The 243793-nt window shown below is 36.9% G+C and overlaps 1 long non-coding RNA gene across 1 annotated transcript; it reads right to left on the bottom strand.

Moving 5' to 3' along the window:
• Positions 1-1212: 1212 nt before the first annotated feature.
• On the bottom strand, positions 1213-158361 carry LOC136152359 (uncharacterized). The gene is made up of 4 exons (XR_010660200.1): positions 158092-158361; positions 118069-118128; positions 29197-29393; positions 1213-1368 (listed from the first exon to the last, which is right to left on the bottom strand). It is a non-coding gene; the product is annotated as an uncharacterized lncRNA (long non-coding RNA).
• Between the last annotated feature and the right edge of the window lie 85432 nt (positions 158362-243793).

Here is a 243793-nt window from a genome sequence, read left to right as displayed (position 1 = left end):
ATGGCACATCCAGCCAATAGATTATTATTCAGTGCTAAAAAGAAATCGTAATCAAGTCATGAAAAAAATGGAAGAAACTTAGATGTATATTTGTACAATGTATATATATGAGGCCCATCTAAAAAGGCCACATACTGTATGACTCCAACTGCATATATGACATTCTGGAGAAGGCAAAACTATGCAGAAAGGAAAGAGATCAGTGATTGCCAGGAGTTAAGAGACAGGGAGGACTGAATATGTGGATTTTCAGAGGATTTTTAGAGCAGTGAAATGATTCTGCGTGATACCATAATGGTGGATTAATGTCATCATACGTTTGTCCAAACCCACAGAATACACAGCACCACCAGTAGACACTAATATAAAGTATGGGCTTTGTTTTTTTAATGATGTGACAACGTAGGCTTCACAACAAATGTACCACTCTGATAGGAGTACTGGAAACGGGGGAGGCTATACACACGTGAAGGCAGGAGGCATACGGGAAAATTCTATACCTTCCTCTCATTTTTCTGTGAATCTAAACTGGTCTAAAAATAAATGCATTACCTTTCATTCTAGACTTCATTTCAGGTACTATAAAGAGACCAAAGTAAATAATCCCAATGTTTCTTTATCTAGAGCAATTCTTTTTGTTTCCCATAACCAACGGGATTTTTTTTTCAGAATAATTCACAAATTTCATATTTATGTTATCCTTGGATGAAACCTAAAGGTGACATCTGTTACAGATATATATAAGGTTTCCTTTATAGAAGTCTCAAAATTCTCTTTTTCATTGTATGAAACTTTTTAAGGTGTGAATACAATCAAACGCCCATAAATATACTCTGCGATATGGTGACACTAACATTGATTGGCTACTAGGTGCTAGATACTATGTTACATAATTCACACATTTTGTTTTTTTGTGTTTCTTTAATTGAAGAATCCACCTGCAATGCAGGAAACCTGGGTTCGATCCCTGGGTTGGGAAGATCCCCTGGAGGAGGGCATGGCAGTCTACTCTTATCTGCTTTTTAATATGTTATCTAGGTTGGTCATAACTTTCCTTCCAAGGAGTAAGCATCTTTTAATTTTATGTCTGCAATAATTCCCCTTGCTATATAGTAAATCCTTGTTGCTAATCTTGCTATATACACAACAGACTCACAGACACAGAAAAGTAGTTTATTGAAAAGTAGTAGTTAAAGGATGGGAGGGGTAATATATGACTAACAGATACAAACTACTATACATAAAATAGATAAGCAACATTTATTTTTAACTATATAAAACTGAGGGGTCTTCCAGGTGGTTCAGTGGCAAAGAAACTGCCTGCCAACGCAGGAAATGCTGATTCGATCCCCAGGTCAGGAAAGTCACCTGGAGGAGGAAATATTCTTGCTTAGAAAATTCCATGAACAGAGGAGCCTGACAAGCTACAGTCCATGGGGTCGCAAAGAGTCTGACATGACTAAGCGCCTGAGAATGCACACATGCATGCATGCATAAAAAATTCTGGATTTTGTCTTTAATCTATAAAAAGGGCAATATCCTATAGCTCATGATGAGATTATTTTTAACTCATTTATTCCTTATGAGAAACATGGGATGCTAGTATGACTGCTTTTTATTTTACACATCCATTGAGTTGGTGATGCCATCCAATCATCTTATCCTCTGTCACCCCCTTCTCCTCCTGCCTTCAATCTTTCCCAGCATCAGGGTCTTTTCCAATGAGTTGATTCTTCGCATCGAGTGACCAAAGTACTGGAGCTTTAGCTTCAGCATTAATCCTTCCAACAAATATTTAGGGTTGATTTCCTTTAGGACTGACTGGTTTGATCTCCTTGCAGTCCGGGACTCTCAAAAGTCTACTCCAACACCACAGTTCAAACACATCAACTCTTCAGCTCTCAGCTTTCTTATTTGCCTTGAAGTGATGGGACTGGATGCCATGATCTTCATTTTGTGAATGTTTAGTTTTAAGCCAGCTTTTTCACTCTCTTTTTTCATTTTCATCAAGAGGCTCTTTAGCTCCTCTTTGCTTTCTGCCATAAGGGTGGTGTCATCTGCAAATATGAGGTTATTGATACTTCTCCCAGCAATCTTGATTCCAGTTTGTGCTTCATCCACCCCGGCATTTCAAATGATGTACTCTGCACATAAGTTAAATAACCAAGGTGACAGTATAAAGATTTGATGTACTCCTTTCCCAATTTGGAACCAGTTTGTTGTTCCAGGTCTGGTTCTCACTGTTGCTACTTGACCTGGAGTAAGCCTCTTCTAATTCCATGGCTGCAGTTAGCATCCACAGAGATTTTGGAGCCCAAGAAAATAAAATCTGTCACTGCTTCCAATTTTTACCCTTCTATTTGCCATGGAGTGATGGAACTAGATGTCATCCTCTTAGTTTTTTAATTTTTTATTTTTTTCCCTTTTTTTAAAAATGTCTGAGTCTGAATCTGCATTGTAACATTATAACAAGATTTCCAGATACTTTCTTGGTAACTGAAAGTTTGAGAAGAACAAATCTCTTTTCTTTTTCAATTTTTAAGACTTAATCAGCCTATGCAAAAAGAGAAAATAAGTGTACAAGTAATAAAGATCCCGAGGTTCAGATCATCTCACTGCATCCAATGAGATATAACATTTTATGTTTAAATGGCTCCAAAATGAATCTTACAGATATATGCATCCCTTCTCACCATTTTTTTTTTCTTTCCTTAAACCTCTAACTTATTCAGTTAATATGTGTCTATTATGTTGCAATATTCACAACTGTGTCTTCCAGTTTGCTGTTTTACTTCTTAGGATATATACAAATCCAAATGGTGCCTTTCCATTTCCCCCTAGAACTTTAGGATTTAACTAGTGACATAGTGACATGGATTATTTCTTTCCACTAGATGGCAGTAACGGCAATTTAATAATACAATTTTATGAAGCAACTGCCAGCTTGCTGCATGTACAGCATACAATGACTCTTTGTGTGAAGGTTTTGTGAATTGCTGGGCTTACTACAGGGAGCAATGACTTAGCGGCAAAACAGAGAATATTTTTCTCTATTGACGTCTATGCTGAAATTTCGTTATGCTTGCTTTTCAAGATTAAAAGCAGTCTTGTTTGCATATCGCTTATGCCTTGCTGTAATAAGCAGCTATTTTGAATGATTTCTACTGGTGTTTGAAAATAGACAAGTGGTTACTAAAACAGGGTACCTTGTTAGCATAGCTGTCAATAAATCATTTCATTCTTCTAGTTTTTAAGGAGAGTTTTCTCTTTTTTCTCTATCAAAGGCTATATGTGTGTATAATTTTTAAATACAGAAACTCAAGAGTTTCATGATAAATTACATATCGGGTTGATAGATTCATATTTATTGGGTTTTTTTTTTTACTAATAAATACTTGAAGAGCATCTTATGTAAATACCATACTATGAAGTTAAACAATGACAGTGAGAAGAAAATGGGTTTAAAGTGATAGGATTTTATAAATGCCGTTCTATTGACATTCTATTGAGTGTTTAAACATGACTGCTTGCATTCAGAATGTTTTCACATAAATATTAAACAATTATCCCAAAGAAAGAAAGAAGTTTATTAATCAAAAGATAAAGTCCTTTGGGGATAACATTATGCAGCCTCCTTTTAGCCCTGATATTTCAAAGGACTAGAATAGAATAGGCTTTACTATTGTTCAGACTTGTCCTATAATAAGGGTCTATGTTAAACTGAAAGTGCTTCACTAAGTAACTCTGTGAAAGCCAGAGGATTGATTTCCTCAAATAGTCTTGAAAAAATAAAAATGAATAACTAAAAAAATTAAATTATAAAACATTAAAACATGCATATGCTATTATTTGCAATGGACACAAAATCATTCTGTCAAGTTTTCACACAAGTTTCTAATGCTGACTGCTAACTATTTTATGTTTTCTGAATGGGATCAGACAGTTCTCAGAAGGGCCTGCCCAATGGAGCACTTGGCGTGGAATCTTGCTGTAGACTGGGCTTCCCAGGTGGCTTAGACAGTATAGAATCTTCCCACAATGAGGGAGAGGCAGGTTTGATCCCTGGGTCAGGAACATCCTCTGGAGAAGGGAATGGCTACCCACTCCATGGAATATTACTCAGCCGTTAAAAAGAATTCACTTGAATCAGTTCTAATGAGATGGATGAAACTGGAGCCCATTATACAGAGTGAAGTAAGCCAGAAAGATAAAGAACATTACAGCATACTAACACATATATATGGAATTTAGGAGTTAGACTTTAAACAACTAATTCTGCAGTCCATGTGGTCACAAAAAGTCGGACATGATTGAGTGACTGAGTTGAAAACATAGTGAAAAGACTAGATATACATATCCTTGAAAATTCCTGAGGAAGGGGCCAGTTTGAAGACCAAACTGGGGTGTCTAGAAGATTCTGACAAAGGCAAATATTTTTTAGTTTTCTTTCTTTCTTTCTTTCTTTCTTTATTTATTTTTTATTTTTTTATTTTTTATTTTACAGTGGGTTTTGTCATACATTGATATGAATCAGCCATAGAGTTACACAAATTCCCCATCCCGGTCTCCCATCCCACCTCCCTCTCCACCCGATTCCTCTGGATCTTCCCAGCCCAACAGGCCCGAGCACTTGACTCATGCCTCCCACCTGGGCTGGTGGTCTGTTTCACCACAGATAATATACATGCTGTTCTTTCGAAACATCCCACCCTCCCCTTCTCCCACAGAGTTCAAAAGTCTGTTCTGTACTTCTGCGTCTCTTCTCCTGCCCTGCATATAGGGCCATCGTTACCATCTTTCTAAATTCCGTATATATGTGTTAGTATACTGTAATGTTCTTTTATCTTTCTGGCTCACCTCACTCTGTATAATGGGCTCCAGTTTCATCCATCTCATTAGAACTGATTCAAATGAATTCTTTTTAACGGCTGAGTAATATTCCATGGTGTATATGTACCACAGCTTCCTTATCCATTCGTCTGCTGATGGGCATCTAGGTTGCTTCCATGTCCTGGCTATTATAAACAGTGCTGCGATGAACATTGAAGTTGGTTCCTATGGTTGTCCAGAATACTAGAGTCAGTTTGCATTTAGGTATTACACCGTGTGAAAAGCATCTTATGTTTAAACACTAGATATGCACACCTGGGCTTCCCAGGTGGGGCTTGTGGTAAAGAAGTCGCCTGTCAATGCAAGAGATACAAGAGACATGGGTTTGATCCTGGGTTCAGAAGATCCCCTGGAGGAGGGCACGGCAAGCCACTCCAGTATTCTTTCCTGCAAAATCCCATGGACAGGGTCACAAAGAGTCAGACAGGACCGAAGTGACTTAGAATGCATGCAGACACACAGCACAGGATGGGTATTGCTTCCTGGCCAAGAAGTTAGTTCTTTTCTCCCAGCTGGGGCTCACTTGAGCCTTTCCTTCTTTCTCTCAATCCCTTCCCCACTCCCTACGCTTCCCGTTTTCTCCCCAGATATAGCACTGATGACCAAGCTCCCTTCCAGGGCCAGATCTAGAGGTTAAACGATGGCAAACCATACTATTAGCAAGAAAAGCAAAAGCCTTGTCTCTGCCTGCACAGATGAACAGCTTCTAGACATCAGCTGAGCTATGTACACCAGCTTGGGAGCAGAATGAAAGGCTGTACAAACAGCTTTCTATGGTGACATCTTTCAGGAGGCACTTTGGTGCTGAGCCAAAGGCAAATAGACCGGAACTTATGTTTTAAGTCTGAGATCTCAATTCTGCTTGGATATTGTCATATTAACTTTCTGAAGACCAGTGATTTAATTTTAAGATCATTCCATAAAGATTTATGAAAGAATATTATGTAAATATTGATACATATATTTTGAAGGTGTTTGACATATGTCAATTTAACTTGTACAACATATGTTTTATATTTAAAATACAAAATGAGCTCAGTGTCAACTTTTATTAGTTAATCATATGTAAGTTAGCTGAGATCAGACTGAATTTCACTGTTAGAATATTTCAGATTTAGTCTTAGATGTGCAAATTTAAATATAATGAAACTGGAAATGCTTACTAAAAGACAAATACTCATGGAGTCATGTTCTATTCTGAGCATTGCTAATATCTTTTATGATGTTATTTGTCCCTTTTTTTTCCTTCTAGTTTAATGTACAAAATGTGGGCTATATTGAAGTTATACAGTTTATTTACACACCTCACGTGTTAAGTTGCTTCAGTCGTGTCTGACTTTGTGCGACCCTAAGGACTTCAGCCTGCCAGGCTCTTCTGTCCATGGGATTTTGCAGGCAAGAATACTGGAGTGGGTTGATGTACCCTCCTCCAGGGAATCTTCCCAACCCAGGGATCGAACCCGTATCTCTTACATCTAACCTGAGTTGACAGGCAGGTTCATTACCACTAGCACCACCTGGAAAGCCCTAGACAGGTAAATATACTTAAATTCCTAAAGTATGTAAACTGGGTTGCCAGACCTAGTTCAGAAAACTGCAACATTTTATCTGTATCAGCATTTGTCCATTTGGCTTAATGATCTGCTTTTGTTTGTTTGTTACAATATCAAAGGTGTATGTCTTAAAATATCAATCAGTATTTGAAACCCAAGTTACAATTAACACTATTCATCATTCTGCCAGGCTAAAAGAAACAAAAAATCCAAACAAAGCACAAAGAACAAAACAAACAAACAAAAATTACACACAAAAATTTTAAAACCACAAAAAACTGATCTGTGTACCTTTTGTTAAAAAAGTGGTCCTCAGGAAACTAAAGAATAAACCAAAGAAGAAAAAAATACTACTTTTCATAATATGCTTCTCTCCATATGCTGTCATAGATCCAGTACAGTTAATGTTATTCAAGTTGTGAACGTGTGTGTGTGTGTGTGTGTGTGTGTGTGTGTGTGAGATCTACATCAATCTAGGCTTAATAGTGGGAAAATATACAAATCATCAATACACTAAAAATAGTTGTATATAAGGATCAACGAGTGCTCAAAAAAGTCAACTTGGAATGGATATACATATTTAGGCTTTCAGACAAAATTTTCACATGAATGAGTAGGGATAAGTTTGATTGGGACTCAATTTTTAAAGTGTAAATAATGTAAGCAGGTTTGTCTTAGCTGTTATTTTTAAAAATTAGGCTTATTTATAATTTATGAGGTAAGTTCAGAAGAATAAAGTATTAGTTATTACACATATTACTCTTAAACAATTCTATATGGTATAGTACACTCCAAAATTCTTTACACTTGATTTTAGCAAGGAATCGAGGATCATACTTGTAAAACCATTTGAGGGGACTATGATTTTTCCTAAGGGCATCTATTATGCCTTTTGGTCATGCCAGTGATAATGATGACAAAGGGGATTAAGATAATAGGTTTAATATAGAACTCACTATATGCCAATATTGCTTTAAAAGATGTAAACATATTATTCTATTCTGTTATAAATATAAAAACATCATAGTATTCAAATCATTCTGTTTAAGATATCCCAGGAGATATAAGTTCGCTCTTTCAAAGTACTTAAAAGTGCTTAAATGACTTCCCACATTTCTCTCAGGCTATTCTTTACAGAACAAAGCACATTCTAAAAAATATAAATCTACTCACATTTCTGATCAGAATGGCTTCCCATGTGACATAGAAAAAAAAAAATCCAATATTCTTAACACGCCAATAGGAGCTTTCATGATTTGGCCCCACCACATTAGATGTGTTAGTTAGTTAGCTAGTTAAGTTGCTCAGTCGTGTCCAACACTTTGTGACCCCGTGGACTGTAGCCCACTGGGCTTCTCCGTCCATGGGATTCTCCAGGCAAGAACACTGGAGTGGGTTTGCATCCCTCAAATACGCGTACTCTCTTTGGAGAAAAGTGCTCTCCCAAAACAGTTTTCCCTCCTGGGGATCTTGATTTTGGCTCTTCCTTTGGCCTATGAGGTTCTTCCCAGATAGCTCATGGTGAGCATACTGCTTCACTTTTCCAAGTTTCTCTTCAGATGCTACCAGCACAAAAAAGCCTTCCCCGGCATAAAAGAGAAGATATTCTCCTTTTAACCTCCCACCCAATGTTATTTTTCTTCATGTTATTTGACACTATTAAAAACAGTATGGTTTTTTTTTTTTTTTTGCTTGTTGGTTTAATGCCTGCCTCCCTTCTGCCCCACCATTACCACTAGAATGTAAAAGTCATACTTGTTGGAACTTGTGTTCACTACTATACCTCTACCACTTAGAAGATTACCTAGTGCATAGCAAGTGCTCAGTGAACACTGATGGATCAAATTGCATCACGCATTAATTTTCTCTTCACACTTGGTTAGGATAAAACTGTCTGATCCACACTGTTAACTCCAAATCTAAGCTCAATGCGAAACACACATTCACACACACAACATACTCCTCCTACACAGAGACTTGTAAAAACTTAGCAAGAAACTTCTTAAAAGCACAATCTAGCTTTGGAATACTGTTCTGTTAATACTTAAATTTTGTAAAATAAAGTATCTTTTCTATACAAAATTTAAAGAGGCAAAAGTCAGATGTACTTAACAGTGTGTTGAATATAATATTGGTTTGGCCAAAAAGTTTCATTCACGTTTTCCATGAGCTGTTACAGAATAACCTGTATGAGTTTTATATGTAAAGTTATATTCATGTCAGTATAGTATGTGAAATATATAAATATCTAATAGATTTAACAGTAGTATAACATCAATATTATCAGCAGACATGTAATATATAAAAATGATAAATATGTAATTTATATGAGATATATATACATATATATATCTAGCTTTCCAGTGACCGGTGCCATTATAAACAAAATTTCTAATTATGTTTTGTACAAGTAAAGTTGTTTACTCTTAAATATGATTAGTATGCTTATTTTTTTTTGAAATACATTTATTGGTATAAGTCCATGGCTTAATTTAGGGTGCTTCCTTGGTGGTTTCAGTGGTAAAGAACCTCCTTGCCAGTGTAGGAGATTCAGGTTTGATCTCTGGTTGGGAGGATTCCCTGGAGTAGGAAATGGCAACCCACTCCAGTATTCTTGCCTCCACCGTCAGAGGAGTATGGCGGGCTACAATCCATGGGGTCACAAAAGTGTCGGACACGACTTAGCGACAAAACAGCAACAACAATGGCTTAATGCATTTCTGCTCTCCACATTATGCCTAATCTTGGTCTAAAGAGAATCCTGAAATATTTTAAACCATCAGTAGAAGATTAGAACAATTAGCAAACCCATCCCCTAAATGCATTCATTTAAACTGAATCACATTTTTATACTGTGATTTTTGTTTTCATCAGATGTTACGTCTGATGAATGCAACCGTTATACTGAAGCAAGGCAGCGTGAATCCTGTTGTGTGCATCGCATATGGTTGGCAATGGATACCACTAGATCGCACGGAGCGCAGTGCAAGAGCTCACTAATCCACATGTGATCTAGCGGGCTCCCAGGGTAAAGCGACCGCCTGCAATGCAGGAGCCCTGGGTTCAGTCTCTGGGTCGGGAAGATCCCCTGGAGAATGAAACAGCAACCCACTCCAGTACTCTTGCCTGGAGAATCCCATGGATGGAGGAGCCCCGTAGGCTACAGTCCACGGGGTCGCAAAGTGTCGGACACGACTGAGCAACTTCACTTTCTTTCTTAAATCTTGATATCCAGCTCTAATATAGGCCTCAAGTCATTTTGGATACTTATTTTGGAGTTAAAGGATCAGTGAGATTTGCCTTTCAAAGCACAATCTGTGCCTTCTAATCTAGGGCTGTGAAAGAGGGAGGACTCTAAACATCCAGATTTTTATTTTCTTTAATTAAAAGTCAGTGCTCCATAGTGTGGAATATTACCTATATTAACCTGAAGGGACAACCATGGGAAAAAAAAAAAAAAAAACCAACAAGCTAAAGAGCAATATTCTTGGTAGTTTGCTTATAAAAACAAACAAAAAAAAATCTTTTTGACAAAAAAGACAAAAATGTGCAACTGTGCTTTCTGAGCTTACAGAAGCTCACAAAAATGAGGTGGAGGAGCCCATGTCAGCTTTGGCATTGGCTGCCTCAGAAAGAGGAGGGGATTAAGAGAAGGAAAGGGTAAGTAGCTTTCTCTTACAAGAATCTGTTTTGAGTTTTAACATACTGCTTTTATAATTATATACTTACATAATTACATAGATTTAAATATATATACTTACATAATTTACATATATACTTATATAATTTATTTAAAGCAATGTTATATCATTTTATATTCATATAATACATACTTACATATCTGTAAAATATACAATGATATATAATTATATACATACAGATAATCTCTATGTGTGTGTATTTTTATGTGAATACCCATATACTTAAATTTGCCATCTGTTTTTAATTCAACATTACTTTTCTGTATTTTATTTCTAAGTCTATCCTAAGTATTTTTTTTGTATCAACTGTCTTTGGTTAAGAAATGTTATAAGCAAAAAAGTATATCTTAATGTCAGGAGAGGAAGAAAATCTGTTACATTAAAATTGTATTTCAAAAAAAAAATTGCACTTCATTAAAGTATTGGTTGACAATTTTGCCAGAGCAGACATTTTAAATTATTCTATTGAATCATGAGAAAAAGCCAAATAATTTCTTCAGTCCATTGCATATGGTGTATATCCATTTCATAAGAAAACATGGGTGATCAAAATAGTTTATTAAAAACATGAAGACTCATAGTTTGAAACAGTAACTGTAATATATAAATATTAGATGTAAATGTATAGCTAACCAGGGTCATATAACTCAATTAAAAAAAGAAAGGATTTTTAATCACACCTATTTTATTCAGTTTAGTAAGTAGGTTTTCTGGCTGACAAACGCTTAAGTCCAATCTAATCATTAACTATTTTCAGCACAGAAAAAAATAACAGAATATATTATTGTTACTATCAAAATACTGACTTCATAACTATTTGCACCAAAAGGAAAAATGGTTTCAGGATAAAAAGGATATTGAATTAGAAGGGAAATACTTTCATTGACTTTTCTCAAAAACAGGACAGCCCTGAAACTTGCCAAATCCAAAAATTATTGACTAGGATAGTTTAGTAAAAATATACTATGAGGTCTAGGAGTTCTGGTCACATTCTATGCCCTACACTAACATACAAAATTAGAAGGGAAAAAAAAATTACCACATATGGTATGACTTGTTATAGTACAATATTAAAATGACACTTCTTTCAAATAATTAAGACTTACTGTTAACTTCTGAGTCATCCCTTTACAATGCCATTTTAAATAACCTGAAAAGAAAATAAATATATCAAGATAGGACCTTCATTAAAAATTTCCGTGAACTATGCCGAGAGTACAATTTAAGTGTTCTCACCAAAAATAAATTAAATATGAGATACATAGGTGAGCTGACGGATGCGTTTATCTACTAGATGAGAGGAATCTTTTCACAATGTATACACATAGCTAATCAGCACCATGGTTATCTTAAGTATCTTACAATTTTATGTTAATTATAACTCAACAAAGCTGAAATTTAAAAAATTTCCATGAACTAACATACATTCAGAGGGATCAATTTACATTTATTAAAAAAAATCTTAAAACCAAAATGTCCTTTTTAAAATGGGAGTCTAAAAAATTTAAATATGGCAGTTTATATACTGTTAGTTGGAACCATGTTCCCTGTAGTAAAAATAGCCTTCCTCTTGGATTCCCTAAAAATTACTGCACAATAATGTTATCAACAAAGTATGCTGCTAGGAATAATCAATACAATTCATTGTAGGTCTGCCTTCTAAATTTGAAAGTATAAAACTTCCAAATGTCAAAATTCACAGGGATTAACATTAGTAAAAATACTAAACATATCCAGCCAAAGTTAAGTTTGCATAAATTGACTTCAAAGTCAAATTGTACTCTTGCTATTTTTACTGCTATCGTTGTTGCTAAAATACCACAAATATTTTAGAGACAAAAGACTGTCATATGGGTGAATCTATAAAACACCACCGTTAAGTTGTCTAATATTTTCAATTTCATATTAAAAAGTTTTTTGAATCACAGGGGTTATTAGTAGAATGCTAATTTTTAAATACAGCTTTATTTTTAAATCTTACTTTTAAAATAATCATAACTAAGTGTAATATCTAAAATTTCAATATTTAAAACTATTCTGTTTTTTAGAAATCTTTTAAAATGTCATTTTATATACTCTGTTTATAATTAACTTCTTTACAAATACTATTTGCTGTCATAGGTACCCAGAAATTGTTTATCCATAGCAGTAACTAAAATAATTTTAAATGAGGTGAAGATTTTGGAAAACACATGCTTACAGATGAGGTTTTACAGGCTATTTTTCAACTCTGTGAGAATCTACAATATTAACAACATGATTGATGGGCTAGTCCAGTTTTTCAAACAGCAGAATATTCATGTAGTCTGTAGAAAGAATGTTTTCCTCTTTTGACCCAGTTCATTCATAACTGGCAAAGTACTTGGAAACTAAAACATTAAGGAAGGCTAGTCTCCTTTCCAGACCATGAGTATGCAGAAAGAAGACAGCAGAATCAAAACTTATAACTGAATGCTTCAGGACTTTAAGTCAATGTAGACTGTTCTCTGTTTAAAAAAAAACAAAAACTGTACACAATATGTAAACAGTTTAAATATATATTTTTCACTTAAAAAACTACAAATAACTCCTTATGCATTTCGAACCAACATGAATAACAAAAATATTGACAGAGTCTAAAGTTTTAAATATCATGTACCACTAGATTAATATTACTTAAGTAAACTAGTGTAAGCTTCTGGTCAGTTTTGTTTTTTGTACTTCTAGTAGAACATAGAGAAAAAAAGCTAAAACCTATAATAAATTCTGTTAGTGCCTGTAATTTACCTTATTATTTTTTATTGATATATAATAGTACAATGATGTGTTAGTTTCTGCTGAACAATGAAGTGATAGTGTTCGTTGCTCAGCTGTGTCTGAGTCTCTGTGAACCCTTGGACTGTAGCCCGCCAGGCTCCTCTGTCCATGAAATTCTGCAGGCGAGAATACTGGAGTAAGTTACCATTCCCTTCTCTAGAGTATCTTCCTGATCCCAGGGATTGAACCCTCAGGTTCAATTTCCTGCATTGCAGGTGGATCCTAAGCCACCAGGGAAGCCCTGTCCAATGAGGAGCATCAGTTATACGTATACATAAATCTCCCCTCTCTGGGACCTACCTCCACCCCCACCCCACCCCACCCTTCTAGGTCATCTCAGAGCACTGAGCTGAGCTTCCTGTGCCATACACCAGGTTCCCACTAGTTACCAATTTTACACATGGGGTGTATATACAGGTCAGTCCTAATCTCCCAATTCACTCCGGCTTTCCCTTCCCCTGCTGTGTCTACAAGTCTCTTCTCTTCATCTGAGTCTCTATTCTTGCCCTAGAAACAGGTTGACCTGTACCGTTTTTCTAGATTCCACATACATGCATTAATACATGATTTATTTTTCTATTTCTGACTTACTTCACTCTTTATGATAGACTCTAGATCCATCCACATCTCTACAAATGAGCCAATTACACTCCTTTTTTATGGCTGAGTAATATTCCATTGTGTATATGAACCACATCTTCTTTATACAGTCATTTGTTTGCACTCCAAGGAATTTCCAAATATTGCTCTGTTAATTTTACGTGAGAGGTTGGTGATTTACAAAGAGCGGTGACAATTTTTCATTGGTGAGACAATGGTGATCAAAATGTGATCTGGCTAGAAATACTGGGTAAGCATCTCCCCATCGGGTTTCCCGGGTGCCTCAGGGGTAAAGAATCTGCCTGAGATGCAGAAGATGCAGGAGACCCCACAGGTTTGATCCCTGGGTTGGGCAGATCCTCTGCAATTGGAAAAGGCAACTCACTCCCATATTCTTGACTGAAGAATCCCATGGACAGAGGAACCTGGAGGGCTACAGTCCACAGGGTCACACAGAGCTGGACACAGCTGAAGTGACTGAGCACGCACACATCGCCCCATCGTACAAACAAAAGTCCCAGGATATAGGCAGAGTACATCATGAGAAATGCTGGACTGGATGAAGCACAAGCTGGAGTCAAGATTGCCGGGAGAAATATCAGTAACCTCAGATATGCAGATGACACCACCCTTATGGCAGAAAGTGAAGAAGATCTAAAGAGCCTCTTGATGAAAGTGAAAGAGGACAGTGAAAAAGTTGGCTTAAAACTCAACATTCAGAAAATTAAGACCATGGCATCCAGTCCCATCACTTAATGGCAAATAGATGGGGAAACAGTGGAAACAGTGTCAGACTTTATTTTGGGGGGCTCCGAAATCACTGCAGATGCTGACTGCAGCCATCAAATAAAAGGACGCTTACTCCTTGGAAGGAAAGTTATGACCAACCTAGACAGCATATTAAAAAGCTGAGACCATTTGTCCACAAAGGTCTGTCTAGTCAAGTCTATGGTTTTTCCTGTGGTCATATATGAATGTGAAAGTTGGACTATAAAGAAAGTTGAACACAGAAGAATTGATGCCTTTGAACTCTGGTGTTGGAGAAGACTATTGAGAGTAACTTGGACTGCAAGGAGATCCAAACAGTCCATCCTAAAGGAGATCAGTCCTGGGTGTTCATTGGAAGGACTGATGCTGAAGCTGAAGCTCCAATAATTTGGTCACCTGATGCGAAGAGCTGACTCATTGGAAAAGACCCTGATGCTGGGAAAGATCGAGGGCAGGAGGAGAAGGGGACGACAGATGATGACATGGTTGGATGGCATCACCAACTCAATGGACATGAGTTTGGGTGAACTCTGGGAGTTGGTGATGGACAGGGAAGCCTGGTGTGGGCTGCAGTTCATGGGGTCACAAAGAGGCGGACATGACTGAGAGATGAACTGAACTGAACTGAAGGCTAAGAGGCTAATATATTTGAAACTCTAGATCTAGAATTCTACTTAATTTATGACCCATCCCTTCACTCAGAAGGAAGCTCCTTCACCTGGTATTGCCACAAGGCTCATTCTCCTGACCACCAGTTCAGCAGTGAACCTTTCCTACTAAGTGCTGAATGACATGCTGTAAGGAGAAGAGGAAACCACCGCCAGATTATTGAAATGGGCTGTTTGACAGATTTTGTACCAGAAGGTTAATATAAATGCACCAGAAGTGTGCATTTTCAGAAGTTGGTGTGCAACTTATTTTGCTTTTTGTTTGTTTTTCAAACAAACTGTCTGGTTCAGTTCAGTTCAGTTGCTCAGTCGTGTCTGACTATCTGTGACCCCGTGGACTGAAAAACACCGAACTTCCCTGTCCATTACCAACTCCTGGAACTTACTCAAACTCATGTCCATCGCATCAGTGATGCCATCCAACCGTCTCATCCTCTGTCATCCCCTTCTCCTCCCATTTCAATATTTCCCAGCATCAGGGTCTTTCAAATGAGTCAGTTCATCACATCAATTGGCCAGAGTACTGGAGTATCAGCTTCAGCATCAGTCCTTCCAATGAATATTCTGGACTGATTTCCTTTAGGATGGACTGGCTGGATCTCCTTGCAATCCAAGGGACTCTCAAGAGTCTTATCCAATACCACCATTCACAAGCATCAATTCTCCAGTGCTCAGGTTTCTTTATAGTCCAACTCTCACATCCATACATGACTACTGGAAGATTGATAGCTTTGACTAGACAGACCTTTGTTGGTAAAGTAGTGTCTCTGCTTTTTAATATGCTGTCTAGTAGCAAGGTTATAAGAGAAGAGATGTATATTGACACAATCCCTGACATTTGTGACAACACTTTGGCCACCTGATGCAAAGAACTGGAAAAGACCCTGATGCAGGGAAAGCTTGAAGGCAGGAGGAGAAGGGGATGACAGAGGATGAGATGGTTAGATAGCTTCACCAACTCAATGGACATGAGTTTGAGCAAATTCTGGTAGCCGGTGATGGACAGGGAAGCCTGGTGTGCTGCAGTCTATGGGGTTGCAAAGAATGAGGCATGACTGAGCACCTGAACTGAACTGAACTGAACTGACATTTGTTGAAGAATAAGGTAACATAGGTTGATTCAGTCAATTCACAATATGAGCCTTTAGAAAGGGAGATAACTCAGGCCCAAGTAACTCGGTTCTGCTAGAGAAAGTAGATTGTGCTACAGTAATAGCCAGTCCCCATTCTAGTGGCTTAAAATTGCAAAGTTGCATTTCTGATTCGCACTGTTATTGCAGATGGGCAGAGGAGCTCTGCTCATCGCAGAAACTCAGCAAAGTAGGAGAATAGGGCAGCCTCCATCCCAAGTACAGGTAAAGATGCAAGATGAAGGAACACTGATGATTAAATGTTCTGGCCCCGGGAACAGTACTTACTGGCCTCGCCTCCTTTTCTGTGACCACTTAAATCACAAGGGGACTAGGAAATGCAACACAATTCTATTACATGCCCAGAGCAAGGGAGAATCAGAAATATTTAGCAAACATTTTAAATTACCACGGCAATTCAATATCTACCATCAAAACCAAGTTTTTCTATTGGAAGAGTATATCCTAAATCTGTGTCCCTGCATCTTCAGTCGCTCAGTCATGCCAACTCTCCATGACCCCATGCACTGTAGCCCACCAGGCTCCTCTGTTCATGGGATTCTCCAGACAAAAATACTGGAGTGGGTTGCCATTTCCTCCTCCAGGGGATCTTCCTGACCCTGGGATCAAACATGCTTCTCCTAAGTCACTTGCATTGACAGGTGGATTCTTTACCACTGTGCCTCCTGGAAAGTTCCCCGAAAGCTGCTGTATACCCTGAAACTATACTGTTTGAAAGAAAAAAAAAGGAATGATAAATTAGTTTCATCATTATGTTGATCAACTAATGATTTCATCTTTCTGATTAAAATCAATTCTAATCTAAGCAACTTGGTATATGAGTTGGCAGGTTTAACTATGTAAGCAATATAAACGATCATTAAAAACGTTTTAAAATGAAAAAGTCTAAAAAAGATTTTTAAAAAAGATAATATACTTTATATGCCATAGCACAAGTGGCTAAATGTTCATGTGCATGTTAATAATCATGTAGATTCCTGGGTCCCCAGACTAATATGATTCAGTATTTGAGTGCAGGATTCTATGTTTTAAAATACAGCCATTTAATTCTGATGCAGGCAGTTCTGAGTCCTAGATCCAGACTTTTGAGAAATGATGACTGGAGCTGATTGGTTCCAAGAAGCATAAGTATGAAATCGAATTGGGGAAACAACAAACAGGGCTTTAATCAATTCATGGCAAATTTTACTTAGTTACAGAAATTTTTTAAAAATGTAGCAAGAGGACAAAACTGACTCAGCAGTCTCAACAAGATGCAACAGCCATATAATAACATGGCTTCTCTACTCTGCATGAAAACCTTGAAAAACTAACATGCCAAGAGTCCCCATTTAAATTATGAAGAACAGGTGCTTAGTATTCTCTTCAGAAATGATACTCAAACTGATATCACTAATCCACACTTCTTCCCTGAGTGTCAGGCCCAAATATTCAAATGTCTACAAGATATCTCCATTTGGATAGGCCAAATAAACATCCCAGTCATTACATGTACGTAACCAAATTCTTGACACTCCCAAAACTGCTCTTGAAGTCACTGCCATTGACACTCTCAATAACTTAATTTAATAACCTAGAAATCACCCTTGGTGCATCATTTACTCAAGCATTTTCTCAATCATTGAGCAAAGCTGCTTGTCTCTGCTTCCTTTGAAGATCGCTTGCAGAACTTGACCACTTCCTATTTCCTCCTTCACTACCACTCTGGTCTAAGTCATCATCATCTATCACTTGGACTCCTGTAAAGAACTTCAAATGTCTCCTCAGAGACATTTGCTAAATGCTTATCTACAACTTTAATAAACAATAAATAGTTATAACTTTACAAAAGAAAGGAGAGAAACAAAGAAAATAATGAAGGAGGGAAGGACGTGTGGAGACAGGGAGGGTGGAAAGAAGGAAAGCAAGCAAGTAAGAAATGAAAGAGGAGGAAGAAGAAGAGAAAGAAGCCAGGCAGACAGGAAAGTAATCAAGGGAGCAATGAAGGAAAAGGAGGAGAAAAGGAAGAGGAAGAAAAGGGGAGAGAAAGAAGGAAGGAAAGAGGGAGGGAGAAAGAGAAAAAAGAGGGAAGGAGGGAGGAAATAAGGCAGGTAGGCAGGAAGGAAGATGGGAGGAAGGAAGACTGGGAGAAAGACAGACAGAATACTCTCAGTTCTCACTTTTCTCCTGCTTGGAACCCTTTTTGCCTACACGTGTTCTTATCTTGGTCCCTTACTTCTGTTCTTTGAATAAGCAGCCCCTGACAGGGACCTGCCCTGAGTGTCTAACACAGAACGGCCTAATGTTTCCCATGTAATTTTCAGCTTGCTCTCTTCTTTGTAGCACATTCTTCTTTTTAATCACCTGACGTTTACACATAGCTGTTGTTGCTTGATCACTAAGCCGTGTCCAACTCTTTTGTGAATCCAGGAACTGTGGCCCGTCAAGTTCCTCTGTCCGTCGGATTTCCCAGGCAAGAATACTGGAGTGGGCTGCCATTTATTGTTATCAATATTTATTACTGTTTGTCTCCTTAAGAACATACACACTGTACAGATTCTATGTTGCTATCATACTGTCACGTCACATAATGAACTAATAAAATTGTATTGACTTGAGACATACAGTATATAAGCAAATACAAGCAGAAAGTAAGTGAAGGTAATGAAAAGTGCCATAAAGCAAATAAAGGAGGATAGTGAATGATTTCATTGGTGGTGGTGGTGGGGGTGGTCCCATGGCTTGTCATTGGTGAATATTTTAAGAGGTGATATAGAAGCTAAAAGGTCAGATTGATGATGCAATTAGTACAGTCTGTATATGAAAAAAAATCATTACAGGATAAAAAAAAAAGAGAAGCTTTATGGATGATTTTCAGGTTTTGAAAAAGTATAGAGTGTGTGTGCTTGTTCAGTTGTGTCTGACTCTTTGTGATCCTGTGGACTATAGCCCACCAGGCTCCTCTCCATGGGATTTCCTAGGCAAGAATACTGGAATGGGTTATCATTTCCTTCTCTAGGGGATCTTCCCAACCCAAGGATTGAACTTGCAGTCTCCAGCCTCTCCTGCATTGGCAGGCGAATTCTTTACCCCTGCACCACCAGGGAAGCCAAAAAAGAACAGGTAAATCAAGTCAATTGTTAGACATATTCTCAAAAAGTGCAGAGTGAGTCCTAAAACAATGGAGAAAGAAAATGATATTTCATTTAATCAATGGAGAAAGAAAAGGAGGCAGTTAGGATCACTGTTTCCAACGTTCCACTCCAAAGAGGGATGGAGAGAAATAGAAAAAAAATTAAAGGGGGAATGCTTATATTTGTACAGATATTTATACTTTCAAAGTTTATGTTTTCACATTTATTTACCACATTTCTCTCTCATGATGACCTTGAAAATAGGCAGAGTTCATTATTCCAATCATTAACAGGGGCATTTTTTTGGGCCCCCAAATCACTGCAGGTAGTGACTGCAGCATTGAAATTAAAAGACACTTGCCCCTTGGAAGAAAAGTTATGACAAACCTAGACGGCATATTAAAAAAGCAGAGACACTACATTGCAGACAAACATCCATCTAGTCAAAGCTGGTTTTTTCCAGTAGTCATGTATGGATGTGAGAGTTGGACCATAAAGAAGGCTGAGCATCGAAGAATTGATGCTTTTGAGCTGTGGTGTTGGAGAAGACTTCTGAGAGTCCCTTGGACAGCCAGAGATCAAACCAGTCAATCCTAAAGAAAATCAGTCCTGGAATAATCATTGGAAGGGCTGAAGCTAAAATTCGAATACTTTGCTGACTAGATGTGAAAAATTGACATTTTGGAAAGGACCCTGATGCAGGGAAAGATTGAAGGTCGAAGGAGAAGGGGACGACAGAAGATGAAATGGTTGGATGGCACCATCGACTCGATGGACATGAGTTTGAGCAAGCTCTGGGAGTTGGTGATGGACAGGGAAGCCTAGCGTGCTGAGGTCTATGGGGTCATGAAGAGTCAGACATGACTGAGTGGCTGAACTGAACTGCAGAAAAACAGCCCAAGACTTACAGAAGTCTGTGCTTTCTTTAAGGTCAACAGACTAGCAAGTTAATGCACAGGGCTTACCTAGCAGCCAGGTGTCCCCACACAGTCCATTACATCATGTCTATGATGCCATGCCGATCTGATGGAAACTTGCAAAAGATTACCAGGAGGTAGTCAATCTGCTCGATATGAACTGAGTTCATGCAATTGATTTGTTTTTAAATTCTACAAGCTTGAATTAAAGGTTGACTTTGAAAAACACAGAAAAGCCAACCTTCAAAGATTCCTTAACGCTCTCCCAAAAAATTCAGATCTGGTAGCTGGCATTCAAGGTCATCACGGTGTGATTTCTATGAGAATTTCCAACTTTACCTCATACATACCATACCTAAAAAAATATTCTAAAATCTTTTTACCCATGCCAGATTATTTTAGTCATTCAACATGAACAAAAGCAAAGAGACGGAAGGTACGATTTCTTCCATCTTTAATATCTACCCTTTTCTTTCTCTTGTCTCTTTCTGTCATAATTATCCACCTTTAAGAAGACTTTGCAAATCCTCAAGTCAGCTGTGAATTTTATCCTTTCACATAACATTCTTCAAAGTCGGATGACACTAGTCATACCCTGCTTTGTACTATTACAGCTGTTTGAGGATTTGTTAAATATACCATTCCCTAAGTAGAATGTAAATGCTTTGGTAAAGGGCTGTGCTTTCTGTACCTTCTTTCATTTTCTATTCCTTTTGCAGAGAATCTACCATACAGTGGAGAATCAGAAAACATTTTTAAACTCGATAAAACTGGTTCAAAGAGAAAAAAAAAAATGTAACCTTCAGATAAATGCTCCCAACACTCTATCTAAGGAAGAAAGAAAAAATCATAGACTGAAATCAATAAATGAAATTATTTGAAAGAATGAACAATAGAAGTGGAAGAAGTTCATTGTATCTTTAGAAGCTGGCACAAGGTATGGTGCACAGCAGCTACTCAATCATTAGCTGTTGGATTAATACCTCAATAAATAAACAAAAAGTGAAGGATTTATGAGAATAAAGAACTATTAGAAAATAGTCATAAAACTAGGCCCATCATTTCAGGCCAAATGGGCGGAGATCAACAGAAATTAGGTCACTGGGTTAAAATATAATATTCAAAGGCTAAGAAGAAATATTCATATTACCTCCTCTGCTCTTTTGTTATAAAGCTTGCCTTGCTGTTGTTCAGTTGCTCAGCCATGTGTCTTTGTGACCCCATGGACTGCAGCATGTCAGACTTGCCTGTCCTTCACCATCACCCAGAGTTTGCTCAAACTCACATCCATTGAGTTGGTGACGCCATTCAACTATCTGATTTTCTGTCATGCACTTCTCCTCCTGCCCTCAATCTTTCCCAGCATCAGGGTCACTTTAAATTAATTTAATTTGATCCACAGAGCAATTCTGTAAAGAAGCAGTAGAAACAAGATTCCACCCATTTTATAAGTAAGGAAGAAATCAAAAGGATTAAGTCTCTAGGTTGAGATCAGAATCAGGGACAAAGGCAAAACTTGCAGTCTTTACCATGAAGTCTCTAACTCCTTGAGAGTCTGTTTTCCATAGTCCAGCAACACTGTCATCCCTGGGGTCTTATTAAAAATGCAAAAGCTCAGACTCCAACTCCAGACACCTGAATCAGAATCTGAATATTAACAATATTCCCTGGTGATTTGAAATAATCTTAAAGTGAACTGCTTACCTGATACAAAATGAATATAAATCTGTCTGCCTTCATAGATATAGACATAGGCAAATATCTAAAACAAAATTTAGGATATGCGTGTGTGCTAAGTCACTTCAGTTGCATCCAACTCTGTGCAACCCTATGGATTGTAGCCCTCCAGGCTCCTCTGACCATGGGATTCTCTAGGCAAGAATACTGGAGTGGGTAGCTACTTCCTTCTCCGGGGGATATTCCCGACCCAGGGATTGAACCTGTGTCTCTTACATCTCCTGCATTGGCAGGTGATTCCTTACCACTAGCGCCACCAGGGAAGCCCAATATGGGATTTATGTGTATGTATATTTATATATAGAAAGAGAGCCATAAAACCATGTTATAAAATATTACTCTTGGAGATAATGAAATAACTTATTAATTATTACAAATAATATTGATATCATAATACACATACATTAGAAAGGAACATAGTTTAGGTCTATGAATATGGTCCTTAAAGAAAAATATATTTTTATTTAAATGAAGTCTCTTTTTAATTAACACAAATCTGAGAAGTCTGTTGGGCATAGTAGAAATTCTAACATGTCTTTGAGAAAAAAGAATACCAAAGGGAGCACAAAGTAATAGAGAAGCACAATAGTTGGCAGTCATCTGTTAAAAAAAAGGTATTGAAATATGCCTACTTCAGCACATGTTAATATCTGGGGGTTAACACATACACACACATACAATAGCTAAGTAGGATGGGTATGATGCTCAATCAAAATATGAAGTCTGTGATGTGCTAATTAAGGGAAATTCCTTCTGGTGATATTATGTTAGTAATAACAAACACTACAAGGTAATAATGGAGCCTATGCATGGCTTATAATAAACACATATACCACTCATGCCTCAGATAAGAGAATGGAAAAAAGCAGGAAGTTTGTCCCTCCTTTCAGAAAGGTGAGAGGTTATTTTATTTTGTATTTTAAAAGGTAGGCAAATCATTTTTTAAAAAGTGAAATTTCAGAAATATTCAATTACTATAGCTTTAGAGTGTGATGATTTCCATATGTATTTTAAAATATTCCCATTGCCATCTACTTTTTTTCTGCTCAGCAAAAATTACAAACAATACTCAATATTATAATAAATATAAATTAGAAGGAAAGAGAATATGAGTGAATAAGAGGTAGGGAAAAGTAGAAAGTGAAGATGTTCCAGAAAGAAGGAAAACATTTTCAAAAGGGAGGAGAGTTGAGCTAGGTCCAGAAATGTAAATTAAATTCTCTAGATAGAATTTAAAAAAAAAAACACAACTTTTTTGTTATAAAAAGGCAAGATAGCTTCTTTAAAACATATGAAAGGGCAATTAATTTTTTTCCTTTAAAACTGAATACGTGTAACTCTATGGCTGATTCATGTCAATGTATGACAAAACCCACTGAAATGTTGTAAAGTGATTGGCCTCCAACTAATAAAATAATATTTAAAAAAAATAAAAATAAAAAAAAATAAAAAAAAAAAAAACTGAAAGATAACAGTCTTTTTAAATAGTGTTTATGAGTTATCTAACAAAAATCAAAACTATTTTTCATTAAAAACCTTATATTAAAGAAGTTACTTAATCTTCCATGCATAAATATTTTGCATTAATTTGTTTTCAAAATTGTGAAGAAGAGTTCCATATTATATGGCATAGGGGAGAAAATTATCCAATGCTAGAATTGTGTACTATGTCCAATATGGCTGATATAACAAAGTAAAGCTTTTTACAACTTCTCATTGGCTGTTGATTTCTCAGAAGCATGATATTAATATGTTTAAATGATTTTTCAACTACAAGTAATATCTTAATCAACGTGCATTCAACACATTTCTTTTCATACATACAAATACACATACACATACAATATCATCTAAGTTGGATGTCTGATATGATAATGATATTTATCTTATGATAATATTCATTCTTTGAGCATCTTGGCTATGTTTATTGCTTCTTCAATTTTATAAACATTATACAGTTAGTTTCTGTAATTTATCTGTTTCCACTTAGCCTTTACTTGAATATATATTAAGAATTACTTCTTCATCATCTTGACTGTAGCTTCCCAGGTGGTTCAATGGTAAAGAGTCCACTTGCCAATGTTGGAGACATAAGAGGCGTAGAGAAGATCCCCTGGAGGAGGGCATGGAAACCCACTCCAGTATTCTTGCCTGGAGAATCCCACGGAAAGAGGAGGCTGGTGGGCTGAAGTCCATGGGGTTGTAAAGAGTCAGACATGATTGAGAGACCGAACAAGTGTGCACACATCTTGACTGTGCAATTCATAACTGTATTTGTGAATATGAAACTCTCTGTGACATATATTATGTGATAAGAGTAGAATCCAGAAAGCATATGAGATTCTGGGATTAAATTCATAGAATTCTTGGCTTTCATGATATAGATGTATGTTAGATCTATAGTAGAGTTATATTCAGATGGTTTTCTCTCATGATATAAGCACATTTAAGCTGCTTTCTTTTCACATTTTACTGTGGACTACCAAAAGGCAGATACTCTGTATTAATCATGTTTAAATTCCCAATGAACAGCACAATACTTGGCCCAAAGATAGATACTCAAATTAATTACCTACTTTGGGAGCCATGTGAACTGAAATACAATGTTTTGGGTCCACGAGATTGGAAAGGTAAATTGTAAGTGTATATGTTAGTCGCTCAGTTATGTCTGACTCTTTGCAACACCATGGACTGTATAGCCCACCAGGGTAGGTTGCCATTCCCTTTTCCAGTCATATTAATCATCCTGCTTATTGCCACAAAATAGATCCCAGAGACCCTTCAAAGCATGTCATCATAGAACTCATTCTTCAGGCATCAAGACCAAAAAATAATTCATTTATGATTCTAAGTCATACACTACTTAGCCAAGTATCTATACTTATAATACACCCAATATTTAAAGATTTCAGCTATAACCTACCCATAGTGAGTGACCGAGTGAAAGTTCCTCAGTTGTGTTTGACTCTTGGCCTCCCCATGGACTATATGGGGAGGACTATATGGAGGATTCCTCCAGGCCAGAGTACTGGAGTGGGTAGCCTTTCACTTCTCCAGGGGATCTTCCCAACCCAGGGACTAAATCCAGGTCTCCCACATTGCAGGCAGATTCTTTACTACCTCAGCCACAAGGGAAGCCTACCCAAAATAATTTAACAGGTAAAAGATCAAATGGGAACTAAGTGGCTTGTCTGTTAAAAACGTGTATTTCAATTCCTCTACTCATAGATTTTCCATTTTTGTTTTCTCACCCAGGAGGACAAGTGGGTAAATACAATTGATAATATGCCCCAAATTAAATGATATGCAATACAAGAGTACAAATTACTTTATGATACTCCATCTCAGTTATGATAAGTAAGTTAAAGTTAGAGACACATTAATAAGCTGTCTGGTAGTTTTCAGAAATATGTTGTCAGGAACTCAGGAGTGATTAGACAGTTATATATCAGTGTACGCAAACATTTTGTTAGAAAAAAGTATAAAGAAATAAATATAGATGTTTATTCAGGTAAATTAGAGAAATCAGAAAGATAGACTATACTATTTCCTGATATAAAAGGTAAATCTTTAAAGAAAAACTGGAGTGTCTATTATTTTCCATGACTGACTTTCTCTTTATGTCTAGTCTTCATAATTGATTTAAACAGTTTTGTATTTTAGACAGGTTGATAAACAGAAAACTTCTTTTAGACAGGTTGACAAATAGAAAGCTTCTGAACCTGTTGACCTTTTAGTGGTCATAATTTACCTACAAAGAGGGAGTGAGAGGAAATTAAGATAATGGTGTGCTGGTAACTGTTTAACAACTGATTCTGATAAAAGGGGGGAAAAAAACCCCTCTGATTTGTAGAATTTGCTGATTTCTATGGTGCAAATACTTCTGCCACAGCTGACTTCAAACAAGAAAATGCTGTCTCTTAAAAACAGAGATTTGGGAGGAGTAGAGTAGTAGCTCATCCAAGCTAGTTTCGGCCAGCGTCAGCAAATCACTGAAACCAGGTCATATTAAGTATTTTATGAGCAAAGTTGATTAAATAAGTAACTTTGGAAAGTAGTGTCAAATATACGCCCCTGTTAGGGATACACCACATATTTAGCTTTTAAATGTCCTGGAAAGTATCTTATATGGGAAACCTATTTAAGCTTGTTTAATATAATATCCCTCTCAGAATTATTTGACTCCCTTTGGGATTTTTTTTGTTGTTGTTGTTCCAGAACTCCTTTCAGAAAAATAGTGTTTCATCAAATCCTATTGGGAAAGTGTGGCTCTGATTATGCACTTCAAGTCTTACTGCGTACATTATGGGCTTTCAGTAATCATAAATCGGTGACACTTATTTATATAGCAAGGTCTAAAGAAAAAGGTAAGAAAAGATACACAAGTATTGATACCTAAAGAAGATTCTGTCCTACGTTTCATGAGATTGAATTATATTTAGAAAATTGATTCTTTAGTGCAATTATAGGTTTATTTATTTAATAGAGATATTTTATTGAGCATCTACTATATGCAATGCACTATTAGACATCAAGGCATTGAAAATTTCAGTGCTTTTATCTCTTTTATATGACTGAGTCTTCATTGTGTGCACTTGTGTCCTCAGGGGCTCAATCGTGTTGGACTCTTTGGGACCTGATGAACTGCAGCCTGCAAGTTTCCTCTGTCCATGGGATTTTCCAGGCAAGAATACTGGAGTGGGTTGCCATATCTCCCTCTTCTAGGGGATCTTAAAACCCAGGAATCAAACCCCTTTTCTCCTGCATTGTCAGGAGGCCCATTGCTGCTAACTGTTAAGTCACTTCAGTCGTGTCCAACTGTGTGCGACCCCATCCCTGGGATTCTCCAGGCAAGAACACGGAGTGGGTTGCTATTTCCTTCTCCAATGCATAAAAGTGAAAAGTGAAAGTGAAGTCGCTCAGTCATGTCCAACTCTTCTCGACCCCATGGACTGCAGCCTACCAGGCTCCTCCGTCCATGGGATTTTCCAGGCAAGAGTACTGGAGTGGGGTGCCATTGCCTTCTCCGCAGGAAGCCCATTAGGCAAGGCTAATTTTAGTCCTTCTGTTTTTGATTTTATAGAGGGGAGGGAAAAATATACTAATCATTCTAATGTTTAATTCTAATACATCTTGTTACATGAGTGGAATTTTGTTGCAAAATACAAGTAGTTTGGACACATTACTCAGCTATTTAATACTTCAAATATAATCTTTCTTAAGGAAAGAGGCTGTTATTTTCCCCATAAGTACTCAGTATTAAATATCTGTCTGCATATTAATATGTTAAAGCAATAGCATTTTAATAACAATCCATCTGAGTCTATGAGAATGAATCTGAATGTTTAACCTATATCTACATTTGGCAAGTTAGTGTAATTTATGTATACACATAAATATTCATAAAATTCAGTATGTTTTGAAAAACAAAAGAGCAAGACTAATGGTTGAATGTTAACAGTAAAAAGAACCCCAAGAATTCAGCTATCTATTTTGCAACAGATTTCTTGCAATAGCCTCTCTTTCCTTGAACCACAACCCACAAATTATCATGCAATACATAAACCTTTGTGCATTTGCTTTTGTTTTGTTTTCCTTTAGAGAATTGAGAGGTAGATTTTCCAAAGAAGAAATAGCTGGCACTTGACCTTTGGCAGCAAGTATGACCTGCTGTTTCATCAAAGAAACTCTGATGTTGAATTACCTTAGCAGCACGTGAATTGTTTAAAGAAACTACAACATGACTGCTTTAAGATAATGTGTTCACTGCTTATAATAGTGTATGAAGTATTATATACCAAAAGAGTAACACTTCAGTAGTTCATTTTTTTTATCCTATACATTTCTCTTACCATGTAAGCATAGAAATAAATGTTTCTTATCACACTGAAAGAAAACAAACAAACAAACAAATGCATACCTTTAGCCATGAACCTAGCTCAAAACACACCATCACCATGAAGGAACACATCACAAAATAACCTTCTGATTTCTCAACTGAGAGCACAAAATTGTTGCTATCATGGTCAGCAACACTTAATTGCTTTTGTAATGCTACAAAGTAATTTTCCTTCAAAGTAGGTATTTTAAATAATTAGTTACCTACAACAAGCCATATGGTGCTCATTTATAGTAACAAACGTAACTTCTGAAAAATATATTCAATGAAAGTTGTTTTATACTTTGCCCTTTGGAACATTCTTTACTTTCTTTTTTCCTTAATTTCAACAAAACACTGAAAAACTGCTCCAAGTATAAACTGCGTGGAATATCTAGAGTTAATTGTCCATCATTGGAAGAAAGCCAAATATGAACTTTTCTAATCTTCAGGTATGGTACATTGTTATAGGAATGTTTTATCTATCTACATTATGGCTACATTTTTGTAACTTATAGCAGACTGATCCTTAATAATCCAGAATAAGCTGCATTTTATATTTGTCAACTTTTTATTCAAATAGCTTTAGTTGCTAATGCAGCATATCACAAAATTCAACTTTAACAACATTTCACAGAAAGGAAAAAAAAAAGCCTATATGTTCATTGATGTAACAAGCAATGAATAAAATATAAATACATGAATTAGAAACAGAACTACTGTCAGAGGCTTACAATTTTGGCACAGATCTGAATTCACTATAAGCATCTTTCAAAAGGCAGAGGAAACTCCACACTTTCTTAGCTTTCACTTCCACACCAAGCAAGTCTCTCACGAAATCTCCTACCTTTCCTCATGAGATCTAACCGTGGAAATGAACATAAACAGGGGAAGATTCAGGGCAGGAAATCAGAGAATCAGGACAGAGAGATTCACAAGAGCATATATTCTATCTTATAGTCCAGCAAAACATGGAAATATTTTTAAATGCTATCCATCATAAAGTTATATTAACAATAGGCTTCATGATCCTGCCATGGAATGGGAGGTATTATCTTGACCCTTGACCTCTGCTCACATAAAAGCCTGAGAAATGAAAATCATGTTTATCATGGCTCTTCATTTTATACAAATTTACTGTCCTTTCTTAAACTGGTTTAAGAAAAAAAAAATTCTATTCTGAAATAGCCCAAGTCTGGTTCTTAATAGTCATGTGACTTTTTTTTTTTTCCCCTGCCAGCCATGTGCTCCGTATCATTTTACTCTGAAATAACTATGCGGATTTCAGCTCAACCTGCCTTTGCTTATAATGCATGACATACCCCGTGAGGGAGCCTGAGAACAGGCTCCCTTGAAAAGCAAGGTTCTCATAGTTGGCCTGTAACCATGGAAGCAGATGCCGTTTTCTTCTTACCCCTGCTTACCTCTTTGCAGCCTCGAGCTGCTCCCTATTGTTAAAAGGGGTACGCCTTGATTTTTCTTCATCATGACCGAACTTGCCTCTTCTTCAAAGGGCATGAAGCTGCAGGTCATTGGTCTAGACTGTTTGCATGGTCCAGAGAACAGCCTTGATGTAACCCTTGCTCCGTCTGAGCCACACCACCAGCCGTGCATCTGTAGACTGTAGGGGGACATTGGAGATCTGTATTTGAAAAGAAGTCTGTCTGATTTTGCCATTGTGCCTTTCCACTCATCGATCGAATGAATATCGAACCTTCTGTCGTTGCATGTGTGAAATAGATAGCTTAGCAAGCACTTTTGTGCCCAACCTGTGCAGTGGGCCAAAAAAGGTTTTCCTTTTAGTCTCAAGAATTTTTTTCTTCAGACTATGAATTTCGTGTTAGCTTAAATTGTTTGTGTGTTTTTATCTCATCCAACTGTTAGGATGATTGAATTACTTCATCAGCAGTGACTTTCTTTTGTAATAGAAGGAACATTTTCTTTTTTGTCAACTACATTTTGGTTTTTGTTTTTTGTCTTTTGTAGCTTTTTATGATCTAGTTTAACTCATTTGTAACTAGAAGTGGTATAATTGTATCCTGTTAAGCCAGAAAGTTGAGGTATCTTTTTAAGAAGATGGTTAGATGATGTCTATTATTTAACAGATTTAATTTCAGAAAGGTGAACTTGAACTGCCTCAAGGTAATTTCAGTGATTTGTAAGAGTAAGTAAATTAAATAATCATATTGATTTTGAGTTAAACAAAATGTTTGATAAACTATGTGAAGGGAAAATTTTTTCTTTGTTTTTCCCCTTTTAAAAATTGTGAAAATGTCAGTCTGGAATATTGAAATATACTTAAAGGCACATAAATGTATTACTTTCATTTTCTATGTTAAATAATACCATATACTTATAATACATATCTTATGGCATGATTTAATTAGAAAGTATGCAATATGAAAATATGTTGTTGACATTTAATTTTTAATACTATTATAATTCATTGCTTTTCATCAATAACTGATGTTAACAATAACCGATGACCATAATCCCACCTGCTCATTCTAAAACATATTATTTTACTGATTCTTTTGTAAAAAATCAGAATCAAAATGCTTGATATAGTTTTTTTCAATATATTGCTTAGTAAGCATTGTCTATGTGTATCAGTTTTTGTTTCGTTTTGTTTTAAGAAACCACTATCCCATACTTCAAGGCATACCTATTTTCTCTAATTGCCACAGGCAAAGGGGAGGTCCATGACAGAATAAAGAAGGTTATTGTGACAGATGAAACATAATTCACAATGAATACTCTTTTCATCCAACCTTAAGTAGCAGAGGATTATTTCCAAGCTGAATTTGGTGGCAGAATGTATGAGCTGATTTTATTAACATATAAGGACAGGCTAAAGGCAGAAAACCTATTTCTCTTCAGCTGGATGGTGGTTATTTCATGTGTGTCCATTTAGGGGTCTTATTTTGTTCACCTCAAATAGAAGAAATGCTGGACAGAAGACAGTCTGAAGAATCGGAGGGAGTAGGTGGGGAGGGTAGGAAATAGGAAACTTAAAGTAATAAAAGTTGGAATTTTCTATGCCAGATAATGAAAAATGAGTTAAATATATTTCTACATTCTTTGGCATGCACATGAAATAGTCAAACGTGTTTTCAACAAACATATGAGCTGCAAAAGTAGGTAAATTTTATTTCATAAGCTTTAATTTCCTTAGATGATGATTTTTGTCTTTTTCATATTCTTAATTTCAAATGGTTTATTAGATTTCCAGATGCTGTCAGGCTTTAAATTAGGGCTTAACACTAAATATCAATTAAATAACTATGTGTTTGTTTGGATATTTTATTTGCTTTCAGTTATTTGTGTTGTTTTTAATGACAGGGTTTTATTTGATCTTTATAAAACTTTAGTATTCAAGTATAAATAATTACTTTCCTTTTTTTAACTAATGAGAAGAGGTCTTAAATTGACTAAAAGCTAAGCAAAAAAAAAAAAACCTGTACTTGATACAATATCTGTGAATCACAAGAAAATTCCAGACTACTAAATCCATTCCATCTTTTTTGTTTTAAACAGAATTTTATTTACAGCAACCATTTGAAATTACTTATTTTTGAATTTCTTTTTCTTTTGCTTTATTTTCAAATACTTTCTAGGAGTTGTAAAGTAGTTTTCCATATATAAAAGGAAAAGGAAGTGGTTGTTCTGTCTGCTAGCATATCTACTATTTTAGAACTTACAATAAAGTGCTATTTCTCTGCTATGTTCTTGCCAATCATAGTTTGTTGTTCTAAGAAAATGAAAAATCTAAAATCTAAATTGAGATCTTTTTCAATATAACAGATACATTCCATATTTCAAATATTTTAATGAATAATTCAAAAGCACTGAAATCATGTAGGTATTCACTAGAAGGCATAAAAACTATAATCTATAGCTACTGCTTTTATATTTTTTTCCTTAAAGTAATATAATATGATTCTTTATAATGTATCAAGTATACAACTTGAATTAACTAAAGCGACTTCAATTATTAAAGTTGACTTTGTAGTTAAAAATTTAAGAAAATATGCAATAAGATTCTTTCACTTTAAAATTTGTTAACATCATTACCAAATACTTATTGCAGTGTTAAATATTTGTTGCCATTAACTGGATTTTCATTTCTCCTAATGTTGTGATTGAATTGTTACTGTTAAAAATGCAGTAATTTAAAAATAAAAGAAAGTGACTACTGTATAATTTCAGAAGATATAAGAAATTATATAATCCTCATTGATCTGTTGATTAAAATTGAAATCTCATATATCCCCTATGAAAATAATACAGAAATGAATCACTTATCTAGGGAATATTTTCAGAATATTTTATATGCTTTTGTTAATACAAATAGAAGGTAATCTTTAAACAAAATAAGAATTCCAAAGAACAAGTATATGTATATATTTATTATTGCCAGATCGTCTACAGAGACTTCCTACTTGTAGTTTTCAAATCCTTCCTAATAACTACTCTGTAGAAACATGTGAAGGCATACACCTTTTGCGTTTGCTAAAATTTTCTTCTGCTGCTTTATTTCATAAATATGGCTTTACATAATTCATTTGAAATATCTGTGTAATTTATTAATTGAAAGTATGAAGGAAATGAATGGGAACTAAAGTGATATTTTTAATTAAACAGAAGGGAAAGAAGAACACTTTGAGAATGATGAAGTTGATTCAGGAATTATTGAAATGTTGTGTTTCATAGTATAATGTTTTTAAAGAAGTTTAATTTTATTTGTGATTGAACTTAAAATCAAATAGTAAGGTATGTTGAATGATCACATTTTAAAGTAAAATTCATTCACACTCATTGATTATTATAAAATAATATGAGAAAATAATTATATTCATTCGAGAATGAGATTTTTGTTATCACATGATAGTTCTTTTAAAAATGGCATTTGCAACCTGAAAGTGATATCATTAAATACATTTTTAATTAACCTGTATATTCAACAGAGTACTGCACAAAAATAATGAAAATAGTGGGAAGTGTATTTGATTTTCATGTACAATCTCTGCAGAGTCAACCTCTGTCTTACTCAAAATGTATTTCCTGTGTTTTAGGCCAGGACATTTTTCAAACTGCTTTCTTCTTCCTCCCCCTCCCTAAAACACATTTTGCTATAAACTTCTGAACCAATCACTAGGAAAGACACAAACAGCAGTAGCAGTTCGGGAAGCAGTCCTGTGAATGTTAAAAAAAAAAAAATCACAGACTTTGATTTTATAAGACAAGTTGGATAGGAGTCAAAACTGCCACACGCAGTGTGAAAAAATGCCACCCTGGTGTGAACAAAAGGTTTAAAATGGAGTCAAGAAGCATGCAAGCCCGATGTCTAAGCTTTTCCTGTGAATTGTCTGCCACAACCTGCAGGGTATCAAGTGGGCTAGGAAAAACAGAGAGAGCTCTTGGAAGCTACAACTGAGAAACATCGGCAGTCAAATGTGTTAGTTGTTTTTTTTTTTTTTAATTTTGTTTTGTTTTGTCTCATCTAAGCATCATTACACTAAACTGTTTTACCCAAAACATAAAACAAATCCAAAAAAAAGCCACATAATTTGTGAAGAAACTGTTGCTTAGAAATGAATTGTTACGTTTTTCTTCTTTTTTTTTTTCCACATTCCTTCATTTATAGCAAAGTGAAGTTCCTAACTGTACTTCGTATTTTCAATTCTATGTTTTGTGGGCCTGAGTTTTATTTATGGAGGGTGAATAGGGGAAAAGTCTTATAAAATCCTGACTACCAGAGTAAAAATTATAGCACACATGTTTGTTTATCCTCTAAATTATCAAGGAAAGAATGAGGGGAACAGACTAAGGGTTCACTATTGGAAACAAGCATTTCACATCTTAATAAATAATACAGTGATAATTCTGAATGAATATTCAGCAGGAATAGTCCTTCAGAAAGCATACTATTTTGATGGACTACTAAAATATACTAATATTGCACCTTACCTAATATATTAGAATATAAAAGTTTACTCCACAGCCAAAAATGTTTATTAAAAAAAATAATCAGTTAAATCTAAGGTTAAACTATTACCATACACTTAAATAACCAAAAGAAGTAATTCAATTTTAAGGACAATTAAAAAGTATACCACTATGTTATAACCCACACTTCAATAATCTTAGTATGCTTATAAAGGCAAATATGAATGCTAATTACACTATAAATTATGAATAGCATTTAAAGAAAGTAACATATCCTAGGCGATTGTGATATAATCAATACAACACATCTAAATGCAAAAAGAAACATCTTTGATGAGCACTGAAAAGATTCTAAAACTTTGAAGCCAGGTTTATTACATTTGCATCTTATCTCATTAAGGATTGGGTCCAAAGCCAGCAAATCCCATCGGTTATGAATGCAGGTCAAGACAGGAACATTTTTCTATTTACTCTTTGCAACACTGGATAGAAATCAATCTGTTACTTTCATTACAACCACACAATCAATTCCATTTAAAGTATAATACAACAGCCAAGTCCAAGGACAATATGGATCCTTGAAAAAAGCTCATACCATCTGCAGGCTGTATTTGATATAGCTCCTGGAGAATTGCTTTCTTTCTAATTAGTGTACATGGTCATTTAAAGCAAACATGCCTAAACTGATTTTGCAACATAAGATCCAAGAGAAATTAATAGTATAGTATTTGTCAAAGTTGCATTAAAATATCATTGTTTTTAAACAAGGAAAACCTTACAAGAGTGATTCTATCTCACTGACTCTAATATAAGCAAAAAATTATTATATAACCATTTTAATATTCCCCAAAAATTATGCACAGTAAAAATGCTACCTTGAAATTATTATATGAGGTCCTTATTACAAATGGTTCCTCTCATTTCTCAAAAAAGACTTAATTCTCATAAACTTTATCATATCCTCAAAATTATCAAAATATTTGCTTTTAGGAGTTCTCTTGCACAAAGCATAGCTCAGTAAACAAAAGAAATATGTCCATTGTGCAATCCATTTACATATAACATAACCATCATATCAATCATTTTTAAATATCAAAACTAAGATAATCTTTACTTTCATAAATTATTTGAAAGCACAAGATAAGCCCCTGTATAGCAACATTAATGGTAGTTGAATAAATTATCTTTCCTTTATTTTATAAATGAGGATAGTTTCCTTTTACACATCGATTTCAAGCACTGCAATTTACATATCTCCTGATTTCCTCATAGAATAAATGAAAACCTTCAAGAAAGGCACTATTTACAATTGTCTCAGATATAATTTTTAAAACATATTTGTTATTCAAATAGATTCTGTCTATTCCATATAAAAGGGATAACTCAAATTTAAATAAAATAATTTGTTTTTTTTAATCAAAACACTGTCATTTATGCAAATCACATGACCATGAAATTCTGGACTTTGGGAAAGCTTTCTCCACTTAAAAAAAAAACACAGCTCAAATTTTGTTTCAATAATTTTCTTTCCAAAAAATATTATGAGGACACGCTCCTCTGTCAGTAGTCAGTGATGATTTTACTGTCACTATGGTTAATAAAATTCCCTTTCTAATGATAGAAAGTAGTTCCTAGACCTGGGCTTTCATCAAACAGAGTCTGTAAATAAAATCTGAGATATGAAGATACTCTTGTATGTTTTAAGGGGTCCTACACATTTCTGTCCAAGGGGTCACAAAGAGTCACATATGACTGAGCAACTGAAGAGAAACAGCAACAACAATAAAATGTTTCTGACCAGGAAGGGGGTCTTTTGCGCTGTTATTTCTTTCATAAGCAAGCTTAGGCCAAGGAACCCGACGCTAAAGTCTCTAGGTAGACCGTCACTACCCGGGAGACATTCTCCTTCAGCAGAGAACTCCGTCTCTGCTCATCACAGTAGCCCTGAGTGGGGCACTGTTGACCTGTGCGCTCCTGTGCTCTGTGGTCTTCGCAACTGAAAGCATCTAATTCTATTCCTTCCTTATATGCCTGCTAGACCACCTTTTTCAAACTGAACAGGAACCACAGCCAAAGATGATTTGCGAAAATCATGCTCTGGGCCCACATGAACTTGGAGCAAATTCAAAACAAGAAGGGAAAAGTTAGGTAGGCTAAGTTTTTCTGATAGCAATTCAGAAGAAAGTCCTCAGAAGGGACTGGGCGCACAGACTCATTTAGAGTGAAGGTTAGCTTGAGCCATTCATAATACAACTTCTTAAAAACTAGAAAAGATGTTTCAAGTAAATGGGCTAAAACACAAAAAGAAGATAAGAATTACTTTATGTTTAAATGCAGCTAAGTCATATATGCACTACTGATGATGTGTATAAAATACATAACCGTGAGAACCTCCTGTAGAGCACAGACAACTCTAGTCGGTGCTCTGTGGTGTCTTAATGGGAAGGAAATTCAAAAAAGAGGGGATATATGTGTACATATAGCTGATTCCCAGGTGGTGCTAGTGGTAAAGAATCCACCTGCCAATCCAGGAGACACAAGGAACACGGGTTAGATCCCTGGGTAGAGAAGATTTCCTGGAGGAGGAAATGGCAACCCACTCCAGCATTCTTGTCTGGAAAATTCTATGGGCAGAGGAGTCTGGTGGTCTAAAGTCCATGGGGCCATGAATGAGCAACTGAACACATACACACACACACACACACACACACACACACACACACAGTCAATTCACCATGCTGTACGATAGAATATAACACAACATTGTAAAGCAACTATACTCCCATAATTTAAAAATAAATAAATGCACGCAAGCAAACTAAAAACACCTGTGGGTTGATCTGTATATGCTTATTAGCTTTGATTTTAACTTGCATGCTATTTTCAAATGTTCCCAAGAAATCGCACAGGGAGTTCCTAAAAACAATGGCTTTTAAACTCTCATCCCTAAAATAGTATTTAATATTTTAAGTTTCATATTCAATTCACAAATGGGCTCATCTTTCACTTTCTATTATTCAAGTTTGTCTGGAATGCAGGGTTTCCTAAAGGAAGATCACACTCACTAACTATATTTTCTTAGTTTCTTTATTTTTCTTCAACATTTGAAAAACAAATTGGGCTAAAATGTGTAATTAATTTTTCCTTTATACATTAAATTTTGTCCATGGAAGTTCAGCTTTTGTATGTCCAATATTTTCTTTATTGAAGAGATTTTAAAGAAATCTAAGTAATATAATTCACTGTTACTTTTCCACTGGCTGAATCACATCTTGAAAAAAAAATTATGAACTAAAACTGATAAATTTATCACATTATAGAAAAATATAATATTTCCTAAGTGGGCAGTGAAAACTTTATATGCTTTCATTGTTGATCTGGACTGTAGATGCAATGCAGTTTATTAGCTATATTGTTCTCTAATCAAAGAAAATATGTGTCATTCTGACTTTAGGAGAAAATGTCTCAGCCAATATGATTCCTCAGAGTAAAGTCTCAAGTTCTAATCTGTTTCTAGGTGCCCACTGCCCTGGCTCACACTTCTCAATTTCTACCTAATTTGAAAAATAAAATTGAGATATTTGGAGTATTATAGTCTTTGCTATCAAAAGCCACAATACCTCAATTCTATGTATTTGACTATGAATCACTGTTTTAAAAATGGGAAAAAAACTGACATTTCCACCTATATTTTACTTTTAAAAGTTGATAAAAAATTTTTAACATGACAGTATTTGTATAAAGTGTTATTTCTTCCATTCAGACTCAAAAAATGAAAATGAAATGTTAATCGCTCAGTCATGTCCTACTGTTTGTGATCCCATGGACTGGGGCTCACCAGGCTCCTCTGTCCATGGGATTTTCCAGGCAAGAATACTGGTGTGGGTTGCCATGCCCTCCTCCAGAGGATCTTCTCAACCCACGGATCAAACCTGGGTCCCCTGAATTGCAGGCAGATGCTTTACTGTCTGAGTACCAGGGAAGATCCTGACCAAAAAATGTTATATATAATTTAAAAGATTAATATGATAAGCCTTGAAAACTTGCAACAAACTGGCAACTGTTCTTTGGGGTTGTGGATCATTTAATACAGATCTGTTGTCAAAACAATCATTTCTGAGATAACTAATAAAGTGAAATAGATACTGACAATATTTTATATCAAGTCTTAAATCCACTCATTCAGCCGACTAACATGTTTTAATTGCCTTTGTGCTTTCCCAGGTTTTGAGGACAGTGTCCATTCAACAAATATTTGTTGCATATCTATTCAGCAATGTTCTGGATGCTAAACATGTAATTACAAATTTCTAAAAAGCGATTATGTGCTATGATGTAGAATAAGGAGACTGAAAAGGAGGAGTGAGTTCAGGATTTCCCAAACAAGCATACTGGAGTGGGTTCCACTTCCTACCCCAGGGACTCTTCCCAACCCAGGGGTCAAACCCACATCTCCTGTGTCTCCTGCATCGGCAGGCGGATTCCTCAGCACTGAGCCACGTAGGAAGCCCTTCTACATAGAGAAGGTAGTCAGCAAAGGCCAAGAGGAAAGGTCTCCAGAGGCAAAAGGTGAAATGAGATTTAGAAATTGAGAATGACTAAGCATTCGGTTGCGGAATGAATGCGGAATGAACCGCATTCGGTTTCTCCACTAGAATGTAAGGAACCCAAGGCAGGAAGACTCCCAGCATATCGGAAGCAATATATGGAGATCAGGGCTGCTAGAACCAGCCAGAGGCCAGAGGAGGACGGACTTGAGGCCAGCTGGGATGCAGGAGCAGGAACTCACCGCTCAAGGACTAATAGGCCTATGGGGAGGAGTTTGGATCTTATTCCCAGGGTAGCGGGAGCCTCCTGAGATAAAATCTCTCAGGAATGAGATGATAGATTCGAAAACTTTTTAACACCTGTAAATTCTGGGACCATCAAGTAAAAATTCTGGGACCATCAAGGATGACTTAATATATTAAGCAGTGGTTGTTAACAATATAAAAAAATAATCCTGTATCATCTGGGGTATAATTCAGGCTTCCTAAATCATCTTAACTGAAAAACTGCACACTTGGGATATTAGTTTATGGTTTTTGTTCCCTGGAGCTAATTAAACAAGTATCTGCCTAAAAGTAAATGCTAAGTGGATTGCTTTAGCTCTCAGGTGAGGTACTTGCTCCTAGAAGCCAAAATAGGTAACATTTTCTACCAAGAATGGCTGCATCCTATGCATCCTTTGACTAGTCACATGGTAAAATAATTTGCCAATGAGATTATTTTATATTTAACTGTATCAGCTATTTAAATATTCAGTTGAAAAGTTTAAGGGCATCACAACACATTAAAAAGACTGAATCAGGTATTTTAAGTTTATTAACAACTGATGAATTGAATAAATACATATTACTTTTGATGCTACAAATAAGTACGATACTATTTTCTACTGAACAATAACCAGGAATGTTGAATTAAAATATCATTTCAGTTTTAAGAATTTTTAACTGATTAGATCTATCAGATGAAGATAAAAATACATTCATTAAAACCAAAAGGAGCTCCAAAGATTAGATAAGCAGTTGGAATAAATATTAGTAATCTATGACCAAAATCACAACTTTGAAATTAATAAAACACTACTATTGAGCTAAATTACAAGGTGTTTCTGCCAACTGAGATACTTAATCACAAGTTTTATTATACTTTTTCAGCCCCTTAAAGACAAATGATTACAGGACTGTAAATTCTAGATATTAAAATACATGATTAATAGCAACATGCTTTAAAATTACCATGGAAGTGCTGTAGTTGACATTTTTAATTGGAGCTTCCCTTTAGTGAATTTCTCACCAAACAAATATCTTTCACCTCTTAAAAGAATAATAACTAGATTCACCCCTTCCTGGAGATTTATATTTAACCATGTAAAAGATGAAAATAAGGCCACAAGGAATGCTTAATACACTTATTTGTAGAATTTTTCACTTAATGTCAAGTGCAGTTTTATAAATGCAATCAATATTTTGGTTTCCATTAAAAACTTTTTTGATGAGTCATCTATGCTTCTTTACATACTAAAATGCCTTTTAAATAACCAATTTGACAAATTAAATAAAAAACCAGAGAGTTAAACTTGTCACTTTAAAGAAGCTCTTATCTATTTTATATAACTAATGGTGCACTACGTTAAAAGATTTTTACTGGGGTAACAACATATGAGACAGTAGATTCCAAAGCGAGTTGTGAGACAGACCTCCTTATAGAATATCAAAGCAGGTGACTCTGTATACACAGAAAAGGCTTGGAGTTGTGACAGGGTTTTCTGAAGATTTCTTTCAGGAGCATTGTGTCTACCCCTCCAATCAATTTTAGTGGTGGAGTTTCCGTAGGAACACTTGGAGAGTTGAAGCTGGGAGGCCGAGCTCAATTGTCTTTTACTCCTGCCTGGACAACATAAATGACACACGTGGATGAGCTAGTTGCTTTCGTGTCAGATTAAAGAAGAGCTTCCTATAATGTTGACATGTGCTTGACTTTCCAGAGTTCATTCTTGCGAAAAATGCATGAGAATGACCCATGGAACAATGAAGAACAGCTGCCTAGAGAAGCACCTGGAAGGATGTTGGAAGCCATGAGAGAGTTTGTGTGGAAAAGATCCCCCCAAAATGCAAGCTGATATTGGCACAGCTAAGAGAGAAAAATATATTAGTCCATGCACAGGAAGTGCAATTGAATGGCCATAGTGGGGACCTCTGATGTGCATCTAAAAGCACCGCAAGAGCTTAAGACAACTACCCACCTTAGAGAGTATGAAGTCACTTTAAGACAATAACAGTCAAATGAAAACTTTCTGATACTTGTTTTATTCCCTACTGCAACTTTGTTACTGTATTTTAGAAATTTCCCTTAGAAAGATGCTGAAGGAGCAATAGAAGCCTCAAGTGGGGAAGAAGAGAAGGTTCTCCCTTTTGCTTCCTGGGCCATGGACATCTTACCTACAGCAGATCTCTTCTGGGCAAAGGGAGAGATGAGTTTAGATGGATTAGGCAGCAGACAATTTATGCAATGCCTCTAGGACATTTGAAAAAAAAAATACTTAATCTACTAGAGCTGTTACAGATTCACAGCAAAATTGAGTGGCGGGTACAGAGATTTCTCAATATGTCTGCCCCTACATTCATACTTCCCTCATTATCAACCTCACTCACTAGAGTGGTACACTTTTTACAACTGATGGACCTACATTGACAGATTATTATACTGGAGGTTCGTGAAGATTCACTCTTTGTGTGGAGCATTCTGTGGCTCTGGACAAACATATAACAATATTTATCCACCACTGAAATCATGTGACACATATGATACATAGAGTATACGTGAGATACCGTGCTGTGCTCAGTCGCTCAGCCATGTGCAAATCTTTGTGACCCCATGGACTGTAGCCCACCAAGCTTCTCCGTCCACGGGGATTCTCCAGGCAAGAATACTGGAGTGGGTTGTCATTCCCTTCTCCAGGAGATCTTCCCAATCCAGAGATCGACTCATGTCTCCCACACTGCAGGCGGACTCTTTTCCGAATGAGCCACCGGGGAAGCCCTTATAACCGTGTGATGCTACCGTATGTATCATATGGGGGTTCAGTGGTAAAGAATCCACCTGCCAGTGCAAGAGATGAGGGTTTGATCCCTGAGTTGAGAAAATCCCCTGGAGAAGAAAATGGCAACCCACTCCAGTATTCTTGCCTGTGAAATATCATGGACAGAGGACACTGGTGGGCTACATACAGTCCATGGGGTCACAAAAGAGCTGGAAATGACTTAGTGACTAAACAACAACAGCAACATATTATTATATGTACCATAATATCAAAATACAGAAGCGTTTTACTACCCTAAAGTCCTCTGTGCTCCATCTATTCACACCTAGCCTCTGGCAACCACTGATTTTTTTTTTTTTTCTGTTTCTTTATCTTAATAGTCTCCAGAACACCATGAAGTGGAAATCACACAGCATATAGCCTTTGTAGATTGGCTTCTTTCACTTAGTAATATACATTTAAGGTTCCTCCATATCTTTTCATGACTTGATAGCTTGTTTCATTTTAGCATTGAATAGTATTCCATTTCTGGATGTGTTTTAGGTCGTTCAATCTGTGTGCAATGGAAAGACTTGGAAAATCTTAAGAAAAGAGTGACATAATGAGATTTATGATTTAAAAATACAAATCCAGCTTGAGTATGAGGAAGAGGTTAGAGAGGGATAAGGATAAATTCCAAGAACAGTCTGGGTGCTATTGCGATACTTCTGGTATGAGAGGATAGAGCCACATTTTGGGGTCGTGGCAGTTGAGACGAACAGAATGAGATGGTTTAAAGACACATTTATGAGGTAGAAGTAATAGCATTCATTGATGAATCAGACTTAGGAAATTATAAAAAGAGAAGTCCAGGGTGACTTTTGGGTTTTTGGCTTAAGCAATTGGGTGAGTGAGGGTATTTAACGAGGGTGGGTGCTGAAATAAGGCTGGAAGCATTTCTACTGGAGAAGGTTGATTCCAGGCCAAAAAGTCAGCCCCTCATAAAATTCTATTAGAGGAATATAAAAGTCCTCACCAAACATAAATTTCATTTCTATCCCCTGCAAATTGCTGGCCACTCCTCCTAGGTTCCAGAGATATGAATAATGCCCTTAATAATGCTGCATAATTTCCAAAGATCCTTAATTGCCCACTGATGTGTTTCCACTGTCTAAACCATCTTCTTGATGGTGTTTTCTGTCACTCCTAAACTTAACATTCTATATCCAACAATACCTGCAGTTTTTTCTTTTTTTAACTTTATTTTTGTTTGTAAACTTCTGTTATTTGCAAACATTTATGTCAGTGAAAGGGGCTTCCCTGGTGGCTCAGTGGTAAAGAACCTGCCTCCAAATGCAGGAGACACAGGTTTAATCCCTGGGTCGAAAAGATCCCCTGGAGAAGAAAATGGCAACCCACCCAGTATACTTGCCTGGGAAACCCAGGGACAGAGGAGTCTGGCGGGTTGCAGGCTGTTAGAAACAACTTAGCGACTCAATAACAACAACAGCAACATGTCAACTACAATAGGCCAAAATTGTTTGCTGGAACCCTAAATAAATAGCAAAAATGGTGTCCATAATGGAGTGTTAGGATCATTTATGGTAGGTTATGTTCATAACTGGGGCTTCCCTGCTAACTCAGGTAGTAAAGCATCTGCCTGCAATGCAGGAGACCTGGGTTCAATCCCTGGGTCGGGAAGATCCCCTGGAGAAGGAAATGGCAACCCACTCCAGTATTCTTGCCTGGAGAATTCCATGGACAGAGGAGCCTGGTAGACTATAGTCCATGGGATCGCAAAGAGTTAGACACAACTGAGCGACTTCCCTTCACTTCTTCTTCTTCTTCATGTTCATAACTATTGGCTAACAGTGTAGAGTTCACCATATTGGCTCTCATTGTTAAAAGTTCAAAATAGCATTCAGAGCATATAAATAAGAGGTTATAATATTCTTCTTTCTACATATATTTTACTTTTTTATAAAAATTATTGAGAGACTAATAGCATTAAAATCAGTCATCAATGCAAAGGTTAGTTTCTTGGTTTTGATAATTGAACTCCACATATATAAGATATTAATGTTAGAGGAAGTGGGGTCAAGGGTATATGGAAAGTCTATGTACTATTCTGTAACATTTATGCAGGTATGTGTGTGTGTTAGTTGCTCAGTTGTGTCTGCCTCTGCAACCCCATGGACTAAAGCCCGCCAGGCTCCTCTGTCCATGGAATTCTCCAGGCAAGAATACTGAAGTAGAGAGCCATTCCCTTCTCCAGAGGATATTCCCAATCTGGGGATCAAACCCAGGTCTCCCACATCACAGGAAAATTCTTTACCATCTGAGCCACCAGGGAAACCTGTTCTGTAGGTTTAAACTTATCTTAAAAAGTTAAATTGCTTTATTTAAAGTGGATAACCAACAAGAACTTACTATATAGGACAGAGAACTCTGCTCAGTGTTATACGGAGCACATATGGGAGGGGAGTTTGGGGGAGAATGGATACATGTATATGTATGGCTAAGTCCCTTCTCGGTTCACCTGAAACCATCGCAGCATTGTTAATTGGCTACACCCCAATACAAAATAAAAACTGCTAAGAAGCAAATCATCATTGCCAGGGCAGAGTTAAAGGGTAATATGTATACGGGATATCTGAAAAAGACAGATATTTAAACACCAGCATTAAAGGGCTTTAATTCAGTATTACGTCTTTACACATTCTTGATTAAATACATGAGTTCACTTACATTTGCAAATCAAATCTGTTTAAATCATCTGAAATAAAACAGGAATATGTGAATAAATAGATGACTGTATGTCTTGAAGCTTAATGAATAAACAGAAATTCATACTGTCTTAAAGAATTGTAAAGGAGCTAAAAACCCATCATAAATCTAAGGCAAACTTGCTCAACAGTATAGATCTTCTTGCCCATGTTCTTAAGAAAAAATATATTTTATAAATTCCCTGAGTTCAAGGATGTCTTTTGGCTTTACCCAATCTGTTCATCACAAAATCATTTTTCTGTTAACTCAGGGATAAAACTTTACAGTCCTCTTTAACTCTTCCTTCTCCATTTTTTCTTTCATCTGAACAGTTCCTATAGCATGCCAAGCCTTGATCTTCCTTATCTTTGTGAAGTCGTTATTGCTTCTCTAAGATCTTACACAAGAATCTTGTTTAATACTTCCCGGGTGGTCCTCTGGTTAAGGACCCATCTGGCAATAAAGGGGACCCTGGTTTGATCCCTGTTCCAGCAAGATCCCACATGTTGTGGAGCATCTAAGTCCATGCACCCCAACTATTGAGCCCATACTCTGTAACTAGGGAAGGCCTGCGCACAGCAAGGAAGACCCAGAACAGTTAAAAACTGACTGATTTTTAAAAACAAATTTTCTTCTAAATACCATCCTCACTTCCCCCCTCTCAGATGATCCATTCTACACACATAAGACAAAGCCTTCAATATAAATTATAGACAGATCTGGTCATGTTCAAAAGTCTTCAAGGAAACCACATTACTTTGAAAAAGAAAGGAAAACAGAAAAATGCAAACTCCTATAGAATTTGGTCTACATCACGAGTCCTTTGTATCTTATCGAGTTCAAGGCATCCCCTTTTTCCATGTATGTTCCCTGCCCTCCTGCCAAAATGAGTTGTCTACTGTCCCTTGAAGAGGCTCTGCCTTTGTTTTTCCAACCGTCCCTTCATTCATGTTCATTCCCTTCAGCTGAAATTTTTCACTTTTTCAGTTGTTCAAAAGACCAGCCTTAACACAGACAACTAGGATGTGACATTAACATGACAGTGGTCTTGCCATTGAAGGGTTCCAAATGAAAGACGGCTTCACCCACGGAACTTCTCTGATCTACCTGTTAGTATGCAGACTTTTCTTCCTTTGACCTGCCTTCCTTGTTAAGGCATCAGTATGACTGTAACCTGATATAAACACTGATACTATGCTCCCAGCTGCTTTCAAATAGTCTGAAATTTTTGACAACTATATTTTCCATCAGAGAAGTGGGTGCTCAATACAGATCAGTAGAATAAAATCTAGCACTGAAGGTGCTCTCTAAGCAGAAGGATGACTCAAGCTCCGTTCCTGATCAACTCCTCCCTTTCCGACCCTGACCTCCTCACCACAACAAATTTACCCAAATATCTTTTTAGACTTAAAATATTCACAAATATGCTACTTGGACCATCGTAATATTTTAGAATTTAATTGAACAACCATCAGTGAACTACAATTAAATGTAGTACTTTATTAAAATGTGAATTAGCAATAATCAGTGAGCAATGATTAAATACGACATGGTTATCATGGTTTTTCTATTATAGAAACCATATGTCTCATTTATTCTGCATACTGCTCAAGCTTCCAGTTGAAGGAAAGCATAACTGAGCTGAAACCATGGACCTATCTTCAGCTCATCCTATTCAGAATCCTGTTCTGTCACCATATTCACCATCTAATATTTACCAGGCCCCTGCCTATGATTGTCTGGGTGCTCTCTAGAAGGGATACCACCCAGCAAGAGGAGGCTGAAATCCAGCTCATACTCTGCTCACCAAAACGTAAGCACAAGCCCAATTACACTAGCAAATGCGCATGCGGTGTCTGCACAGAGGAAAGGGTACCTTTTTATAATTCACGCAAAGTGTAAGTGGGGATTAATCTAGTCAATGAACTTCAATATACTGTATAGAAAAACTTTTCCATACTGAGATCCTTGGTGTGTGTGTATTTTAATCCAATTTTCCTGATAGGAGTACAACTTTCATCTAAGTGTATTTCAACATATGAGCAGTGAGGAATTGTTTTTATGAATTATTCTTATCTATAATCATGATCAAAATAATCATAATTATTCTATGAATTACACATATACACTCTGGCTTGAAATAATAAAAAGATACATTAGGTCATTGGGTCAATTTCTTTTCCAAAATGAGACTGTTCTCTCCTGCATAATTTTCATTGATTCCCCTATATGAGTTTAAACAATTTAAGCTATAGTTCTTATTCTATTTCTCAAGGGTGTATATTCAAATCAGAAAGTCCCTGGTAATAACTGAAGGGTAGGTATTTTTGTTTTTTGGTGAAGTACTCTGACCTGAATTCAGGGAATTTTCATATTACTCTTATAATTATCATCAACATCATTGCTGTTATAATGACCAGTATCATCTATAACAGCCAACGATAGTGTTTACAGTGCTCATTACCTCTAATCCTCTCTACAAATTATTCTGATAGGTAGTGACATTCCCATTTTTTTCAAAAGAAAACTCAGGTGTTTGGTGATATCCCCAAATCCAAGGTATGCATGACTCCAAACTGAGATTTAAATCCAGGTCCTCTTGGCTACAAAAAATTTTCTCATTTACATAGTATTCCAAACTATGTTCCAGTTTCTTTAACATTTTTTCGATAAGTACTAACAGAATAATTCTTATGTGCCTGAAATTCTCCTAGATACTAGAGATGAGCAAAGAGACCTCATTTGTTTTTCTGGAGCTTACATGGAGGGAAAAAACAATAATCAAACATAGAACATGAATCTAGGTATTGGCAAGTACTAATATCATAATTGTTCCATAGTGGGAAAGGAGTACGTCAAGGCTGTATACTGTCACCCTGCTTATTTAACTTATATGCAGAATACATCATGTGAAATACTGGGCTGGATGAAGCACAACCTGGAATCAAGATTGCCAGGAGAAATATCAATAACCTCAGATATGCAGATGACACCACCCTTATGGCAGAAAGCAAAGAAGAATAAAGGGCCTCTTGATGAAAGAGGAGAGTGAAAAAGTTGGCTTAAAACTCAACATTCAGAAAATTAAGATCATGGCATCCAGTCCCTTCACTTCACGGCAAATGGATGGGTAAACAATGGAAACAGTGAGAGACTTTATTTTGGGGGGCTCCAAATCACTGCAGATGGTGACTTTAGTCATGAAATTAAAAACACACTTGCTCTTTGGAAGAAAAGCTATGACCAGTCTAGACAGCATGTGAAAAAGCAGAGACATTACTTTGCCAACAAAGGGTCTGTCCAGTAGTCATGTATAGATGTGAGAGTTCGACTATAAAGAAAGCTGAGCACCAAAGAATTGATGCTTTTGAACTGTGGTATTGGAGAAGACTTTTGAGAGTCCCCCTGGACTACAAGGAGATCCAACCAGTCCATCCTAAAGGAAATCAGTCCAGAATATTCATAGGAAGGACTGATGCTGAAGCTGAAACTCCAATACTTTGGCCACCTGACGCAAAGAACTAACTCACTGGGAAAGACCTTGATGCTGGGAAAGATTGAAAGTGGGAGGAGAAGGGGACGACAGAGGATGAGATGGCTGGACGGCATCACCAACTCGACGGACATGAGTTTGAGTAAGCTCTGGGAGTTGGTGATGGACAGGGAAGCCTGGCGTGCTGCAGTCCATGGGGGTCACAAAGAGTCAGACACGACTGAGCAACTGACTGAACTGAACTGAATGTCATAAAACAAATTAGGGTAAGGAAGTAGAGAGTAATGAGATTTAAACAGTGGTTGGGAGGTCAGAGATGGTCTTTCTGAGGAAGTTATAGCTTAGTAGTGGTCTGAATGTAATAAGGGGAAAGTCAGTTGACAATAGGGTGAAGGGTCATGACATGTTAGAGGAACTCCATGAAGGCCAGCATCACTAGGACAGGATGTACATTTGGGAGAGTGGTAGGAGATGAAGTCAGCATATAGGGAGAGGTCTCCTAATGCAGGTCCAAGGGGATGGGGTTTGATTCTTTTTTTTTTTTCTGAGAAGCCTTTGAAAGTCTTTGAAAAATTACCTTGACTGTCATCTAAAAAGTTAACTCTACGAAGAAACGAGTGAAAAAGAAATAGAGAGTACTGTGACAGCCTCCACAAGAAATACCAGTGGCTCCAGGAAGACTGGAGGTCTTAGACATAGAGGAAAGTATTTGTGTAGGAAGAGAGTTAGAAATCAGGTTGGCAGGACTTGCTAATGGAAAAGATGCAGGTCTCAGAAAAAGACAGAAAGCCAAGATCATACTTCGGTTTTCCACTTGAGGTTCTAGGTGGATGTTAGTGCCATTTATTGAGACAAGGAAAACTGGAAAGGAGCCAGAGTTTAGAAGTAGATAAGTGGGAAATCAAGTATGTTTCATACGTATTATTACTTCTTATGGCATATTATACATGTTTCTCCATCATTCTGAGACTGTAACATTCCAACTTAGTCCGAAAACACCTATAAGGTTTTGGCAGATATATACAGATTTATTCAAGAAATGAAAAAAAGTGCTCCTACACATATCCACTCACCCACAAATACAAAATTGCCTCTACCATTTTATGCATGAATGAATAATCATACCTACATAATTATTCATTGGGACACATAGTTTGATTTGAATCATAAAACCAATGATTAAGTCCAGCCAGAAAAGAAATATACAACGGATATTAATCTTCTTTTTGATCATAGATCACCTCTATGATGCCCAGGGGCAGTCATTAATGGGTCCATTTTCTCCACGTAAAACATGTGGTTTCCCGCAGCCCTGAGGTTGGGAGTAGAAATAGAGTTTGCTGAAATTTTGTTGTTATTGTTGTTGGCTTTTCTACCTCTAACTTTCTTTCAGAACCATTCTGAAAACACAGTTATACCAAAAGCCTTCTCTGAGTACGCCAGGTCACATAAAGAAGAGCCTAAATCTTTCCTGGAGTCTGAAAACGGTATCATCCCTTCTTGATCTTCAATCTTGAGCACTTAGAACCAACTCAGAGTTTTTAGTTTTCTTTTTGTTTCTAAGTGCTTTTTATCTAGCAAAATTGCTTTGTTACTGCTTAAAAGTTGCTTAAGGTAAGAGTGATGTCTTGTACACTCATAATCACTCTTCGCTGAGCATAATGCTTACGTAAGAGGCCTTTCACTCATTTTTGCTGATTAAAAAAAAATTCATAAAGTCTACTTTCCAAAATTCAGAAAGGATACAAAATAGTATAGTTGTTTGGAGACTTCTGTCATATATTTGTGAAATTATAAATGTCTAACTTTGGCAGCAGTATTACAGATCATCTAATCCAACTTTATTTTGCATTTGAAACTTTGTATTTGAAATTAGTTAGGTAAACTGATACTTATTTAAACCAAAGCTAACAAATAGAGAAACAAAAAGGATCAAAATATACAATTACACCAGTGAAAGGCTTCAATTTGTTGGTGACTCATTTGTTCTTTGGAGCTTTACTTTTTAAGGTCATTTTTGTCGATTTTTTAGTTACATTAGCCTTTCTATGATTTTGCTTGTAAATGGTGATGATCTTCATGAATACTAAAGAAGGATGTGATAACAGAGTCCATTTGAAGGAACCCCTCCCAAACCAAGTCAAGAACTATGGCACCTGATTGGAGCTTCAAGTGATAATTATCTGTTATAGTCTTTATGGTGAATATGCAGAATTTATAAGCAGTATATAAACATTAATATGGTCTCCTAAATTGTCCATTATACTGATAAGAAAATTTTTTGACCAGGAAGCAAAATATATGTTTCTATGTATCCATGGTAGTCTTCTTTTTTTCTCTCCAAGTCTCACAAACTCGAATTTGTGAGAGTTAAACTTTGAGGGCTTTATCACCTCTGGGTAAAATGATCGAGTAAGTTTTCTGAACAAATACAACAGAACTCTAGAAAACTTAAGCCCAAGTGAGGTGCATATCCTTTTTGAGGCTCAGCCTAAAATAGTGAGGTTTTGTTTAGCCTGCAATGCAGGAGACCCTGATTCAATTCCTGGGTTGGGAAGATCTGCTGGAGAAGGGATGGGCTACCCACTCCAGCATTCTTGGGCTTCCCTTGTAGCTCAGCTGGTAAAGAATCGCCTGTAATGTGGGAGACCTGGGTTCAATTCCTGGGTTGGGAAGATACCCTGGTGAACTTATAGGCTGCCTGGAAAATCCCATGGACTGTGTAGTCCTTGGGGTCGCAAAGAGTGGGACACAACTGAGCGACTCACTTCACTTTTACTGGTGGGGAAAAAAGACAAGAAATATCTAACATGACAAAAATGAGGTAAGAGGTGCACGTCTGAACTTTAAGATGTCTCCATTTATGCATAGAAACCACCAACATTCTTTTTTCTCAACTCACAAGTGGAAAGCAGCATGGTCCCATTTCTGTTTTACATCTATTCCCATTGATCAGCTTGTCCGGATAATTCCTTCTCCCTTCCCACACTTTTGATTCAATCTGTTACAAGTCCATCATTTAGAATGCTTGCTGTGCCCAGTGGTCAGAAACAACTCTGGTTCAATACTGATCTGAGTAATTCAAGTGGACAGCCAAATAGCTGATATTATTCTCATTAGTGACTGAAAACAAAGCAAAACAGAAAAACCCACAGAGATAAATCAGATTTTGATGAGAGAGTTGGTACAGGTCGTGGTGAGAGTACAGTGAGAAGATACGTCAACATGAAAAAGTTTCATTATTATTCTCAAGTATGTTTTAATGTGTGTGATTTTGGTGTGTATCTTATATTCTTAGCATATTTCTTGAAATTATACTTACAAAATGGCTTGCCACATTTCCATGTGTAGCAAACCACTAGGAGTTCTCAAAAAGAATCATACTCACCAAACAAGCTTGTATCTTCAAATATAAAAATCATAGAAATATCAATTCTAATACTAATTGTCAAGAAATGGTCTGAGGGCAAATGGAAATATAAAGCCCTGATTATTTCCCCTAGAACAATAGAATCTTGATGAAGAATTATCAAGACATACTTATAAAATACTCAAACTTCTGTTCATGGTCAGAAAATATGCACTATTAGCAAATCAGTATTTGGGAAGTTTAAAATTTAACTCATCTTGTATTAAAAATATCTTCAAACTATGACATAAAGATTCATAGTTATTTCAACAGGCATTCATTGACCCCTCTCCTGTGTGCCAGGGTCCATGGAGAGAAAGAAAAATATGAAGAACTGTATATCACAAACTCCAAGATAATAAGTTGATTCTTTAATAAGGCATCAAGTCTGTTTCCCACAAGGCAAGGACATTTTCTAAATTTTCTATTTAATATGAGCAATTATGACCTTAGTGGGCCTCGGGTTCATGCCAAGACTAAAACTCTAATTTTATGATTCCAAAGATTTGCCAACATAATTAGAGAAGCGAAGATGAGTAAAGTGTGAAAAATAAAGGAGAAAGAGAGAGCCAACACAGAAAATGGATTTAAGTGAAGCAGAATTTCAGTTGGAGGAGAGCAATTTGGAGTTGTCTAGTGTGGAACATTAACAAAAATACTATTATGAAAGATTTTTAAGTTGGAAAAGAACAATCTATTTGAAATATGTGGTAATGGACTGCTTGTTAAAGAAGCTTTCTAAGCCACGTTGTTATGGCCAGAAAGCCATGCATAATGGCTAAGGTTTCTCTAAGGACCAGAACAAAAGAGAGAGAGAGCATCACAGAGGAATACTGGTCAGATCCTAAAAAATCTAACAATAGACACAAATGATAAACATTAATACTAACTTGTATATAGTTATTGACTTGAACTCATTCATACCCTACGTGAACAAAATGTCCAGAACATCATATGAGTTTAATATTAAATGTAGGCCAGATGCTTAAACTTTGTGAAGAAGATGCCTTTTCTGTAGTGTTAAGAGTAAATGTTGAAAAGAAGGGACAACCGAGGACTAAGGGTAGCATCAGCCTTGAAATTCCTTTAATGACCATAAAATAGGAATGGAGATGATACAGCAACGTTCAGTTTCCTGAGGACATTGTTAGTATTAATCAGCATGATTACTGCAACAGATATTCTTTGATCATCTGCAATTGTTTTAACTTCACAATGCTCACCTTCTAATAAAAAGAGAGCCTATAAAGAGGGAGAAGGTAAACACGAAGAAGGAGGAATTCACTTTAGCTGAAGGCAGCAAAAGAATTTTTAAAGAAAAACACGTCCTTGGCAACTAGTGCTGAATTATCCTGTAAACTGTGTTGAAAGCAGTAAAAGGGATTTAAGACAGTCACAAGTCTTAGGTGATATGTTCTCCTGGAATCAAACAAGGAAAGTTATAATGCAGAAGGTAAGAACTCAGTCTGGGGGTCTTTTTCTATAAATAATGATTATTTGTAATTTTTTATAAAGTCTACCTTTTGAAATACTGGGTTGGCCAAAACATTTGTTTCGTTTTCCTGTAACATTGTACAAAAACCCCAAAGGAACTTTTGGCCAACCTAATATTTTCTGTGGGGCAACTTAGAAAGCTGCTTTACAGTAGCACCTCCTTAGACCCAAGAGAGTAGAAAAGCTCTCCACCCCCCACCCCCAGACTAAGGCTGAAATACCTCAAAGGGTGATTGAGAATCACCAAACACAGCATGGCAATCCCTATCTTTGGTTGGAAAATGAACATTACCCTAGGACATCAACAAGCACGTCTCATACCATCTATGAAATGAGTTAATTGACTGTATTAATCCCCCATCCAAACACACAAATATGTATATTCCCTTGTAATGCTCAGTGAGTGTGGAATGATTGTGTGTGACTGTAGGAATTTGTGAGCAATTTATATCTTCAAGCTAAGCTCTAGTAGATTTCAGAATCGATGTAAGAAACTGCGCACGCAAAGCAGATAATTGAAAAAAAAAATATGCAAAGTTTAGGATAAAAACACTCTTTCACCAGAAAGACCCTAGTTATTATTTATGCTTTGTTCATAGAGGAGAACTATATGTTACTATCTATCCTTCATAGATGCAATTTCTTGAATAGATGCCAGTTGCACTTTGATGAGTACTTTAGGTAAGCCTTGATTCATGAAGATAATTCTCTTTAAACACTGCATTTAAGCACACATGATCTCAGAAGGAAGGAATCATGGAGAGAGTCAAATCCCACTATACATTTAACTTTTACAAATACCTATAAGGCTACACATGTGCAGCAGTACAAGATTTGGTGTTCTTTAGCTTACTGAGTGTGTTAGGATTTTAACTATCAATATAAATCCACAAATAAATCACTTCTGGGTGCCTTTAACCTTTACAAAATTAGTACATAGCTGCTTTAGTTTACTGCTCCCCTTTAACTTAAAGCATGGTAGTTAAAACCTCTTTGATAAATACATTGGATTAAGACCTAATACAGAGTTCCTTTCATCAACAGTTTTAGGACAAACTTATAAGGAAAGATTGGGAAGTCCTTTAGTAAAATATTAGACTGGCAAATTTGCTTCTATGAATTAGGACCTGGGGGGGGAAAAATAAAAAACGGGACTCAAAGTGGTAGGATCCAACCGTATTATTTTTCTTAGCTTGCATTCCTTTCCCAAATGACTGAGCAAGCTTCTTAGAGGATCAAATTACTCAGTGTCAAAATCATAAAGGGAGATTCAGGGTGAATGTAAACCTGTGTGATACCTTCTGTGTGCCAAACGTGCATAGGACAAACATAGAGTAAGCATTTCTATATACTTAAATGTGCAATTGTTTGATTATTTTCAGATAATGTAATTAAGTTTTAAACTAGAAGATGTAAGTATATTTTCCAAGGTCACATACCAAATACATAGGGGAGCCTGGACATTAACATATTCATCTGATATTAAACTCTTGCCTATATTTTTATTCTACACTGCCTTTTAGGTTTGTGCATTAATTATCAGAAGCTGTAACCTTGATTAGAAAATCATGAATACTCATTTGAAATCTGGTATTACTTTGGAAGGAACCAAGGGAGTTTACTTAGCATAACCTGCTTTTGTGATATCTGTTTGCACTAATTATTTTAATTTCTTTTAAAAAGTAAAACACTGCATACATGAGTTATTGCCTTTATAGATTCTCACACCCATGAGCAATCATCACTGTCATTATAACACTGCCAGCAAATATGAGGGAGTGATGCAGTTAAGGAAAGCATGTCACCAAGGATAAGGATCAGAACTTATACTGTACTAAATTCTGATATTAATTCATGACAGCATACTTCTTTGTAGCATAGGTGATCATAATGACTTATTTATTAACCAAAAGATAACTATATGTACTATTTGCATCTTACAAGCTTTAAAATATATTTGCCAAAAGGATGACCAAGAATCCCAGGCCTATTAAAAGTGAGAAAAGAATTTTTCGCTTTCTCAAACTTCATAAATGACATGAGTTGACAAGTCTTTTGCCATGTGGCTCATTTTTAATTATCTTGAGCTGGTAGGAGAATGAACTTAGAAGCAGCTAAGTTCTTCAGTCTTTGAAAATTATAATCAAGAATTAGCCCTACTTTACATTCTAGTAACCTACACTATATGTCAACAGTAGTACTCTGTGTATGAGAAAAGAAATGAAAATATAAACATGGTATGTTTGACATTTTGGAGCATCCTTGGAGAGACATTGATTTGTAATTCAGATCACATAGCATCTTTGATTTCTTCCACTTGCCCATGCCCTTTTCTCACCCTCCCCCACTCAAAAAATAAAACACAAAAGCTTTATCTGCAAAGGATGGAGAGCAACCCAGGAATCTATGTGGAGACCATCCATCACATTTCTGTCTTAATTGAATGACACCAGAATGAGATCGATGAAATGTAACAAGAGACAGCTTTGCATTTCCACACTCTCTTATTCCTCCTCTCCATTACTTTCAGTCACCATCGTGACCAGAAAGCCCAAGTACAGAGCATGAACCCTGCTGCCAGGCAAGCTGTTAGGATATGAATAAACTTGTCAGAGAAGCAGCAAAACTTAGAAACATTAGAAGGGAGTTAGGGAGACAAAGCATTATTAGAGGAGTACTGAGTAGACTTCTTTAAAAAAGCAATTTCATAGATATATTTTCACTCCTGAATCACCTGCTAAAATGCAATGTTTCGTTTAGATAACCTCTGCAGCTCTCCCTATGACCCCACGATTTCTTGAGAAGGCATCAACGACTGGCTCCAAAGCAGATGTGGTGACATCTCAGCTCAAATCTGCAAGTCCTACAGTAAATGCCAGGCAGCTGTGATGTCCATACATACAAGGTTCCTGAGATCTCCAATGCATTATTGATAACCTCATCACTCTGCTAAAAGCAAAGGCTGACACTGTTATAATCTCAGCCTTCTGAAGAGCTCTGGCTTTGCCTGGGAATCGATCAGAGGAAGAAAGAAAGAAACCAAAGAGCAAAACTGCACATGTAAAACTCAAGAAGGTTAAGAATGACCTAAATTCACTTCACTCTGAGTGTGTTAACTCAAATCACATGGCCTGCTCAGGTTTTTTTTATACCTTTGACAGTTTACAGTGAGGCCAAACTCTAGGCTGTATATTGTAATGATTCATTTAAGAGTCCACATCTTGGGCTTGTTAGAAGTAATCCCCAGAAGAGAAGTCTGTATTTGAAAATAAAATTAAGTTTTTAATGTAGCTTCCCAAAAGGCAGTTTTCTTCCCCTTCATTCTAGACAAGTTTCTCTGCATCATTTTGCCACTTGATTGGATACAAGCAACTCCTCTGTCCACACAGTTTCTTTTCATAGCCATGTGACATCTTAGGAAAAATATGTACCTCAAGAGATACTCTACACAAATTTACTTTTATATTTTAACAATGCAAGATTATAGCACAAAGTGCCTGACTCCTTTATAACTTGTTTTATTTTTATTTAGAATTGTTTTTAAATGAGACAATGCATAATATGACAAAATATAAATGGCACATCTTATCCCACATAATTTAAAGAGAGAATTAGAAGATACACCCAAAGCATGATTTAGAGTTTGGTTTTCTTTCTTTTTTTTTTTTTTTTTCTGTGTTCATCCTTGGAGGTTAAAGTCTTAAGGAGCCAGCCCTTGCTGTTAAAAAGAAGAGAAAGTTATTTTCTTAGGTGATAGATGGCTAGGTAATTTGCAAAATAATCATTAGTTGGAGGCTACTCCTGAATTCTACAGCAAATGAGTTTGCCATCCAATCATGATCTGCAAATGAAAACAATGGGTCCAATGGAACAGTGAGCAAAACATACACAATTTCATTTCACCTACAGACAGCAGGTACCTGGAGCAGGAGTTAACGGCTGCCTGCTCAGGTGAGACACAGGGTATGCATTGATGAAACATGTTTTTTCCACCTTTTACTTGTTGAGGCCTGCATTTCATATCATATCATATCATACATTTTCCTGCATTTCATATCATATCATATCATATCATACATTTTCCCCAAGTTACTGATTGTGCTATGGCTCAACACAAAATAAGGTCCCAGGAAAGGTGGATATTACAGGAAGAGTAGTATATGTCTTTAGACAAATATGCATCCATTGCAAGACAGAAAGGTGTTGCTCCTTACATTCTAAATTAAGCACAATTTAAAGCGCCTCAAGACATATCATGCTGTTTTATTATGGATTATGTTTTTTAATGTAATCATTAAAAAAGACCACTTTCCCAAGGGTTTCCAGAGTGTAACCCCTGGGGAAAAAAACAAGCTCCGTGGAATGTGGAACTTATTTGAGCAACATAAAGTAAAACTAGCTTAGGGTAAACATGTTCTACCTCTGACCACTTTTTACAAAACATTTCATTGATCACTGCTTACTTTAGTTAGTGGGCTATATACTTGGCAGTAAAACAGTGAAGCTGTTTCTGATATAACAAGCACACTACTGGATTAAAACAAACAAACAAACAAAAGCAAAACAGTAAAATATAATCATCATCATCAGAGTGTGGCAGTATCAGCGTGGGATGTGGTCTTCCTGATATGCGTGTATCTCCCACCGGGAAAGTCGATTAACCCCACGCATGGCCCTTACAGTTCAGAGGCGAGGAACTCGTCCACAGTGTGAGTTCACACAAAGAGCGCAGTCATTGCTGTCGGGTGCCCCTTCTTGTTGACGGTATTGCGTGTGGGGTGTTTTTAATTTTCAAAACGAGGCTATGGCTAATTAGGGGTGTTGGCCCAGCTTGGAGTGATGAAGAAACCGATTACAATTATAAAAGACTTCTGGGCCAGAGCGGTCAGAGATACTGACGGCTACCCGTGCTGGCCTCAATGGTGTCTCTACGGTTGTCAAGGGTGATTATGTGAGAAGAAGACTGGATTTATTAGTTGTTTTTTTTTTAAACTATAGGATTCAAATGCCCATGGACGTGGCTCACAGTATTACGAGAGTCCTAGTTTCTCTCATGTTTTCCGTGTACATTTAGAACACTCAAGAAAGAAAATCCTCATCTTACTGTACTCTCCAGAGTCTATGATAAGGCAGGGTGAATGAAAAAGAAAAATTATCTTCCCGAAGTAACTTTCATAATACTTTCTCTCATTTTAAAATCTAAATGTCAGTCTCAAACTGATTAGTTTTTCACATTCCATATATCTGAAACTGATAAAAAGAGAATATATTGAATATCCACCAATAAGGTGAAAAGGGAACCAACCAAATTTTACTTTGGGGTAATTTATTTTCTAGAGAATGATAAAGAAAAAAAAAGAGAGAGTAAAAGAACCTTTGTTTAATCCTCTGGGGTAACCTATTGAAATACAACATCTAAACATAGTTTATGTTTGAGTTTTGTGTCCTCATGAGTATTCTTCATTTAGGAGATGTGCATTTATTACAGCATGTTACAAAAGAGCCTGAATGGGTATTCAAATAACTGCTGTAAATCAAAAGATTCTTTTTTTCAGGGAAACAACCACAGATTTTTACAGTTTTTGTGCTTTGCTAGGGACATTCGAAAATGATAGAAAGATTTTCATTTGTGCATGCCCTCCCCCTCCATGCTATTGATTGTCCAGGTTTTGTACAGTGTAGAACAATCCTGTAATAATAAAACATTTCAACTTTGTACAAAAGGTGAAGCTTTTCATTTGAAGTTGTTCCTTAAAGGGGGAAAAAAATGGTCTGACAGCTTTAGAAAATTTAAACAATTCCCCTTGCCAAGATCTGTATTTCACAAGTTTTCTCTAATTTCAGATTTGGTGCATATGTGTCGTGCTAACAATGAACGCTTTCAATTTCAAAGTTCAGTTTCTTCTCTCCCTGTTGAAACCAATCTTCACCTTTTAATAGGCAATTATTTTTCTAATCGCCCCCTAAAAACTTTTTTCAGGATTGTGGGACACTGAGCTCTAAGTTATACGTTATGGTTGCATTTAAAACAAAATGAACGCACTGCAAAGTGCAAAGTGTACTCAACTGGTAAAAGCATTTTAAAATAAGGAAAAGAAGTGAGGAGGCTATACTTCAAAATATTAGGAAACTTTCACAACAACAAATTCATAAAAATCACAGGGAGTTAGATGAGAAGAACTCTTTTAAGGAAAAGATGAGCAAAGTATTTTTGACTGTGATCGTTTTAATAGGATATAAAGTGTTGTACTATTTTTCCTATTGGAATTAAACCTGACTTCATAAAACAGAATATTCTCCCATTTTCTTTCTTTATAATCTGTCACCTACATGGAACAAACTTTCCTATATTTAAAGAAAAACATAAATGTAAGCTTTTATAATCTCCAAATTCACATATATTTCCATGTGAACTATAAGTGCATTCCTTTGTGGCAAAAAACAAAACAAAAAAAAAAGTTTGTTAGGAAAAAAGAACAAATAATATGCTATATTTTATGATATAGCTGTCACTCATGAAAAGAAAGACAATAGGTCCAGCCCTGTGATACATTATCAAGACACTTTAGCAACACTAATTTCAATATTGTGAAGACAAATAGAATAATAGAAATGCATGTGATTAAGCAGTTGAAGTTGTTAATTCTAAGGATGATACCAAGGGATTCAATTCAAATCTTAAAAAATCAATTGATGTTTCATGAAATCAACTAACCTATAAGAAAAGCTTTCTTCAATTTCAAAATTTTAAAAGTAATTTACAACAAGCTGTTTAAAAGACTTGTTTAATTATTAATAGAAACATTTTATCTCATGGATTTTTTAAGTTGCACTTGATATTATCTACCAATGATTCAATATAGAAAGGAAAATACAGAACATGGCTGAGCCAATATTGCAAAGATCCTAATTAGTATCATGCTATAGGAAAACAATGAAGTGATTTTGTCACCAATTACTGACAATTAGCCTAAGCACAACAGTTAATTTCACGGAAGTAAAACCACCATAAGATAAAAGGAACAAAACCTATCTAATTAACAGCATTTGCCTGCATTCCTCTCCTGGTTATTTAATTTAGGAACCATAAAAGTTTGAAACAACTGGAACAGCTAAATACATACACAAAATTCAAGTGTGTATACCTGGACTTTTAGGCATCTGTGGAAATATGTAATTTAGCAACAGAATTAATTATGTTTATCAAATTTTAACCTCTCAACCTTAAAATATTATACTTCCAAAATGTGCATTTGTTAAACAATCAAATCTAGTATATTAAATAATAGAGAAATAGTTTGTGAATAGCTTGTTATTATCCTGTTCTCATACATCCAGATGCAGTAAACTGCCAATAACTGTAGAAATATTACAATGTTAAAAGTCCCGAGTCTCCCTTGCACTTTGTCTCAAACTTTCTTTCCTGCTTGCTTCTTTTTTGGATGTAACTCTGCTGTCTGTGCTAAAGATCTCAGGGATGGCTGTGACCTACACCCCGCCCCCCACGATGTCAATTTCATCTTATGTATTAACTCTGCCGCAAGTTTCACAGTTGTGTCACAACGCATCGTCAAGTCAAGCTTTAAAGTGTCTTTTAAAGTTGGAAAGGACTCGTTTTGCAAGGTATCTACCAATCAGCAAAGTAAAAACAATTCAAGGCCAGTGACTTCTAAAGTTAAGCTTCAGAAAAGGCACCCTTGCAAATATTTTTCTAGTTTCAACAAGTTCCGAAAAACAAAACTTTAAAACCTAACAAAACATCTCTATAGACTCATGCCTAATAAACAGCCACATCGATTTTTAAAACTTTAGGTACACACATAAAATCGTTTTAGAGGTTTTTGGCCACGCAGAGATAAGATCCTCTCTGGGGAGACGACTAGAAAACTGCTCGGTCTTTTGTGCAGACTCCTGGAATGTGCTTGCTTTTCATTTCTTTCTTTGTGTCTGGCACACTGGCCTCACAGGCAGTGTCTTAAGCCACGCAGGGTCAGGGCAAACACAGAACAGCATTCATGGACAGATCAAGTTTATGTGAGAATCTGCTCCTAGGCTGCCCTCAATCTCCATATGAATTGTTAATAAAATCTTAACCTGAAAGCTCATCACCCCAACAGTGGGGAAGTCATGCAGAGAATCCTCTAGTTCAGAAAAACAAGATTTCTTTATCTTTTTCATCCTGCGCCAGCATTCGTGGGAATTCTGCCATGTAACCTCTTCCTGAACCACCTCCCCCTCCTGCACTTCTCTGCACAACTCCCTTGGTCGCACCTGATCACCAGGAAGGCAGAGAACTAAAAGACAAAAGAAACATTCTGACACCCACAGCAAATCTACCACAACATCAACTTTGCCTCTGAGTAATTTGCTGCTGTAAAACCTTCAGGCAAAAGGAGATATCAAATGCCTAATTTTTTCTCGTTAGTGTCAGAGAGCTAGAAAGACTTTCCCATAGCTTTATGACACCACATGAACTAGTGAGTCACAGATATAATAAAAGGTCACATAGAAAGCGAAGAACAGAGTCATACCCTAATTAACTTGATACCTCCATGCAAACACTGGACAGGAACAAGACTCGCTGTGTGCTGCAGGCAATCTTGCGTGATTCTTCCAACCTTGCTACAGGCTAGCTGGGCCTCTTGTTTCCTCTGCTTTTGCTCCTTGCAAACTGTTTTAATATCGAACGCTTTTCAGAGGGATGGGCTGATGAACGAAAACATGAATTTCCTGCCTGCCCTTTAAGGTGGGTTAAAGGGGGTGTTAGCAATCAATTACAGAACAAAAGAACCAAAAAAAAAAAAAAAAAAATGACTTAAGAACCTAAGGAGTGAATGTGTTACATTCTTTCCACTCTATTTTTTTTAAATAGAGTACTTCATTTTTATCAGGAATAGTAAACAGTATGTATTTCATGTAAAAACTAAAATAACTTTACCCAGTAGCTCATGAAGGAAACCTATTATTTTGTGCTCAGAAAGTCTATAAATGCACTCAACTTCCATTTCTACTTGACAAAAATTTTACAAGAAATAAAGAAATTTAACATTTCATTTGAATTTGTATTTCATATTTTTAGGTCTATTTCAGAATAAAAGTTATATTTTCCACTCTAATTAATATCTTGAGCCTATTAAATCTTTGTTTCCTTATTTTACTTTCGTCAATAAAGCAATATTAACTTCTAAACTCTTTGCACATAAATTGTTCCAAGATACTTTTCCTTAAATGTATCTTTAGTGTACCTGTATATAGCAAAAATGTTGAATATAATTTAAAAACAAATAAATATTCCTCAAGTATATGCAAATAAATGTGATTTGGATAAATCTAATGTAATTTTATCACCATATATCTACAAATTCTATTAGTAATATTTGAGAAGATAAAGATACATGAATGTACACCCAAGACCCCGACACACATAGAGTATCTTAAAAGCAAGCAAAGTAAAAGGAACACAAAACTCTCCATAACCACTCACATAGAAATGTATTATCTCACTCAATTTATCTAAAACAAAGTCATTATTATAAATAGCACATTCATTTACTCTATATCCATAGATATCACTTTAATGTGTGAAGCACAGAAACCAGTGGCTCAAAGAATTATCTTACCTACAATTTAAGTCACATAAGTTTAATACAATTTCAAAACAAAAGTAAATTTAGTTTTATATTAAATATCCCAGTGCCTCACAGAATTCTACTTAGGTATTATGACTTTAGAAATTCATTAAAGATAGAATGGAACTACAAAGGAAAAATATAGTTCAATATTATTCTTTAGCATTGGTGTAAATCATTATTATAATTATATTATACTATTTTGGAAAGGATAGAAATTTCTAATTGTTCTCCATAATTTACCTAGACTAATCTTTAAATATATAAAATTAATAATTCAATAAATGTTAAAGAAGTACTTGCAAAGTTATACAAATATGTAAAACAGTTATTTTAGAAAATAAGAATGATCTGAAATACACATTAGACTTTTAAAAATAATTACTCTAATCTTTAGCTAATTTTATAATAATGAGTTTAATAATCACACAGGACTTTGTGAAATTCAATAATTTTTATTCATAAGACCATACGTTACTGAACTACATCACTTCAAAATTTTACTGTGTTGGTTTGCTTCCTTTAATTGTCACTGGCATAAGCAATATTTTAGTGCAGAATTTGTATTATCAAACCTCAATTTCTATTGTGATGGGCATTTTCCCAGAAGCAAGAATTAATAGCTTGGTCAATTCCCTTTAAGAGTTTGCATTTTGAAATATGTGTTTTCAAAATATTAGTGCAGTTCTAGAATAGGGTGCCTCATTCTTTTTCTAAGAAATTTGTCCAATTAATTTCCACTGGATCCTGCACTTTGTAACATGGTGAAGGAAAAGGGAAAATTGAGCATCTTTGTTCTCTGAGGCTTGGAAGATGAAGGCCAATGGAATTTTATTTTTGCCTGGAAACCCTATGAGCCACAGAGAGGACATCTTCTTGAGAAACAGCCTGGAGAGGGTAAAGATATGAAGAAATTGAGAACTCTAATATGAACAAACTGAGAAGTTTAATATGGACACTCTTACATGCAGAATATAGATCTCAGGGTTGCTGCGTACTATGAGGTTTAACAAGGTTTTTAGAAAGTCTCCATGTACACAGGGCATGCTGGTGCTTCCGTACTGTTACACATGGAGCATGTAAGGATGTGTGCTAGTAAGTCTCTTCAGTTGTGCCCAACTCTTTGTGGCCCCGTGGACTATAACCCATCAGGCTCCTCAGTCTATGGGATTATCCAGGCAAGAATACTGAAGCAGGTTGCCATTTCCCACTCCAGGGGATCTGTCTGATCCGGGGATTGAACTCACATCTTCTCTCATGTCTCCTGCTTTGGCAGGTGGGTTCTTTACCACCAGTGCCCAAAATTCACATACTGAATGAAGTCCTAAACCCGAGTTTTGGAGAAAAGACCTCTAAAGAGGTAATCAAGATTTAAATGAGGTCACAAAGGTGGGGCTTTGACTTGTTAGGACTAGCGTCTTTTTTTGATTGAAGTATAGGTGATTTATACTGTTGTACTAGTTTCAGCAAAGTACACATTTTCTCTCCAGGTTCCTTCCCATTACAGGTCACTATAAGACATGGAATATATCCAATAGTACCCTGGGCAGGCTACTTATTGTGTTAGTCGCTCAGTCATGTCTGACTCTTTGCAACCCCATGGGCTATAGCCCGCCAGGCTCCTCTGTCCATGGAGTTGTCCAAGCCAGAATACTGGAGTGGGTAGCCATTCACTTCTCCAGGAGATCTTCCCAACCCAGGGATTGAACCTGGGCTTCCTGCATTGCAGGCAGGTTCTTGACCAGATCTGGGCCACCAGAGGAGGGTGCTACATAGTAGGTCCTTGTTATTTATTTACTTTCTATATCAGTCAGTTCAGTTCAGTTGCTCAGTCGTGTCCAACTTTTTGCGACCCCATGGACTGCAGCCCTCCAGGCTTCCCTGTCCATCGCCAACTCCCAGATTTACTCAAGCTCATGTCCATTGGGTTGTTGATGCCATTCAACCATCTCATCCTCTGTCGTCCCCTTCTTCTCCCGCCTTCAATATATTTTCTATATAAGTGTGTATATGTTAATCTCAAACTCCTAATTTATCCCTACCCTTCCTTTCCTGTTTGGTAACAATAAGAATCATAGACATAGGATCAGTGTTCTTTTAAGAAGAGACACCAGAGAAGGTGTTTGCTCTCTCTTTCTCACTCTCCCCCTCTATCGCTACTCAGAACACACATTGAAGAAAGGCCAAGTAAGGGTGTAGGCGGAAAGCAAAGGTCTATAAGCCAGGAAGAGTCCTCACCAGAAACTGAATATACCATACCTTTGATCATGAAAAAAATGAATGTCTGTGGCCTCCAGAGCTGTGAAAAAAATAAATGTCTATTGCTTAAGCTTCCAGTCTGTGGTACTAGGTTATAGCAGCCCAGGTAGATTAGTATGCACATTAAAACCAACAATAAAAATAGCAAACTGGAATAAATCCAGAATTGTGTTCTAAGAATAGCTCTGCATCACTCGTATGTCTTCCCTTCTTGTAGATCTAGGTGAAGTAGATAAGATTCTCAATCTGAAACCCTGTCTCTGTTGTGAGATGTTAAGTCCAACATCTCTATTGCAAAATGTTAAGCCTAAACTTTCCACTGGACAGCTTATAAACTTGACTTTAACCAATATTCTGATTATATACTTAAACTAGTGAGTATAAAGTTTAGAGTCTCATATTTTTGTCCAAAATAAACAGAAAACTATAGTGAAAAGAAAAAATCTATAGTGTAATGAGGAAGACTATTAATTTACAGGAAGATTTAGATGCATAAATGACCTTTAGCTACTGACTTGTATTTATTATTTGAGTCATTCAAACTATGCAGTTATCAAAATGCTCATAATATTTGTCAAAAACAAACCACACCTTCAGATCTTATGTGGAATATTCTGAAGCCACTTAAGCACTCCATGGAGCCAAATCACAGAGGGTATACTACTTTTAGCCCTATTTCTGTCATTCTATTACTATACTTTGCTCTGAAAGCCCCCAGAAAAGAGAATGCCACCCACTCCAGTACTCTTGCTTGGAGACTCGCATGGACAGAGGAGCCTGGCAGGCTGTAGTCCATGGGGTCCCAAGGAGTCAGATACAACTGAGCAACTAACACTTAGCAGTCACAGTAAAGATTTTATCAGTGTGGCCGACCCTTGTTATTAATTTAAATATAGCCCTCTATTCTCATTTAACTAAGAAACTACGTTATATGTGAAATGTATATAATGTTAAACAAAACATATAAAATTTTATTCTACTTTATATCCATATTTCTATGGTATATAGCATTGAAGTGACTTACTCCAAGTGAAACCCTAGAAAATGACTTGATTATAAGATGATATAAGAAAAAATGAGGTATGATTCTTTAAACTGAAGCTGCTAAAAATGGACCAAAATAACTAAAACTGTGCCTACTCAGTATAAGTACATTTCCACAACCGTATAGCATTACATAACATATATCCTTGCCATAGTTCTATAACAAAGTATCATCTCTGAATTGTAACATTAACGTTGCTAATGTGATTTTACTCAATAATCAGTCACTTTTCAGAAATAAATGCATTTAGCAACAGATTCAGAGTATTAGCTTAGCTTTAAGTAACATCAAAAGTTGTATGATGTACAGAACCCAATAGCAAGTAAGAAATAGTTAAAATACAATGGCTTCCCCAAAACTTCAAAACTGATTTTTTACAAGCATGTTTTTCCTGGTTTGGAAAACACTCTCAAATTATTTTAGAAATAATTTGAATATGGACGTTTCTAATACATATTTGCCAAGAAACCTACTCTTTTATTTTTGTTGCTTATTCAGCTTGATTGAACTCTGAAGGGACTTGCTTCCTGAGAAGTCCCAAGGCCTATGGACCTTGTGTGCTGTGTCAAGAATAAATGAAAATTAGGTCACAACAGGGGACTCCCCCCTCTGGTAGATCAGACAGTTAAGGGTCTGCCTGCAAAGCGGGATACCTAGGTCTGATCCCTGGGTCGGGAAGATTCCCTTGGAGAAAGCAATGGCTACCCACTCTGGTATTCTTGCCTGGAGTATTCCATGGGCAGAGGGGCCTGGTGGGCTACAGTCCATTGGGATTGTAAAGAGTCAGAAACAACTGAGTGAATAACTGCATTTTTTCAGGCTCAAATGCAGAATCTGGGCAGCTCCAAAGGCATACCTCATATACATGCCAGATAGGCCATGACCAGTTTGGACCACCACAACAAACCAAATACTACAAGAAAGCCAGTTACAGATTTTTGGTTTCCCAGTGCATATAAAAGTTGTATTTACACTATACTTGTAGCCTTTTAAGTGTGCAACAGCATTAGATCTAAAAAAAAGTACATACCTTAATTTAAAAATACTGTGTTCCTAAAAAAAAAGATCACCATCATCTGAGCCTTCAGCAAGTCATAATCTTTTTGCAATGGTAACATTAAAAATCACTAATCACAAATCATCAAACCAAATAAAAGAATATTAGGTTGGTGCAAACATAATTACAGTTTTGGACCATAAAGTTTACTTTACTTTTTTTTTGGACCATGAATTTTAGATCATTATAACTAGGCTCAAACACATCTTTATTAATCAAAATGTGAATCATTATAATCTATCTATCTATCTATCTATCTATCTATCTATATATATATTTGCCAGTGAGAAATAAGTTTGTTTATTCCTGTAGCATAAAAATCTGTGCTTCTGAATTCAATGAACTGTTGGAAAATATCTTCTGCCTTCTGCTCCTTGTGGAAGCATTTTCCCTGAAAAAAGTTGTTGAGATGCTTGAAGTAAGTGGTAGTCAACTGGTGACAGGCCAGGTGAATATGGCAGATGAGGCCAAACCTGATAGTCAAATGTGTTCAACTTTTGAAGCATTGGTTGTGCAAATGTGCAGTTGGGCTTTGTCATGGAGAAGAACTGGGTCCTTTCTGTTGACCAAGGCTGGCTGCAGACAATGCAGTTTTTTGTGCTGAGCATACTTCTCAGATGTAATGGTTTTGCCTGGATTCAGAAAGCTGTAGTGGGGCAGATGGGCAGTAGACCACCAATAGTGACCATGACCTTTTATTGGCGCAAGTTTGGCTGTGGAAAGTGTTTTGGAGCTTCTTCTTGGTCTAACCACTGAGTCACTGGTTCTCATATAAAATCCACTTTTCATCCAACATCACAATCTGAGTGAGAAATGGTTCATTGTTGTTGTGTAGAATGAGAGAAGATAACACTTCAAAAAAAATTTTTTTTTTATTTTTCGGTCAGCTCATGAGGCACCCATTTACCAAGCTCTTTCACCTTTCCAATATAATTTTTCCAGTAATTATGTACTCATGTGAAATTTGGACCATAAAGAAGGCTGAGTGCTGAAGAATTGAGACTGTGGTGCTGAGAAGACTCTTGAGAGCCCCTTAGACTTTTGACAAACCAGTCAATCCTAATGGAAATTAACCTTGAATATTCACTAGAAGGACTGATGTTGAAGCTGAAGCTCTAAAACTTTGGCCATCTAAAACTAACATTGGAAAAGACCCTGATGCTGGGAAAGACTAAGGGCAGGAGGAGAAGTGGGCAAAAGAGGATGAGATGGTTGGGGAGCATCACTGACTCAATGGACATGAGTTTGAGCAGACTCTGGGAGTTTGTGAAGGACAGGGAAGCCTGGCATGCTGCAGTCCATGGTGTTGTAAAGAGTCAAACACAACCTAGCGACTGAACAACAATTTGCTTTAAATGCTGAATGACCACAGAATGGTTGATGCTGAATTCTTTGGCAACTTCTCATGTAGTTGTAAGAGGATCAGCTTCAATAATGGCTCACAATTGTCATGGTCAACTTCTGATGGCCGGCCACTACACTGTTCAACTTCAAGGCTCTAGTCTCCTTTATAAAACTTCTTGAACCACCATTGCACTGTACATTCATTAGCAGTTTCTTGGCCAAATGCATTGCTGACACTGCAAGTTGTCTCTGCTATTTTACAGCCCATTCTGAACTCAAATAATTAAATCGCTTGAATTTGCCTTTTGTCTAACATCATTTCTAGTCTAAGATAAATAAAAAAAAACAGTAAGTAGTAAGTCACTAGCAAAGAATAGAAGGCGAGAAATGCACATTAAAATGATGTATAATATAGCCATATCTATTTAGAATGTATTCCAATATCAAATGGCAAATTTCAACAATGCAAAAATCACAATTACTTTGCATCAACCTAATAAAAAGCTTGAAATTTCAAGAATGACCAAAATGTGAGATGGACACTTGATGTGAACAAATGCCATTAGAAAAATAGCGCTACCTTTTTAAGTTAAATTATACTTGCTCCATACCAAGTTACCAGAAACCTTCAGTTTGTAAAAAAAAAAAAAAAAAAAAAAAAAAAAAATTACAAATATCTCTGAAGCATGATAAAACAAAGCACAATAGCATGAGGTATGCCTATACTTGATGCAATGTTTGGCAAAACATATTGTCCTTCAGGCAAAATGAAAGTCAAGAAATTAATCATGAAGTTTCAAATGATAAGAATTTTTATAAAAGTTCAGGGATGTGAACATTACAAGAACTGATTCTAGTCTCCCCTGGATAGAAAATAACAAGAAATTTTAGTGCTCTGGCCAGGTGAAGTGAAGTGGCCAGTCTAGCTGTGTTCCGGTATTGTCTATAGCCATCTATGAGGAAATTCAGGGTGACTGTATTGACCCAGCAGAAGCAAGGGTAAAAGCAAGTGATTATCCCAACTCCACATTCCTGTCACCTCAGATCTTCAGAATATAATTAAAAATCTACAATAATCACAGTTTACTTAGTAGTATAGCAATATCTTAAGTGTACAGAATCTAGAGTTGACTTACTTGTGGCTCATATTTCAGTTCAGCCAACAATTAATTATTGCAACTCTAGACCTTAGCTTGTGGACTCTATTTACAGATCTGTAAAATAGGAATAAAAATAATTTTGCAACCATAGATAAGTGGTAAGTTTAATTGAAAATATATATAAAACAATTAGAGTAATGCCTGACAGACAGTATATATTCATTTAATCAATCATGCATATTATATTTTCCCCAGTGGATTCATTTCATTTTAAATATTTGAAATGGTTAAATTATGCACAAACTCTCAATTTCCAGATATTTGCAAGTGCTAAATAATGTATTACTATACTGTCATGAATTTTGGGGTTCTGGCTGCTGAGGTACATAATTCTCAGATGACAGAGGAGCTGAGACCATTAAACTATCATCCCACATTGACAACAGTTTAAGTGTTCTACAAAGTCATCATCTGGGTTATTCTTCATCATGAGTGAAGCAAAAGTTGCTCAGTTGTGTCTGACCCTTTGTGACCCCATGGACTATACAGTCCATGGAATTATCCAGGCCAGAATACTGGGGTGGGTAACCATTCCCTTCTCCAGGAATCTTCCCAACCCAGGGATCGAACCCAGGTCTCTAGCATTGCAGGAAGATTCTTTACCAGTTGAGCCACCAGGAAAGCCCAAGAATACTGCAGTGGGTAGCCTATCCCTTCTCCAGGGGCTCTGCCCGACCCAGTCATCAAACTGGAGTCTATGGCATTGCAGGCAGATTCTTTATCAGCCGTGCTAACAGGGAAGTCCAAAGTTAAGCGTTATGTTTTATTCAGCAGACACTCTTAGGACTTAGAGTCCAGGAATGTGCTTAGCTGCTCAGTCATGTCCGACTCTTCGCCACCCCACGGACTGTAGCCCACCAGGCTTCTCTGTCCATGAGGAGCCTCCAAGCAAAAATACTGGAATGGGTTGCCATGCCCTCCTCCAGGGGCTCTTCCCAACCCAGGGATCGCACCCAGGTCTCCCGCATTGTCGACGGATTCTTTACCGTCTGAGCCATCATGAATGGACTATATATTCTGTAAATCTTAGTTTTACAATACGTTTGAGTGGGAAAACACTTAAGAACATGAGAATACATAGGCAAGCTCATTACTCTAGGGCCATAATTCCATAGTAGCCTCTTTTTCAGAGTGCCACATTTTCACAAGAAATTTTCTTAAAATTTTGTAACTGGAAAGCAGGCTCTACCATAAGAAAACACAAAAAAAGCTTTCTGAAGTGATCCTTATGACCATCAGTATGCAATAAGTTATAAAATTTTTTTACACTGCACTCTCAAATTAAATGAGCTCAAAAGGGAATAAGGTCTATTTTTTTAATAACATTATGCTCTGTCATCTTTGCATTTTCCCGGTCTCCATTTCCCAAGAATGTGTATTATGGAGCACAAGAAGATTAGATAACTGGGTGCTGAGTTATAATGCATCCTATGTTGGGCTCATTATCAATAAGCACTAATTAAATTCCAACAAATAATCAGAATTCCAATTTAGGTAAAGATAAAATGCATTCTGAAGAAAAAAAAAATATTAGTTATCTTTCTAACTCTTAGAATGACTATTACCTCAAGTGAGATGTATGAATAGATTTAAACTACTCACATCAGCAATAGTTTAAACAAATATTAAGCATTTTCTGGAACAACTAAGGACCAAATTTAATTTGTCTTCTTTTCAATTTTTTTTTTAAGGAAAATTCAATTTCAAATTGAAATCTTGTCTTGTTTCCTTTTGTGCTTATGGTCTGATTGAAATGTATTATTTATATGTTGCCCCATTTTTTTATTCTATTTATTATGTTTTTTAGCATTTTTCCTCTGTTTTTAGAGGAATAATTCATTTGCAATGTCAATTATTACGTTTTTTCTTCTCTTTCTAAATGTTCATGTTGGTTCATTTTATATGTATGGTTTCCTTGCCAACTAAATCATGATCTCCTAAACTTGCAAAAAGATTTTTACATGAGTTTTAGCCACATATATCAAAGTACAAGATAAATTATAGTGGTTTAGTTAAATATTTCTGTCAAGACTTAGTTCTAAATAATGAAATGCTTTGATTCTCTTGTAATAAAATTAATACTAAACACTAAATATTTTCCACAGTAGCCCTACCGTACTGTTAACAGATTTATTTCACTTGTCATATGAGTTGCATTTATTTAAGAGGCTGGTGTTTTTCAGAGAAAATACAAATTTTGAGCCATTTTATTTTAAATGGAAAGAAAAACTGGTACATAAATCTTATGAAAAAGCTATAGTTCTTGTAAACTCAAAAAAATCCCAGTAAAATCTGTAAGTAATAATGTAATAATATACCATAAGAAGGATTTTACAATTTGAGTATTTCTTAATATAAGAAAATAAAACGAGAATCTGATCATGCTAAGCAACTGAATAAGAGCACTGAACTTTCCAAAAGCCTAATCCACAGGCACAGCATGTTTAGGATTATATAGTATTTTGGGTTCGGGTGTGTTTGTATTCTGCTGTTGTGTGCACACGCATTCACTTATTCAGGGACTGGTGGGTGAATGATGGAAGGAGGGAAGTATTGGGTTGGCCAAAAACTTCATACTGGGTTTTCTGTTAAATCTTACAGAAAAACCTGAATGAACCCAATAAAACTTTTTTTTTTTTTTTTTAATCAGAAGGCTGGTGTTTGTGACCTAAAGCAAATAGGCCATGTATTTTTCTACGAGAATACACATTCCTTGGAACTGTTTACAGATCTACTTTTCTGAAGATATGTTTAACTACCATTTGAGAAATTATAAGAAAAATACATCACCCACTTTGATTTTCTGCTTTATTTTATAGGTGATTTACCTACCTATAGTGCATAAACCAAAAGATCCCCCAAAAGTCATCCATTCAGTGAAGGCAGGAATCATACCTGTTTTTCTCATAACCATGTCTCCAGCATGTAGCAGAGCTCTACAATGCCATTTAATAAATATTTTACTGATATAGGAAAAAAAATTGAATGAATGAAAGACAATTTCAATAAATTTATAACAGCTCTTCATGTACGACTCTTTGCAACCCCATGTACTATAGCCCGCCAGGCTCCTCTGTTCATGGAATGTTTCAGGCAAGAATACTGGAGTGGGTTGCCATTTCCTATTTCAGGGGATCTTCCCACCCCAGGGATCGAAGTCTCATCTCTAGAGTTTCCAGCATTGGAAGGTTTTTTATTTTTCCTATTAGTGACACCTGGGAAGCCTGCTCTTGTATGATAAAATAATAATAGCATGTATATTAGCATACAGCATCACTTAAGAGAAATATCCCTCACATCATTCAGATTTCTGCAAATTTGTAAATGGGAAATGGGAACTTTGGGACGTAGGTGCCTCGTAGATTTATCTTCAAATTTCTGCACTGTAATCGAGATAGCATTAGGTCTTTAAAATTGCCTGGTTTTAAAAATACTCATGTGCAAAAAACAAAACTCAATTCCTTTCAGAATGCTGCTAACAGGAATAAATTTATATAATACAGGGTTTATAAAAGCCATGCAAATGTAGATACATTTCCCCCCATATTATAATCCCTGGTGGCTCAGAAGGGAAAGAATCTGCCTGCAATGCAGGAGATCTGAGTTCAGTTCCTGGGTTGGGAAGATACCCTGGAGGAGGAAAGAGCTACCCACACTAGTATTCTTGCCTGGAGAATTCCATCGACAGAGGAGCCTGGTGGGAAACAGTCCATGGGGTGGCAAGGAGCTGGACATGACTGAGCAACTAACACTTTCACTTTCTCAGAGTCAACATTAATATTTTAAAGAAATGTCTGGAATTCAAGAAATTCAATAAAAATAACTGGTAAAATTTATTTTCAAATAGAATTAGAAAAAACCTGGAATCAATTTTAGAACACCGCTAGGTTTATGTGTGTAAACAGGCAATATTACTAGCTATAAAAACACATCCCTTTCCATTAGAAGATATGCAAATAGACATATTCTGTCTTCTTATTCAAATATGACTCCCTATTTTAAATTCTGTGTGTGTGTGCTCAGTTGAGTCCAACTCTTTGAGACCCCATGTACTGTAGCCTGGCAGGCTCATCTGTCCATGGAAGGTTCCAGGCAAGAATACTGCAGTGGGTTACCATTTCCTACTCCAGGGGATCTTCCTGACCCAGGGATGGAGCCCTCACATCTTGTGCTTCCTGCATTGGAAGGTAGATTCTTTACCACCAGAGCCACTTGGGAAGCCTCCATATACAAATTCTCCTATTCATTGTTTTTTGACACAGAACACAAGTGAGCAGTCATTCTACTCAAATAACAACAGTGATAGTAATAAGGTGAAGACAAAAATTTGCTCATTACCTATTTTTCCTGCTGTTGGAAAAGTAAAAAAAAATTGTTCAAATTTCCTCAGTGGAAATGTTTATGCTTTCCCTTCATATTCTGATTTTGATGATGGAAATAGTTCAATTTCTACTTCAGTTTTCAATCACTTTGTTTCCCTTAGTGAAAATCAAATTAGTAAGAGCCTTTACTCTTGCTATTTTTTTTTTGGCACGCTGAAATTATCTCTGTTACAGTCCAAAAATTCAATTAGTGTCCTGTGAATTGTTTTTCCAAAGAGTATCTAGTGCATAATGTCCAAATCTACCCCAATATTAAATCATGTCTGTTTTGAAAATGGAGAGATTACCTTCCTGGTTTTGATGTTTTTTATTTTTTTTTATGTTTTTTATGTTTTTGATTTAATTCCTTTTACTGTAGTCCACAGAGTGACCATTGACTGATGACCATATTTTGAGACTCATTTTTTTGAAATATAATGTCACCTTAAGACTATAAAAATCCTCAAACTCCTGTAGTTCAATGAAATTATAACTCCAAATGTGCACAAACGTCCTTAACATCTCTTGCTTACCTCCTTTTTTTCCTTTTTGTTAGTGCTTCTTTTTTTGAGAAGCTACTCTACAAAAGTTCTGTTCTACATTTAAGCATTTTCTTGACACCAAAGGGGTTGGAGATGAATGGACAAACCATAACTGAAGCGCATCTCCCAGTGCTTTGTAGAACTGTAAATTCCCCAGAAAACATTAAAGGTGTCTCCAAAATCAGATTTGTGCAAAAAAATAAAAAACAAAATCAGTGGTTATTCCCTATATATATTCTGTTAACTCCATAACATGCAGACAGTTTAGGTAGCTATAACATATACAGTCTGGAAAATGGCAGATGATAAGACAGATGGAATCTGGAACCTTGGATGTCTTCCTGGAGCAGTCACCCACCTGCTGGCTTTCTCAAGACTTTTATGGGAAACAGAACTACATTTCCACCTTGTTTGGTCCACTATATGTGGGTGTCTTTATTGCTGTTGCTTAAGGCATTATGAAGTGTGTTCTCTAATCCTGGAAGCTGAAAACATTCCAGGTGGAAGAGTTTTCATCTCTAATTCCAGTTCACAACACCTTCAATATAGACTAATTTGTAGCTCTAATCTTCAGCTGGAAGATTCCTTCTTCAAGCTCAATTATTACACCCTGTGAGAAAACTTCCCCAACTCATTCAGACAGCTTTACACAATTCACTCAGCTCTCTGAGGATCACTTTTTCGATAGAGTTCTCTGGTAAAATATGCTTTTAAGAGACACAGCCTCAGAAAACTTGAGTGACTTTTGTTTAACTCTTCTATTTGACTTTATTATGGCACATAATATAAACTACACTGGTTGCCGTTCTCTTCTCCAGGGGTTCTTCCCAAGTGAGGGATGGAACCCAGGTCTCCTGCATTGCAGGCATATTCTTTGCCATCTGAGTCACCAGGGAAGCCCATAAGCTACATAATCCTGCATAAATTTAATACCGAGGAAAACTCAAGTTACTGAAGAAAAAATAAAGCCAAACAAAATGAAAAACATGTTTATGGCCAGTGTATTTAGGCTCTTCGGGCTGTCTCATAAAGAAAGAACTGGAATGAAAAGATGTAAGTAATAGTTCTAAGTTAAGAGAGAATGCAATCTGTGCCCAGAGTGCAAGTATTCTGTTTTCAAGCCAAGAGCTCATACCTCCTCCTCATCTATCACCCAGCATCTCTATTTAAAAATGGGTAAATTTAGCCCATCATTGACAGCTTTGAGATTGACTTATGCTTTAAAATAATCTGTTCTTAAGAAAGGTGCTTCTTAAATTCAGTTCCTTATTTAAAAGCAGCAATTGTCCACCATATGTGTGTGTGTGTGTGTGTGTGCACGCACATGTGTTCAGTCATATCTGACTCTTGTGACCCCATAGACTGTAGTCCACCAGGCTCTTCTGTCCATGGAATTTTCCAGGGAAAAATATGGAAGCAACCTAGATGTCCATTGGCAGATGAGTCAATAAGGAAGCTGTGGTACATATACACAATGGAATATTACTTGGCTATAAAAAGGAATGCATTTGAGTCTGTTCTAATGAGGTAGATAAACCTTGAGCCTATTATACAAAGTGAAGTAAGTCAGAGAAAGATAAATACTTTATATTAATGCATATATATATAGAATTTAGAAAGATGGTACCAATGATCCTACAAGCAGGGCAGCAAAGGAGACATAGATGTAAAGAACAGACTTCTGGACCTAGTGGGAGAAGGCCAAGGTGGGATGATTTGAGAGAACGGCATTGAAACATGTACATTACCATGTGTAAAACAGATGACCAGTGCAAATTTGATGCGTGAAGCAGGGCATCCAAAACCTGTACCCTGGAACAACTCAGAGAGACAGGGTGAGGAGGGAGGTTCAGAATGCAGGGAGCACGTGTATACCTGTGACCAATTCATGTTGATGTATGGCAGAAACCATCACAATGTTGTAAAGTAATTACCCTACAATTAAAATAAATAAATTATTTTAAAAGAAAGAATACAGAAGCAGGTTGCCATTTCCTTCTCCAATGTATATATACATCAGGTTACATAATCAACAGTAGACATCTACTGATTTTAAATATCTATGTATGTATATAAATACACACACATACATAACATATATCGTTGTTATTATTGTTTAGTTGCTAAGTCATGTCTGACTCGTGTGACCCTGTGGACTATAGCCCACCAGTTTCCTCTGTCCATGGGATTTCCTAGGCAAGAATATTGGAGTGGGTTGCCATTTTCTTATTCAGGGGATCTTCCCAACCCAGGGATTGAACCTGTATCTCTTGTGTCTCCTGCGTTGGCAGGTGGATTCTTTACCACTGAGTCACCTGAGAAGCCCATACCATATATACAAAAATGGTATTTTAAAAGAGTGTGAAGAAAATATTTAAAGGTATCACTGCGATCAACCTTTATTTGGTAATTTTCAATCAACAAAGCTTTCCAGGGTTACATTATAAGAAAGAAAGAACTATTTCAACAACCCTAATCAAAGGCAGAATTGTATCCATCTATATAACAGCCTCAACTAGAAAAGAAAGAGAACATTACAGAGACAAATAATATCTTATGGCAGAACAAAAAGAAGATCTAAGGTATTTCTTGAACCAACCTGGGATATGGACAGACCCGGTATTAGAAACTTAGCTAGTTCCAAGTCTCGAGTCCTTCATTAATGTTAAGACAAAGGCAAAACTTGGGTTAGTCTTTGGTCTATACAAAAAGGAAGAAAATTGTTATTGGAAAGTGAAATTAATCAACTTTTAAAAAATTTACAACATGTAATTTAAAAAAAACAAGTTTTGAGTAAACGATGGAGGGTTCAAGAGACTAAAAAGTTCACTAAACTATTTGAGGCCTTCTATTTAGGGTAGGACTGAGCATGAGGGAAGGTCTTTAGTTATTTAAAGTATGAATAAATGATTGAAAATAGTAAACATTTTAGAGTGCTTGCTTCATGATCAGCTTTTTAAATTGCATTGTCTCTCATTTCTCAAACGTAAAAATTAATAATGTAATTACTTTCAGTTTCACAGACAAATCAACCATTGTAGAAAGATTAATATCCTTGCTCAAGGTTATAATGACAGTAAAAGTTAGAGGTGTGGGGCTAACATTTGATGATCTTCATGTACACCAATGTTCTTAAAGCATCTTTCCAAAGACTGAGGGTTTTATTCCTACAAAACTTGAAGCACTGATTAAAATATTTCTGCTGGACACCACAATTTAGTCTTGTTTCAAATCAAGTAAATTAAAACTCTATCATATATATATATTGCATAGAAAAAAATAGCATCACTTCATTTCTAAACAGCTAAAAAATTAACAGAGGTTTAAAAGTCCACATTTTCAAACCCCATCTAAAACACGTTTATGTGAATTTCTCACACTTTACACAATATTATATAAGCACTGGCAAAGAATATACCACTTTTTTTAAAGTGGAAATAAAATTTCAAACCTTGAGAAGAAGGATTTTATTACCCATCCATAAAATTCAAGTTTACAAGAGAGTTGGAATACATGCTAGGGTAACCTGATCATGCATAAAAGAGGTGATACACTCAGGGACTCACATTACTTTAATTAAAAACCTGCTTAAGGTCACTTCAGGTTGGGGAAGAAGAACAGTAATAGAAATCACAAGGAAAGATTTATGTTCTTGATATTACCACTAACAGGAATCCTGCATAATATAAAGATGGGTTTATTTATGTGTCAGAAAGCAATCAACATAAACTAAATGTTAGATGCACAATAGTTTTTATTAGAGGGAAGGCACTGTAGTATCCATTCATAAAATTACCTTCAGGATTGACTCACTAGTTCCCATTCAATCACTTCTGCCAACTCATGAACTTTTATCTAAAAGTAATCCATGCACACAATAAGAGAACCTATTTTACCTCAAATACATGGGAAGAGTTCCCTCAATGAAAACTATATTTTTTTATCTTTCTTCTTTTTTAAATTTTTTTTCCATTTATTTTTATTCATTGGAGGCTAATTACTTTACAATATTGTAGTGGGTTATGTCATATATTGACATGAATCAGCCATGGATCCACATGTGTTCCCCATCCCAATCCCCCCTCCCACCTCCCTCTACACCCCATCCCTCTGGGTCTTCCCAGTGCACCAGCCCTGAGCACTTGTCTCATGCATCCAACCTGGGCTGGTGATCTGTTTCACCCTTGATAATATACATGTGTTGATGCTGTTCTCTCGAAACATTCCACCCTCGCCTTCTCCCAGAGTCCAAAAGTCTGTTCTGTACATCTGTGTCTCTTTTTCTGTTTTGCATACAGGGTTATCGTTACCATCTTTTTAAATTCCATATATATGCGTTAGTATACTGTATTGGTCTTTATCTTTCTGGCTTACTGCACTCTGTATACTTCAACTATATTTTAAAAATTATTAAACGAGTATACTACAGAGATATTCTGTGGCCAGGGGGCAGGTGTCAATTAAGAAGTTTAAATTGGGAGTAATGCCATAAATAAACAGAATGTTACTCTTTAAGGAGGAAACGGAAAGTGGAAATAAATTTGACTAGTGAAACAGAATCATGGAAATTAGAAAATTTAGTTTTTACCCAGATCCAATGATAGTCAAGGCTTCCCTTGTAGCTTAGTCGATAAAGAATCTGCCTGCAATGCAGGAATCCGCCTTCAATGCAGGAGACCTGGGTTGGATTTGTGGGTCAGGAAGATCCCCTGGAGAAGGAAATGGCAACCTACTCCAGTATTCTTGCCTGGAAAATCCTAAGGACAGAGGAGCCTGGCGAATTACAGTCCACAAGGTCACAAGAGTCAGACACGACTTAGCAACTGAACCACCACCACCGATAGTCAAAACACCTTATACTGGGAGGCAATTTTTCACAATTATTTCATGGATGAAAGTGCGAGTTAGACCATAAAGAAGGTTGAGTGCTGGAGAATTGATGCTTTTGAACTGTGGTGTTGGAGAAGACTCTTGAAAGTCTCTTGGACTGCAAGGAGATCCAACCAGTCAATACTAAAGGAAATCAGTCCTAAATATTCATTCAAAGTACTGATGCTGAAGTTGAAGCTCCAACACTTCGGCCACCTGATGCAAAGAGTCAGCTCATTAGAAAAGGCCCTGATGCTGGGAAAGATTGAAGGCAGAAGGAGAAGGGGACAACAGAGAATGAGATGACTGGATGGCATCACTGACTTGATGGACATGACTTTGAGCAAACTCTGGGAGATTGTGAATGACAGGGAAGCCTGGTGTACTGCAGTCCAGGGGGCCATAAAGAGTCAGACACAACTGAGTGACTGAACAACAACTGATTTAAGATCAGAGAAATTTCTTGACTTGCTTACAATTTGACAATAATAGACAGTCCTACACTGGAATTAATTATTTTCCTGCATTTAATTCAATTCCAATTTACAGAAGCACTTATTTTACATGTGATGACACCTCACCACATGACAAGAGCTGTGCAAAGAACAGGGACAAAATGATAACACAACAATTACTACTCACATTAAGTAACAGAGTGTTCATTCTAAATTATCTATATACCAGTTCATTAATATATTTATGACAAATTAACAAACCACATAAAATGCACAGATGTTCAATGCAAACATTGAAGATGGTTACTTCTAAAAATACTTTTCAATTACTTCACCATTTCTAATTATAAAATGTACCTTATTCTATTTTTTTTTTTCTTCCTAGATTTGACCTCAAAGTCAGTAAAGCTGATTAATCCTTGTTTTGTGAAAACTAACTCTATTCATTTTCTTTGACATTAGATCATGTTGATAAGACTGGGTTTCTCAGGTGGCTCAGTGGCAGAGAATCCTCCTGTCATTGCAGGAGATGTGGGTTCGATCCCTGGGTCGGGAAGATCCCCTGGAGAAGGAAATGGCAACCCACTCCAGTATTCTTGCCTGGGAAATTCCACGGACATGGAGCATGGCGGGTTATGGTCCATGGAGTCACAAAAACTCAGCCTTGACTTAGCGACTCAGCAATAACAACAATACATTGATAAGTTAGTATATTATATAGAAAATGAGTGGAAACAGCATCCACTATTACTTTCCTTCTTAAAGCATCTATATGGAATGCTTTGGAGGCTTTGCTTAGAAAGTGAACTGGATTTACTTATTCTAAGAATTGTGACGTGTACTCTTCAAAATGAGAAAAATAATACATGTTTCAGAAAAGTTTAAAAATGTTACAATTATAATGCAATTTATTTAGTCCTTTAATGCAAATATACTTTATTTGGTCAAAAGTCTATGGACAGAAAAACAGTGAATTATTCTTAAAACCCACCCTTATTATTTGGCAGGAAATTAAGCCTAAACACAAGACAGTATAACAAAAATCACCAGATGTTTTCATAGAATGCAAATATTGTGCTAATGAATTCCATCCTTATGGAAAATTCCACCTCATTTTACAAGGTTCAAAATCTGTTCCCTCAAGGAATGAAAATAACTATTAGGGTCACTGAGTAACAGAACAGAGCCCCACATGATGAAACAATTTGTTACTTGTTTTTTGGAAATACCATTCCTATCGATAGTAGGTTCTTCAATGTCTTGTAATTTATTAATTTATTTGTTTGAATTCTTTAATTAAAATGATACTGAAATGTACTAAGAAGTAAACAAGCCATCCATATCATACATATTCCTACCACTCAGAATTAAGCATCCGTAATGTCTTAGCATATTGGTCACTACTATCTTTTAAATAAAATTGTTTTATTATTTTTATAGGATTCATGCCCACTGTGAACTCAAAAATTTATTTGTAAAGAAATAAAAGGTACAGAGAAATGTGTTAAAACACCCAAAATCCTTATGCAATAATAACTAGAATTGGTATGAGGAGAGCTTCACTTCAGGCATCTTTCAAAGTACACATATGGATGGATAGATGAGTGAAAAATGCTATCTTTATGAATACTGAATCATTACAAATAATATTTTAAGTTATTAAATTTAATTTCAGTAGAGTATAACAAAAGAATGAAGGAGAAGACAGTGATAAATTTGGAATATATCAATATCAAAAAAGACATTATTTCTTTAAATTTCCTTTCCTTTTAGTTTAAGACATCTTAAGAAGGTCATTATCTTTTTTAAAACTACACATTCAATGGTTTAAAAATACATTATTCAGCATGACTTTTGCAGTGATATATGATAATATTAATAGTTTCGAATGTACCAATATCATCTCTTACTTCCAAAATTTTAAATGTGAATATGCTTAAATTCACCTTCTCTAGACTTTTGTCATTTCTGAGAAAATATTACTTTTAGTTGCTAAGTTTTAATTTTATACTTAAATAGATGTAAAGCTTACCATCATTTTTCCCCTGTGGTCTTTGCTTTCTGCATTCTTTACTTTAATTCAAACATGAATTGGCTTGATTTTATTGCCAGGATGGTTTGAGTATGCATATACACATTGTTACAAATACATAATCATTTTTAAAAATTAAAAGTTAAAAGTTTAATTAAAAATTAAAACACATAAGATGACTAAAAAGAAAATACATTTAAAAGACAAAATAGTAACACAAGGGAATGTATAAAATTATTCTTTAAATGGTTTCAAATTCTATAAATGCCCTTTAGCTAATTTCATAATAATCTAATTAAAGGGAATTCTACACTGATGAGGCATTTCTAACTTTAATTTCCAATGTTTATTTAAAAATTAGTTAGAGCAGTGAGTCATTAAGAATGATCTGAATACTTATACTGTACTGATGCTGGAACTTTGTCACTAATCTTCAATTCTTCTGAATTTACAGAACTCATGCAAAAAAGTTACTGTATCAAAATAAACTGTACTGAAATTACAAATTCACATTTTAATAGATATACTGACTTGCAAGGTGGGAACATAAAGAAAGTAAGACTGGAGACATGAGCATTAGAATTGCGCACACACACACATACATAGGTACAGAGTCTCCTGCATTTGTGACAGTTGATTCAAGCAGCTTGTCATCTGAACAGACTGCTTTCTTAAACCCACCCATCAGTAATCTAATGCAAGAAGAGGTAACAGAACCTGCCCCAGTGAGAATCTATGCCCCTGCACCGATTTAACTCATTTTCAAGGACTGATTATGATAGTTTAATGCTTGCACTTTGGACCCTCGGGTATCAAGTGAGGAAGGAAAAAATTAGCTGTGACTTGGCGGGATTCTCATTTAAATTTCACATGCTGGGATTTGGAAATTATGTATTCTGATTCAAAGGGTGTATAGCCTGTGACAAGCTATACAACACTCTCAGCTGCTTGCCCAGCAACATGATAGTCACATTAAAGCTCAGGCTGAAATAACACATCTGACAAAATGGATCACCTGTGACAAAACAGCTCATTGGGAAATGTCACATAGGGCTTATGAATCACCTATCATCAGACATGCTTAGTACCCAGGAGGCTGGTGGTATCACCAGAAGAACATTCCTAACCAAGAATAATTAGATTTCTCTGGAAGCAGCTCTCAGAATAAGCTTTCAGACTGTCAAAATTAAAAGCAAAAGCTTACTATCCCATACTATAGCATTACAAAATCGGCTTTTTCAAAGTCCATAATCATGTAAATATCATACAGAGGTAAGAGGTTTGGAAATTGAGAAACATGGATTTTATCTCTCCTTGGAATGATAAAACAATACATACTTGAAACCCCATATTCTGATCACTCTGGAATATGATATGGGGTCAAGGAAGCACGATGGCTCAGGGCTTTTCCTCACTGTAGGTTCCCAAAGGAGAGAGAGCACTGGTCTCTGACAGGACCAAAGGCAGAAGCCACAAATCCAGCCTCACTTAATCCATCTTTAAGATATCGTCAAGGGAGATTGCTACCATATGCCAACGGAGATTGGCAATCATATAATTTAGGAATGTGTGCTTAGCCACAGAGGAGCAAGTGCGAAAAAAAGTTAGGCACTCAGTTGTGTCCAACTGTTTGCAATCCCATCGACTGTAGCCCATAGGCTCCTCTGTCCATGGAATTCTCAAGAATGATGAAGTGGGTGGCTATTCTCTTCTCCAGGGGATCTTCCTGACCCAGAGGTCAAACCTGAGTCACCTGCATTGCAGGCAGATTCTTTACCATCTGAGCCACCAGGGAAGCTCTTTCACAAAACTCCAAGGACACACGAGATATTAAGAACTAGGTCTTTGGTACTATAAGGAACTTTGTGCAATTATGATTCACACACACACACACACACACACAATCTTGATTTAATGCCCAGTATTTAGTACAATTGTGGAACACTGGTAAAGTATCCACCTGTCAGTGCGGGAGCTTCAGGAGACAGGTCCAATTCCCAGGCTGAGAACATCCCCTGGAGGAGGACATGGCAACCCACTCCAGTATTCTTGCCTGGAGAATCCCATGGAGTCTGCCAGGCCACAGTCCATGGATTTGCAAAAGAGTCAGAAACGACTGAGCACGCACACATTTACTACAATTAATCAGTCCACTATTTGAAAATTAGTCAAACTATTAAGCATATTTGAAATGAGAGAGAGAACTGCCATTCCATATATGTTTTAATGCAGTTTGATTAAAAGGAAAAAAAAAGGTACGCATTAATATTACTCAACTATATGTTAGCTTTATTGTAAAGCAATCTGTAGTAAAAAGGGACCTAGAAAATCTGTCAGTGATTATCTTAAAATGGTCCCCTATTCACTATAAATTTGACCAGCAGAAATATTTAGAATGGAGCAGCTAAAATTGTCATGAATTATTTCTAAATATTTAATTTTTAAAAAGGAACAAAGATGGTCAAGGTTAATTTAAATATTAACTTCATGTGAATTCAAGGCTGCAAAAAGCTACAGCAGAATTTTGATGGAAGGCGTGTCTCCTAGTAAGAAATCCATTAAGGCTTGTGAGAGATCTGTCTGGTTTTTTAAGTGGCACCCTAAAAGCAAATCTAAAACTTTTCATTCTAATCCCAATATAAGTACTTTCAAAAGATGAATTGTTGGTTAAGAAGTTACTTATTCATATTTGAAAATACTTTTATGACAAAAGCTATTAAATTCAATTATCATAAATTCAATATACTGATCACTTACGCTGGAGACTGTGATAATGTTAACAGTCAGCCTCCCGTGTACTTTTACTTATCTTTCCTGCCTTAAAAAAAAAATGTATTTAGGTTCAAGAACACCTCTGTTAGTTTCAGAGATGGGTAATCATTCAAGAAGGGACTAACAAATGACCCCATGGTTTATAAGGTTCTTGCATGACAATTCAGTGAATTCTTCAGTTATTTTTTTTTCAGATCTGCAAATGTGTAGGTAGAACATATGGAAACTTGGTAACTGCATCAATATGAAAGTCAATATGTTTACTTCCTGTCAATTTGGTATAGTTTACTGACCAAGACACATTCAAAAAGGTTTTCACTTACCTTGCTCAACATTTCCATTTTGATACACTACCCCTCTCCTTCCCTTAAAAATATCTCAAAAGCAAAAGGTCATCTCAAGTAAATCAAGATTTATCCTTTTATGGTCTTATTATTTCACAGTACGGATTTCTAACTTACAGGCAAATAGAATCAAATCAACTAGACATGGCCATCTGGAGTTTAAAACCACCAATAACAGAATAACTGTTAAATGTATTAGTCTAGTTCTGTGAGTGGCATTTTTCCCTTGTGTCATCATGCTAAGTACTCAGGGATATATCCAACCCATAATTTGAGACATCTATGCCTACAGGCAAGAAGGAGATAGAAGCAATTGACGTTTAAAATACAGAAAATTGATTAGAAATAGAATTGAATTAACACCTAGAAATTAGATCACTTATTTAATTATTTCATTTAGTTTTCATTTTCCTTCAATTACTTTGCAATCTTTTGTAATAAATGAAGCCAAATCATAGAAAGAAAAAGTTTGGCTTTTCTTTTTTATAAAATTAGCTTATTATATGAATTAGAAATGTGAAAACATTTAGCTATTAATTTTTTTAGGCAATATGGTTGCAGTCTGAAGAAGACCTAGATAAATAGAAGTGTTTTTCTAATAACTTTGAATTTCTTCAATTTGCAATGTAAAGACAATACCAAATAACCTAAAAAGAATGTTTCTGAGGCAAAAGCATTCTTAAAAAGTCAATATCAATTGAGACATAAAATGCTATTACTAATGCTACTATAGAGTTCAGGCTTTTCACATATTTAAATATATGTCTTTGTACTGAAGGTATTAAAAATAATGTTTTAAGTATGTGTAATTGGAGGTATACATACATAGAGGTAACATTAGGAAAACTAAACAAATAGTAAAGAATATGGTAGAATTATCACACACACATGTACACAAGCAAACAGTAGCAGATTATATCAACATTACTGCCACTGGATGTTCTATGGTTGTTAGTAGGTAATGCACTGTCTGACATGAGAAATTTTTGGGATCTAATCATAAAACATAGATGATCAGAACTTTTGCATACTCAGAATCTACATTATGAATTAAAATTATAAAGAGGCAAAAGTAGGGAGTTGCTCTTAAATCTACTGTATACATATTTTGCCTACATACCCAACCATAAGTTAGAGCAGAAGTTGGCCCAGAAGACTCATGATTTAATCAAGTAAGCACACGTCTCCTCCATGGTCTCAGCAGAAATGTTAGCCCCCAGATGACTTCCTTCTTCAGTCAACCACAAGGGCCTGGCATTCCATTATTCATTTAGTCCATTAGGTTAGAAATTAAAGTTCTCTATTCAGTAATTCCTTATTAAATACAAAAACCTTAGAAGATAATATTCCAACCTACCATCAGTGATAATATAGGTATACTGACTGAACTGGATTTATGTTTCATTTAATTTTGGCCTATTTTATATTCCTATTTCTACATGCATTTCTATTTCCCTCACTCCTATACAGAGAAGGAGACTATTTTGTATTCTGCAATTCCTATAAGATGACCTAGTAAAAATCATATACCAGCATATTTCAACAAAATAATTATGGGGGAAGTCAAAGAGGTCTTCAATTGAGTAGCACATTTCTAAGCAATATCCAGTAACAAAGCTTAACTGTCTTGTCTCGGCCTATATATATTCTCCCTAAATAACTATAAAATGCTAGTATGAATCATCATAACAAATGTTATTTCTAAAACTTAAGAACCTCTCTTCACAATTTTTCCCAGAGTTCTTTTGATAATGCTTAAATTTAACTATGAAGGAACAAAAACTGGCCGAATCTTTGAATAATGGTTACAAATTAAGTCAACAGAAGTTTATTTTGCTCTAACTAGGAGATTTTTTTTTAAAGTTTGATTTCTTTTTAAATATATATCTTAGGATAATGACAATAATTAAGAGGATAGGATCACAAAATCATTCACATGGAATCATTTTTAAGGACTCAAAACAGCAGATGTTGGAGCCAGTTCCTTTTTTAGAAGCCTCTGCCTTTAAGGAACTCTAAGGAAGTCCAAGATTAGGATAGGAAATAAGGAATGAATTCTATACTCTGACAAAACAAAGCAAAACAATTCCTATTTGTGCTATGGATATAAAAACTATTACATTTGCAGTGGAAGGTAATACACTAGCTTTCTCTTAAACTAGTTCTGAAATATTTCTTTCAATGAAATGAACAAATTTGACATTTTAAGAGCAATAATTTATGACAAGTTGTCTAATGTATTATTAATAGCTATGTTGATGCAACTCATGTCTGTGAAAACAAGTTTGAATCATAAAACTTTCCTTTTTAAGCCATTAACTGCCATTCAGAACATGCCAGGGATGTGTAAGCTTTTGTACACTTAACTGAGATGTTCTGTGGCAGTAAAGCATATTGGTAACTTGGAACCAAGTACAGTACGGTAAGAAATGGCTTTTTAAAAAATTGTTGAATAAAGATAACATGACAAACATCTTATTCCTCGGAACTATTTATTCTGGCAAATGTCCATATGAAATAAGCTAGATGGTAACCCTAAAAATAGGAACAGAAGCATAAAATTTTTTAAAAATAATTTATACATCATTTATAAAAATAAATGATATAATTGAAAAAGTAATTCCACACCAGCAGTAGACAAATTACACACAGGATAAAAGATCAAAGCTTTTTTTCTTTTTTCCTTTGTGATTGGATTTTGCTTTTTAAAAATTTATTAAAAATTTATTTTAAAATTTTATTTAATAATTTTGTGTTTACACAAAAACATGGGGAAAACTTTTAAATTTTTGATGCTCTTCAAAATTATTAATGATCAGTTATTTCTCAAATTTAATAAATATTGGTAAAATAAAGTTATATTAAATTTTGTGATATACAGACACACATGCAAACACATATACACTCGATGAACCAGTACTTCAAAATGAACTTTGATGAATTCATATACCAGAAACAAACAGGAATATTAACAATATGTGATGTGTCTGACAGCCTTACGGACAATCTTTTGGTATGGTGATGAGAACGATGTCATTTTATAGGAAAAGCCTGTGATAAATACTGAAATCCCTGCAGAGGTGGCTAGTCTCTCTATTAGATCTCTCAACCTGACAAGGAACCAGGATGTCAGGGGAATTTGTACCTGAAGCATCCTGCAAGGCCTGTGCTTCCAGATGCTACAGTCCGGACAACTTGTCCTCAAGGAAACAGAGACGACGCTAAAGAACAACACTGCCTGTGGTAATTCACAATTGGAAATGCAGTGGAATGAGCCATCCTGTGATCCAAGTATTCGCTTGTTCTTGTCATTGTTGAGCTGCTAAGTCGTGTCTGACTGTTTCTGACCCCGTGAACTGTAGCCCACCAGGCTCCTCTGTCATGGGATTTCCCAGGCAAGGATACTGGAGTAGGCTGCCATTTCCTTCTCCAAGGGGTCTTCACCACCCAGGGATGGAATCTATATCTCCTGTAATGGCAAGCAGATTCTTTCCCACTAAGCTACCTGAGAAGTCCCCTCTGATTATTTGTGTTCTCCTAAAATTCACTGCTGAATTCTAATCCCCACGGATGATGGTATTAGAAGGTGGGACTTCGGGTTGTGCTTAGGTCAGGACAGTGGAGTTCTCATGAGTAGAATCAGTACCCTTACAAGAATCCTCAAGAGAGATTTTTAGTCATTTACATCCTATTAAGATCTGCCAGGAATTAAGAAGAGGGCTCTCACTAGAAGCTGACCATGCTGGTGACCTGATCTTGAATTTTCAGCCTCCAAGACTGTGAGCAATAAATTTCTGTTGCTCATGATCCACAAAAAAAGTCTATTATTCTCTAGATTATCAGAGAACATAGAAAGGAAAATTATTTTCCTTTATTAACCCTTTAAAATATATATTCTTCACTATAAAACAATCCAGACATTTAAAAGTTGGTACCCAACATCTCATTTTTAGCCTTAGTGGTTAAAAAGCTTTACAATGCTAGATAAAATACTGTTCAAATTAATGGTATTCTTCAAAATTACACGATATACCGTGCTTCTCAAGGGGTGGTATAATTCAAATAACAACCTAGTAATTTAAATTATTTTATTATTTTATCCTTGGAAATCACTAAGCATCTGTGAGATTTGTGATTGCATCTTCTGTCTCAAGGAAGATGATAATTATCAGTTTCAAATGATCTATAAGAATGGAAACAAATTTAGAAGTGCAGATCTTCCAAAACATTGTTTAGACTTCATTTTAGTACTAATATTACATTAAAGAAAGTGTGTTTAAACCAAGAAATAATGTAGCGATTCTAAGTGTTAACTATATTTGAAAAATTTGAATTTAACTCCAAATACTGACATTGTTAATATTATCTTAAATTATCTTAAATGAAGCAATGGGCAGTTTTCATGGAGACTCAAAAGTGGTCTAAAGCAATGTACTTAAGTTTTATCACAAAAGACTATATCATAAATTGATATTAAAGATTACAACATGTTAAAATAATGCGAATCCAAGTGGCAGGGAACAGGGACTGAATTGACATGTTTTGTAATTGAACTGGTATATCAATTCACACTAGACCTAAAAATGCACCAGCGATTCTAATAGATTTCAGTGCTGAATCTAGTATATACAGGCCTTTCAAATTTCACAGAGACAATACTTCATACCTTTAATCATAATTTAAATCAATTCAAAAAGAGAAAATCTGTCTGGATGGCACCCAAACAATGACCATTAATACCTTCTATAAAATATAATTTATACACCCTATTATCTATTTAAATTCTATATTTTAAAAAGTCAAAATAAACACAAATTCATGTTTATAAAATATTTCATTATTTTTAATTGGAATATAATGATAGTTCAGTTCATTTCAGTTCAGTCGCTCAGTCATGTCTGACTCTTTGTGACCCCATGAACAGCAGCAGGCCAGGCCTCCCCGTCCATCACCAACTCCTGGAGGCCACCCAAACCCATGTCCATCGAGTCGGTGATGCCATACAACCATCTCATCCTCTGTCATTCCGTCTCCTCCTGCCCTCAGTCTTTCCAGGCATCAGGGTCTTTTCAAATGAGTCAGCTCGTTGCATCAGGTGGCCAAAGTATTGGAGTTTCAGCTTCAACATCAGTCTTTTCAATGAACACCCAGGACTTATCTCCTTTAGGATGGACTGGTTGGATCTCCTTGCAGTCCAAGGGACTTTCAAGAGTCTTCTCCAACACCACAGTTCAAAAACATTAATTCCTCCATGCTCAGTTTTCTTCATAGTCCAACTCTCACATCCATACATGACCACTGGAAAAACCATAGCTTTGACTAGATGGAACTTTGTTGACAAAGTAATGTCTCTGCTTTTTAATATGCTGTCTAGGTTGGTCATAACTTTCCTTCCAAGGAGCAAGCATCTTTTAATTTCATGGCTGCAGTCACCATTTGCAGTGATTTTGGAGCCCCCCAAAATAAAGTCTGCCACTGTTTCCACTGCTTCCCCATCTACTGGCCATGAAGTGATGGGACCAGATGCCATGATCTTAGTCTTCTGAATGCTGAGCTTTAAGCCAACCTTTTCACTCTCCTCTTTCACTTTCATCAAGAGGCTCTTTAGTTCTTCTTCACTTTCTGCCACAAGGGTAGTGTCATCTGCATATTGATATTTCTCCCAACAAACTTGATTCCAGCTTGTGCTTCATCCAGCCCAGCATTTCTCATGATGTGCTGTGCATATAAGTCAAATAAGCAGGGTGACAATATACAGCCTTGACATACTCCTTTTCCTATTTGGAACCAGTCTTTTGTTCCATGTCCAGTTCTAACTGTTGCTTCCTGACCTGCATGCAGGTTTCTTAAGAGACAGGTCAGGTGGTCTGGTACTTCCATCTGTTTCAGAATTTTCCACAGTTTATTGTGATCCACACAGTCAAAGGCTTTTGCATAGTCAATATAGCAGAAATAGATGTTTTTCTGGAACTCTTGCTTTTTTGATGTTGGCAATTTGATAACTGGTTCCTCTGCCTTTTCTAAATCCAGTTTGAACATCTGGAAGTTCTCAGTTCACATATTGCTGAAGCCTGGCTTGGAGAATTTTAAGCATTACTTTACCAGTGTGTGAGATGATTGCAATTGTGCAGTAGTTTGAGCATTCTTTGCCATTGTCTTTCTTCGGGATTGGAATGAAAATTGACCTTTTCCAGTCCTATGGCCAGTGCTGAGTTTTCCAAGTTTGCTGGCATATTGCGTGCAGCCCTTTCACAGCATCATCTTTCAGGATTTGAAATAGCTCAACTGGAATTCCATCACTCCACTAGCTTTGTTCTTAGTGATGTTTCCTAGGGCCTACTTAACTTCACATTCCAGGATGTCTGGTACCAGGTGAGTGATCACACCATCGTGATTATCTGGGTCATGAAGTTTTTTTTGTACAGTTCTTCTGTATATTCTTGCCACCTTTTCTTAATATCGTCTGCTTCTGTTAGGTCCATACAATTTCTGTCCTTTATTGAGCCCATCTTTGCATGAAATGTTGCCTTGGTATCTCTAATTTTCTTGAAGATCTCCAGATCTCTAGATCTCAAGATCTAGATCTCTATTCTTTCTCATTCTATTGTTTTCCTCTATTTCTTTGCATTGATCGCCTAAGAAGGCTTTCTTATCTCACGTTGGTATTCTTTGGAACTCTACATTCAAATGGGTATATCTTTCCTTTTCTCTTTGGCTTTTCACGTCCCTTCTTTTCACAGCTGTTTGTGAGGCCTCCTCAGATAGCCATTATGCCTTTTTGCATTTGTTTTTCTTGGGGATGGTCTTGATTCCTGTCTCCTGTACAATGTCATGAACCTCTGTCCATAGTTCATCAGGCACTCTGTCTATCAGGTCTAGTCCCTTAAATCTATTTCTCACTTCCACTATATAGTGATAATGATAGAATTATTCACAAATATGCAGATGCATGTAATGGGTTTTACTTCTGGTTTTAAATTTTTCTTTTTTGTTTTATACATTTTCTTTTCCCCCTTTCTTTTATATTGTTGCATCATGGCTTCATGTCATTTTTAGTAGTTTTCAATACGAAATATATTATGAAGCTTTCTTTTCTCTTTCCATATACATATATACTTACCCATAACACCACATTCACATACATATAAGAGCTATATATATAAGGAACATATTCATAAATGATATATATATAGCACATATACATATCTATCATGTATGCTGGAGTGGACTTTTAAGAGTCTCTTGGACAGCATGGAGATCAAACCAGTCTATCCTAAAGGAAATCAACCCTGAATATTCATTGGAAGGACTGATGAGGAAGTTCCAATAGTTTGGCTACCTGATATGAAGAGCCGACTTATTAGAAAAGACCCTGATGCTACGAAAGATTGAAGGCAAAAGAAGGGAATGGCAGAAGATGAGATGGTTAGATAGCATCACCAACTCAGTGCACATGAATCTGAGCAAATTCCAGGAGACAGTGAAGAAGAGGGAAGCCTAGTGTGCTGTATCCATAGGGTCACGTGCTCAGTTGCATAGTTGGACACGACTTAATGACTGAACAGCAACAACAAATATGAAAAATTAATAAAACTGTCTGTATACTATGATTCCAATATGTAAAATTAGGACATAGTTTAAAAAAAATCATTTAAAAAGTGTCAGAGCAATAGTGGTGGTAACTGTATGATTTCAAAGCTATACGTGACAAACTCTTCGGGGTAAACTCTGGATTTATTTTTTTTTCTTATGGTACACATGGAATTAGATAAATAAATTAGATTTGCCTGAAGCTATTGCAATGCACCTGTGTGTGTAGTGGAGTTTGGCAGACTTCCATAAGGGTGATATGGAAAGTGCACAAATAATCACTCTTACATTAGAATTGCCATTGTATATCAGAAAGCTTAGGGAATCTTTGCCTCACCCCATACACCACTCTTAAGAAGTTAATAAGATTCCTCCTGAAAGAAACACAGATTTTGTTTCCTATACTTAACTGAAAAGAACCATAGAAACTAACAACAATATTAATACTCACCACGACAAATAATGAAATATTTAGCACCCCTTAGAGGATTTACATGAGTTTGACAAAACTGCTGTTCCTCACTTGGTTTCCAATACTTTTAGTGGTTGCTCCTTGTTCATCAGACTGCTACTCCTGAGACTGGATAGAGCCTCAAGAGTTAATGCAATCACCAACAGTTCCTTATTATTATAGGGAATGGCTTAGCATTAGTTAATGACAATGAACTGAAGAAAAATAGCTAGAGCTGCTCTACTACAATGATAACAGGGGTTTTAAATTAAACTTCAAAAAGCTTTTCTCAAATCGTTGATTGAAATGCATAATAAAAGCTACTCGGTTGTGCCATGAAATAGCTCTTGTCTAGGCTGGTTATATTTATTGAAGCTCCACAGGAGGAAATCTGGGAACTCTGCAATCCACACAAAATATATGTATTTGAAAAATTATTCTTAAAATGTGCTCAAAGGAAAGTGTTTGCCTTTTTCAGTCCAAGTGATAATTATAGAATACCTAAAGCTATTATATAAAATATTGCTTCACATTTCAGGAGACATAATGTTGTAAAAACACACACATACCTATTTGTCTTTATTATGTCTGAAATAAAATGTTATAAAATTATGGAAAAGACATTCAACTCCTCTGTTTGAAACTCTGAGCTCCATAAAAGTAATAAACCACATGCTATCTGACAAATTGATAGCAAAGACAAAAGAAAAATCAATTAAGTGAAAAGAAATTACTCAGGCAAAGGAAAAATAATATCATCTGTTCCATTTTCTAATGTAAATATGTAGCTAGGAAATGGATTCTTTGTTCAACATAGACAAGAGGTCTTTCAAAATGTTCTTAATGATTTGTTGTACTTTGCAGCATTTTTGTGCTTATTTTCAGTTAAGACTATGTGCGTATATCCCAAATATATGTTCCTTTGAATTCTTTTTAAAAAATATTCACCTTTCCTATAGAATAAAGTTAGGATACATGATAAACACAGATATTATATATACCAAGTATTACCAGTATTTATCTATCTATTTAAGACTTTTATATTTTTTGAGTAATGTTTATTTCTGCATCATGCAAAGTTATATTTACCTTTTATAATGGAAAATCTCTCTTGAGAGATTCATCAATTACTCCCCTCAGAATAAGTGTATGTTTTCAACTTAGTACAGGTTTTTTCTTTCCATGATTAGCCACACACACACACACACAAACTTTAACTTATGAAGTAGCTAAGCTATGGCATAAAGGTGATAATCAAGATTAATTTTGAATTGACTAATTTGAATTCCAACAGGTTGCCAGAAAGACGTTCCCGTCTACCTCTGCCCAAGGCATCTGAGCTTGTCAGAAGGAGCTCTGCCAGTGAACCCTGAAACCCCCTTTCCACTGCACCTTCCTGACCCTCCCTCCAGACCCTACAGGAAAAACTTAAATTTTAGAGATGTCAGTGGTGACTGGAGTTGTGAGGAGAACAGACAGTTGAAGACTGCCAAGTTTTAGCATTTTAATTCATGTTTGCTATTTGACAATGGACAAAATACAGCAAGTCCACTATACACAAAGGAGGCCCAATCCAAAAGCAGGTTCGTTAGGTCCAATTAGTTCATAAGTCTGACAAAGCAGGCCTAGGTAGGGACCCAACTAACACAGTTGGCTACCTAGTACTGTACTGTAATAGGTTTATAATACTTTTCACATAAATAACACCTAGTACCATACTGTAGGTTTATAATACTTTTCACACAAATAACTCATAAGAGCCAAATACAAAAAGCAAACATTAAAAAAATGTTTTTAAAGAAAATATTTTTAATCTTACAGTACAGTACCTTGGAAAGTACAATATTATAGCACAGCAGCTGACATACAGGATCATGCTTGCACATTTTAAAGTTTGCAACTTGAAGGTTTGTACGTAGGAGACTTACCGTATCAGAGTCTCTCAGAGGTGGAGCAGTGGCTATTTCAGGACTTTCTCAAAATCAGTCATATATTTAAACTGATGAAAACAGCAGAGAGTTCATTTACACAAAGGTTACCTTCTTGCTGACTGCTCCCACACTGAAAGCAAAAGTGTTAGTCGCTCAGTCGTGTCCGACTCTTTGTGACCCCATGGACTACAGCCCACCAGGCACCTCTGTTCATGGAATTCCCCAGGCTGGAATACTGGAATGGGTAGCCATTTCCTTCTTGGGGGGATCATCCTGACCCAAAGAAAAACCCAGGTCTCCAACACTGCAGGCAGATTGTTTACCATCTGAGCCACCCTACAACACTGAGGTGCCAGTAAGTTTTTGCAGTTTGAGTGGATTTGTCACCATCTTTCATCCACCACTATACTCTGCAAACTTAACTGGAGCTTCTCCCTTCTCCTCTTAGGCTCCATTATTGCAGGTAGACATGAGCACCAGTTTTACTGTCATACACAAGTGAGACGGGCACTATGAAGACCCATGACTACATCTTTAAATGTGTGTGCAAATAGTTAATGCTGCACATAACGAGCAAATCATGAATTACACCTTCATATCTATACCAAGTATTCTAAAGCTTTTGGATACATTTTTCCTTTAGACATACACCATTGGAGCAGATAATTTCCATTTGCTAACACCATATATAAATTCTCACTTTTTTCCTTGTCAGAACCCTGATTTGGTTTGGGACATCAGGGCTCAAATAAAATTACTCAATTTCTCAGGTTCTTACAAAGCCAGAACTGACAAAGCGACACAGTTCCAGCCAGTGAGGTGTATGTAGAAGCAGACATCCTTTCCCAAATTTAATGGCATCATCTTGTTTTTAGCCTATTTTTTTCTTTGCTTCCTGCCTAGACAGTCAATATAGGGATATAGAGCCAATGAAAGTGCAAAAGAAAGAAAGAAAGAAAGAAAGAAAGTGCAAACATAAGAGACCCCAGTATGGCCCAGAGGGGAAGAGTCTGAAATCTAAAGGCATCCTTGAGACTTTTAATTAGACTTAATTATGGTTTAACCTCCTACAGGAACTCAACCCTGAATATTCATTGGAAGGACTAACACTGAAGCTGAAACTCTAATACTTTGGCCACCTGATGCGAAGACCTGACTCATTGGAAAAGACCCTGATGCTGGGAGGGATTGGAGGCAGGAGGAGAAGAGGGCTGCAGAGGATAAGATGGTTGGGTAGCATCACCAATTCAATGGACATGAGTTTGAGTAAACCCCAAGAGTGAAGAACAGGGAAGCCTGATGTGCTGCAGTCCATGGAGTTTCAAAGAGTCAGACATGACTTAGAGATTGAACAACAGAAACACAGTCTAACCTCAGGCTTCTTGTAGTGTGATACAGTATTTATGCTTCTGTTCGAGCTGGTTAGAGGAAAACAGTAGAATGGGAAAGACTAGAGATCACTTCAAGAAAATTAGAGATACCAAGGCAACATTTCATGCCACGATGGGCTCAATAAAAGACAGAAATGGTATGGCCCTAACAGAAGCAGAAGATATTAAGAAGTGGTGGCAAGGAATAGAGGAATTACACAAAAAAGATCTTCACGATTCAGATAATCATGATGGTGTGATCAGTCACCTAGAGTCAGACATCTGGAATGTGAAGTCAAGTGGGCCTTAGGAAGCATCACCATGGACAAAGCTAGTGGAGGTGATGGAATTCCAGTTGATCTATTTCAAATCCTGAAAGATGATGCTGTGAAAGGGCTGCTCTCAATATGCCAGCAAATATGGGAAACTCAGCAGTGGCCATGGGACTGGAAAAGGTCAGTTTTCACTCCAATCCAAAGAAAGGCAATGCCAAAGAATGCTCAAACTACTACACAATTGCACTCATCTCACATGCCAGTAAATAATGCTCAAAATTCTCGAAGCCAGGCTTCAGCAATATGTGAGCCATGAACTTCCAGATGTTCAAGCGGGTTTTAGAAAAGGCAGAGGAACCAGAGGTCAAATTGCTAACATCTGTTGGGTCATCGAAAAAGCAAGAGAGTTCCAGAAAAACATCTACTTCTGCTTTATTGAATATGCCAAAGCCTTTGACCATGTGGATCACAACACAGTGTGGAAAATTCTACAAGAAATGAGAATACCAGACCACCTGACCTGCTTCTTGAGAAACCTGTATGCTGGTCAGGAAGCAACAGTTAGAACTGGACATGGAACAAAAGACCGGTTCCAAATAGGAAAAGGAGTACGTCAAGGCTGTATATTATCACCCTGCTTATTTAACTTATATGCACAGCACATCATGAGAAATGCTGGGCTGGATGAAGCACAAGCTGGAATCAAGATTACTGGGAGAAATATCAATAACCTCAGATATGCAGATGACACCACTCTTATGGCAGAAAGTGAAGAAGAACTAAAGAGCCTCTTAATGAAAGTGAAAGAGGAGAGTGAAAAGGTTGGCTTAAAGCTCAACATTCAGAAAACTAAGTTCATGGCATCCAGTCCCATCACTTCATGGCAAATACGTGGGGAAACAGTGGAAACAGTGGCAGACTTTATTTTGGGGGGCTCCAAAATCACTGCAGATTCGGCAGATGGTGACTGCCATGGAATTAAAAGATGCTTGCTCCTTGGAAGGAAAGTTATGACCAACCTAGACAGCATATTAGAAAGCCAAGACATTACTCTGCCAACAAAGGGTCATTTAGTCAAGGCTATGGTTTTCCCAGTAGTCTTGTATGGAGGTGAGAGTTGGACTCTAAAGAAAGCTGAGTGCCAAAGAATTGATGTTTTTGAACTGTGATGTTGGAGAAGACTCTTGAGAGTCCCTTGGACTGCAAGGAGATCCAAACAGTCCATCCTAAAGGAAATCAGTCCTGAATATTCATTGGAAGGACTGATACTGAAGCTGAAACTCCAATACTTTGCCACCTGATGGGAAGAACTGACTGCTTTAAAAAGACCTTAATGCTGGGAAAGATTTAAGGCATTAGAAGGGGATGACAGAGGATGAGATGATTGAATGGCATCACTAACTCAACGGACATGAGTTTGAGTAAACTCTGGGAGTTGGTGATGGACAGGGAGGCCTGGCGTGCTGTAGTCCATTGGGTCACAAACAGTTGGACACGACTGAGCAAGTGAACTGAACTCAAGCTGCTTAAGTAGTGTCCTCTGTTACTTGTATAAGAATTTCTTTTTTAAAAAACTTTATATTTTGTATTGGGTTTAGTCAGTTAACAATGTTGTGATACTTTCAAGTGAATAGTGAACTGACTCAGCCATACATATACATGTATCCCCTTCTAACTAAGACTGTTTTAAAACACAATCCAGTGTCGTTTTAGTGATTGATATAATATCGTATATGCCCAGCACATTGCTAAAGGGGACTTCATGTATAGGACAGAAGCTAATCAACATTCTCTGAGGCATCTCTAAGCTCTAAAATATTATGCTTCTACAGTAGTTTGCTTCTAGCTATTGCAACCTTATTGTCTGAACCACAAAGTGAGATAATTTGTCTGAAAAATATTTTGTGTGTTTTTATATGAATAGAGGTCTGGGAGATATAGTCCAAAGTCTAGATATAACTAAAATTTCTGGAATGCTTCTGTTGTTCATGCTACTAGCAGGAAAGTATGATTAAAATCTGAATCACCTCAGAAAACTGCAGTAACACATTCTAATTCTATTAATGAGTATGCATGCTAAGTCACGCGTGTCATGTTTGACTCTGTGTGACTCCATAGACTGCAGCTCGCCAGGCTACTCTATCCGTGATATTCTCCAGGCAGAAACACTGGAGTGGGTTGCTATGCCCTCTTCCAGGGGATATTCCCAACCCAGGGATCTAACCCACATCTCTTATGTCTCCTGCATTGGTAGGTGGGTTCTTTACCACTAGCGCCACCTGGGAAATCAAAAATGTTTACAGAGAATAACAAAAAATGCTGACAGGAAGATTAGTGCTCAGGTTCAAAAACATGGCAGTCATTAAACCTCTGTTTCTGAAAGATGCTACTCCATAAAAAAGTATGTGATTTTGCAAAATCTAGATTCCTGTAAATTATTTATTTATTTATTTTTGCTGGGTAAATGACTTGAGTTGGCAATAATAAAAATGACATGCCTAAAAAATGTATGCTCCAAACAAAAAGTTTTAAAAACATGGTTTAATCAAAACCATTTGTAGTTGTTACTAAGAAATGCAAATTTGAAAGACACAGTGAAGATTTAAAAATCTCAATGGGAGGTGGGCTTAGGATTCTATTTTAGAAATTATTTGTTCTGGATGATTTTTGTGCTGTCACTTGAGAAGTTCTACCATAGTGGACAGAGTAGAATCCTAAATATCTGGATTTACAGCTTAGACTTGACTTCCAATAATGACTTAAGATGCTCAGCATAAACCTTGGGACTCACGTCAAATACTCGACCTCCATTTCTTCTATATTTAATTTTAATTTCAATGTCCCTAGAAAACAGAGACCCAATGCGTTATCTTATCTGAGATATTTTCAGCCATGATATCCTGTGACATGATGAGGTAATGTCCTTCATGATATTACTCTTTAAATACACAGACTGTTTTTTTTAATGGACAATTATATCCAATTTAACTTGGCTGAGTTGTATGAAGGCAAGAATACCAAAAACGTGTTTAAATGAGCTATCAACAAATTGAAAGAGAAATTTTCCATTTAATAAATTTTAATATCATTTAGTAATGCAAAGCTTGTTTGAGATGAGGTATCTTAAGCAGTGCAAAGCAAAGAAGTTTCATTCTTATTGTTACTATAAATTCCAAACATAAACATAGAAAAGACTATGATATTGGTAAAGAAATTGTGTGACAGTTGTGTGTAAAGAACATAAAAAGAGATACTGACAAAAAGTGGTAAACTATTTGAAAATCATGGGGAAAAGTGGTTCATCTTAGTTCTATCAACAGGAGTGAAATTTTCTAAAATTACCAGATTACTAGAAGAGTGTTATTTTTCACAAGAATTCATGGATTTAGAACTAGTTTTTATCATAACTGTCAGCTTAAGAAAATGACAGAACTCTCTAAGAAACATCTATGTCTACTCAATGTATCAGTTGGAATTCGTGCTAAGTCACCTCAGTCATGTCCATCTCTTTGCAACCCTATGGACTGTAGCCCACGAGGCTCCTCTGTCCATGGGATTCTCCAGACAACAATGCTGGAGTGGGTTGCCATGCCCTCCTCCAGGGGATTTTCCTGACCCAGGAATGGAAATAGCACCTCTTATGTCTCCTGCACTGGCAGGCGGGTACTTTACCACTATGCCACCTTGGAAGCCCATCAGTTGCAATACTCACACTTTATTCCTTAGAAATCACTAATAGGATAAGATATAGATCTATTCTACTTTTGAATTTGTACAGCATGGCTTTATACTAAATATTTCAATGGAGGGGCATTGTTACACTGATAATATATTGACATTATTGACAATACAATTTTCATGTAAATAGACCAAATAATAGAAAAAAAAACAAAGATAAATAGGGACTCTGTATATTAACTTGATAATATTAATATTTATACTAAAGTTTTATACTAAAAGACAGTATAAGAGGAAACTGGAAGAGGGAAAAACTCTGAAAGTAATTGTAAGGATGGCTTCTCTAGGAAAACAAACAGAATTTAAGTATAACGATAGATTAATTACATTAAATTTCACTGTATAAAATTAGTGATATGTAACATTTTTAACTGAACTTAACTGAATACTTTTAAATGTCAATAAGAAAATAATTAAAGATGTTCATAAGTGACAAAAAATAATATTACTACATATAGAATTTCTGGTGTGAATTAGAAAAATATTTTAAGGTTCAGTTTAGTTCAGTTCAGTCACTCAGTCGTGTCTGACTCTTCGTGACCCCATGAACCACAGCACACCAGGCCTCCCTGTCCATCATCAACTCCTGGAGTCGACCCAAACCCATGTCCATCGAGTAGGTGATGCCATCCAACCATCTTATCCTCTGTCATCCCCTTCTCCTCCTGCCCTCGATCTTTCCCAGCATCAGGGTCTTTTCAAATGAGTCAGCTCTTCACATCAGGTGGCCAAAGTACTGGAGTTTCAGCTTCAACATCTGTCCTTCCCGTGAACACCCAGGACTGATCTCCTTTAGGATGGACTGGTTGGATCTCCTTGCAGTCCAAGGGACTCTCAGGAGTCTTCGCCAACACCACAGTTCGAAAGCATCAATTATTCTGCGCTCAGCTTTCTTTAAGGTTACCTCATCACAAATATTTTCTTTGTCATATATTTGCTATCCATTTTTACACCTCCATAGTGTAAATGTAAAAACCTTATTCTGTGGTAAAAGGCAGTAGTTTCTTCAGAAGTTTTCATAGAGCTAAATACGACAAATCCCTCAGAGAAGTATGCCATATAAAATTCGTTCAGTTCAGTTCAGTCGCTTAGTCATGTCCAACTCTGTGACCCCATGGACTGCAGCACGCGAGGCCTCCCTGTCCATCACCAACTCCCAGAGTTTACTCAAAATCATGTCCATTCAGTTGGTGATGCCATCTCATCCTCTGTCATCTCCTTCTCCTCCTGCCTTTAATCTTTCCCATATTCAGGGTCTTTTCAAATGAGTCAGTTCTTCGCATCAGGTGGCCAAAGTATTGGAGTTTCAGCTTCAGCATCAGTCCTTCCAATGAATATTCAGGACTGATTTCCTTTATGACGACTGGCTGGATCTCCTTGCTCTCCAAGGGACTCTCAAGAGTCTTCTCCAACCCCACAGTTCAAAAGCATCAGTTGTTCAGCATTCAGCTTTCTTTATAGTCCAACTCTCAGATCCATACATGACCACTGGAAAAACCATAGCCTTGACTAGATGGCCCCTTGTTGGCAAAGTAATGTCTCTGCTTTTTAATATGATATTATACAAATGCATTTCTAAATTTGACTATATATCTAGATAATGATGTTAACTAAATTATTCCTCACTTTATTATTAACTAGCTTGAGCATCAATAAGGAAAAGGAAGGTTCATGATGTGTATTCATTTGTTCTTGAATAGCTTTGAAGTTACATCTTAATATATTACATACACAATTAATTGAGGAGGACATGGCAACCCACTCCAGTATTCTTGCCTGAAGAATCCCCATGGACAGAGGAGCCTGGCAGGCTACAGTTCATGGGATCACAAAGAGTCAAGACATGACTGAGCGACTAAGGACATGCCATTAATTATGTCATTACTTTCAGATTTGACACAAGATGGTACATATTTGGGGGAAAATGACATTTTTAAAAATGATAAATGTTTCTTTCTTATTAATTAAAATTAAATTCCATCTTTTTAAATAAAATAAGTTTTTAAGTTGACAGTGAAATCACTGTATTCTTAAAAAGAGCAGTGAATCTTAACTTTTGAAGACTGCTATAAGTTGAGTTTTTCTATGATCTTTCCTTCAGCTAAAACACTCAGAATAGGATTGAAAATAATATTGTCATTTCATTTGACATGGATTGTCACAGAATTTAAACTTATACTAACATGATAGAATTAATAATATCAGAACTTGCACGTTTTATTTACTTAAGTTCAAAATAACAAATATTGAGCTTTGTAAATTGTGATATTAACATAGTGAACATAGTGAATGGTTTATTTTTTATTTTCCTCAAAATAAAAAGAGTGAATGTTTAACATATGTGCTCTTAGCAAATCTAGTTAGTACTATAATAACATTTTGCAGTCCTCTATCCTAATTTGAAGAAGTAAAAAACTTGAGATTGCAATTTGTCATCTCAAATTATAAAATGGTGTATGATTTTCTTTATCCAAGCTTCTTATTTTAATGGTGAATCTGAGACTTCAAGACGTTAAACGACATGTCCATGTCTTTACTTAGTGGCAGACTACATTCTTAGCTGGGCAATGGAACCTTGATAGACTAGTTTTAATTTGATGAAATGGTTGGATGGCATCATCAACTCTATGGACATAAAGTTGAGCAAACTCCAGGAGACAGTGAAGGACAGGGACAGGGAAGCCTGGCATGCTATGGTTCATGGGGTCACAAAGAGTTGGGCATGACTTAGTGACCAAACAACAATTCTCATGTTGCTGTTCAGCTAACTTCTTTTATGACTAAACATATATTTTAGCCATTCAATGTTTACACAAAATTCAAAATTATCAGTAACAGAAACAAGTTTATAGATAGAAATTTTTACAAGTCATTGCAAAACTTAAGCCTTTTTAAAAGTTTTACTTTGCAAACACTATATTTTAATGACCTTTACTTACTTTTACTTGGAGCAGAAAAGATTTGTTAAATAATTTTAAATGTCCAGCAGGAAAAACAAATTTTAGTAATTCAGCAACACCACATAAATATAAAAAAGACAATTTAGAAGGCTAAAATAATCTTTGTTTTAAAAGATTTTATTTTAAAATTATTTTAAAATACACTGTTCCTCTTCTAAAACAGAACTTAGTGTTTTTATTAATGCTTACACAAAATCTAAACTTGAGAGTGGGGTTACATCCCCTAAGACCTAAGCTTTCTGTAAACAACAAGATTTTCTTGTAAAAATTCAACCTATCAAAGGGCCAGAAACATCACTGGCAGCAGCAGAATCTTATCACTGAAACTCAAATTACTTGCCAACATTTCTGGGGTTACTGGAGTGAAACCATCTCAACAAAAGCATGTTTTTCATTAGGTTTGTGTTTTGGGATGTTTTATCTATTACATATGGACTTCCTTAAGAGATACAAGAAATTATATGAGGCCTATCTGATAAATGCACACAGAATAACCAATTCCTTATGGTTGAAAATAAATTCTTTTAAATGAGAAGCTGCACTTTTAAAAAGTTCTAAATGTAGTCATTATAATCATTTCTTTCCTTTTGTAGTAGTACCATGTGTAGATTCAAATATATTTAATTTTAATTCAAAATCAACTGCTTGAGATAGGAAAAAATAATTACAGTGTTCTTTAATTAAAATTTCTTTTAATTCAGAAATGAAAAAACATGAGGGACATAAAATACAAGTACCTCACTAACATTTCAAAAGGTGTTTTATTCTTGTAAGAAAACGTATCTTTTAAAGGAGTGACTTTCTATTTCTTTGCCCCTTGAGAAAACATCAGAGAGCAGAGAATTAAACAAAGGTAGGCATCAAATTAGAATATAAAAGTCATGCCCAATTCACATATAATAATGCATTTTGGACAAAAAAAACGATCCCCAATCCATAGGACTACATACCTACACATGAAGTTTTCATCACAGTCTCTGTGTAAATGCTAAACCATATTTTAAAAATTAGCTCATCATCACTGAAACAATCTAAATTTTGCAAAGTTGTTCCACCAAGTGTAAACTTTATAGTGAATCAGCAAAATTGATTATTCGATATATGTCTTCTCATAAAGAGAAACAAATACTCAACCTTAAAAAAGTTCAAAAACTATAAAAAATATCATGTAAATATAGTTACAATTTTTCAGCAGATGATATCATTGTTAAAAACAACATAGTTGCTGCAAAATTCTATTTCAAAATAATCTTTTACTGCTTAATTGTGATTATTGAATTGATAAATAATGCACAGTAGTGAAAATATGAAAATTTTAATGAGCACTTATAGCTTGAAATAATTTATGTCTAAATTAAAAATTGTATTTATCAAAATATAAAATTTCTCTCATAGTGGTAGATATTTCCATTCTATTAAGATAATAAAATTCTTCTTAAAACAATAATTATAAAATTGCCATCTCACAACTTTAGTTTCTCTTTGTTTCTTGAAAATGTGTCTTTTAATGAATAAGATTAATTGCTAAATTCTACTTTTGGTATCTACCTAAACAATTATTTCAAATGCTTTCTGTAATTTAAAAAAGATGTATTCAAAAAATAAAATAAAATAAAAAATATGTATTCAATTAAATCTTGTGAATAATCTACTAATTAGCTCCTGTCTTCCAAATCATGGTTATGCTATTTATTAATATGTGATAAAGGAAAAGGTTTTTTACAACCAACCAAATAAAAACATTTACTCTATTCATATTCCAAAAAGACATTGTAAAGTTTATATTTGATGTGGATACCTTTAACGTGTGATTTTTAAAAGCAGACAATGGTTTGTCTTTAAGAAAAAAATTCTCTAAAATCTGGTTATATTTTCATTTAATACTCATATAATTTATAGACCACTAAGAAGTGTAAAATGGTTTCATTAATACTACAAAGCTAAAAGACCTATAAGTTCCTCTAAAAGACAGGCATTACAATAATTTATTATAGTATAAGATATTTTAAAAGTATATTTGTACATATACATATAAGATGTAGTATAAGATATTTATACATATATATACATATTAAAGATATTTATATATGTATATATACAAATAAGATGTAGCATAAGATATTTTTAGAAGCTCAAACCCTAAAATAAATATTCTCTAAATATTTATCCTGGATGTTTAAGTTCATTTTTATAATTTTTCTTGGAGACAATTTTATTTGAAAATACTATAGAGGAAAATATTTCAGCCAGTTTTGATAACACCTCACATGATTAAACATATTCACAATAACAAATATAAGTAAATGTAGGTTCTCTAAACATCTTTTGCACCCTGATAAATATTTATCCTTGTCTTTTGTGATAAGGTTTATTGTCTGCAGTTTTACCAAGACAGAGGTAGGGAGGGACACCTCGAAAAGAGTACTAAAGACCATGGTTGTGGAATAGGTGTTTCTGTACAAAAAAATTATTTAATTAAGATCATTTCTGGTTTTGATCTCCCTCTGTGCTGATGGAAAGAGAGTTACAAGGAAGAAGCAGGGCTCCTGCCTGCCATAAACAGGGTAGAAAAATACACCCCAACTCCAAAACAAGGAAACGCGGATCCCCCTGCTGACTAGCAATGGGAGGAAGTTAGTTATCTCCCGCGGACTTCAGAGATGAGCCCCAGAAAGGAATATGGTATGAGAACCGTAGGCACTTAGAGAAGGTGAAGGAAATAGAGCTAAACCACTCATGATGGTTTAGTTCCACTGTTGGGTCGTGATACAGTCCAATTTTTGAAAACAAATGGCTCGGACTTTATATTTCAGAAATCATGGCCGTAATATTTCTAAAGGAGTGGGGATGGTGTTCCCTAATACTCTATTTGAGCAGCAGAATGATGTATCAGTAGACTGCTTTTGTGCATCAAGTGAATATTGTCTTTTTACTACTTCACATCAATGAAAATTTTTTCCACTGAATCTCCAGCAATATTTGAATATCATAATATAGCACTTTACAAAATGGAGATCTTTAATAAGCAAATTATAATGGAATTCACGTGTTCCCCAAAATGTTAAACATTTGAAAGCCAAAGTTTGGCCGTCCAGTTCACAGTTTTGAACCATGTTGTTTTCATGGAAGTTAGGAAGAGGTGATGTTAGGGAAAACTTGAGTCTTCCTGCCTTTGACAGTTTCTTTGTAAAGTTATAGAGTGAACTTGAAAATACTGATAGACTATGAACCTATCCCACAATATTTGGTTCTGTAAGGCTTTTATATGTAATTTGTAAGTTCATGCTACAGCCTTTCACCAAAAAAAAAAAAGAAAAAAATCATTACAAGTCATGCCTGATTCATTAGGTTTTCTGATTCATTTTTATTAAAATTTATTAAAAAATAAAATATAAATATCTTTCTCTGGTGGCTCAGCAGTAAAGAATTCATCTGTAATGCCAGATATACAGGAGATCCAGTATCAATCCCTGGGTCAGGAGAGACCCTAAAATAGGAAATGGCAACCCACTCCAATATTCGTGCCTGGAAAACTCTATGGACAGAGAAGCCTGGCAGGCTACCATTCGTGGGATCACAGAGTCAGACACAACTCTTATAATATAAATATAAATAAATAAACACCAATATCCCAGAATAATATAATTATATTAAAGTATTCTCCATCAGCTGAACTTTGTACATTGAAAAGGTTTCCCTGCTGTTTCTTAAGAAATTGTCCATTAGCAAGTTCTTGTTTCTCTGCGTGGTAAATTGAAACACTGGGATTTCAACCAAAATCAAACCTCACTAAGAAACAATAGCGATAAAGCAGCGACACCCTGGTGACAATGATTTGCTTTGCCGTATTACTTGATAGAGTATAATTTTCTAGTGATGTTCTAAAGATGGACAGAAGCTTGGATAATTTTTATAATGAATTTTTATAATTTAATAATATTTTATAATTTTATAATAATTATAATTATATAATTATTTCTTTATATAATTATTATGTATTATAAATATAAATATAATTAAAATAATATAATTATAATAAAAATTATAAAAATGTAAATACAAAAAACAGAGATAGCAACAGCTATAAATTTATATCTTTAAAACTAAAATGTATGTTCATCATAAATTGGCTCTTTATTTGACTAGAGAATAAGTAGCAGTTACACAAAAGGACCATAGACTATAAAGTAGAAGAACACAGTATAGGATTTTCATCAATGAACATATGAAAAAGCAATTACTTTATGAAGATTAAAAAAAACCCAGTTCCCTTCTCACTAACTGTGGGTGTATAGTGACACTATCCAGGCCTTCTGATTCTCAGCTTCTCTGGGAAGGAGCAACAATAATATTCTACAATAAGTCCACAGACTTATATTAAGAAGTAAAGATAGATCCTGTCATCCAGGATCATAAATAAGCTACCCCTAAAATTATGTCATCCAGCAGAAGATGATTGTGATACTCACTAGAACTTGGTTACAAATACTCCAATTTTCCTCTCATGGGCACTTAGTAGGAATGTATTTTGATATCATTTTGACTTAGTTATGACCTTATGACTTGTATTGGTCAATGAATGTGAGCAGATATAATACTTCAAGAGTTAGCATGCCATTCACCTATATCCTTTTCTCGGTTATAACAGTCAAGGTGGTCCCTCCATGAGCCTGGACTGATGTTAAAAGTTATTTGAGTTCTGTAGTATAAAGTAAAAGAGTAAACCTTTGTTGCAGTAAACCAATGAAATGTGAGATGCCTTATTACTGCACCATAACCTCGAATATTCTGACTCACAAAATATATAAATTCCCAAAGGAAAGTGCTTTATGAACATGTTTTATAAACTGTTACATTTCATATAAAATTGTAATTTTCCAACAAATACATCCTTTAACTGTTTAAAAAAGAAAAAAAAAAAGCTGTGCCTTAAATTCCATACATTAAACAGATCAATTTGTCAATTTTTTTCAGTCTTTGTTCAAAATGGACCATAACCTACCAAGATGGAGTTTTATGATGTGTCATAGTTAAGAGGTATGCTTGAAGGACTGTGGCATAGCTACACTTGCATAAGGATATTTAGAGAGTACAGTTGACTTCTGAACAACACAGGATTGAACTGTGTGGGCCAACATATATATGGTTTTTTAATAAATCAACATCATTATACTATCCTGAGTTTGGTTGAGTCCTTAGATGCAGGACTCAGTCCTCAGATATGGAGGGTAGACTACGGGACCTGAGCATGCATGGATTTTGGTATCCCTGGTGGGTGTTGCGTCTCTTCCACTGTTTTACTGAGAAACAACTGAACTTCCTTTTTTGGAGCTCCTCTGGCATATCTATTCACTTCCTGTCCTTTCAGTGTGTGAACCTTCATTACTGTTAACGAATGACTGAATACAAAGAAGAAATGTATTCAGTTCATCAATGATAGCAGCCATTTTTGAGAATTTACCATATGCCTAGTAGTTGAGATGAGTACTAGGGAAGAGGTTCTTAACGCTGGTGTCACATTATAATCATCTGAGGAGATGTAATAAACACTACTTCCTGAGCCCTGCCTAAAACCAATTAAATCAGGATCTCTGCAAGTGAGATCTGAGTATTCTTTCTCCCCCACCAAGTAGGGGGATTAGTAGTCAAAAAGTAAGATTATGTTTTCAGTTCAGTTCAGTCGTTCAGTTGTGTCCAACTTTTTGCGACCCCATGGACTGCAGCATGCCAGGCTTTCCTGTCCATCACCAACTCCCAGAGCTTACTCAAACTCATGTCCATTGAGCAGATGATGCCATACAAACATCTCATCTCTGTTGTCCTCTTCTCCTCCCACCTTCAATGTTTCCCAGCATCAGGGTCTTTTCAAATGAGTTACTATTAAGAAAGCAAAGAAACAAACTGATGCTGGTAAAGACTGAAGGCAGAAGGAGAAGAGGGTGACAGAGGATGAGATGGTTGGGTGGCATCACTGATTCAATGGATATGAACTTGGGAAGTCACTGGAAGATAGTGAGGGACAGGGAGGCCTGGCAAGCTGCAAGTCCATGGGGTTGCAGAGAGTTGGACACGACTTGGCAACAGAACAACAAAAACAATATTTTCAAAGTACACAATTTGATCAGAGATCATTCTGTCATTTTTGAGATGGCACCTGAGTACTGCATTTCAGACTCTTTTGTTGACTACGAGAGCTACTCATTTATTCTGAGGGATTCATGCCCACAGTAATAGATGATCATCTGAATTAAATTCACCCATTCTGGTCCCTTTTAGTTCACTGATTCCTAAAAGGTCAATATTCACTCTAGACAACGCCTGCTTGAACACTTCCAGTTTGCCTTGATTCATGGACCTAACATTCCAGGTTCCTATGCAATACTGTTCTTTACAGCAACAGGCTCTACTTTCACCACCAGACACATCACAACTGGGCATTGTGTCTGCTTTGGCTCAGCCTCTTCATTCTTTCTGGAGCTATTTCTCTACTCTTCTCAAGTAGCATACTGGGTACCTACCAACCTGGGGAGTTAATCTTTCAGTGTCATATCTTTTTGCCTTTTCATACTGTTCATGGGATCCTCAAGGCAAGAATGTAAAGTGGTTTGCCATTCCCTTTTCCAGTGGACCATGTTTTATCAGAACTCTCCATCATAACCCATCTGTCCTGGGTGGCCCAGCACAGCATGGCTCATAGTTTCATTGAGTTAGGCAAGGTTATGATCCAAGTTATCAGTATGCTTGGTTTTTACCCGCTAGCAAAGTAATGCTCAAAACTCTCCAAGTCAGGCTTCAACAGTACATGAACTGAGAACTTCCAGATGTTCAAGCTGGATTTAGAAAAGACAGAGGAACCAATGATCAAAATGCCAACATCCGTTGGATCATTGAAAAAGTAAAAGAGTTCCAGAAAAACAACTATTTTTGCTTTATTGGCTATGCCAAATCTTTTGCCTGTGTGGATCACAGAAAACTGTGGAAAATTCTTCAAGGGATGGGACTATCAGAGCACCTGACCTGCCTCCTGAGAAATCTGCATGCAGGTCAAGAAGAAACAATTAGAACTGGACATGGAACAACAGACTGGTTCCAAATTGGGAAAGGAGTATGTCAAGGCTGTATATTGTCACCCTGTTTATTCAACTTATATGCAAAATACATCATGCAAAATGTCAGGCTGGATGAAGCACAAGCTGGAATCAGCACTGCTGGGAGAAATATCAATAACTTCAGATATGCAGATGACACCACCCTCATGGCAGAAAGTAAAGAGGAACAACAGTGCCTCGATGCAGGTGAAAGAGGAGAGTGAAAAAAACAGGCTTAAAACTCAACAATCAAAAAATGAAGATCATCACATCTGGTACCATCACTTCATGACACGTAGATGGGGACACATGGAAACAGATGTTATTTTCTTGGGCTCCAATAACACTGCATATGGTGACTACAGCAACAAAAGCAAAAGACACTTGCTCCTTGGAAGAAAAGCTATGACAAACCTAAACAGCATATTAAAAACAGAGACATTACTTTGCTGACAAAAGTCCATCTATTCAAAGCTATGGTTTTATCAGTAGTCATGCTTGGATGCAAGAGTTGGACCATAAAGAAGGCTGAATGCTGAAGAACTGATGCTTTTGAGCTGTGGTGTTGGAGAAGACTCTGGAGAGTCCCTTGGACTGCAAGGAGATCAACCAGTAAATCCTAAAGGAAATCAGTGCTGAATAGTCATTGGAAGGACTGATGCTGAAGCTGAAGCTCCAATACTTTAGCCACCTGATGCAAAGAACTGACTCATTGGAAAACACCCTGATGCTGGGAAAGATTGAAGGCAGGAAGAGAAGGGGATGGTAGAGGATGAGAGGTTGGATGGGATCACTGACTCAATGGACATGAGTTTGAGCAAGCTCTGGGAAATGGTGAAGGACAGGGAAGGCTGGTGTGCTGCTGTGCATGGGGTTGCAATGAATTGGACATGACTGAGAGACTGAACAACAACAACAATGACAAAATAATTTTATAAGCTTTGACATAGATAGATGGATGCAAAATATCATCACAATCAACTTTCTTCATCTATTCCTGAGTATTTTTTAATCTCAGGTGTTTCTAAGGAGCAGCCAAATTTGAGCAACATGGTAGTATATATAGAAAAAGAGATAAATAAGAATGGTATCTCACTCTTGAGAGTCCCTACAAGGATGACAGCTGACTCAAACCAGTCAATCTTAAAGGAAATCAACCCTGAATATTCATCAAAAGAACTATTGCTGAAGCTGAGGCACCAAGATTTTGGTCATGTGATGCAAAGAGCGACTCCCTGGAAAAGATACTGATTCTGGGAAAGGCATCAGGCAGGATGAAGGCAAAAGGATAAAGAGATAGCAGAGGATGAGATGGTTAGATAGCATCACTGACTTAATGGATATGAATTTGAGAAATCTCTGGAAGACAGTGGAGGACAGATGAGCCTGGTGTGCTGCAGTCTATGGTGTCTCAAAGTGTTGGACATGATTTAGTGACTGAACAACAAATATAGCCATATTTAATTCTAAACGAGAGAACCTAAAATATACCTAAACATAGTAGAGGTATATTGTTGGAAAACAGTAGGAATGGAAAAACATATTCACATTACAGTTAGTCATAAGCAACTAGCTATAATCTGATGAATAAAATATTTCTATCATAAAATCATTTATGCTTTACAACATTTCATATGATGAAATCATCATATTCATCATATGAAATAACTTTTACTCTGAAATAAAACTTTAAATGTCTTTCAAAAGCTCACAATAAAGATACCTTACTCTCCCCTTTGAATCACATAAAAATAGAAGTATTTCAAAACAATATTTAATATTCAAAAACACTGTAATGAAAATAAATAAATGTTAATATTTGCTGTTGTTAAAACTACTCTTTTACAAAAAAGTACTTATCAGAGATTTCAGAATTTTATTTAAAAATTCAAAAAAGCCTACATGAAGCCAAATTTCAGTGATTTTTAATATTGAGATACTTATTTTAACTCTTTTGTATTTAGTCTTATTTGACCCAGTTCTCTTTTTATAATCAATTTGAAGTTATTGTGAAAGGCTTCTCATGCTTATCTGCATATATTTATCACTATAGTTATGGTCCATCTGTCACTGACTAGATAATTCACTGAACTTGATAATTCACTCAACTTTTCTGGTACTATATCTATATAACATGAACATTAGGCTAGATGTTCTCAAGAACACTATCAGATATATAAAACTATAATTTTGCATATAGAAGCCCATCCTTTCACACTAGGAACTCACTCAAAATTGGAAAACTCGAATGATGTTAAGCTATTTGCTGTCACATCATAGTTGTCAACTCTGAACAGTAGAGTCCCTTTTTAGAAGGAAAAAGAAAAAAATGTTTGCAAACCTTTAATATGGAAATTAATCTTTTCAAAGTTTTAATATAAAACTAAATATACATTCATAGGGCTTATAATGCTTACATGACTTCCCTGGTGGCTCAGCTGGTAAAGAATCTGTGTATAATGTGGGAGACCTGGGTTTGATCCCTGGGTTGGGAAGATCCCCTGGAGAAGGGAAAGGCTACCCACTCTAATATTCTGGCCTGGAGAATTCCACGGACTGTTTAGTCCACAGGGTCGCAAGGAGTCGAACATGACTGAGAGACTTTCACCTCGCTATAATGCTTACAATACTATAAAGTCAAAAGGAATGTGTAAAGTAAAGCTACCAAAAAAAGTCATTTTCTCCCCTGCTGATGAACTAGAAAACCAAAGATTTTCTTACTCTCCAGGACATAGGAAAAGAAAGTCTTGATAGTGACTAAGTCAATTCAGAATAATGTTTTCTTCATCAATGGTTAAAGATCAGTGCAACTGTAGTACATTCAATTTATTTTCCTTCATTATTGAAGTAGTCAAAATAATCTAGAAAGTGTTCAAAGACTGTGTCATTGACAATGTGTATGGAATATACTACATATCTCACCATTGAGTTGACAAACCTTGACACTTGGAAAGAAGTGACTGTGACCAGGCAGTTAAAATTTATAAAGGATAATTTCAGAGACTTAACATTTGGTTGAAACTTCTTAACTCAACAAAAATATAAGGAAAACCTGGTTTGGCTGCTCTTCATGTGATGAAGACAAGCATGACAAAAACAACTATTTGAAATAAGTCGCGCCAAATAGCTGCTAAATTTATTTAATCTTGATGTAAAACTCTCCACCTCAAATTTTCCATGACATCCTCATGAATGTCCTATTTCTAGGCAACTCAGCCTAACTCTCTCAGTTAAAGAATCAAATATCCAATTACATTCTTTAAAAAAAAAAAACACTGAAAATTACATAAATACTCCACTGCCAGGAAAAATCATAATAATACAGCCTTAAAGGTAAATTATTTAGAGGTCTATGTATACAACCATTTTGAATCAAATCAGAATACTTGCATCATATAACAATTATGTTACATCACGTCTCTTAAATTTATATTCAAACTGCAAACCATTGTTTTCTTTAGCTTCCACAGGTAATGGAAAGCAATTAATCTTAGAGTATTAAACAGTTGTAACCACAATACTGAATAAATTTCTGATGCTTGAAGCATCAGTTTAACAACCAGAAAACACAGCTAGATGAAGTCACTGTCCAAGCCATTGTCTAAGTCACATAGGTGATTGTCTAAGTCACATACATAATTTCCATTTGTCTGGCATCCCCCTAATATGAAACTTCAAAGTTTTCATAAATTACAAAATTAAACAGCATCTCATCAATCTGACCCACCCAGAAAATCACAAGGTCTTGCTTATCATAAATCTAAGTCTTCTCAAAATAATGATCAACAAACACTATTTGAGTACCCACTGTGTATCAGAAAATGATCTAAATATGAAGAAGCCACAACACACAGTAGTCAAAGATGACGACATTCACATGAGTGGGGAGAGAAGTAAGATGACTTACTTCTCAGTCAAGTAAACTGAGAAGATATGAACTTGGTACCAAGTTGTAAGAAAAACAAAATGCCAGCCTGGGGAGTTTGTGCTTTTCCTCTAAGCAAAGCAAAATCATAAAAATTTTGAATGGGTGACTATCTCATTAGTGTTCATCACTCAGTCAGGTCCACCTTTTTGTGACCCCATAGACTGTAGCCCGCCAGGTTCCTCTGTCCATGGTATTCTCCAGGCAAAAAAACTGGAGTGAGTAGCTGTTCCCTTCTCCAGGGGATCTTCCCAACCTAGGGACGAACCTGAGTCTCCTGCACTGCAAGCAGATTCTTTACCATCTTAGCCACAAGGGAAGACCTAGAATTAATTATCTCATTAATTACATACACATTTCAGGGAGAACCTTAATGTCACTGTGGTTGATGGACGAGAGAGGGAGGGATACAGAAATAGTTAGGAGCTTGTAAAAAATCAAGAAGCAGATTTTGTGGTTCTAACACTAAGGTAACACATACAAAGATAAAGAGAAGTAGAGAAGCTTGGGACAAGTGTAAAGATGTGAACAATAGGATTTTGATGAATGTCAGTTAGGGGTAGGGATGAATGTCAGTGGGAAATTAATCAGGAGGCTGTGACTGGCATATATACATTACTCTATGTAAAACAGAGAGCTAGTGGGAGCCCGCTGTATGGCACAGGGAACCCAACTCAGTGCTGTTATGACCTAGATGAATGGTATAGGTGAGGGGTGGGGGTAGGGCCAAGAGGGACGGGATATATATACACATAGCCGATTCACTTTGTTGTACGGAAGAAAGTAACACAACATTGTAAAGCAACTATATACCAATAAAAAGACTTTAGCATAAAATAATAATTTAATAAAGATTACATGTTAAGAGCCTAGAAGTTTACTACCAACCATAAACCAGGACAAGACTGATAGGAGGTGTAAGTTTAGAGACAAAGATAGAACTTAGTAAAGTTTTGGGTATCTTTAGGTTATCAAATTAAAGATAGACTCATGCTAATTGGAGATACTGAACCTTGGAGAGTTCAAGCAGAAGATTAAGATTTCTTTAGCATAGGGATTAAACATTCTAGCTGAGCTAGGGAGATAGCATTTTCTACTTCCTATTATAGTGCCTAACACATAGCTGATTTTCAACAAATGTTTGATGGGTGGCTGGATGAACATTGACTATAAAATTCTGGAAGAATTTCATCTTGATGTTTACAAGCTATATATACATATAGCAAAATTGTTAAAGAGAAAAGGGAAGGGAAATAAGATAACTCAGCAGACAAAGCCATTATACTGGATATTTAAAAGGGTAGTGTCAAAGAGTGTCAAAAAGTACTGAGAAGAAAATCTGATAAATGTCCTGGATGAAGGAAATAGGAATATAGAGGGAAGAGCCAGAGCCTTGGGAAGGAATAGGTCAACAACACTTCTTGCTTAGAAAAGAGAGTATTTCTAAAGGTCAGACTCCTAAAAGATCCTAATGTTGGATCCAAAAAGATTTTAATTTTTTTCCTCTGGCCTTAGTGTTATCCCCATTGTAGTTGATCTTTTTCATCCCTGAAAGACTCATCTTCCTAAATAAGTACAACTTATTATATGCTTATTCCTAAACAAGTATGACTGATATAACTCACCAACTTATGCCTGGCAGCTTTGTGACTAGAATATAAATTCAGTGAATCACTTGGGCTTTGTAAGAATTTGTACAAAGTAGCCCCATCTCTGTTCAGCAGACAGACTATAAAAACATGAAACTTGAACAATATGGTTACTTATGTTAAACTGAATAAATAAAAATATATTTGACTTAGAACATGCCATGAATTATATATTGTTTTAAAACATTCTCCAAAGATTTAAAAAGTTGATGATATTAAAACCTTAATATAAATAATCTAGAATACACTTGTAGAAATTATGATAGAAATACATCTCAGAATTTAAAAAATTCAATAGAAATCGATTAATTATTCAACAGATTTAACAAAATAGAAAAGATAAAATATATCCACAGAGCATATTGTAAAGATTCCAATGTGAATATAACCACCTTAACAGTACTCAAAAGAAAGAATAAAAAATGCTATAAAGGAAGGAATTAAAAATACTATAAATCACTTCACTTTTGAGCATTTTTTCAAAGTCCCTCATAAATTAAAAAAATAAATAAACATTGAATTAAAGTATGTATAAAAGATTAAGCTTCCAGCTATTCAAAGAATACTTAAAATTAGCGAGAGAGGAAAACCAAATCATCACCTCAACAGATTCAAGTGATATTTGTGTACCTGAAGCATCAACAGAAATTTCTGGTCATCTAGTTCACTAAGAATATGATAACTTCTTAACATGAAAAGGAATAAAACATAGTCAACATCATACTTAAATGATCATCAAGAGAGTCATCCCCAATAAAACTAGGAAGAAGTTATTTATCACTATTTAGCATTGAACTGAAAGCTGTAGTCAAGAAAATTTACGTGGTGAACTCAAAATTTAAGTGTTGAATATTAAAAACAAAAATTATCTATAAGCAATTTCTTTTTGAAGATAAAATTATTTTCAGAGTGAAAACACAAAAGAACCAACAGAAAGGTAATTACAACAAATAAAGAGCTTAAATGAGGTAACAGGATACCAAAAAAAAGCACAAATTTACATTATTTATCTGACTTTTCAGAAAAAAAATTAAAAAGCAATGGATAATTTTGAAACAACTGAGCACTGTTCTAAGCACTTTATTTCTATTAACTTGCTTAGTCTTCAAGAGAAATTCATCAACTAGGTATAGATTATTATTTTTCCTATAAGAAATGAAAGGCCCAGAGAGAGTAAAGAATTTACCGAATGTCATGCAGAGAGAGAGAACAAGTGATTCAAACTCAGGTTGCAGAGTCATTTGGGGACAAATAGGGTAAACCTAAATTTTTTCTGGGCCCCAAAATCACTGCAGATGGTGATTGCAGCCATGAAATTAAAAGACGCTTACTCCTTGGAAGGAAAGTTATGACCAACCTAGACAGCATATTAAAAAGCAGAAAGATTACTTTGTCAACAAAGGTCCATCTAGTTAAGGCTATGGTTTTCCCAGTGGTCATGTACGGATGTGAGAGTTGGACTATAAAGAAAGCTGAGCACCAAAGAATTGATGCTTTTGAACTGTGGTGTTGGAGAAGACTCTTGAGAGTTGGAGATCCAGCCAGTCCATCCTAAAGGAAATCAGTCGTGGGTGTTCATTGGAAGGACAGATGTTGAAGCTGAAACTCCAATACTTTGGCCACCTGATGCAAATAACTGACTCATTTCAAAAGACCCTGATGCTGGGAAAGATTGAAAGAAGGAGGAGAAGGGGACAACAGAGGACGAGATGTTTGGATGGCATCACCGACTCAATGGACATGGGTTTGGGTGGACTCTGGGAGTTGGTGATGGACAGAGAGGCCTGACGTGCTGTGGTTCATGGGCTTACAAAGAGTTGGACACGACTGAGTGACTGAACTGAACTGAAATTATATATTGCCATCACTTTCATTTTTCAAATTCCTGCAAAAAATTATGTGTTCACATACCTAAAACATTCACCAGTATATTCAAAGGGTTAACTGGTTATGTTTAGGTGGTAAGAGCATGGCTGCTTTGTTCTTATTTGAATTTATTTTCATTTAATATCTGTCTATGGTAAATATATATAATGAGAAAATATAATAAACGAAATTTTATAGCACTTTCCTTGTGCCATGAGGTCAGATGTAGAATTATCTGTATTTTGGACATCTCCTTATTTCAACAGTGTGAAAACACAGACAGCCCATCTGGCAAACACCATGATTATCACAAACTTTAAGGACGACAGTCCTCAGTTTCTGGCAAATTGCTTCTAAACTAAACAAGAATAATAATGGCTTCACTTATCCCATCTCAGAATCTGATGAAATAACTATTAATGAAGATAACAAAGTAAGTTTAGACCAATGTACTCAGATGTCAAAAGGTACAGATTTCAATATCATTTTCAAGTAAACTACCCATCTGTTGAAGCCCATAAATCATATTTTACAATTTCAATATAAGAAGAAACATAAGTATACAGAAAGAGAATTTTACATGTATATTTCTACAAACAGTCCTACCTATCTATATTTGCTTATAGCAGATCTATTAATTTCCAGGCACTAACTTTATTCCAGTTTTTAGAGGACAGTCATAAACACTCCCCAAGTTTACATGCCATATATTTTCATTTCAGCATGATAATTTAAAAAATAAAAGAAAGTTCTTTCATAATTCTCCTTTAAAAGTGATTCAAAAGAATACAAATAAAAATGATTCAAAATATGAGCGAAGAATAGTAATTAATAATTCTCATTTAAATACTCAGAAAATTATATTAATTACAGATGAAAAATGGTAATATAGCAAGTAGTTCTACTTACCACTTGAATAGAATGCTTCAAATTCATTTGGACAATTATCCCAACAAAATTCCTAATGACCTGAAAATAAGAGTGATTGAGGAGGATCAACACTTTATATACTATTTTATAACATATTAATCCCATATGATATCTGACTCATATGTGTTCTAGATTTCCACAAGGATACATCCAGACTTAGGATTTCCATTTAATATGAATATTGTCTAAACCTGGGAAGTATCACGCCCATGTATTTATTAACATACCACCTTTCATGCTCCCTAGTGCACTTTTCCAGCCTGCCTGCTCTCACCCTCAACCCTAACCTACAGAACCACAAGGCAGAAAAAAGGAATAATTCATTCTGACTTTAACTTGGTACTTCCCTCAAAGTTAAGAGATTGTACCACTGTGTTCTTATTTTCCAATGCAAACTTTCTGGGGGGTAAAATTGCATTATGATGCTTTAGTGTGATAAGACAAAATCTATATCATGAAAATTTTAATCCATATACTAGATGACTTAACTGATAAATTTAGAAATTATATCATCTATGGAAAAATATTTATTTAAGGTTGGGATTACAAGATTATTGAGCTACATATTGTAATTGCTAAGTAATTTTATAACACCAGACCACTCATCAATCAAAAAAATCCTTATTTTTAAAAGATAAGGAAAATGAGACCTAATGAAGGAGGAATAGTTTGGCTAAAATCTTAGCTTCGAGGCAGTACTAACGATCAGATGCTAAATCTCAAGGCTTTTGCTTATCTTTTTTCCATGGTATTATTTCAAAACATTTATTAAGGTTCTGATATATACCAGGCACTGAATTGAGCACTGGATATGAACAAGACAGGTAAAGGACACTCCTTCATGAAATTTAATTCTAGTGATCTTGAGTCAATGAGATAACAAATATATATTCCATTCTTATAAAATACAGAATGTAAATATAAACAAGATTTTAGAATACAGTTCTATTGTGAGGCAAGCCTGCTTTCCAATGAATATTCCCTTTTCAGGCCACAAAATACTTAGCTAAACATCTAAATGTCTTTGATGTGTAGATAGATATTTTGTGCAAAGATAAATCCTCAAAAACTGAAAGCAACACATTTTTTTTCCTACTGAATGTTTTGAAGCGAATCTTTAATTTGCTTACTGATCCAAATCTGTCTCAACTTTCAGACTCAGTGTGAAGCTTACAAGCATGCTGTAGAGATGAGAAGTTCCACATGTGCAAATGAGTAAATAGATTCCACATGGAAGAACAGAATAAAGACCTTGAGATCCGTTTTGCAAATAATTTCTTAACTACTGTTTCATATTTAGCAATGAGTTCAGTGTTATGTTTAGAGCAGGCATTTGCAAAATAGGATGATATAGTTTAAACATAAAAGACTGAATTTTTAGACTACTAAAGCACCTTTTTGGTGCTTTCATTTTCATGCCTCCAACCAATAAGATATTAAGTAGCTATTAATACTTTTCTGTGTAGTTGTTTTATCTTGTTGACTTTAGAAATGTAAACAAAGAGCCCCAAATAACATACAAAACATGAGCTTAAGTTTGGCCTGAAACTATAGTTCTGTAAAATTAAAATGATACAAAGATACACAGAATGTTTACTGTATATAAACATAAAATGTTTATGTATTTAAATTTATGTATTTAAATATGAAATGATTATTGTTTAGGTTCCCTTGAGATATTGGGCTACTGTCTCAGGTCCATTAGCAATGCTTCTGCTTTACCAGTTAATGCTCCCACTCCCTGCAGATTCCCTTAATATGACATTCAGTAGGCTATAGTCCATGCGGTCCCAGAGTCGGACACGACTGAGTGGCTTCACTTTCACTTTTCACTTTCATGCATTGGAGAAGGAAATGGCAACCCACTCCAGTGTTCTTGCCTGGAGGATCCTAGGGACGGGAACCTGGTGGGCTGTCGTCTATGGGGTCACACAGAGTCGGACACGACTGACGTGATTTAGCAGCAGTAGCATACTGAATTAGTGAATCACTTCATTTAAAAAAAAAAATCAAATTGCAGAATAGACCCATCAGAGGAAGTCTGGGGAGACTTGTTCCCTTCATTTTAAAGAAGAGATGACAAGAGTGTGGCCCATAGTCACATACTTGAATATCGACAGTATAGTCAAGTTAATACATTACCCTTAGTTACTAGTACTGGTTATGGATCTTCCACAACTTCACGGCTAAGCTAAAATATCTTTCTTCCATCCTCATTAACTTAAGCTATAAGGGGCGTCTTGTGACAGACAACAAAACCCAGTGCCGGCATGGGTCGCCGTTGCTGCTGTTCTTCAGCTGCTGTGCTGTGTCCGCCTCCTTTGGGACCCACTGCGCTGCTGCCCCCAGGCTCCTCAGTCCCTGTGACTTCCCAGGCAAGAATTCTGGAGGGGGTTGCCACTTCCTTTTCTAGGGGATCTTTCTTACCCACAGATTGAACCCACATCTCTTGCGTTCCAGGTGGATTTTCTACCACTGCACAACCAGGGAAACCCTATAATGGTATAGATTATTACATGTGTAATGTACCTATATATTCACTAGATATGTCTAAACTTGAAACCTATGTCTTCTGCTTCTAGTGACCAGCTCCATCATTTAAAGATACTATTTTAATTACAAGCCCTTAATTTGGGCTGGATGAAGCACGGCTAAAATCAAGATTGCTGGGAAAAATATCAATAACCTCAGATATGCAGATGATACCACCCTTTTGGCAGAAAGTGAAGAAGAACTAAAGAGCCTCTTGATGAAAGTGAAAGAGGAGAATGAAAAAGTTGGCTTAAAGCTCAACATTCAGAAAACTAAGATCATGGCATCCAGTCCCATTGCTTCATGGCAAATAGATGGAGAAACAGTGGAAGCAGTGACTGACTTAATTTTGGGGGGTTCCCAAATCGCTGCAGATGGTGATTGCAGCCATGAAATTAAAAGACACTTACTCCTTGGAAGGAAAGTTATGACCAACCTAGACAGCATATTAAAAAGCAGAGACATTACTTTGTCAACAAAGGTCCGTCTAGTCAAGGCTATGGTTTTTCCAGTAGTCATGTGTTGGATTATAAAGAAAGCTGAGCACAAAAGAATTGATGCTTTTGAACTGTGGTGTTGGAGAAGACTTTTGAGAGTCCCTTGGACTGCAAGGAGATCCAACCAGTACATCCTAAAGGAAATTAGTCCTGGGTGTTCATTGGAAGGACAGATGTTAAAGCTAAAACTCCAATATTTTGGCCACCTGATGCAAAGAGCTAACTCATTTAAAAGGCCCTGATGTTGGGAAAGATCAAGGGCAGGAGGAGAAGGGGACAACAGAGGAGGAGATGGTTAGATAGTGTGAGGCTGCCAGGGTTAATTCTATGACAGGCAGCCTGGACCTAAGTTTTAGCTTTCCCCGAAATGGTAAGATTCCCCACCCCCATCAGGTAACCTGAAGCCAGCCAATCAATATGCGCCCAGTAAGAGACAAAGGGGAAAGCTGAAAAGCCCGCGAAAGCCCAGGTTTGAGAAAGCCCGCGAAAGCCCAGGTTTGAAAAAGCCTGCGAAAGTCTGTACCAATAGAATTGCTTTGTAAACATGTAACCAATCCGCTTAAGCCAGCTACTAATTGATTATGCATGTCTTATAAATTTCTGTAACAGCTTGGGCTCAGGGCTTTTCTGACCCTGCACCACTGTGATGGCGGAGGCAGAAGGCCCTGGCTCGAGTCAGTAATAAACTTCCCCTTTTTTGCGAGTTGCATTGCCTTGGAAGCCTTCTCTCTTCCCGCTCGGGGATTCGGACATCGGGCATAACATTTGGGGGCTCGTCCGGGATCCCTTGACCGGGAGAAGAGAACGCTTCCAGGACAAAGGGGGAAGGATAAATAATAACACCGGTGCTCAGGAAAGACCACAGTAAATTCAGGGCCCTGTTAGGGAGCAGGAGGGTGCGTATCTGGCACAGAAGGAAGGCTTTCTAGAAAGGGGGATTAGCCGGCGTAAGGCCAAGGCCAGCGGACGCGCTGGGAGGCAGCCGACTCTGCAGGGAAAGCTTTCTAGAAATGGGGGGACCAGCCGGCGTAAGGCCAAGGCCAGCGGACGCGCTGGGAGGCAGCCGACTCCGCAGGGAAGAAAGTTCCTCTCCCGACCCCGAGTCTGGTGAACAGCGGACGCCATTCGGTAAGGTGAAATTCAGGGGGCCCGAAAATCCAGCGCTGTGTCGTCGGCCGACGTTTGTTTGTCCGTGTGTTTGTCTTCGGCTCTCCGTGTTTTTGTGTGTGCCGGCATTGTCTCTATTCTCGTTCTCTTCTGGGGCATCGTTCTTTTCTCTTCTGACTTATTCTCCTTCTCTTCTCCGATCTCCCCTCCACTCCTTTTCTTTTCGGGAGTTTCAGTGAACAGGCGAATGGTTGTGGGGCAATTGATGAATCCTGGCCAGGGCTACACTCTGGCGGACTCTGAAGGCCCTACAATAAGTGAGCCTCAGTAACTAGAGCCCGACCGGGTGAAACTCTCCTTTAACATCCCTAACTGAGGACGTGGCCTAAAATTCTTCTTGTGGGCACGGGTCAGGCACTTAAAGGCCATTAGGGCGCCTGCCACTTGAAGACTCCTGTGAGAGGATAAGGGGGTCACGGAACGGGCTAGAAACCCCTAGGGTGCCCGCCCCCAGCAAGAAAACTTCCGTGCAACGACGTAGGCACATAAACAGTTCCAAAAGCATACCATAAGCCCAACCTCTTGGCCGCCACCACTCCCGGTAGGATTTTTGGTGGTCGTTCTCAGTGACTTTCTCTCTCTTTCTTCCTTACCATTTATTTTAACCATGGGTCAGAGAGAATCTACCCCACTTTCTCTCATGACTGACCATTTTTCGGATGTCAGGGCCAGGGCCCATAACTTGTCTTTGCTAGTCAAGAAAAGTAAATTAATAACTTTTTGTTCTGCAGAGTGGCCCGCCTTTCGGGTAGGATGGCCTCCGGAAGGCACCTTTCAACCGTCCATCATACAGGCTATGAAGGAGAAGATTATGACTCCTGATCCCTGGGGCCATCCGAATCAGGTCCCCTATGTCATGGTCTGGCAGGATTTAGTGGAAAATCCACCTAAATGGTTAAAACCTTTTGTTTATACACTTCCTAGTTCCTCCAATTCACAGGTCCTGGTGATGGAGATCCCCCCGGAGGAAACCAAAAAGAAAGAAGACCCAAAACCAGTCCTTCAGGAATCATCTTATCCAAACCTGATAGATCTAGAAACGGAGATAAGGCCTCCGCCATATGTGCCCTCCTCGCAACCCCCTCCGAGGAGAGAAGCTCCCACGGGTGAACCGAGAGGTTTAAAAGGGCCAACGGGAACTGACCATGAGGGGGGACCGGCACTGGGGACCCGGGGGAGAACTAGGGGAGATAGGGGTGGGCAAGACCCTGGGGACCCAGAGTTACCTTCATCCACTGTTCAGGCGCTCCCCGTCCGAGTGGGACCAGCTAACCCGGACGGAGAGCGAACCTATCAGTACTGGCCCTTTTCCACGAGTGACCTGTACAATTGGAGAACCCAAAACCCTCCTTTCTCAGAGAAACCCCAAGGCCTCATTGACCTCTTAGATTCCATTTTGTTCACTCATAACCCCACCTGGGACAATTGTCAGCAGCTGTTGCAGGTGCTCTTCACCACGGAAGAACGGGAGCGAATCCTGGCAGAGGCACGGAAACGGGTCCCGGGGGCCGACGGGAGACCAACCACCCAGCCTCATCTTGTGGACGAGGGGTTTCCTCTGTTGCGGCCTAACTGGGATTTTGAGCGGGTGGAGGGTAGGGAGCATCTCCGAGTGTACCGCCAGACTCTAATGGCTGGCCTGCGGGCTGCAGAAGAAAGCCGACGAATCTGGCAAAGGTAAATCTAGTAAGGCAAGAGCCCACTGAGAGCCCAGCAGCCTTCCTAGAGAGGCTGATGGAAGCTTTCAGGCAATATACACCTATGGACCCCCAGGCTGAGGAGTCACGCACTGAAGTTCTGTTAGCGTTTGTAAATCAGGCAGCCCCAGATATTAGGAAGAAATTACAAAAGGTAGAGGGATTGGGAGAACAGACAATACAGGATTTACTGAAAGTAGCTGAAAAGGTATTTAATAATAGGGAGACCCCAGAAGAAAGGGAAGAACGAATTCGACGGGAGGAAAGGGAATTAGCTGAGAAGATCAGGAAAGAAGATAGGGAACATAGGGCGAGGGAAAACCGGAAGAACCAGAGGGAGCTAGCCCAGATCCTTTTTGCTGGGATAAAGGCCGGAACAGAATTGAGGGAACCTCGAGACCCCCGGATGGGAGAAAAAGAAAAACCAAAAAGGCAGGCCCTAAAGAAGGATCAGTGCGCCTACTGCAAAGAACAGGGGCACTGGAAAAACGAGTGCCCTAAGAGGGACTCAAAGAAAGGAATGACCCAGAGAGAAAAAATTTCCCCTGGAACTCGAGTTCTATATGCGGGGGAAGACAGTGACTAGGGGAGTCAAGACTCGGTGCCCCTCCCCGAGTCCTGGGTAACCATACATGTGGAGGGGAAACCCGTTGGCTTCATGGTAGATACTGGCGCCCAACACTCTGTTTTAAATAAAAAACTGGGACCAATGTCTAAAAAAACCAGCTTAGTGCAAGGAGCCACGGGGACAAAAAGATATTGTTGGACCACAGAACAGAAAGTAAATCTGGGGACCCACCAGGTGTCCCATTCGTTTTTGGTGATACCAGAATGCCCAGCCCCTCTACTTAGACGGGACTTGTTGACTAAAGTTAATGCTCAGATCCATTTTGACCCTGGGGGAATGTCAGTCACGGATGGACTTGGACAACCGATACATGTCTTGTCCCTAGCCTTAAGAGATGAATACAGACTTTTTGTGCCTAAGCCCTCAGAGACCATAGCACTAGATGTACAACCGTGGGTCCATAAATACCCATTGGCCTGGGCAGAAACGGCAGGGATGGGACTAGCCAAACAGAGACATCCGGTCGTCATCGAGCTAAAGGCAGAGGCAGTTCCTGTAAGGGTAAAACAGTACCCCATGAGCCAGGAAGCTCGGCGGGGGATCACTCCCCACATTCGACGTCTCATGGATGCCGGAATTCTCAGGCAATGCCAATCCCCTTGGAACACCCCCTTACTGCCGGTGAAGAAGCCAGGGGGGACAGATTACAGACCTGTCCAAGACCTGCGAGAAGTCAACAAGCGGGTGAGTGACATACACCCCACTGTCCCTAACCCATATACCCTCCTGAGCAGTTTACTGCCTGAGTACACTTGGTATACTGTGTTGGACTTGAAGGATGCCTTTTTCAGCCTACCCCTGGCGGCCCAGAGCCAGGAGATATTTGCCTTTGAGTGGACTGAGGGGGGGGGGCCAACCGGTAGTACAATTAACTTGGACCCGTCTCCCACAGGGGTTCAAGAACTCCCCTACCTTGTTTAATGAGGCTCTGAGTGAGGACCTCTGCGAATATCGGGCTTGCCACCCAGAGGTCATTCTGCTACGATATGTAGATGACCTCATGTTGGCTGGAACCACAGAGGAGGCATGCAGCCGTGCCACCGGGGACCTCTTACAGACCCTAGGCATCTTGGGGTATCGTGCTAGCGCAAAGAAGGCACAAATAGCCCGGCAAGAGGTCACCTATTTGGGGTATAAGATCCGGCAGGGACAAAGGTGGCTAACTCAGGCCATGAAAGAAACAATATTGCAGATACCAGAGCCCAAAACCCCTCGCCAGGTGAGAGAGTTTCTGGGGACTGTTGGATATTGCAGACTGTGGATTATGGGGTTTACTGAGAAGGCCCGGCCCTTGTATGAGGGAAGTAAAGAGACCCCAAACTGGACTTGGACTGAGCCAATGAAAAAGGCTTTCCAGACGCTTAGACAGGCCCTACTAGAAGCCCCAGCCCTTGCCCTGCCTAACCCAAATAAGCCATTCCAGCTGTTTGTAGATGAAAAGCAAGGAATAGGAAAGGGGGTCTTGACGCAACAATGGGGACCATGGAAGTGGCCGGTAACATACCTTTCGAAGCGATTAGACCCGGTGGCCGCTGGGTGGCCCCCTTGCCTTCGCATCATTGCAGCTACAGCCCTCCTCGTCCGCGATGCTGACAAGTTGACGTATAGACAGCAACTCTTGGTGTACACCCCCCACGCCATCGAAGGGGTTTTAAAGCAGCCGCCGGGTAAGTGGATCTCCAATGCCCGCTTGACACACTACCAGGCCTTGCTGCTCGATGCCCCACAGGTGCGTTTTCAGACCCCTTGCTTCCTAAATCCGGCCACGCTCCTACCTAACCCAGAGAAGGACCGCCCTCTCCATGACTGCAATGAGATACTGGCTGAGGCCCTGGCGGCACGAAAAGACTTAACTGATGTTCCCTTAAGCAACAGTGAGCTAGTATGGTTCACCGATGGGAGCAGCTATGTAAAAGATGGGCAAAGGAAGGCGGGAGCCGCCATAGTTGATGATTCAGGGCAGACGATATGGGCTGAGACACTTCCCCCAAACACTTCTGCGCAAAAAGCAGAATTGATTGCCCTAATACAAGCTCTAGAGCAAGCCAAAGGGAAGAGAGTCACCATTTATACTGACAGCCGATATGCTTTCAGCACTGCCCATATTCAAGGTCCCATATACCAAGAAAGGGGATTTCGGACAGCTGAGGGAAAAGAGGTCAAAAATCTGCCCGAGATTCGCAGGCTCCTGGAGGCTGTCCAACTGCCCCGGGCAGTAGCAATAGTACATGTCCCCGGTCACCAGAAAGGAGAAGACCTTAAGGCGCGGGGCAATCGTGCCGCTGATGCGGCCGCTCGAGAAGCGGCTAGCCGGGACTACGCCGCCCCCATATTAGCTGTGGGACTTCCACCTCCTGGTATGGGGACTCTGCCGCCAGTCCCCGACTATTCCCTCCCTGATCTCGCTTGGATCAACAAGGATGCCACCCTCCAGAAGGATGACCAAGATGGATGGTACCGGGACCAAAACAACAACCTGATATTGCCTGCCACCCTGGGTTGTCACCTGTGTGAACACCTGCACACAACTACCCACTTGAGAGAAAAAAAGACCCTAACACTTCTCCAGACGGCCTGCCTGAGGTTCCCTCGACAAAATGCAGCTGTACGAGAGATAATTCAAGCCTGCGAAGCGTGCCAGCTGATGAGGGCAGAGAAGCAGCAGCACTCGGGAATGAGGTACCGGGGGGAGGAGCCAGGGCAACACTGGGAGATAGATTTCACTGAGGTAAGGCCAGGCAAGTATGGGTATCGCTATCTGTTGGTTCTGTAGATACCTTTTCGGGGTGGGTAAAAGCTTTCCCAACTAAGGGAGAGACAGCAATAGTGGTTGCTAAGAAGATCTTAGAGGAGATGGTGCCTAGGTACGGGCTGCCAGTGACTATGGGCTCTGATAACGGACCTGCCTTTGTGAGCCAGATTGTACAAGGGCTGGCCCAAGCTCTGGGGACAAAATGGAAGTTACATTGCAAATATAATCCCCAGAGCTCAGGACAGGTTGAGAGAATGAATCGGACCCTAAAAGAAACTTTGACAAAGTTGGCAATAGAGACTGGCGGGGACTGGGTGACCCTCCTTCCCTTTGCACTCTTTCGGGCACGTAACACCCCTTATAAGCTGAATCTTACTCCTTTTGAGATTTTATATGGGAGACCCCCTCCTGTGTCTCCTATTTTCGAAGGAAAATGCCTGCCACCCCCTACTTTGGGACAATTCCAGCAAACTCTGATGGCATTAAGTAAGGTGCATAACCATGTTTGGAAATTGATTCGAGAGATACATGAGGGCCAAAACAGGAGGGCTCTTCCCTCACATAATATTGGCCCAGGTGATTGGGTTTGGGTAAAACGACACCAATCTAGAGTATTAGAACCTAGATAGAAAGGCCCTTATGTTGTTCTCCTTACCACTCCTACTGCTGTCAAGGTCGACGGAATTAGACCCTGGGTTCACTGCAATCACGTGCGGCAAGCCACGCCGGAAGAACAGGAAAAAGCACGAGCAGAATGGAAGGTGAGTCCTCACCCGTCAAATCCTTTGAAACTGAAACTCGCCCGCCGGGAGGCCTCCTAATTCTCCTGCTGATGGCAGCTCTCATCGACCCAGGAGCGACCAGTCATAACCCCCATCAACCTGCTAAGATCACCTGGAAACTCAACGACGGGCAAACTCATGAGCTGCTCAATGAGACATCAGGAATCCACCCTCTGAACACCTGGTGGCCGGACCTGAACTTCGACCTCTCAAGCCTCTTCGCAAAGCAGGACGGTCTCTATGATAAGTACTATAGAGATGAGATAAAAAACCATAGGTTGGGGTTCTGGGCTTGCCCGGGCTATGTAAGAAATAACTGAAAAACCTGTGGTGGCATAGAAAGCTATTATTGCAGGAGCTGGAGTTGTGTGACCTCTTGTGATGGACCCCAGAGGTGGGATGTCGGAAACAGAGATCTAGTTAGCTTCACCTTCAAGGACCGTAGACACCATGGCCCTCAGGTACGAGTACAATTTAACCAAGAACGGGCGAAAAAAAAAAACCGCTGGACCTCAGGACTGACTTGGGGTTTTCAGCTTCATGTAAATTGGCCCGGCCCCTACCCAGGCGAGCTTTTGATCATTAAACAGGTTATTGAGCCAGTGCAGGTACATAGTTTAGGTCCCAATCTGATCAAAACGTTACAGGGGCACAAGGCGACCCCCAAGCCAACTACCTTCAGACCAAGCTCGCCGGGAACATTTAACATCTCCTCTACTCCGAGCCTTAGAGGCAAATTGACGGAGACCCCTGGCCCTCTGGCTGTTACCATTAGCTCAACAATTCAGGACCCCCTATGGGCCTTAGTGAATGCAGCCTTTACGGTCTTAAACCATACCAACCCTAACGCGACCCAGTCCTGTTGGCTTTGTTATAATCTTCACCCACCCTTTTATGAGGCTATAGGCCTCAATGTCTCTTACCACTTGTCTTCAGGCCAGAACCCGCCCCAATGCCGATGGGAAGAGCACAAGGTTGGCCTCACAATGAATGAAGTTTGGGGACAGGGACTCTGTTTGGGCACAGTGCCACGTGATAAAACTCCCCTCTGTGCCCAGACTATCAGTAACCTACGCTTACATGGCAAAAATTAGATTGTGCCAGAGGCTGGGGGTTGGTAGATTTGTTCACATACTGGGCTAACCCCATGTTTAAATGTGAAGGTTTTTAACCAGAATCAAGAATTCTGTGTCCTGGTTGCTGTAATGCCAAAAATCTTATACCACTCTGAAGAGGTTATGTACTCACATTGAGACCGGGAATTGCTAAGACAAAAGAGAGAGCCAATCAGTGCGATTACCATGGCAGCCTTGTTCAGTCTTGGGCTGGCAGGAGCACGGACAGGAATAGCTTCACTGTCTCTGCAAGGCCAAGGGTTTTCCTCCCTACGAGCCGCCATAGATGAAGATATAGCTCGCATAGAAAAATCAATCAGCCACTTAGAGAAGTCTCTGACTTCATTGTCTGAAGTGGTCTTGCAGAATAGGAGAGGATTAGACTTAATTTTTCTCCAACAGGGTGGGGTCTGCGCGGCTCTGGGAGAAGAATGTTGTTTCTATGCAGACCATACAGGAGTGGTAAGAAAATCTATGGCAAAAGTGAGAGAAGGGCTGGCGCAACGTAAGAGGGAACGAGAGGCCCAACAGAGATGGTTTGAGTCTTGGTTTCAACGCTCCCCCTGGCTGACCACCTTAGTTTCCACCCTCCTGGGGCCACTTATAGTGCTATTATTAACACTTACATTTGGCCCTTGTATTTTAAACCGGCTAATGTCATTTATTAAAAAACGTCTCAATACAATTCAGATTATGGTATTAAGGCAGCAATATCAGATGGTAGCCCAGGATGAAAAAAAAGATTCCTCTACAGAAACAAGAAGACAGGGGGGAATGTGAGGCTGCCAGGGTTAATTCCATGACAGGCAGCCTGGACCTAAGTTTTAGCTTTCCCCGAAATGGTAAGATTCCCCACCCCCATCAGGTAACCTGAAGCCAGCCAATCAATATGCGCCCAGTAAGAGACAAAGGGGAAAGCTGAAAAGCCCGCGAAAGCCCAGGTTTGAGAAAGCCCGCGAAAGCCCAGGTTTGAAAAAGCCTGCGAAAGTCTGTACCAATAGAATTGCTTTGTAAACATGTAACCAATCCGCTTAAGCCAGCTACTAATTGATTATGCATGTCTTATAAATTTCTGTAACAGCTTGGGCTCAGGGCTTTTCTGACCCTGCACCACTGTGATGGCGGAGGCAGAAGGCCCTGGCTTGAGTCAGTAATAAACTTCCCCTTTTTTTGCGAGTTGCATTGCCTTGGAAGCCTTCTCTCTTCCCGCTCGGGGATTCGGACATCGGGCATAACAGATAGCATCACCAACTCACTGAACATGAGCCTGGGTAAACTCCAGGAGTTGGTGATAGATAGGGAGGCCTGGCATGCTGAGGTTCATAGGGTCACAGGGAGTTGGACACGACTGAGTGACTGAACTGAACTGAACTGAATTTGGCTTTAACATATACAAAATATATAAATTTATATATAAATAGATAACAGCAACCTACTATATACCACAGACAACTCAACTCAATATTTTGTAATAACTTATATGAGAAAAGAATAAATGTATATATATGTATAACTGAATCACTTTGCTGCACACTTAAAATTAACACAACACTGTTAATCAAATATACTGAATATAAATTCAACATAAAATAAGAAATATTAATAAAATTTATAATTAGAGATATTATTATTATTATTCCAGAATTAGGACATTTAAGAACCATAAGAAATTGCACCACCAAGGTTTGTACCCACTGTCTTTGACCAACTCCACCCTACCTTCCTTGCAGTAACCTTTTTCCAGTAGATGAGATTCCTACAGATTCTTCTGAAGTGTCTTCCTCTTTTAGAATCAAGCTTAGTGCATTCCTAAGAAACACGTCAGAACTTACTGTCCTATGTTATGCTCTTATTTCTAATAACTGCCATTATATAAACCTTGGTTGCAAGACTTGAACTTTTCAAAATATCAGTATCTCTCTTTTGTTCTATTTATTTCTGTACTTAAAAATTTCACTCTTATTTATATCCTTGACACAAATGGTGCATGCTTTGATATATCCAGTAGATTTGGAAAACTCAGCAGTGGCCACAGGACTGGAAAAGGTCAGTTTTCATTTCAATCCCAAAGAAAGGCAATGCCAAAGAATGTTCAAATTACCACACAATTGCACTCATCTCATACACTAGCAAAGTAATGCTCAAATTTCTACAAGTCAGGCTTCAACAGTACATCAACCATGAACTTCCAGGTGTTCAAGCTGGATTTAGAAAAGGCAAAGGAACGAGAGATCAAATTGCCAATATCCGTTGGATCACTGAAAAAGCAAGAGAGTTCCAGAAAAACATCTACTTCTGATTTATTGACTATGCCAAAGTCTTTGACAGTGTGGATCACAACAAACTGCGGAAAATTCTTAAAAAGATGGAAATACCAGACCACCTGACCTGCCTCCTGAGAAATCTGCATGCAGGTCAAGAAACAACAGTTAGAACTGGACATGGAACAACAGACTGGTTCCAAATTGGGAAAGGAGTATGTCAAGGCTGTACATTGTCACCCTGCTTATTCAACTTATATGCAAAATACATCATGCAAAATGCCAGGCTGGATGAAGCACAAGCTAGAATCAAGAATGCTGGGAGAAATACCAATAACCTCAGGTACACAGATGACACCACCCTTATGGCAGAAAGCAAAGAAGAACTAAAGAGCCTCCTGATGAAAGTGAAAGAGGAGAGTGAAAAAGTTGGCTTAAAGCTCAACATTCAGAAAAGTAAGGCCATGGTCCCATCACTTTATGGCAAATAGATGGGGAAACAATGGAAACAGTGAGAGAGTTTATTTCAGGGGGCTCCAAAATCACTGCAGATGGTGACTGCAGCTATGAAACTAAAAGATGCTTGCTACTTGGAAAAAAAAGCTATGACCAACCTAGACAGCATATTAAAAAGCAGAGACATTAGTTTGCCAACAAAGGTACACCTAGTCAAACCTATGTTTTTTTCCAGTAGTCATGTATGGATGTGAGATCTGGACTACAAAGAAAGCTGAGTACTGAAGAATTGATGCTTTTTAACTGTGGGGTTGGAGAAGACTCTTGAGAGTATCTTGGACTGCAAAGAGATCCAACCAGTCCATCCTAAAGGAAATCAGTCCTGAATATTCATTGGAGGGACTGATGCTGAAGCTGAAACTCTAATACTTTGGCCACCTAATTGGAAGAAATGACTCATTGGAAAAGACCGTGATGCTGGGAAAGACTGAAGGCAAGAGGAGAAGGGGAGGACAGAGGATGAGATGTTTAGATGGCATCACCAAATTGATGGACATGAGTTTGAGCAAGCTCTGGGAGTTGGTGATAGGGAAGCCTGGTGTGCTGCAGTTCATGGGGTTGCAAAGAGTCAGATATTACTAAGGGACTAAATTGAACTGAACTTGATATTATCCATTATCTGATTAGAAAAAAATAAGAAAGGTCATCAATCATTATCTTACTTATGACCAGGAATTGGAGAGTACAATAAAACACAGGTGATAGAAATAATACTTCACTCCAATTCATTCTAAGAAGACCCTAAGTAGGGGCTGCGAGTTTATGACAGAAACAAGCCACAATGACACTAACTCTATTTGCCCCAAGTTTATTGATTACTATATGTTTGAAATGAGATGATCAATTCCTTTTAATAATATCTTTACTGGTTAGAGTCAAAGGAAAGAAGGTTAAACTATTAGTCACTCAGTTGGGTCTGACTCTCTGCGACCCCATGGTCTATAGACCACCAGGCTCCTCTGTCAATAGTATTCTCCAAGCAAGAATACTGGAGTGGGTAGCCATTCCTTTTTCCACAGTATCTTCCTGACCCAGGGATGAAACCTGAGTCTCCTGCCTTGCAGGCAGATTCTTTACTGTCTGAGTCACCAGGGAAAAGGGGACACTAAGAGAGAAACGAGAAGGAAAAATTCTAGCAGTGATTCTTGCAGGCATCATTTACTCATGCCCACTATGAGTTAAGGAGAGGCTGAGCCAGAGAATAACATGATTTGATTAAACTTCCAATGGCATTATTCTGGCTGCTCAGCAGAGGACAGATGCAAAAGTTGGGGTGGGATGGTTCTAGAGAAAGAGAGAGAAAGTTAGAACATTACTTATGGTGCAAATATAATGTACTGATGCTTTCCACTCCAATGCATTAGTCTAAATGAAAGAAACAGATGCAGTGGACATGACTGGAGAACTAAGTATGTTGAGAAGCAAGGATGACTCAGGTTTTTGGCTTGAGCAATGAGGTAGACTTTGGTGCTTTGTTTTTTTTAAACAGGTCTAGGGAGAGACAGACATACTTGTACATAGTGGAGCAGAAGGAGAATGGGAGGGAAGACTACTATTTTGGCCATTTGACTATGTAGGTTTAAAAATACTTGTTATATAAGTCATGGAAAACAAGATGTTCTGTCAAATATCATAATTTCGGCTATATCAACCACAGTTTCCTTGATAATGAGGACGAGAACTAGATTCTCATTTCTGCTGCATCATGTTGAGGTGATTTTTGAGTAATTCCATATCTTCTATAGATTTTCAACCCCTTGCTCTACCAGTTCCTTTCCCACAAAGCATTAATAATTTTCATATATCTCTTTTGTTGACAGGCAATACATCTCTCTATCCTGTGAACCTTTTATTTAATGTCTTCTCCTCCATTTCACAGCTAAGTTCCTCAAAAAAAAAGAGAATGAACTGGTCCATTTGAACTTTTCCATTTATTTTTAATTCTTCTATACTACTGAGTGGATGTTTCTACTTTACTGCATTACTGAAACTGAACACACAAACATCCCCAGAAACTCTTAACTGTAACATCTTGTGATTATTTTGGCAAGAGTCATTACTAGATTCTTCTCCACTTCAGTGGGATGTTTCTGTATATCACTACTGCTAATTTTATTCTTTCTCTTCTCAATACTTCACCATGAGTAATATTAACATTCCACATATTAATTGCTTATGACAAACAAATTTATTTCTTTAATCCTCTCCTGTTTTCAAGCCTTTAGGCCCACATATTCAACTGGTTACTTGGCTTCTCCACTTGGCAGTCCTGTTTAGACTTCAAACAAAGCATGGCTGAACCATGACCTCCTTACCTTCACTCCCAAACCTCCCTTCCTATTCATATCAGTGAGTAGCATCACCATCTATTCAATGTCTCATGATTTGCTTGAGAATCAACCTCACTTCTGCATTTCTACATCTTCCAAGTGTTATCACTGACCCTCTCTTGTCAACTCTACCTCATTAACATATCCTGTGCGCATCAGTTCTTTACATCCCAATGAACTCTGGCCTTATTTCATGTCTCAATATGACCTGAAAGAAACATTTAAATTTTTCTTATTTGTTTCCTCTATTTTCCCTCTGCATTGACTCCAAAGGTCTCTTTTCAAATTGTACAGTACAGTTGCTCTCTGGTTGAAAACCTTTTAAAAGGCCTTTACCACCCAAAGGAAAAACCTATGGACTTTAGCATGGCTTCTAATCACTTTCAAGATCTGAGCCCTCCTTTACATCCTTATCTTCATTCTTGCCAATGTCAATGCATGTGCATGCTCAGTCGTGTCCAACTCTTTGTAACCCCTTGCACTGTAGCCCACCAGGTTCCTCTGTCCATGGGATTTCCCAGGCAAGGATACTGGAGTGGGTTACTATTCCTCATCCAGGGGGTCTTCCTGACCTGGGGATTAAACCTGCATCTTCTGAGACTCCTGCATTGCAGGCAGATTCTTTACCACTTGAATCATCAGGGAAGCCAACCTTCATTCATGAAATACTATGTGTTCAGTTGTGTCCAACTCTTTGCCCCCCCAAGGACTGTAGTCCACCAGGCTCCTCTGCCCATGGAATTTTTCAGGCAAGAACACGGGAGTAGGGTGTCATTCTGTTCTCCAGGGGATCTTCCCAACCCAAGGATCAAACCTGAGTTTCTTACATCTCCTGCATTGGCAGGAGGATTTTTTTTTTTTTTACCACTGCATATCTCTCATCAAACCCTATCTACCTACTCTAGCATATATCAGACATGTGATATTTTTTCCTCTTCTCAAATTTCATAATATCAAAAATATGGTCCCATCTCTACCCATGAATCATCTCTCTATCCATCCAGATTCTGCTGGAGCTTCTCCACTTAAATGAGTATCCCCTGATTGTTCTGGTAGAAGGGATTCTTTTTGGTTATTTTACTCCTGTTTATACTAAGTCCCCATATAGCAACTCTAATATTTTATGGAATTCATTGATTTCACGCCTCTAACCTCACTCTACTGGTCTTATCTTGATAACCCTACTGACAAGGTCAATGTTCAATAAATGATTGATGTTATTCAGAAATAATTAAGAGGAATAACGAATTAATCACTGAACAAATGATTTCTCCCAAAATCCTACTAAAAAACTCTAATATTCCTAAATATTGGTTAAAGTTCCCCATGACTTATTTCCTTATACAGTTTTAATATATAGTTCGCTGACAATCATGCACCTACCATAAATAGTCTAACACGAAAAGAACAAAATGTCAACATAGGACTAGTCTATTAGGTCAACTATTGACAGACATAAGCCATTTCATGGACTTTGGCTATAGCTAAACTTGAGAAAACAACTCCAAGTTAAACTTTGAACGTCAGAGTTAAGGGATAAGGAAAGCAACTAAAATAAACTGCATATTCAGCTTAAATTCAATTGGTACTATCTTTAGATACAGCTTAAAATTGCATTAGCTGCTTTGTTTCTTATTGCCAAAGCCAACCATAAGCAAAGCATATGAATTGCTTCAGGTCTTCAGCAAATAGTGATTTTAAAAAACATATGTAATGTTAATCATGTGGTTGAGTCAGAAATACACTTATCCAGTGGTACAGATGGAAATGATTTGTTCTGGAAACTGAGATAGCTTTATTATTTTACCATTTCTACCTACAAAAATAAGTTCATGTGCTAGTACATATGAGGAACCTCAGACCAAAAATATACCCAGACATTTTTGAGTCTGAACGCCAACATATTAAGCTCTGAGATTTAATGTGTACTGCTATATTAATTATATTTGAGTTTCTATTTCAATTTTTAAAATACATACAGTATATGAACTCATGTTAATTATAAAAGGTTCAGACAATACATACATATTTAATATAAAATTTTCCCTTCCTCCTTTTCTTCAATTTTATTCCATTCCTCAGAGGTAAGAGTTTCGTGCACATCATTCAAGTCATGTTACACAATTGCATACATGGTTTTTAACATGCATATGATTAATTATGGGCTTTCCCAGTGGCTCTGCAATAAAGAATCTGCCTGCAATGGAGAAGACATGGGTTCAATTACTGGGTCAGGAAGATCCCCCAGAAGAGGGCACGGCAAACCCACTCCAGTACTCTTGACTGGAGAACGCTATGAACTGAGCAGCCTGGTGGGCTAAATTCCATAGGCTTGCAGAGTCAGACACAACTAAAGTCATGGAACACACATGTATGATTAATTATATATATTGAGCTATGTCTTGCATTTTCTCTTACTAGTAAGACTTCAAGACATTGTTGATAGAAGTATAAACTGTCAAGAAAATTGTTGAAGGATGATTTTAAAATTCAGCCTAATTAACGACTCTATTTCTGCAAAAGAAGGCAGAAACAATCCTGTAAGACAGGATTGTTAGAAATAATGAAGTAGAAGAAATAATATAAACATCTAACAATATGAGAACATTTTAATATATTGTGATGTTTCCATACTATGTAAATGTAGTGGACTTACGTAATTACAAGCTATTTATTTTATTCTTCTAAATATTAGTTTGGCTTTGTGTGTAAGCAACATGCCTCAAGAACAAGTCTAGTGAAAGAATATCAGTAATTGTAAGTTCTTCAACATCAGAAAAATTCTTAAGGCAGTAAGAATTTCAGATTGAAAAAGGATTGGATTTAGTTTTTCTTAGAACACTTGCCCCTTTGGGGTGTAGTTACAAAGATCACTAGGCTTGGAAAACTGACTTTGAGAAACCAGACTTGCCGTTTCTCAGCCTCAGTTTCTCAAACTCCAAATAGGAATAATAGTAATGAAAAGAGTGAAAACACCTAGTGTAAAGCGTTAAAGAGTCACTCATAAAACGTGTCTCAAAACTATAATGAAAATACTTCCTCCAATAATTCTTTGATTCCCTCATCTAAATTTTGATTATATCAGATCTTTAACACATACCAACTTAATTTATATAGTAAGTAAAGACAACTGGTGAATAAAACAATAGGTTTTTTGTTAAGGATGATAATTCATTAAGTAAAACTGCACTTTAAGTACAGCACAGGTTTAAAAAAAAAACTTTTTAGGGACATTAAGTTCATCTTAATTCACTATTCAGCAATAAGGCATTTTTAAAAGGTAAAACAATTTACTTCAAAAAGAATGTTTAATCTTAATAGACTAAGTATAAAACCTACTGAAAAGAAAAATAGTTCTTTTCTGATAATAGTTTGCCATGTGTTTGTCCTTTGTTTGTATTTAACCATCTATTTTTATATCTATTGTCATACTATAAAACAAAATACCTGTAAGATATGGGTCTTCTTTCCCTTTTTATCACTTTACTAACTTATCCTACTTATCATTCTCATGGAATGATCCAAATAAGTGCAGAACAGTAGAAAAATAAATATTAGTGTTATGTCTATATTACTGTAACTTCTGACAAGAAATAAAATGGTAGAGGTTCAAAAAGTTTCAATGAACAAATTTATGCTACCATTGAGTTCTCACACTTTTTTCAGCCACATCTTAAGGATCTATTTTTTCATGGGTGTGCTAGAGGAGCTAGATGGTGAAGAAGTGATAAAAGGGTGTTCATGGTTTGTCAATTGGCAGGTTCATATTTTGCCTTGTAGTAAATAGTAAAGAAGGAAAGATCTAGTAATATAAACATCTGAACTCTATTTATCACTGACATATCTAGGCCAGTCCTTATTTCCAAAAAGTAAGGGCAAGGAAATGAGCCCATGTGCCAGGTTATTCAACATCAATTAGTAAAATAAATGCAGAAATATTAGATGTGAAACATAATGAAAGAGAAAAACCTCTTCTAAATTTTCAGAAAATGACTTAAGTAAACATTGAGAAATTCTTTTAGAATTATGATATAAATATTGAAAAATATTCACCTTTTCAGAGTGTTAGAGAAGAGAAAGCTAAATAATTTACTTGGAGATAAAAAGAAAACTATTATTCTATAATTAAATATAAATTCATACTCTTATAAATAATAGATAGTTTCAAATGCAGTACTTTCCTGAAAAGTATCATTTAGTCTATTTCATATTCCCTCCTTTGAGAGATTTCTTGTGAGTTATTTCTCAAAATCAGATTTAATCAAAACATTCTTAAGATGGTGGTTCACGTAAATCAACTCACTTAATTCTCTCAACAGCCCACCAGGGTAGGAATTATTAGCCTCATTTTAATGATGATAAATCTAGGCTTAGAGAAGTTAACAAACTTGCTTACAAATAGCAAGTCACCATTTCAGAGCTGGAATTTGAATTCACCTTTGTTCACTCTAAATTAACAGTCTTTTTACCACAGGACCGTGACTCTTAAAACCCATATATAAAACTATCATAAGAATGAACATGATTACTGTGCATTCACAGTTTTAGATGGCACTTATTGGTCAACAGAAATACTCCCATTAGCTATTTTAAAGACAGCTTTTATAAAACAGATAACGACTACCACTTAATAAACCCAGCAGTATAAAGTTATTAGATATATCACACTCTTCCCATGTGATGGGAAGGTGCAGGAGGCTCTGAAATGAGTGCTGTATTGTTTTCTCTGATGTTGTTGGGTTGCTCTTTTAAAGAGAAATTCTCTGTAATTAAGTAGCAATCAGGCACTTAAAAGACAGGCTGATCTCAGTACTGTATTTAAGTAAAGCAGACAAAGATTGCATTTTCCATTCTGTGGTCTGGACACCTGGTGCACAAGCTCAGCCTTGTGCAGGGTCAGCCTAATTGAAACCATCCTTCATATGTCTGTCACATAAACAAGACTCTGTGTTCTGAAAACTCCGTATAACAAAAATACACAGGATTTCTTTTTTTTTTTTTTTTTTTTCATTTTCATCACTGTTATGAGTGCCAACATTTCTATCCTTAGTTCAACTGACCTTGTAGACATTTCCATCACTTTTAAAACATCATTTTTCACTTAATAAAAGTATTTGTATTAGCAAGACTTAATTATGTTATGCAAAAGCCACAGGGATAATTATAATTTATCCAGGCACTCTTAATCTGTATTAGGGGAAATGTGTTACAGACCTGATGAGAAAACTCACATACCATTACCCAATCTCAAGAACTGCTTAGCTAAATCTTGCTATAGTAAAATCTCAGTTATCATCCCATCATTTCTAGCCTGCCATGTTTTTTTGAATTCTACCAATTTAAAAGAAACATTTAAAATTGGCAGTTCTAGAACTTTGTAATGTGACTAAATCTGTTTCACTAAACCAAACATGTTCTTCTCCTAACATGATTTAAGACTGCACAAGCTACATGTTTACAATTCTATTTAACTAATCACATGCATTTACTGAACATCTCCTACATCCTCAGTGTTTCTGGAACTAAGGACCTCTAGGTATTCTGCTACACTGTCATAAGCAACTAAATCCTAGCAGGGAGAAATACTTTACTGTATATGTCTAATTTCCATACCTTGATTTGCCCAACTTACTTATAACTGACAGCAAAATGTCAAAGTTTCAGCTTGGAAATCTACTCATTAGATAAATGTAAGTGACAAGAGAGGCATTCCTTCTTAGAGCAATATTAAATTCTTACTAGTTGTAACTTAGCCCTTTGTCTAGTAGAATTTTCACTTATCCAAAGTCCTTGTATGCCAGTACTTCCACCATTTCCGTTGGAAATTTCCTCCATAACTGCACAAATTTCACCACTAGATTGTATTTCCTGCCTTTCAGTTCATCTTCTTCCTGATACTTATTAAGCTGCAGACAGTTACCTTAGATCTGTAAGACCTAAAATTGATTTTGCTTTGTTTTAGCAGTCTGGGGGAATGAACAGTCATTTGTAAATTTCCCCTGAATAATGCACTTGTTCTTAAAAGTTTGTGAATTGTCAACATTATTGTAGCCATTGAATGATGGCAATATTACTGCTTCTGACAAGAAAGGGAAAAATTACAAGAGTAGCTAAAATGCTTAATATTTTCTATGCACATTAGGAAACTTAAGGGTTTTCTCTTTGGAAAAAAACTACAGGTGAATGAAAATCCTACTCTTGTAAAAGAACCAGAAGATAAATCCTACCTATTAAAGGAGTTGTAAAAAATAGGAAAACAAACCAAATACATACTCTCACATGTACTCATTCATCCTAACTAATATTTTGACTGATTATCTACCAAATGCTTGTAGACAATGCTTGGGACACTTGACAAAGTTTAACTACTCTTACTTTAAAGTATGCCCATAATTCTTAATTGGGAAATGCTCTGTTTAATCATAAATATTTTGGCCTATTCAAATCATGCCAATATGAAATTCAGTATATTTTATATATCAAATACCATAACTACCCAGTGTACTTCACCAAAGGACTTATCCAGTTATTATACACACAAACTTAGCCCCAGAGGTTTTCATTTCTCAGTTTCTATTTTTTTTAATTTTTGTTTCTTTAAGTAATAAGTTAAGTATCCTAAAAGGTCCTTCTATAATATGACCCTACAAAGTAGGAGAAATTGTCATTAGGAACAACCACCCCCAAAATAAATCAACAAGAAAAACATTTTTTTCCCTTCAATTGCATATTATTTAAAAGTAAGTGGGAGTCAGCCTTTATTTTATCAGGAAAAAAGCAAAGAGAAGTATTCTTAACTGTAGTTTTAACTCAAGCAAACAAACTTCAAGAAGAATGCCTAATTATCATACATTTTCAACCTAATCCTCAAATCACAGACTCATAAGACAACTTTGAAGAAATGCCAAAATCAAACACCAAGAGATTTACAAAACATTAATGGATGGTTTTAAGAAGAGTGGTACAATATACTAAGAATTGCAATATAGGAAAAAATAACAATCCTATGGCAGCAACCAACTATAGAATACAATTCCTTTCTTTCTTTGTCCTTATCACTGATCCAGTATTATACTTTACAGAAATACATCAACTGTATCATTCTCCCAGGTGGTAAAAACTTAGACTGGTAGTCTGGGTACAAAGACTACTTTACAGAGCTTTGAAAGATCAAAAGACACAACATAGGACATGGGGATGAAGTCAGCAGAGATAGGCCAATAGTATAAAAATACTGGAGAGAGCCAAGAGTACTTCATACCTTTCTCTATGTATGCTGAAACATAATTTTGTCCTGAAAATAACTCTATGCAGTGGATAGAGAGGTTATCATAGATGAAAAGTAAGAACTCAGACAAATTTTATGGTCAACCAGAGAATAACCTAAGCTAAACCCATATTTTCTGAAAACTAATCAGTCTTTTTCCACTTACTTTACCAAAAGAATACCATCAATGGGCAGGTAGGAACAAATGTAATCTCGGACACTTTTAGGATATCCTGTCCTCTTTCCAGTATTTTGAAAATGTATCCATTAGTATCCTGAGCCATACAGTAAATTCCCATTGGCTAATCAAACGAGAGGGGTGGGAGGGAGATGGGAGGGAGTTTCAAAAGGGAGGGGGTTTATGTATATCTATGGCTGATTCATGTTGAGGTTTGACAGAAAACAGCAAAATTCTGTAAAGCAATTATTCTTAAATAAAAAATAAATTAATTTAAGAAATGTATCCATTACTAAATGGAAAACTACACATTAGATCAAAGCATTTTAAGAACTCATAAGTGCTAACCATTATTGTAACTAAAACCATTTGAAAAATGTATTATGAGATACAAACTTTTATTATAACTAATGCACTTTCATTTGAATGTTGCTACTGTACTGTATTTCCAACTGGCAGTAACAACTTATTTTAAACGTAGCATAAAATTGGCTTAATGGGAGTAAGATGATTTCTGTGAAAGTTGGAGTAATTTTAAAGTAAATTATCAATCTAAAAATAACATATTAATTATAACGCCATGGCTGTCATCTAAACTTTGTTACCTCTTCTCTGCAGAAATTGATGAAGATCTTCTGTTTTGACCTTAATAAGGATTACGCTATCTTCGAGGAAGAGTACAATTTTCAGTAGCTAATGGAAAATTTTTCTTACAGTACAGCACCTGGAAACCAGGCTTCAAATATTCTCCACCATTTTTTGATCTTTACATCTGGTAAATTATTGTTAGCAGGTCTAATGGGAGTTCAAGAGGCTATATTACTCCTCAAACATTTAAATACTTGCATCATAAGAAAGGGGGAGAAGTGGCCCTCAAAACACTCGTTCCTGGAGAGTATTTTAAGTCATGAATATTCTTGAACATCCAGAGGAGACTCATGTGCCACTTGAGAAGAACTGAATTCCTACCCTGTCCTTCACCAAGTATCACAGAACTAAAAGAACTCATGGAGACTTCAAACTCTCTAAAGTTAATTACCTTTCTGCATAATTTTGAAACTGTCGAGATTCTGACAGTAAGTCTAGAATAGAATGTGGTGTGAGAATTTGGTCAAGGGAAGGTACTTAGAAATAAAAGAAATATATTTGCTTAGGGCTAAAAGGATGGAAGGGATCTAACTTGTATTATTTCTTGTTATGAAATTGTTTTTCAATATGAGGACTTTATAGTTCTGATGTAGAACCACTGTACATCGATTTGACTCACACTCTGCTTTACAGAACTCAGCCACACGGCCATATTTTGCTCAGTTGAACCTGGGAAATGTGATCTGTCTGTGACCCTGAAAGAAAAATTTGAATCACTTATCCAAATAACACACTTCTGTTTTAATTACACATTAATATTGCTTGAAATTGTTTTTCAAAAGATGGTAATTTGTGGCTACAATAGAACTTAGGTATCTCTGTTGCTCTTCTCAAGTTCAAGGCCTCCAGAGATGTCATTGCTCAAACCCTGAAAAAGTTCTTGTTTTGGCAGCTGTTAACAGTCCCTTAGCTAATGAGATCAACTATAAGTGCTCTTTGAACTCTTCAAATAATTCCCAAGGATTAACCATCAAGAACATTCTGGCAGTGGAATGCAAAAATCTCTGGATTTACTCAGCAACACAAACAATCTCAAATCCACTTTTTCAAATGTTTTTGCATTAACTGTTTTCTCATTTCCATTCCCACTGCCTTACTTCAAGTAGCTCCCTGTTACTCTCTTCACTAATTTCTTTCCATACTAACACATTCTGAACACGGCTTTCTTTCTTAAGCTTATGCTGCAGACTTTGCAATGACTCTTAAACTATAAATACTGTGTTAAAAGTGAAAGTGGAAGTGTTCGTTGCTCATTGTGTCTGACTCTTTGTGACCCCATGGACTGAAGGCTCCTCTGTCCATGGAATTCTCCAGTCAAGAATATTGGAGTGGGTGGTCATTTCCTTTTCCAGGGGATCTTCCTGACTCAGGGATTGAGCCCAGGTCTCCTGCATTGCAGGCAGATTCTTTATCATCTGAGCCACCCGAGAAGCCCTAACAGAGTATTGAAGGTCTGTTATATTGTCATCCCCAGATATCTTCCAGACATCTTTATCGCTATCCCTAGCAGACTGATAATTACCTGGTACTATGTCACTCTTCATACTCTCCACCTCTGCCTGGTGGTGAGCCCCCTACCTGCTTCAAGTTCTGCCCAAATCTTGCCTCTTAAAGGGAGTTTTTCCTTTTAAGAGACTCTTTATCCGTCTAATACAGAACGTAATACATCTGGCCTCACACTAACATTTATTTATGTATAGTTCTACCTAAGAATTTGAGGGCAGAAAGTATGTCTTATTCATAAAGGTGTTCTCCACAGTGACTGACTTGAAGATTTGTAATTACAGAAACATGTTATTTGAATAAGTAGTTCAGGTTTTTGTTTCAGGGACACAGACCATATTTCCCAGATTCACTTGAGCAAAGTATCATGTGGTTGAGTTCTGAAGAACTCAGAGTATGGGTAGGATCAACATACACTTCCCCACCAGAATCATATAATCCTCTTATGTGTGAACTCATAATTTGAGGCTGTGGGAGTTGATATTGGTGGACCTGCAAGAGAAAGGATCCTGAGCAGAAAGGTGCCCAAAAATACCATCTTGGACTCTGCTCTAAGTTCTAAACTTCTAAGATGCTGCGGTTTTATCTATTACTTCAGCACATGTGGTCTTATGAGCCTAAGACTGCTGATTGATCACCTAATTATTACAGTGGAAAATAACAAATCATGGTGCAATGATCTTACTTTTGGATAGACTTGCTGGAATGACCCTGCTTTGAGGAGAATGGCCATCACGTCTTTTCTCCAGTGTGGAACCCACCCCTGTGCTGTTGCTTGGATCGCAAAGTTTCTCCACTTGGACACACTTACTCTTCTAGGAATTGCTACATCTACATGGAATTGGTCCACAGACCTTCCTGCTAGTACTGACTGAATCCATTTGGCTAGACTTTTAAATCTGTAGCCATATGTCTCAATCCTTTCCATCACTCAAGGCCTAGCAGATGCTTTGCCCTTACACAATGATTATTATCAAGTCTTTCAGAATGTTTTTGCCTTGTTATGTATTTCCATAGCATTCATTTGATAACACTTCAGATTCCAAATGAGTCTTTATATTCTGCCTTTTCTATAAAGTGTCAAAGAAACTGTTACTTAAGCCCTGCTAATGTCACTGTACTACTTGTGAGTGGGATTTATCCTCAGATATTTTTCTGTGGTTCTCAAAGCACCCGCCAGGGTGGCTGGAGACAGACTGGGAAAGTAGCTGGTCTGTTCCTGAACTGCTGATTCGCAACGTGTAGCATTCTTCCCGGTAAAAAAGTTAAAGCATTTAGGCTAATCCCCAAAACAGCTAATCTAGTTCAATAGTGATTATTTGAAAAAATTAAAAAGAAATGGGATATAATAGCATTATAAACAATAGTCACACTTTCTGCAAAATGAAGTGAACTAAAATAAGGCAAGGACTTTTTGAGAGAGGCAACTGTGTCTTAGCTATCTTTGATCAATGTGTTTATTGTTGTTCAGTCGCTCAGTCCTGTCTGAGTCTTTGTGACCCCATGGAGTGTAGCCCACCAGGCTCTTCTGTCCATGGCATTTCCCAGGCAAGAACACTGGAGTGACTTGCCATTTCCTCCTCTAGGGGATCTTCCTGACCCAGTAATTGAAACTGAGTAATTTCCTGCATTGGCAAGTGGATTCTTTACCTCTGAGCCACCCGGGAAGTCCTCAGTCTTGTGTTTATCTGTCTATATATGTTATGTTCCAAAATGTATGATAAATGCAAATTTCTCCTATTTAAAAAATCAAATCCCTTGAATCTAAAAGCAATAGAGGAAGTCAATTCCTCAAATTTTCCTAAAGGTTAACATTATTTTGAAGCTATATGGTTCATGATTCATGAATAATCTTTTTAAAATAAAATTGCAAAGACTATGCCTTCTGGTTCCTCATTTTTAATGGTGTCTGCTGAAATTTTCAAATCAGAATTCATTTTATCTGAATCTAATTCAAAGTATTTCAGTAATTTACACAGATAAAATGATACAGCATCCCATAATGTGTGTCTATCAACTACATGCACATGTTCGTGCATGTGTATCAGGCACCAGTGTGCTTTTCTAAATGTCTGTTTCAAACTAGTCATTTCTAATCATCCAATAGATAATTAAATTGATTTGCTAAATGCATAACAGTGATTAAAAGGTTAATAACATTTAGTAAGCATTGATCATTTTTTCTATCCACAGGAGAAAAGAATTCTAAATGTTGATTAAAGTGTTCTAAACCTGGGTGTTTTGAGCCATATTCCTGTGACATTTTCCCCTATGTAATTTCTAGTGCATAAACAGTACAAATGAATATTGATTGCAAAAATCTTCCTACGTTGCGTTGTGATATCCTCCCTTCAAGAACATATGAAACCTAATCCTACTAATTTGCATCTGACTGACAAGAAAATATTGATTGAGAAGGTGAGAACAATAAGAAAACCAATTATCAGTGTACATGAGGTATCTGAATTTAACATGGAAAATACTGATGTCAAAGAATACCATATTTAGTTTTGAGGTTGACATGTTTACCTCTGCTTTATTGAGGGAGCTATTTCACAGAAATTGGAATGGAATTCTGCTGAAGGGTGGACTGTGTTAGCAATGGGGAATAGTGTAGGAGAAATTTAAAGTACTAAGAAATGGCAGTACAATCAGAGTAATGAAAGGTTTGAAGGCAAAAAGGCATTTCACTTCAAAGTAACAAATTGTAAGATGTAAATGCAGAAATCAGCTATATCTCCCAAAAAGAAAATAAGAGAAGTCAAAAAATGGGTTAATGCAACTGAAAGGCCAAAATAAAACCATACAGACACCCGCACACTTACAGGAAAGACAAACCAATAAAAATATTTCATGGAAAAGTAAATACTAGGCTTCCCAGGTGGCTCAATGGTAAAGAATCTGCCTGCCAATGCAGGAGACACAAGAGATGTGGGTTCGATCCCTGAGTTGAGAAGATTCCCTGAAGGAGGAAATGGCAACCCACTCCAGTATCCTTGCCTGGAGCTCTTCATGGACAGAGGAGCCTGGTGGGCCACAGTCCCCAGAGTCACAAAGAATCGGACGTGACTGAACAACAGAGGGCAAGAACGATCTTGTTTGGAGTCAGGTAAACAACAACAATACCTCAAAAAAGCTCAATTAGATATATTTTGGATGAATCTGTGAACTAGAAAATTAACTGAAACTATCAATAGTTTTATAAAAAGAAATTTAAAGGCTTGAAAGAAAATGTCATAATGTCAAGGTAGTACTGTCAAAAGGTAAAAATCTTCATAGGCTTGGCTATGATTTCTCTATATTGGTGTCATTTCTGATAAAAAGATGGAGTGCACATAGGCATATGAAAATAGCCAGACAAAAAGGACAAAACATGGAAAAAACAGAATCAACTTGCCAAGAAGAGCACACCTGCCAAGAAGGGCTGTGCACTGTATGATTTAATCTGTGGGTTAAATCCATGGATTAAAGGAATATAGACGATGACACATAAGATGCCAAACATTTAAAAAATTAATAAGTAGCTTATAAACTACATGTTTCTCCTAGCGGTTTCTACTTCCTTAGTTATTCCATGAAATAAAAACAGCATTTCTACTAGGGTCCAGCATGTTAGTTAAAGAAGAACCAAATGCCAACTCAACAGGTATTCACTTATGGTTTTAGTTTCTTAATAGTTTTATGACTTGTCTTCATAATTTCATAACTGGGACAGTGAATTTATAATCCTAATAATAAACCAATGCATAAAAAATGAGGAAGTCAACTAAATTAAAGATTTGGAATTCTGAACATCAGGTTAATATAAAAGAAACCTGTCCTGAAAAAATATTACCTGAAACACATTTCTCAGTCACTCTACAAACTCAGGATTGATCTCGAACTGCATGTGGTTACCTAGTTCTTCTCTCCTGAAGGAAACCATTCCTTTTGTCACTGGAATAGACATTATGCTTCATCACTCAAATTAGTAGTCCCCAACATTTTTGGCACCAGAGACCCGTTTCATGGAAGACAACTTTCCCATGGACTGGGGTAGGGGGCTGGTTTCAGGATGATTCCAGTATATTACATTTACTGTACACTTAACTCCTATTATTATTATATCACCTCTACCTCAGATCATCAGGTTTTAGATCCCAGAGTTGGGGCCCCCTGATTTAAACCACTCTCATTATGACTTCTCTTTCCTAGCCTACTTGGAGAAGGAAATGGTAACACACTGCAGTACTCGTGCCTGGAGAATTCCACGGACAGACAGGCATGGCAGGCTACAGTGTGTGGGGTGGCAAAGAGTTAGACATGACTGAGTGGCTAACACTACTACTAATATCTAGCCTATCACCCACATCCTGAGTAATCCAAGCACAGATTCAATCCCATGACACACTTCTCTCTTAGACAGATTTTTCGTATACGCTGGAGGCTTTCCACAACAACTCTACACTTACATAATTCTTCTCAAGAAACTGACACAATCCACACAGCTCTCATTCTCAGTAGCTTTCCTGATTCTTGGGAAAAAATGAGGTCATCCTACTTGAACTATTTGCACTTGTGCCCATCAATCATACCTGCTGTTCTAGCACTAGGACTTGCAACAACCTCATCTCTGCATGCATTTTCTCTTTAGGCTATAATCATGGTCAATTTTCTCCACCAAATCCTTAAAAAGATAACTCTCCTTTAACTCTGAATCTCCTAATTAGCAACTTTCCTCATCCTCTTTCAACCAATATTCAAGACTTTCAACTCAACTATGATTTTTTCCCTAAAGAGAGAGATCTCAATATTTTGTCTTTCAAAGGACCCTTTTCAATTTTTAGCATAATAGATGTTCCCTGGTTGGTGTATCTTAAAATAGCACTTCTATCTTTTTCTTCTTAGGACTTATTACTTTCTAACATTATGCCACCAACATTTATTTGTTAATTCGTTCAATCTATCTTTTCTTTCTAGAATATAAATGACTTGGTAGTGGATTTCTTTTAAATGGCTATAACCTTGTCACATCATAGGGGGCGCTTCCCTGGTGGCTCAGCTGGTAAAGAATCTGCCTGCAATGCAGGAGACCTGGATTCGAGCCCTGGATTGGGAACATCCCCTGGAGGAAGGAACAGCTACCCACTCCAGTATTCTGGCCTGGAGAATTCCATGGGCAGAGGAGGTTGGCAGGCTACAGTCCATGGGGTCACAGAGTAGGTCATGACTGAGCAACTTTCATTTTCACTTTTATTACATAGTATAATGACCAAATAGAAAAATTGCTCAGTAAATATATTAAATAAGTATACACACACACATACACACACATATTTCTTTCTAATCACTAATTGTTTTTTTAAATTAAAATGCTGGTGAAGCAACTGCTGGTTATTCCCCTAAAATTCATTCTTCCTCTCTTTCTAATCACATGGCCACCCAAGTGGAAACTACATTTCCCAGTTTTCCTGCTTCCAGCCATGGCTGTGAGACTAAATTTAGGTGAGTAGAACAGAGCAGAATATCACATATAATTTCTAGGCTGTCTTCAACTTAAGGACAGGATGTGGCCCCCGCACTTTGGTTCTTTTCTCCTCCTGGGTTCCTGAGTGACCTGGAAGAGCAGAGTGGTCCCCTGGCACACACGGACTGGCTTAGAGCATGAGAGAATACAGTTTTGTTTTATTTGAGGAACTTAACTTTGCAATCTTTTTCTTTTTTTTTTTCATTTATTTTTATTAGTTGGAGGCTAATTACTTTACAATATTGTAGTGGTTTTTGTCATACATTGACATGAATAAGCTTTTAACACACGAGGATTCTATCATTCTCTCTGCTATTTTTCTGGTTATTCTTTATTTTCTTTTGAACTCCTCCTTCTCTATCTGTTCCTTAAATACTGATTTTCTCAAGGGTTCTTTTCTGGCCAACTACAGGGTTTTTTTGTTGTTGTTGTTGTTTTTTAACTCCAGTTTTACTGAAATATAATTGACAAATAACATTTTATAAATTTAACATATACAACATAGTAGTAGTAGTAGTGTTAGACTCGGTCGTGTCCGATTCTTTACAACCCCACGGAATGCAGCTCACCAGGCTCCTCTGTCCATGGGATTCTCCAGGCAAGACTACTGGAGTGGGTTGCCATTCCCTTCTCCAGAGGAACTTCCTGACCCAGGGTGCGAACCCAGGTCTCCTGCATTGCAGGCAAGTTCTTTACCATCTGAGCTACAGGGAAGCTCCAACATAATGATGTAATATATGTACGAATACACTGTGAAATGATCACCACAATGCTTACTTAACATTCATCACCTCATGTATTTAACAAGTTTTTTTCTCGTAATGAGAAGCTGTAAATTCTACTCTCCTAACAAGTTCCAAATATGCAATATTGTTAACTATGGTCCCCACGCAATACATTACACCCCCCAAGATTTACCTATTTTATAACTAGAAGTTTGTATCTTTTAATCACCTTCATTTATTTCCCCCTCCCTTCCCCCTACGTCTGGCAACCACTAATCTGTTATGTTTCCATAAGTTTGGTTTTTAGATTTCATATATAAATGAAATCATACAGCATTTGTCTTTCTCTCTTTGACATTTCACTTACTATAATACTCTCAGGGTTCATCCATCTTGTTGCAAATAGCAGGATTTCCATCTATTTCTATAACTGAATAATCAACTACTGTTCTTAGTTTAACCTAGTGATTCTTAAATTTTTTTAGTCAATGACAAGTTTGGTAATTTAAGGAGGATTTTATACACATATACATATACACATGTATATGGGCTTCCCAGGTGGCTCAGTGTTAAAGGATCTGCCTGCCAATAGAGGAGATGGTGGAGACCTGGGTTTGATCCCTGGGTCAGGAAGTTCCTCTAGAGTAGGAAATGGCAACTCATTACAGTATAGTTGTCTGGAAAATTCCATGGATGCTGGAGCCTGGTGGGTTACCATCCATGAGGTTGCAGAGTCAGATACAACTGAGTGCTGAGCATGGATGTGTGCTCACACACACATATGTAATCATATATATATATATATATATGAGAGAGAATCATATAAACATTGGTCATTTACATATAATTTGAAACCTGCTTTTGAACCCTCTAATTAACTATAGTAGCCAGATTACAGAATTTCTTGAGAAATACATCAATTGTCATGGTTGTCACTACCATTCATCTCTCAGGATATGTTTCCATCAAACTAAGACAATATCTGACAATTTGGCAGCCATATTAAACTCTTTAAACAGGTCTCTAGTGCACTTAGGATAAAATCCAAACTAGGCTGTTCAAAAGTGAGCCAGTACTTATCTCTGCAATTTCTTCTCAACCTCTCATCATCCCTAAAATTCTACTCTTTCCAATTTAAACTTCTTGCAGTTTCTCAAGCTCATTATATTCTCACTTTCATAATAGTGCACATCTGTCCTTTGCCTGGAGCCGTCCCCATGCCTATTTAGCTGTCCTTACTTCTCAAACGTACTTCAGCCTGACATCTAGGTATTCTGTCAGTGAATGGCCTTTTTACACCGTACCCACTCTTCCCTCATTGTCATTTACCTCTCAGGCTCCACCTCCCATGAATTCAGGGATTATCTGCTTTGTTCACTTTTACATCCTCACTAATACTTCTCACAGTTGATATATAGTAGGCCCTTAATATATATTTCTTTAATTACAATTTGCAAACTTTTCACAGGTATAGAAAATGTAATATTTAAAATGCTGGGTTAAAAGTAGGAATAAATCATATTTCCTAATGCATGATTCTCAACTGTTTTGAAGAATATAAATTTTTCAATGGGAAAATAAATATCTCCTCTCTAAATTCCTGTAATGCTTCATAACTCTCTTAAAGTCACATGCAAAACCAAGTTCTCAATGGGTATACTGTGTATTGTGTTCGTGTGTTCATCCCTCACAGTTTGCAACACAATTTCTTACATTTCTTGAAATGATTCCATAGTATATTACACAACCGAAGTATGGTTTAAAATATTGCATATAACAAGAAGGGATAAACCTCTGTTTTTATTTGCTTTATAATCAAGAAGACACTCTGTGAAGGGATCTATGGTGGGGAGGAACAAGGCAGATGGAATATATAAATAATGCCAATAAATCTATGAGAAAAAGACAAACAACCTAACAAAAACAAATTGGAAAGGTATAATAAGCCATTAGCCAGAGAGAGCATTTGAATTGTCAATAAATAAAGATGCATTCACATTAAAAAATGAGCAGCCTATTGTAGTCTCTTTCTAACTAAAGTGTCCATCCATTGCTCTCCTATCTTTAGGAATTCATTGGAAATCTTTCTGAATTCATTGTGCAAGCTAAGTTGCTTCAGCCGTGTCTGACTCTTTGCGACACTATGGATTATAGCCTCTGTCCATGGGATTCTCCAGGCAAGAATACTGGAGTAAGATGTCCTGCTCTCCTCCAGAGCATCTTCCCAACCCAGGGATCGAACTCACATCTCTTGTGTCTCCTGCATGGGTAGGGGTGTTCTTTACCACTAGTCCCACCTGCAAAGCCCCTGAGTTCATAGGAATAAAAGCAAATCAAGTTGAAGAAATTTAGCATACTATTTTACTCAACAGATATCCAAAATTAAAACACTGGGCAATATTAAAGGCTGGAAAGAATGTGGACCAAAGGGTACACTAATCACTGCTGAAGGAAGCAGAAATTTGTACAGCACTGTCAGAGAATAATTTTACTATTTATGAGAGTAATTTGGAGACTTGCAAAACTGAGACCACATATATCTCACAACCCAGTGATTTAACTTTTGGATATATACCCTAAAAAAAAAAACAAAACTCCACATGCTCAAAGGGGACATATACAAATAATGTTTTCTGCAGTGTTGTTGAAATAGCAAACATTTGGAAGTGACTTCAGTGCCCCTTCAACGTACAGTGAAGAAGCTTTTCATGTACTGCTCACATATTCTTCATCTTTAAAACCTTTTGACTCTCAGAAACTCATTCCTGCCCCGCCCCGCCCCCAACTAAACATACCCTTTACCAATATTGTCAGTTTGAATCCTAATCCATCAGAACAGATATTTTGAAAAGATACTAATGTTACAAATTAGCTAGAAAACTACAAAACAAGTCTCCTGAAGCCCTTTCAATAGACTCTCCTCCCCTCTTCTCTCACTATTATCGAAACCCATTCTGTAATATACCTATAACTGTAACCTATATATGTATATAATCATTTGTAAACTCTATACATTTATTTAACATGTATTATATGTAACTGTTAATAAAGTCAAAAGAAAAAGCCAAAAAATCCAAAGAACATTCCACAAACATTTTCCCATAGCACTTATCTCACATTCTTCTACTGTGCTTAAAGATAACTTTACTTTGGATTTAGAATAACTACACCAAAAGGTCATTTTGCAAAATACTTTGTACTTTACTGAAATTCTCTGAAATATATTCACTTGCTAAGGTATGTGGGGCTTCCTGATGGCTCAGTGCATAAAGAATCCACCTGCAATGAAGGAGACGCAGGAAATGTGGGCTCGATCTCTGGGTCAGAAAGATCCCCTGAAAGACAAAATGATAACCCATTCCAGTATTCTTGCCTGAAAAATCCCATGGTCAGGGGAGTCTGGCAGGCTACAGTCCAAAGGGCTGCAAAGCGTGGGACACAACTAGGCAACTAAGCATGCAAGCACCAGGGTACATGGATATTGTGACAGAACATTTACCTGTTAGACGTGCACTTGATATGCATCTTTAAAATTTTAGCTATCAAAAATAATGTTGCATTTTCTCAGAATACAAGAAACAAGAATTACCATTTGCCATTTATTCACTCCATGATTGGTTGATAGAGTCTGGTTTTATTTTGGTTGTTTTTTATACTTCCTAGAATTTGGATATTATAGCTAACCTCAGGGCTAGCTGCTTTCCATACATTATCTAAATCAGTGGTTAAAACAGCATTATGAGACAAGCGTAGCTATCAGTATCTTTGCTGGGAAGAAATGGAGACTTTTAAGAAATTAAAGACTTTTCCTAAGGTAATAAATGAGTTAGAACTTGAACCCACATTTTCTGATTCCAAAACTCATTGAGAAATGGGTTGGGAAACTTACAAAGATGTCAAGAATATGGCTTGAATCTCTTGTCTTTGCTTCCCACATATAACTGCAATAGCTAAAATATTAAATGAGATCATGTAAAAGTGATAATCAAAAACAAGCCAAATCCTTCTATGGGCCAGAGGTAGAGCAGAAATAGAAAATGAGCGGCAGTGCAACAGTTGGTTTTTGGAATACGAGACAAGCATTTCTCTATCTGTAAGGTAACTAGGATGCCATACTTGCACCACAAGGGTGAAACACAGTGCTATGTTTACTGATTAAAATCTGAGTGTAAGTAACAGGAGGATGAATAACCATCTCTCTTCCTGGAGCCATGGTTTACATAGTCTGCTCAGTAGGCAGGCCACAGGCAGCAGGTACAGTGTGGCAGTCAGCTCCTGGGACAACTGCTTTTTGACTTGGTGACTAGATATGGTACCCCCGTTATCAGAGATTCTGAGCTGGGAATGGAGAGGGTGCAGGGCCAACTCTATGACCATAAGAGTGGGGTGAGGCTAACAAAGAAAGAGAAATTTAAAGAATTTTTAAAAATCCCTCTCACTCAAGTTGAGACTAAAAACGAAAATTCCAAGACATGTAAAATCATATAAAAAGACTGTCAGGAAATTTTTTTTACAAAATCAGTCAATGAAGTCATTCCAGAGATATGAAAATAATAGATCAATTTCAGAAGTTCAAAATAAGCATGTAAGAAGCCTTGAAGAGATGAAGTAAGAAATATCTTCAATACATTTTATAAGAAAGTAGAGAGGAAACAATAAAAGTGGTATAAGAATTAATTAAAATTCCCAGGGAAGAAAATATAGTCAAAAAGAATTCTGGAATGGATACAGTCAAAACAAGAATTAGTAAATTGGAAGTAATCCACACACACAAAAAATGAGTAATGCGCACACAAAAAATCACAGCACAGAAAGATTATATTATGAAAGAGAATTTAAGAAATATGTATGATATATTGTGAAGCTTCAACATACATATACTAAGATGTTCTAGAAAAAGAGATTAGAGGTAATGGTAAAAGAAGCCATATTTGAAATGAAAATTCTTAAAATTTCCACAATTTAAGAAAGATGTTACTCCTAAGATCAAAGCTTCTAGAAAAATGAACAATGACTATGCTTTCTACCTCATAAGGAGGATAATAAAAACCATATGGTCACTCTCTACGAAAGTCTTTGAGGACTCATAATTTGTCAGAGATGATAGAATCTAATTCTGTAGATTCACTCCTATATTTTGATAGAATAATTCATCTGAAAAAACAAATTGATGAATGTAATTGAAACAAGAACACAGCCAATATGGCATTCATCCTCCATAGAGAAGGCATAAATACACTGCAACAGATGTCTACTGCTACCAGCATATAGAACAAACCCTGATATTTAATGACCATGAGATTTAAGGAAGTAAGTCAAAGAGTGTCATAACCCTAGCATATGTCCAGGCCACTCGGTCACTCTGTCCAGCGAGCTTACAAATACAAACACACCCACACACATACACATACACTTGGTGCGTGTATGTGTGTGTGATATAGTAATCTAATCACATTTAATCTAATGTGATACAGTAATATAAGGAAAAGACAGTTAATTACAAATATGTTTTATACTGGAATAAGAGAGAGAACTGGATATTAATTTGTGAACATATTTCCATTGTTTCCTGTTAATCTAACACAAAATTTAAACATCTATGGAAAAGTGGCCTTATATAAGAAAATATATACCTTCTTAAAACCATGGTTTAAAAATAATGCTATCGAAGACTGTAAAAGGTTTTAAAATATGCCTTCACCTCAGTAACTAATCAATAGGTAAATACAAATGGAAAAGACTAAAGAGAGTAGTTTAAGATTAAATGTTAAAACTTAGCAGTACATCTTCCTATCCTTTGTTTAACACGATTCATGTACTTCCATTAGAGGGAACCCCATTCTTTGTAGCCCCTCCCCAAAGCAGGCTAACTTCCTGAGTTGCTGTTTGAGATTCTAACCCAGGAGAATAATAAAGTTCTCTTTAATTTCTGGTCTCAGAATTGTTGAAAGGTAATAGGTAGGCTGTAAACTACTTTTTTTTTTTTTTTTTTTTTACAATCTTCATAGCAAAGGGAGAAATTTTCTAGGGCTTCAGTCATATCTTAACTTTACTTACTGAGACGTATTAAAAGAAAAACTCAAACAATTTACGTCTCCTGTTTTGACCATTTATATAAAGATCATAACAAATGGCATTATTTAATAATTGCACTTTGGGAGATTCTGATGATAACGTAATTTTAAAAACCTCAAAATGCTCAGGCAAATAAACACTTCAACATTTTCTCTTAAAAAAAAAAGGTTTTCACTTCCTTGCAACACTAATAAACAGTAAGAAACTGTGTATTAGGAAAAAAGAGAATGAATGTAACAGGTGACGAACATAATGAACTTGTTCTCTTAGAAAGGGATTTGTCAGTCACGTTTTGCAATTGTTGAAAGAAGCTTGTATCAAATCATAAGAATGGCTCAAAAATTATCCTTATAGTTTTTGTATAAAAGTCAAGATTATGACTTAGTTCTGCAACAGTTGATAAATTTTCCAGAAATCTTTAGAAATGAAGAGCAAAGTAATGCCTCAAAATTGCTCTCTAAGTAAAAACATATTTGTTCTTTCTTAAAAGCTTTCCTCCCTTTAGTGTAAAGTTTTATAGCTTCACAATTACTCCAATATTTTTTTTTCTTTTTTTTAATTTAGCAAACAGAAACATAAATCTCAAAATATAAGGAGTTTACTTTAGGAAATTTTATTTTTAAAATAATTTTTCAAAATTTGTATTGAAGAGGTACTCTTTAAAAAGTTTAAATGGACATGAAACACAACTACAATATAGAACTCTGTATTCTATCAAATCAACAATGCAGAAGACATATTTCCCCCCTCATTCATTTGGTAACATCTAATTCAGTCACCTTGCTAATAAAACTGCTTTTTAAACAAAGTCAACAATAGAAATAATATTTTGGCACTTATAAAAATTATAATACTGACTTTACAGTTTTTGCAGAAGAGTCTCTTCTATAACATTATAGGAGTACTCCCTGTAGACTCTGATTTTTATTTTATTTTTTTAACAAAAGCACATTTAAAACAGGATTTAAAATGTGGCTAAACTATGAATTAAGCACAATTTACAGTGAGGTATTTTTTTTCCCCCAGAAAAAACAAGCTTACTAACTTCTGGTATATTTGCATTGAAATAAAAACTCCTCAGCATTGTTTCACGATAATTAAAAAAAAAAAAAAAGACTGTGCAAAGTTTCTGCCATGAAATGTGACCAAACCAGGCAAAAAGAAACAAAAGAAGTTTGCACGCTGCTTCTCAAAAGAGACTTACACAATCTTTTGCCAGGAATAACATGCATAAACTCTAAGAAGGCAACTGTTGGAATCAAAACACACTTACTTTTTAATATGTAAAGATGCACTTTCCCCCCCTATTTTCGATTAAAAATCAGAGGACACCCCAGTGAGTCCCGCTGGCAGTCAGATAACACACAGGCCCTGACCCTTTAACTCGCTGGAATTCCCACACAAAGCTCTCTTCATACGGACTGTGCTATATATTCCTGAGATAAGGCGGCAAAACGTGAAGCCGGGTAGAAGTGACACAAAGTTGGACTAAATGAAATGTTTACATATATTCTGTCACACCACGGTTCCTTCATTACCTATTCCACCCATGCTTTGCCTAAAACAATATTTATTCAGGTTGAAGAGAAGCATGATTTAAACAAAAGGACAATTTTAAGAAACAGGACATGCAAGACAATACAAATAGTGTATTTCTCTGTGAGCACTGCCAAGTTTAATGTGAGATCAAGCAGAAACAAAACCAGATCGCCTACGAACTTGTAAGAAATGCTCCTGCTATATTTTTCCCTCAAAGGACAAGCGATTTCTTGTTTTACAATATAGAAAGTGTATTTCAAATAATATCTGAAATCTGCACTCACCATGAGAAAGCAACGGTTGCGCAGCGTTAGTGTGCTATTTTCTGCCCCCGTTCCATTTCAGTTTTGCCTAGAGTTGTCCAACACCCAATAGCCCAGAGCTGCCACCCAGAGGCCCCTTCCACGAGCTGGCTTATTTGCCTGTCAATCTGAGCCTCGGCTTCTGTATTATGCGGCTGTGCACTTTGCTGAAGTTCTAATATAATTTCCATACGCTTCCCACCGCCTGAAGTAGGTAATTTGTTCTCTCAGTTCAGTAAATACTCAAGTCACTTTTCGGGTAACTCTCTGAGTTCAGGCTTTAAGTCGTTCACCTTCAAGGGAGAGAGTTCTTGGTAAGAAGTGGGTGGAGAGAAGTTAAGCTCACTACAGGGAACTCAGAATGTAATCAGAACGCAGAGAAACTTCCTCTCTTTTTTTCCTTCCTTGCCAGTCTGAGCTGCTAGTGCCTCTTTCACAGAACTTAGGAATGTAAAGGAGGACGCAAAGAGGCCCCTCCAGACAAGCCTTTCTCAATCAATTAGCTTGCAGCCATTACATGTGACCTTAGGTCACACAGCATAAGTGTGTGGGGTGTGCCTTCGGGGGTCCCAAGTCTATTTATTACAGCTGAGACAACCAAAACCAAGCAGACACTCCTATCTAGAAATATTTTTAAGAGAAAATATGCTAAAGAAATGAAATAGACCAAAGCTAAATAAATATTCCAAGTTTTTTTTTGCAGGAACAACTCATAATTCAGTCAAAGATTTTTATTTTATTTTTTTCTATTAAGAAGTCCAAGACAAGGTATTTTTTTCCCATATTGGGTCAAATAAGATTTAGAACTAAGCAGAAAAGTATTTCTTTTATATTAAATTTCAAGCTGGGAATATAGAAATGACAAAATAACTAATGCACTGTATAGTCACAGATATCACTTAATAAGTTTGGTTCTTAGGTTTTGTTTTAGTTTCATTCTCTTTAAAGATACTGACTTATTATATCTAACCACAAAGTTAAACTACTATAAACAAAGTTCTCTAAGCTTAGGGAAATTGAAATCATACCACTTTGGGAGATAGGAATAGTTACTTTAAACTCTTTCAAGATTACATATTATCTTAATGTCACGATTTCTCTTATTCTCATAACCGCTTTAATTAAATTTTGTTTTGTTCTCTAGTTAAGACAAATGCTTCCTCTCTTTAAAATACACATAAAAATGAGGGCTCAAAATAACAGAAAACAAGTGAAATACTAAAGAGAAAAGTAATCTTTTCAAACTGCAGGTTCGTTTGAACTTCACACATTGTTTGCATATTCTTCAAAGAAAAACACTTTAAAAATAATAGCTACCAGCATCATCAATAAGATAATGACACAAAAATATGACAGAATTTTATTTCAAATCAAATTTATGATTCTGAATACTGTAATCCAATCAAAGAGTTGCATAGCATTTTATAGCAGTTATATAGACAATGACCACCCCCTAAAGCACGCCTGCCTGCTCAGTTGCTTCAGTCATGTCGGACTCTTTGCGACCCTAGGGACTAGCCAGCCAGGCTCCTCTGACCATGAGACTCTTCAGGCAAGAATACTGGAGTGGGTTGTCATGCCCTTCGTCAGGGGATCTTCCCAACTCAGGGATCGAACCCGTATTTTCTGCGGCTCCTGCATTGCAGGTGGATTCTTTTTCTGCTGAGCCACACGGGAAGCCTAAGCTTCTAGCCATCATTAAAAAGATCAATCTGCCACATCCACGTCTCTCTCACCCTATTTACTTGAGAAGGCCACAAAGCATCATCTGGTGCAACTTTCTATAGGAATGGTAATATCACATCTGGATGCTGAACTTGGCATTTCGATCCCATTAACCTTTAGTTATCCAATGCCATTATCTTCAAACTGGACATTATCTCACTTAAATAAGACAAATCAAAAATCCAAGAACGAATAAAGCAGGTGAGAGAAATAGGATCAGATAATAGTAACTAATGATAGATCAATTTTGAAAACTGTGGTAATAAAGAATTTAGTAATTAAAGTGTTAAAATTAGTTATGAATGGAGGTTAGGGCAGAAATAAGTTTCCATTTTTTTTCCAATACTCAATAGGAGTCATTGATAGATTTAATTTAACATTGCCTCTAAGTTAAAAAAAAAAATCAGTTAATACAAATATCAAATTACTATGTTGTATCCCTAAAGCCAATAGAATGTTATATATCAACTATATCTCAAAAAATAAAAATCAAACTTCCCCTTAAAACTTTTCCCCTGTAGTAACAGTAAAAAATAAAACTAAATTTAAAAGTTAGATAATAATATAAACAATAATGACAGTAATAATAATGTCTTGGCACCTTTTAGTGATTCAGTTGTAATATTTTTATATACTGAAAGCAAGTATTATTCCAAAGCATTTGAGTATATGTAGGCAGTAGACATGCAGAAAATCAAGAATTCTAACTACTAAAAAAAAGAATCATTAATTATTGCTTAAAAGGTGCCTAGTCTTCAGAAATTCCATGATTCAATGCCACCCTGTAATTCTATATTCCGTTTTCATCTGTAATGAAGAACAAGTTTTGTTTTCTTGTTCTCTTATTAAAAACTAACAACTAGCTCCTAATAGTCAACAAGGTCCCCAGTCTTAAACATTAGAAGTTTACAGTCAACACCCCAAGGATCTGGTTTCTTCTGCAGCAGTTTTAGCATGCTAAAAACAAAAGATTTTATGATAAGTGCAGAAGGGTTGTTGACAACCTACATAAAACAAAATATACACAAGCATTTAAAAGAACTTTAGTGAATTCATAATCTAGGATGTTTTCTTATGGCCAGTTGGCTAAAACAAACATAGACATATTTTATTACACACAAATTATGAAAAGAATCCGCTTTGTGAAATGCGGCCTCTTTCATCAAAAAGATTACTACTAGGATAGTATTGGAAATAGTTTGTCAATTTATTCCCCTCTCAGTTCCATCTAAGTTTTATAGAGCAAAAGTCTACTACTCTATATGCCATGGTAATTTAAACAAAAACTTCAGATAATTTTTACTAAATTCAACTAATTTGAAAAAAGATCGAATAGTTTAAATAGCTTTACCACCAGATATTTGTATTTACAGACATGAAGTTAGAATACATAATAAAAACAAAAACAATTTTAAATTATCTTTCAGTTAATTAAAAAGACATTCAAAATGATAGAGTATGATATTTTTATGTGAAGTTATAAGGACAATTTCCAAGCATTGTATAATAATGACAAAATATTAATGACATTATGTGGTGTTGAAATTTCCCTTAAAAGTTTTATTCTATATCTATACATTTTTCCCTGCAATGCTTTGGAAGGTAGTCACTTTTAGATAGAAGAACAGATGAACTAAAATGAAAGGCTTAAAAGCATTACTATCAAATTGCCAATTTTCCATAACACCTGCTATGATAAGTTGATTTCAACCAATTTTCTACTAAAACACCTACACACAAAACACATCTTACAACAATCCTAATAACTAAGTTTAAAGAGACAAGTTCCTTACCATTCTTCTAAAGCTAATGCTATTGGACTAAGAAAAAACATTGGATTGTCTATACACATAGACAGACTAGTCCTATTCGTTTGAAAGTCAAGAAAATATTTCAACATTTCTTGATTGTATTCTGATTAATGGATTCTCTCCCCCCCACTAAAACCTGGATTATCATGATTTTATTAGGTATCAATAGAAAGTGCTGCTTCTTGGGACAAATAAAGGCATATCCTCACAGTACTATCTTTGCCTATTGTGACATTAGTATTCAAAAACTGGAAGGGAGAGAGAGAAGATTACCATGTGACATACCCTAAAATTTGGTTAAAGCAATGTAGATGGTAGCAGAAGTAGAAAGATGATGGAGAAAGGCACATGTTAGGAATTGCAGCTTTTCCTGCTTGTGAAACAACATGGTTTGAGATACAGGAGACAGCCCTTACTTTTTGGAGAGTGAAATACACTTCATGTATGCTTCTTGGAGATCTGCACACCAAGTTGTCAACCAGCAGGGATGACAAGAAGGGGATTTCACCAGCAAGAAGTGGATGGTAAGAAAACAACAGGTGTCATCTGGGTGTACACATGATATTGGATAAGCTAATTTAGTGTTAAACAAATAGAAAACAAATATAAAGTGTAGGCCTATATAAAAATATGAAGGAGAAAATGGGAAAAGAGCATTACAAAAGAAGAGCAATAACTGAATACAACCTATAGTTAGAAAGGAATTTTAAGCAAAATTCTTGAAGACATGATCCCGATCCCTTTAATGTAAGAAGGAAGTGGCCTAAAATAAAAATAAAGAAAATGCAATGGAAATGCACATTTTAAAAAGAAAAGAGAATAGTGGATTAAGAAAAAAAATGAAGTGAAAATGAGAAATGACACTCCAGGGACTTCCCAGATGGCCCAGTGTTTAAGACTCCATGCTCCCAAGACAGGGAGCTGGGGTTTGATCCCTGGTCAGGGAACTAGATCACAAGTGCCGAAACTAAGAGTTCATATGCTGCAACTAAAGAGGCTGCTTGCCACAACAAAGACCCAGCACAGTCAAAGAAATAAATATTTAAAAAAAAAAAAGACTCTCCAAAAAGTAACTGAAGTGATAGGGATGACAAATTTTTAAAAATAGGGAGACAAGTTTGAAATCTATAGCAACAGTGTAGGTGAGTTCACTGGAAGAAATCCTAAAATAATTGATTCCACTCATTTTATCTAAGATATCATAAAACATAAGGAAAAATTGAGAGAATGCTATGAAAAAGGGAAAATGCCTATAAAAATATGAAAAATTTCAACATAATGCATACACACTCTGGCACATTCTTTGAAAGAAACAAACACCTTGATGAAAAATGTAAAAGGAACAGATAGTTCAAAGAAGAGATAAAAGAAATAAAAACTAAAGTAACATTGAAATATAGTACAAGATTTCCTATTGTTTGACAATTTTAAAAGTAATATTCTAAGTGGGTTATTCTATGCTTACGAGTGTATAAATTGGAATAAGCTTTGTGGAAAGTAATCAGCTTACATACACCAAGATTCCTGCACTTTTTTTAAATTTATCTGTTTATTAAGCAGATATTTCTCCATCACTTACTATGTGCCAGGCATTGTTTGAGGCAATGGGGATAAAGTATTTAACAAAATAGAATCTCTGTTCTCATTTAGCTCAGACTCGGAGGCAAAGGGAGACAAGAAAAAAGTGAACACAGCATGTTAGGCACTGCTGAGCACTGAGATGAAAAGTAACGCAGGCCAAAGCGATAATGAATGCATCTGGAGATGGTGGACACTATATTTATATAGGTGCTCGGGAAAATATATCTCTGGTATGACAGTGTTAGAGCAGTAACTGGAGCACAATGTAGAGGTCTATCATGATAACATATAGGCGACAACACTTCCAGAGAGGAATCTGCCAGTGAACAGGCTCTGAGCTGGGGAAGGATTCTCAGTAACATTGAATTAAGAAGTGCTAAGTCAATGATTCTTTGGTAAGGAAGGCAGACTCTTTTGTTAAGAAACTCCTCAGGGAGACAGACCAATATTTTTATACAAAGTTGCTTATATTGTCTACAAAACCGAGAATGAGCATAACAATGTGTGTTATACAGCCATTTAAAATAATTATTTTAGGACTTATTATTGTTGTCGAGTCACAAAATATGAACCTTAGGTAAAAAAGAGAAGAAATTTTAAAAAAAGCTCTAAGTAATATATGATTCTAATTTTGTAAGATGACTGTCCTTCAATACAGAAAAAGGATCAGGTATTAAATGTTGACAGTACTGTCATCTCTGTAGGGCAGAGTCATGGATTGCTTGATTTTTTTTTACTTTTTTTTTTTCTAAATTACTTTAACTGTACTTTCTTTATAACAGAAAAATATTCATTAACTAAAAAGAGAGGCAAGCATTATTAACTTAGGTATACTCTTAACTCCAGCGGTCTCTTAATCACAACCCTTGAATTTTTCAACTTATTTGATTATTTACACTCTGAAATGCAATCAGCTAGTACTTTTTGAAAATTAAATGAAAAGTTACTTCTTCCCTTCCATCTTACTGCTTCAACTCTGTTACTTGTCTATAGGAAAAAAAAATTTAAAGTATTTTACATGGAGATCAGTGAAGAAATAACTCCAGAAAGAATGAAGAGATGGAGCCAAAGCAAAAACAACACACAGTTATGGATGTGACTCTTGATGGAGAAAGCAAGGTCCAATGTTGTAAAGAGCAATACTGCATAGGAACCTGGAATGTTAGGTCCATGAATCAAGGCAAATTGGAAGTGGTCAAACAGGAAATGGCAAGAGTGAACATCAACGTTTTAGGAATCAGCAAACTAAAACAGACTAGACTGGGTGAATTTAACTCAGATGACCATTATATATCTACTACTGTACTGAAATCAGATGGATTATATTCTTTGTAGCCAAAGATGGAGAAGTTTTATACAGTCAGCAAAAACAAGACTGGCAGGTTACTGTGGCTCAGATCATGAACGCCTTACTGCCAAATTCAGACTTAAATTGAAGAAAGTAGGGGAAACCACTGGACCATTCAGGTATGACCTAAATCAAATCCCTTACAATTAAACAGTGGAAGTGAGAAATAGATTTAGACTAGGTCTGATAGACAGACTAGGGACTAGATCTGGTAGACAGAGTGCCTGATGAACTATGGATGGATGTTTGTGACATTGTACAGGAGACAGGAATTAAGACCATCCCTAAGAAAAAGAAATGCAAAAAAGCAAAATGGCTGTCTGAGGGGGCCTTACAAATAGCTGTGAAAAGAAGAGAAGTGAAAAGTAAAGGAGAAAAGGAAAGAAATACTCATTTATATGTAGAATTCCAAAGAATAGCAAGGAGAGATAAGAAAGCCTTCCTCAGTGACCAGCACAAAGAAATAGAAGAAAACAATATAACGGGAAAGACTAGAGATCTCTTCAAGAAAATTAAAGATACCAAATGAACATTTCATGCAAAGATGGGCTCAACAAAGGACAGAAATTGTATGGACCTAACAGAAGCAGAAGATATTAAGAAGTGGTGGCAAGAATACACAGAAGAACTGTACAAAAAAGATCTTCACAAAAAAAGATCTTCAGATAATCATGATGGTGTGATCACTCACCTAGAGCCAGACATCCTGGAATGTGAAGTCAAGTGGGCCTTAGGAAGAATCACTATGAACAAAGTTAGTGGATGTGATGGAATTCCAGTTGAACCATTTAAAATTCTGAAGGATGATGCTGTCAAACTGCTGCACTCAATATGCCAGCAAATTTGGAAAACTCAGTAGTGCCCACAGGACTGGAAAAGATCAGTTTTCATTCCAATCCCAAAGAAAGGCAATGCCAAAGAATGCTCAAACTACTGCACAATTGCACTCTTCTCCCACACTAGTAAACTAATGCTCAAAAATCTCCAAGCCAGGCTTCAGCAATACGTGAACCGTGAACTTCCAGATGTTCAAGCTGGTTTTAGAAAAGGCAGAGGAAGCATATATCAAATTGCCAACACCCACTGGATCATCAAAACAGCAAGAGTTCCAGAAAAATATCTACTTCTGCTTTATTGACTACACCAAAGCTTTTGACTGTGTCGATCACAATAAACTGTGGAAAATTCTGAGAGATGGGAATACCAGACCACCTGACCTGCCTCTTGAGAAACCTGTATGCAGGTCAGGAAGCAACAATTAGAACAGGACATGGAAAAACAGACTGGTTCCAAATAGGAAAAGGAGTACGTCAAGGCTGTATATTGTCACCCTGCTTTTTTAACTTATATGCAGAGTACATCATGAGAAATGCTGGGCTGGATGAAGCACAAGCTGGAATCAAGATTGCTGGGAGAAATATCAATAACCTCAGATATGCAGATGATACCACCCTTATGGCAGAAAGCAAAGAAGAACTAAAAAGCCTCTTGAAGAAAGTGAAAGAGGAGAGTGAAAAAGTTGTCTTAAAGCTCAACATTCAGAAAACTAAGATCATGGCATCTGGTCCCATCACTTCATGGCAAATAGATGGGGAAACAGGGGGAACAGTGGCAGACTTTATTTTGGGGGCTCCAAAATCACTGCAGATGTTGACTGCAGCCATGAAATTAAAAAACGCTTACTCTTTGGAAGAAAAGTTATCACCAACCTAGACAGCATATTAAAAGGCAGAGACATTACTTTGCCAACAAAGTTCTGTCTAGTGAAGGCTATGGTTTTCCCAGTAGTCATGTACGGATATGAGAGTTGAACTATAAAAAAGCTGAGTGCTGAAGAGTTGATGCTTTTGAACTGTGGTGTTGGAGAAGACTCTTGAAATTTCCTTGGACTGCAAGGAGATCCAACCAGTCCATCCTAGAGGAAATCAGTCCTGAATATTCATTGGAAGGCCTGATGTTGAAGCTGAAACTCCAATACTTTGGCCACCTGATGCAAAGAACTAAATCATTTGAAAAAACTCCTAATGCTGGGAAAGATTGAAGGCAGTATGAGAAGGGGACAACAGAGGATGAGATGGTTGGATGGCATCACCGACTCAATGGACATGCATTTGGGTAAACTCTGGGAGTTGGTGATGGACAGGGAGGCCTGGCACTCTGCAGTCCATGGGTTCACAAAGAGTCAGACACGACTGAGCAACTTAACCAAACTGAACTGATATGTAAAATCATGTTCATGTAGGGACATACTCTTGCTTTCTCCTTTGAGAGTACATCACAAATGCCATCTCCTTCATTCAGTGACAAATCTTCTCACAGTATCTACTACTTTGAACTTAATTAGATTTTCTTCCCAGACAATCTAAACTATCTCACGTCTAAGACCCACCCTGTCTTTATGGGTCCCAAAGGACTGGGGGAGCAGCAGGCAAGCAAGACGAAATGTTGCTATGGTTTAGGCTGTGTGCAGCAAATGGGTGAGCAAGTAGGGACTTGAATGATGTTTAAAACGAAAATTACAAGAAGATAGAAGGAAGTAAAGAAAGAAAGAAGAAAGGGAGAAAGGAAAGGACAGAGAAAGGAAGGATGGAAAGAAGGAAGAAGAAAAGAAAGACAGAAAGAAAGAAGGAAAACAGAACTCTACACAAATGGGTCATTAATGAAGAGAAAAAGAACAAGGCAGTGGAATACAAAAGCAAAATCTCAGGCTCAAGAATGAGTACAGGTTGGCCAAAAGTAGCCAGTTCCATAATTTTTGTTGTTTCAAGAAAGATGTGAAAAATAAGCCTAGGTCTATCATTCAAGGGTCTTGTTAAAACAAACAAACAAAAACCAAAACAAAACAACAATGACAACAAAAATAAAGCAAGTAAAGGAGGTAAAATATGGAGATTAAAAATAGGAAAAAAGGGGAGAATGCAACATTCAGAGAGACAGAGAGAGAGATTAACTGTATAATCTGAAAAAATAACTGACTAGAATGGGAAGAAAAAACATGGCTCCTGAGGAAGTGATAGGAAATGTGTACGTGTAAGTGTTTCTGTGTTGCTGTATCACTGTCAGTGAGGCTTTAGAAGACAATGTGGAAAGTAGTCTAACTGGACTGGAGATGATGGCAAATGGGGTTGAGAAAACTAGAGTGGCTGGAAAGTATGAGACTGATTCAGATCAAAGAAAACAAACAGATTTACAAATCACAGGGGAATGGAGAAAAGTCACAAACGGGGGCCAGTTGGGAAGGGTCACATGCCTTGCATGCCTGCGTGCGTGCTTAGCCATTCAGTCGTGTCGGACTGTCTGCCACTCCATGGACTGTAGCCCGCCAGGCTCCTCTGCCCATTGGATTTCCCAGGCAAGAATACCGGAGTGGGTTGCCATTTCCTCCTCCAGGGGATCTTCCTGACCCAGGGATCCAACCCACAACTCTTACATCTACCTGCAGCGGCAGGCAGGTTCTTTACCATTAGCGCCACTGGGGTGGGGGTTGGGGGAGAAGTTTAGTGAGAAATCAAAGCTGAAGCCTGATCCTGTGGGAAACTGTGTAGGGGGCAAGTGCTGAGGTCTTCAACGGAGGGTCTTCTGAATGGCCAGGACTGAACTATTGTCCATCTATTCAGATTGTCTGGGATCACAGGGGGGATCCTGAGCCATCCCCGTGCACCCTCAGGTTGGTAGGATCCATCCAGTCAAATCACTGCTCTGCCTCTCACAGCTAAATCTGCCTGGGCCCCAGAAACAGACCCAGGGTACTAGAGCAGTAACAAGTTGGGGGGGGGGGGAATAGAAGCTTCAGGCAGATGTATGCTAGTATATTAAGACTCATTCAGGGTGGTAGTGCTCAGGCAAGGACTAGAATCGAGTTGCTATTGACACAGAGGAATGTCTCTGAGATAAAGCGAGGCTTTCACGAGCAGGTCATAAAGAACAGCTTGAGAGGGTATTAAAATGTCAGCCTACCGGAAGTTCTTTCTCTGTAGCTTTTCTTGGTTCCTCCTTCTCCTACAGTACCAAGACATTAATTCTAATATGGGTGAAATACTATATCTGCAAACTCTTGCATATATATAAATATATATATATTTATTTATTTTTATAAATATTATATATATATATATATATATATATATATATATATATAACACATGAAGATTACATTCATATCTTTATAACTACTCTCAGCCTTCAGACTAGGATATTTGGGACTATACAGGGGAAATTCTGAGTCAGGGGATATTGTCAAAAGTGGCCAGCCTACCAGGATTAAGGGTGCTAAATTCAAGTTAATATTATATACCACTGGTTCTAAAACCCTTGTTATACTGTACTTGAAGCTCTGGTTTCTATTATTAAAATTTAGACTATTAATTTTGATAAGCCTAAAGAGTTAATCTTTGGCAACATACTACTATCGTGAGGTCTCGGAGCCTATACCCCGGTGATAAGACCTAAATTTCCAATTAGGAAAGGATATGATGGGCTATTGAACAAAAAGGCAGATAAATGTCTGTGATTCCGGTTTTAAAACTTTCAATAAAGAGCTGTTTTTTAGATCCTAACCGCTATTTAATTAGATTGGGGAATTGTTGCCATGTTTATAATTTTGTCCCCAATTCCTAGCTAAATTAATTAACTTTGAGACTTTTAATGAAAAGAAATTGATTCTAACTATGGCATATGCTCAAGAAGTTCTATAAATGTCTGAGCTAAAACACTTTAGAATGTGCTATTTAGCTTACCCACTATAAAGCTTATCCTTTCCCTGCTTTCTCTTTTTCAGAAAACAGAGCTCAAGAAGAAAGAGGCAAACGCGGCAGATGCGTGTAACCACAGAGAACTGTAAGGCCTGCTATGAGGGGCTGGGCTCTTTAACACTGGTCAAAAAGGGTGCGCTTCAGTGTGTGGGATTCCAATAGGAGTCATGAACACGATCTGGACTCTCCCCTTTCGCTGGCTAGATAAGTGCTGACTTAATAAACCGCGTATTACAAGGGTACAAAACTGTTGTACATAATTTTAATGAGTACAAATCTGTATAAATTTCTTTCAAGAACATGATATTAGTATGGCCATCCTTAAAGACAGAAGTTCTGAGTATATTTTAAAAGGAAGAAAGTATAAGTAGTGGACAAAATATTGGTCCAGGCATAAAGATTTGCATAAAGATTTACATAAAGTGAAAATGAACATTTAGGGAAAGAAATGATGAGGAAAATCACCCAGAGACTTCCACTGACTGGTTCCTTATACCTTGCATCCCAACAGACTTTCCCACCCCACAGGAGGCACAGCACCTAGAGTTAATAGAGCAGCCAGTCTGTTCCTCACATTCGTGTCTTCTCTCAGATTATCTCCAGTGTTTGGAGAGTCTTGCTGCCACAATTTCTCCATTTCAGATAACTTTGTTCCTTCTTTCTTTTAAGATTCCACTGAAGTGTCACCTCCTCTGCCCACCCCCAGGCTCAACTGAATTCCTCTCCCCATGGAGTGCTGTAATTCATGGGGTCACCAAGAGTCAGACACGACTGAGTGACTGAATTGAACTGAACTGAACTTCTAATCACACTTTGTGAGAGCCAGCCTTGCTCTTACCACTTCCACTGAGTGGTAGATTTCCATCACTTTGCCACTTATGCTTCATAACTATCTCTTCATTCCATTCTCTCATCTTTGTCTCAGCACCTCTGCTTTGGACCTGGTCATTTTCATCTGCTGCTCACCTGGTCTCTTACAAGGGACACCTAACTGATCTTCTAGCTTCTCTTCATCCTTCCAATAATCAAAATTCTGCCAGAATTTTCCTCCTGATGGACCATGCCACTTTTTTTGTTGTTTTCTTTAAGCCCGTTTTTCTTCATTTCCAAAATAATAAACACCTGTACTTTACATAGCAAAGATGTATTCATCATAATCTGATTCCAACATTTACAATCTCATGACCCTATACTCTTCCACCCTTAATCTATGCTCGAGCATATTAAATATCTTGCCATCCAAATCAATCCATGCTCTTTAACATTATGTGTCTTGTGTTGAGGCAGTCCTTTCCATAAAATGCCTTTTCCTCGGTCAGTTCTCCATAAAACTCCAGTTCACCTCCCAAGACCTTGCTCAAGTTGTGTTTCATAAATCCTCTCAGTCTCTGCCAAGTGTTGCTATTTGCTATGTGTCTGTAAGACCACGGCATTTTGCTCAGATATCTAATTTAGCACTTACAATATCATATTTCCATTGTTGATTTTTATTTCTGCTTTTGCATTTATGTTTTACACCAAGTAAATGTTGTACTTTTGTTTCTTTTCTATGCCAATAGATGATGAGCTCATGGAGAGCAATAAAACTGATTTATTGGTTCTGTATTTCCAAAGCTTACCACAATGCCCAACACTAAGGATATAATCAACAGATTATTGAAGTTGGAAAATAAAGGGTAATAAAGGCAAGAAAAGGAGCAGGATCCATTTGATAGGAGACAGCAGCTTCCCCAGTGGCTTAGCTTGCTGTGAAGGAGATACAGGAGATTCAGGTTTGATCTCTGGGTCAGGAAGATCCCGTGGAGAAGGAAATGGCAATCCAGGAGGAAGAAATTGCAAACCACTAAAGTATTCTTGTCGGCACAATCCCATGGGCAGAAGAGCCTGGCAGGCTACGGTCCATGGCTTTGCAAAGAGTCGGACACAACTGAGCACATCAACTCATTTGTTTTCCTTTTTTCCACTATGTAATAACAGGAGAGGAATACGTGAAAACACTGTTAAAATTCCATATCTGAGAAAGCTCCAATGCTTCTGAAAGAAAGTATACTTCTTATGGCAGGGGTAGAATTATGAGAAATAAAACTATCTTAAGAATTAAAGTATGCCCATTTCAAGAAGGTAAAATAAATATCTTCCTACATCTATCTTCTTCAGTAATCATCACAAAGCATGAGGAGAGAAAGAAACTCTAATACAAACTGTGTTTGCTTCTTGTAGCTGCTATAACACATTCCTACAAACTTAGTGGTTTAAAACACATTTATTTCCTTACAGTTCTGAATGCCAGAAGATCAGCATCAGTTTCATGGGCTGAAATCAATCCTTTTGGTAGAACCATGTTCTCTCTTTGCAGGTTCTGCAGAAGAATCCCTTCCATGCTGCTTCTAGCTTTTGATGACTTCTCTATTTCTTGGCATTTCCTGTCTTATTGTCATATCACTCCAGTCTCTGCCTGTATCTTCATATTGCCTTCTCTGTTGTGTATTAAATCTCCCTTTGCCTCCTTATAAGAACTGTTGTGATGCACTTAGGGCCTATATTGATAATCCAAGATAGTCTTCTCATCTCCATGTCCTTAACTTAATTACATCTGTAAAGGCTCTTTCTCCAATAAGGTAACATTCACAGATTCTGGGAATAAAGACATGGACATATATTTCGGAAGCCATTATCAGTCTACCACACAAGCCCAAATATTTTCTAAAACTAGGGACTTTTATAGCTCTAAATCACAATATATAAAGGCAGAAAGTGGGTGTAATAACGGAATTGTATTTAACAAGAGTAAATTAAAGACAAATAGCAAATGATAACAAATAACAAACATACCTACACAATAATTTTCAGGAAAAGCTCAGACATTGGAATATACAGATATTGTCAAAGGTGGGGTTGAGGCAACGAGTTGAAAAGAGACAGACTATTTGAAAAATGGTAAGAGGAACATTTAGGTACCTATTCATGATCACACAGTCACTATAAAGGAATTAGAGGATTAGCTTCTCATTTCTAAAGGAGGTAAACAGTGTCTGGAGAAACTGAACTGGAACGGCCCTAAACTATAATACAAAAGGCAGCAAGGAGCTTTGGTACCAAAATGCAAAAGGTTATAGGTTATATGAAAGTCTAAGTATACAGGGAACTGTGAAACTTCAACCTTCCCCAGCTAAGTCCCAGGAGGTTTATATACTCAAAAAAAAACAGTAAGAATTTTTCTCTTGAGTAAATAACTTGCAAAAGAAAAATAACCTCCAATACAGATAGTAAGGTGTTGTCTTGCCCACCAAAAAGGTCAACTGTCAACCCAGTGGATCAAAAGTGAAGTCTACTCCTGACAGAAATCACTCCTGTGCACAGAATTCCAACTAGGTTTTCAGCACCACTTTCAAAAATAAGGTTGGAAAGTCAAGAACCATCACTGGAAATCCATCAAGGAAAAATTAGGAAACAAGTGAAAGGAATTAAGGAACTCAAGACAGTGAATCTGCAGTGAGAAGAATACAATTTCAAAGGAATAATAAATAACATCCACAGATATGAGGGAAGATATTGCCCTCGTAAAGTAAAACAAGACACAATAAAACATATAAGAAGCAAGCAATGAATAAAGCATAAAATTACTAATTTAGCCAATAAACATCACAAGGAAAATTTACTAAAAATGTAAAAAGATAATAAATAATAAACTGAGAAAGAAAAATTAATAAATAGAGAAAAGACTTTTGAAAAGTAGGCTGTCAATGGAGATAACACTCACAAATGCTAATTCAGGAAATGGTGGTTCAGTCTTCCCTGGTGACTCAGTGATAAAGAATCCACCTACCAATGCAAGAGAAATGGGTTTGACCCCTGATCCAGGAAGATCCCACATGCCAAGGAGCAGCTAACCCATGTGCCCTAAACCCAGGAGCCACAACTGCTGACCCCGTGTGTCATGATTACTGAAGTCTGTGTGCCCTACAACCCGTGCTCCACAAGAGAAGGCGCTGCAATGAGACGCTTGCGCCACAAGTACAGAGTAGCCCCCATTCACTTCAACCAGGCAAAAACCCACTTGGCAACAAAGTCCCAGCACTGCCAAAACTAAATAAACAAACAGATTAATGAACTAACCAAATTTAAAAAAGAAATGGAGATGAGAAAAAAAAATGTTATTGAAAAAATGATTAGGAATATAAAACAAAGAAATTTCTCATAATTGGTAGCATAAGTCTTGTGACTAGAAAGATCTATCAAGTGTCACAAGACAAGGAATGAAGAGAAACCTACATTAAACACATCCTGATAGAATCTGTAACACCAGAAACAAAGAGGATATTTCAAAATTTTATTAGTGAGAAAGTAGGTGATACATAAAACATCAGGATCAAAATGACATTGGTCTTCTCAATAACATTAAGAAACTGGAAGGTAATTTTAAAAATGCTTTTAAAGTTCTGAGTAAAAGTTATTTTAGGCCTATCATTCAATTCCCAAAGATTCAAGCAAGCATCAGGTAGAATAAAGATATTTCTGAACATACAAGCTTGTAAAATATTTATTACCTGTAGAATCCCTTTGAAAACATTACCAGAATATAAGCACTCAGAAAGGGGGTAAAAAAAAAACTAGAAAAAGGAGGGTATAATTTCTAGAAAGAAGAGGTTGCAACATAATAAAATGGAAACAAGTTTCCAGGATGACAGTCAAAAAAGCCCCTGAATGACATATTTTTACACACTGCTTTAGAGAACAATTAGACAAGATAAACTGGGAGAATACAGGGCCCAGGAAGGATTAAATTTTATAAAGAAATTATTTTTTAATGCTATAGATGATCTAACCAACTTACCTAAATAGAAAATTGAAGACAGAAGTGTTTTATAAAGATTTTGAAGTTTTTGAGACAGAGAGAAAAACAAGAAAGGGAGAGAGGGAATGAGGAAGGCAGATGGAGGAAAAAGAAAAGTAAATCAAGCACTTATTAATTCAAGGGAAAACAAAAATCCTACAGTGAAAGGAATATAAACATATCAAATCTCCAGTCTCAAAATTAAACACTACTTGTATAGTCTTCATACTTAAAAACTCAGATCTGGATTTAAACTAAAATGGTGATGTAGCTATAATTTTGTTAAGAATAGAGCAAAAAATTACAGAGTTTTCAGAGACCTTAAATTTTTCAACTTTTGCAGTAAAAATCAAACAACAAGATCTAAGCTGAGGAATCATGAGCAGGCCTATGCACATTATTTAAAAAATAGAGAAGTAAAATAAATGTAAAGAAGTTAAAAGTGACTTCCTTCCTGCATTGCTGCCAAATGGTTTGTTTCTTTAGATTTCTTTTTAACTTTAAACTTATTTGCATTTTAAATATGTGTGCATATATTTATTTGATAAAAATTTATTTTTAAAAGAAATATTTAAATTTACTTTTAATTGAAGGATAATTGCTTTACAGGATTTTGTTGTTTTATGTAAAACCTCAATATGAATCAGCCACAGGTATACATATATCCCCTCCCTTTTGAATCTCCCTCCCATCTCCCTCCCATCCCACCACTCTAGGTTGATATAGAGTCCATTTGGGTTTCCTGAGACAGACAGCAAATTCCCATTGGTTATATATTTTACATATGGGAATGTAAGTTTCCAAGTTACTGTCTCCATACACCTCACCTCTTTCCTTAGTTTAGAATTATAATGAGTCAAATCAAATAGGCACATGTTCTATATTCTCTTTAACATATTTCAACAAAGTAATTATATTACTAATATAACTTTATTAAAGGAATGAATTAATGGATGAATGTATGCTATAGTAAAACATTCTGAAATATTAGAAACAAAGAAATGTTTCTAAACTATTACATTTGATAGTAAATATAGTTCTTGAAGGAATCTGTAGAGCAAACTTGATAGAGAAAATAGTTTACTTTTACAAAGGGAATATGCAATCCTAAAATTATTTGTATTATTTCTATCTGATTTCCAGAATATTTTCTTCAAGAGAAGCACTGGTTAAGTACTGATATTCATTCTCATCTTCATATCATCACAGGCAGTTTAAATAAAACTGCTGGAGAGAAGAAATGTCAACTTGTCAATTTAAAATTAATACCCATTCAAAAACTTTCTATAGGTGTACCTATGCCAATTTTATAAACTGTTAATAATGTCTTATTTCTCTTCCTTAACTTATCTTCTACTTCCTTAACCCTAAAACAAACTTAATGCAAAATTATATCTTTCAGAGTAATAATGGCCCTTTAAAAATGATATTCCCACCAAACACATTGAGAGCAAAGTACAAAGAGTTTACAAAACAGGATGCGATTCCCCATTATTATTTCTGGAGAGCATCCTAGTCTGATGTTTTTACTTCTGCCATTCTTAGAGAAAGTACATTATCCACAACAGGCCAGTCCAAGTCCTACTTATTTCCTCAGGAATAAGGGTCAGACACCACGCAGGGTCCTTGGGAAAGCAGCCTAAAACTACCAAAAGGCCAGCTCCGTAAGACATCAGGAAGCGCAACTGTTTCCACTGACACAACATGACAAAAACAAAGTGCTCCAGAACTATGTGCTTTGTGAACCACAGTGTGTAAAAATATCACACATGCTGTGTTTTGACCATCCAAGAGAAATCAAAGTCACTCTGCAAGCATCTCAGTCCTACTGATGTTTATGATTCTAACATCAGGAGCAGGTTCCTGGGACTCAGTCAGTATCTGCTAGGGCAATGTTAGAAAAAAGTTTTAAAATGCCCTCTTTGTTCCTGACCTGCTATGGGAATTCATGGCATGCAACATCAAAGGAGAAAATTCAGGTGACCTCTGTTGGATGTAGTTATGTGGGCGGGTGGATTAAAAACATGCAACAGGGAACCTGGCAGATTCCTGTTTCAATCTGGTCTCTTCTTTGACTCCTCTGAAGGCAATCCTTATCAATAATTAAAGGAGGGGCCTCAGACCATTATAGGGATGTGCTGGTTCTACAAAAAGTGATTTAGGATAATCAAATCCTTCAACACTTTCAGGAAATGACCAATAAAGAAGCAGCACAAGATCTTGGTAGCTCAAAGGGAAAAAAGAATGTCTGAAAATACTTCTATTTCACCATGAAATAGATGAGAAGTCAAGCTGTTCGTGCACAGCTGGAGAATATGTAGAAGTAAGCTATAACACTCCTAGTTTAGCTTCTCCAGAAGTTACAGGTTTTGATGCTATTAAGATATAGCCTGATAGGATGGTGTTCTATAGGGTGCAAAGTAATCAACCATCTAGCAGCTAAGATCACTGGGTCCCCTCAAGTGAACAGACCCTCAAGGGAATGGATTGCTTGTGTCCAAGAATTCAAAGTTTATATCATACAAATGATAAAAGAGCAGAGATATAAAACATTGTAACATGCACTAATCAAAACCAGTGGTCAGTAATAGATGCAAGGTAAGAAAAAATAAATAAAATTTTGTTATTTGAACAAAGCTTTCATTTTCATCATTCTAAGGGACTTCTGAAATTTGACTTTCAATTTCCTACTGACTCTAATTGCTATGTCACCTGGTTTCCAACTAACAAAAATCCTGCCCCTCTTTGAAGGCTCCTCTCAAATTGTACCTCCTTGGAAACAATTACCCTGACCTTCCTAGATCTTGGCCGTCTCTACTGAACTCATCTACACCTCTCTCACCAGTTGTATCTTGAGATGTTTTAAATGTATCTCGGTTTGTTTAAGCCAGAGTCTTGTTTCCCTTGTCATAGTGCAAATCCCACTAGACCAAGAACCAAGCCTATTTTCTGTTTTAACTTTCTACAGGTCACACCTTCATCCTACATAATTAATATGATATGGTTGACAAAAGAACCTATATAAAATTTTTCATTTAGCCTAAGTAGTATTTTATGGCTTCTGTTTGTCTTAAAATACATGTTACAAGGAAGAGATTTAGGCTGATCTGTGAACAAATAGTATCCAATCACCCAAAGCTTCTTTTTTAGTTATTAAGGAGCTTGGCTTAGACTAAATGATAAACAATAGATGGGTAATATTTACAGAGCAGCTTCTGAGTTGCTTGTCAGTCATTCACAGGTCACCTTGATATGTATGAGTTCAGTAAAGACTTTATTGTCATTTGCTCCCTCTACCCAAGAACACGCTGGGCCTGGAAAATACCTTCAAACATATTGTTAAATTTAAATTAAAAAAAACCAAAAACTGAACTGCCTTTTTAAGATACCAAATTCAAGGCAAAGTACTAAACACTGACTTTCTTAAGCACATTGAAATTCACACCTAAGTTTAGTTCAAAGTTAGATATGCCTTTTTTAAGTAACTTTTTTTTAATGAACAGGACTGGGAAAGGTCAGTTTTCATTCCAAACCAAAGAAAGGCAATGCCAAAGAATTCTCAAACTACCACACCATTGCACTCATCTCACATGCTAGCAAAGTAATGCTCAAAATTCTCCAAGCCAGGCTTCAAAAAACAGTACGTGAACTGTGAACTTCCAGATGTTCAAGCTGGATTTAGAAAAGGCAGAGGAACCAGACATCAAATTGCCGACATCCATTGGATCATCAAAAAAAGCAAGAGAGTTCCGGAAAAACATCTACATCTGCTTTATAGACTATGCCAAAGCCTTTGACTAATAGGATCACACTAAACCATGGAAAATTCTTCAAGAGATGGGAATACCAGACCATCTGATCTACCTCCTGAGAAGTTTGTATGCAGGTCAAGAAGCAATAGTTAGAACTGGACATGGAACAGTCTGGTTCCAAATCAAGAAAGGAGTATGTCAAGGCTGTATATTGTCACACCATTTATTTAACTAATATGCAGAGCACATCATGAGAAAAGCTGGACTGGATGAAGCACAAACTGGGATCAAGACTGCTGGGAGAAATATCAATAACCTCAGATATGCAGATGACACCACCCTTATGGCAAAAAGCGAAGAAGAACTAAAGAGCCTTTTGATGAAAGTGAAAGAGGGGAGTGAAGAAGTTGGCTTAAAGCTCAACATTCAGAAAACTAAGATCATGACATCCAATCCCATCATTTCATGGCAAATAGATGGGGAAACAGTGGAAACAGTGACAGACTTTATTTTGGGGGACTCCAAAGTCACTGCAGATGGTGACTGTAGCCATGAAATTAAAAGATGCTAGATCCTTGGAAGAAAAGTTATGACCAAACTAGACAGCATATTAAAAAGCAGAGACATTACTTTGCCAACAAAGGTCCATGTAGTCAAAGCTATGGTTTTTCCAGTAGTCATGTATGGATGTGAAAGTTGGACTATAAAGAAAGCTGAGTGCCAAAGAATTGATGCTTTTGAACTGTGGTGTTGGAGAAGGCTCTTGAGAGTTCCTTGGACAGCAAGGAGATACAATCAGTCCATCTTAAAGGAAAACAGTTCTGAATATTCATTAGAAGGACTCATTCTGAAGCCGAAACCCCAATACTTTTGCCACCTGATGCGAAGAACTGGCTCACTGGAAAAGAGCTTGATGCTGTGAAAGATTGAAGGTGGAAGGAGAAGCGGACAACAGAGGATGAGACGGTTTGATAGTATCACCGACTCAATGGACATGAATTTGAGTAAGCTCCCGGAGTTGATGATGGACAGGGAAACCTGGCATTCTGCAGTCCATGGGGTCGCAAAGAGTCAGACATGACTGAGCAATTGAACTGAACTGAACTGAACTGATTATGTTTAAATGCTATTCACTCAAATCATCACACCCTCTCCTTCTCCTACTGAATCCAAAAGTCTGTTCTTTATGTCTGTATCACCTCTCCTGCATGTAAGATCATTGGTACCATCTATCTAGATTCCATATATATTTGCTAATATACAATATTTATCTTTCTCTTTCTTAGTTCCCTCTGTATAATAGGCTCTTGGTTCAACCACTGCAAAAGAATTGACTCAGATACATTCCTTTTTATTTTTAGTTTTTTAAATTTATTTACATTTTAATTGAAGGATAATTGTTTTACAGATTTTTGTTTTCTGTCAAACATCAACAAAACAGCCATAGGTATACATATATACCCTCCCTCTTAAAAAAGCCTTTTTAAGTACTTTTTCAAAGATGTTTTTTGTCCTCAATGAAGATTCAATGATCTGAGAAAAGTAGGTCTGAGGAGAACACAAAACTGTATAAACTAAGAAATATTATCTGCCATGCACAGACTAAAATATATTAAATAAAAATTAAACTCAAGGAAACATGAGAAACTTTTCTATGTTTATGACCAACTTGAAAATGCTATAGCCAGATTTTTTGAAAGAGCCTTCATTATTCATATGAGTTATTTTTTGCTTACAGGGAAAAATATACCATTTCCAATTATAAATTTATACATTTAAAATGAGTAGTATAAGAAAAACACTGTAAAAGACAACTGAGTTATACAAGAACTTAAATGCAGATTTGAGGCCCATTATGTGGTCAGCTATGTGACAGCTACCTAGCAGATAAACATGCTCATTATACAGTCCTTGCTGTCAGAAAGATGGGAAAATGAAATAGTCACACATATAGGGAAAGAAATCTGAATGCAGGAACAGATTTTGATGCAAAAGAGAAAAAGATTTAAATGTATGCTCTGTTGCTTTTTACCAGAGGGAATTTGGGAATGTTACTTAAATTCACTATGCCCAGTTTCTTGTACAAGAAACAAAATAGTTCCTCATTCCCTGAGTGCTATATGAATTAATTGAGACATATAATATAGGACATCTAGCAAAATCTGTGGAAAAACATGGTCATCCAACAAATGTATGCTCCCTCTCTGCTTTACCCAAAGATGTATTAGTTTAAGACAGCAGAGACACAATCTTATTGGGAAGAAAAAGACAGCCACATCCAGACAAGGTTTTATAGAGAAGGAAGGAATTTAAGAGAACTTTAGGACAGGAGAAAAACTAAAGCAACAGAAAAGGTGTTTAGAGAGAGTAAAATATGTTTACAGAAAAGTAAAAATACAAGTATAGATGAAAATTTCTACATATGGATGAAAATACACAAAAGTGGAAAGATAAATCTCGATGGAAGAAGGGCTTATGTGGAAAAAATAATTACATGTAAAAATAAGTAAAAATGTAAGTTGAGGGACAGACTATGAATTCCAAGTGGAAGAATGGGGATATCTTGGAAAGCCAATGAAACCTCCTGGGCACGGCAAACAGAACTTATTTTCCTAGAGATAATTGCTAATGTTGCTATCAAAATAAATTATTAATACTCTAACTATGAAGCCTTTCCTTTTGGAAATGTACATTTCTTTCAATTACTGCAAATAAAAATTACCTTTCATTCAAGTTTAAATTGAGTTTTTATGTAAGAGAAATTTTCCTAAAGAGCATTATTATATTTATTTTGGTCAAATAAATTAGATTGTACCTTTAAGAAAGGGCCAACAAGGCAACAAAAACCCTCTCAAGTAATTACTTATAAGTATTCAGAATCAGGGCCAGGCAAGAAACAGAAATGCACATAAGTCTAATACTGCATAAAATGACCATGCTTTGGGAAGCAGAGCAGATCACTAACTAAAAACACTATAATGGATTTTTAATGGCCCTCTGTGGAATTCTTCAAATACAATAAAAACCCTTTGTAATGAAAATAAATTGCATATATTATACTTACTACTCAGTAAGACCTGATTTTATTTATCTGCAACATCTTTCCAGAGGAAAGGTAATACAGTCTAAAAAGGTCCTACCAAACAAGCTATTTTATTCAGTTTGTTCCTCCTTTCACAATTTCATCCTCTTGAAGGTAACGAGGTTTTCCTGGTTTTGGTGGATGTTACCTATTATCCAGGCTGCCCACTTTGGCCAGCGTTAGGGCTCTCCAGTGGCGCTGGTGGTAAAGAGTGAAGTGAGGTGAAAGTTGCTCAGTTGTGTCAGACTCATTGTGACCCCCTGGACTATACAGTCCATGGAATTCTCCAGGCCAGAATACTGGAGTGGGTAGCCTTTCCCTTCTCTAGGGGATCTTCCTAACCCAGCGCTCAAACCCAGGTCTCCCGCATTGAAGGCACTTTCTTTTACCAGCTGAACCACAGAGGAAGTCCAAGAATACTGGACTGGGTAGCCTATCCCTTCTCCAGGGGATCTTCCTGACCCAGGAATTGAACTGGGGTCTCCTGCATTGCAGGCAGATTCTTTACCACCTGAGCTATGAGGGAAAACCAAGTGGTAAAGAACCGCCTGCCAATGCAGGAGACATGGGAGATGTGGGTTTGATCCATGGGTTGAGAGGATCTCCTGGAGGAGGTCATGGCAACCCACTTCAGTATTCTTGCCTGGAGAATCCTGTGGACAGAGGAGCCTAGCGGGCAACAGTCCATGGGTCACAAAGAGTTGGACACCACTGAAGTGACTTAACACGCACATACGCACAGTATTATCATCAATAGCTCATATATAATCTCATAGCTCTGTTTCAAATGATTTAAGTGTCCTGAAAAAGATAGAAAAGAGAAGGAATTTTGGTATTCACAGCAATATAAGACCAAAGTGCCTTGGGTCTACACATTCTGGAATGCTGTTTATTTTTGAAAGCTCAGATAAACAAAACACTTTCAATGGCCAAAATTAGAGTATTAAAAGTTCAGTTCAGATGAATTAATAATGCTAATCCACCTTCTTTCATTTATTCAAGATGTTCTAGAGTGCTTAGTTTTATCAAAAAGGTGGAAAAGGTGGAGGAAAAAACTACTTCTATAAAATGATGAAAACAGTGTCTTAATATCTCATATTTTATATACTATGAATATTACTCGCATTATTTCAAATCCAATTTACCTTGGCACCTCAATAAAATCAATAATAAATCTATCACAAAACTGTTTTGCTTTTGTCTTACTCTTACTTTGATTTTTGAAATCCTGGATCATTCTTAAATTTAGCCTCGTATCAAAAAAAAAACTTACATTTTCCAGTGACTTCACTTCTAAAGCACTTTTTAGATTTAATTTATGCCTAATGTTACTTCAGCAGCATTAATAAAAAGGACATTTTTTTTTTTTTTTCAAATTGGGGAGTGTGCTAAGATAATGAAATGACCTGATAGTCCTTAAACTGTTAAGCATAAAAGAGGCACCTTTGGAAAAAAAAAATCCTTGGATTAATGCATGGGCAGAAAGCAGATAGAGAAAGAAAAGTTCCCATTTTAAGAACAGAAAAGCACAAGAAAAAAAAAAAGAATAAAAATGGCAATTGGTTAGAGCAAGAAGTGTGTTTTAATGTGAGGTGATTTGAATGTTTTCTTAGGTTCAGGGATTGTTTCCTATTGTAATACAGGTATTGGCAAAGAGAAGAATGTGTACTCTCTGTGGGAGAGATTGAAAAGGACTCAAGGGTGTTCCAAAAAAGAAAGACCATCACTCATTGGTTCAGAAGGAAGGCATCATAGAAGATGGACAGACATTATACCAATTTCCTCAACTATATGATGACAACACTGATATCAACAGCAATTTATGAACCTCTTATTGTATGTCAAGTCATATTTTGTATCAAGTATTTTAGTCCTCTAAACAACCCTAGAAAAGAAGGAAACATTATCCCCCAAAACCTAGCTACAGAGAATTTAAATATCTTGGTCAAGTCACAACTAGCCAGTGCAAACCCAAGATCTGAACCAGATATTTGCTAATTCTTGCTGGATTTCCATATTATTATTTTTATTGTTTATAAAACTGGCAATAATTATGTCCCTTAAGGGTGTGTGTTAGGATATGAACAGCACTTGGGTGCATACGGTATATTCGTGAGTCTAAGAAAATGGGAGGTTAGGTGTGGCTAAAGTGATGGAAGACATGTCAGAATCTCCAGAAAGTTGAAAGGGGATGTATCATTGGAAAAAACCTACTCAATGTGTTCAATTCTGTAGTTTAAACATCAAAATTATTTATAGAAGGTAAATTACTTTAAAAGGAAAGGAGCGACTTTGGTTGCTGAAGCATGAGTGAAAAAGTTGGAGAATCCCTCAAAATGTCTAATCCAGATCCCCTGGGCATGCCAAAGACCCAGAAGTCAGAAAAACAACCTGCTCATCCCGTTCCTCTTCTTACACAAACAAAATGCTACCCTTCATTAATAGAGTGACGTTCTAACTACTTAGGCTGGCATTAAAAAATCTTGGCAATTTTGCTCTAGCCATCTTTCTAGCCTCACATCCTATAACCTACGTCTTTTCCTCATAATACATATCTCAACAACCCCAAACATCCCATAAACTGATATGCCACCTCTGTAGGGAAATGCGCTTTAGAAATCTTATTTGTGGATTACGACTCAGCTCAAGGTGAGTGCTAGTGGTAAAGAACCCGCCTGCCAATGAAGGAGCTATAAGACACTGGGGTTTGATCCCTGGGTCAGGAAGAGCCCCTGGAGGACAGTCCATTCTGGTATTCTTTCTTGGAGAATCCCATGGACCAAGTGGCCTGGAGGATTACAGTCCATAGGGACACAAAGAGTCAGACATAACTGAAGCAACTTAGCACAGACACATTCAGCTCAAATGTCAACTCCTCTCTAAACATTACCATGATTCCTCAAGCTTTTCCTACGCCTCTGCAAAGCTATACATTTATTATACATATACACTGGCCTACTTTCTTCGGGCCAATATGTATGTGTACATATATTTATATATATGTGTAAATATAAATATAAATATATGTACGTATTATTGCAAATCCAGACTTGAAGAAAGTTCGGAAAACCACTAAGCCACTCAGGCATGACCTAAACCAAATCCCTTATGATTATACAGTGGAAGTGAAAAAAAAAAATTCAAGGGGTTAGATCTGATAGACAGAGTGCCTGAAGAACTATGGATGGAGGTTCATAACACTGTACAGAAGGCCATTATCAAAACCATCACAAGAAAAAGAAATGTAAAAATGCAAAATGGTTTTCTGAAGAGGCCTTACAAACAGCTGAGAAAAGAAGTGAAAGGCAAAGGAGAAAAGGAAAGAAATACCCATCTGAACGCAGAGTTTCAAAAGGCAGCAAGGAGAGATAAGAAAGCCATCCTAAGTGAAAAATAAAGAGAAATAGAGGGAAACAATAGAATGGGAAAGACTAGAGATCTCTTCAAGAAAATTAGAGAACATTTCATGCAAAGATGGGCACAATAAAGGAAAAAACAGTAAGGACCTAACAGACAAATAAGATATTAAGAAGGGGTGGCAAGAATACACAGAAGAACTATATAAAACAAGATCTCAATGACCCAGATAACCACAATGGTGTGATCACTCACCTAGAGCCAGACATCCTAGAGTACAAGTCAAATGGGCCTTAGAAAACATCCCTACCAGAAAAGCTAGTGGAGGTGACAGAAATCCAGCTGAGCTGTTTCAAGTCCTAAAAGATGATGCTGTTAAGGTGCTATACTCAATATACCAGCAAATTTGGAAAACTCATCAGTGGCCGCAGGATTGTAAAAGTCCAAGTTAGCAAAGTAAGTCTCAAAATGTCCAGATGTTCAAACTGGACTTAGAAAAGACAGAGGAACTAGAGATTAAATTGCAAACATCCCCTGGAACATGGAAAAAGCAAAGAGAATTCCAGAAAACCATCTACTTCTGCTTTATTGACTACACCAATGCCTTTGACTGTGTGGATCACAATAAACTGGAAAGTTCTGAAAAACATGGGAATACCAGACCACCTTACTTGCCTCCAGAGAAATCAGCATGCAGGTCAAGAAACAACTGTTAGAACAGGACATGTAACAATGGACTGGCTCCAAATTGGGAAAGGAGTACATTAAGGTTGTATATTGTCACCCTGCTTATATAACTTCTATGCAAAGTACATTATGCGAAATGCTGGGCTGGATGAAGCCCAAGCTGGAACCAAGATTGCCGGGAGAAATGTCAATAGCCTCAGATATGCAGATGACACCACCCTTCTGACAGAAAGTGAAGAGGAACTAAAGAAATTCTTGATGAAGGTGAAAGAGGAGAGTGAAAAAGCTTGCTTAAAACTCAACATTAAAAATCTAAGATCATGGCATCCAGTCCCAATCATTTCATGGCAAATAGATGGGGAAACAATGGAAAGAGTGACAGACTTTACTTTCTTGGGCTCCAAAAGCACTGCAGATGGTGACTACAGCCAAGAAATTAAAAGACACTTGCTCCCTGGAAGAAAAGCTATGACAAAACTAGGCAGCATATTGAAAAACAGAGACATTGCTTTGCCAACAAAGTTCTGTATAGTCAAAGCTATGGCTTTTCCAGTAGTTACATATTACGTATGGATGTGAGAGTTGGACCATAAAGAAAGCTGAGCACCAAAGAATTGATGCTTTTGAACTGTGGTGTTGGAAAAGACTCTTGAGAGTCCCTTGGATTACAAGGAGATCAAACCAGTTAATCCTAAAGGAAATTAACCCTGAATATTCAATGGAAGGACTGATGCTGAAGCTGAAGCTCCAGTACTTTGACCATTCAATGGGAAGAGTCAACTCATTAGAAAAGACCCTGATGCTGAGAATGTTTGAAGGCAGGAGAAGGGGACAACAGAGGATGAGATAGTTGGATGGCATCACCAACTCAATGGACATGAGTTTGAGCAAACTCTGGGAGATGGTGAAGGACAGGGAAGACTGACGTCCTGCAGTCCATGGGGTTGCAAAGAGCTGGATATACCTGAATTACTTAACAACAACAACATATAAATATATACATACATACACAGAGAGATTTACAATATTATGGCTTCCCTGGTGGCTCAGATGGTAAAGAACCCGCCTGTGATGTGGGAGGGCTGGATTCAATATCTGGGTTGGGAAGATCCCATGGAGGAGGGCTTGGCAACCCACTCCAGTATTCTTGCCTAGAGAATTGCCATGGGCAGAGAAGCCTGGTGAGCTACAGTACTGCCAATGAGGTTGCAAAGTTCAGACACAACTGAGTGACTAAGCACACACAATATTATAGTCTAAATATCTCCTTCCGTACATTCATTCAATCATCAAACAAATATTTGCTGAACTATTATGTACCAGACATACTCTAAGCTCCCTAGATCAAGGACTATTTGTTATTTTGTCATTTTGTGGAGGAAGAGGTCATAGTGGTGGTGGTATTCTCTATTGCCTACTCACTGCCCAATACATATTAACCATTAATTCAATATTTGCTGAATTGGGCAATCCATGAGAGCCTCATGGATTGAACATCACCATCAACACAAATAAGCATTAAAAATAACTGATATTGTGATTTCTAGGGAGAAATAACTGCATGTAGAAGAATATATGCAAAATAGCAGACCTTTAAATTTGGCAGGGTATTAGATATGGAATTTTTATGGTGTTAATTAGAAAGGAATTTTTAAATGTTAATGAGGAATGGCACCATTCTGATACTTTTAATTCTATCCTTCAAGTTTAAGTGGATCTTAATCTCAGGACCACCATGTTAGACTCACAGATTCTTAAAACCCCAAGGGCAATCTGAAATCATTCAGTTCAAACCTCACATTTTACAGATGATGGAAGTGTCTCCAGAGAGACAAACAGAGCTAGGATAGGAGTCCAGGCCTCTTCTCCCAGTGTCTCCCCCTGAGTACCCTGTCATCATATTTCTTTTTTCTTCTTTTATTCTCGAGCATATCCAGTGAAATACTGATAGAAAGTTATCTGCAGGAGAATTGTCACTTGGAAGAAAGGGGAGATTTGATGGTAGAGAATACATTTCCTTCTTTTTACATCCTAAGATCACTCCTAAAATTGTTATCTTTTATAAGAAGAACATAAAACAATGCTGAAAATTTGATTTTTGACTGACAAGAACAGAGGTCAGATTAAACCTTTACTTCCACTTCTATTCCATTATTCTCCAAATTTATGGATATCCAAATATGTTAAATAGGATGTCATATATATGACACATATACACACGTTCTTTCCATCATGGGAAACAAATATTTCCACTCCTTTCATCTGGAAAATTCCCTGAAATGTCCTTACTTATAGCTGATTTGATTAATCTAGCCAATTCTCTATTGATACAGTGCAGACTGACCATGATTAATCTGTTTATCTACTAAGCATGGGAAAAGAAAGTTTAGGCAAGCAAGTCATCGTGTCCTACTAACTATGAGATCATTTGTTCTATTAGTTTTTTTCCCTCCTGGGTTGTTTACATTTTGAAGTGAATTCAACATTCTTTTCTTCAAGAAAAATACGTTAGCTTCCACCAATCGAATTTCCAGTCACTTTAAAAGAAGTTAAAGAGAAGTTCCCTCTAGCCCTGAAAGATTATTACAAGCATAGAGTGTGGGGGAGGAATCTACCCTTGCTTGACTATGAGTCTTTGGGCCCACAGCTGGAGTACAGCCGTTACAACTGCCTTGGTCTGAGGTACATCTGAGTTTAAGTATCACTGGGATTTAGAGCTAAATATCAGCTAAACAAAGGGCAAAACCTTAGAAGGGCAAGAATCAGGATACAACAACCTATGTAGGCATTGCTGGCTATATATTACACTTAACATCCAGTCTCAATTGACCACCTTTCATTGTTTTCACTTAGAAGTTGATTCCTGATTCCAATCATCCTCGCTTTGTCATTTTACTGTATTTTTTAGTCCCAGTATTTACAGTGTTTTTTGGTACTTGCTGGAAATAGATATACAGCTTCCTCCTTGAAACCAGGCCACTGACTGGCACCATTTCTTGACACAAATTGCTATGTCATTCCAGTCTAACTGGCAAATTGCAATTTCAAAAACAAATTCAGCTGTGACTGCTTTTAAAACATCTTACTAGGTTACTTTTCTGTCTGACGTCACCCAGGTTTCCAGAAATCTACTCAAACTGCCTAATGAGGCAATAAATTCCTTTATTGACTGTTCAGAATGTGGAAACAAATTGGAGTGACTCACTCAGGTCCTTTTCTTAACCCCCTTATTCAGCAAAACAGTTTATTTTATTGAAAGAATAGGAAAAAAAAAAGAACTGACAATTTAGAAATAAGCTAAATAAGTCCACACTCTTTTGGACCTCTAGAACATAAAGGACTATCTTTTTGGCAAGAGTGTATATTACACCTTAATTGATGTTGTAAAAGAGCAATATTTCTCATCTCTGTGAAAATTATTCCCATATTTGCCTTTCACTTAATTTGAATATTTTACTTCACTTTGTTTTTATGAAGAGTTTTCTTGTTTTTTTGACTTTATGGTTTTTGTTTGTTTTAAGATGTAATGTTCCTCTGCTTGTAATTATTCACAGATACAAATTTTCTTACTTGGGTGGTAATCTTAAAGGCAAATCTTGCTTATAATGCTTTATTAAAAAAATAGAAAATAATGTAGGAGAAAAAGCACCTGAAATTTTACATTTCTCTTCCAAGTTTGCCTAAGTAAATATTTGAGTTATTTGTATTCTCTGAGAATATTCCAGAAAATAATGGATAAAACTATTTGGGGGATTAAAAACCATAACTACTTACCAAAAATATATGCTTGTATGTACATAATGGATACACATCTAAAAGCAATATTTTTGTAGTTAAAAGTGGCTTAGACCAAATTTAGCTCAGGCTCCCTAATTTATAGATATTGAAAGAAATGTAGGGAAATAAAGAGATTTAACAAATATCACTGGAAAATTGGTAGATGGCATTACATCTCCTGAGCCTAGAACGTTCATTCCAACACTGCATTACTTCTGAATCTGAAAATTCCATACAGTGCTAGCTTCTTTCTCATGCACTCATTCATAAAAACCAAATCTTAAGGGCAGTAGCTAGCAGTGGTGGTTGAGGGTCAGGGCGGGGGGGCGGTGGTCATCTCTGCCTAAAAATGTTGGGAGTCAGCTTTTTATCTTCTCCTTAAAAAGAACAGCCTTCCTCATAGTTAAAAATAGTATTTCACGTTCCTCTTTTCTGTTCTTTTTAATTACAAATATTCTAAACTGCTTGCTTGAAAGTTGGAACATTACTATGAATATGAGAATGGGAAGGAAGTGAAAATAACATTGACTGAGCAGCTATTACATGAGAGTGTCTAGGATGCTTCATTTATAAAATCTTCCTTGAATTCCTGGAATTCCACAAGAGGAAAGATACTAAGGAAAGAATAGAGATAGCTTACATTAGGAGACTATAGCATATACAGTTATTTACTTACACATTTATTAATTTATTATTTTTTAAACTATGCACACCTTGGTATTTTAATTCAAAATGTACGTCACTTATACATTAACTCCCTAATCATTGACTTAACACCAAGGTCATCTCTTAAGGAGATCTACACTATTAGATTTTCTTAAATAAACTACACCCATAACTGTTAGGGTTTCCCTGGAGGCTCAAACAGTAAAGAATCTACCTGCAATGCAGGAGACTCGGGTTCAATCCCTGGTTGAGAAAGATCCTCTGGAGAAGGGAATGGCAACTCACTCCAGTATTTTTGCCTAGAGAATCCCATGGAGAGAGGCACCTGGCAGACTACTGTCCACAGAGATGCAAAGAGTTGGACACAACTGAGTGACTTACAGCTTCTGCAGTAAGTGGTAAATTCTTCAGAGCATTTTTTTTTTTTAAGGGTCTCCTTCATAGGGTTTTTCCAGAATAATTAGTTTTCACAGAAGCAATTCCTTTTTCTTTTTCTTTTTGAAGTTTCAAAAGAATGGGACCTTAGTTTTTACCTTCATCTTGTTAACTGTTATTCATATTTATATATGTAATTAATTAATGTTTGTCTTAGAAACATAATTGGTTAGAACTAGAAGAGACCTCAGTCTCTTAACTATGAGATTTAACCTCTACATTTTACAGATAATGCCTAAGAAAATAAAGTAGTTTATTAATGGCACACAGAAATGTAGTAGAAGAGAAAGAACTAGATATATTACAAAGAAACTTATTTTCTCCAACATGCAGTTTCTTATCTGTGTATGTTGTGCTATGCTTAGTCATTCAGTTGTGTCCAACTCTGTGACCCCATGGACTGTAGCCTGCCAGGCTCCTCTGTCCATGGGATTCTCCAGGCAAGAATACTGGAGTGGGTTGCCATGCCCTCCTCCAGGGGATCTTCCCAACCCAGGGATTGAACCCAGGTCTCCTGCATTGTTGGTGGACTCTTTACTATTTGATCCACTAGGGAAATCTTACCTATATATGAGTATACTTAAATATTCTTCTCATGCACATAATTTGATTTTCAAAAATAAATACACAAATGAATTAATCTTGCCCCAGAACTTCATAGACAAAATCAAATTTCTAAGCAGCACTGATGTTACAGAAAAAAGTTCATTGATTACCATACATGTTAATACCACCTCTTAATTACCAACACGTACTGGAAACAATTGCCACTATCACAGATCATTTTGTGCTGAAAATAAAGAGCATGAACAGGAAATCATCTTTTACTCTCAACAAAAATATTGCTATTTTCATTCTCTTCATTAACTCACTACCGTGGAAGACTTTAAAATTCCAGTTAAAGGAAATTACAAATTTCTAAATCATGGCAAAAATAAAATTATTCTTGAAAAGAAATGAACTCATGAATTAATGATGCAGCTGGAAAAGTACGTTTTAAATGCATTTCTTACTATAATTTTCCACACAAAAAAATAGTCCTCTGGGTGAACTTTACTACTAAAGCCCTTTCAGGCACTCTGTGGACTCATTTCTACATATTAATTCTTTTTTAAGTATGCAGAGTTGTGAAGGGACTGAAAACATGGGCCATATGCGAAGCCTCCCCAGATTCTGATAGGTATGTGCCAAACATAACTCCATATGTCTTTCTCAGTTTCGGTACTTATCAGGAACTTGTCAAGTCAGTAAAACAGACAGCTATTTAAATTTAACATGAGAATAAAATTTTTGCACTGTAATTCTTAAAACCCCACAATGCTCTTTCCTCAAAGGCTCATTTCACAGCAGCTGCATGACAGGCTAAAAATCACAACAGGTGGTTCCTTATCACAAGTTTTCACTAAATAGTTTTTGCAACTTTAAATAAAACACTTCAACCTTCGTCACTTTATACATTTGTGTTTGTGTGTGTATTTTGGACTTGGAAATCTCTACTTGATCTTTTACATACTCCTATTGTGAACAATTTGCTTGAGAAAATGGCATTTGTGTACAATATATTATACAGTTTACTTAATTGAGTGGTGTGTATTGGTTGCTCAGTTGTGTCTGACTCTTTGTGACCACATGGACTATAGTCCACCAGATCCTCTGTCCCTTGGATTCTCCCAGCAAGAATACTGAATACTGGAATGGGTAGCCATTCCCTTCACCAAGCGATCTTCCCAATCCAGAGACCAAACCTGGGTCTCCTGCATTGCAGGTGGATTCTTTACTGTCTGACCAAGGATTCTTTACTGTCTTACACCAGGGTAGCCCAAGTTTTTGTGTTTTTTTTTTCAAGTTTACTTAATACCTTTTTAAAATTACTTTAGAGAATTGTAAGTGGGACAAGTTTTACCTAGTAATTCTAGTCCAAAATTTACTTTTCTGCTTCTTCTCAAAAAGTTCATAAGCATACTTTAGAAAATAAACAAAGAAACAAATAAATAAATAGCAGCTGATTAAGTTACAATATACCATTGTAAGAATTTAAGGACTTTCTGATATAATGAAGTAGGTAATACAGAAGAGAGAATGTTTTTCAAAGAGTAAGTACTTTATTAATTTTATGTCTGAATAAGGCTATTAAAAATGTCTGGTGAGATAAAATACCAAAAATACTTTAAAATTTTATTTTAATTTTTACTCAGGTAATATAAACATATTTGTATTTGACAGAGATTGATTTGTATTATATGCTCATGAGTCTAGGTTTTTTATAATAATTGAAGTATAACTGACATTAAGATTAGTTTCAGGTGCACAATATAATGATTTGATATCTGTATATACTAGAAAATGGTCAACACAATAATTCTAGTTAACATCTGTCACCATACATAGTTACTCATTCTTTCTTTTTTGCCTTGTGATACTTTAGTAATCCTGTTAAAATCATTCATACAAAATTCCAAAATAAGTGAAAGAACTTTCAAAAATAACAGTGTAAAATAAGTTGGCTCTAAAAGCCTGATCTCTACTTATAATAAAACTATGCTCATAAAAAATAAATCATAGGGATATAATGTATGGCACAGTGACTATAGTTAAAAATACTGTATTGTGTATTTCAAAGTTGCTGAGATAGTAAATCTTGAAAAGTCTCCATCACAAGGCAAAAAAGAAAAAATGAGTAACTATGTACGGTGACAGATGTTAACTAGAATTATTGTGTTGACCATTTTCTAGTACATACAGATATCAAATCTTTATATTGTGCACCTGAAACTAATCTTGAATGTCAATTATACTTCAATTATTGAAAAAACCTAGACTCCTGAGCATATAATACAAATCAATCTCTGTCAAATACAAAATGTTTATATTACCTGAGTAAAAATTAAAATAAAATTTTAAAGTATTGTTAGTATTTTATCTCACCAGACATTTTTAATAGCCTTATTCACTTTAAACCCAATTCAAATTTAATTTTAATTATGTTAAAAAGGAGATTTAAATGGTATAATTTGCCTTTTAATTTCTTCTAGAATAAAGGACTTTCTACTCTTAGCTGTTTGGTAAACATTAAGTGTTTCACTGCCTACTTTTTAAAGCAGTGTTTAAATTAGCTTACCTACACTTTACATCACATCTTGTGTTTTAAGAGCTCTGGGAAGCAATGAAAAGAGTATAATGGAGCCATAGATCAAGGCACCTCATTCATTAACTTTTAAAATATCACCTCATTTATTTAGTCTTCCTCTGGAGTTTCTCTTTTGATAAGTAGGAACTTTATTAAACATCCATTTAAGTGAAATGAGAAAGAATGATATACTTTGCTCCAATACATATAAACACTATATTCTTACATCTAAATTTACTTTTAGCCAGGAACATTACAGTGTAATCACTACATCTGTTTTTTGTATATATAAAGAGTAGGAGTAATACTACTGGCTTTTAAATTTACAGCATACCAAATTGCAAATATAGGTTTTGGCCATGTGGGAAAACTTTGATGAAATTACACAGCCTAAGGGAACAAAAAGGGTGAAATCATCGGATTAATGACCAGCCAAAATACTTAAAGGTGAAAGCATGCTTCAAGAAGTCTGTAAGAAGAGAACCCAGTTACTAAGTGTAATTTATTATGAGTACATATTGTCCTGCTATTGTTTAGTCGCTCAGTAGTGTCCAACTCTTCGCAACCCCACACAGCACACCAAGTTTCCCTGTCCTTCACCATCTCCCAGAGCTTCCTCAGACTCATGTCTACTGAGTCAGTGATGCCATCCAACCATCTCATCCTCTGCTGTCCCCTTCTCCTCTGCCACCTATCTTTCTCAGCATCAGGATCTTTTCCAATGAATCAGTTCTTCGCATCAGGTGGCTAAAGTATTGCAGCTTTAACTTCAGCTTCAGCATCAATACTCCTGATGAATATTCAGGGATAATTTCCTTTAGGATGGACTGGTTGGTCTCCTTGCAGTCCAACGGGCTCTCAAGTCTTCTCCAACACCACAGTTCAAAAGCATCAATTCTTCAGCTCTCTGCCTTCTTTATGCTCCAACTCTCACATCCATACATGACTAGTAGAAAAACCATAGCTTTGACTATATGGACCTTTGTCAGCAAAGTAATGTCTCTGCTTTTTAATACACTGCCTAGGTTTGTCATAGCTTTTCTCCCAAGGAGCAAGTGTCTTTTAATTTCGTGGCTGCAGTAATCATCTGCAGTGATTTTGGAGCCCAAGAAAATAGTGTTTCATTGTTTCCCCACCTATATGGGGAATTACATATATAATTACAATATGTAATTACAGGACAATTATATACTGTCTTGTAAATGTTATCAGTTTGAGGCTTCGACCAAAAGTCAGAAACATTACATCCTCCAAACTAAAGAATAATTGTCATAGCAGGCAATCCACTGTCTTTTAAAGGTACAGTATGGAATAGATGGGCTTTGAAGGTGGCACAGTGGTAAAGAATCTGCCTACCAATGCAGGAGACGCAAGAGACAACATACGTGGGTTTGATCCCTGGGTTGGCAAGAACTTCTGGAGTAGGAAAAGCAACCCACTCCAGTTTCTTGCCTGGAAAATTTCAGACAGAGGAACCTGACAGGTTACAGTCCATGGTGTCAAAAAGAGTCAGACAGGACTGAGCGCACACACACACACATAGAAAAAGATGTTTGGTAAGACTATACATTTGCAAGAGCAAACCTATATTTCAGAAGATGTTTACATTTAAATTATGTGAATTTTCCTTTGCAACTTGTGAAAAATCATAAAAGAAAATCTCATGTTGATTTTTGAGGATTAAATTGTCCCACATGGTAACTTCTGTCAGAGCAAAAATTCTCTGGAGTCAACTAAAATATACCTTTCAGTATTATAAGGTGAGAAATGGCATTTGAGATACCCAGATTGTTATGTTACTGCCTACATTACTACATTTCAGAAATGAAATAAGGACAATTAATATGCCTGGATTCTGAAAAGAGTTTAGTTAGAATTAGTAGCTATCAAAGTAGTATGAATGCTATAAAAATAGATTATACTTTGTCTAGATGAATTTGAGCAGATAATTCTATATCTATATGAAATTCTATATTATATAGAGAATTATATATGTGACATCCATAAAATATATATAATATATACAAAAGTATCCACTGAGACAAGTGGTAGCAAAAGAAAGTACCAGCATTCAATAATAGGGTTCCTTCACACAACAAATACTCTGTCAGGGAAAAAAATTATACATATTATAAACTACAAAACTTACATATAAAGATACATAGTCTATGTACTAATGTGGAGGGAGTGCCAGGATACAGTAATACAGTATACCATTTCTTTTAAATAAAGAAAAATGTTCCCGTCTGCTACCTCCGTGAAAGGAGAAAAGTGACAAAACTATATATATATATATATATATAGTTTTATATATATTTATATATATATAAAATATTTGATGATACTTGTATTACAAAACGTTGGAAGTATACAAAATAAAAATGGTGCTAGAAGGAAATTTCAGTTTGTTTCTTCATATAGTTTTGACTTTGAACAATTTAATCTACATTAAAAAGATAGATTTTGATTAAAATTAATGAATAAGAAAGTGAACACTCATGCTGACATTTTGGATTTTATTCTACATACTCATAGAGAATTTAAAAGGTCACAGTCCAAAAAAATGAAGATAATAAATATTTAAATTTTAAACTATTTTAAATAGTTTTAATAACTTTCATACAATAAAAGAATACTATGAAATCTTATTAAAAAGATACTGGAATAGAAACATGTGTGACCTTAAAAGGGATATGTGTGTTAATCATTCATTCCAACTCTTTGCGACCCCATGGACTATAACCCGCCAGGCTCCTCTGTCTGTGGCATTCTCCAGGCAAGAATACTGGAGTGGGTTGCCAGTTCTTTCTCCAGGGGTTCATTCCGACTCAGGGATCAAACACAGGTCTCCTGATTTGCAGGCAGATTCTTTACCATCTGAGCTACCAGGGAAACCCCAAAAATGGGATGCTTATGATAAACTTTTAATTTTATAAAGAGGCAGGTTAAAAACAAACATAAGAAATTACCTACTTTGTGTAAAATAGGGTACATACAAAGCAATAAATGACTACACATTTGTTTATTAAAATCTCATCAGTGGTTTCTTGTGAGATGAGGCAATAGATTGAGCTTTATGTACATTTTGCTCAGTGACCCTGGTTCTGCTCACCACATCCCTGGTGGGTGTTCTAACTACTGAACATGGCCCTGAGCATTTCTCTTCCTCCAGGGACCAGAATGTTTCCTCATTTTCTTGCCTGCTCTGGTTGAACTACGGAAAAGGAATCAGGCTATAGGGGCTATAGAGGGTGAACTTCAGGAAGTAGATGAGCGGTCCTTTTAAGGTTCAGAGGAAAACCTCCAGATTATTCCTTCAGAATGTATTTCCTTTGCAAAAATGGTGGTCCTCCTGGACATTTAGTCACAAGCTCAAGTTTGGAAAATGGGGGATGAAAGATGGATCAACTTGAATTGGCAGTGAAAGTGGACAGGATACTGGTGATGGATGAAACAAGAGTGAGTAGGACTGACCACTGAGATTTCTGGTCTCTTGTTTGTTTTCTCATCCTGGGCAGCCTAACCACCATCATTGCTCTGACATAAGATGAGACTTCAGAACCACATATAAACCAGGCATTGGGAAAAAGGATTTCATAGCTGCAGAGACATCAGTAGCCACGTCAGCGGTGGCAATGGGGGTGGGGGTACATAAGCTTTTGGCTTTGAGTTCTCCCAATAAAAATGGTTTTACTCCAGCAAGCACTTGACCTCCAGTTCCCTTCCAAAGCTAACTCCAACTGTGACTCAGGAGTTAGGAAAGTCAAATAAATTAAGTAGTCATCAGGTTAAAGTTTCTGACCAGAGGTCAATTAGGGAGAATTTGAGGCTAAACAATATTATGGTTGAGAATGTTTTACAAGCTCCAAAGGTATTCTACTAAGGACTCTTTAATAAGCACTAGACTTTCAAAAAAAAAATGTGATTGCATTTCCTTGAAGATCATCACTTTTAATCTGAAAAGTTTTCAAATATTTGTTCACATGGCAGGGAAAAGTCAAATGTAAGATTCATTCAGATACTCTGAATAACTGTTTAATGAGATTGACTACAAAATGATGAAACTGAATTTTTCCTTGGTTACAAACTGGCTCTGAGACAAACTCTTTAAATAGAGCTGAAATAACAGTGACCTCATTCAGATGAGGGTATTGTGCTCTAAGGTAAATAAATGTGATAAAGTTGCTTCAGTCTTCTCTGACTCTTTGAGATCCTGTGGACTGTAGCTCCCCAGGCTTCTCTGTCCCTGGGATTTCCCAAACAAAAATACTGGAGTGGGTTGCCATGTCCTCCTCCAGGGGATCTTCCCAATCCAGGGATCAAACCCGCATCTCCTAAGTCTACTGCATTGACAGGCAGCTTCTTTACCTCTAGTGTCACCTGGGAAGCCCAAGGTAAATAAAGGAGAGCATTTATTTGGTATGTAAAGATTGGAATATTGTTGGGAGAAATATCAATAACCTCAGATATGCACATGACACCACCCTTATGGCAGAAAGCGAAGAACTAAAGAGCCACTTGATGAAAGTGAAAGACGAGAGTGAAAAAGTTGACTTAAAGCTTAACATTCACAAAACAAAGATCATGGCATCTGGTCCAATCACTTCATGGCAAATAGATGGGGAAACAGTGGAAACAGTGGCAGACTTTATTTTTCTGAGCTCCAAAATCACTGCAAATGGTGACTGCAGCCATGAAACTAAAAGATGCTTACTCCTTGGAAGAAAAGTCATGACAAACCCAGACAGCGTATTAAAAAGCAGAGACAATACTTTGCCGACAAAGGTTCATCTAGTCAAGACTATGGTTTTTCCAATAGTCATATATGGATGTGAGAGTTGGACTATAAAGAAAGCTGAGTGCCGAAGAATTGATGTTTTTGAACTGTGGTGTTGGAGAAGTCTCTTGAGAGTCCCTTGGACTGCAAGGAGATCCAACCAGTCCATCCTAGGGGAAATCAGTCCTGAATATTCATTGGAAGGACTGATGTTGAAGCTGAAACTCCAGTACTTCGGCCACCTGATGCACAGAGCTGACTCATTTGAAAAGACCCTGATGCTGGGAAAGATTGAGGGCAGGAGGAGAAGGGGACGACAGAGGATGAGATGGTTGGATGGCATCACCGACTCAATGGGCATGAGTTTGACTAAACTCTAGGAGCTTGTGATGGACAGAGAGGCCTGCCATGCTGCAGTCCATGAGGTCGCAAAGAGTTGGACATAACAACGACTGAACTAAATTGAAACTGAAAGACTGGAAAGTAGTTGGCATCATGACATTGTTCTCAAGCTCATGCATATCAGAATTACCTAAAGAGCTTGTTAAAAAATAAAACACAGATGACTGAGTCCCAACCCCAGATCTTCTGTTTCAGCAAATTTGAAGTGAGTCTCAAAATTTTCCATAAGTTTCCAGGTAATGCTGCCCTGGGGACCACATATTGAGAACCACTGCTTTGCAATGGCATTATCCTGTGGTCTACATAGATATGATCTTAGACGATTTCACATGTCTATTAATTTTGTTGTTTTATTTTATTACCTCCTAAATCTATATTAATACTTCCATTGTTTAATCCCAATGTCCAGGTTACAATCAAGTTTTTCTTTATGTTTTCATTTACAAGAATTTATATTTGCACTTCTAATTGTGTGAGCACTAAACTATCATATAGTGTTAATTTTTAGAAGGATTTCTCAAACTTGGTCATTAGATGATTCCTAGAGGTCCATGAATCTCTCAATTTAAAAAACACAGGTTTACATCATAATCCTATACTATGATATAACAAATGCAAATTAATGTACCTAACAAGGAAAATTCATATGAACATCTTCTCTCATATGTTTGGAGCTTATTGCTTTAGCAAGTAGAACCAGTAGAAAGTAGCACTTAAGATTATTCTTTCTGATGTTTTCCTTGCCTAGGCACACAGTGAAACTTAAATTCACTTGGGACCTTCTGGGAGAAGTGAATGAAGCTGCTGATGGCCTGACCAAAAGGCTCTAACTGCCCTGCCCAGCTTGGACCACTGAGGGGCAGAGGAAGTTGGTCAATGAAGAGTCTTATTGATCGAGGTAAACGTGTTCCAGAATTAACTAATAAGGATGTTATATATGAGCACTGCAGAAGTAAAACTAACATATCACCACACCTGAGGGAGGACAGTTTTTCGGAATCCTTTCAGATTTTACCCCCTTCCCCATTCTGTCGTTAAAAAGGAGGGATAACTTCCTGATCCCATGGCTGCACCCCTGTACCCATCAACAAAGTATAGTAAGTCTGAGTTATTGCCAAGGTCATCCTCTATTCCTCAGATATGTTAAGAAAGAAAAGTTTCAAAATATTAACCTAGTTACTGATGCTCAACAATAATTGTTTCCAGATGGTTCAGTGAGAAGTGTGCCCCAAAATAATTTTAAACTCTACTCTAAACAACATGGTTTAGAAATTGAAAATTATTGAAGGGTTATGTATATTTTATATGTAAATATTGCAAAGAACACATATATATTTCAGGGAAATGTAAAGTTTGAAAATAAAATTTACCTAATTCAAAGAGATAATTTTTCTTTAATGATTTGGGAGAATCTCCAGGGCCTTAATCTAATACATATCAAGTACTAAATGCATGCCAAAAATCAATCACAAAAGCTTTAGGTCTTAACTAACTTATCCTGCTCAACAGAATAAGTTATGCAGATACCATATCCTCATTTTACAAACGGAAAAAAAAAAGATATATGAGATAAAGTGAAGTTATGTAACTTGCCCAAGGTCAAACAGCCTATAGGTAGCAGAGCTGGGATGCAGATCTAAGCATTAAGTAAATTCCAATCATTTCTAACAAACAAACAGAGGCAATTAATGAGAATGTGCTGATTAAAAGCATTTCTTATCTATTTCCACAAAGAGCATTTAAGATGCCAGGGATGGTTGCTTAAATTATGGTCTACAATGAAGTATGATGCAGACACTAAAAATTACATGGTGCATCTGTGTTTATTGATGGAAAGATATTCATGAACTGACAATGGAAAAAAAAAAAAGGTTAAGAACCACTGTCTAGAAGGGGATTTTAACAAAGGCATATAATAATTATATTGGGCTTCCCAGGTGGCTCAGTGGTAAAGAGTTTGCCGGCCAATGCAGGAGTCAGAGGAGACACAAGTTTGATCCCTGGGTCAGAAAGATCCCCTGGAGGAGGACATGGAAACCCACCCCAGCATTCTTGCTTGGAGAATTGCATGGACAGAGGACCCTGACAGACTATAATCCATGGCGCTGCAAAGAGCCAGACACGACTGAGCACACATGATGATGTTTCATTCATGGTGGACACATCCAGAGAACAGTATTACACTAGATTCTTATTTTCTGTCCTAACTTTTCAGGATTTTGGTAACAGGCATATGAACTAATTTATAATTTGGATATAAGTATTATTTTTTAAAACAGATAAGGTGCTCTAGTCATAGCTATACAGTAATAATAATGGTTAACATTTATTGACTATTCATTACATGCCAGGCAATGATCTTAACAGTTTTCATAGTGAATTTCATTTAATCTTCATTTATAAAAATTTAAAAAGTTGAGATAAATCTTGTTATCTAACAGATGAAGAAACAATTTCTGTAATCTCTCAAATGCTACCAGACTGAATCTTGAGTAAATATTTCTAAGTACCACAATACAAGGATCTCCACCCTTCTAGAAATAAGGTTCAGCAAATACTACTATTCTTTGCAGTATTTCTCCATACGACTCTTGGTTTTATCATTCTACATATCAGGCAAAACATTGGAATTTTAGAGTTAAATAATTCATTTAAACATCAAGACACCATACATGTGCATACTGAAACTAAACTGCATTTATATTCAAAATCTTAATGATGGATAAGAGTTAACCGAAAGGGAAAAAACTGGGCGGACAGAATAGATCAAATCCAGAGGAGAGAAATGGAAAACAGTTACCAAGCACTTTGAAAACAATTTGGCTGTGCTCTTAGCATTCAAACAATGAATGTGCTGACTATGAGTGGTTGGTATTTACTTTGTTCAGCGCCTAGAAGTTTGAGAAATACACCCCATCCCAGGTTCTCTGATTTCCTCCCTTGGTCCCTGGTAGTATTTTACATAACAAAAATAAATAAATCTTCATTTGTTAAGGGGTTTATCAATTCAGATGTGTCACTAACAGGCTGACAGATGAAATCTCTCCCTCGTTTGAATTTTCTTCTTTCACCCATTAGGTGTCCGTGGGAGGCTTTACTGTCATTGTATGATAACTATGCAATACTTGAACACATTCTAGCACTTTAGCAGTAAAACACTGAAACTCTTCTTCCTACTTACCTACAATAACAAATCAATTCTAAAAGAAATATACAACTCCAAAGCCATGGGTTTTATTTTTTTTTTCCCTCTGTTACGATTCAGCTGACTTCACTGGGTTTATCCCCCTCCTTCCCTTTCACATCCCTGAGGCTGTGGGTGAGTAGGGAATAGACAGCAGAGACACTAAAATGACCAGAACTATTCACAGCAGGTATATGATGGACAGTCTCTTACTCAAAAAGCATTCCAGCTTTCCCCCAACCTTTCACTGAATTTCTCATTAAAATATGTAAAATGTAAAAATAATATCCTATATATTTAGTATCACTCTAGGTAATAGCCCTCAAAGTATAAATTCTGCATGATATTTCTCAAGGACTGTTTTAAAAATGACCATCAGCACTGTAGATGCTGGGGAGGTGCTTAGTAAAGCTGGCTTTGGTGGGATACAATTGTTTCAAACACTTGCCTCTTACTTCATTCTTTAATGAACATCTCTGGAATAAGTAATTACTGTGGGAACACAACTTTAGAGCCATTCTCAAAGAGCAAAATTGGCAGAGGTTGGTTTTATAAAGTTCACAAAATGAATGGTGCCTTATTGCCATAAACAAAGGGATTTTTAACAACCAGCTTTAAAATACCCAGCGAATTACTGATAAGTGAATCAGTGAATAAAGATAAGTCTTTAATTAACAAGAAAATGAAGGATTAGGCTAATAGCGTATTACAGCAATATGCCTTGAATTCAAATTTAGGCCTTCTTCCCTATTTGGATTAAGCAATTAAGCTTTTTTTTTTTTTTTTAAACAGAAAGACTATTTCTTCTGCAACATTTCTGCTTAACATCTTCTAAAATGTGTGCTATTGGTATTAAGTTTAACCATGAATCCTTTGAGTGACTTATTATATCCACTTAACTGTGTATTTGAAGTGACATATGATTATTTTCTAATTTGAAACCTGAAATTTCTTTATAAAATATATTTGTCTAGTAAATACAATGGAATAAAAATAGTTGTAATTTTAACTAAAAATAAATTGTATGGTTCTTTGAATGTTTAATGTCAAGATTAAAATATTTAACAAGAACAATTGTAAGGCAAGATAAGAAAAATCCAGGTACCAATACCAAAATTATGAATAAATAAAATGAATTCCCAAAAAACCAATGGAACACCATATTCAACTTCAGAAGTGAGCATATATTTTTTTTTCTTAGAGAATAATCCAATTGAACTAATCCATAAACTCTGATTATGATTTGAGAGTTGACAATTCATTCTTATTTAGGTAGTACTATTTCTTATTACCACAGAAAAACAGTAACATTTTTCAAAGCCTTGAGTTTTCATATGTATTTTGTATCTCTTGGTCTGCCAAAGATCTGAAATATCTTCCAACAAAATTCTCGTTTGAAAATATATGTCTCTGGTAAAGAGCTGAGATGTCCCCAGGAAACAGATGGAATGATGGATGCTTTTCTTAAATAGGAAAGACTCCAGAATACAAAACCCCAAAGGAAAGGTCCATAAGTATAAACAGTGTGGGAAATTTCCAGTGACAGGTGGGTAACTGTGGAATAGGACGTTGTGAGGCTAACAAGGAACTTGATGTTATACAGCAGCTTGGATGGCCTAGGAGAGGAATTTCGGGGAATATGGATATATGTACATGTATGGCTGAGTCCTTTCACTCTTCACCTGAAACTATCACAACATTAACTGGCTATATGCCAATATAAAATAAAAAGTTAAAAAAGAAGCTGAGAGACATTAATAGTAAGTCTTGATTTAATCTGTTTGCTTTTGAAAGGTATAAAAAGATGATAAAAGCAAAATATACCAAAGACTTTGCTTTTACAACCTGGAGTAAAATATACCGTTTTGATCATGAATTCCATATTGTAGGAACCTAAAATCATTATGATCAGGACTACCTTACAGCAAATCATATTTCTATATTTTAATTCATGAATGCCTCTAATATGTCTAAATGGAAAATAAGTAATTTATAAATCTGGGTAATTTTAATATTCAAGTATTTTATTAAGTATGCTTTACTTACTTTTATCCCCATGTTGAATAAATTAATTAAATACATTGGAATATTTTTTAGATTCTGTATATCCAGTGTCACAGGGGCAGGGCTTCCCCCCAACATCACCAAGCAATTCTCAGGACACTAGCTGAGCATGCTACAATTAAGCCCAATTCTGACCCTGTTCACCCAGAGGTAGCATTGAGTCCCACAGGGCTCAGACCCACAAGACCACCTTCCACTTCAGATGCCAGTCACAAACCCAGGAAGTTATCTGTGTTTCAGACCTACTGGCTAGTTGCTACCTATACTTCTGAGAGTCTGGCTAATAAAGTAGAGGTTTCCACAACCCCTTCCTTGGGTTTGATTAATTTTTTTAGAGTTGCTCACGGAACTCAAGAAACCAGTTTGTACATGAGATTAGCATTTTATTACGAAGGATATGAATCAACAGTTAGTTGGAAAGACACGTAGGGGAAAGTATGTGGAAAGGAGTACAGAACTTCCATGATCTCTCCAGGCACTCCCCCAAATCCAAGTATTCACCAAGCCAGAAGCTCTTCAAACTCTGCCCTTTGGAGGCTTCATTTCACAAGCCTGATTGAGTAAATCCTTGACCATTGGTAATGGATTCAATCTCCAGTGGCCCTTTTCTCCCTAGAAACTCAAGGGGTGGGATCTAAAGCTGAAACCCCCTTTTCATGGTTGGTTCCCCTGAACACTAGCCCCTACCCTCAGCCCCTCAGCCATTCAGTTGTGGTCAGCTCTTTGTGACTCTTCCTGACTGTAGCCCGCCAACCTCCTCTGTCCATGGGACTCTGAGGGTTTTCGGGAACTAGGTTTTTGGGAACAAGTGCCCAAACTCAATGACAGAAGATGCTGTTACTGCTACTATCTTTCAGGAAATTCCAAGGGTTCTGGGAGCTGGGAGTCAGGAACTATCGACTAAGACTATATGAATAACCAAATATATATTTCCAATAGAGCTTCCCTAGTGGCTCAGATATGTAAAAAATCCACCTGCAATGCAGGAGACTTGGGTTCAATCCCTGGGTTGGGAAAATCCCCTGGAGGACGGCACGGCAGCCCACTTCAGTATTCCTGTCTGGGGAATCCCATGAACAGAGGAGCCTGGTGGGCTGCAATCCTTGTGGTGGCAAAGAGTTGGACATGGCTGAGTGACTAAGCACAGCACAGCACATGTACTTCCATTAAGTCCAATATCATAGAAATAGATGTTATTATTTTTTAGAATTATTTTGTCTTTGTTGTCTGAACACTAAATGTTTACTACTTTTAAAAATCCAGTCATCTAAATTTGAGTACTACTTTTTTCAGCTTTACTGAGATATAATTGACATAAAACATTGTGCAACTTTAAGGCATACAACTTTGATCATTGTGCAACTTTAAGGCATACAGTGTGATAAATTGATACAGGTACATATTGCAAAATGATTACAACAATAATGCTAGTTAATGCCTATATCATCTCACATAGGTTACTATTTTTTTTCATTTTTCAAAAGTTCGAGTTAAGATTTACTCTCTTAAGTCTTCAAGTATGCACTGTACTATTGTTGACTATGACTGCCATGCTGTATATTAGGTCCCCAGAACCTACTCATCTTATCCCTGTTAGTTTGTGCCCTTTGATCAGCTTCACCAAGTTCTCTGGCACCCATGCCCTTGGCAGCATTTACTCTGTTTCCATTAGCTTTTTTTGCTAAATACCAGATAAAAGTGAGACCATATAGTATTTGTCATTGTCTGATTTACTGCAATAAGTATAACGCCCTCAAATTCATTCATGTTTATGCAAATGGAAGAATTTCCTTCTTTTCTATGGTTGAATAATATTATACATCACGTTTTCTCAATCCACTCATCTGTCAATGAACACTGAGCTTGTTTCCATGTCTCGGCTATTGTAAATAATGTTGCAATGAGCATATTTCTTCAAGGGAGGATTTAAGAGAGCTATAATCTCATTTATTCTGCATGACAATTCCAGGAAGCAGGAATCCATTCTCATTTTATGCACAAGAAAACTGAGGTCTCAAGATACTCAGTCAACTTCCCAGAGTTGTACAACTGGCAGTAGATACAGTCTTGGTTCATCCACTAAGAGCCAGACACTTGAAGAATGAAAGTAATATGCATCTAAACAGATTTCACAGTATCACTAGGAATTCAAGAAAGACTAAAGCTGAACATTTGGGTATGACGGCCAGCCTGACAAATCAGATTTTCAAGGCAAAGAAGGTGACAGAAAAGAGACAGTTCTACTGGCAGATGAGTACCATAATCTTGATTTATTTTTCCACTTTCAAAGACTGAAAGTAAGTAAGAAGTATGAAAACATCCAAATATAAACCAATAGCTGAGAAAATATAAAACTGTTCTAATAATAGGGAAATATTCTTTAAAACATTCATTTACCTTAGAGATATGTAATATCTTTACTCTTTATATAGTCAGATGGTATCCTCATTACATTGACTAATAAAAGCTAATGTTTTTATTATATTCCTTATAAAATTTTACATATCATATTTATTGTAGGGTCTATTATTCATTGTAACAGAATTGAATATACATTCTAAAATGGGCATGTGATTTTCTATTCCATTTACAATTGACTATTTTTCATTTAAAATAATTTGAAAAGTAAAGTAAGATTTCATACTATGCAAATTATATGTAATAATTTAGAAAAATTGTGTAACATTATCTAATTATCAGCAAATAAGCATAAAATATTCTAAATTCTAGCCAATATTGCAGACTGGCTTTATCTCAACATACTATGCAATACTAAAATAATCAGTTGGCTTTTTTTATTTGCAATTCCAAATACTCTTAAGTAGGAAATAAAATCATAAAGTATATTTCAGTATAAACAACTTGTTTTAATAAATTGCACAATTTCCACAAATAAAGATACATTTGTGGAATAATATTTGAGGGGAAATAATAAAACAAATATTTGAGGGGAGAAGGAAAAATTTTACAATGTCCTAATGACAGAAGTATGTTCTAAAAATTGTAAAGACATTAAAGAAACTATTTTAAAAGTTGAGTAAAATGGTCTACATGTTACACCAAAATTATAGCCATTTTGGAAGAAAATAGGACCCAATTAGAGTATATTGAAATGAAATAAATGTGAATGAAAACAGTATAAATAGGATAATTTTATTAATAAATGATTCTAGCCTGGTTTAAATTTAGCTTTTTAGCATCTTTCAAGTTGAAAAATGCCCGAGTCACTGCAAAAAAATTAATAAATGTTGAAATATTTTGTTTATCCTCAAACATTTAACATTAAAAAAAAAAGCAACTCACACTGATCAGATGCCTACTATGTGCTACAATGTTCTAGACAAACAAGTGCTCTACATTCATTATATTATCACATGTTCATAACATCCATAGGAAGTAAGTAGCACTGTTTTCCCCAATTTAAAGACAGGGTAGTTGACGTTTAAGGAGAGTTTAGGTCATTTGCCTTAGGTCACACAGCTAGTAAGTGGCCAGGGTGGCACTCTTGCTCAGTCTTATGATGACCGGATACTAGCTTCCCTGGTAGCTCAGCCGGTAAAGAATCTGCCTGCAATGCAGGAGACCCCAGTTCAATTCCTGGGTTGGGAAGATCCCCTGGGGAAGGGATAGGCTACCCACTTCAGTATTCTGGCCTGGAAAATTCCATGTGCTGTATAGTCCATGGGTTGCAAAGAGTCGGACACAACTGAGACTCACTTTCATGTAATGTGCTGGAACACCTCCTGATAAATCCTAATCAAATCTTAGAAGCTTTGAAAAAAAAATTCTAAATGTAACCAATATTTATGAACTAGAATAAAATATCATAGTACATTCTACAAAATAAATGACTGAGAAAGTACATGTTAGAACATAGATAATGTTGATTCTTCCTTTTAGCCAACTCTAAACTGAGCCTTAATCTTAACAAGAATCTCTCTCCATGAAGCTCAAATTCTGATAGGGAGGGATCATAAAAAGTAAGCAAGGAAACAGATGAAGATAAGCACAATGGAGAAATATAAAATGGTGAGAAATTCTTGAAGTTAGGAAGTCTCAGAGTGGGAGGTTTCGCTACTACGTTTCTCCATAGGAAGGTCAGGGATGGCCTCACAGATACATTGATGGTAGAGCAGAGACCTGAATAAAATAAAGGAGGAGAACCTTCCAGGTACTGAAGTGGGAATTTACTTGGCCTGTTTGAGTAAAAGCAAGGGATCCTTGTATAGTTTCAAGTAGTCAGTGAGAGCTGAATGATGAGATGAGTCAGGAATATGGTTCAGGGCCAGGACATACGGAATCTCAAAAGACTCTCTGCACATTTGACTTTTATCCTGAGATGGGAATATTTGAACAGAACAGCATAAGCAAACTTCAATTTGTAAAGCACCATTCCAAAACTATTTGCAAACAGATTTTATTTTCTAAAAGATAAAGGAAAAAGAAAACAGACCAGCTAATAGGCTATTACAAAATGATAGGTAAGAGATAATAGCCATGCACTTAGCCAGTCAGTTCAGTTGCTCAGTCGTGTCTGATTCTTTTCGATCCCATGGACTGCAGCATACCAAGCTTCACTGTCTGTCATCAATACCCGGAGCTTACTCAAACTCATGTCCATCGAGTTCGTGATGCCATCAAACCATCTCATCCTCTGTTGTCCCCTTCTACTCCCACCTTCAATCTTGCCCAGCATCAGGGTCTTTTCAAATGAGTCAGTTCTTCACATCAGGTTGCCAAAGTATTGGAGTTTCAGCTTCAGCATCAGCCCTTCCAATGAATATACAGCACTGATTTCCTTTAGGATGGACTGGTTGGATCTCCTTGCAGTCCAAGGGAGTCTCAAGACTCTTCTCCAACACCACAGTTCAAAAGCATCAATACTTTGGTGCTCAGCCCAACTCCCACATCCTTAAATGATGACTGGAAAAACCATAGCTTTGACTAGACAGATTTTTGTTGGCAAGATAATGTCCTGCTTTTTAATATGCTGTCTAGGTTTGTTGTAACTTTTCTTCCATGGAGCAAGTGTCTTTTCATTGCATGGCTGCAGTTGCCATCTGCAGTGATTTCAGAGCCCCCCAAAATAAAGTCTGTCATTGTTTCCATTCTTTCCCCCATCTTTTCCATTCTTTTACCATGAAAGGATGGGACCCAGTACCATGATCTTGGTTTTCTGAATGTTTACTTTTAAACCGACATTTTCACTCTCCTCTTTCACTTTCATCAACAGGCTGTTTAGTTTTTCTTTGCTTTCTACCATAAATAAGGTGTCATCTGCATATCTGAAGTTATTGATATTTCTCCCAGTAATCTTGATTCCAGTTTGTGCTTCATCCAGCCCAGCATTTTGCATGATGTACTCTGCATATAAGATAAATAAGCAGGGTGACAATATACAGCCTTGACATATTCCTTTCCCAATTTGGTACCAGTTTGTTGTTCCACGTCCAGTTCTAACTCTTGCTTCTTGACCTACATACAGATTTCTCAAGGCAGGTCAGGTGATTTGGTATTCCCATTTCTTGAAGAATTTTCCACAGGTTGCTGTGATCCACACAATCAAAGGCTTTCGCATAGTCAATAAAGCAGAAATAGATGTTTTTCTGGAATTCTCTTGCCTTTTTGATGATCCAGCAGATCTTGGCAATTTGATCTCTGGTTCCTTTACCTTTTCTAAATCCAGCTTGAACATTTGGAAGTTCGTGGTTCACATATTGTTGAAGCCTGGCTTGGAGAATTTTGAGCATTACTTTGCTAGCACGTGAGATGAGTGCAATTGTGCAGTAGTTTGTGCATTCTTTGACATTGCCTTTCTTTGGAATTGGAATGAAAATTGACCTTTTCCTGTCCTGTGGCCACTGCTGAGTTTTCCAAATTTGCTGGTATATTGAGTGCAGCCCTTTCACAGCATTATCTTTGAGGATTTGAAATAACTCAACTGGAATTCCATCACATCCACTAGCTTTGTTCATAGTGATGTTTCCTAAGGCCCACTTGACTTTACATTCCAGGATGCCTGGCTCTTTGAGAGAACACAACATCGTGGTTATCTGGGTCATGACAATCTTTTTTGTACAGTTCTGTGTATTCTTGCCACCTCTTAACACCTTCTGCTTCTGTTAAGATTCATACCATTTCTGTCCTTTATTGTGCCCATCTTTCCATGAAAAATTCCCCTTGATATATCTAATTTTCTTGAAGAAGTCTCTAGTCTTTCCCATTCTATTATTTTCCTTTATTTCTTTGCGTTGATCACTGAGGAAGGTTTTCTTATCTCTCCTTGCTATTCTTTGGAACTCTGCATTCAAATGGGAATATCTTTCCTTTTCTCCTTTGCCTTTTGCTTCTCTTTTATCTCAGCTATTTGTAAGCCCTCCTTAGACAAACATTTAGTCTTTTTGCATTTCTTTTTCTTGGGGATGGTCTTGATCACTGCCTGCTATACAATGTCATGAAATTCCATCCATAGTTCTTCAGGCATTCTATCAGATCTAATCCCTTGAATTTTTTTTTCACTTCCACTGTATAATCTTAAGGGATTTGATTTAGGTCATAACTGAATGGTTTAGTGGTTTTCCCTACTTTCTTCAATTTAAGTCTGAATTTGGCAATAAGGAGTTCATGATCTGAGCCACAGTCAGCTCCTGGTCTTTTTGCTGACTGTAGTCAGCTCCTGGTCTTTTTGCTGACTGTATAGAGCTTCTCCATCTTTGACTTCAAAGAATATCATCAGTCTGATTTCGATATTGACTATCTGGTGATATCCATGTGTAGCATGGTGGTGGTGAAAGTTGTATAAAGTTGCCAGAATCTGAATATATGTTGATCTTTGTCCCAAAATAATTTTCTGTTGAATTAGAAATTAAATGTGAGAGAACATGAACTGTCAAGAATGACCCCAAGTGTTTTGGACTGAAGAAGCAGAAGGAAGAGAAGAGGATAGATCTCAGGGTAAGAATAAGTAGTTTTATTTTGAACATGGCAAGTTTGAGATATTCATTAGAGATCTAGGTATAGAGGTTGAAAAACTGTAATGGATGTAAGTTGGATATCAAAGAGTCTTGATTTCTGGACTCTAATATGGAAATGCATTATTTGGGAATCATAGGGTATCAGATGATATTTAAAGCCAAGAGACTGGATGAGTTCATAAAAAAATAGACATACTGAAGAAAAAATTTCTAAGGATTGACCTCTAAGATAGTCCAGCATTTTATCAGGCAAGGGTTTGAGGAATGTGAAAAGTTAAAGATGGCAGAAAATATTTAATATTCCTCCCAATGATTGCAGCCTCCATTTCCTTTGCTTTTAAATCTGTGCCTGCAGTGGCCAATAAAGTACATAGCAGAGATGACACAATGCCAATTCCAGGCCTGGACTGAAAAAGGCTGACAGCTTTTGCTTTGGGCTCTTGGAGTCAGAGCTTCCAAGAATAAAGTCCAATCACTCTAGCAGAGAGACTATTGGAATAAGTCCATAGGTAGAGGAACTCTGCTGAACTCTGACTTCCAGAAATACTCACCAAGGCAACAAGCACATGAGTGAAATCACTTTGAAAACTTTCAAATCAGATCAGCCACCAGCTGAATGGCATCAAATGACCTCTGTCAATTCCAATGGAGTGCAAGAGTCACCCTAACCCAAAGTCCAAGTTCAAAAAATTGTGAGAGATATTTAAAATTTTGAAGTAGTGGCTTAGGAAATAGGAACAGGGAAGGGCCAGCAAAGAAAAGAAAAAAGGAGGGACCAGGGCTATGGAAGAAAAGCAAGTGGTAGTTTATTCCCAGAAGTTGAGCAAAGAAAGCCTCAAGAGTGAGGAAGTGTCTCATTCTAGTAAATGCTGCTTGAGTAAGATGAGAATCAAGACTAACTGCTGTGTTCAGCGATGCGTAGGTCGCCGGTGATTCTGACCAGAGCTATTTCATTAGAACGTTGTGGAGAAAATCCAGCTTGGAATGGATATAGGGGAGAACGGAAGACAGGAATTAGAGGCAGAGAGTTTGAAGGACTCTTGATCAGTCTTATCTCAAAGGAGATCAGAGAAATGGCTTGGGTAGTTGGCCATGTGGGGTCAAGGGAGTTATTATTTTCGTAAGACTGGATAAAGTAAAAAATATTCCTATGCCATTGGGAATGATCCACCAGGGAGGGGAAAATTAAGTTTGAAGCAGAGATATGAGGTTGGGAAGCACAGTCCTTTAATTCCAGAGATGAATAGATACAGAGCAAGGCGCACATAGGGGTGGTCTTACATAGGAGGGGAGACATTATTTCTATACCAATGTGAGGAAATGTCAAAGGGACAGAGGCAGGTAATGATATAGCAATGGGTTCATGTAGGATTTCTTTTCAAAAGAGTGGCCCTGGCATAGGATTAGAACCATACATAGTTCATTGGACTAAAATAGTTTGATTCTAGGCATTTATAGGAATGCAATATTTAAGAAAGATGATTGACAAGGAAATAGAAATGATTCTTTAACAAATCATGAGATTATTTATTAAAATGTTAATACCCTGCTGAATCTCATTACTCACAATCTTCACCTAAATAAATTTCAAGGACGTTTAAAAGTTAAATGTCTTGAAATCGAAAAGACCATGTTTTAAAAGCTAAGCTAACATAGTATGGCATGATCGCTTGATGGGTATAATTTTCATAAGCAATAAATGGTACAATGTAAATAAAAAAGCAGAGTACACAATCATATGTTTACTGTGAATATACTCGTTCAGTCCACAACTGCTCAAATACAGAATTTTCAACTGGATTTCTTTAGCTTTAGTGACTGCCTGTTCCTAATTTTCTGGTTCGCAAGTCTGTGAAATGCTTGAGCCAAAGAAGATTTACTCTCCTCAAGGCTATTCGTATCCAGGAACTGATGTTTTCTCTGTTCTCTCTGTAACAGGGTTTTTTCTCTGCTCGGAAACAGGAAGGGTTATGCTAGATTTGAAGTCTAGACAGAAGATTCTCTGAAAATATCTCGCCCACAAAGACAAAAGGCTTTGATCCTTTGCATTTTGTGGTCTATGCACCTCCTTCTACTCCTACTCCTCCTAAGCATGTGAGGTTCTATCATGAAAAGTATTATGCCTTTCACACAATCATCACTGCTTATAGGAAAAAATAAAAAACAAGCAAACACATAAAACTGATCATGTTTGCTTTGGACTTGTGGGTTATATCTAAATTTTTTATTTTTGCACTTTTACTACTGTGTAGCATTCTTTAAACTTTTCAAACATCAATATAAAAAATTGAGAATTATTTAATTAGTACAAGGTCCTGAAATAAATCAAATAAATGATTATAGTTCTGAGTTAAATTTCACTCTCCCTAGTGTGTCTATTGCTAGTATATATTCTTATGTGAATGTTCCATTTACATTTTGATTGCCACTGATTTCGATTTACCTGGAGTCAGATCAAGACTGAAGCCTGATTTCACTGCACCTTAACTGTGTGTACTCATCTGGTAAAATGAAAATAACTCTACCACGCATTGCAAAAAACTTAGGCGAATAAAATGAGATAATGTAATGAAAGTGTTTTATGAAGTGTGAAACATCATGAAATATGTCCTTTGGTTATTTTTACACTAAAATATTAGCCAAGAAAAATCGTATTCCATCTATAATTCAAGTCTATTAACCTTTTTTAGAGCAAAACTCAAATTGGGGACCTTGTCCCAAGGGTAAATGTGAGAATGAGGAATGATTAGATTGAAATTGGGTATATTTAAAATTTAAATTTTCAATAAAATTTGTTACAGAATAATTAAAATTACTGACACCCCAGAGCTTTCCAAAATAAGAAGAAAAGTTACTATTTTACTTCAGAAGGAATGATACTCAAGTAAAATATATATAGCAACCACTGTTTCCTAATTACCTAATTACCAATCAACAAAAGTCAAGTTATTTTATTGGCTACCTTCAAAAGAATTGTAAACTCTTATGTATATGTATTACTATGTATAATTTTAACACATGGCCACCCAATATTTAAGTTTCTATTAGATTGTAATGTTTAATATTTAAAGCACAATGGTCAATACAAGACAAATTTTCAAAAACTCAGAAGTAATAAATCACTTAGTCCCACCATATAACACAAATATGTATTATTACTATGAACTTCTAATTTTGTCTGTTCTGTGCTTACTCGTTCAGTCATGTCTGACTCTGCAACACCATGGACTGTAGCCCACTGGGCTCCTCTAACCATGGGGATTCTCCAGGCAAGGAATCTGGAGTGGGTTGCCATGCCCTCCTACAGGAGATCTTCCCAACCCAGGGATTGAACCTAGGTCTCCTGGCATTGCACACAAATTCCTTTTTTTTAAAATTTTATTTGGAGGCTAATTACTTTATAGTATTATGGTGGTTTTTGCCATACATTGACATGAATCAGCCATGGGTGTACACGTGTCCCCATCCTGAACCCCCCTTTCTTCCACCCCCCCCCCCCATTCCGTCCCTCAGGGCCGTCCCAGTGCACCAGCTTTGAGTCCCGTGCCTCCAGCTTGGACTGGTGATCTACTTCACATATGGTAATATACATGTTTCAATGTTATTCTCTCAAATCATCCCACCCCTACCTTCTCCCACAGAGTCCAAAAGTCTGTTCTTTACATCTGTATCTCTTTTGCTGTCTAACATATAAGGTCATCCTTACCATCTTTCTAAATTCCATATAAATGCGTTAATATACTGTGTTGCTGTTTTTCTTTTTGACTTACTTCACTCTGTATAATGGGCTCCAGTTTCATCCACCTCATTAGAACTGATTCAAATGACTTCTTTTTAATAACTGAGTAATATTCCACTGTGTATATGTACCACAGCTTCCTGAACATTGGGGTGCACATGTCTCTTTCAATTCCAGTTTCCTCAGTATGTATGCCGAGCAGTGGGATTGCTGGGTCATATGGCAATTCTATTTCCAGTTTTTTAAGGAATCTCCACACTGTTCTCCATAGTGGCTGTACTAGTTTGCATTCCCACCAACAGTGTAACAGGCGTCCCTTTTCTCCACACTCTTTCCAACATTTACTGTTTGTAGGCTTTATGAGAGCATCCATTCTGACCAACATGAGATGGTACCACATTGTGGTTTTGATTTGCATTTCTCTGATAATGAGTGATGTTGAGCATCTATTCATGTGTTTGTTAGCCATCTGTATCTCTTTGGAGAAATGTCTGTTTAGATTTTTGGCCCATTTTTGGATTGAGTCTTTTATTTTTCTGGTATTGAGCTACATGAGCTGCGTGTATATTTCTGAGATTAATTTTTTGTCAATTGCTTCATTTGCTATTATTTTTTCTCATTCTGAAGGCTGTCTTTTCACCTGTATTATAGTTTCTTTCATTGTGAAAAAGCTTTTAAGTTTAATTAGGTCCCATTTGTTGATTTTTGCTTTTATTTCCATTACTCTGGGAGGTGGGTCGTAGAGGATCCTGCTGTGATTTACATCAGAGAGTGTTTTGTGCAGGCAGATTCTTTATCAGCTGAGCCATCAGGGAAGCCCAAGAATACTAGAGTGGGTATCCTATCCCTTCTCCAGGGGATCTTCTTGACTCAGGAATCAAACCGGGGTCTTCTGCATTGCAGACAGATTCATTACGAGCTGAGTTACCAGGGAAGCTCTAATTTTGTATACACATACATAAATACATGTTAACACAGTAACCATAATGGACGTATCATTTTGTATATTATATTTTCACTTATTTAAACATAAATTATTTTATATATTGCTGTATCGATTAAGTTTTCAAGATGCATGCTCCTTGGAAGAAAACTTATGACTAACCTAGACAGCATATTAAAAAGCAAAAACATTACTTTGTCAACAAAGGTCCATCTAGTCAAAGTTATGGTTTTTCCAGTAGTCATGTATGGAAGTGAGAGTTGGATTATAAAGAAAACTGAGGACAGAAGAATTGATGCATTTGAACTGTGGTGTTGGAGGAGTCCTGAGAGTCCCTTGGACAGCAAAGAGATCCAATCAGTCCATCCTAAAGGAAACCAGTTCTGAATATTCACTGGAAAGGACTGATGCTGAAACTGAAACTCCAATACTTTGGCCACTTGAGGTGAAGAACTGGCTCACTGGAAAAGGCCCTGAAGCTGGGAAAGATGGAAAGTGGGAAGAGAAGGGGACAACAGAGGATGAGATGGTTGGATGGCATCACCGACTCAGTGGACATAAATTTGAGTAAACTCCAGGAGTTGGTGATGGACAGGGAAGCCTGGAGTGCTGCAGTCCATGGGGTTGCAAAGAGTCAGATACAACTGAGCAACTGAACTGAACTGAATTGAAAGAAGATTCCCCCTTCAAATATAAAGCTGTTGGGGGTAATGGTCATCAGAATTTTCTTATCTAGGAGACCTGTCAAAATAAATAAATTTCCTAAGAAAAAAATGACAGAGTGATTTGGAAAATAAAGGGCTGCTATTTCTCAAGTTACAAATGGTGAACTGGAAAGGGATGCCATTATGATATTACCAATCAATTGCACAGTGTCTAAAGTGCCTAGTGAATAGCAGAATTACCACAACTGCTTATTAATACTTTTTAAGCAGTTGGTTTTGATCAATTTCCATGAGGAAAGATGAGGTCCTTCCATTCTTACAAGTGTTTACAAGGCACAAGTTAATCCATGTCTTGCATGAATCATTTTACAACCAAAATCTTAATGAAATCCTCCCTTTTCCTTGAAAATATGCTTCTTACTCTACTTTGCTTCCCCCACAACATTTCCATGCTTATATACATTCTGGATTCTTGAACAATGCTATCCATCTATTTTAAAAATATTTGCTTATCTCCAAAAATTGATAGCAAAATAATACTTCTAATTTTAGGTCTGCCATTTGATAGATTACCTAGAAGCAGATCCCAGGTCAAAATCAGTCAGCTTCTCTGGTGGCTTAGATGGTAAAGAGTCTACCTGCAATGTGGGAGGCTCAGGTTTAATTTCTGGGTTGGAGAGATCCCTTGGAGAAGGAACTGGCAACCCATTCGAGTATTCTTGCCTGGAGAATTCCACTGGCAGAGGAGCCTGGCGAGCTACTGTCCATGGGGTCCCACAGAGTCTGACAGGAATGAAAGACTAGAAGATATATGATAAAGTGATTTATTAGGGGCAATGTCTATGAGGAAGACTGCAGAGGTGTGTAGAGCCATCATATATGATATAGGTCTGGCTCTAGATAAGGCAAAGACAGAAGAAAAGTACTTCTTAGTGTATTACACAATAGAGTGAGTTCCAAGAGTTTGGCAAACTCTACTGGGGAATACTTAAGCCAAGTTGTTCGATAGATGAGCTACAGATCTCCCAGAAAATGGCCTCCCTTCTGTACTCAGTCGCTGGTGACAAGCAGCCTATGGGAAGCCTGATACAGAAGCAGTGATGGATTTCAAGACACAGAAGTTCAACCTCTTCATCAATCATGCTCCTTGTATTCAGAGGCACATTGACATGTGCACCACAACAATGCATGCCAATCTCAAGGTGCTTTGGGTGCAAATGTACCTTCAGTTTTACCAAGTGAAATTCCACATACTGTATATTGAAGAAGATAATGATTTATGGGCTTCCCTGGTGGCTCAGTGGTAAAGAATCTGCCTGTAATGCAGGAGCCACAGGAGACACAGGTTTGACTCCTGGGTCAGGAAGAAACCCTGGAGCGGGGCATGGCAACCTCTCCAGTATTCCTGCCTGGAGAATCCCATGAACAGAGGCGCCTGGAAGGCTGTAGTCCATAGGGTCACAAAGGAATAGACTGAAGTGATTTAGCATACACGTAGTGATGTATACCTAGAAACTATGACATAGATCTAAGTCAAAGGCAATATTTTGGCTGCAATAAATTAATGTCAATATGAAGATTCCAATAAGAAGAATAAATCAAGACCCGTAACACTGACCATTGTCTGTAGTACATGAACTGTGCACTGATATGACAGAACATTTTGAAGGACCCCAAGACCCTGGAGAAAAGGAGCAGGATTTAAATATTTTTCCTGAAAAAGCAGTTGTAAGATTAAATACTCAACAGAGATCATGATAAACTATAGAAACTCTTTTTATTAGGAGCAGGTATGATTCTAAAATATTGTTGCTAATTCTATTCATTATGTCTAAATTAACACTGTAAGACTGACTTTAGCACACAGCTAGGAATGTTTGTTTGTCAAACCACTGAAAATAGAAACTTGTCAGACTCCAGCAGAGAAAATTCCAGCAGAGAAACCAAATGATAGAGACTGACTATATGTAACTTGGGAAGAAAAGGCATAATTGCTTGATGTCATCAAATTTGCATGTTAGATATCAGTTGAATCAGAGGTTAGTAAATTGTGATTTACAAACATAGCCTGAAGCCTGTTTTTAGTAAATGAAATTTTATTGGGACAAAGCTATGGCCATTTATTTACATGTTCTTTACAGTTACTGTTGCTATATGATGGCACAGTTGAGTAAATATGCCACAAAGCCCAAAATATTCATTGACCTTTTTCAAAAAGAGTGTACAGTTCCCTGAACTACATGTAAAGCATCATCATATCCACACACAAATATTCATCTCTGCCACCACTTACAGAGTGCCAGTATATTAAGCTTTATTTTGAATCTCCATCATAATCTGAAAGTCAGAGCAAGTGTGTGTGTGTGTGTGTGTGTGTGTGTGTGTGTGTGTGTGTGTATTCCTCACAATCACCGTATGAGTTTGATATTATTTCCTCATTTTCCATTGTGGAAACTGAGCCACCAAGAGTTAACTAATTCACCAAAGGTAACACAGAAAATGGCAGAGCCAAACTTCAAACTAGGCAACACAGATTCAGAGTTTGTGCTTTTGATCTCTATCCTATATTGGATATTATGCTCCTTTTATGCAAAAGGAAAATGCAGTTCAGGGAAATTAAATATGTTCAGTATCACATGAAAACAAAATAGTAAAGCTATGTTCCAGACCCAAAACCAATAAGCTTTCCATTTTTCCACATAATTATTCCATTGTATATCCCTAAGAAGATAAAGAATTGCAAAAATTGGGAGGAAATTATAATCATATTAGGGTTAGAAAAATATACCTATGAGAAGATATCATTTGGTCCCAGGAAAAAATGATGTGGTTTCTTAAAACGAAAGGTGAGAGTGGCATGGCCTCAATTGCCAAGAACAGCAATGCATAGAATACAGTTATTCAAAAAACATAAGCTTCAGTTTTTAACATAAGGCAAGTATACAATCTAATGACTATCTCTGAGACACTTGATAGGTTTGTGCATAGGTTACAATGGTGACAAGGTAAACCTGAATCAGCATCACAAAAACAAACCAAAAATTAGGTTTTATAGAAGAAATGTAGAAGGAAGGATTGGAATTAAGATTCAACTCTGAAACAGAGAAGCAGAATGGGAACATTTTTAGTTAATGGTGAGAACATAAGTGACAATTGTTTGAGCAAATTACAATCTACACAGTGATAAAATTTATATGGTGCTCTCCTAGTAGAGAAAACCAAAATCTCCCAGACGCAAGATATAGTAATGATGGAAGCTTTTAAACATCTGAATACCTGGTGACGTCCTAATTAGACTAACAGAGAACTCAATTTTATCCGCCTTTCTTTAGTACTTACACAACAAACAAGCATTCAGTATGCTGTGGTACTTTCCTTTGAGATGCCTACAGAAGTACACACCACAGTCATTGGGAAAAATACCTCAAAAAGGCCAAAGAAAAGACATATGTGCCTCCCTGACAAAATTCTTGCACAGATTATTAAATAATTGAATTAGTAGTTTGAATTTAAAAAAATGCTGCTCTGTTGGAGTGAAACAACCTTAGCCTACAGTCTTGGCTCAAGTCATTCCTACCCTGTGGGAAACGGATGTCAGAACTTGTAGGCTACCACACTCAACACTGCTACACCTACCACTACTAATGGTGGTGGTGGTGGTTTAGTCACTCAGTCGTGTCCATGGACTGTTGCTTGTCAGGCTTCTCTGTCCATGGGCTCCTCCCAGGCCAGAATGCTGGAGTGTGTTGCCACTTCCTCCTCCAGGGGGTCTTCCCAACCCAGGGACTGAACCTGGGTCTCCTGCACGGCAGGCAGATTCTTTGCCGACTAAGCCACCGGGGAAGCCCACTGCTACTAGCAGAAAGAGTAGTATTGGCAAGACTGTGGACTTCCTAGGCGGAGGCTTGCTTGCTGTGTAACCTTGGGTAACCTGAAGCTGCAATACTTTGGCCACCTTATGCGAAGAACCAACTCACCGGAAGAGACCCTGACACTGGGCAAGGCTGAAGGCAAAAGAAGAAGAGAGTGGCAGAGCATGAGATGGTTGGAGAGTATCATCGATTCAATGGACATGAACTTGGGCAAACTCCAGGAGATAGTGAGGGACAGGAAAGCCTGGCATGCTGCGTCCACAGGGTGGCAAATTGTCAGACATCGACTTAGTGACTGAAAAACCACCACCACCATCTTGGATAAACCTCTTAACCCCTCCAAGCCTGTTTTTTCACCTATAATTGGGATGATAATGGGTCCTGAATAAAAAGATAGTACCACATAATACACATCTATACCTCCTACCACCAAAAAAATGATCAAATAGAAACTAGATATCACAAATCTGGGGCACTACAAGAGGAAGATTAGATGGGAAACCAACTAGATTCTAACTCTCAGAGCCCATGATCCATAATTATCACTGTATTTACTTGTTTTCCTTAACAAATCCCTATTTGTTGTTAATTCTGTGCTAGGCTCTGTTTTAAGTACATTGTAGACAGTTACTTAATTTTCATTCTGATGCATAACCATTTTGACTATAGTTCACGCTGGCTACCAAAGATAAGAAACTACCACTTGTCACAAAAGCAATGTTTCTAAATACTAATTAGTGTGAAAACAGCCTGGATTCTATCATAGGGTTCTTGCAACTGTCTTAGAACTAAGAAGGAAGATAGGATTTGTTTTTTTGCCCCCAAAATATGGACTTGCCGAGGAATTGGTGTTTTCAAATTATAGTGCTGGAGAAGACTTTTGAAAATCCCTTGGACAGCAAAAAGATCAAACCAGTTAATCCTAAAGGAAATCAACCCTGAATATTCACTGGAAGGACTAATGCAGAAGCTGAGGCTCCAGTTCTTTAGCACCTAATGCGAAGAGCCCACCCATTGAAAAAGACCCTGATGCTGGGAAAGATGGAAGTCAGGAGGAGAAAGGGGTGACAGAAGATGAGGCAATTGGATGGGATTAGCAACTCAATGCACGTGAATTTGAGCAAACTCCGGGAGATGGTGAAGGACCAGGAAGCCTGGCATGTGGCAGTCCATGGAATCATAGAGTTGGACAAGACTTAGCAACTCAACAACTACAATAAAAATGGACATTATATATTTATATATGCAGTGTCCATTTTTGCATAATATGTGTATACTATATATATATACTACCAGACAACAGTCTGATAGAGAAATCCCTGGGTTGAAAGTCAGGATTTTGAATGCACTATCATTGATCGCATCAAGAATTACATCATGTTTAAGTGAACAAAACCTACTAGACAGGAAAAGTCAATTTTACATTTTATTAATGACCGATTTGAATGGTCCCATAGTTAAGCTATGGGTAGCTGGGAAATATGAATCCACAGGATTTCAGAGAAATACATTTTTCAATACAGCCCCAAACTTACTTTGTGACCTTAGTCAATTCTCTCCAAACTTCTCCATTCCTTCTCTTGTAAAATGAGGGCCATATGTCCCAAAAGAATCTCAGGAATTCAATCTGGGACAGACTGAGTCTAGAAATCTCCAAACCCTTCAGTTTTCAATGACTCCCAGAGAGATGCTAATCAGCAGAGGGGAAGCTGTGCTATGGTAATAAATAACTCCCAGTTTGGAGTGGCTTGACACAACAAAGATTTACTCCTTGCTCATGTCATAATGAGCAAGTGGCTTTTTTCTGCTTTTACAACTCAGAGATCTCTTTGCTTCCATCTTGCAGCTGTCCCATTTGGAATCCTTTTTTTACTGCTCTGCAGACAGATCATTGAAAACTTATCCAGGTTAACTTAACTCCCTCAGATTGGAAGTGACAATCATCCCTGGGATTAATGTCTGGCTTTTGTCACATGACTCAAACCTCACCACAGGGGATGCCAGAAAATGTTGGTGAATGCATGGATATTTGATTAGAACTAATGATCTCTTCCAGAAGAGGTGATGGCAAAGGTAATATAAGGAGTGCATGCCAGATTCATGACCGTAACTCAGGCTTTCTAGCTCCTAGCTCAAGGCCACCCTCCAAATAATATGTGGGGTTGTTATAACAATGGCTCCAAAATTTTCAAAGCTGACAAAAGGACAGTTATTTCACATTATAATAGCTTGCATTGTATTATATGTAAATACTCACTGCAAGGACTGATGCTGAAGCTGAAGCTCCAATACTTTGGCCATGTGATGGGAAGAACTGGCTCATTGGGAAAGATCCTGATGCTGGGAAATATAGAAAGCAGGAGGAGAAGGGGACGACAGAGGATAAGATGGTTAGACTGCTAGTTTGTGTTTGTGAAAGTTGCTCAGTCATGTCTGACTCTTTGAGAGTCCTGTGGACTATACAGTCCATGGAATTCTCCAGGCCAGAATACTGGAGTGGGTAGCTGTTTCCTTCTCCAGCGGATCTTCCCAATCCAGAGATAGAACCCAGGTCTCCCGCATTGCAGGCAGATTCTTTACCAGCTGAACCACAAGGGAAGCCCATAAATACTGGAGTGGGTAACCTATCCCTTCTCCAGAGGATTTTCCTGGCCCAGGAATCAAACCAGGGTCTCCTGCATTGCAGACAGATTCTTCACCAACTGAGCTATCCGGGATGGTTGGATGGCATTGCCAACCCAATGGACATGAGTTTGAGCAAGCTCCAGGAGTTAGTGATAGACAGGGAAGTCTGGCATACTGCAGTTCATGAAGTTGCAAAGAGTCAGACATGACTGAGTGACTGAACTGAACTTAAAGAAAAAAATAAATTTCTGTCAGTCAATACAGAAACATATACCCTTAATCAGTTTTCTAGTGAGGTTAACAAAAATTCTATATTTCACTGTTTCACATTATTCCAAAAGCCCAATTTCATTCCTTGGAAAGGTTTTCTAAAAGGCAAAATTCAGACCATACTTATTTGATCACTTCATCCGCTCCAAGCGAGAGAACTTAGAGCTGAGAATCTCCTTGTGTGAATGGAATGGACTAGTGTGTTGAGCTGGTTCAAAGATTACTCATAGGTATTTGAAAAAGGTTTGTGGAGATTTCTATAGCAAGAAACCTGATTTTTTAAGAAATGTCTTTAAAATCAGGATGTAGGAATAAATCCTATTGTGTTTTGGTGACTGCCTGCTTCTACTCCAATGTTCTTGGAATTAGTGGTTGGTGTTAGAAGCCAGAGAAGCAATTCAGTCTACTGGACATTTTGAAAAAATGTGGTTATCCAAAATCTGGGTTCCAATGAAATCCTGAGTTGATCTCATGACTTGGCCAAATCTTTATTTTTGTAAGAGCAAAGATTTTTACATAACTACAACCAAAAATAAAAGTGGTTAAGAAGATACAGTGCAGTTGCTTTTCATTACCCTACACTGATGGGTTAGGAGGAACTTACTGCTTTTAGAAAACCCAGGTTCTACATCCTTTCATTAATCCATCCAGGAAAATAAGTGGTCAAGTGCATACCTGTGGTAAATGTCACCCACACCTTTCATTTCCCACAGTTACTCACTAGCACATTTTCCCCATTCTGATGATCATTATAATTCTTGAAGGCAGCATGCAAGTAAGTAGCTTCTGAGATGCACTTCTGACACACTAGTAGACATATTAGTCACCTCCTTCTTGTTTCTTTTGTTTCATGACAAAGAAATTCAATTTAAATGGAGTCTTTTATGTTCAAATTTATACTTCTCTACATGCGAAAAGAAATATTTATATCACTCTCTCTTCTGATGGACATACTGAAATCGATCACACAAGTTCATTTTCTAAAGAAGTGTTTCCATTTTTACTGAAAGGACTACCATCACATAGTTTTACAAAGCTGAGATGAATTCCATATCAATAAAGTTGAGATTTGCTGCTAATGAAAATTTGAACTGATAAAACATTTTATTGCACTGAATTTTGTCATCTTTCTAGCTAGAGGACTGAATTAGGGTCAAAGCTCATATCTTATAAACTTCTTAATTTTCTAATCACTAGGACACTAAGGTCTTGACCAGTATCTGCAAAATAAAACAAGAGGCCCTCAAAACACTTCAGTGGATTAATAGGCAGTACTTGGCCTATAGAAAATTAGAGATATCAAGGGAAAATTTCATCCAAAGATGGGTTCAATAAAGGACTGAAATGGTATGGACCGGACAGAAGCAGAAGATATTAAGAAGAGGCAGCAAGAATACACAGAAGAACTGTACAAAAAAATGGTCATGATCCAGATAATCATGATGCTGTGATCACTGACCTAGAGCCAGACATCCTTGAATGTGAAGTCAAGTAGGCCTTAGGAAGCATCACTATGAACAAAGCTAGAGGAGGTGATAGAATTCCAGTTAAGCTATTTCAAACCCTCAAAGATGATGCTGTGAAAGTGCTACACACAATATACCAGCAAATTTGGAAAATTCAGCAGTGGCCACAGGGCTGGGAAAGGTCAGATTTCATTCCAATCCCAAAGAAAGGCAATGCCAAAGAATGCTCAAACTACCGCACAATTGCACTCATCTCACACGTTAGCAGAGTAATGCTCAAAATTCTCCAAACCAGGCTTCAATAGCACATGAACTATGAACTTCAGATGTTCAAGCTGGATTTAGAAAAGGCAGAGGAACCAGAGATCAAATTGCCAACATTTGATGGATCATCAAAAAAGCAAGAGAGTTCCAGAAAAACATCTATTTCTGCTTTATTGACTATGCCAAAGCCTTTGACTGTGTGGATCACAATAAATTGTGGAAAATTCTGAAAGAGATGGGAATACCAGACCACCTGACCTGCCTCCTGAGAAGTTCATATGCAGGTCAAGAAGCAGCAGTTATAACTGAACATGGAACAACAGACTGGTTCCAAATTGGGAAAGGAGTATGTCAAGGCTGTATATTGTCACCCTGCTTGTTTAACTTATATGCAGAGTACATCATGTGAAATGCCAGGCTGGATAAAGCACAGGCTAGAATTAAGATTGCTGGAAGAAATATCAATAACCCCAGCTATGCAGATGACACCGCCCTTATGGCAGAAAGCAAAGAGGAACTAAAGAGCTTCTTGATGAAAGTGAAAGAGGAGAGTGAAAAAGTTGGTTTAAAACTCAACATTCAGAAAACCAAGATTTACGGTCCCATTGCTTCTTGGCAAAAAGATGGGGAAACAATGGAAACAGTGAGGGACTTTATTTTGGGGGGCTTATCAAGGCAAGAATACTGGAGTGGTTTGCCATTTCCTTCTCCAGGGTATCTTCCCAACTCAGGGATCGAACCCAGGTTGGTCACATTGCGGGCAGACGCTTTACCGTCTGAGCCATGAGGGAAGCCCTCCAAAATCACAGCAGATGGTGACTGCAGCCATGAAATTAAAAGAGGCTTGCTTCTTGGAAGGAAAGTTATGACCAGCCTAGGCAGCATATTAAAAAGCAGAGTCATTACTTTGCCAACAAAGGCCCGTCTAGTCAAAGCTATGGTTTTTCCAGTAGTCATGTATGGATGTGAGAGTTGGACTACAAAGAAAACTGAGCACAGAAGAATTGATGCTTTTGAACTGTGGTGTTTGAGAAGAGTCTTGAGAGTCCCTTGGACTGCAAGGAGATCCAACCAGTCCATCCTAAAAGAAATCAGTCCTGAATATTCATTGGAGGGACTGATGCTGAAGCTGAAACCCCAATACTTTGGCCACCTGATGCGAAGAACTGACTCATTTGAAAAGACCCTGATGCTGGGAAAGATTGCAGGTGGGAGGAGAAGGGGATAACAGGGGATGAGATGGTAGGAAAGCATCACCGACCTGATGGAAATGAGTTTGAGTAAGCTCCAGGAATTGGTGATGGACAGGGAAGCCTGGCGTGCTGCACTCCTTGGCATCACAAAGAGTCAGACACAAATGAGCAACTGAACTGAACTGGCCTATAGAGAAACCAAAAACTGTTCATTTTGAAATAGTGAAACAGTGAAATTTTTGCCAATTTAATTAGTTTTACTTCCTTAAGGATAAATGTAAAAGTTATAAGATCAAAAATAATTAAGAAATTGACATGCTATCATACTACATATATAAGGCTTGTATAATCCTAGACTGGCCAAAATAAACTTAATAGAATGCTCAAGGTGGGAAAATCATTGACCACGTCTAGCTCTTTCATTTGATGAAAGAGAAATACAGAAAGACACAGTGTAAATTCATGGCAAAACTTAAACCTAAATACCATCAGTATGAATATGAAGTCAGTGCTTCTATCCCCATGCTATTTATTTAAATACAAGTAAATATGTAAAGACTTCACTCACAGGGATGCCAGATGTCATTAATTTTCATTTATATCACCACACAAGGTATTAATAAACAACTTTCAACAAAAATATGTGTGGAGGCTGTTGATATTTATATCCTGGAATCCAATATTTCAAGAATGCAATTAAAAAAATCTTGTAAATATTAAATATTTGCTATGTTACAATCACAGAATTGGAAAACACTTATGCAACAAATGATTTGCTCTTGATTTCAGGGTGGTAATAATAAATTTCTTGAATTTTTGAACAGATATATTTGTCAGTTCAAAATTCTGCAGACATATTGTTTTGGGGAAGAATGTTCATATATTACTTAGTGTCCTGTATTTATAACTGCAATGTTTTTGGCATAACCTTACATTATATGGTAGGGTATTTGATTCTGGGGAGAAACAGTATTATCTGAACCCAGGGAATCATAAATTTAAACAAAGAGGAATTTGCATTTTTCTATCACCAGTAGCACCATTTTTGAGCTTGTTTTGTATTTGTCTATGCTTCTCAACATAGGTTTTTTAAAAATAAAATCTTAGGAGACCAAAGTACTTTGTTCAGATTGAAATAAATATTTGGAAATTGTAAAAAAATCTTATACCCAAGGTTTTTCTCTGAGGACCACATTTCTCTTTTTTAAGGCAAATAATAAAATTATAACCTCAAAATGCACTACTCTGTGTGCTGTTCTGTCTCCCTTCTCAAATAAACAATACACATTATTTTAAACTAATATCCAGACAGATATTTTACTGGTAGATTATATTCTAGGTAATAGAAGACTTAAGTAAATGATCTCAGACACATCCTATGATTGTGTAATACTGAAATAAAGGCTTTTATAAAGCACATGAATTAACGAATTCCCTGAATTCCCTAGAATAGCTGTTTATTTTTAAAATCAAATTGCTTTCCACAAGGTCATTAAATATAAAAGATTTCTACAGTTATATAATTGCATATATCTTATTATTGCTTTGGAAGCATAGAGAGTGAATTTCAATTTATCATCTAACAACATATAGAATCAATATAAAAAATAACATGAAACTCTTCAATAGAAAAATATCTCACTATGGATCCTGACTATGAAATCTTCTGAAATAGTCTTTGAATTGATATTTATTCATCCCAGTGAAGAAAATATTACACTTTTCCATGCAGAAGAATAATTTTCTAACTTGAGAAACCCACATTATTCATGAAAGTCACTGGCCTGTCTCAAGGTTTAATTGAAACCAAATGAAGTCTAGTAAAACTAATCAAAACCAAACAAACCCTTGGGTTATGTAAAGGACTTTACTGCTAGTTACAGTTCTTGGAGATTTGGTTAGAGTGCTCTAAAATCAAATTTTAAATGTCACCATGCCATGCAAACTAAACATAAAATATTCTTCCAAGAGTTCCATGAATGGCTAAATTAAATACAACTTTATTACCTACAGAATTATTAAATGACCATCAAAAAAGGCGGGAAACATTGAATCAATTTATAGAAGTAATTGATGTTAAAGAATTAACCTAAGACATTAAAAAACTTATCTCATGTGCTATATTTATATTACTCATTAAAAAGAAATTTCAGGAACTCTCTCAAAAATGTCAGTGCATAATTTGAATAAATCATCCCATGACAGTTGAAATCTCTAATGTAATTTAAGGGAAGGCTATAAATCAGTAAAAGTTGGGGGAAAAATAATCTAGGGGTCTTAGAGGGAGCACCAGTTCTCAATCTGAACAATCATGTGACATTTAACTTCTTATACTGGAGTTTCCTTATGAATAAATGAGAGTAATAATTACAACTCAACATGCACTTTTCTCCAATGTAGTCATGTAAAGTGTGGTGCAAATGCAAGCTATTATGAAACTGTGAAGCAGATATCAGCAAGTATTTGGAAAATACAGAATAGAAAAATGATTACTTGCAAAAAACTAGTTCATACATTTGTATACCTCTTTGTATTTGAAGCTATACACAGAACTGATGGAGAAAGAGTAAATTGAGTTTGGATACATAAGAGTAGAAGTGCTTTGATATATTATATTTATCATTAAATAATATATTTATTATCCCACTGAAGAATGCAAATCTTAAGTTTCAACAAGCAGAATTCAATGATTCAACAAGCACAATAGGAAGTATTATGGCCATTTGCTGAATAGATACAAATGCCATTTATCAGTACAGTTCAGTTCAGTCACTCAGTAGTGTCTGACTCTTTGCAACCCCATGGACTGCAGCACGTCAGGCCTTCCTGTCCACACCAGTTCCCAGAGTTTACCCAAACTCATGTCCATTGAGCCAGTGATGCCATCCAACCATCTCACTGTGTCGTCCCCTTCTCCTCCTGCCATCAATCTTTCCCAGCATCATGGTCTTTTCAAATGAGTCAGTTTTTCGCATCAGGTGGCCAAAGTATTAGAGTTTCAACTTCCACATCAGTCCTTCCAGTGAACACAAAGGACTAATTTCCTTTAGATGGACTGGCTGGATATTTTCGCAGTCCAAGGGACTCTCAAGAGTCTTCTCTAACACCACAGTTCAAAAGCATCAAATCTTCTGTGTTCAGCTTTCTTTACGGTCCAGCTCTCACATCCATGCATGACTACTGGAAAAACCATAGCCTTGACTACACGGGCCTTTGTTGGTAAAGTAATGTCTCTGCTTTTTAATTTGCTGCCTAGGTTGGTCATAACTTTCCTTACAAGGAGTAAGTGTCTCTAATTTCATGACTACAGTCACCATCCGCAGTAATTTTGGAGCTCCGCAAAATAAACTCAGCCACTGTTTCGTTTCCCCATCTATTTGCCATGGAGTGATGGGACTGGATGCCATGATCTTAATTTCCTGAATGCTGAGCTTTAAGCCAACATTTTCACTCTCCTCTTTCACATTCTTCAAGAGGCTCTTTAGTTCTTCTTCACTTTCTGCCATAAGGGTTGTGTTATTTGCATATGTGAGGTTATTGATATTTCTCCCAGCAATCTTGATTCCAGCTTGTGCTTCCTCCAGCCCAGCATTTCTCATGATGTACTCCGCATATAAGTTAAATAAACAGGGTGACAATATACAGTCTTTACATACTCCTTTTCCTATTTGGAACCAGTCTGTTCCATGTCCAATTCTAACTGTTGCTTCCTGACCTGCATACAGAATTCTCAAGAGGCAGTCAGGTGGTCTGGTAATCTCATCTCTTTCAGAATTTTCCACAATTTATTGTGGTCCACACAGTCAAAGGCTTTGGCATAGTCAATAAAGCAGAAATAGATGTTTCTCTGGAACTCTCTTGCTTTTTCGATGATCCAGCGCATGTTGGCAATTTGATCTCTGGTTCCTCTGCCTTTTCTAAAACCAACTTGAACATCTGGAAGTTCATGGTTCACATATTGCTGAAGCCTGGTTTGGAGAATTTTGAGCATTACTCTGCTAACGTGTGAGATGAGTGCAATTGTGCAGTAGTTTGAGCATTCTTTGGCATTGCCTTTCTTTGGGATTGGAATGAAATCTGACCTTTCCCAGCCTTGTGGCTACTGCTGAGTTTTCCAATATGCTGACATACTGCATGCAGCACTTTCACAGCATCATCTTTTAGGAATTGAAATAGTGCAACTGGAATTCCATCACTTCCACTAGCTTTGTTCATAGTGATGCTTCCTAAGGCCCACTTGACTTCGCATTCCAGGATGTCTGGCTCTAGGTCAGTGATCACACCTCGTAATTATCTGGGTTATGAAGATTTTTTTTGGTATAGTTCTTCTGTATATTTTTGCCACCTCCTCTTAATATCTTCTGCTTCTGTTAGGTCCATACAATTTCTGTCCTTTATTGTACCCATCTTTGCATGAAATGTTCCCTTGGTATCTCTAATTTTCTTGAAGAGATCTCTAGTCTTTCCTATTTTGTTATTTTCCTCTATTTCTTTGCACTGATAACTGAGGAAAGTTTTCTTATCTCTCCTTGCTATTATTCAGAACCTTGCATTCAAATGGGGATATCTTTCCTTTTCTCCTTTGCTTTTTGCTTCTCTTCTTTTCACAGCTATTTGTAAGGCCTCCTCAGACAGCCATTTTGCTTTTTAACATTTCTTTTTCTTAGGGATGGTCTTGCTCCCGTCTCCTGTACAATGTCATGAACCTCCATAGTTCATCTGGCACTCTGTCTATCAGATCTAGTCCCTTAAATCTATTTCTCACTTCCACTGTATAGTCATAAGAGATTTAAGTCATACCTGAATGGTCTAGTGCTTTTCCCTACTTTCTTCAATTAAGTCTGAATTTGGCAATAAGGCTGGAGAAGGAAATGGCAACCCACCCCAGTACTCTTGCCTGGAAAATCCCACAGACAGAGAATTCTTGTAGGCTGCAGTCCATGAGGTCGCAAAGAGTCGGACACGACTGAGCGACTTCGCTTTCTCGGCAATAAGGAGTTCATGATCTGAGCCAGAGTCAGCTCCCGGTCTTGTTTTTGCTGACTCTATAAAGCTTCTCCATCTTTGGCTGTAAAGAATATCATCCATCTGATTTCAGTGTTGGCCATCTAATGATGTCCATGTGTAGAGTCTTCTCTTGTGTTGTTGGAAGAGGGTGTTTGTTATGACCAGTGTGTTCTCTTGGCAAAACTCTATTAGCCTTTGCCCTGCTTCATTCTGTACTCCAAGGCCAAATTTGCCTGTTACTCAAGGTGGTTCTTGGCTTCCTACTTTTACATTCCAGTCCCCTATAATTAAAAGGACATCTTTTTTGAGTGTTAGTTCTAAAAGGTCTTGTAGGTCTTTATAGAACCATTCAACTTTAGCTTCTTCAGCGTTACTGGTCAAGGCATAGACTTGGATTACCGTGATATTGAACGGTTTGCTTTGGAAACGAACAGAGATTATTCTGTCATTTTTGAGATTGCATCCAAGTACTGCATTCCGGACTCTTTTGTTGACCATGATGGCTATTCCATTTCTTCTAAGGGATTCCTGCCCACAGTAGTGGATATAATGGTCATCTGAGTTAAATTCACCCATTCCAGTCCATCTTAGTTAGCTGATTCCTAGAATGTTGACATTCACTCTTGCCATCTCCTGTTTGACCACTTCCAATTTGCCTTGATTCATGGACCTAACATTCCAGGTTCCTATGCAATATTGCTCTTTATAGCATTGGACCTTGCTTCTATCACAGGTCACATCCATAACTGGGTATTGTTTTTGCTTTGGCTCCGTCCCTTCATTGTTTCTGGAGTTATTTCTCCACTGATCTCCAGTAGCATATTGGGCACCTACAGACCTGGGGAGTTCATCTTTCAGTGTCCTATCTTTTTGCCTTTTCAAATAAAAGTGATTTAAAAGATTTTCTGATATAATACTAAACAGATCCAAGGACCATCATCATTCCATTCCTGCCAGTCCACTTTTAAAATTATAGAGTGTTAAAAATAACAAATGACATAACGTAGAGCAGGATTGTCCTAAGGAAAAATCAAAAGGAAAATTTCTTTTCAGGCAGTTAGATAACCTACATTTTTGACAAAGATGTAGAAGCAAAGAAATATGATTGAGACATACAATAGAATTTATTATCAATAATTTGATATGCTTAACTGAACTTTCTTGGTAATTTAGAATATAAAATTGTTACTTTTGTTTTAAAATACTGACAATCTAAATATTTTAATAATATATCTGATCACTTTCTCATGTTAATGAATTAGTATTTGGTAATTTAATTTTTGGCCTTCTGAGGCAAACAGACAACTCATTGGAAAAGTCCCTGATGCTGGGAAAGATTGAGGGCAGAAGGAGAACAGGGCATCAGAAGATAAAATGGCTGGACAGCTTCACTGGTGCAATGAACATGAAATTGGGCAAACTCTGGGAGGGACACGGAGGATTGGTATGCTGTAGTCCATAGGGTTGCAAAGAGTCAGACACGATTGGGTGACTGGACAACAATAATTTAACCTTGGGTAATTTAGAATATTGCCTTTGGTCAATTAACACTGTATGTACCTTGTGATCAAACCAATTTTTACCAGTTACCTTCCAATTTATAATCTTCTATAAAATTAAAAATTGCTCAACAACCTCTATGGGTTTCCCCAGTAGCTCAGCAGTAAAGAATTCTCCTGCAATGTAGGAGACACTGGAGATGCATGTTCTGTTTCTGGGTTGGGAAGATTCCATGGAGGAGGAAATGGCAACCTGCTCCAATATTCTTGCCAGGAAAATTCCATGGACAGAGAATCATGGTGGGTCACAAAGTGTCGGACACAACTGAGCACACACACAAACAATCTCTACAGTAATGTACTTGACAAACCCAACTGCATTTGCACATAAAAAGTGTTCTGCTTTTATGATAAACATTAAGCAAGAGGAAAAGAAAAAAAAATCTCTAAATATTTTACTGGGAATAATAATACAAGCCTTATAAACTCCCTCTTTCATGTGTGGGCAGAATACTGACTTGTTTAACAGCTTTATTTGATCTAAAACAAATATTAATAGATTTCAAAAGTTAATGTCTTTTCTGAACGCATTGTCATAGTGGGACTAGGCCTATGCCTTAATATATGGGGATTATGTGAAAAAAAAAGTGAAAATGTTAGTTGCTTAGGCATGTCTGACTCTTTGCAACCCCAAGGACTGTAAAGTGCCAGGCTCCTCTGTCCATGAATTCTCCAGACAAGAATACTGGAGTGGGTAGCCATTCCCTTCTCCAGGGGATCTTTGAGACCCAGGGATGGAACCCGACTCTCCTGCATTGCAGGGAGACTTTTTATGGGGACTAAAGGAAATGGAAATATGCTTTATCCTTCTAACTACAATGACCACTTCTGAGGATGTGAAATCACACTGAAACCACAAAATCTCAGAAAACTCTGCTGGAGATGGACTAGTTAATTCAGACCAGTCATTTAGTTGAAATGACTAAAAATAGCTAGATAAAATATTAAGAGTAAATCTTCTTTAACGTATAGAATAACTTATAAATCATAAAGAATTACTAGGCTGAGATTGATTCAAGAGAGCATGCAACTTAAACCCAACGTTCAAGGTTTCTTTTGTACTGGGACTATTTAGGAAATGAAAAGAAAGAGCTGAGTTGCTAAACTGCAGTTCAAGAGCCTTGCATGGATCAAAACCCAAAACTTGGAATTAAGGACTTAGAAGGCTGGCCTACATTGGGCTTGGGCTTTCCTGGTGGCCCAGGCAGTCAAGAGTCCACCTGTAATGCAGGACCCCTGGGTTCGATCCCTGGGTTGGGAAGCTCCGCTGGAGAAGGGCATGGCAGCCCACTCCAGTATTTTTGCCTGGAGAATCCCCGTGAACAGAGGAGCCTGGCGGGTTACAGTCTGTGGGGTCACAAAGAGTCAGGCACAACTGAGCAACTACAAGCATACACACATCGGGCTTAGACGTACTCCCTACACAACAATCCCAAAGGACTGCTCCCTGGAAATATGGATGAACAATAAATAAAACAGCAATTATATAGATACATATATACAAACATGGAGTTCCCTGGTAGCTCAGCAGTAAAGAATCTGCCTGCAGTACAGGTGATGTGGGCTCAATCCCTGTGTTGGGAAGATCCCCTGGAGATGGAAATGGCAACCCACTCCAGTATTCTTGCCTGGGAAACCCATGGACAGAGGAGCCTCAAGTGCTATAGTCCCGCAGGGTTACAAGGAGTTGGACATGACTTAGTGACTAAAAAAAAAAAAAAAGTATACACACACAATATATATAGTGGGTTGGCTAAGAAGTCCATTAAGATTTTTCCACAAGATATTAGGAAAAATCAGAACAAACATTTTTTGGGGGGCCAACCCTATATATATATATATATATATATATATATACATATATATATATATGATTTTTCCTGGTGGTTCAGCTTGTCAAGAATCCGCCTGAAATATGGGAGATCTGGGTTCGATCCCTGAGTTGGGAAGATCCCCTGGAGAAGGGAACAGCTTTCCACTCCAGTACTCTGATCTGGAGAATTCCATAGACTGTATAGTGCATGGGGTCACAAAGAGTCAGACTCAACTGAGCAAATTTCACTTTAGCTTTCAAGTAAATCTAACATACATTTAAATGGAGTCTCAAAAAGGGAATGAGACACAAGCTGCATTTGAAGAGACAGTGAAAATTTTCAAGGGTTGAAAAAGATACTATACAAATTTTGAAATGTAATGAAATCCAAGCAGCATAAGGATAAAGAGCAGACATAAAATAGTGAAACTAAGAAAAACTACAAAGAAATCAGAGTGAGAAAGAATATAAAATGAGAAAGGCAGAAAAGATAAACTACTTTCCAAGGATTAATGGCTGACTTCTTAACTGAAAGTCAGAAAACATTAGAATGTTTTTTTTCAATGTATTGAGATAAGAGAAGTTCTAACTGATGATTTTATATCTAACAAAAAATATTTTAAGAATGAAGGTGAAGAAAAGAACTACATAAACCAAAACCTTAAAGTCAAAAAACTACATTTCAAAGCAAAACTAAGACTTTACAACCAACAGCTCTATACTAAATGAAATTCTGAATGGCACTCTTTAGTCATAAGGAAACTATTCCCAAAGGTAAGCTAAGAGATGCAAGGAAAAAGAAAGCACAGAGAGAAGAATGGAAATGTGAATAAATCAGATTAAACACTGATCCTGTAAAATAATAATAAAGGTTATTTATAAAGTTTATAAAAACTGAAATTAAAACAATCGTACCTCAGAATATATAGAACAATCAGTTTCATACAAATTCATACATGAACTTAAAAGACAAAAACAAAATGAAGATTCTAATAGATAAAGCAGAACATCAACAGGATCTCAGAGTAAGAAAAAGTTTTTTAAATAGTGTTTAAAAAAATACCCAATGTTAATTAAAGATTGATTAACTTGATCACATTAAAACTGAGAAGTTAAAAAATTAAATAAAATAAAATTGAGAAGTTATATTTGCTAGAAGACATCCTTAAGTATAAATTCAAGCATACAAAAGGGAGTTATACCTATTAACAAGCACTCATGTCTGGAATGATATATAATTATGCTATATAATACACTTTTACACATCCACACAGAAGAGTCAGGCAACCTATTTTTGTAAAAAATGCGTAGGAGACTTGAACAGGGACTTTATAAACACAATACTCAAATACCTATTAGGAATACTAAAAGATCTTCATCTTCACTAACAATGAAAAAAATCTAATTAAAAACAATGAGATATTACACCCAGCAAGACAACACATTGGCTAAGATGTGAAGCAATAAGAAGTCTCATTCACAAATAGTCAGGCATTATTGAATTAAGAAGATCACTATGAATAGCATTTCACTGCTAGTCACAGGTAACACTCCCGAATTTTATGCATATATGGAACAAGAGCTTTCTGCAAGAGTGCTTATCATAACAATACTATTTTAAGTAGACACTAACTAAAAGATGGGAACTGCCTGGTAGCTCAGTTGGTATAGAATCTGCCTGCAGCGGAGGAGTCAGTTCAGTCACTCAGTCGTGTCTAGCTCTTTGCGACCCCATGGAGTGCAGCACGCCAGGCTTCCCTGTCTATCACCAACTCCCAGAGCTTGCTCAGATTCATGTCTATTGAGTTGATGATGCCATCCAACCATCTCATCCTCTGTCGTCCCCTTCTCCTGCCTTCAATCTTTCCCAGCATCAGGATCTTTTCCAATGAGTCAGTTCTTTGTATCAGGTGACCAAAGTATTGGAGCTTCAGCTTCAGCATCAGTCCTTCTAATGAATATTCAGGACTGATTTCCTTTAGGGTGGACTAATTTGATCTCCTTGCAGTCCAAGTTGGACTCTCAAGAGTCTTCTTAAACATCACAATTCAAAAGCATCAATTCCTCAGCGCTCAGGTTTCTTTATGGCCCAACTCTCAAGTCCATACATGAATACTGGAAAAACCACAGCTTTGACTAGACAGACCTTTGTAGGCAAAGTAATGTCTCTGCCTTTTAATATGCAGTGCAGGAGACCCAGGCTCAATCCCTGGGTCAGGAAGATCCTCGGAGAAGGAAATGGCAACCCACTCTAGTATTCTTGCCTGGAAAATCCCATGGACTGAGGAGCTTGGCGGGTTACAGTCCATGGGGTTGCAAGAGTTGGACACGACCTAGCGAATAAACCACCACAACTAAAATATTCATGAAAAGTACAACTGACATATATTTTAGTACCTAGCAGCTATGAAAATGAACTAACTATTCCTCACAAAATTATAGATGAATTTTACAAACATAATAGTGAATAACATAAGCCAGGAATGAAAGAAACTTGGAAAACAGGCAAAATGAACTTCTGGTGTATGAAGTAAGGAGAGTTGGGGTTGGGGTGGAATGCAGAGAGAATGAGTGATGCGGAACCAAGGAGGGCTTCTGGGGTATGTCTATTTCTCTGTGTTATTTTGTTTTCATTTTAACATAGGTGATGATTACATGAGTATGCTTACTTTGTGACAGTTCGTTGATCTGTACACTAATGATGTGTTTTTCTGTATGTGTATTTTATTTCACTAGTCGATAAATATCATACAAACATACAGATACACACACACACACACTGTGTGCTAAGTTGCTTCAGCCGTGTCCAACTCTGTACAACCTTATGAACTGTAACCTGCCAGCCTTTGTCCATGGGGATTCTTCAGGCAAGAATACTTGAGTGGGTTGCCTTGCCCTCCTCCACAAAAAGTTCTGGACCATATTTTGAGCTATTGCTGTCATGCATGTTAACATTTTAAATTCAGCATAAATATATATATGTGTGTGTGTCCACATATATATGTGTATGTATGTACACACACAAACACACACATGTATATAGTTATATTGAATTTAAAATGTTAACATTTACGACAGCAATAGCTCAAAGTCTGGCCCAGAACTTTTTGTCCTCCTCAGTGGGTTCTAAGAAATAAAGAACACATATTTCCAACATTAATAAAGTCTGCTAGAAATTAGACAAAAAGAAACCACACACACAAAAAATAAAAAATAAAAACTAAAAAAGAAACCACATTCTACATCTCCTTTTGTTAAGTCAAGAAAATTTTGACATCGAAACCAGAAAAAAAATGTGATTCACTGTCATTCACAAATATAGATGAAGAAATTCAAAATTTCACAAACTATAACCAGCTGTGCATAATATACAAAATATATCATGACCAAGTTAGGTCTATCTCAGGTGTACAATGCTGGCTTACACTGTAAAATCAAGCAATACAATTTGCCACATTAACATTTTAAAGAGAATAATTGTGTTACTAGCTTTAATATAGAAAAACATCTTTTAGAATTCAACATCCCTTTATGATTTAAAAATCAACTTTTAACAAATTAGAAATAAAAGCTATATCCTTCAGTTTAACAAAATTTATCTACAAAGTAAAAATTTCCATAACACTCTGCTTGATGCTAAAACTACAACAGTAAGCACAAAACAAAGATAGCCATTATCATAATTTTTATTTGACATGTCTATGTGACAACTGTCAACATTTGTGGATAATACAATTTTTTACACAGAAAATGAAAATAAATTACAAATTGATAGACTGAATAAGGTCATTCTCTATAAAATCAGCACACCAAAATCTTTTATTTTTAAACATCAACCATTAAAAATATTTTTATAAGGTACTGCTGCTGCTAAGTCACTTCAGTTGTGTCCGACTTTGTGTAACCCCATAGACGCCAGCCCATCAGGCTCCTCCATCCCTGGAATTCTCCAGGCAAGAACACTGGAGTGGTTTGCCATTTCCTTTTCCAATGCGTGCATGCACACTAAGCCACTTCAGTCGTGTCCAACTCTATGAGACCCTATGGACAGCAGTCCACCAGGCTCCTCTGCCCACAGGATTCTCTAGGCAAGAATACTGGACTCGGTTGTCATTTCCTTCTCCAACTTTATAAGGTACAACTTAACATAACATCAAAAATACTAGGCAGTGGGACATAAATCTAACAGAACATATGCAGTAATTCTGTGGAGCGTATGATAGAACTTTAGTGAGAGAAATTAAGGATGACCTGTATACATGGAAAGATATATCTAGTACATGGATTGGAAGACTCATTATAAATATGTCACATTGATCCATAGATTCAATGTACTACCAACAAACACCACAGCACAATTTTCAACTATACAGCTGATTCTAAACTAAAAATGGAAATAAAAAAGGTCACGAATGGGTAAGTATTCTGCATGAAAATAAAACAGGAAAGGACTTTTTCATCTGATAGCAAAACAAACTTTAAAAATGTTTATATTAAGACACTGTGATATTAGCACTTGGAATAATACAAAGATCCACAGAAAGAACAAAAATCCTGGGAACAGATTGATGCATACATGTACCCTTTATTTAGCTCCCCTTCAGAGGAACAGGGAAGGACTGTCTTCTCAAAAAACATTGCTGGGACAAAGTTTAGTGCTTAAACTAAGACTTTCAGGAATGTTTTTGTTTCTTCATGAAATTGGTCTTTACAGAATATCCTTAGCAAATGCCAGTATTTCAATTATTCTGTTTCCTAGAACAGCTCTTTAACTAGTCTGTTAAATTTAGTTACATATTCCAATTTATAATAGCACTGTCAGCTACATTATTTTCAAACAGTAGAAAGTACAGACAATCATTATGATACTATTAGATATAAAAATATTTATTGTTCCAAATGTACTTTATAAGCGTGACCTTAAAACTGCTCATTGAATGTAGAACTATTTTAAAATGATTCTATCTTTTATCCAGTTTTTAGATTCTTATCAAAAAGGACCTGTTTTTAAAAATTAGATGCTTCTTTCCCCTTTTCAATACCCTAATGTACATTCTAAGACAATCTGAAATAATGCCTCAATGTTACTCTTTTAAAAATATCTAATTCTTTGTTTATAAAACTTCATAATGATATTCTTTGACATTATTAATAGTATCATTAGCCTTTATTAAGTACAAAATATACTAAGCATTAGAATGGGCATATGAGTATTAGAAAGGCTTCCCTGGTAGTTCAGCAGGCAAAGAATCTGCCTGCAATGCAGGAGACCCCAGTTTGAATCCTGGGTCGGGAAGATCCCCTGGAGAATAGATAGGCTACGCACCCCAGTATTCCTGGGCTTCCCTGGTGGCTCAGCCGGTAAAGAATCCACCGGCAATGCGGGAGACCCGGGATGGGAATGGACTGTACAGTCCATAGGGTCTCAGAGTTGGACATGATTAAGTGACTTACACTTCACTTATAGGTATTAGATACAGATACATTTTAAAGAATTGTATTTCCATTTTATTAATATGAATTTGTACATTTGGTAACTCAAAGCTAGCAGTTTCAAATGGAATATACATATATATATTTCAAATATATATATGTATGCTTCATATAAAAATAAATATTGCATATACACAAATTTTTATCTCAACCTAAAATCTTTTTTATTGTCATTTTTAACATATGAAAATGTTAAAAATTTAGTAAACTTTGCAAATTTACAAAAAAGTAAACTTTTTCTTGCTTTGTATGAGTTAAAACCACGTAAATTCTATTTGTAATATACATATTCTATATTTTTAATAATTTAGACAAATTCTACTTTTATTTTTTAAAACACAAAATTATGTGTTGATTATGAATTGTATTTCATATTTTTGACTTTTAATTAAAATATATCCATTAAACTACATAGAAGTTACTAATTCCACTGAAAAATACTGGGAATTTTTCAGTCAGATATTATTCAAACTGTAACAAGAACTTTGCTAAGGAGTTGTTGATATTAGAAGTGCCCATTGCAAATATGTCTTACTTTCAGGAAAGAAACACTGTGAGAGCTCTCTCCACAGTACAGAATTAACAAAGAAATCTGTTTCCAATTAAAAGAACTGTGGGAGTACCCAGCTGTATTTGGGATTTGGCAAATGTATTAAACTGTGCTCCACATGCTTTGGTTTCAGCAAAGCCTATAAAGTATTTTCTCATGTCTTTTCCTCCTTAACCTTAAAACACATGTACAAAGAATGGATCTGCAGTCTCTCTCTCCCTCCAGTAACAATGATCAGAAAAAGTTTAAATATCCAATGCCTTTATTATTTTTAAATCTCTAATACACAAAGAGTGAAACAGAATATTCATGAGGTCACCTGTGTAAACGAAAGGATTTATATCTTGGTTGTCAGCATGTTTAAAAAAAATAATTCACTTTTGCATAGAACCGAGAAACTTAGTTTTGCCAAAGGCTCATGGCACTCAGGCTTGAAGTGGTTTGGATTTAGTTAGAAGTATAAAAGCCAAGCAAGCAAAGAGGTTGTTTCAGGATAGTTTTAAAATTCCCACAGCTACTTCTCATGTTCTGTGCACCAACACTTTGAAAACTAAGGTTCTAAAGCAATTTTGTTATGGGGAGAATATTTTCTAGGGATGTTAAATCAAAGGTGGAGGATAGAGGAATTAGAAGGGTTATGAGAACAGGAATGAAGAGAATGGATGTAATATGGAAAGACACTGAAATTGGAAGATTTTAATTGTAGCATGATAGCCATCTTCAAAAGCTACATGGTCTATTTCCCCCTTAAAAGTAAAATAGATTAGCTTCTTTCTCTTTCATTAGCTCATTCAGTAACAGTTCTTTCATATACAATCCGTAGTTATAGAAAGTTATAGAAAAAGCACGAAAAGCAAAGTACAAATGGACATCAGACTTTCAATGTTATACTTCCTCCTAGATTTAAAAGACCATCCATGAGAGAAAGGGATGTCCTTTACTTTCAGAGAAAAGAGTAAAATAATAAACATTAGCAAACCACTGACTTTACTACATGCCAGGCACTGCTCAAAATCTTTTGCATTTATGTATTTAATCCTTTCAACAACTCTATGAGACTAGACATTAATACTACTATTATCAATGTCTTACACACAGAGAAAATGAGATATGGAGAAATTAAGCACAACAGAAATTAAATGTTGCTTTGCATTATATGCATTATATGCTTTGCATATCTAGGATTCAAACCCAAGTAGGAAGCCTTGACAAACAGTGTCTTTAAACACTGCACTATATGATACTAGGGAGCATGACAAAATCAAACAGAGTTAAAAGGCTATGCTTTTGACTTATTAAACACTGGCAGCTCCAGCATATGATCTACTATAACTTTGATTTTTTCATATGTATAATACCAATCGTGCCATAAAATTATATTCTACAAAAAAAAAAATTATATTCTAATGTTAAAAGGATATCCTGCACATATTAAATACACAATACAGGTCAGTTCCCTGATACAAATTTTACACCTGCTTATTATTCACTGTTCAGTTATAAAATAATGCACGGTTCCTGGTTAAACCTGACATAGTGAAAGTTTGCTCTCCCTTGGTAGCTCAACTGATGAAGAACCCACCTGCAATGCAGGAGACGGGTTTGATCCCTGGATTGGGAAGATCCCCTGGAGGAGGGCATGGCAACCCATTACATTATTCTTGCTGGAGAATCCCCATGGCCAGAGGAGCCTTGCAGGCTATAGTTCATGGGGTCACGAAGAGTCAGACATGACTAGTGACTAAGCACAGCACAGCAGCAGCAAATATTTACCTCCTCTCCCTTTAAAAATTGTATTATAATTTATACGAAAGCTTTTTTTTTTTATTTAAAGGGAGGAGGATCACCCAGGAGAACAAAATAACAGAGAAGAAAGTAGCAGATAGGAGCTTTCACTTAAACAAGAAAACTGGAAGGAAAGTGGACAAGTGGTGAAACGCAATGCACAGGGAAAACTGAAAACTAAGTATCTGAAAGCATAAGAAGCCAAAGCAAATCAATATGCATGCTATGTCAAGAAGAAGCTGAAAAAATATGACATAACATAAACTCTGCAAATGGAGAGTAAGTGAGGTCAAAAATGACTGAACTGGTTAAAGTCTGTGTGTAAAGCCATTAAAATCCTAGACATCCCTCCTGAATCCATAGGTTCAAATGATGAGCTCTCTTTAACACATCCAAAAGAAAGTAGGATTGCTCCACAATGAAAAATAGAAAAAAAACAAAAAACAAAACTATCTGCTGAATGGTGAGACATGTCCCTTACCTTACCATGACCAAACTTACTCCTTACTTGGCTTTGAGAAAGGGGGTAACCATGATTATACTACCAGGAAAATAAAAAAATCTAAGGATTACTTTTTAAAAACACTGACATTTAAGAAAAGGTGCATAGTTTTTCACAACCAACTCTCAAAAATCTGATATTCCCTTGGCCATTTCTTCTAAGTGAATACTCTTAACTTAGCAAGTATTGCCAGCTGAAAAGCTAGTGAGTCTTGATTAAAAATTAAAAGGCAAACTATGATAGCTTTAGATTAGTGTTGCCTAACGGGGTTCCCCAGGTGGCACTAGTGTTAAAGAATCCGCCTGTCAATCCAGGAGACACAAGAGATGTGGGTTCAATCCCTGGACCAGGAACATCCCCTGGAGTAGGAAATGGTAACCACTCCAGTATTCTTGCCTGGAAAATTCCATGGACAGCGGAGCCTGGCAGGCTATCATCCATGGGGTTGCAAAGAGTTGGACACAACTGAGCAACTGAGTACATAGTGTCGTCTAATAGAACTTAACATAAATACAGAAAATTTCTACGTTTGTGGTGTTTATGCAACAGCAATTATTCTTGAGCAGCTACTAAGCAACTGAAATGTGGCTACTGCAACAAAGGTATTCGATATTAAATTTTAATTTTCATTAATTTACAGTTAAGCAGCCACATTTGGTGTGTGGCTACCTTGTTCAACTGTGTAGCTCTAGAGAAAGTCATTATAAAAAGTCAAAATGGTGATGCTGTTGGCTCTTCCTTGACATTTTAAAAGAGGCCTAAAAGAAATAAATTAAGTAAGAGTTAATTTCAAAGAAGGGACTGAAGAGAATACAGCTTTGCCAAAAAGGATGCTGATGCAGTCTGTTATCTTCAAATTATATTGACTAAAGATAACTTCTTTAGTGATTGTGACTGTGGTTTTCAGTCTGTCTACCCTATGATAGAGAAGGATAAGAGGCTTTTGGAAGCTTCCTGATAGGAGAGACCAACTGAGGGGGAAACTGGGTCTTCCACAGGACCGGTAAAGGTCAGTTTTCATTCCAATCCCAAAGAAAGGCAATGCCAAAGAATGCTCAAACTACCGCACAATTGTACTCATCTCACATGCTAGCAAAGGAATGCTCAAAATTCTCCAAGCCAGGTTTCAACAGTATGTGAACTGTTAACTTCCAGATGTTCAAGCTGGATTTAGAAATGGCAGAGGAACCAGAGATCAAATTGCTAACATCCCCTGGATCATCAAAAAAGCAAGAGTTCCAGAAAAACATCTACTTCTGCTTTATTGACTATGCCAAAGCCTTTGACTATGTGGATCACAATAAACAGTGGAAAATTCTAAAAGAGATGGGAATACCAGACCACCTGACCTGCCTCCTAAAAAATCTGTATGCAGGTCAGGAAGCAACAGTTAGAACTAGTCATGGAACAACAGACTGGTTCCAAATCAAGAAAGCAGTATGTCAAGGATGTATATTGTCACTCTGCTTATCTAACTTATATGCAGAATACATCATGAGAAACGCTGGGCTGGATGAAGCACAAGCTGGAATCAAGATTGCCGGGAGAAATATCAATAACCTCAGATATGCAGATGACACCACCCATATGGCAGTAAGTGAAGA

This window comes from Muntiacus reevesi, chromosome 21, assembly GCF_963930625.1.
Source record: "Muntiacus reevesi chromosome 21, mMunRee1.1, whole genome shotgun sequence".
NCBI classification, from domain to species: domain Eukaryota; kingdom Metazoa; phylum Chordata; class Mammalia; order Artiodactyla; family Cervidae; genus Muntiacus; species Muntiacus reevesi.
Note: the sequence above shows the minus strand (reverse complement) of the source record. Positions and strands in the feature narration are given on the sequence as shown.